Raw genomic sequence first — 288358 nt, 5'->3', positions numbered from 1 at the left:
TTTTGTAATACTGCCAGCAATGCACTAACTTTAAATAGGTAGCCAGACATATTGGCAAAAATATACATGGTTAATCAAATAAAACTCTGTAGCAGTTTGGGAACAATCAATCAACTTTCAGAATCTTTTAAATCTGAGGCTGCTGTGAAGACATCAGGACTTGCAGTGAAATATTGCAATCAAGTGGCCTGAGCAGCTGCTCCTGAATCCATCAGCTCCTTTGTTTTTAAGTTTTCAGAGACCTGCCTCTTAACTATGGATTTTATAACTTTTGGGAGAAAAAGAAAACTGGCAACCTACTAGGACTAACACAAAAACAAAACGTAGAAATACAAAGGGAAGCTGAATATATATAAGAACTGCCAACCTGAATTTATGGAGTTGACTAGGAACTAGGGAATCATGCACTTCTCAACCTTGAACTTATCTTACACTCCATGAACTCTTTTAGCTACCCATTACTCAATGGATTGCACTTGAAATGCCTTAACGATGACTGACATTATTTCTCCTAAAAGAGGACTAAACTACTTTCTCTGGTGTTTTACAATTTGATCACATTTACTTTCAAGTAAATGTAACAGTGTTGTCTCCAAATAAATCCTGATCTTTAAAGATAGTTCAGTCTTTGCAATTTTATGTTGTTATTTAAGAAATCATTACTGTCCTTTACATGGCTGCCCAAGAATATTTTACAAATGAATTATTTATGAAACAATTTTAGCCTAGCAGTTAAATTGGAGAATTTTATTATTTTATTTGGTAGACATTCCTTTTTATTGAAACCTTAACTGCAATTAACTTGTAATTTTATGATTGCTATGAAGAAACAATTTTGCTTCACCCAGACTCCTGAACACTTCAAAATATGCTTCACTTCCTTTTCAATATTAGTAACATTTATCTTCTAACGAATTGTATTTCTATATAAGGTTTCTGAGTGTATGAGTACATGTGTGCTTGCATGTGTGATGCATGCGTATGTATGTGTGTGTGAGAGAGAGAGTGTAAAACAGTCCTAATTTACTGAACTGTCTTAGTTTTTATTTGTTTCCATTTTTTCTATGTTTTACTCAATATTGCCAGATTTAGTTATCAATAGAAATCTATGAATTATTTCTGAAGTGGAGAGCAGTATGAATTTGGAAAATACCTGGTTCACAGTAGTAAAATTTGTTTGAGCAATATTTGTAAAGGTATGATGATGTTAAATGTAATGGTGAACTCATAGAGAAAGAAACAGTTAAGGAGATGGCTATTACATAATTTAAATATAAATATACATATATACTGACTATCCTTTTGTTTCCTGTAATAAAAACATCACTTTTGTGTAAGCAAAAAGCTGATTATCATAAATAAACTCAGGGCAAAAACCCACAACAACAACTGACCCCCTGTGCTTGTCCTTGGCTTCCCTCATTGTAGGTAATCTGTGAGGCCCCAGACAGAAAATGTTTCTGCACAAATCTGAGCCTACCTTCTTGCCTCTCAATCTTCCATGCCCTCCATGAGTCCTGCCTAAGCAGGGGGAGTTTCTTCAAGCTCCCGTACCACCAGTAATAACTTTGTCATTGCTTTTATAAGCATCACATATGTATTTAACACATATGTCTTTGTTTCTAACTAAACTGCAATCTTTAGGGATTTTTCACTTGTTTGTGTTGTTGGTATTTAGGTTAGAATTTGTGATCTTTCCTTAATTACATACTCTACCACTCAAGCCATACCTTGACCTTTTCCTGCTTTAGTTTATTTTTGAGATAAATTTTTACACTTTACCAGGGCTGGCCTTGAACCATGATCATCCTAATGCCTGAGTACTTGGGCTTGTACTTGAACGCTGCTTTACCAAACTTTGGGGAAGGTCAAAGTAGAATGAATGTGGATATCAAGAACATGCCTATTACTGATCCATTTCCATGCAAGCACAAACTGGGAGGAAGTTAAGGTAGGTTTGGCTGGTGAGAACAGGTTGAGGAAAGGATTGATGGAGGAGGGGGTAGAAGGGCTCAAACAGGAAATCATCAATGCATCACGGAGGTTAGCAAAAAAGCACCCAGGACAGATCTACAGGGAACACTCAATGATTGGGTCTTGTCAGTTTTTACTACAAGAGATGCAAGGGGAATGTGTGGCTGGTGCTTAGGACTTCTTAAGTAAATTAAAACACTGACAATTTTTAAACAGGTAAAATACCATAGTTTAATATGATGGCTCAGCAATTTTTAAAACTTCCAGGAGCCAAGAAAACAGTGAACCAATCCACACATGGCCCCCAAGGAGAAAAGCGATTCTTAAACCTCTTCTTTGAATTCACAGCAGCCAAAAGAACCTTACCCCTTCTTGCTCCACTGGCAAGAAATATTCCTATGCTAGATTTTATTTTCATTTGTGTGTTTAAATTTATACTCAAGCTTATGTTTAAATATATATTTTATACTTTCAGTGTCTATTTATAGTCACATGGTGAGACTAGGGGCAGGTTTGGCTTCAAAATGAGGAAATTTAAGGCCAGTTCAGCACTGGATGGCAATAAGAAGAATCCAATTGTAAAAATGCCGACCTTATTACTTCAGTGTGCGTCCAAGTTTTCAAGCAGCTTGTTTTTCTGACCTCTCGAGCCACCTTTGAATCTCTGATAAACAGAGAACTAAGCTGAGAAGAAAAGGTATTTATTTACAGCACTGCCTTTGAATAATTGTAAATCTCCTCAAGCATTTTTTTTTTTTTTGCAGTGACCAGCAGAGATGGAATGCTGGGAAAATAACAGCATGGACAACAAAGCACACTGGTTTTATCTCAACGTTTTTTTTTTTTTGTTTTGTTTTTTTTTTTTAATTTTCAACCGAAGTACACTTCACCTGTGAATAGTGATGATTAAGTTTCTTTCAAGGGAATGGGGCCCTGTATACCTCATGAATACTGCAGGTGTGAACTGCTACCGAGCTTTTCTCTGAGTGAAAGAACGTTAATCGTTATTCATGGGTGAAATAGTCTATTTATTTCACCATGGAGAAAGAATTCCTTTTTTTTATCTTCTTAAAACATGAGACCTTCAATTTTATGTCTCACAACAATAAAAGATTCTCCTTTACAATTATGGTTATTGGGGTTACTGGGGACGGTTCTTATCTCATACTTGTGTTTTATTTCTTTTTAAATACTTGCATATCTCCGAATGTCTAAAATCTTATTTGGAATGTGTGATTAGAAATAGCAGTTAATTAATTATTTGATAAAATTTCCACAGACATCTGCTTATGATAGGATGGTATTCGTAATATCTATGAACACAGATTAATCCTATCAACAAAAGAGCATGGTTTTTGCTAGTGGACTGTTGCTTGAAGTGAGTCACCACCTAGAATCCAGAAGTTTGGGAGGGTTGGAGAGATTTTTTTTCATTTGTGGTGAAAATTAATCTATTTTTTCATTTTTTTCAAATATTGAAAATACATTTAAAATGTATGCTTTTTCAATTAGTCTTTTGTTGCTTGGTCTTCAAGCAATAGAATGTATGTAGTATGGTCTTTGAAGTTCATACATGAACATAGTTGGTGCTGAAGATGTTAGTTACAAATTATGAAATCATTTTAACTTGATCTTACCACTTTGTCATGTCAGAGTAAAAAAACAAATTAATAAAACTTTTTACTTTCTAACCAGATTGTGTTAAAAATGTATGCTGTGAAACCAAAAAGAGAAATTCTTTCCTACCAAGCTATAGTTTATAAAGGCACAGATTTCATTATATAATATAATAGATGCTATATATCTTCTATAATATATGATACAATTGAACATTTAAAACCAACCAATAATTGAAGTATTATGAAATCTAGCAAAAAAATAAATATTAAATTAACAAAACAACCAGATAGGTGTCTTGTTCAATCCAGTCAACTCTGTAATTACCTAACAAAACCAAAACTTAAAGTAAGGACTAATTTCATACCTAATTCTCACTAGTTTTACTCAAAAAGCAAAATGAAACTGCTTGGGTAGAGAGATGATGATGTTGTTTTATTTTCTGTCCCTCCTGAAAGAGTTTGACCAAATTTATTCTATAGTCAAAATCTACAGAAACATCATCTTAGAAATGTCATCACATCTTAAATAACATGAAGTATATCTATATTTTTAAATACTTTATTTGAAAATTTTCACTAAATATAGCCTATATATGGTTAAATGTTTCAGCAAGTTAGTAAGATTACTAATTCTTCAGGGGAGAAGAGGAAAGAATGGGAAATTTAGTGATCATAAGTTCAGAAAAGATTACGTTTTTCACCCATTGGTAAGAGCGAAAGCTCACTTTATTTCTACCACAGACTTGAGTGATATCCGTTGAATGACATAAGTGATGCATACGCTCCATAGTTTGTTGGTCATCTGGATGAGGAATTGCAAAGTATTCCTTATGGCTATGCTCATCCACAAGACCAGAGACAACTGGTAAATTATCAACTATAATAATTGTTAGTCAATAGATTATTCTTCAGTGTTTTTCTATTTGCTATGAAAATTTGCCTCTCAAAATACTTTACAGATTTGGAACATCTTCTCAAAGGCAAAGCTACTCCAGCCTCTGGAGCCCAATCCATGGTTCTGATGTCAATGTAGCTTCAGGAATCATGTGTGAAAATGTAGGGGATGGGTGGGGTTTGGAGAAAGCCAGAGAAAGATGGAAGGGATGCCATTGATCAAGATGGATTGTATCACAGAGTGCATGCTAAACCCCTTTGTACATCTACTTAAAGATAATCAAAAGCTTTAAAAAGAAAAGAAAATAGAAAAGATAAGAGAGAGGGGGCAGGTCAATGTGCACTGTTGCTGACTTTAATTCCAAATGACCGAGCTGTGTGGCACCATTGTCCACCCCACCCTTGGTGACATAGTTTCTCTCTCACACACACTCTTTAGCAGTGTGAGTTGAATCTATTTGCAAGTCTTGCCTAGGCTTCTGAGAGTATTAGGCTTGGGCAAGTTGGAGAAGTACCAGAACAAAGCCTTGATATGCCTTCCCCATGCACTAAGAACCATCCTTCCCATTCAAAAGCAAACCTCCACAGGAAAATGGATTCCATTGTTAGCATCTTTCCAAACTTCTTTGCATCCCAGCTCCAATTGTTAAATTTAAACACTTGGTCTGTATTTCTCTTGACTCTTAGGATGGAACAGGGCTGAACAGCTTCTCCAACAACTTTCTCAAAGTGAAATAGAAATTGCTCTCAAATGCTAGTTATAAACCTGTAATCTGAACTCCAGCCACTCCACAGGGCTGCAGAAGAATTTACGATGTGCTAAATATTTCCTTTGTTCTTCCCAGTGGTAGCCTGCTGTAGCAATTAGAAAGCAACTGACTCCACATGCAAACTGCTGGAGTTTTCTAAAGAATTGTTGATAGCTGCTCAACAGGCTCAGCGAACAGGATTTTCTTTTTCTTCAGAATTCCAATTCTGTAATTTCCTTTTGAGGACTTATTTTCTGAAGTATTTTCTGATCTGTTCTTCCTTTTTCCCTGGTGCCTCTCCACTGCCCTTTTACAAAGCTTTGGGAAAGGTCAAGGTGACAGGCAGGGGAAGTTTGCTTCTCAGACTCACACCACCACCAGCCTTGGAAAGCCATATAAAGATCCTTTGTGTTGCTATCAAAAACACCTCTGATCTCCTCTTTCTTATTTCCATAGAAACTGACAGCCCGGTCCCATCCTCCATAAAAAGGCAAAAAATGCCCATCCTTCTTCAGAAGCCAGACAGGATTAATCAGCAGCAGGAGGTAACATGGCTTCAATTAGCTCTGTAGTGTACAATAAATTCTCACAGTTATTCAGTGTGTGTGTGTGTGTGTGTGTGTGTGTGTGTGTGTGTTGGCCTTAGTGCTGAGTACTGTTCTAAATGTTTCATGTACATTTGTTCTATCAGAATATTATTATCATTATTATTATCATCCTCCTCCTCCTCCTCCTCCTCATCATCATCCTCATTCAATGCCAAAGAAAGTAGAGTAGAGAAGTTAGGTAACTTGTCCCAAATCACATAGTAAATAGTGGCAGAGCTGGAAAGGGTCTGAAATAAAAGATTCTAATGAAGAGAGCAAAGGTCTTTAAGAGACAGTCTGTGGAAGCGAAGGACTAAATGACAGCCATGCTGCTGACTTGCTGTGCAATTCCAGGGAAGTTACTGAGCCACTATGAACCTCATACTCCTTATCAACAAAATGGAATTATATTTGAGTCCTATTTACAGGGGTTTGGTGAAAAATAAAAGAATACTGTGTAAGTACTCACACGAGTGTCAGATATATAGAGATCACTATGTAGATGCTACATCTTATAATATATGTTAGTTTTTCAAAGAACAATGAGTGTCATCTCTACCTCCTTTTGAAGTAAGGAGGCCAGGTCTGGCCGGCGCCATCTTGGCCACATGGTGGATGGTAGGATCTGGCATCTTGTCTTCATGCTGGGGGAAGGAACAACCCCCCCCATCACCTGCCTCCCAGGTAATGGGTGCCTGGACCCCAGGAGACAGGGGCAGGGACTGGGAATTAATTTCCTGAGGATCTGCCTCCTGCACGGACCTAGCCACCAAGATTCCATGCCACATGTGTCACTGTGATGGTGTCCTGTGTCCTGCTTCCTGGCTTGTCTCCAGTCATCATGGAGTCCCAACTCAGCTCTCCATTGGAGCTGAATTGGCTTGTCGGTATTGTTCTTGTTATTTCTTTCCTCTTTAGCATGTTTCCTAGCTGGGTTATATGTATTTGCATGCTGCAGGTCTTTGTAACAACTGGCGGCCTGCAGCTTGTTAACTGTCTAATAAAGACTCCAATACTCTATATTTTAAAATGTGGCTTCTGGGATGATTTACCTTACAATACTTTTAGTAGGCATCATACACTAACCTGGCTGCAAGATATCAACCAAACTGAAGTGGGTCCCATTTTCATGAAGAAGAAATTAGGTGCACAGTTAATATCTGCTGTGGTAGATATGTGAGATCTTTTTGTCGGCAGGGTCGCGTGACCTAGGGAGTGTGAATGCTGTCTCTTACCAGGGTAGTAGCATGTTTTGGGAATGTTTCTAAAAGTGCAGCCATAATCCCATGTGTCAAGAATGTGACTAAGATACTGGAGGAGCTCAGGCACTGAAGAAATTACAGAACTTAGCCATGAATGGGGTAGAGAAAGAAATTCAAGTGTCAATAAGCAAAAGCAAGGACAGAGAGAGGAAAGGGTGTGGTGAGCCTCAAGAACTGTTAGATTGCTGTGTGTGTGTGTGTGTGTGTGTGTGTGTGTGTGTGTGTGCACATGCACACGCATGCACACACGTGCATTTGGGCCCCAGACAAAGCAGGAGGGTGTTGCTGGAAACCTTTAGAAGCTAAGTAGAGAGAACCATTCCCAGATCTTTCTTCCTCTATGCCGGTTCTTTTCAAACCCTTCTTCATTAAAACCTTCAGCTCTTCCCATTGTTGTGTGTTAAGCCTGGTTTAATAGTTGAACTACAATTATACATATGCATCAAACTTCCACTCTCTGCCAGCCTTCCAAGTTTCTGGCAGATTAGCCTGGTTTGACTAGGTTGCCCCTTTATGTCTTGAATATGAGAGTCCAAAAGTGCAAGTATGAATGAGTGCATTTTTTTGTTTTGACAGGCTTTCTTCATATTCTTGGTAAAAATTTCTCCCAAGCACATAGCATTTGATTTAGCTTATAGTTTAGCAGATATTTCTCCTACCATTAATTCCATTTTACTAGCTCTTCTTATTGTCCTATCTGTTACTGAACTCCCCAAAGATTCATTTGTCATGTTTGTGCAATATGCTCTTAATTCCCACTTTAGCCTGCTTTGGAAATTCCCACTGGCACTATTAGTTATCCTTTATCAGAGCTTAATTTCTCCAAGTCTCGTTGCTTTCCCTTGATCATACTACTAGCTCAGCTACAAAGTCTCACACATTCTCTTCTAATGTTCTCTTATTTATAAAGATAGTTCTTCCTACAGAACACCTTACTCATGGGAAATGCTATCTCATGAAAAGTAACTTACAGGGAAGTGGAAAGAACATAGAATTTGCTGGCCAAAAATGCAAATTTGTCTCACTTTGGGGGCACATTGTAGCCTGGATAATTTCCTTAAACTCTCTGAGGGTTTATTTATTCACCTGTAAGATGAACACAGCTCTATGAACACATAGAGCTGTTATAAATGTTAAATTTATTACATGATCTCTGAGGTCCTGAGCAGAGTCAGCAGTACACATCAGAGGTTTCATGGCCATTAGCTTGCTTCCATTCTGCATTCTGTATTTTTCTATGTTTCAAAACTTTGTGCTTAGATTTTCTTGTATTTTCCTCACTTTTGGTTTTTAATTAATGTTTATGAGCAGAAATGATTCCTCCAGAATAAGTGTATGCGGGATCAAATTGACCTACAGATATTGTTATGCAATGAATCAGCAATGATGTATTTGTTTGCGTATGAAACAATCCAAGGGTAAGCAGTAAGGAAATTGATGTAAGAAGAAGACCAGAGAGGATTCAATGTCTGGTATGGTGGTTCAGCAGGTCATTGACATCTTTTTCTCCAACAGTGTTAGTATCATCACAAGATAGATCTCCTGGTGTCATAGATGGAGGCCTTATGCCGCTTTTTCCTTCTTGTTCAATGAGAAAAAGGATTTTTTTGGTACATTTTTATTGTAAAAATGCTGTACAGAGGGGTTACAGTTACATGAGCAAAGGTAATGAGTACTTTTATATCAAGCATTATTGCCTCCTCCTTTGTTTTCTCCCTACCATCCCTTCCCTCCCACCTCCACAACTACTCCCTCGTCCCATTCCCGCCAAAGTTGTAAAGTTCATTTCTCAACATAGTGTTTTGTACATCTCATTGTTACAATGGGTCAACCTGTATCCCTATTTAAGCATTTTGTTTTTTCCCTTCCCCTCCCTGAATTAGAGAAGTGTATATACACGATGTAGGACACCGACATCAAATACAGTGAAAAAAGGGGTTATACTGTGGGGGAGGGACATACAAAGAAACAAAAAAAAATCACATGGTACATTATAAATACATTAGAAACAATAGCAAGAAAGAAAAAAAAGATATTTGTGTCCCTATCTTGGGGTTCATTTCACTTAACATCATCTTATATGGTCATATGTACATAGCTTTTGGTCTTTTCTGCTTGTCCTACACATGTACTAGTTATTGCAAATAAGGGAAACCATGGGACTTATGTTTCTTTGGGCCTGGCTTACTTCACTTAATAAATTTTTCCCAAGTCTCTCCATTTCCTAACAAATGGGGCAATGTCATTCTTTCTGATGGAGGCATAGAATTCCATTGTGTATATATATCACATTTTTTTGATCCATTCATCTACTGAGGGGCATCTGGGTTGATTCCTTATCTTAGCTATGGTAAATAATGCTGCAATAAACATAGTTATTCTGGTAGCCTTAGTATGGTCTTGTTTGTGATCCTTTGAGTAAAAGCACAAAAGTGGGATTGCTGGGTCATAGGGGAGCTCTATGTGGAGTCTTTTGAGGAACCTCCATACTGTTTTCCAAAGTGGTTGAACAATTTTACACTCTCACCAACAATGCAGTAGGATTCCCTTCTGTTCACATCCCCTCCAGCATCTGTTGTTATTAGAGTTCTTAATTTAGCCATTCTAACTGGGGTGAGGTGGTATCTCAATATTGTTTTGATTTGCATTTCTTTTATGGCTAGGGAGGTTGAGCATTTCTTCATGTGTCTATTGACATTCCTTCTTTCCTCTTCAGAGAAGTTTCTCTTTAAGTCTTTAGCCCACTCATTTATTGGGCAGTTGTTTCTTTGAGGATTTGTTGTTGGGGGATTTAATTATTTGAGTTCCAGGTATATTTTAGATATGAGACCCTTGTCTGTTGTATGGCTAGTGTAGATCTTGTCCCAATCTGTGGGCTTTCTATTGATCTTGCTAGCTATGTCCTTAGCCATTCAGAAGCTCTGCAATTTCATGCAATCCCATTTGTCCAACTTTTCTTTGATTTGTTGTGTTTCTGGGTCTTTATTAAAAAAATTTTGGCCTGTGCCAAGGAGACCTAAGGTTTCTCATTTTCCTCCCTGTAATGTTTTCAGGGTGTCTGCTTTGACTCTGAGGTCTTTGATCCATTTGGAGTTGATTCTGCTGCAGGGTGATATATAAGGATCTAGCTTTAGTTTTCTACAGATGATTAACCAAATTTGCCAGCACCATTTACTGAAGAGGCTGTCTTTCTTCCCTTCTATATTTTTAGCTCCCTTATCGAAGATTAGGAATAAAAGGAATAAAAGGATTTTTTTATTGTGAAAAACTGTACAAGGGGTTACAATTACATGGGCAAGATAATGAGTACAATTCTTATCAAGCATTGTAGCCTCCTCCTTTGTTGGATTTTTTTTTTTACTTTTAATTTCATTGGCTGCCAGCAAATATTTCTTCCCTTGGATCATCCAGTGTTAGATCATAATTTCCTTTCCTTAAGAAACATTTGATAAAGAAAGATTGGGTTGCTCTTATCCATGTTGGTCCATCTATGGAGAAAGGGAAAAATCCCTCATACAATCTTGCTGCTGGGCAGTGGGGAAAGGGCAGAAGGACAATTGGAAGCAGTGTTTTTTATCCATTTGCAAGAGAATAGGAGCTTATCTATCTTCTTTTGTTAACGGCAGCATTTTTGCTCCTAGATTAGTGAATGATATGTATAATGAAACCAGTAACTATTTCTTGAGTGAATATTGCTTATTACCATTGTAAAACTTTATATTTCTTGGAATTATATGGCACATATCAAGTCTATTGAAAGATTATTGAAGATTATCCATCAAAAAAAACCCTCTACTTACATGTTTGTTCGTTTTTTAAATCTCCCTTCTTAGTCTAACTCACTGTCTTCCTCTTGCCTAACTTCCCCTCTTTTATTACCCACTAAGATAAAGTTCATGATTCTATCTCATGCTTTGCTCTTGTGCATTTCCAGGCTTGGAAAGATTTTTCTTATTAGAACAGTCTATCTCGCTGAAGTCTTCCAAAATCAATTATTCCCAATTCTAGTCTCTGAACCACAGAAAATATTGGTACTCTGGAACATTTCCTCTATCTTCAAGATTATCTGTTTATATATATTTCTTAGGAAACTAATAATAAGCCCTGAAATATGGTGTCCAGTGTATCCAGTAAATTTTATTGCAAGATACAAGAGAGAGTTGACACATTATAAGAATATTCATGTACTGGTGGCATAGGTATTATTAAGAAGAAAAATATGGAACTGGGAATGTGGCTTAGTGGTAGAGTCCTTGCCTAGCATAACTAGCTTGCCTAGCATGCAGAAGTGACGCTGTGGCTCAAGTGGTAGAGTGCTAACCTTGAGAAAAAAAAGCTCAGGGATAGTGCCCAGGCCTTGAGTTCAAGCCCCAGGACTGGAAAAAAAAAAGAAGAAGAAATATGATTAATAAAGTAAAAGTCATTGTTTTAAGTGTTGACCACAGGGACTATTCAACTCTAGAAAATATCAAAGTACCTCCCTTAATCTTCATATTCTCCTATACCATTACCAAAGATTCTTATTTAGACCTGAAGGAATGTTGAAAATCAGTTATTTTACCAAATATCCCAAATGATGAGAATGTGTTAATGAAATTTGACTGAATGGCTAGCATTCAACCACACTCTTTTCCTTCCATCAACACAACCAGTGCTAAAGGAATGAGTGAAAGATGTCTTTGATCTCATTAGTATCCTTGAGGTAGAATTATCAGAGAATTTTTAGGGTATTTTTCTAAATGGATAAGTATATATGAGGGCACACAGAGAGAAAAAAATCAGGTAAAAAGGTTAGGCTCTGATTTTGAAGGGCTTTGAAGAAATTAGATTCTTCCAAAGTCTAGGAGGAATCTTGGATAAAACCTGATTAAGAATAACAATATAGTTTGTTTGTGTTGTGGGAAACTGCCTTTGAATACAACAAATCAACCTGCAAGGAAAAGCTAGAGAGGCAGGATAATCACATAGGACACAATACCACAAATGGTTTCTTTATCCCACAAGTGCATAGAAGGCTCCTGATGATGAATATCATTGGAGCATAAGTCATAAGCCATTCATTCTGAGCATTGTACTTGATTTCCATTTGGAATCAGTGCAATTGATCTCCATGGAGCACTGAACCTCTAATGGATGCTCAGTCCAGAAAAATGAAGTTTTCAAGTGTCAAACACAAAAGACCAAAACACAAAGGAATTATGGGGAAAGCTCTTTTTTCACTTCTTATAATAATGGAAATTTCTGTTTAAATTTATTAAATTAAATAAGCAGAAAATATTTAATCTTCAAGATAAGTATTCAAATGTTTTATTTTTCTTTCATGCAATTGTTTCTAACATATTTATAAGATGATTCTATGTTGCTTTGTATGTCTCCCCCCCCACACAGTACAACCCCTGCTTTCACTGTGTTTGATGTTGGTATAATTTGTGGAGGGGAAGGGCAAAAACAAATCGTTTAATTAGGGATACAGGTGGACCCATTGCAACAATGAGAAGTACAAGTTGTTATGTCGAAAAATGAACTTTACAACTTTGGTGGGTGGGGGGGAGGTCGGATGGGGGGAAATGGGAGAAGTATGAGAAGGGATGGGAAGGGGAAACAAAGAGGAGGCAGCTATGTTTGATAAGAAATGTGCTCGTTATCTTGCTTAGGTAATTGTAACTCCTCTGTATGGTATTCTCACAATAAAAAATACACAAATAAAAATAAAATAAAAAAGAAGAAAGTCAGCACTGAAATTTGAAATAATGGTTGGAACATATTACTTAGATATAGAACTTTATTTGGAGTAGAGACTCAGTCTGCTGGAGCTGACAGAGTCCAGGGTGAGTTAAGTGTGAAGAATGGCCAGGTGTTCAACACTCTGAGTAGAAGAAATACGTTTTAGAGAATGGCCAGACAAACGGGCTTCCCCTTAGAAGGCAAATGCTTTCTACCTTTGCCACATATTTCTATAGCGTTTCTCTTATCATCTTTGTAAGGAGTCTACTTGTTAGACAAAATGCTACAGGGTAAATTGGACACACTGAATTTAGTTCTTTCTTTTGGAAAAGGACCAAGGAATGGGTAAAATTGATTTTGTGCCCAGAAAGAAGTCAACCTGAAGAGCCAAAAGTTATCAGGGAGACAGAAATAATAAATAGGAAATAAATTAATTTTTGTATTCTCTTCAATGTTAAAGACAATCTTAAGATCTTATAACTCAAGCTGGTGTCAGCTGCCTCCTGTTTCTCTTGCCTTTTGACATTTCTCAAATGTCTTTACAGAACTGCCTTGGATATCCACTTCTTCCCTTCCCAACTGAGTAATTCAGTCTCTTCTCTTTCCTTTCCTCTCTTTCCTTTCTTCTTATTCTCTACTTTCCCTTAACTACTTCCTTTTTTCTTTATTTTTGGTCTCAGTGATAAAAAAATTAGAAAATAATAAAATGGGGATGGCTCCATTTTCATAGTTAATCTTCTAACAATTACGGGACCAGGAGAAGCTCAGAATTACTTCCTCAAATGCTCTGCAGTGTGTCCATTTTGCTCTGTTAGAATGCTGGCAAAAAGGAGCTGGTGGCTCAAGCCTGTAATCTTAGAAACTTAGGAGGCTGAGATCTGAGGATAGTAATTCGAAGCCAGTCTGGGGGAAAAAGTCTGTGAGATTCTTAGACTCTTATCTCCATAGACTATTGAGAAAGAGCCAGAAGTGGTGCTGTGGTTCAACTGGTAGAGTACTAGCCTTGAACACAAAGAGGGGCAGAACAATCCCTAGGGCCTAAGTTTAAGCCCCAGGTCTGGCAAAGAGAAAAAGTTACATTTGTATAGCTCATATTCAGAGCATTAATTTCCCAATCTTTTATAGTGCCTTCTTGGGTAGCTTTTTACCCATGGTCCTAACAACTGTCATGTGAATATTTTGCTTGAGACATCATTAAAAGGATGATGAACTAGGAGAAGTTTACCAGGGTTGAGCCATTGACTTGGCTCCACCGGTGATGGTTCTCAAGATGTTCCAATTACAACGTAAGGAAGCATGGAGTCCTACTTCAGATTGCTAAATGTGTGAAGTCATGAGGAGGAGAAGAATCTAGCATGTAGTCTTTGTCTTGCGGGGGGGGGGGGGTTTCATGGTAAACTCAAGCCAAATATGGACTCCCAAATGGTAGCTGGATATAATAAAGTGGATTGGCTTGTTTTATACTTTGGGGATCCCAATAGGATACCTTGTCCAACAAGCAGGAAAACAACAACTAAAGGTATTAAAACACAAAGTGTTTCTTTCAGTCTGTGGTGTTTCTGAAAACTTGACATGGTGTTTGTTTGTAATTTTGTTTTGCCTTAACTAGTGAAAATTTGTATTTAAAGATGTCAACATGAATTTTCCATGAATATGTACATGTGCTACTTTTCAATGCAAATACAGTGACAGTTAATGCACCTGTGGAATAATCCTAACTACATAATAATGTGTATTTCATCCCTTGCAGGTTTTAATATATTTTCTTCTTACCAGAAGAGTGGAAGCACTCCCCCCCCCCCCCCCACACACACACATGCACACATACACACACTTTTTAAAATTTTGTATTCTTACTAATGTTCTCTGCCATTAACTTACCTCTGGGGAAGGAAGCACCACAAGGAAAGACCTCTGGGTTGCCCATTTCCCCCACTTTTTCCCCCTATGACTCACTTTTGGCATAGTGTTTGTCTAATACTAGGAAGAAAGGTCCAGAGAGTTCTTTGGTCATTGTGTTTCTTAGGATATCATTGCTTTCTATCTGTCTTTGAAGCATGTTCTGGGTGTAGGAAAAAGAAAGTTCAAAAGGCTTCTTTCCCCAATACAAAAGACTTCTTTCCCCAAAAGAAGCTGCTTGGAGGGCTGTGTCAATTGTTGATTCTACATGGCTTCCAAGAGTCTCATTGAAATACCATGTCTTATGAATCCACTGGACTTCCTCATGTAGTGACAGCAATCAGCTGACATATATGCTGAGCCTAACTCTGCTCTTGCATGCATGATCAATCATTTTATTGGACAAGTCTAATGAGATATAATATCAAAAATGAAATTACTAAGAATTTCAAGATGGTAGCAGCAGAACATTAGGCCATGAATGGGGCCTATGTACTTATGGTGCTGCGCAACTTCCCTAGCTGCTGGCCAAGAAAGCTGCCTGGGAGATGGCTGACCAGGCTTATCTTTCCCATTCCTGCCTTCCATTCAACCTCCATGTTGAAAGCCTGCAAGGCCCTCTCCACAGAACTGGACACAGAATTGTGTTTCCTTGTCCATCCAACGATTCTTTTCTTCTTATATCTTTTTTTACCTCTTCACTCCAGAACCAGGCTCGTCTTGTTACCAGTTGTCATTTTTTTTTTTTTTTGCTCCATCTCTTCCCGTGTACATTGGCTTATAGTGGTTTGAATATAAAGATCTTCACTTCAAAAGACTTCATCAGGATGGATTTGAAGACTGGTATGTTGAGATGAAGAGTAGCTTATAATGATTTTTGATTTTATGTTATGTTGGGAATCATTTCATTACTATGGATAAAAAGAAGCCATGCAAGATTTAAAATAAGAAAAAAAAAAAGGTTTTTCACCTTTTCTTTTTAGGCAATTCTTTCCAGAGTATAAAAAGGATTTAAGCTGGAAGAAGCTGGAATCAAATCATGGAGAATAATGAAAAGGAAATCATTATGACAGCCCTGTGTAAAATGACAGGATTCTAGTATGGAATGACATCATGAGCCCCTGATTTCAATGACGTGGTAGGGATGAGAGAGAGTCATGGATTATTTAAGAGCCAGGACTGGGGAAAATGTTTCCTCATGGGAAGTGGTAAATGGCAGGAAAGAGACAGAAGGTAGATAGTGGAAGGCAACACCTCTTGTAAGGGTTTGAGAAAAGACACCTGAGCTGGTAGGCCTGGTGAGAGCCCATTTTAGTGGAAAACACTGAGAATAGAGGCCATCTCTGTCCCACTTCCAGAGGGACTTTTCTGGGGTGCTTTCAGACTTCTCCACAATGGCTCAACACAGAGCTGTGAGGAAGTCAGAAGGGAAAACCATTATTGCCCCCTAAAAAAGCAACACATCCTGGATGCGTTTTACAAACACATCATTCAGAAGTGGAAAGAAATCCTATTAGCAGAAGCTTTTTCCATATAAATTTCGACTTAATCGACTTTGGTGTTTGGTTTTGGTTTATTCTGGGGATTTTTGTTTTATGGAGTTTTTCTTTGTTTATTTGGGTTTTGGCTTTAGTTGTTTGTTTACTCTTCTTATCTTCCTATAATGATTCAGGGGACTCAGGGGGATTTCTTGAGACAGTTACCCATATTCAGCTTGTAAAATAGCTTCTTATTTGAATTAAGACCACATGTGGGAGTCTGAGGAACTGTTTAGCTCTTGGACCATACATTTGGATTTTGTAAAAGTTTAGGTAGTCGGTCTTAAATAACAGCGTCGGGATAAATGGAAGCAAAACCGTGAATGCTTATATTTTCTCTTGTGTCAATCTTTCTTATTGTTAGCCTAGTGTTACAGCTGCTAGAGACATATGCGTCTGCTACCTTCTTTGAGAATTTCCATATACAAATTACAAGCTAATGTTCAAAATTAAGAATGAAAAACTAAAAAGAAAAGTGTTGTTTTTATTTTTATTTTTTGTGTATTTTTTATTGTAAAACATGCTGTAATGGGTTACAGTTACATGAGTAAGGCAATGAGTACATTTTCTATTGAGCATTGTCTCCTCCTCCTTTGTTTTCCCCCTACCTTCCCTTCCCTCCCACTGACACAACTACCTCCCCACCCCCCCACCCCTATCAAAGCTGTAAAGTTCATTTTCAACATAGTGGTTAGTACATCTCATTGTTACAATGGGTCAAACTGTATCCCTATTTAAGCATTTTGTTTTTTTTCCCTTTCCCTCTCCAAATTAGAGAAGTGTATATACAAGATGCAGGGCACCAACATCAAATGCAGTGAAAATAAGGGTTGTACCATGGGGGAAGAACAGAAAGCAACAAAAAAAAATCACATGGTATATTGTAAATACATTAGAAACAATAGCAAGAAAAAAAGATATTTGTGGTCTATGTACATAGCTTTTGGCCTTTTCTGCTTGTCCTACACATGAACTAGTTATTGCAAATAAGGGAAACTATAGGACCTATGTTTCTTTGGGCCTAGCTTACTTCACTTAGCATAATTTTTCTCAAGTCTTTCCATTTCCTAACAAATGGGGTAATGTCATTCTTTCTGATGGAGGCATAGAAAAAGTATAGACTTAAAGAGAAACTTCTCTAAAGAGGAAATAACAATGGTCGATAAACCTATGAAGAAATGCTCAAGCCCTCTAGCCATAAAAGATACTCAAATCAAAACAACATTGATATTCCACCTAGTTAGAATAGCTATAATCAAGAACTCTAACAACAGATGCTGGTGGGGATGTGGCCAAAGGGAACCTTACTGCATTGTTGGTGGGAGTGTAAACTTGTTCAGCCACTTTGTAAAGCAGTATGGAGGTTCCTCAAAAGACTCCACATAGAGCTCCCCTATGACCCAGGAATCCCACTTTTGGGCATTTACCCAAAGGATCACAAACAAGACCATACTAAAGCTACCAGCATAACTATGTTTATCGCAGCATTATTTACCATTAGTTAAACTAGGAAACCAAACCAGATGCCCCTCAGTAGATGAATGGATCAAGAAAAAGTGTTGTGTTTTTAAAATTTACAAGTGTTTAAGTTAATCTAAGTCTCTCTTTATAACTGGTTTACCTAAATATATTATATATAATATATAAATATATTCTATATAGTTTCTGGCTGCTGGTGGCTCATGTCTACAATCCTAGCTATACAGGAAGCTGAGATATGAAGATTAAAGCCAGGCCAGGAAGACTAATCCAAGAGATACTTATCACTGATTAATCATAAAAAAGCCAGGGCTCATGTAATGGAGTGCTACCCAGGAAAGAAAAAGCTGAGTAAGTCTGAGGCCCTGAGTTGAAACCCCAGTACCAGTATGTACACACACACACACACACACACACACACACACACACACACACACACACAGTTACATTAAATATTCAAGTGTGTTTAAAAAGGCACAGAATATTCTTTCTTTAAAAGGTTGATAATCCTCAAATTTATAAGTAAAAGTCAAAGCTCAGCAAAGTGAAATATATTACTATCATTGTTAATTCTACAGAATAAATTAAAATGTGTGTATTTTAATGAATGTTTCTCAAATTATATCTCAAAGATATCCCAACTCTGTGTTGATATTAGAAATTAGTATTAGCCAGGCACTGGTGGCTCATGCCTATAATCTTAGCTACTCAGGAGGCTGAGATCTGAGGATTACTGTTCAGAGCCAGCCCAGACAGAAAAGTCTGTGAGACTTCTATCTCCACTTAACCACCAGAAAACTGTAAGTGGGTCTGTGGCTCAAAGTGGTAGAACACTAGCCTTGAGCAAAAAGAGCCCAGGCCCTGATTCAAGCCCTATCACTGGGAAAAAATGGTTTTTACAATTATTCCAAGGTCAACTATATTAAAATATTTCACAATCTATTCAAAGTTGCTTTATGAAAGCAATATGAAGATATCAACTATAAACTTAAAGTTGTATGTTTAGTTTTTTTAATGAGCATAATACACAGAAGTACATTAGACCTTCACCTTTCACCATTGAGTATCAGTAATTGGGGACTTGATCCTCATTATCTTCATACTTTGCCAACATTTATTAAAATTGAGAATTTTTTTATTATCATCATCAGCACAGCCTCCAGCAAACTTCCTTCCAAAAATCTGAGGTGTGTTAAGTCACAGTCATTTACTCATTTTGTCTCTATAGAATCATGGTAGTTTTGAATTGGCAAGAAAGACATTTCATAATTCAATTTCTTTCTGTCTTTCTCTCTGTTTTGTCTCTGTCTCTCTGTCTTTCTCTACCTCTCTTTCATGCTCTTGTTCCTGTTCTAGCTCACTGTTTTTGTTTTTGTTTTAGTGAAGCAGCTGCCTTCTACAGTTGATCCCATCTGGTCTTATTTGAGAAAAGAAGGGGAAAAATTGAAATCAGTTCTCACTAATTAGAGGAAAATTGTATATAAACACTCAAAGGTCTTTTCATACTTATGCCTGACATTTCTACCAAGCCCTTAATTGTCTGCTGGGCCTAAAGGGTTATATGTGCTTTTTAAGCTCCATTCGCTCCTGGCCAAGCACTCTGGGACAGGCTGTGAGTTGTTTTAGATCATCAACAGTCCTTGCTATTTTAGTCTGTGTTATTACTTGAAGTTATAACTAATTCAAACGATCTCAAAAAACATAATTATGACAGCTCTGATATTTGATGAGAATAATGAACATTAAATCTTGCCAAGAAATAACCCATGGCATATTTAAAGGGCAAACTCATCTATACAGTGACAATGAATCTCTCCCATAGGAGCAGAACTCAGATGCCTTGGTAGGGCTGAATTTGTTCTGTTAAGTAATTGGTAGGCTATGAACTGCTTCCTGTATGAACTGAGTTCTGCACTTTCCTACCAGTTGCATTTGTTTTGAGTTTTGATCTGAAATTTTATTCATGGATATTTGTAGACAAGGAAAATTTGAACTCATCCTTCTGTATACAATTAATACTCCCAGAGAATATCTCAGGTTCCTTTCTGTCCTGGATGACATTATCATGATCAAAACAAACTATTATGATATTTAGATTGCTTTCTCTTACTCCGGTCTTCTTTTCCCCTTTTAATTCAGTTATACTTGTAACAGTTAGATTTCCTAAAGGGTTTTCTCATATTTCAAACGACACAAAGGGAAATGTACATATGTACAGCGGATAAAGGCTTAAGGAATTAATAGTGAACTTTTAAGAAATTGACACTGTGCCTTCCTTTCTGATCTATTTGGTCATCCAAATTATGAACATTGCAAAGGGAAGAAAATATTGTGCACAAGTAAAAATTAGAAGGTCTTTTAAAATGCTTTTCTCAAGAATTATATTTTCATGGTATATATCAATTGGGTTGGTAGCAGGATTTATCTCCAATTGCTGAAACAGTGTTAGAGGCACACAATGAAAGAAAATTAAATGTAATGTAGATACAGAAATTCTACATTCAATGCCAATTGCAATTTTTACTCTCAGTATGATTTTTGAAAAAAAATTATTTTGCCTGCACTTCAGGTTCATGATCTATAAAATAGATATTAATTATACCAACAATAATAGTCAACTTTATAGTGTTGTAATAAGGGACAAATAAGTATACTGAAATGCATATTTACAAAGTAGTATTTGAAGGCAATCAAGTATTAATATTCTATAACTTTCTTTTTGCTTGATAGAGTTTGGGGTATATAACCAATCAAGCTCAGGTGAGAAAAGTACAAATATATTTTCTTTTGCTTTGTTTGTTTTATATTATTAATGTATATGCATATTTTAGAAACATTGGTGAGTCTAAAATACTACCACATTATGCCATTAATAAGTAAAGATATTATGAGAAAGTAATAAAGGTTGTATTACAAAAACTGTATTCTGATTGCACTTGTGGTTAGCTTGGTGTAGTCAGATGAAGTGCTCAAGATCTCCATGAGAACTCTGGTGATCTCATCTACAGGACAGGAGCATCTGGATTGAGGGCTGATGAGACAGGGCTCCAGCTTCCGACTCTTGGGAAGCACAGATGGCCAAGTCTCCTATGTGGGAAGGAGCTGTGGACTTAGTATTCCCATAAACAAAGAGGTGAGTCCTCTCATTTCCTTGATGAGCACAGAGGCAGCAGCCCTTAACTCTGGACACCCTGGGGTCAGATTCCAGGTTGATCCCAGTTTACTTCCTAAGGGCTGTGGGAGCAGGATGGAAAGCTACTTGCTGGTTGCAATCTAGTATGGGACATTTGCTTTCAGTATGATGTTCAAGGATTGACAGTGCCTGCTCTTTACAGGTACCTGTTGTTTCTCCTTTGGGAGAGTCGGAGAAAAACAAAGGAGGGGGTAACAATGTTTGACAAGAAATGTACTCATTAGCTTACTTATATAACTGTAACCCCTCTGAAGCCTTTTAAGTTAAAAGTTGTTATAGTTTAGTAGTAACAATGACATTCTAAAATATATCTTTACCTACTACTCAGAAGCCTATTTCTCTACTATAGTCCCATAACTTCCCATTGTTCCATAAGCAACCCATAATTACATAGCTAATAGCTAGAGGAAAGAAGAGAGAGAGAAGGGGCGGGGGAGACAGACGGAAAGAGAGAGAGAAAGGGAGAAAGAGAGAAAGGGAGGGAGCAAGGAGATTTTTTTCATTTTTACTCCCAATCTTTCTTATTTCTTTAAAATACTTTAAAATATTAAGTTAATGATTTTTAGTTATGGCCTATTTTGGTTTTATAGTACATTCTATGAACAAATATTCTTTATTTTTCTCCAGTCCTGGGGCTTGAACTCAGGATCTGGGCAAGTCCCTGAGCTTCTTTTGCTCAAGGCTGGTATTCTACCACTTGAGCTACAGCGTTACTTCCAGCTTTTTCTATTTTATGTGGTATTGAGGAATCAAACCCAGGGCTTCATGCATGCAAGGCAAGCACTCTACCTAAGCCACATTCCTAGCTCTGAATATTCTTGAATAAAAATAACAAGAACATCCTATCATTAAAAAATATATCAGCCAATTTTAACATAATTTCCTGTTATTAAAAGTACAGTCCATACTCCATAGTTCAATTTTACATTTTTGGCATGTTCCATTTCTATTTCCTTCACATCTCATAGCTTCGTATGCTTTCTTTCAAGCGTAGCTACAGTAAAGCCATCTGTTGTCCTAGGGGTCATTCCTGCATGAATCAAGCGCTGTCAAAATTTTGAGGTTATAAATGTTCAGCTAATTGAGCCATCTGACTAGCTGAATGCTTGTAAGTGCTTTATAATATCTTTCAACACTTTACACCCTGGCCCATTTAAACTGCAGAACCCCAAAGCAAATAGGAAAAATTACACATGGATTCTTGCTGATAAAACTTAAAATATATTCATGCTTTTTTTTCCTCCCAGAATCTGGAATAATGTGAGTGTACCTCTACTCCTAAATATTTATTTTTTGAGCTGTGCTGATAGTATGCCAAGGCAAGTGAATGGGAAGTGGAAAATGTAACCCATCAGCCAATCTTTTAAACTATTCTCTATTAAGCAGCCAATCCAACTTGCTTTCTCCTTGCCAACTTGATGGAGTGTTTGGCATTGTGGATAACCATAGCTTCTAAGAGAGAAAGCTCAATCTTGCTCCCTCTTCCCTTCAATTATTTTCTTTCTCTTTAAGAGATGAGACACCGAAAATGAATTCACAAATAAACACTTATGTAACTTAAATGACAGCTCCAGCCACCCATCTCATGTTCTTTCTGAGATTTCTGGGCCTCCCTAGAGGACTCACATTCCCATGGACTCCTCGGGCTTCAAGTTTCAAGTTTCACGGGATTCTGAGCCTCCTTCTATCAGTTCCATCCTCTCTGCTCTGCATCAGTTCAAACATGGAACTCAGCCCTGTTCCTTGATTCTCCCAAAACAGCAAAGCTACTCACAGAAATGCTTTTCAACCACAGCTGCCTTTACAAAAAGTTTGGTGAGAAAGCAAAGGCAGCGGTGACAAAACAGTAACACAATTTGGAATCGTGGAGATTTCTCTAATTAAAAGTATATGTTGGAGCTTAGCCATGTCACATGGTCTACATTTTTTCTTATCTTTTATAAGATAATTACAGTTTCCCTAACTGAACTCTGCTGAGTAGCCTAGGCACACATAAGGAAGTATACTTCTAAATGTCTGCTTTGGATCTAATTCATTCTGTGTCCTTTGTTAATCTCACGTAGGGAAATGAGTTTAGAACAGTTTTACTCCACTCATAAGAAACATTCATGTGTTAACTCTCTCTCTCTCTCTCTCTCTCTCTCTCTCTCTCTCTCTCTCTCTCTCTCTCTCTCTCTCTCTCTCTCTCTCTCTCTCTCTTATCCACATTCCTACATTCATGCCCCATAGATCATAAACTCACATTGCTTTGGGTTGTAAAATTTCCCTTAGATATATTAATATGAAGCGCTAACAAGTTTGTTCTTGTCACGTATTGTTAATTTATCAGTGGAAAATTTTAACTTGCCTTCCAAGCTGGACATAGCCTCTAGCTCGAGTCTCATTCTACACCAATCATCCAACACTATGCTTTTTTGCTGCTACTTAAAGGGCCAAGCTCATTGTCCTTAGAAAACCATATCCATCACTGTGCATTTCACGTGATTGTTTTATTCTTATTATGTGTGCCTTAGCCAAAAATCATCATCACAAGGAATGAGTATCCAATCTATCAGATGTCCTACTTTGCAGACATGCCTCCAGATAGTCTCTATAAAGTCGATTTCATATCTTTAAAAAGAATGACCACACTCTTGAGATTGCCTTTGGTATGTATTGAAACATTTCCAATTCTCTGTCCTTCAAGACAGAACTGTGTATTTTTTTAAAAGTGTATTGTGAAGGGATGAAAATATAAAATGTACTGGATAACCTTAAAGATATACACATTAAATGTATATTTAAAGAATGAATTATCTGACATTTAGTAGTTAATACTAATTGAGTGATAATTATAACTATTATTATAATCATGACTTCCTAATGTTAATTTTGTGGTACAATTTCATTAACTATGTTCTATTTAGAAGAAACAGTATTAACCTGGGAATGAAAATAGCTGCGTTAAAGATTAGCATCATGGAATTTGAATCCAACCCGCTTATTTAACATTTGTGGCAACTAAGACACAGAAAAGCCATCTAGCATAATATTAATGGTAAACTTTAGTCTGGAGTCAAGTTTCTTGAATCTCAAATGACTAATTTTTTCCCTGAAGTGGTGTTCCCAGTCCTAATCTAAGAGTAATCAATTACTTCATCTTTTCACTCATAGGATAAGCAGTGAAATTAGTTGAGCTTTCAGAATTTATAGTTTAATTGCCAACTCTACCTTCTCTCTATTTATCACTTATTCTGCAACTTGAGAGAAGGCAATCCTTGAATTCTCACTCAAATTGTCAAGCTCTTACTCAGTAACACTATAGATTCCAATGACTCAAAACACCTATTATTCAAGAGGTGTTGGTGACATCTGATTGGTTGCTGCTGTTTTACATCACAACAGAACTCCACAAAGGAACAGATTTACACACCTCTGGGAGTCTAGTCTAAGTACTTAAGAATGAGGGATAGCCAATAACATATAATATAAAAAGTCAATTACAATAAAGCCAATATGCAAGTTATGTTTAGTATTGACCAAAGTTAAAGAATATAAACTGGGCACAGTGACTCATTTCTATGATCTCAGCTACTCTAAAGGTAGAAATGGGTAGTTTATCAAGTAGAGGTTAGCTTAAGCAAAATGTTAGCAAGATCTCATCTCAAAAATAAGCCAGTAGGGTATCTTATTCCTAATAATACCAGCTATGCAGAAACCATGCATGGGAGAATCATGGTGTAGGCCGACCTGGTCAAAACAGGATATTATCTGAAAAAAATTAACTTAAACATAATGGCCACAAGTATGGCTTGAGTGGTAGATCAGGAAGAGCACTTGTCTAATGAGCTCAAAGCCTTGATTCCAGACTGTAGCACCACCAAAATTAAAATAAAAATAAATAAACTACCTGTAAAATATTAGTACATTTAATTCAACTTACTAATTTAGAATTAAATTTCCTTGTCCATGATGGAAGTTCTGCCTGCGTGTTTCTTTTATTCCCAATATTGTGCTCTTCCTTTAGATGAAGCAGATTACCTGAAAACATGTCTATTCTATGAAAATTGACTAGATGGAAATCTCATTCATTGGTGTAAAAGCTCTTGCACAGAGTGAACTTAATCTACCTTAATTACATTACTCATTCGGTTTAGTCTAGTATTTCTTAAAATGTTACAAAAGCTAATAGATTAATCTAGTTTTCTATAGCATAGTAAAAAGTTAAGGAAATTCATTAAAACAAATCTCAGCTACTCTATAATTTCAGAAAGCTTGCCTGTTTTCGAGTTTTCAAAATTCTAAGGGATTTTTTTAATTAAAGGAGTTATCTTTTTGCCTAAAGATTTTCTTCAGGGCTGGGAAGTTGGCTCAGTGGTAGAGTGCTCACCTTGCATGCTTAACGCCCTGGGTTCGATTCCTCAGCACCACATAAGCAGAAAAAAAAAAGCCGGAAGTGGCGCTGTGGCTCAAGTGGTAGAGTGCTAGCCTTGAGCTGAAGAGCTGAGGGACAGCACCCAGGCCAACAGTTCAGGCCCCACGAACGGACCCAAAAAAAAAAAAAAGATTTTCTTCAAACAAGTGTGACAAAAACAATGCTATTTATTCTGTCCACAAATGTAATATTCTGCCCGAGCCTAGAGTATGTGGCTGTTCTTGCTCTAGCTATTAGAAAACCGTAGAGAAGTACAGTTAGAAGGAGATAGAGAAGGTTAGAATATTGTGAAAACAAATTTTGGCTATATTTCAAAAGAAATTTAGTCAGTTGAAATCTACATTGTTTATATAATGTACTCACTATTATCAGGAATCTGTGAATCCTCTGGGAAGTTTGTAAAGGTTTATGTACTCCCAGAATTTTAATGTGAAATCGTAAGTATGCATTTATTGGATTGTCAAGAGACAATCTCCTAGTTTCATCATATTTAGGAAGAGAGTTTGTGACCCAGAAAAGGTTGAGAGCATGTTAACAAGGTATCTGGGAGTATGAATTATAAATAAGGAAAGTTAGTTAGTGTCTCCTCGTCCTATCTTCAGCTGTAATTGACATTTCACATTCACAGACTTGGAGCTCATATCACATTTAGAACTGTACATGTGTAAATTACATATAATCATATGTTATATTTAGATATAACATATAGTATATAGCACACATTCTATGTATATCTTTTAATAAAAACCCATGTAGAAAACTTTTCTTACTACATTTTCCATATAAGTATGAATCAATTGTTATCCATCCCCTACTAAATTTTGTTTACGTTGATGACTTACAAAAAAAATTGTCACATGCCCTAGGTAGCACTAAACATTATCTGACAATGCAATGAGTCCTACAACAAACAAGTGAGGGAGGGAAATTGTTCTCTTCATTTTTCAGACAAGGAAACCAAGTCATCCCAGTAAATCAGAAATGATATACACTGGTGGCAGGAGCAGAGGAGAAAGAGTAAGATCCAAGTTAGACTTTACTTTGCCTTTTGAGACTTGACTAGGGAAGGAAATGGATGAGGCTCTACCTGAAGGCTGGGGAATGAACGGCAAGTCTGGGTTGTTTTTCTAGTTTTATTCTAACTTTAGTTATTTCAAATCTAATACCTAAATCCTATTACATACGTGGCACGGTTCCTCCATAATTCCTTCTGTTGTGATTTTAAAACGATCTTAACCAGTCTTTGAGGGCAAAAGGACATGGAGAGGAAAGGCAATAGCACTGACTTCCTGCCAGTGTGCTACAATGTGCTATCATTTATGAAATGATCTCAGGGCAGACTGAGAATTTATTAAAATACAGCACCAAAAATGCATCAATTCTTCTATTGAAAATGAACTCCAAGGAATTGAAGGTGGAGACTCATACAGACGCACTGATATTCACAGCTTCATGACTCCCAATTAAAACACTGAAGAACGCAAGTACCCAGTGATGAAGGAACACACAGACACCCGTGGCTCACCTAGATCCTGGAACATAATATAGCCCCCAAAAGAAAGGATATTCTGACATTTGTAACAGCATGAGTGCCTCTCAAGGGCATTATGCCATTTGCATTGGTTTGGGCTGATAGAATAACTGTTGAGGGGAAGAGTAACGAAGGTTGCAAAATAGTGTCAAGGTATTTTAGTACTTGGATTTGAAATCTGCTTTAGTTTAATAGTAAAAATATCATTCACTGATGCACTGTTGTGTCTCCATCATCACCATCCTACTCTAGAACTTTCCCCATCAATCCAAACTAATACATATTTAACCTAGTGCCCTAGAAGATCATCCAACACCATTGAATGGTACACTTAGATTGATTATTACATGGGTAACTTTCATATTATGTGCATCTTACCACTATATATAAACAAATATACAACATGTATTATCATATAGCATATGTAGTACATTACATATTACTATATTTTCATATAATATGTAATGCATATCATACATATAATACAGTGTGCATTTTAAAGATTATAAAGCACATTTTTATAATTTTCTATCATTCAGTTAAAGATATCATTTTTTGTTTTTATATGGTATTTAATTCTTGACTTTTCTTAATGATTGTTGACTGCTGAAAACTGGATCACTTAATCAGGGAATGACAGAAATCAGCTAAAGATTTCTATTCCTACTCTTTACTAAATGGTACCAGGTGAGGAGTTTCCCTCTACTATTTCCATACATATAATGTATTTTGATCATATATGTAAAACAGTTCTTCTCTCCTCATATCTATTCCCAATCTCTTAAATATATATATGTAATTCAAATGTATTCTGAGTAAGGCTGGGTAAAAAGTTATAACTTTGTAAACCAGAGTTAAGCAATTTAATATATGTGATTGACACAATAGTTTTGCCCTAAATTCTTAAATATTATATAGGTTGGTTTAAATGTGCTTAAAATATTATAGGGTTCACATTCTATATCTCTTGGTTATTTGTTGAGCATCATCAACTTAGAATTTTAATACCCAAATTGCAGCTGTTGCTTGACATGGCTGATGACTAGGGACTGTATGTATAGGAAAATTCAGAAACTCTAAAGAAGTAGGAAGGCTGAGAAGAAGTGTAATCAACACCTTAAAATGGTTGGATGGTTGCAGAGTGCACAGTCTAATAGATGGATAACAATTTGACAAACATCAGTTTTAAAAAATTAAACATACTGGAATGTCTCTATAATGTTTTCCAGGGATTGGGGATTTTTTTTTTACTGATACATGATCCTCCTTGGGCTTCTAGCCAGCTCTTAAAAAAATGAACATTAGCTGCAGGAAAATGTTAAATGGAGACATATTGTGATGAATTTCACTGTCCACTATTTATTTTAAAGGGTTTAACCTAATATACAATACAGAGAAGCTTTGCTTTCTCATGCATAATGAATTTTTTAAAATTTGGCACCCTAAAAAACATTTCTAGCGAGTTATAAAACCATATATACTTAAAGCTAGATTTTTCAGTACTGTTTATTTTTTCACAGTTGTCTTGAATGGATATTTTAAATTAAAATAAGTTCTATTTCTCCTCAAATAAAGCATCTTTAGAAGAGAAATTTTAAGGGAACAGATGAAATTTCATTACCATGCATGTGGTCACACCTTGTGAGAATTTAGCTCCAAAATTTCACTGCAATACTGATATTTGCACACATTTACAGTGATAATTATTTGGCAAAATAAGGATCTGGTTAAAGTTATTGCCATATTCAATGATGATACCACATACTACAAGGTCAAAATGATTTTTAAGATCACTTGTTAATGTGATAAGACTGGGCTCATGTTTTGCCTAAGCTCACTTTCAGTTGGCCTTTGTGTTCAGCCAACAGGTGAACAAATGGTTGCAACTGACAGATGATGCATTCTTTACTCCAATGAAAGAACACCAGGATGAGATGATGGCCAAAAGGTTGTCTACCTTCATTGCTATCAATTCTTTATCTAAAAATTGAGTAGTGCCTTCAATATAACTACTGAGTTTAGCTCCAAAGGATTCAAGCTGTTAGAAGGGACCAACAGGATTGATCTTACTGTAAAACTATATCCCTAGAAGAATTCTGTTCCAGAAAAAAAATATTGAGTATAAAATTATCTTGGAATTTCTCTCCCTTCCTCCTCTTACTGTCCACCTGTTCCAATCCATTGTATCAGAGAATCTGCCAACAGAGTAAGTATCAACAAATGCTTAGATGGAACTTTTACTCTTTTACTCTCTCCAATAGTGTCTCCCATAGTTAAAGAATCTTCTGGATAGGGAACTTGGTAGCAATTTTACTTCTTCCATTTCGATCTTCCATCAGATTTTTGTCCACTGACCTTGTTGACAACCCTCAATAATTCTTTTTTTTTTTTTTTTTGTCGGTCGTGGGGCTTGAATTCTGGGCCTGGGCACTGTCCCTTAGCTCTTCAGCTCTAGGCGAGCGCTCTACCACTTGAGCCACAGCACCACTTCCGGTTTTCTGGTGGTTTATTGGAGATAGGAGTCTCAGGGTCTTTCCTGCCCGGGCTGGCTTTGAACCGCGATCCTCAGATCTCAGCCTCCTGAGTAGCTAGGATTACAGGCGTGAACCACCAGCGCCCGGCTAATAAAAATTTTTGTTTTTGGTCGGTCGAGGGGCTTGAACTCTGGGCCTGGACGCTGTCCCTCAGCTCTTCAGCTGAAGGCGAGCGCTCTACCACTTGAGCTACAGCGCCACTTCCCCTCAATAATTCTTTAAGATTGTTTTGGGTTTGCCTGATCACTTCAGAAAGTTAGAGCTTATTATGATCGTCATGGTTGCTACACCACATACCCAGTTGTATATTTCTATCCTTCACGTGTATATTTCTATCCTTTCATCAACTGAAATCTCCATTCACCTCATGGCTTTAGGAGGGGGTGGGGGGGAGTGGCAGGGGCATTTGTCTAGATATCATGGAGATCTACACATCACACGTGTAGAATCCAGTCTGCAGCCATAGATGGGATGGACATGCATACTTATGTGTGCATGCTGATTCCACCCAGCTGACTGACTTGCCCAACACTGGGAACTTGACTCTCAGATTTCACCTCTGAAACCAGATTGCTGCCTTCCCAGCTACAGGAGATTACTATTTTCTTTTTGGGTTTCATTTTCAAACACTCATATCCAGGAAAGTGCCTCAGCAGAAGTAAGGCTCATTTCATATCATTGTAATCTCAAACAATAAGTGTTCATTAAAATCAGTAGCAAATTCCAAAGGGTCAAAAGTTGTCCTCATAGATATTTTTTACCATATTTATATTGATTATCAATGAGAAGGCAATTAGCTTAGTGATTGCTCTATCATGACTGGAATTCTTTGTTTTGAAGTTTTAAAATAGAAATTGTATGTTATAAAATCCAGGTTTTAAAGTTATACAATCAATGCCATTTAATGTTTTCATATTTATGTCACTACAACCACTACCTAATTCCAAAGCATTTACAGCATCCTTGAAAAACCCCAAACACATTAACAGTGACTTCCCATCCTTCCCACCCTTGAAAATCACTCACATGCTTTGTTGTTTCTATAGGTTTGCCTGTTCTGGACATTTGATATAAAGAGAGCTACATACCACAAGGGGCTTTGTGGCTGACTTTCTTCTTTAAGAATATTCTTTTCAGGTCTATCTAGGCCATAGCTTACAGTGATATACAAATGGTATTCCATTGTGTAGATATACCACATTATTTATTAGTCAGTGGACATTTGTTTCCCAAAGAATCTACACCATATCATGCTCATGTCTGTATATGAGGGTTCCAATTTTTCCACATCTCAGCTGATACTTATTGTTAACTGTCTTTTAAAAAATATTATAGCTATGCTGGTGGTGTGTAGTAGTATTTCATTGAGGCTTTGATGTGCACATTCCTGAGGGCTGATGATCCTAAACATCTTTTTGTTTCATTTATGTTCTGTTTTTGTTTTTGTTTTTTTTGTACTGCTGGACATTCAACTCAATAGTGGGTGTTGCTCTACCATTGAGCTACATACTCAATTCTGTTTTTGTTGTTCAGGATTTTGTTTTTTGAGACAAGCTCATGTTTTGGTGTCAGGTTGGGCTGAGAATTTGTCATCTGAAAATCCCAAATCCAAGTGTTCCAAATCTGAAATGTTTTGTGTGCCAATGTGTTACCTTAGGTGGAAAATTCATCATTATGGCATCAAGAGGTTCTCAGGAAAATGCAGGGCAGTTAAAATGTTGTATGAAGTTATCTTTAGGAGATGAGTAAAATACATATACTAAACAATGGATTTTGAATTTTGACTTAGATTACATTCTTAAGATTATCACATTATATGTGCAAATTTTCTAGAATCCAAAGAAATTGGAAATTATTCCAGTATCAAGCATATGCCTAAGCAATAAACAACCTATAAAAGAAACTACAGAGAAATCCATTGTCATAAAAATTGAAATTCCATTTTTGTGGATGTACACTTAGAAATAGAATAGCTCTGTCATGGGCTACATGTATGTTCAGAAATAGAGCTGAATAAAAATATTTCAAACTGATTAACCAATATGTCATACTTCTAAAAGAGTGCTAGAGTCCCAGCTTTTCCAAATCCCCAAACAGAATTGTTTCCTTTTTCTTTTTTTTTTTTTGGTATGTATATCCTAATATCTACTGTATTTATTCTGATGACAAGAAAATTGAACATCTTCTCATGTGTCTGTTGAATTTGTCTATACTTAGTTTTTGTTAAGTAACTATTGAAGATTTTTATCTATATTTCTAGAATTACCTTTTTTTCGAGCTGATTTATAGACATAATTATATTTGAGAAAGAAGCTCTAGAAGTTGGGTGCTGGTGGCTCAGGCCTGTAATCTTAGGTACTCAGGAGGCTGAAATCTGAGGATCACGGTTCAAAGCCAGCCCCAGCAGAAAAGTCCACGAGACTCTTATCTCCAATTAACCGCCAGAAAATCAGAAGTGGTGCTGTGACTTAAGTGGTAGAGGGCTAGCTAGCCTTGAGCTGAAGAGCTGAAGGACAGCGCCCAGGCCCAGAGTTCAAGCCCCATGACCAACCAACCAACCAACCAACCAACAAACAAACAAACAAAAAAGGAAGAAAGAAAAAGAAAAAGAAAGGAACTCTAATCATGAGAGCAGAGAGAGAAACAAAGTGTGTGAAGCCTGGGAAAGACACATAAACATAGTGCAGATCTACTTCTAGAGTCTTACCTGGGCATACATCATACTGTGTATTTCCAGTGCATTTCATGTCTGTATCCATGTACACCATTTATACCAATACCATATCTTAGAACTGAAATGTACCTCCCAAGTTATACATTTATGTTATTTAAAAAATTTTTAAATTAGAGTTGAGAGAAAATACAGTTCAAGGTCCAAGTTGACACAAAATATCAAAACCCAAGTGGGAAAAAACTCAGAGAACTAGAATGAATGAGGGTGAAATAGCATAAACATCCCAGCCTTAGCTGTCATGTCTCTTTGCCTTGAATGCCATGATAGTAATGTTATTCTATATGAGTGGTCAGACTAACCAAAAACACAGGCTTGACTGAGAGGTACCGAGGAATGAATTAGTCTTACGGCATTTGTCCAACCCAAGGAATTTTTCCCACTAGGACTTCTCCTGAAAAATGGCAAGTACCATTGAAAAGAACAATGATACTGCCAAATTACTAATACTGCCAGCAGTTTTTTCCACTTTTCTGAAATGTTTTACTTAGTAACAGGCCTACTATAACTTTGTACATTGGCAACCACCCTTTCATCCAATTTGTAAAATGGGTAGCCCATTCGCCTGTTTGGAGAGCTAAATGCTGATGAGTGATCTTCTCAGTTCATCCCTGATTCAATTTAAGCCCAATCTATAAGCCTAGGCATTTTCACTTGGTTCCTCCATTCTACAGTGAATGATTATTGTTGGTTTTAGTTTTCATTTGCTGAGCTTTTCATCCCCCCTCAATGCTGTGAGCCAACCATGGTGAATCATCTTCCAGCATTGTAAAGTACTACATCTCCAGAATCTCATGAGCTTGAATTGAAGTTTGCATTCTGCTCGTAGACAAATCTGCTAGCTTCACCTCCCTAAGCCCCAGTCTCTTCCTCTGAAAGCAGTATCTAACTTCATCTGAAAACATATCTACCTTTCAGGGTCATGGACAGACTGACAGAAATGATCAGTTTGATAACATGATACAGCGTGAAAGTAGCCAATGTTAGCTACTACCTAAAAAATTGATATATGTGTTTTAAACAGGAAACATCCTGAGGTATATTATTGTGTGCTAATATTTTGGTAGTGATTCTTCTTTATGTATTCGCCCTATTGATACTAAGCTTTCTAGAAACAGAAATTAGGAAAAAGAGTGTTTTCTTTATGATTTTTGTTAGTATACACTACTTATATAAGGGGGAGATTTCATTGTTACATGTATACAATGTATCCCGATCAACCTCACCTCCTCTGTCACTCTCAATAGGCTTTTATTATTCTGCTTTGAGATATGCAAATAAGCAACTTTGGCCATACTTATTCTTACCCACAAATTGTGAACATTGCTGAAATACACATGGTATGCAGGTGTACTTTTCGCGTATTTCTACTCTTTCAGATATATGCTCAATAGTAGTAGGGCAAGGTCGTAAAGTATATTTAGTTTTGGTTTATTTTGGAAAACCTCCCTACTGATTTCCATACTGGTTTCACTAGTTTACTTCTTTCCCAACAACAGTTTATGAGGTTCTGTTTTCCCTGCATCTTCACCTGCATTTGTTTTTTTTGTTTGTTTGTTTGTTTGTTTTTTGTCAGTTGTGGGACTTGAACTCTGGGCCTGAGTGTTATCCCTCAGCTCTTCAGCTCAAGGCGAGTGCTCTACCGCTTGAGCCACAGCTCCACTTCTGGTTCTCTAGTGGTTTATTGGAGATAAGAGTCTCTCGGACTTTCCTGCCTGGGCTGCCTTTGAACCGTGATCCTCAGATCTCAGCCTCCTGAGTAGCTAGGATTACAGGGGTGAGCCACCAGCACTCAGCCTCACCTGCATTTGTTGTTGGATTTCTTGATGACTGCCATTCTGACTAGGAGAGATAGAATCTTAGCATGGTTTTGATTTCTGTTTGCTTTATGGCTAAATATGGTGAGCATTTCTTTGAGTATTTGTTAGCCATTTTTATTCCTTAAGAGAACTGTCAGTTTAATTTGCTGGCCCTTTTATTAATTGGATTATTTGCTCTTTTGCAGTTGATTTTTTCTGAATTCTTTGTATATTCTAGATACTAATCCTTTAACTGTTGAATAGCTGGTGACATTTTTCTCTCATTCCATGTATTGTCTCTTGGTTCTAGTAAATGTTTCTTCAATTTGAGACAGTCTCACTTGTCAGTTCTTGCTCTCATCTTCTGGACACCTGAAGTCTTATTCAGAAGATAATTATCTGTGTATAACTTCCACAGTTCTCCTATGTTTTCCCGTCATAGATTGCTTTCAGTCCTTTGATCCTTTTGGAGTTGATTTTTGTATTCAATGAGAGATAAGAGTCAGTTTTCAGTCTACTTTAAGTAGACTGAACTAGTTTTGTAAACACTATATTGTCTGAATCTCTTCTCCAGAGTATAGTTTTGGCTCTTTTTTTCAAAATGTAGCTGACGATTCTGTATGGTTTTTAGTTTTTTTGTTTTGCCTGCTTGGGACTTGATTTCAGGGCCTAGATGCTGTCTTTGAGCCTCTGTACTTGAGCCACAGCACCACTTCTGGCTTTTCTGAGTAGTACTGTGTGGTTTTATTCCTGGTATTGTATTCTCTTCCCTTGGTCTACAAGTCTGCTTATTGATTACTCATTGAAATCAAAAGGATCATGAAGGAATGCTTTAAACACCTATACTTACATAAAATGAAAAATCTAGAAGATTGATTTACAGATACTTAGCTTCCCTACCAAAGCTAAACAGCAATATAACAAACTATAATATTGAAGTAGTACTAGAGTCTCTCAGAATTCAGGTGATGTATTTTTCTCTACCTTAGCTTTAGAGTAATAAATAAATTGATTATGTCTATTCTACTTTGCAAGCAAGCAGAACTAATTAAAAGGTCTGTGCCTTATGTAAGTTCTCAAGTGATATTAATGAAATATTCTACATATACAAGTAAAAGAAACAGAAACAATATTTTATCAGTAACACTAGACGCAACACAAGATAGTAACAGTATCTAAATACAAATAAGTTAACTAAATACAACTTTAATAATTTCCATGTGCTCTTCTTCATGCTCATATTGATCATGTATATTCCAGTTTATCTTTCCTATGACATTTTCCAAGACCTATCTTTCCAATGCCACATAAACTGTGTTGTACCCTCTCCATATCAAAACATCTTCATTGTGTGACAAAGCCTTAAAGTGTGGCCTGTGTTGGTTGCACACATGGAAAAAAAGATATGTATGTGAATAAATGAATCTTGACTTAAATAAATGGAATCATATTTAATGGTGGAATGTTAATAATCCTTTAGGAAACTGTAGGAGAGACAATTGTGGAAAGAGAAGTTTTCATAATAGATCAAAATCACCAACCTGTCCAAGGCTGTATAGCCCTTTGGCAATTCCAGTCATGATTAAGGACATTTGCTTTGAAATGAACACACACACACACACACACACACACACACACACACACACACACACACACACACAAAAACTATTCACATTGCATATTTGTATTGGTTTCATTGGACTATCACAATATTTTTCCCCACAAGCTATAATGTCTACACCTTTTCCCCATCATTTGGAAGCTGTTATAAGACACTATCTGAGTAATAGCCAGATTCACACATCCATGATAATGTAGACCTACAAAATAATTACCTTGCATCAGTCCTCTGCTAAGTTAGCAGCCAGATCTATGCAGGAAGTTGTTTCCTGTCCTTCAGTTATTCTTCACAGAAAATGTGAACAAATCTGAGTTGAACAGTCACTATGCTATTGGTTTAATTGATTCACCATTTGCAGACCTAGCCTCAGTTGGAAAAGAAATTTATTTAGCCACAAAGAAATTCAGTCAACCTGTGTAATTATTAAACAACTGTAAAATGTTCAATCATTGCCAGGCAAATAAGTATCTTTTAAAACAAAAGGTATAAGTGGGGTTACAGGCTAAACTAGTGGTAAAAAAGGACTTAAGATAAAAATCTGTAAACCACATTCCCTTATCTTGCATATTAAAAAACTGAACACAGAATTATTAGGTGACAACAAGTAGTAATAGGAGCAACTCTACACCTGGGACTCAATATCTGTACTATAGTGCTTCTATTATGATCTCTGGTCCATGTAGCAGATGAGGACCCTAGGGACATAAATCCAGTTTGATAATGAGGAAGCTATGAATCATCATATCCAATAACTAGGAACAGCCACGTAGGCCATTAACAGATACACATCTTAAAGTACAATTGACACTTCTAATTCTGTGGCAGAATACTGTTCAAAAGATAACAAAGAGTTTCCATTTATGCTTTTCTTTTAAATCACTGATTCTAGAAAGACTTGCAACTTTGTTCTACCCTTGGCTTACAACTGGATGGTGAGATTAAGCTCAAATGTATTGTAATGGCAGATCTTCTTATAAAAGCCATCATCCTGAGTTTTGTGTTCATGCTATGTTTTGTGTATATCAGCAACATTATAACAAATGACATGTCTGGATCAAAAATTTCCTCATGAATCAAATCAATAATAGAGGAAGCTATCTAATGGTATGATGGGAATGCCCAAAGAGACAATTGAGATAATAAAATGTGGTTGGTCCGGTGTGAATACAAGGCTATTCAGGATAACTTCAAATTTAAATGTGTGTCAGAAAACTTGGGAATCTGGTGGAAATAGCTTTGATAACATATTTAAAATGGACAAATTTCTATGGTATAGACCATTTCTTTCTTTATACCTTTATATTCTCTTCTACTTTTTTGTTTTTTATTTTTTTTGTAAAGTAGCAATTTGTTGCCTGTTAGGCTACAGTATTTAGTTAAGTATTGTTCCTCTGGTGGACTTGTTGCTTCGCAGTCCATGAACTTTCAAATTATGCTATTTTTTTATTTTCATTCCAGGGTGTTCAAATTCTGCTATAAATCACTGTTCAATCAAAAATGGATCTATGGCAGCCTCCAGTAGGAAACAGAGTTGAAGCACTCTAATGATTTATAATAACTAGTTTTGTGTACTCTTGTACTCTTTAGAAGGCAAAACAGACTCTCCTAACCCTCTTTCCATATCAACCAGACAGCACAATGGCCCAGCAGGCATTGTGTGTTCATTTTGTAAAGAAGTTCACAGTGTTCAATGAACACACCTATGACCCCTTACAACCAGACACAGCTGGAAGCCCCAAACACGTGCTTTATAAATATGTGCCCCACCAACACACCATGTATTCTGCCATGTGTATGCTGCTGCTATCCTTACCAACAAGACAATTTAGAAACTGAAGATGCTCAGAAACCAAATGGAAAGAGTTAAAATGGGCTGCACCCAAAGAAGAGCAATCCAAAGAGAGGAAATTACGGGTTTGGGAAAAATATTTTCTTGGTTTATTTGATTAACACTTTTCCACCGAGGAGAAATCTTTTTTTGAGGTTTCTTATTTTGGATTGTTTCTAATGTAATTTGTTTAAGTGATAATTTGTATATTAAAGAGAAATATGCCACTAGCTGTAACATTTTTATGTTAAGTCCAATTGACTTTGAAGTAATTTAAAATGTTCATTCTTAAATGAGATCCATCAGTATCCAGTTGTGTTTCTGATAATTACCAACATCTGAAACTTAAAGTTACTCAATGCCAGGATGCTAAAGATAATACCACTATTGCATTTATAACAGAAGTATGCTGGGTAGACTTATTTCCTACACTCACTTAGTATTACAAGCATAATGATTTCAGAGCCCAGGGAGCATTCTTTAGCATGCTAGCACATTTAAATAATATATTCTGATGAAAAACCATCACATTTTCAAAATTTTGTGTATAAGGTATAATGGTATCAGCCTCTTCTCTCATTGAGACCATGATAAGGTATATTTCTTCAACTTAGAAAATTGGGAAGCTGGGAGCTGGTGGCTCACGCCTGTAATCCTAGCTACTCAGGAGGCTGAGATCTGAGGATCACGGTTCAAAGCCAGCCCGGGCAGAAGAGACCCTGAGACTCCTATCTCCAATAAACCACCAGAAAACCGGAAGTGGCGCTGTAGCTCAAGTGGTAGAGTGCTCGCCTTGAGCTGAAGAGCTGAGGGACAGTGCCCAAGCCCAGAGTTCAAGCCCCACGACCGACAAAAAAAAAAAAAATGGGAAAATAAAAATGCCAAAAATAAATTGAATCCCCCAATAACAAATCCTCAAAGAAACAACTGCCCAATAAATAAGTGGGCTAAAGACTTAAAGAGAAACTTCTCTGAAGAAGAAAGGATGGCCAATAGATACATGAAGAAATGTTCAACCTCTCTAGCCATAAAAGAAATGCAAATCAAAACAACATTGAGATACCACCTCACTCCAGTTAGAATGGCAAAAATCAGGAACTCTAACAACAACAGATGCTGGAGGGGATATGGGCAGAAGGGAACCATACTTCATTGTTGGTGGGAGTGTAAACCTCTTCAACCACTTTGGAAAGCAGTATGGAGGTTCCTCAAAAGACTTCACATAGAGCTCCCCTATGACCCAGCAATCCCACTTTTGGGCATTTACCCAAATGTTTACAAACAAGACCACACTAAAGCTACCAGCACAACTATGTTTATTGCAGCATTATTTACCATAGCTAAGATCTGAACCAACCCAGATGCCCCTCAGTAGATGAATGGATCAAGAAAATGTGGTATATATACACAATGGAATTCTATGCCTCCATCAGAAAGAATGACATTGCCCCATTTGTTAGGAAATGGAAAGACTTGAAAAAAATTATATGAAGTGAAGCAAGCCAGACGCAAAGAAACATAAGTCCCATGGTTTCCCTTATTTGCAATAACTAGTATATGTCTGAGTCAAGCAGAAAAGGTCAGATAATGTGATGTTAGGAAAATGAACCGTTAGATATGTATTTTAATGTTTTTTTTCTTTCATGCATTTGTTTCTAGTGCATTTATAAGATTATTTCTTTGTTGCTTTGTATGTCCCTCCCCCACAGTATAACCCCTGCTTTCACTATATTTTATGTCGGTATAATTTGTGGAGGAGATGGGGAAAAACAAGTCGTTTAAGGATACAGGTGGACCTGTTGCAACAATGAGAAGTACAAGTTGTCATGTCGAAAATGAACTTTACAACTTTGGTGGGGGGGGAGGGCGGGATTGGGTGGGGGGGAGGAGGAGGAAGGAGGCTGGGAAGGGATGTGAAGGGTAAACAAAGGAGGAGGCTGCAATGCTTGATAAGAAATGTACTCATTACCTTGCCCATGTAATTGTAACCCCTCTGTATAGTATGTTCACAAAATATAAAAATTAAAATTAAAAACATAAAAAAATAAAAAAATGACAAAAATTTCATGTGTCCTGAGTCTTTAACTTTCACTCTATTACACCTCCCTGCCCCCCCCCCCCCCCATATGCACACAGAGCAAAAAGTTTCTGGCACCGGTGGCTCATGCCTGTAATCCTAGGTACTCAGGAGGCTGAGAGCTGAGGATTGCTCAGATAGTTCAAAGTCAGCCTGGGCAGGAAAGTCCATGAAACTCTTATCTTTAATTAACCACCAAAAAGCTGGAAGTAGCACTGTGACTCAAGCGGTACAGAACTAGCCTTGAGCAAAAGAGCTCAGGGGCAGCACCCAGGCCCTGAGTTTAAGACCCATGATGGACCAAAAAAAAAAAAAAAGAAAGGAAAAGAAAAGAAAGAAGAAAAAAGAAAGAAAAAAAAGAAGTATAAGAAACTTTAAAAATGCTTATTCTGATTTGGTCCAAATTATTTCCAACATGAATCTGGAATGGATTACAGTGACTGTACTTTACAAAAAATCTCATGGGATTTAGAAGTGCCAAACAAAGCCAATCACAGTTAAGGAGGCTTGTGTTTCTATCTCAAATGATGAATGAGGATCTTCATTTTCCTTTCAGGAAAGACATGGAAGATTTGCAGTTATCAATTAAGTCATGATGTCATAAGAAAGCATTGAAGAATACTAAAATGAAGAAATATTCAATGAAAAAAAAAGGGAATGGTTAAAAATTATAGATTAACTCCTATGAGGACAGGTCATTAATGAAAGATAAAGTTTTGAGGTCAACTTCCTACTTAGAGATTCAGATTATATAGATTCAAAAACAAAAGGTCACACATTCATTTTCAAAATGGCATGCAACACCTGAGAGTATAAAACACACTTATGTAGCTTGGCGCTGGTGGCTCATGCCTGTAATCCTAGCTACTCAGGAACCTGAGATCTGAGGATCATGGTTCAAAACCAGCCCAGGCAAAAAAAGCCGTGAAACTCTTATCTCCAATAAACCACCAGAAAACTGGAAGTGGCACTGTGGCTCAAGTATTAGAGCACTAGCCTTGATCTGAAGAGCTGAGGGACAGAACCCAGGCCCAGAGTTCAAGCCCCATGACTGACAAAAAAAAAAAAAAAAGTGCTGAGGTGAGTCGTTCTTTGTGAATTTTATTTACAAATATGTTAATAGAAAAAAAAATACCAGAGTAACAGATTTGATGCTTAGTGATTTAGGAGAATTTAAAGTACAGATTATAAAACCAAAGAGACAAAACACTGCTTTGTGTGTTTGTTCAAAAATGGCACTGGCGTACCGTAAGTAGAGACCATAAGAGGGATAAAGTAAGCTGATACACTTAATTGTTCATAGTATACAGACCCAAGTTTGACCAAGAGAAGCTAACCATTCCTTTAGCATAAGAACACACTTCAATGATGAAATGAAAAAGCAATTGAGTAAATTAAATAAATACAATTATCACCAAGGCTTAGTTGTCATATAAATCAATAAATAATGTTGTTGTGGGTTTACTTTACGGCACTGTGGAAACCATGATGGCCTGTGGTGTTTGCTATAGAAAACAATGTTTAATTTTACATATTCATCCAAGGATTGACTCACACACAAAATAGCTTACAATTAGGTATTTTTTTTCTTAGCATTGACTTATATGCTAGTATAGAAAGTGTTTTAAAAGTTAAATGACATAGCAAATATAAGTATTTTAAGTGCTCTGATATTAAAAATACAAGTACAATACATTCATGTGTCATCAAAGGGCCCCCTAAGAGTCCACATTAGTGGGCTTTGTGCCATGTGATGTTATGATGCCATATGTGTATCCATGCTGTGACTTCAGTTTGACAGGCTTTCAAGGAGCCTTGGTGATTTATTCAAAAATGGCATCGCTTTGAAGAAATTTATTTAACACTGAGCAATCAGCCATATTAGCCTATGGCTACCTCTGAACTTAATTTTGACAAAAATAAAGTTAAGACTCAATTTGAGTCCTCATTTATTGTAAGATAGTTCATATAAACTTTAAGTTAAAGGGCTGTTATATGCATCTATAACACTAATTCATTCTGATTTGCCAGTTACGAGTTGACAGCCATTTCTATTTGCAGGATTAGTAAAGAAGGGTTGTACATGTTCTCTTGCTTCCTGAAATACGATAACCAAAGTAAATGGATCTTTCATTCCATCTTTGTAATAATATGCTGAATTCAATACAGCAAGATTATACCACAGAATTGTCTGATAAACTTCCGATTTAAACCAGAAAGATGTGGGGGTACTATTAAAGCATCAATCGGAAAAACATAAAGAAGTAAAAAGGTTGAGTCTTGCCAAATTATATTGTTTCCTAATTAGTTGCACATCTTAAGAAAAATATTATATTGAGGGAGTTCCTGTTTTAAAGAAACACCTTATCATTCAAGAAAAAAACTTGTCATTCATAGGCACAATACGATGCATATTTTATGCACCGAGTAACTTTAACCATTGTGGGAAGACTTGAGAGACCCATATCCTACTTGCATTTTCCTAACAACTGATGAGCATGTCACCTAATCTCCACAACTGGGATTTTGAGGCTAGAGAAGGAATTACAACTAAATCTCTTTATAAATCCATAGGAGTTGCTTTTCTATAAAAGTTTTCATTTTACTGTTACCTAAAAAAAAACAGAAATACAATATCTGGGAACTTTTGGACAGGTTGCTGACAAGAGTAAACAAGAGAATGTGAAAAGTTATTTTATTAAAATTAATTCCTAAAACTGTAGCTCTAAAATTTACATTAATGAAATTCCCATATTTTTGTTACATTATCTTTCAGAATAGTGTGGATATTTGTGTGTGTGTGTGTGTGTGTGTGTGTGTGTGTGTGTGTGTGAAAATACCTTACAGAAGGGTTACAATGACATAGGCAAGGTAAGGAGTGCATTTCTTATCAAGCATTGTTGCCTCTTCCTTTGTTTCCCTTTACCATCCCTTCCCATCTCCCCCCCCACTCCCCTCTCACCATGCCAAAGTTGTAAAGTTCATTTTTGACATAACATTTTGTACATCTCATTGGTGCAATGGGTCCACTTGTATCCCTATTTTAAAAATTTGTTTTTTCCCTTCTCCTCCACAAATTATACCAACATCAAATACAGTGAAAACAGGGGTTATACCATGGGGGAGGGACATACAAAGTAACAAAGAAATATCTTAAATATGTTAGACACAATAGCAAGAAAGAAAAAAACATTTGAGTCCTTAACTTGGGGTTCATTTCCTTAACATCAACTTATCTGACCATTTCTGCTTGTCTCAGACATATACTAGTTATTGCAAATAAGGGAAACCATGGGACCTATGTTTCTTTGCGTCTGGCTTACTTCACTTCATATAATTTTTTCCAAGTCTTTCCATTTCCTAAAAAATGGGGCAATGTCATTCTTTCTGATGAGGCATAGAATTCCATTGTGTATATATACCACATTTTCTTGATCCATTCATCTATTGAGGGGCATCTGGGTGGTTCCATATCTTAGCTATGGTAAATAATGCTGCAATAAACATAGTTGTGCTGGTAGCTTTAGTTTAGTCTTGTTTGTGATCATTTGGGTAAATGCCCCAAAGTGGGATTGCTGGTATAGCTGTTTGACATGGGTAAAATACTAGTGAGAAACAAAAACATATGGAATGAGGAAAGTTAGAATCATCAGGCTTTAAATAGTATAGGAACAGAGAATGACAAAAATTATATGTAATAACACCCTGTGCCTTTGCTGAGTATGGGGCCACTGAGCTATTTTTACTATTAAGATCCTAACACCCCACCCCAAGCAGCTAACCATAATAAAGAAAAATAAAAAGAGGTGTATTTTTAAAAGGCATGAATTGATCTCTTTGAAATGTAGGTGATTATAAACCAATGAAATCAAAGGGACACTAAAACAATACTCATATTTTTGCTATTCTTCATTTGAAGTGTGTATTTGAAACACTTGAGAACTCAGGAATGGCTCTGTATGCCAACAAAAACACAGTGTGAAGTGAAAATAGAAAAATTACATATAAGTTTGTTAGTCTTTGAAAGTAGCATGAGTTGATGGGAATTTAAAATGAAGCCAAACCTAATACCACAGAAGAAAGACAAGTAGGATTCATTCTATAATACTAAGAGACTATATCTTGAATTCAATATCATGGTGTACCTCCAACAAGAAGGAACATCTAGGAAATTGGAAATAGTGCTGAGGTATGCAGTAAGAATGATTAAGGGTTCAGAGAGACTGAACTTCAAGAAGATTAAAAGACGCTGAGCTCGTTTAATGTGGCTTACAGATGACTAAAAGTGGGCGTGATATCTGTTTATAAACATCTGAAGGTTGGCTGTAAACACAAAAGATAGAATGGAATTGCATAATATGGTACTAAAAGGATTTAACTGGAGGAAAAATTTCAAGAGAGAATTTTAAAGTAAATAGACTGAAGCTGCCTCCCAGAAAATGTACAATTCCTTTTCTTCAGATACTGCCAAGAATGGAAGTGATTTACAGAAAGTCCAGCAAAAGTGAATGACCCAATTGGATCCCCGTAGGTCTCATTTCTTCACTCTAACAGACTAGAAGTTTCATTTCTAAGGATGATTTGTCTGCACAAAATTACTCAAAAATGTGTTTAATTTTTTTTTAATTAGCTGCTTAAGTCTTATGATTTCTATTTATCCTGTTTATTCTCCTATTCTGATACTGGTAGACAGTGATCAACCATATTCCTGTTAAGGCTGGTCTTTACAACTCCACTCTACCAAAGCTCAAAGGGTTTGGCTTAGAATTTATTAAGAAACAATTGAATGACTGTATTCTTTAAAAATTATGTGTGCTTCCAGCTGGAGTTCAAAGGTACACCAAAACGGTGCTCAAGAGATTTGCTTTGGGATTATTTCTCCAAACATCCAGTCTTCTGTTTTCTTTTTTAGTAAATGTAGGTATCTTATTCCAGTTTTTTAGCCTAAAAATCTGTTTTTACTAAAGTGATGGTATGATTTTTTTCCCCCTTAAGGTTGCATTTAAATGAAATTAAAATAAAAATTATGTTTTGGATTTTCGAGCTCCCTGAATGTTTTGTTTGTTTAATTTGACTTATACAAAACTGTGTGCCAAAATAGTGCCATACACAGTTGAAAAATAAACAGTGAATAGTAATCGCAGAAGCATCCTATCCCAGATGGGTGGATTAAATATTAATACTAATTTTTGAATCTTACATTTCCACCAATTTTCATTGTAAAATTACACATTTTTTTCTCCTTAAAGTTTCTTTGCTCAGATTGAGCTGGACATTATATATATCTATATCTATATCTATATCTATATCTATATCTATATCTATATCTATATCTATATCTATACACACATATATATATATACATGTGTGTAAATAAATAGAGAAATTTCAATAATTTTATTGATGACAAGTAGAATTGGCTAGTGTTTCTGAAAATCTAGAATTTGGCAGGTTTTCGATTTCAGAATATCTTCACTTTTTTTTTCTTTTCAGGATGAGTTTTCCCTTAGTATTCTACACTATATCTCTTGCATTGTCCTGTAGCACTTCATTGTAGTACTGCACTGGAACAATAGACACTTCCCTCTTGATGTTCAAAGTTGGAAAATTTCTTATTCATGGGTTAAGACTTAAAATGATGAAGAGAGAAAACAGAAAGAGACAGGGTGGGGGGGGAGGGGAGAAATGGCTAACTAGCCCAATTTTTTAACAAAATAAAATGCTTTTTAACTATGTACTTATAAATGCATTGTATTTTGCCACAAGTGAGATAATAACACAATGAACAAAATACTTAAACAAAATAAACTTCAACTTCAGAGACTTCAAATATATTTTATCAAGGAAATCAATAACTAAACAAAAGGAACTCAATATTACTCTCAAATAATGGAAAGAAAGTGGAAATACATTTTGTAGAACTCAGGAACACATGAATTCAATTCTTTAAACCTATTTTCCCTGAACTGTTAGATAATCTTTAAAAAGTGTAGAAAACAACATGGCCATCTTCTAATTCTTGGTAAGTTTATATGGGTTTCCATTGTGATAATACTGTTTTCTTTATCAGATAAAGTTATTTCACAAAAAGAGATTTAAAAATGAATTGTCAACAGTATTGTAGGTGATACGAAATATTCATAAAAGTGGTATTCAATAGAAATCCTGGAAATAATGCCCTGTTCTCACAATATGGTTTTGCCTTGAAAATAACCTTAAAATTCTTTGATTTCTTCCCCGCCCCTCTCCCCCAGTCCTGGGGCTTGAACTCAGGATCTGGGTACTGTTCCTGAGCTTCTTTGTGCTCAAAACTATCTCTCAACCACTTGTAAGCCACAGCACCACTTCTGGCTTTTCCTGAGTAGTTTGTTGGAGATAATTTTGCTGCTTGGGATAGCTTTGAACAGCTATCTTCAGATTTCATCCTCCTGAGTAGCTAGGATTACAGGCATGAGTCACTGGCGTTGAGCTAAATTTGTTGATTTTTAAGTTCCATTTCTTATTTCAGATATGAACTTATCTCATTCCTAGAAGTACTATATGTATATTTAAGACCATTATTAGAATGTAACAACAAGAAGTTGAATAGTGAACACTGTCCTATGATCCCAAGGGGTTTTATGTGTCTGTGATAACTTCAGTAGAGGTGGGAGCAAAGAAATCTTAACAGCAAGGTTGGTGTGCTGAAATCCTCATGTTAGAAAGAAATGTGCCCCATCAAAAATGTATTTATAATATGAATACACTGTATTAAGAGGTGAATTTTTAGTTTATCCAACTATGCATTTCTTACTTTTATTTAGAAGTAAAACCAGTGCAACCTGTTCCATTAAAAAATAGAAATATGGAAATATAAAGTGGTGGCCTTCTGGAGAAAATATTAAATTCAACAATGTGCTATACCCACAATTGTGTGTTTGGCCTGTCATCTCCACACTGCAATAACAGTTATTATTATTACTTTGTGGGTTGTGGGGCTTGAACTCAGGGCCTCGGTGCTGTCCCTGAACTCTTTTCTTGTTTTCCTCAAGGCAAATGGTCTACCCACTTTAAGCCACAGCACCACTTCAGTTTTCTGGTAAGAGTCTCCTGGACTTTTCCTGACTGGGACTGGGTTTGGACCTGGATTCTCAGATCTCAGTCTCCTGAGTAGCCAGGATTATAGGCATGGTGAGTTACTGTTTTTCTGACAACCACTGTTACTAGTTCCACTATAAAGGCTAAAAGTGGACTTTAGGGTTGTATACAAGCTGGTTTGAATTTCTTTTTTTTTTTTTTTTTGTCGGTCGTGGGGCTTGAACTCTGGGCCTGGGCACTTTCCCTCAGCTCTTCAGCTCAAGGCGAGCGCTCTACCACTTGAGCTTCAGCGCCACTTCCGGTTTTCTGGTGGTTTATTGGAGATAGGAGTCTCATGGTCTCTCCTGCCCGGGCTGGCTTTGAACCGCGATCCTCAGATCTCAGCCTCCTGAGTAGCTAGGATTACAGGCGTGAGCCACCAGCGCCCGGCTGCTGGTTTGATTTTCACATCTGCCACTTACTTAGTAGCAAGTTGCCAGAAGTCTTTCCTCTTCATATAAAATTAATGAACTCTGCCCACTGGTATGTTCCTTCTGAGTATATACTCATTGGAAATCCCTCTTAAAGTCAGAAGTGTGCTCTAGACCATGTTCCAAATCCCCTCTCCCCGAAGCTATCACAGAACCCCTTCTACCTGAAGAAAAGGAAATGCTATGCCTGGCAGTGCCTAGCTCTTCAAAGTAAGACGGCAGGGAAGAGCACCCAGAGAAGGGCAAAAGCATCCACAGCACTTTGTCAGTTCAGATTTACTACTCCGCTACTCATCGCCTCCTAAAGTTGTAGATAAGGTCCCAGAAAAGAGGTCCGAACTACATACATTTTGAATGCTGCGCTCATGCCCATTGCACAAGGCCAAACTGAAGCAGAGGATCTTCATCGGATTTTTGTTTCCAGAATACAATTCAGTTGATAAAATATTAAAACTGAGGTTTCTTTGAATGAGGGTAATTTCCAAATGCCAATTTCTAATTTCACATGCCACATCTAAGGCGATGTGTGGGGTGGTTTTTTAAATCACGGCTTTGTGGCTACAGACCACTGGGTTTGTCTTTGGCTAAGATATTTAAGTTTCCTTGAGCTTCTGTTTCTTCATCTGCTCCACAGGCTTAATTGTAATACTACCGCAGAATTCTTGGGACAATGAAATAACTCATACGTGGCCCTAAGTGCCCAATACAATATATAGCACTCAATAAATTCTCAATAAATTCAAAGACACTCGATCAGATGCTGCTGAAATGACAATAGGTTTTAGGAAGAGGTGTTAAGTGAACGGGACGTTTGTGGATTTACTTTGCCTTGGCCCTGGCTTGGAGATTCATGTGTGCGCCCAGAACACGAAATCCTGTGTAGGACCTCAAGGCCTCTGCAGAAGGTTCACACACGAAATGTCATTTCAGCAATGTGCCTGGCGAAGCTCTGACGCCGCCTTGGGAAGTCAGGCGTCTTTGCCTGACCTTTGGGCATCTGGGAGGATTGCCTATACCTGCACCCAGGGCTGGAAGGGGCCCAGGCCATTCCTGGCTCAAAGCACAACCCCAAATGAAAAGCCAATTTTTCCCAGCCCGAGAGAGCAGAGCGCTTAGTCTAGTGCGGGTTGACTTTATTTATTTAGTTAGTTAGTTAGATTCAGGCAAGTAGGCGAAGTCACTTGTCTCTTCCCTTGGAGGTAAGTGGCTCAAAGTCTGGCAGGGGTCCTCCAGGGCGTGGTCTCACCCTCCGGAATGGGGGGAAGGGCGGGTAGCGGGAGAGTTTCAGGCAAGCCCCCTGGGCATTGGGGCGCGGCAGCAGGTGGGGACAGGCAGTGCCCTGGGCTCGGCTGGGCGGCTGCGGCGGTCCGAGCCAGGCCCGGTGAGGGGGGGCGGGCGGGGCGGCGTGGGGGCGGCGCGGAGGGAGGGCACGGAGGAAGATTACCACGGCGCCACCACGCCCAGTCTCCCCCCCTCTCCCCGGACTCCCACCCCCACCCCCAGGTCCCCACGCGGGACCGCGAACGATGACAACAGGCAGTCTCCCCAAGTGGAATAAAAGGCAATCGGGCCCGCGCGCGCTCACGCGCCACCGTTCTCCGCGCGCGCCCAGCCGGCCTACCGCCGGGCCCCCAGCGGCCACCCGAGCCCCAAGTCGCCGGCGGTGGCGGCGACGTCGCCTCTCCTCCACCCCCCTCCCTCCTCTCCTCCCCTCCTCCCCCCCCCACCCCGCCTCCAGCTCGGAGAGCAAGTGGGAGGCCGCCCGCCGCGCGGCGCACGCGCCCGCCGCCCCCAGCCGCGGCGCACGACTCGCATCCCGTCCACGCCAAGTTGTCGCTGCCTCCGAGAGGGGAAGGAGCGTCGGGGAAAGCCGGGGCTTGACGGCGGCGGGGCGCGCGCTCCTTCGCTTCTTTTTCTTCGACTTTTCCTGGCGGCGGTCAGTCCAAAGTTTGGGCACCTCTCCTTCCCTCTCTCCCCCTCGGAGCCGGCTTCTTCCCCCCGCCCCCCACTCCCAGTGTCTCCCCACTTGTGTGCGCAATTTGTTGGGGGTGGGGGTGGGGGAGGTGGCCCATGGGGATGTCCTGTTTCCACCAGACACACCACGCAAAGGGGAAACTGAGACCCTGGAAGCCACGGGAGTAAAGAACCGTAGCGGGACGCGCGCGGATCCGCGGCTGGGACGGACACGAACTTCGGGAGTCCAGGCGGCCGGAGCGACGGGAAGGTGAGTGTCCTGGCCATCCACGCAGGCCCGCGGGGCCCAGATCTGGAGCAACACCTCCCCTTCCTCACCCCCCCCCAAACTTCCCCAGATCCCCGGAGCGCGGATCTGCGGGGTGCCGGGTGTGGGGAGTGCGGAGGATTCGGGAAGGCGGGGATGTCTCTGCTCGGACTGCAGGGGTGCGCTGTGCCGGGGAGTGGGGGACAGGACGCCCCTACGCCTCGAAGGGGTGGGGGTCCCTTCGGAGCCCGGCGGTGCCCCGCAGAGAAGCCGCGCAGCTGGAGGGGGACCGAACGCGGGGATCGCGACTTTTCTACCTGTTCCCCACCCCGGGTGGCGCCGAGATGCGCGCACTGGAGTCTCCCCTGGGTCGGTCCGGCGACACGCGTGTGTGCGGATCCCCTCCATTACCCCGGCGGGAGGTGTTGACTCAGGATCCCCCGAAGGGCGACAGAGTTTTCTGGAAGTCCAGTGCGTGTGGAAGTTTAACGCGAGTTGCCGTTCGGTTCTCCAGGCACGGACCAAGTCTTAGACCGTGGCGATCCCTGGGGTTTTTTGTTGTGTGTTTGTTTGTTTATACTGTGGCGTGGACCCCAGTCCGCCGGGTTCAGTGAAATGAGAGGCGTCTGTCACTGGCTCGAGACGAGAACGGCTGCTGAGGGGAGGGGGGGGGGACCCTGACTTCTCCGAGCGTTCAGGCCGGGGAAGCTTTGGGACTGCAATCCGTTCTCCATTTCGACGCGGCGAACAAGTGGGTGTTGGAAACGCAGCGTCTGCGCCCTGTTTTTTTTAATTTTTAATTCTGCACCCCACTTTTCGTTCGGAAGCAGTTTCATAAGAGATGTGCCCTTTCTATGTCTACAAGAGGCCGCACTGTGGCAGGACCGCAGAGCCAAGTGTCCATCTAAGTCTTCGTTTCTCTAGTTGGGGTGGCAGTACCAAGCACCCCCTCTTCCCGCTTCCCGAGGAGCCGGATGGATAGGGGCTGGCACCTCTTCGGGTGTCGGGGGGTGGGGGAAGTGTGGGTAAGAGTGGTGTTTTGACACTCTCTTTTCCTCCGGAGCGGAACGCCCAACTTGTCTCTCCCGGGGAGCCGGGCCGAGAGCGTCATTCATGAATCCCAACCTGAGCGCAGCTGCACAGGAAGGTGCAGGTCTCAGGGCCTTGCTTGGCAGGGTGCTGATGGGTTCCTGTGTGTGTGTGTGTGTGTGTGTGTGTGTGTGTGTGTGTGTGTGTGTGTGTGTGTGTGTTTTGGTTTCAGAGCATTTCCACGTGGGGCACCTCCGTGTGCGTGTGCATCGTGCACTTGATCTGCGAGGAGGTAACTGGAGTCTAGTGTTCAAACCTACTGGGCCGTTGGCCATCAATTTGCTTTCCTGGCTGTCATTACAGACACTTCCAAAATCTGATACCTAAGAGGACCAACAGGTTAGGTTTCACATTAAGAGCTCATAGTTAACAGTTTTTCTTTCTCCCTTACCCCTTTTGGCCTGGCACTCTGGGATGCACGTAATGGTTGGAGCGAAATCCATCTTCTGGAAGATGGCATTTTGTTTCTCTTCTCTGCAGTGGCGGCGTTTTGTACCCTGGGACGTTGGTCAGTTTCAGTGCTGGGTCCTGAGGGACTGAGGTGGGAGTCTTAGCAGCCTTTAACAACCCCGCTCCCCTCAACAGCTTCTGGAGTTTCATTTGCACATAGGTGAAGGACAGTATTGAAAGTGGACCATGGTATTTTCTTTTTCTTCTTGTCGTTGTTGAGTTGATTTTGTTTTTAGTTTTAAGACCTTTTCAACACAAAAAAATTGTACTGGACACAATTCCTAGATAGGATTTGGTTTTAAGCAAATACGTGGTCTTTCTTTCTCTTTTTTGTTCTTTTTAAATTTCTTTTTTGTTATATATATTTTTATTTATGTAGACAATATTTACATACCTGCATATAGGCAAAGGGATAGAGGAGAAACTCAAAAAATATTTGAAACTGATACGTTTTAAGAGATTTGTATTCAAAGATATGTATTTTTTTAAAAAAATAACATTATCCCAGGAAATAAAAAGCAGTAGTAACAAGAGACAGATTGTTTCTCCTGGGGAGACTGACAGACTACAAGTTTTGTGGTAACAATACCCAACGCAGATACAACGACACCCACTTTTATTGTTACTATAACCATAAAAATAGTTTGTTCCACCTGATTAAAAGTTGAGTCATTCAAAGTTAAACCAATTTTTAGAAAGAACTGGACATGAACATTAAAACATTTGACAACATAATTTAATTAGCTAGAAACTGTTTCTTTTTCACAATATCTTCCCAATAAGGGAAAATCCTAAAACAAGGTGGCTTTTAATATTTTGTTTTTCCTTTGTAAAGTGCTTAAAGATAAGTATGATTCACTATTTTAAGAATTCTAAAATTAGAGGTTGTTTCACAATTTAAATGAGAAGATTTACTCAAGTCATTTTTATTAGTTTGTATTTTATTGAACATTGGAGATTTATTTCCAATATATGCCTTCATAAGGTATGTTTGTGTTAAATAACGTGTTCAAGTTAAAAAAAAATTTAAAGCTCTCTGATTTGTATGAAAAAGATATTGGTTTCAGAGCCATTACACTCTTTTTAAGAAATGCAGATGCTGCATTCTAGAGGATTTCTAGAAGTTGGATTAAAAATTATCTTTGCATAAACATTTCTTTTGGGGATGGAAATTGACAGATGTGTAGTTTGTCATTTACTGGATTTTTTTCTTGCACACAAAACTTCTTTGGATTAAGAGAAAAATGAGGGTCTCCATTTTTAAGTTTTATTTTTATTGTGATTTGGGTGTAAATAAATTTTGCAGAGCCGTGGGAAATAGTGTCCAGTTTCATGTCTTCAGTCTCTGTTACAAGCTCTTAATGGCCCATGCCCTGTCTAAAAATACATTTACGTGGCCCGATCATTCTCTTTTTAATTTCAGGCATTGGAATTAAATTATATAGAATTTTTTTAGCAAGACAGAATGGTTAAAACCAGTAGCTATTGATACAAAAGTTAGCATGTTGAAAAGTCCACATTGTAGCTTGCAGATAATAAAACTGAGCGTATTTCACCCAGTGGAACCATACACTTTTTAACATACCGAATTCAAGAAGAGTGGAGGTAATCCCTTTGGAAACTTAGTGAAGTGTTAAACAATTTAAGAATGAAAGTAGTTATTATGGTTTATTTTTTCATTATCTTTTTTTTTCTTATTAGGCGAAGGGAAAGAACACTGAGCCTTCAGTGCAAACAGCTCCCCTTCTCAGGAGTTGATTCACCATAGTTCTGTATTGCAGCTGGTGATCATATTTCATGGAGCTGTTAAAGCACTTAAAAACTAAAATTAGGTACTGTCTGGTTGTAAATATTTCAGATCACTCATTTAAGAAATAAATAGGAAAGTGTGCTATCAAAAATTGGAGATGTTTTGAATTTTTTCATTCAAGTGCTCAACAAACCACTATCCAACATCTTGGAAGTTTCTTCTTTTCTTTTTTAGCATTTAATCCTGATGTTTTCTTTTTTGAATAGCTATTATTCTTACATATGCTAAACTCTTATAATGTGTCTCTCAGTAGAGTGTCTTAAGCTAATTGTGTTCAGAAGTACGGTTGGGGGATTTTATTACAATGGTTACTAGGTGAAGGAAATCAACACCACCGGAATGGATAGGAGTGCCAGGGTACCTGCTTCTCTCTTGAATGTTGCCTGGTGAACTAAGAGACTGCATGGTCTTTCAAGCATTTTCCCTTCACATAGGTGAGATGCCAGTATGTGTTTCATCCTTGAGTGTGTAAGGCTGTGGTTTACAGCTCGATGTGTTTAATGTGGATGGGAGAAGGTGGGCACTGAATATTTATTAAATTGTATATGGAGTGAAGCTTGGCATCCTTTTATTTGAAATGGAGTGGAAGAAAATAAACAAGCATCACATATTCAACAGCAGTACAAGCCACGTTGAGTGCTTTTTAAGAGGGTTGAGGACTTTGTAAACATTACTGTCACCTAATATTGCATGTGGCACTGTGCACTAGTCCAGTCTGGATGATGCTTCACTTTGACGTTTGTGACATTCTTACCCTTTCCTCATCTATGTGCTTACTAGTAGAGAAAGCCTGGGTATTCCTCTATCCTTACTTCTCTAACTTCTTCTCCCTGCAGAAAGAAATGACACTGGCTGATTTAAAAACAGAAACCACTTTTAAAAACAGAAACTACAGTTACATAGTGGTTAAAGACATTTTCAAAGAGCATACCTCTGAGTTCCACTGTAACCTTTTCTGTCATTGAAAGGTGCTAATTGATCTTAGCACTGACAAAATAGTATAGTTGGATATTTGAAACCTTTCAATGTTGGCGTGGCCCCTTCTCGCCCTGAGATTTCAATATAGTTTTCCCATACAAATATTATCATAAAATACAATCTTATTTTAAAAGTGTTATTTACTCACTATAACCAAATTTATTTTCAGGTACTTTTGGATCATGGAAGGGAGATCAACTTAAAAATATTTTTCCCTGTGGGTAATTCTTTTCTACATTGCAAATTTTGAGACCACATCTGATTGCTATTATCACATTTGAGCATTTTTGGAATGAGGTTGTAATATATCAGTGTACAATAGCCGTCTTGAAATTTCTTACCTAAGATTATGTGTTCTTAAGTATATTCATATTCTAAAGCATATTTTCAAATTAAAAATTGCTCTGGTATTTGAAGAATTGCCATTTTGTTTCTGCTGACAATTATCATCAACACCATTATCATTGTTGTAAAAAGCCTTGCTACTGGTTACCTGGGATTTTTACTTTCTGCAGTACACTGTACTGAGAATTTTATGTGGATTAGCTGATTTTGATCTTCAACTATACCATAAATTGGATGCCTTCATGGTTCCCATTTTACAGGTGGAAAAGCTGAAATGCAGTCACACGACAATAGGTTAGAGCCAGCCAGGCTCTACCTTGTCAGACTGAGGCTAAGGCTCTACCTTGCCAGACTGATACTAACACCCTCATCCTAGAGCATCCAGCTAGGCAGTTTCTCCTGTCAGGCATGTATAAATCTTTTTAGTTAAGAACCAGATGTACATTTTACCTTACTATTGTTAGTCATGTTTAAAAAACCCTGAGTACTAGTGAAATATGTTAAATTTCACAACTTAACTGTAATTTCATGAGTAATATCATTTAAGACAACTTACAAAAGTGTCAAAAGTTAAAAAGATACCTTTTGTTAGGAAACTGAGTCATAACAATATTAGAATAAAGAAAGAATAAATATCAAACCCAACAGTCCAGATCAATTTTAATGAAAAGTCAAAGAAGGATGCCATGGTGACCTGATGAAAAATTCTGGAGACACCAAGAATATAATGGGGGGCAGGAGTGGGAAGACGTAAGTAGGGTCATGGGGGGGCGGTTAGGGTTGCTTATAGCAATAGTTTCCTTGAGCATATTGTGTAGGTGAATGGCTTGGTGTCTGTGTGGCCAGCTTGGAGGAATCAGGTGCAGTCACCTGAGGGGTTGGGTGAGGAAGTGGGCTTTCACATTGAGATAAAGATTCTGGGCTGGAGAATTTCAGGAAAGTCCCCTGGGGAGGATAGTCCATGGGCCAAGCCATAGGAACAATATTGAATTATGAGAACAGAGCAGATTCCCACCACCTATTTAAATAAACATATTAAGTAGCCATGAACACATGCTTGGTTGAAAGAGTCAAAACTGTGAAGGTTAAAAGCAAATGTCTAAATCTACAGTGAACTTAGTGATTCTTCTTTTTTTGTCATCAAACATTTATCACTAGATCCCTGGAATATTTAGTTTACACGTAGAATGTTCAAGGATTTTGAAACCTTGAAATGACCAGTTATACAATTTTGTTGTTATTGTTGCTTGAAACTTGAACACTGGGTATAAGGATTCTCAAATCTATACTTTTAGGCAGAACCAACTAATAAGGAATGTACTCAAGAGTACATAATGAGTACTTATGTAACTGTAACTTCCCTTTTCATCACTTTTACAATAAATTTTTATTAAAAAAAGTACATAATGACTTTGTTATGTAGGAATTATACTTCAGGATACAGAGAGGCCACGTTTTGAGAGGTTGAATCGGGAGTCTTTATTAGAAAGCCAGAGACTATGTACTGGCAGACACATGTTTCCCCAAAACTTGCAGTCTTAATACTGTTTAAAAAAAATGAGACATGAATGTAGTATAGAAAGAGCAGAAAAGAATCTCAGCAAACCAGATCAACATTAATGGAGGGTTGAAGAGGGAAGCCATGATGACCGGTGGAGAGTCAGGAGACACAAGGCATGGTGCAAAGGCGGCAGGGGTCAAGGGGCCTAAATAGGGTCATGGTCAGAAGGTAGGATCCCAAGGGGCTCCAGAGTTGAGAGTCTCATAGGTCTGGCAGGTCCCTGAACCTATTGTCTTAAATCCCTGCTTCTGCTTCTGAGAATTCAGGCTTGCCTATCATGGGGGATGGGGTGGGGGAGGATATCCCTATCATCTGCCAAGATGCCAAGATGGCACCGGTTAGACCCAGTATCCATATTTCAGGGTCAGCACCAGTGACTCACAGCTATAATCCTAGCTTCTCAGGAGGCTGAGATTTTAGGATAGCGGTTCAAAGCCAGCCTAGGCAGGAATGTCTGTGAGAATCTTATTCCAATGAGCCATCAATAAACAAGTAAATAAATAAAAGCTGGAAATGGAGCTGTGGCTCAAGTGGTAGAGCATCAGCCTTGAGTAAAAAAGCTTAGGGACAGCATCCAGGCTCAAAATTCATACACACACACACACACACACACACACACACACACACACACACACACACACACCAACCACAGTGCATAATACATGTCTATAGGCAGGCTTAAATTGAAATGGAGTCACCTATACTTTGGAAATAGTTTCAATGTGTATGTTTAAAAATTTTGCATTTTAAGGTGTTTTTGTTTCTGTAATTCAACAGTTCTGTTTTCCCATTAATAGCCTGTTTTTTAAAAATTTTATCTATTTACATGTTTTGCCATCATTTAAATGAAATTTGACAAATATGCCCACTAGAAAAAATGTGTCAATGTTTTGTGTGAGGCTGGAGTGGGTGGCATGTGAACCAGAGGCTCTGCTCTGCATACTCTGCAGCTCTTTGAGTATAGGAAATTTCCTGAAATCAAAGTACCTAACTGCACTAGTATGTTAGTATGCTATCATTACAAAGCAGTGGTGTTGCTGGGCACTGGTAGCTCACACCAGTAATCCTAGCTACTCAGGGGGCTGAGATCGAAGGCTCACAGTTTGGAGCCAGCCCCAAACAGAAAAGTCTCTGAAACTCTTAATTACTCCAATTATTTATTCTTCATTAATTACTCCAAATAATCATCAAAACCCAGAAAGAACAACAAGCAATAAAACAGTAAAACACCAAAAATCTGGAATAGGCAGTGCGGCTCAAGTTGTAGAGTACTAGCTTTGAGCAAAAAAAGCTTAGGGACAGCCAGCAGGCCCTGAGCTTTTATGCCCAGAACTGGCATCAACAAAAAAGGATATCAACCTGGGTAAACCTGTCAAGAACAGCATTTCTACTAAATTTTACATGAGCATTAGATGTTTGATGAAGATACTATTGTATTTTAGTTAGCTCACAGAGCGTTTTTTTTTCTGTTTTGTATCTTACTTTTTGATGATAATTAAAAGCTTCATTTAAAAAGCCAAGTTTTTAACACTTGGAAAATGCTTCAATGCTTAAGTGCTTACCACAACAAGGTAATCATTGTAACTAATGTCACAGGTTTAATCCTGGGGTATCCAGCTAAACTCTGGATGGATACTTGTTCTATATATACCCAGTGACAATATTGGCTTTGTCATAGCAAGTATGATTATGTCATCTTGATGACTTCTTGGTAGACTGTTCTGGACTGTGCTTGATCCATGCTGAGAAATGTCTCTTCTCTAAGATGGTCATCTATGTTTGTTCACAGTTTTAGCTGGTGCCTCTTAGATTTACAATTTCTTTAAATGTTTTCTGTTTCCTGCAAGCTATATTCTAGAATTCTCAGCAGAGCTCAGAGGGGTTACGTGTGCTGAGGACCTTGTCAGGTCTCCATTCTCACCTGTCCCAATCCACCCACAAGGCACTCTTCTGTAGTCCTAGGGGAAACTGTGTTGTCAAGTGCAAGATTATTATTTCAACTTGGTTTCTATCTGTAAGAGGTCTCATCTTCTGCCCTTCTGCCTCTCCTCCTTCTTTGTCTTTATTTAAGATGCACTATGTCACCACTTCTGGTAGCTGAATTGCATGTGGTTTTGTTTTCATTTTAGTCCTAGAGTTCAGTTCAGTTTTCACGTTTAGCATAGCACTTGCTGCAATGACACCAGATAGGTTATGTTAATCTAAATTCTGTTTTACACTGAGAACTTGCTCATGGGGTTAGATGTTTTTGACAGTTCTGTATCTCCAGTGCGTTGTGTGCTGTTTGACAAATAGTATGTAGGTGGTCACTAAATTCCTGCTGAGTGAGTAAGGACCTGAGGCATGAGGGCAGTGGCAGTGACACTAGACAAACCCTGCCATGAGACAATATTGCAAAGACTGTGGCTGTCACATGGCTGGAAAATTTAAGAACAAACCGAGCAATTAGGGATATTAGCTCAGCAGAATTATAGTTGATTCCAGACCCAGGTTGAGTGTAGGCATGCATGCGTGTGTGTGAGTGTGTATGTGGTGAAGAATATGTTTATTTCCCACCATCAGGAAGTCATTGATCTGGTGGGTAAGCCATGGTTCTGGAAATCTCTGGAGATGTGGTATTTCATAGCACTTGAAATCCACAGGACCTAGTTCCTAATATAGCATAGTGAATTTAGTGCCTGGATGCTTGGATTCAAACTCATCTCTACGACTGAAGACTTTTTTCTTTTCTTTTTTATTGTTATTGTATAGTTGGGGTTTCAGTTACACGAATCAGATGAGTCATGAGTACAATTCGTTTTGAACCATGTCTCCGCTTCTGTTACTCTCTCCCAGTCTTTCCCTCCTGTCCCCAGCCATAAGAAATCCACTTCATTTTCCACATAGTGAAACTGAATACTTTTTTAAAGGCAAGTGTATTCCTTAAAATGTTTTAATTATAAGCCAGGTGCTGGTGGCTCACCCATGTAATCCTAGCTACTCAGGCAGCTGAGATCTGAGGATCCCTGTTCAAGGCCAGCCAGGGCAGGAAAAGCCACGAAACTCTCATCTTCAATAAACCACCAGAAAACAGAAAGTGGTGCTGTGGCTCAAGTGGTAGAGTGCTAGTCTTGAGCTGAAGAGTTGAGGAAAAGCACTCAGGCCCAAAGTTCAAGCCCCATGACCAATAACAACAACAACAAAAAAGTTTTGATTATAATGGAATATACTACACAGATTTTGGATGAGAATCCAGTGAGTACATCAGGATTTTTTTACATGTATGTATCGTTTATATATATGTAAAAAAAACTTAGAATGATGTCTAGGATGAGTACTAGTCATATGAGTTCTTATGACTGAAATTGAGTATCATTCATTAGATTACCTAAAATGTCCCAGCAAAGTCTGCTGAAAGTCCTTTGTGGGCCCTACATTGTGGACCATAAAAGTTTTATCCAAGTACAGATTTGGTATTCTGTAGTCATCTTGGCAAATTCAAGGTTATATTAGGAACTTAACAAGAAGACAATATAGGTGCTTAAAAGTTAGCATTTGCCATTTATAGCATGCACTATCTCTTTTACCATGTATTTATATATTCAGTAATCTAGATATTATAGAGCGGTTCTTCAACCACTCTAATTTTTTCCCCAAGAATCATAGAAAGAACATACTTTATTAATTTCAACCTATTGTTAAGATTTTCATTTAACTTTTTTTCCCCCTCTCAATGTGTGTATGTATGCAATATATTTTAAAACGTGTTACCCTGGGAGAGAATGAGGGCAGTAGTGACAATGTCCAAAAAGAAATGTACTCTTTTACCTGACTCAACTGCTCTAATTTTTAAAAAAATCTTATTTTATTGTAAAGATGCTGCACAGAGGGCTTACAGTTACATGAGTAAGGTAATGAGTCCATTTCTTGCTGAGCATTGTTACCCCGTCCGTTGTGGGCTTCCCACTATCTCTTCCCTCTACTCTAAATTTTAATTCTAAACTACTCTAAATTTTTATAAAAAGATTCAGAATAGCACTGATCTGTAACAAATTTCCTCACATGCTTTCTTTCAGCCTGAATTTACCAGTTATGTTTTTGTATATGTTTCAATTTGGAGTGAGCTTGAGAAACTCAATGTTAACTTAAAAAACTAACTTTAGATGTTGATATGCTTCTTACCAATGCACTGACAGTGGGAGATTACCCGCTGTCTATTTACTGTTACTAAGGACCAATCACTTTGTCCATGGATTGAGACATAATTGCTATATAGCAGGATGGAGCCAAAGGAAAAATAGAAGCTAAAAAGTTAAGTGTCAAGGTCTGGTTTTTTGACTTGGAATTCTGCCTGTTGTACCTCTATAAAAATGACAGTACAGATGCCATGTCTGAATTCCTCCTCTTGATATATTTTGATCCAATTTCTTATGCTCTGATTATTGGTGTTTGGGGTTGAATCATTTGTTCAAGAAGAATTCCCTTGAACTTCATTGGTTGGTTGGTAGTATCACTGACCTCTACATACTAGATAACAATAGTTCTTCATCCCCTGAGCAATAACAATGTATCTAGACATTGTCGATGTTCTCTGGGAACAAAATTACTCTAACTCCCACTGTCCCCACCCTTGCTGAGAAACTATAGCCTAAACAGGCTTAATATCTCTTGGTACAGAGAAAAGATTCCCAGGACTCTGCATAAGAGGATTGTTCTTTTACCAGTCAAGTGTGGAGAATCCTAATTCCTTCCTCCCAGTTTAAACACAAAGTCAAACAATTCTCATTGGTCTGTGTTGATAGATTTAACTTCATATAGAGAGGATTTACAGATAAGCTTCAGACAGGTTGAGCATCATCAGCATATTTTCATTTTCTGAAAATAATGAGTGAGTGTTGGGGAGTATTATACTTTGGAGAGTATGCAGGAAGTAAATATTTATTTGGAATGCCTCTGTGCTGATTCTTACTATTATCCTGTTATTTGTTAGTAGATGTGTTGAGACATTTTTCCATGATGACAATTACCTAGCCCTACCCATAGAGAAGCCATTCAGTAATAAGAAACGTTTACTTTATTTAGTCTATAGTATTAAAAAGACTTAAGTTACTGATAGTTGTCAGTGTCTAAGATCAAACACGTAATGAATTGAGTTATTTATTCATTTGTAATGAAAACTTCTCAAATGAAGGTGGGTATGGCTGAATGATAGAGCTCTTGTCTAACATGGATCAGGGCCTGGGTTTGATCTCTAGCACCAAAAGCCTGGACACACGATGAAATGTTGCATATAAAAACTCCTTTTGGATGTTACCAGGTCCAAGCTTTCGTCTTCTAATTCTATTGGGTTCGTGTTAACATATGAGTTTACCTATGGATACATGTGTAGCCAACAAAGAGTAGACATGACTATAGACTCTAAGCACTCTCCTTTTTCCTTTTTAGTGAACATAAAGGATGATTTAGAAATTACTTCAAAGGGACAAAATGAGAAAATAGCTGGGTAAACACAACATGAGTTTTGAAATGACTGTGAAGATTATTTTATGCTATAAAATAGTATTATATGAGTTAGATTTGCATTCCTATGAATGCTGACAGCAGAAAATTTTTATACCATTAGTAATTGCAAAGATCCTTGACATTTCACATGTATATGTGAAATTACACACAGATAGATATGCATACATGTGTGTATATATGTATATGTACACATAGTCTAATTTAATAGTTCTTAATTCTTTAATTTACTGTGCAGATAACAGAAAACCATACTACATACGGGGAGTCAGACTGACCTGGGGATTTCACTTCAATCACTACTTGCTTTTGCAGATTTGCAGGATAGAGGTACTTGAAAACACACACACACACACACACACACACACACACACACACACACACACACAGAGTCATGCATCTTATAGATTATACTTTATACTTTAATATTTGGGTTGTTTGTTTTTGTTATTATTGGGGTTTCTATTCTGGGCCTTGAGCTTGTGTGACTTGCTAGCTGAGTAAATGTTCTACCACTTGAATCAAACCTCCAACCCAGCTTTTCTTTGTTATTTTTTAGAAATGGAATTTCATGGACTTTTTTTTTTGTCTGAGCTGGCTTTGAACCACAGTCTGAGTTTAGGATCACAGTTTCTTGAGCAGCTAGGATTACAGACATGTGACAACAGTGCCTGGCTATGTTTTAATTTATGTTTTAGTTTTATCTTGCCAGTCCTGGGGCTTGAACTCAGGGCCTGGGTGCTGTCCTGAGCCGCTTTGTGCTCAAGAATGGCACTGTACCACTTGAGCCACAGTGCCAGTTTCAGCTTTTTTGAGTAGTTTATTGGAGATAAGGGTCTCATGGGTACTTTGCTGCCCAGGCTGGCTTCAAACCACCATCTTCAGTCTCAGCCTCCTTAATAGTTAGGAATACAGGCGTGAGCCACAGGCACCCAGCTATGCTTTACTTTTTGATGTGCATTTTTTACAAGAGAAAGTGGCTACAAATAAAGCTCAGTGTATGACTTTCTAAGGAGCAGGACCCTACACAACCACCAGTTAACATAGAGATAAAATGGCAGATGGGCAACTACCTCAGTGGCAAATAGAGACCCTACAAGCAAGGGAATTAGGGTAGGGGCTATTTTAAGTAAGGAGCTTAAATCAACAGTTTTTAGACCATAGAGGAAGAGATCTGCTCCATGAATTGACAGGAAGTCCAAAGAAAGCTTATAGCAAACCTCTTACCATTCACTCCCGTTATGCCAGACATTGAACAGGAAGCCTGGTAGCCCCCTAGTCACTGGATGGCAGCCAACAAACCAGACGTTCTGTTTCTCCAAATGAGTACTTCCCTGGTTCATAAATCAGGGAACCTTCCTCCTCTGTCCCTATACTCCAGAGCACTCACGTGGATATCCGCTTTCTCAGGTTGGTCGATTCTTTATACACTGAATGTGGTGAGGCCTGCTGAATTTTTTTTTAAAATGATTGCTATTTTGGCATATAATGTAATCAGACATTTCTTTTTTTCTTTCTCTATAAGATTCTCAACCAACCCTTCTCCATCCTCCATACCTACTAGTCTACTAGCCTCTTACTATTTTGCTGCCTACCTGAGGGATAAAATACATGAATCTTTCAAGGTTTAGTGCAAATGTCACTTTCCACAGAAAGCCTTCCCTGACTGAGGCACAAACACAATTAATTCTTTTCCCTCTGTGATAGCACTCTATTTGAGCTAGTAATGTAACAACCCATTGTGTGGAGATAATGACAGAGGAACTTGTCTTCCAGGGAGATTCTGAACTACTGAGAAGACAGAGCTGTCTTCCTTTTCGGTAGTCTGAAATCTTGGGCACATTGAGAAATTTAAGTAACGGCGTGATTGCGTGCATATCTTTAAAGACTATAGTGGAAGTCAGATATATGCAAATAATGAACCCTAATTATGTTTTAGAAAATCAGTGTCCTTTTGCTGATGGTCATGAAAGCCAGTTTATTGAACTTTATTTATTGTAATTTAGCTTGTTTAAAGCTTCATTTATACCACACGATTGCTGTGGAACAAAAGATACATTAAATAAAAGCTGGCATTTAAAAATAAACTGAGAGTGAAACAACAGTTGAGGTATTTCGTCTTTATCCTCCAAGTTTTCTGCAGAAACAAATATTGGCCTCTTTGTTTGCTTTCTGCTGAAATAAATTTCATGTGATTTTGTAAGCACTTGTAACCCTCAGAATTATGGATTTCATCTGAGACACAGTCTCAGAAACACAGTCTGTGTTTCTGTCAGTGTTTCAAAATGTGTGGAGGAAGAAGTCTCAGATGTGATCTACTAAAAAGAATATGTGGCCTTCTGCTAAGAGAAATTAGATCTTTTTCTTTTTCAGGCACAATTGGGGAAAAGAAAAAAATGTTTAAATTTCTAGTGATTTGTTTTTAGGCATTTTCCACACAAAGATGAGCAAGACCCTCAAAACCACAAAGATGCTTATTTAGGGGGAAAGAAACCTTTTTCTATGTCCAAAAATAACAGTAAATTAAGATTATTGTTTCCAATAGTCTCCGAAATTGTGGTTTTATTTTCTTGTCTGAGTCATCCCAAAGGCAGTACAGGACTGAACTACATCGTGACGAAGCAGATGTGGTCTCTATTTTAGTAATTGGCAGATCTGATTCTGCATTAAGTGTTGTTCAAACAACAACAACAAACCCTGCCTTAGACACTCTAGTTGTTCAAACTCTTTATCTTCTGCCGTTGTTTCTGCTTCTTTATGTTTGGCAAGTAATTGCAGTGGCTGAAATCGGGCTACCTTTGTCTGTGTCCAGGGTCTGCTACTCTAATCATAGGCAAGGGCTTTACTGAGCTGCTGTGAGCCACAGGTTCAGCAGATCTAAATAGTGGGTAACAGTAGTCCCTTGCCTTATGGAACTATGGGAAGGAATAATAGAATTCACGCCAGAAAGACATCGTAGAGCCTTGGTATGGATTTTGAATTGATTTATTTGAATAAACTGGTAATACCATTGTTCTTGCCCCCAAAAGGAAATTCATGCTGCTAAATCAAGGTAGTGGGGTTTTTTGTTTGTTTTGTTTCCTGGTTATTTTTCTTACACACAGAAATCCATACTTGGTGTAGCATTAAAATGGATGTGGTGGGGTTACTTTAAGGAGAGGGATGGGGAAGGGGTAGGAGACATGCCCTCTATTGGTTTGATTATTGGGGACATGATATGTTCAGTAAAAATCTATCAACTGTGAACTTTTGATTTGTACATTTTATTGGGTGTCTGCTATACTTGACTGAAAAGTTAAAAGATGAAGATATATTTATTGTAAAAATTAAAATTTTCTGCTTAAATGGGGATACAGGTTGACCCATTGTAACAATGAGATGTACATGACACTGTGTTGAAAAATGAACTTTACAATTTAGGTGGAGGTGGGGGTGGGAGGTGGAGGAGGGTGTAGTTGTGGAGGTGGGAAGGAAGGGATGGTAGGGGAAAAACAAAGGAGGAGATAACAATGCTTGATAAGAAATGTACTCATTACCTTGTTCATGTAACTGTAACCTCTGTACAGTATTTTTACAATAAAAAAGTATTAAAAATTAAAATTTTCATTCTATCTTCTCTGAAAGTCTGAGTTAAAATTTTACACCATGGCTACTGATAGAACATTTTTTTTTTCAGTTGTGAGGCTTGAACTCAGGGCTGTTCCTGAGCGCCTTTGCTCCAGGCTAGAGCTCTATCATTTTGAGCCACAGCTCCAGTTTTGGTTTTTGAGTGGTTAATTGAACATAAGACTCTCAGGGGGACTTTTCTGCCTGTACTAGCTGCAAACCACCATCTTCAGATCTCAGCCTCCTGAGAGGCTAGGATTACAGGCACAGCTACTGGCTCCTGGCTGTTTTTGGGATTTTGACACATGTATATATATAAGAACTATGTGAAGATGAAACTTAGTTTTATTTTACATGTGAACTCCATACAAGGTCATTGATTTTTTTAAACTTGCTTTTGAACTGCTGAATTGTGAATAATTTTTAGTGATTCTATTTAATATATGCATGTGTTCCGTAATTTAACTGTTCCTCTCTTGGTATATATTTTCATTGCTTGCAGATTTCTGTTATTGTAAAGAACATTTCAATTATGATTACTTTCTTTGCTTGGAATTGAATACACAGCGTTCTATATGCTAGGCAATTATTCTACACTAAGCTGCACTCCTGACCCTGCAATGCTGACTTTTATTGATCTCTTTATATACTTCTAAAACCTTGCTATTGTTATAAAGGTCAGTACAGGATTAATAGATGAAAGCCTTTGTTGACATCTTGATCTCTGTGATGATGCTAAGTGTTTTCTAATAAAAGCTAAGTGCAAAATTGTTTAACATTGGTATTTTTTTGTGTTCTAGTTAATAAGAATGTTTAATGTTCTATGAACTAGGCAAATCATACCATTAAACACATATGAAAAATCTATATGATAGAGATAGTTCCCCACATAAGAACTGTTAGTGCGTGCTGGGTGCTGGTGGCTCATGCCTGTTAATGTAGTTACTTGGAAGTGCTGAGAAGAGCCTTGGCAAAAAGTTCAGGCAACCCCATCTCAACGAATAGCTTGGTATGATGGCATATGAGTATTATCAGGTGCATGAGATGCTGAGATCTAGTAGATTGTAGTGTCAATCTGGATTGTAGTTTCTGCCAGATTGGGAAGAACTGTCTGTAAGACTCCATCTCAACATAAAGAAACCAGCTATGGAAATGTACACTTGTCACCCCAGTTATGGTAAGAAGCTTAACATAGGATATTCAGGGAGTCCAGGAAGAGGAAGGAGCAGGAAGAGAGACTATCTAAAAAATACCTGGTGCCAAAAAGGGCTGGAAATGTGGTTCAGCTATATATTAACTGCCTAATGAGCTCTAGGCTGATTTCAAACACTGGTACTGTTAAAATCTAAAGGAAATTGTTAGTATAATTCTATGAATTATATTTATATTTATAGTTCTTAGACTAACTGGTAGAAAAATATAGAACCATATGGTTCTTCACATAACACTAAAATATTTACCAGAATTATTAGGAGAAATGGCTTGACTCTGATATGATGAATGGAAATTGATGAGCATTATACATTATTATCTTATTAATACCCTACTGTGTGTGCTAGACATACATAGTTCTAAGTACCTTACATTACTTAATATAGTACTAGAGCTTTTTAACCTAGCAGGTTAACCATTGCATTAGTAAAAATTGCAGTAATAAAAATGAGATTATTCTATTCTGTGTATTGATTAATATTACAATATGTCAGATATCAGTTGTACTATATTAATTATTAATTTGTAAATCTGAAAACATCCATTTAGTGTGAGAAATAAAATTAGTGCATCACAAAACAGAAAAATGCTACTTAAGTTCTAGATAAAATAATGCGATACATAAAATTAAAACAAAATATACTTAACCAGTTGGCTTCAAGTGTAAAATCTTACATGCAGGATATTTTATATTCAGGCTATGCAGTTCCCCTAGTTCTAATTAATTAAGATGGTGGTTAACCTTCAATGGTTATCTACTGACTTTAAAGATTAATTCAACTCAAAATAGCTTACATATTCCTTTAGAATTGGCTATCAACTTTTGTGAGTTTTTTTTCCTGTGGAATTTCCTGTTATTCTAAGGGATTCGATAGGTCTTATACACATAAAACTCAAAATTATACCACTATTGGGAAACTGCTTTGTGCCTTTGAGAAGGAACTCTCTTGCTAACTTAAGTACTATATGTGTGTAGGATAGCTAACATTTTCCTCCCAAGAAATTTCACGTATGCAGTTAAAACACTCTTAAATTGATTAAGGATTTGTTATATATTTCCAGAAGCACTCAAGAGTACTTTTATGGTTATAAGAGTAGAGTGCATTAGAGTGCCAGAAACCAATGAATACGCTAGAGGCCTTCAAAACCATGCCCAACATTCCTAGCTTTACCATATAAACATGTGGGGTAGCCTGGAAAAACAAAACAAATTCTCTTTCCCTTAAGGTAAGAGAGGCCTATGATGATAACACCACAACTGACTTGAATATTAATTTGATACTTTTTCTGTGAGAAGTAATTTTTATTACTTAGCAAATGGAATGGCAAGGCAATAAATATGACTGATACTTATTTCTCAAGTGAAGTATTATTTTACATCTGATCCAACCAGTTACCTTTATACTCTTTGGAAGGCATATGATACAACTGCCACGGTATTTTGCCTATTAATCAGGAAACCTAAAAAGCATTTTATAAATGTTGAATCAAAACTCTCACTGCTGTGAGGGAATTAAGTTTCAAGTAATATATTCCTTTTATAGAGTGAGAAACTGGACGATGGAGAAATTACAAGGTTTTCCTAAAGCTCTACATTGAGTCATTGCAAACATAGAAATCTATGATTCTGTTTGCCTGATTCAGTCTGAAACTTAATGCATTGATGGTATCCAGTTCTTGACAGGCTTTAGAAGGTTTTCTTGTTCATTCATTTTAATGAGTATTCACTCATTTTAAGGTGATCAATAATTTTGAAAGATGTAGACTTGGTCTAGTGACTTTGACACATATTTTAAATTTCTATGTCTTAGGTATTTCAGAGAATCTCACTTTATGTTTTTCCCATTAGCATGAAAAAGAAATTATGTTATCCAAATAAAGTTGGATTTTCTGAGCCATAATACATCAGTACCCAAATCTCCTTTAGGAACCCATATAGCACAAGAACTTGAACTAGAACTTGTTGGAGCCTTAGCTAGGCCTGGAGATTCAAGTGGTAACCAAGAAAACCAAAGCAAGACCAGGGTCCTCATCTCCATGCCTTGCTGATTCCATGGCTGGTTTAATCAAGAGGAGGAACATTATTCTGATTCTCATGTTGTAGTGTTGAGTTTCAATTCTTACATTTAAATTTTCTACTCATTGTGATCTTTCTCTTACTAGTGTAACTAATTTTTCACAAGCCTTCATCACCTCCCCCCCCTCCCCCCCCTTCAAGCTTATTGGGTCCTATTTAAAGCAAAAAAAACTTCTTTGGCTTAGACCTCACCTCTGTTTCTCTATAGTAAGCCGCAACAGGGGCCTCAAGTATCTCTAAACTAGGAGACTATCTGTCGTGGTTTTCGGACACAGCATACCTGAACAGAGCTCCAAAATATCCTGGTGCCTCTACCTTCACTCCTTTCTACAGGGAGCGAGTAAAGAACGTTCTCTGGGGCTGATAATGTTGCTCAGTAGAAAAGTGCATGCTTTGCATGAACTAGATTCTGAGTTTGATCCCCAATACCACAACACACACACACACACACACACACACACACACACACACACACACACACACACACACACAGAAAGAGAGAGAGAGAGAGAGAGAGAGAGAGAGAGAGAGAGAGAGAGAGAGAGAGAGAGAGAGAGAGAGAGAGAGAAAGGGGCAGGGAGAGGGAGAGAGAGAAAGAGAGGGATTTTTTTCTTCTCTTCCAGAGTTGGTTTTCTCTTGTGCAGCTCTCAGCTCTTCCTTTGGAAAGTTCCCCGCCCCCCCCCCCCCCCCCCGGCTCTTTGGGCCCCAAAGCATTTGTACCCCTATAGCATAATCCACAGATTCTACAAACAAGCTCAGGCGTGTTCAAGTCCTAAGCAAACAGAACTTCCCTGTAGTTTAAATACGATTCTTTTATTCCCTTCAATTTTCCTGAATACTAATTCAGTCTTAAACAAACAAGCAAACAAATAAAATCCTGGGGTCTTTCTCAAAAGGTCATTCTTACTGCCTTGACAATGTATTGTTATACTTTTCATTTCAACCAATTGGCTTCTCTATATTTTTGTCTAGGTAGAAATATAATTCTCTGGCATAAATTGATGCTGACCTACATCAATATAATGTCAATTTATAATTGAGTGATTTAAAAATAATGATGTACCAGGACCTAGTTCATATCTACCTTTCATTTAAAGCATTTTCTAGGCAATTATGCTTTCTTGGCTGACTGAGTGCCCCCATAATTCCTGTTGGGAAACAAAGATTTTCTTTTTCATTAAACATGTGGTCTGATTAACTAGAGGTACATAAAGAAAACATGATTTAGCGGGTGACATGAGTGATAGCATGCTCTTTATATCTAGCAGCCCGCCATGCATGTGAAAGCATGGTTACGTTTATGCTTTGTGACCCTGGTGGGCGAACCAGAAAGTAGAAGTTCTGACTTTGAAACTAAAATGGAAGGAAGAGTTGAAACAACAAAGAGGTAGCTCTGTTCTCTGAAGCTCAGAAATTTAGAAATGTATGAGTAGCCTGTAAACGCCATCTATTTCTGTTTTCCTCCTGAGCCCAAGATGAAGAAAGGTGACTGACTGTATGGATTCCATTTGCATTCTCTTTCCCTGTCCCTGTCACCCTCCCTCTTCAAGTTTGCCCTTGAAGTCAAAACATGAACCAGGAAGCATGACATGGAATTGAAAAACAACAACAACAAAAACAAAAAATGCGTGTGACATCTTTTTCTCAGTTCTTCTGCTCTTAAGAAGATCTTTTGTGTTTTAGATGCTGTAATGGCCTCCCTGCCACCCCTTCTCACCTCAAGCACACTATGTGTAATTCTATTAAGAATGCAGTTACCAAGTCAGGGAAATGATCAAATAGTCAAATCTACAGGGAAAATTATTTTTCTTCCTTTCTCATTTCTTTTCCTTTCTTCCTTCCTTCCTCCCTCCCTCGCTCCCTCCATTTTTCTGGAGGTACTGGCATGCAGGGCCTCGTGCTTGTTAGGAAGAAGAGGTATGTGCATTTGTTATGTATTTGGTGCTTTTCTTCACTTATGGGGATGGACACTTTCTAAAGTTATCTTTGACTTCATAAATTGTTTCTTTGTATTTCATTTGCTTTAATGTATTAATTTGCTTTAATGCATATATTTTAAAAAGTACTTTTTATAGTTTGTTCCTAGCATTATGTGTTTATGTTTTTATGTGTGGTTCCATCAATTTTATTTCTATATCTTCTCTCTCTTTAATCTTTTTAAGAAGATTTATTATCTTTTTTTTTTTTTTTTTGTATGTCATGGGGCTTGAACTCTGGGTCTGGGCACTGTCCCTGAGCTCTTCAGCTCAAGGCTAGCACTCTATCACTTGAGCCACAGCATCACTTTTGGTTTTCTGGTGGTTTATTGGAGATAAGAGGCTCATGGACGTTCTTGCCCGGGCTGGCTTTGAACCGCAGTCCTCAGATCTCAGCCTCCTGAGTAGCTAGGATTACGGGCATGAGCCACTGGTGCCCGGCTATTATCTATTTTTAAAAGATCTCTAATCTGAATTCTTGGTTGACTAATTTACCTTCTGTTGCATTTGCTTTACTGCACTTCATTTCCTTATGTAGCTTATATGTTTTGATAGATTTCTCTTTCTTTTCTATGGAGCAATTTTGTTCTTGCTTCCCCTAAAGGCAAGAAATTTCACGTCTCTAGGACCTTGGTATTATTTTTGGCTTAAGCTTTCTATATCATGCAGTAAAATTTTATAATTTACATTCATACAACTCTGAGGTTTTGATTTATCTCAAGCGATTGTTTTCTTTTGCTCCTCCACCACAGCCCCTGCTTTCTTGCTAGTCTGACTAGGCTGAGTTTTTCTAGTCTCCCTTCAATAAAAAAATGACCCTCTTCTTTGGGTTAACTCTTCCTTTTACATGCACATAAAACAAAGATAAAGAAAATAAAATAACCCATTGTAAACATAAACATAGCTTCTCCTCTGAAAATTTCCATGTGATCAATTTCTGATGAATTAAAATGACTTTGACCCCTAAAGTCATTTTGTCCTGACTGGGCATGCTCACATGTCTTCTTCTTGCTGCATGGCAGTCTAGGCCTCTGGGCCTTTCACTTGGGCCATCATAATAGCCTCCATATTGCTTCTTAACTTTGTGCTGATATTCATTTTCCAGAAATCAGAAGCAGATGTGTTGCTGTAATGACAGCACACATGCTAGTCTTCAGTTCCTTCACTGATGGTTCAAGGCGATCACAATGATAACCAGTGGTCTTCATCTCCTACTTCTTTATACTTTGCTCTTGCGTTTACCTATTTTAACTTCTTAGCATCACAGCAACACTGACTGCTCTATCCTTTTCTTGCTTTTCTTTTCCTATACCCAAGTACAATCCTGTATTGATTGTGTCATTAAAAAAAACAATCTTAACTCTAATGTCATGTGGAATGACAAATCAAATGCTAGTTATTTAAGGTATGTTTTATTTTTGCAAACTTATCTGAGTTCAGAGAACTGGTAATACTGGTAACTTCTGATTATTGTCTACTGCTGGGGATGCGGTACAGTAATAGAGCATTGTCTATCATGTATGAAACCCTGAATTAGATTCTTTCCCAAGCACTTAAACACATCAAATAAATAAGTAAACAAACAACAAACAAACAAATGTCATGTACTACTAGATGTAGGTGGTCAGTACTCCTGGAAATTTAAGATGAATATAAGATTTGAAGTTGAGAAGTTAGAAAAATCATATTTGTGCAAAAACCTACATACATATTACTATACATATAGTTGAAAATGTTGCAATGTTTTCATTTAATATAGGAAGTGAAAAATATAAGAAAGAATGTTTTCATCTCTCTCTACTAATCAGAGCAGTTTGTATTTTTGAAATAGATTACTCCATCTACTCCTAACACAATCCAATGCGCAAATGTTGTTAGCATCTATCTTTTATCTGGGATTTCATGAGTTAAACATTGAACTTGGGAGATCCAGTTTTGAGTTCTTTCGAAGTGTAATACATTTTCCTCAGGAGAGGCATAAAGTCATCAGACGTGTGTGAAGTAATATATACAGTCTTATAGTCTTCATCAGAAAAGATTCCTAGGTTACATGGGAGAAAGATTTATGGTTGAAAAAGAAATACAAACTGATTCTAAGAAAGGACTCACTTATTTTCTCCTCTGTTAAGCTGCAGGAAAGCTAGTTGAATATATGAAATTCTCAGCAATGTTAACTTACAAAGAGCAGGCTGAAATGGCGACACGGGTCATCATGAAAGAAGGGGCGTTGGTTTTCAGAGCATGCAGAGCATTTTTAAAGGTGGGAAAACTTGATTGGGTTCAAAATTCTTTCAGATATCTTCCTGGGAAAGTTCAATGACAGCTACTTTTGTGTTTTTTAATCTAAGTAGCTAACCATCAACTATTACCTTATACAAACAAAACAGAAATGCTCAGTTGAACTTGATTGTGAAAAATTCAAGTGATCATAATTTTTAATTCCAGGCAGATTTTTACAATCAAATGAATTGACCACAGATGAACTAAATGATAGTCTTGAAGTTGAGCTTGTAATTTTCTAGCATGAGAAATATTAACCTTGTTATGATGATGAACACCATTATTATTATTATTTTACAGTTCTGGGGATCACACCCAGGTCTTTTGCATGTATCAGGCAATTGCTCTACCACTGAGTCATGCCCCCAGACTTAACCCCTATTGTCATTATATTATTAAGCATTTTGGGTTAAAAGGACCATTTTGTGGGGCTGGGAAGGCGGCTCAATGGTAGAGTGCTTGCCTTGCATGCATGAGGTCCTGGGTTCGATTCCTCAGCGCCACATAAGTAGAAAAAGCCAGAAGTGGCACTGTGGCTCAAGTGTTAGAGCACTAGCCTTGAGCTGAAGAGTTCAGGGACAGTGACCAGGCCCAAAGTTCAGGCCCACAATCACACACACACACACAAAAGATAATACATAGTATCTATTATTTGTTAAAAAAAAAAAAAGGACTATTTTGCAAAGTCCATATTCTGTCCTTATAAACAACTCAAGAATAAATAGCTCAGCTTCTAGTTTGTAGCTTGGCTCCATTTAAGAAGCTTGAAATCAGGCAAGGTGCTCATTACTATTCACCCAGATCTGTTTCTTGGACACCTCAGCTGTTTTTCTTCTACCGGCAGGGAAGAGAGTCACGTGCATGGTCCAAGAATGCTCATCTCCACCTCTCTGAACAGTTGGCCATAGAACTGGAGCTAGGTGTTCTTTGTTTGTGCTGTTGGCTTTCTCTCTCTGGCCTGATGCCTGAGCACTTGGAGCCAGCTAGGGCCTGACCCAGCTTCACAGCCCCATTAATAGAAGATGGAGGGCAGCATAGGTAACTAGGTACATGGAGGCTGGGAAGCAATGTCCTTTTGCACAGTTGTTCCCAGCTATAATTTGTCAACAATGGAATGGACGTGGAGATGGGCCATTGCAGCTTCCTGCTGGGGCAATATGATTAATAAAGAAGAAAACAGAATCAGAGATGATGGCAAGAGCTTGTGAAATGCAAGGAAGAGCTGGACAACCCAGCAGCAGGAAGAGCAGAGAAATGGTGAGACTTTGGGAGTAACATGATCCAGGTGCTCTGCTCCAGCCAGGGTGATCTTGCCTATTTTAGCTTTGCTCCTCTTTCTGGATGAGCTCCCCCCCCCCCGTCTCTGTCTCTCTCTGTGTCTCTCTGTGTCTCTCTGTCTCTCTCTCTGTCTCTGTCTCTGTCTCTCTCTCCCTAGACCAGCTTTTTTCCACATATCTGTAAAAAGCTCCCGAGTTTCACATTCTAATGGCTTTTGCCATTGAAGGAGGAATAATAACTCGATATTTTCTCAGGCTTGTGTCCTAAGCAAGATGAATCATTAGATACAAGTAATTTAGTGTAACTGAAGAAACCCTGGGGAATGTACCTAATGGCTAAGTTGAATATAGATCCCTGTAATAGATATATAATATATGGGTATACTGTACCCCCATGTGAACAAACCTTAATTTGGTTTTTCTTGGGGGTGGGGCTGAAGACAGCCTTTTGCTATGCAGCCCAAGCTGTTCTCGAACTCTTACTCTTCCTGCCTCAGCCTCTGCAGGGCTGGGATTGCATGCACTACCATGCCCACCAGCCTTAATATTTTTTTCCTTACAAAATACTGAAAATGTACTTGCAGTTTGAGAATACAAATGCCAAGCTATTATCAAACTATTTTGAATATTACAAAGATAATGTGTAGGACCTTCCCATAGCCCAACAACTGCAGAGGCACAGAGATTTAAAAGATCTGGGTCATAGCCTGTCTCAGGTATCCCAGCTACTCAGGAGGCTGAGATCTGAGGATCACAGCTCAGGCAGCAAAGTCCAGGAGACTCTGATCTCCGATTAACTACTCTTCCCTACCCCCAAAGCAGCAGTGGTGCTGTGACTCAAGTGGTAGAATAGAAGCCTTGAGCAGAAACAAAACAAAACTAAGCAACAGCAGGCCATTAAGTTCAAGCCCCAGTACTGGCACAAAACCAAACAGATCTGGGTCATAATGGGTCCCAGGTAGCATGATTCTCACACCTTCCTTTCCATCCCAGAATCTACACACTACTGTCCCCAAAGGCCAGGCAGCCCAGGATTGTTAAAAGCTTTTCCAAGAATATGGTAGACATTTGGAACTTGAGTGGGGAATGGAGTCTTTTATTCTCATTTTCCTGCAGCAACAGGCAATCATAGCCTCAGGTGTTTACATTTTCCCAGAAACTCAGTGTATAGGTCCCCACCTCTGGCTGGAGGACAATGTGATATGAGTGACAGGGTGAAGAAATGGCAGTGACGATAGGGCAGGACTCAGGTAGAAGCAAGAGAAACGTCTTCCTCAGAGCTCCGACCCTGGACAGTGGTCCCCAGAAGTAAAGGCTTCTCGGGTCTCTTCAAGGCACTGTATGGCAGAGGGGTCTCATGGATACCCAGGATGGAGTCATGTTCTGAATGGTTTGAAGAGAATACAAGCAGATTGGTATTGTAAAATTGGGTGTCAGGCTAGTTGCACTGAAACAAATGATGCCTAAAGTACAGGGTTAAAGGGAAGAAGGAACACTTGCAAAGCAAAAATAAATAAATAGATACAAGGTTTTGCTTCGGTGTAGGCAAAGATCCCTGAGAACTTGCACTCCTGGAGTGGTAGTGAGAAGAGAGATCTGTGAAGGGTCCTGTGTGAACTCTAGGACATACTGAGAGCACTGGTTATCCCTGAACGCAGGGAGTGGGTAGGCCAGGCATCCGTGACGAAGACCAGGGGATCAGGCTTCAGTGGCCGGTGGAAGACAGTGCCATTTGTGTGCAAATCTAGAGTTACACTTTCGCAGGCACAACTTCCATCCCGATCCTGTGTCACCCAAGGCACAGAGATGCTCTTCATGTCCATGAGTCTTTGCCAGTGTAAGGTATGCCTAGAAGACATAGTTTTATTTGAAAGACAGAATTAAGTCCATACTACTTTAGGGGTGAGAGGCCCTTGATGTCTCCACCATCTGGACCAGTCTGCAGTCCTTTGTTCCATTTCTTAGAATCATCACATATAAATATATATACATATATGTGTATATGTATATAGGTATATAGATACATCACATATATTCAAAATAAAAGAACTATAGAATTTTTTATTGTAATTTTTTTTAAGACACAGGAGTTTATAGCTCACCCCTACAGCAAAGTTAAAGGAAAAGCTTTGAGGAACTGTCTGTATATTGAAACTTAGCTGCTAGAGAATAATCTTACATGGAATGGAGAGGTTGCTATGATTTCTGTTTAAAATTCACCTTTTCTGGGGGACTGGCCATGCAGTGGAACTGGGAACTAGATTATTGCCTCATAAAATAGCATGGGGTTACTGTTATTCCTTAATTTTATATCTTTCTTATAAGGTAATACTTTTCTTACTTGGTTCACAGATTGTTCTCAGCCTTTGCTCATATATTTGTGAAAACTAAATGTTAAAGGATTTAGCATAACAACCATTGCTAAATTATGATGTAAAATAATACTGTGTCTGCAATTAGCCCATGCAGTTTTACTTGGTTCACTAATGTGAAATCACTAGGCTCATAATATTTTAGTACCTTTGTGAGTTTGGCAAAGAATGAAAATCATGTTACTGCTAAAAGTCAAGCTAAATAACTATTAGTCTAAATTTCAAGGAAATATAAAGCCAAGTATTTTCTTGTAACATGGAACATTAATGGAAATAACTATCCAGCTAGGACACTAAATACATTCTGAACTGATGGTTAGTCAAGAGGGACAGTTTTTTGCTTAATTTTCTTGTGCTGCAAGAAATTTCCAATGAAGTCTTCATTTTAATTTTCCTCAATTTAGGGACAGCACTATGAGTTCATGGGTGCCTTGGAAAATGATCACTTTTTTCCTGATAATCACATTTCTTAATCAATATATCCTTCCTGGAAGTACTATTTTCAAACTTAACCTCATCTTAAAATAATTTTCATGCAATCATTTTATAGATGATGTCAGTGAATTGTATCCTAAACATTATACGTAAGTTATATTCTAACTCCCATGAGTGAATATGGGTTCATTTGGAAATAGTCTTTCTAGTTGTTTTCAAGTCAAGCTATGGTCTTATTGGATTAGCTTGGCCCTTGTCTAAGGCTTGGTGTAAAAAAGGGTAGAAAATTTGGACACAGAGATACACATACACAGAAGTCCAGGTGAGAAAGGAAGAATGCCATGTGATGATGAAGCCAGGATTGGAATGATGATTCTATATGCCAACAACTGCCCAGGGTTGCCAGCAAGCCTCAAAGCCAGAAGAGACAAAGAACAATTCTTTCCTGCATCTAAGCAGAGATCTGCTGATATCTTGATTTAGAACTTGTAGTTTGTAGAACTGTGACCAGATACATTTTTTTTTTGGGGGGGGGTCTGGTCGTGGGGCCTGAACTCTGGGCCTGGGAGCTGTCCCTCAGCTCTTCAGCTCAAGGCTTGAGCCACAGCGCCACTTCCGGCCTTTTTCTTTTTGCTTTTGTGGTGCTGAGGAATTGAACCCAGGGCCTCAGGCATGCAAGGCAAGTGCTCTACCACTGAGTCACCTTCCCAGTCCCCAAATACATTTCTTTTTCTCTAAGTCACCCACCCAGTTGGTGGTATTTAGAAAAATCCTGGGAAATGACTACAACATGCTAGATTTTATGTTATCAATGTGTTTAACTGTTATCAATGATGATTTTATTAGAAGTAGATTTTATTAATAGATCAGGCGAGTATGAAATTATCTAAGAAATAATTTTCAATATTGAATATTATGAAGAATTAAAATGTCCAAAAGTAGTTCATAACTCTTCTCCCAATGCTCCTTTGTCCCAGTACAACCTAAAAAGTATATTGGAGACAGCCAGGTAGCTGAAGAATGAAGATGAAACATTTTTCTTAAAGAACCTATATCTTTGAGAAAGAATTTCTAAGATAGCAGTTATTGGCTATCTATTATTTATGCCATCAGATATACTCTGTATGATTTTTATGATATTGTGTTAGTCCATCAACATTTATGAAATGCCTAAAACTTTCCAGGTACTGAGCTAGATACTGTAGAGAGCTCTTGTCAATAACACAACATTGTCTTTCCTTAAACAGGTTACTGAGGCTGGCATTGAAATTTAATCCTACAAAAGCCACAGAGGCCACTGGGAGAGCCTACTTACATGCCTAATTTATGCTCACTCTATGCTGTAGTTTTAACTGACCCTGTAACCATTTTCATATTATCTGGCTTTCCTTATTCAGTGTCCCTGAATGGAGAAAGTAATATTGTATTTATCTAGGCATATGGAAAAAAGTCACCTGATATGGCGTAGCATGAAATAAAGATTAACTTTTTTTTCCAGAATTAGCTGATTGACTCACCGTTGCTAGCTGAACAGTTCCCCTTCTCACACTTGTATGTGAGAATTTTTTTTCAGTCTTATATTTATTCTTTTTAAAATCGGTTGTGTATTTCATAACATTTCATTCTTTTAAAAAAAAAAATTTTTTTTTGGTCTGGTCATGGGGCCTGAACTCTGGGCCTGGGTGCTGTCCCTCAGCTCTTCAGCTCAAGGCTAGTGCTCTACCACTTGAGCCACAGCGCCATTTCCGGCTTTTTTCTTTTTGCTTATGTGGTGCTGAGGAATCGAACCCAGGGTCTCATGCATGCAAGGCAAGCGCTCTACCTCTGAGCCACCTTCCCAGCCCTAACATTTCATTCTTTACAAGCAAATGTGAACCTCTAATAATTCTATAATAAAAGCTATCACACTCCAATAACAAATTGCATTTCTCCGTCTACTGTATGTGCTTTTAGAAATGTTTGACTAATGTAGGTTCTTGATTTTTTTTTTAGTATTTTTAAATCTAGCGGTGACTGAATAAATGTCTCAGCAAAGTAGGGTCTTCTTTATTTTAGATTATGTCTCCAAAATGATCTTCAAATACTTCTACCTACAAAATTTCTGAGTAACTGTTCTCATAAATCAATTTTGACCATGCTATTATTTGTAAACTTGTTATTTAGATTGGATATTGAGACAATATTACTGACTTTCATTCTTCAGAAAACTTATACAAATGACATGTTAGAATTTAATATGCATTGGTAACTTAAAAAATGAATAGAAAAGATAACCCTTTACTTTTCTCTCTATTTCTTTTTTCCCTTAGATAACCCACTTTTTAATTGAAGGGAGCTGCTTCAACTTGGCTGTAGCAGGAGCAGTGAGCAAACCACATGGAAGACTCCCAGGATTTAAATGAGCAATCAGTAAGTCTTTATTCTATCTCATCTTTGCTTACAAATAGTTTTGGTAAGACTACTGCAAAGCATACTTAAAAGAAATATACTAAAACAGCAAGATTTTTGTTAAACATATTTTTGTTGAGTTTTAAATTTTCTTTTAATACCATGAAGCAGACCTTTCAAGAAGTATGCTGGTACTGCTTTACGATGATGTCACATTTCAATGTCTCCCTTGATTTTCCACTTGGAAAGCTAGAGGTTGAAAGACCAGAGTGTTGAAATCATGCTGAGTATGTTAGACAGGCTGAACAATTTAATGTACTTCCTTTGTTATGTTTTGATCCCCAAACACTGGATAGTGCATAGATTGTTGGCCATCAGAAGGAAGCATAGTAGGAGAAAGTGCCTATTGCTCATTTTATGGATGAAAACCACAGTCTCAAGGGCTTTCTTTATTTTCCTAGGTTTGTTCTAAGGCCAAGAACGTACCAGTTTGTTCACAATTGTTTTAAGATTCAGATTTTACTGAGGGAAAGGCTTGCTAGGGAATTTTCTTTGCCTGTATAAGTTAATAGTGTTCTTTATGGTGTGCAAAGCAGAGACAGTGAGTGAGTGGAGAGCCTCCCCTACCCACACACTACCGAGTCTGTTGCCCAAGACTTTCTGCACACAGACAGCTAAACGATGTCACATGGAAGATGTGATCTTACCAGGAAGGTGTCCTTTTGGCTCATGCTATTAGGTTTCCGTCAGGCTACTGGGGATAAGACACTTGTGTATAACAATGTGGCTCTAGCAAAGATGTGGACTGTGAATTCAATTGTGAACTGGAGAAGGTTGTGCTGCATAGCTACCATTCTCACAGATACTTTGTTTAAAAGAAGTGATAACTGTGTCTTCAGTTTACATAAAGAGATGACCTTAGTCTACTTTTATTATCTATTATATATATTAACTTCCTGTAGATCATTATAAGAAAAATGTAACAAGTAATTGAAATGCCCTAACACTATGAAGCCTATCAAGTAGTAGAGATGTTATTCTTTAAAAACTGCCAGGCTTATTTACTAAAGTGAACAAAAATGGCTCCTCTGGGGACCTCAAAACAATTAAAAATAAAACTATGAGTGAATGAATTTTGATTGAGAGTGCTAGTCATCGCAACTGCTGTCTCTTCCCTCAGCCACTCAGTGGTTTTGGCCTTGCTGGCCTACAGGTTTCTAACTACAGATTGCTTCCGGGTGATGGTGGGGGCTGAGTGGCAATGCTCAGGGAGCGTGTGACCAGCACTTTGTTCTAATACAGTGAGGGTTAGTTAACAGTTTGTGTGCAGGTGGACACATTTATAGGTGGATGTGTAGATGTTAGGTTACCAATATCCCACCAGTGTCACCATTTTCCTAGAGACTGAAGGATTTGTGGGCTCCTAGGACTTATATCTGAAACACACTGGATCTCAGCATGACAGGATGGTTGATTAAGACAGTTGTGAGAGAGACAGAGAGACAGAGAAACACACACACACACACACACACACACACACACACACAGTGTGTGTATATAAAAGAAGGTTTGAATTCAGTTGAAGGTAAAGAGAGTGGTGGTTCAGATCACCTCTCACCAAACATGCCCAGAAGTTATAAATTGTAGATTTATATTACTAGTGTCCTTCCAGTAGTATTCTAGGATTGCTATTTTTTAAATCATTGTTTACAGTCCCAGTGATGCTAATTTGCAACCAGTTTTAATGACCAAAAATTTAGGGTGAGCCTCCCTGCTTCTCAGCCTGACTCTATTTGCTGAATTTAGAAACTCATAGGTCAGTGTGTTGGTCATATATGTATGAGAAGGGTGATTACAGCTGTTAGATGACTGTTCATGCTGGCATGGCAGGGTAAGTGGCAGAGTTGAGACCTCACACTAGTCTTCTGACTCCAAGTCAAAACTCTCTCCATTACCTCAACATGCCTGATCATTTCAGCGATTCTCATTTTGGAATTCACCATAGAAATAGATCAGAAAAATCCTCTAGGAAACAACCCCTTTACCTTGAAATGATTTATATCTGAATTAAATAACATTTCAACATTTGAGGAGTATATTAATGTCTCAAAAATGTTTAGAAAAATGATAGCACTTATTAAGATATAGAGTAGTCATATGAAATTAAATTTCATCCAGAGATGAAGGGTAATGTTCTTAGATTGTTAGCTGTCTTCCTATGAGTAGAAGTTTTTCCTCTGGACATAGATAGGACAGCAGGTGCCATGTACAGCAGGTGTGGACTCCATCTAGCATTTTCTATACACTCTTTCCAGTCCTCATCATATCTTTTGTAATGGAGTACTAATAGCTATCATTTTACAGATGGTTAAACATCTATAAAGGAGACAGTATATCGTTATTAAATATCATACATTAGACCTGAACTCATTTTACCAGATCCTAAAATTTGTAATGGATTTTTGAATGATACAGCATAGTATAATCTGTTAAGGGCTCTAGTTATAAAATCCACAATCCTGACCCTTATATATCTTATGACCAATGGGAAATTACTCAAACTGTTTGTCATCTCCAAGTGGAGAAAATGACAAAAAGATGTTTCATGGAGTGTTTGCGCATGCCTCAAACACTTGAGAAATGCTAGCTCCTATTACAAACACTGGAGATAGTCAGTGCTCTTTTATGAGTATTGATTCATTCTTGCCTATCCAACTACTTTCTGGACATCCCCTCCCCCACCCTCTCCCGGAAGTTCTTAGGTCCACAAACGACCAGCTTTCCTCTCTTCCACTTTCTCTCCCTTTCTTCTCTGCTGCCATATTATCCATCTCCAGGAGCAGAACCATCCACTACTGTAAGGTTATGTCAGAAACAGGTAGTCATCCTCCTTTCTTCCACCTTCCATCTCAAAGTTCTAGCCATTCCCTCATTTTAATCTCTACCAAGGCTGTTCCTGTCTTCCAGCTCCTTTGAATCTTCTACTCTTGACTGTTCTAAGTTACTTCTGAAGTCTTTTTCTGATCATATTACTACTCTACTTCTGGTCTCTGCAGGCCCTTTTTTTCTCCATTAGAGAGAACTGTGTGCTAAGTCAAGCATTTGAGACTAGGATCACTTGTTTCCTCGTTTCTGTCTTCTGTCTGTTTTCTAAATCTCCTTGATTCTCTGGTTTGTTTTTTTTTTTTTTTTTTTGGGTCCGGTCATGGGGCCTGAACTCTGGGCCTGGGTGCTGTCCCTCAGCTCTTCAGCTCAAGGCTGGTGCTCTACCACTTGAGCCACAGCACCACTTCCGGCTTTTTTCTTTTTGGCTTATGTAGTACTGAAGAATCGAACCCAGGGCCTCATGCATGCAAGGCAAGCGCTCTACCACTGAGCCACCTTCCCAGCCCCTCTGGGGTTTTCATTCATTTGCCAGTGCTGGGTATGCAGCTTCTTCCCAGATGGGCCTTTCCTTTACCTGTCATTCTTGAAGACTTCATTTAAGGTTGACTCCCCTTGAGCAACTTTCCTTTATGTCTATCCCCACAGCCACAAGACTCAGCCACCAGAGTCAGGAGCCACTATAATGTGTTATCAGAGAGCTCTGGGATTTACCTTCACTTTAGCGTTTACCTCTTACAACTGAAACCTTTTCTATTTACTTGCTTCTGTGTCTACATTCTGAATTACTCAAGAATAATGACAGGTATTTTTCATGTTGTGCTCTTCTTGAAACAATTCTTGCTGATGCTCAATAATGTTTTCTCAAAAAGCTTTTATATTCTGTTGTTGAGGTAGGTAAATGAATGGCCTGACAAATTATAGAAAGTTAAAATATTATTCTCAGTCTATTACCATCTCATGAATTCATAGTTGACTTTTTGGAGAAAAATGCATGAAGTCTAAAAACAGTTCACTGAAATATGATCATCATAAACTTGATCCTTAAATATATATATTTTTCTGTTTGTATTGTGTTATGTCTGTCTCTTGTTTTTCAGTTTGGCATAGAGAGTGTTATAAGATGAACAACTGAAAGTAAGATGTGTAGAGGATGTAGCTCAATGAGAGAGTGCCCGCCTAGCATTCTCAAGGAACTGGGCTCCATCTAGGACGCCACAAAAAATGGCAAATAGTCAGATGCTCATGGCTCACACCTGTAATCCTAGCTAATAAGGAGGCTGAGATCTGAGGATTGTGGTTTGAAGCCACCCTGGGCAGGAAAGTCTGTGAGACTCTTATCTCCAGTTTACCTGCAGAAACATCCTGAAGTAGAGCTGTGGCTCAATTGGTTACAGCATGGACCTTGAGTGAAAAAGCACAGAGACAGTATTTTGGCCCTGAGTTCACACCCCAGAACTGACACACACACACACACACACACACACACACACACACACACACACACACACACACACACCACAACCATAAGCTTTAATTTTCATACATTATTTAAAATTCTATTATACAATTTTACATTATGGATCATAATTGTATGGAAGCAATGTAAGTTGTAGCCAATTATACCTTACTGTAATTTTTTATTTTTTATTTTATTTTAAAGGTGATTTACAGAGGCATTACAGTTATAAAAGTAAGGAAATGAGTATAATTCTTGTCAAACAGTGTTACCCTCTTTCTTGTTTCCTCCTTCTTTCTCTTCCCATTGGATCCCAATTATAAAGGTCATTTCCAACATAGTATTTTGTGAGTATCACTGTTGCATTGGTTCACCATTTCGTTCTTTATCTTTAATTAAAAATGTTATTTTTCTTAATAGAAATCACTGTGAATCTGCTTTATGCATGGTAACCCTGTCATTTCTGTTACATTCCTCACATTCAGCTAAAAGATCTTCTCTACATGTTTCATTTATATAGTGTCTGTTTTATCTTTATCTCTGAGATATTTTAAAGTTTGCTTTCGATGGTACTGAATATTACCATAGATTTCTTTCTTATCTAATTCATTCAGAAGGAGAGTGTGACTTAAATTTATGATCAAGGTAGAAAGTTTGAGAGGAAATACAGTTTATTGATTTTAAGTATTATATGTCATAAAATAAAATATTAGCGGATATTAAGTAGGTTATAGTTCACAATGGAATTCCTTTCTCTAACGAAATGTTTTACATTAAGAGCCTGAGTGGCATGGGATGTGGCTCAGCAGTAAACCTTTTGGTGAAAATGACATAAAATAAAATGAGAACAGGAAAAATAAAGAAAAAGAAAGCACCTGAATATTCTTGTACATTTTATTATTATTGTCAATTAATTTATATTATCAAAGGTTTGTTTCAACAAATGAGTTGTGTCTTAATACACATCCATTGGCTCCACATTGTATTTCAACAATATTTTTGGAAATTCACATATGTATCTACATCTAAACTGTATTTGCTTACAGGAAACAGGCTAATTTAATAACAGCTAATGAAATTCTAGAGTTAACCCAATAAATCTCTTCTTAATCTTTAATTAATCCCTCTTTTCTGTTGTTCTTTAGAATATTAGATTGCTGATTATTCTTCAGCATGCTATTCTTAGAGATCCTATAGAATTATTTGTGATAGCAGCCACTAATCCATCATTACAACTCATCTACTCTTTGAGACTTTCTGTATGTTCACTTTATTTTAGGGCAAGAGCTTACTTTTTTGATATAATTTCTTCCAAAATTTCCATCAATTACATACTATATTTGGGAACTGCTTACTCTGTTTATATCCAACAGAGTGAACAGAAAGAGCAAATAAGTAATAAATAAAACCACTTGTGAATATATACGGAAACATCATTTTTTGATATTTCCATTGAAGTAATCAAACCTATCAAATACTTTAAAAAGTATGTCAACAAATAGTTATCATTTTCTAAGGTTGACGTAATTTATAGCTTTCTAGCTTAGTGAAGATTCCATCTACACTCATGTTTTTCAGTCTCAACATGGTTGATGCTTTGGGTTGGTTAATTCTTTGTGGGAGATACTCCTGTACCTATATGATGTCTAGCAGCATCTCTGACATCTACCCACTAGATGTCAGTAGCACCCCCCTTCTTTTAGTGACAAATCAAAAATGTCTTGAAATATCACGAATGTGTTCTGTAAGGAGCGAGGGTGGTAGGACCACTAATCGACATGACATCTGCTTATGGTGAGTTATTTATATCTCTGGGTTATTTATGTCTCCGTGCACAGTATTGGAGGGAGTTTATCTGACATGTTAATATATTTTAATATGTTATTGAGGGAACAGAGATGAAAAGAGAAAGAGCTAATTGAGAATTTAAGAAAGATAACAAATCAATATAGTGAAGGTAATGGAATCAAGTTCTACAAAATAGAAGGTAATAAGATCTGCCTAGGAGCTGTGTGTGGTGGGTGCAGTGGGATTTCTGGATCAGAAGCGTTGGGAACGTGAGGAAGTATGCAAGGGAAATGGAGCTGAGAAGTGCTGAGGCCAGATTGAAAAGGTTTTTGGAGATAAGCTGGTATGTCTTCATATCCCTGGGTGGCCAGTGTGATGCCCACTACTGTTTAACTCACAGAGATGTATGGGATTGCTGCTCTGGGCCTCTCAAAATTTTTGAACAAGAGAGCATTTCAAACAATGCTTTAGGAAACCTAACCTATCGTTAGGAATTTAAGTGTGGGAAGATTAGGAACTGGCAATGAGGAAATAGCTTAAGCAGCCTTAAATGTGTGAACTCAAAAGGAACTGTCAACATTTTTCAGAAATAAAGGACAAAACTATAGATACTTTTGAATTTTCTGGCCCAACCATCACTGTACTAACTACTCACCAGTTGATATATGAAGACAGCTATAAACAATACACAGTTGCATGCACATAGCTGTGTTCCAAAAAAATACATGTCATACAGATTATTAACCATACCTTGAGAACTTCTGGCTAAACTATTGGTGTGATGAAGAAGGATTAAAGGGAAAGAATCAATGAAAAGACCTTGAAGAGGAAGCGTTGCTGAAGTTAGTAAACAAACAGTGTTAATAGAAAGAAGTGGAGGGTAGCCATGGGGAAGGACAGGAAGGATATGTGTGCAGGTTCAAGCCCAGGAGATGCCACAAATAGAATGTAGGAGCAGGAGTCCATGCCTTAAAAGGACAATTAGTATATGTCTAGGATAACCCTAACAGAGGCTCACAATAGCTCCATAGCTATGTACAAATGACCATGTAAGATGATGCTAATCTAAATGAACTCTAAGATGTGAAAACAAACAAGCAAAAAGACAAAGAAGTGTTTGAATTTGAAGGTTTATGAGAAAATGTCACGAGTATCAGCGAAAGCTTTTTGGGCCATAGAAGAGATGTCTAGATGAGCTAACCAATTTTCCTTGAGGGACTGTTTATAAGAGGAAATGATGGCTCAGAAAAGGCAGAAGAGTAAGGATAAACCTAGAAGACCGCTTGGTTCTGTGGAAAAGGAGGATGGATTGAGAAAGACTGAGAAGAGATACTTAGGGGAACCACCAGGACAATGCTGGCAAAGGTAATTTTTTTAAGAGGATGGTTGTCATATGGTATCTCAGAAGTTCAAGAACACAGGGACTGAAAATGAGGCCATTTTGTTTGTTAATTAGAGAGAAGGCCTTTGGTGGCACTTCAGAAGGGAAGCCCATGGTCGGTATGGCAAGAAAAAGCAAAACAAGAGAGAAGATGATAAGAAAGTAATGAAGAGACTCCTAATAATTGGAAGGGGACATGTATGTGGTTGCTGACAGGACTTGAGAAGGAATTGATGGATAATATACCCAGGTTATTTGCCAGCCTGAAGGGACAAAGGGGCTGGGCAGAAGATGTTAGAGAACTTGTGTGTCTTGATCATTTCAAGGTGATTTCCTGTGGTAGTGTTATGGTTGGTTTTATTTTGTTTTCTTTCTTCCTAATAGCAGAAGCCAAGTGCATTTGTTCACACCAGGGCAGAAAGTGGATAGAAGCTGGGTAGGATCAAGGGCTTAAGTAACATAGAGATTAGCAATAGCCATTGTTTAAAAAAAGTGGCAGGTGATCACCTAGAACTCAACACATAAATTCTTGAGGCATTATCAGTTTTCTTTGGGCAAAATGTATCTCAGGACTTAAAATCTATCTTGGCACAGAAAGCCCATTCCCTTCTTTTACATTAAAATGCTAAGAAGGAGAAAAAAACAACACTGGCATGGTTATTGAACATGTCTTTGTTACCACGGGAGGGAGTTGCTTGGGTTGTTTTCCTTGGATGTCAACATCAATATTAAGAATCTATTTTTATAGATGTGATTAGGTCAGATTTGACCATAGGGTATGATTGAAGTTATCTGGCATAAGCTTAAAAGAATGCCTCTTTTAAAGTTCTTGAAAAATCTTCCATTTCTTATCTTTTTGGATTAAAGGATGCTTTCTCTGCTTATACTTTGGGACGCAAAGTATAAAGCCAGTTTTAACTCCTCTGTCAGGAGTCAGGAGCCAGAGTGGAAGAGGGTTACAGAATAAACTAGACTTTAAAAACAAAGAATAAACATTGCCTATATACTCTGCTTTGCTTTCATTATCTAACTTAAGTTTCAGTGGGTGACACATGCGGGCAGATTACAACTAAGACCTAAGTTGCAGATGCCCATCGCTGACATTGATGTAATGCCAGAGCTGCAGATAAATGTACATGTGAAATGCATACATATACCAACTCATGTCCCCAGAGTTGGCAATTTTCACTCTTAGGTGAACTGTTGGAATAATATCATTTACTTTTTAATTCTCCACCCTGACACAGGCATTCAACAAAAAAGCCTGAAATTGTTAGGAAGTTTTATAAGGAAAATTACTTGATCTGGCATCTTTGTTTCCTGTTAACATTTTTCTTTCACTCACAGATCTGTCATTCCAGAAATGTGAAAAGGGTAAACAAAAGACAAAGATAGACATGCTTCTCTCTCAGTCTACTGGTTTTAAATAAAACAGGAATGTGTTAGGTAAGATTTGGAGTCTATATTAACTTTTCTTGGAGGGTCTTTAGGAACTTTTGAAAGTATGTTCTGGTTTCCTGTACATAAAGTTTCTTCCCTACTGTATCTCCTTTTCTTCCTGCCATGGAGTAATGCAGAGGACTACTTGCTCTAAGTGGCATGAACAGATAGATTACCCTGCACAAATCCTTTGTTTTACAGATTCAAACTTGAAGACTGAGAGTGGAAAAAACCTCAGAGCAAGAGCATTAGCGTTGCATTTTGAAGCTGAATTGTTGATTGATTTCAATGTTGATGCTAAGATGTGAGAGCATACTTTTTGTGTTGCATCTCTTAAGATTTGGAAATTTAAAAATCAGCCTCCTGGAAACTGCATAGAATGACTGCTCAAAATAAAGACTGACAAAGTATTTACACTAGAGTTTCTGCTAATGTTGGTAGGTTAGCATCATTTTAAAAACACTCAACCAAAGGTGTAAAGCACTTTATTTTGCATGTTTGTTTTTCTTCTAGGTTTTATTTACTGCTCAATCAGCATTAACAGAAGAAAAATAATTTGGCTGCTAAGTTACTCTAGTATTGGATTTCAAAGGACCTTATTAGAGAGAGATGTAATTTCATCCTCTGGGCCTTTTATATAACAGAGTGCATATTTGGGTTACTTCATCTTGACCCGGAATTAAACAATGGATTTAAGTCAGGAACAGGAAGTTAAAATATTTACTCAACTAAAGATTTAAAAGCAAAGCACGGTTGTTTTTCAAATCGCCAAGGATGTCTTTATACATTACACATTACAGCTTTTTACTCTTAATTTTAGCTAACTCTCAGCTGAATAGGTCTAGCTTGTTTCTTCCTGCTAGTTTTTTGTGTACTGCACCAGCCTCATAAAATGTATTTGACTGTCACATTTAACCAGTGTTTTAGAGTAATTCCTTTGAAAAACCAATTGATCTATATTATATAGGTTTAAAAATATATTTTATCTGTAACTATACATGATATGATTTTGTGTAATTATATAGGTTAGTGATGCATTCAGCAATGAAAATAGGAAGTAAATGTCACAAATGGTAGCAATGCTTCACGTATGAATATTAAGGAAAGAATGAGGGTCCCTTAGCTTTAGCACTGGGGAGCATTGTCCTAAAATGAACGCAGAAGTGCGGATTGCTGCCGCCTTCGCTGTCAGGAAGCATGTGTGCTTCTGTGAGATTCTTTTAAAGGCAGTCACCTCTGCCCTCCTGCCCCAGAACTGACTGCTTCCACTTTCTTTAGTGCTCAGAGATTTGCATAGTATTGTCCACAAGGATGATGGTTGGGGTGATTGTTTCCATTCTCCCTGTGAGAATGTGGGCTCCTTATTTTCTTTTTTATGAAGTAAAGTTTTCATTGGCTGGGACCCCAGCTAGCCTGATTTGTTTTCCTTCAGTTTGTTTGTTTGCTTAATATCTTGGACTTGGGAAGTCATTCAGAATTAAAGGACTTGTATATTATCCTAAGAAAATAATTTGTGATTGAAAGACTTGTAAAAAAAATGAAGTGTGTAAATGTTTATCTGAAGTAACTTGCTATGGGTAGTTAAGAAACCTTTCTAGAATGCTCCTGTGCTGAACATTTACAGTAGTTCTCTTATTCATAGTTGTACTTTCCAAGGTCTCAATTACCTGCAGTTCAACCATGGTCCCAAAATAGAAAATCCCAGAAATAAACAGTTTGTAAGTTCTAAATTGTGCGTGTCACTGAAAACAGCATGATGAAATCTCATGTCTGTCCATTTATCCCTTCCTGGGATGCGAATCTTCCCTTGTCCCATGTATGTGTGCTATGCACGCCACCTGCCCATCCATCCCTTAGCTGAATGTTATCAGATTGACTGCTAGGGTTTCTTGCCTCTGTTCAAGTAATCACTATAAAACAGCCCAATGCTATGACATAATGCTGGCTCTTCCTCTCATCTCATTCATCATGGAGACATTGTCTCATCTAGTACCACTAAAAGAAGAAAGGTAAGCATGATAAATAAGTTATTTATTTATATATTTATTTTGAGACAACATTTCCCTATGTTTTCCAAGTTGGCCTTAACCATGTGGACTAAAGGAGTTCAGTTTGTGTAGCTGAGACTTGCAGGCATGAGCCACCATACCTGGGTCAATAATGCAAGGGGGAATGGAGAAACTATATTTGTAAAACTTTATTATAGGAAACTATATTCACATAGCTTTTATTGTAGTATATCGTATAAGTTATTTTATAGTTAGCCATTATTGATCTCTTACAATTCCAAGCTTTATCATAGCTGTGTACAGATGGAAAACAGAACATATAATATTTAGTATTACCTATGGTTTCAGACATCATGGAGGTGGGTAAAATGGGAGTACTGAACATGGTACTTATTGTAACGATATCTGTTTACTTTGTAGATGATTCAACTGTTCCTTTGTCTATATCCTACTCCAACTACATAAAGATAGTTTTAAAAAAATAACAAAAAAAGAAAGTTGTAAAGAGGGGGAAAAGACTCAAGCAGTAGAGCGCTCACCTTGAGCTGAAGAGTGCAGGGACAGCGCCCAAGCCCAGAGTTCAAGCCTCACGACCGACAAAAAAAAAAAAAAAAGAGGGGAAAAAGAAACATGAAACATTAAACATCAGGCAATCCTGATGAAGATGCATTATATTCACGAGTTGCTTTGCTGAATGGCTACTCCTTTGTACAATGAAGATAAAATATTTTTGAAAAGTATTAATAAGTTCCTGGTTATGCATACTTATTTTAGAATGTTGAGTCAGTGTGCTTATCTAAAAGGAAGTAAATTTGGCAGTAAATGCCACTGATAGGTTTAATATTTGAATGTTGGGCTGATTTTTCACCTGACTTTAGTTGACTGTTTCTTTCAGGCTCGCTGTAATTATATGCATAGTATTTTCACTCTTAAACACTATCAAATAGCTTGAGCATGAAGGGAATTGATTGAATACCTTTGGGTTACATGCTGATGTTGAGATTGTAACCAGGAAGTGGTACTGCTATTAGATTCCATTAGATTGAACATTTCAACTTTTATTCAAGAAGTTGGGGAGGGGCATGTAATCTCAATGTCTGGTTGCTCTGTCTTCAGGAAAAGTAGATATTTTAGGAACTTATAGAAAAAATATGTGTGTCAGTTTCTTTCTTTTTCTTTTCAGGCCACACACTGGTTTAGATAGAGAAATATTCTGTGAAACAAGGCACCAAATTTTCATTTGGTAAAAGGAGGAATGAACACAAGATGCACAGTTGTCTGGTGATGTCAAGTGTTATGTAGAAATCACACATCATTGTCATGGAGTAGGTAGTGATGGCATGAGGGGTTTGTGGGTATTTCTATAGGTTGATGGTCAGGGCAGGCTGATACTGTACTGCAAAACTGACATGTAACAGAAGTCTGGGAATCTATGTAGGAACATCCTCCAGCCAGAGAGGATAGTACATATAGTGCTCTGCAGGTGGGAACAGACAGAAAGGACAGTACATCTGTGACAGAATGAGGGTAGGGAAGAAGGTCAGAGAGGCGGTGCACAACCTGTGGGCCTGGGTCAGGACTTTGATTTTCAACTCTGAGGGAGAGAGGAAGTCACTGGAAAATCTTGTGCACGTGTCTGGCACAGCAACTTATGTTTTAGATGGAGAAGAGAGTGGAAAGAACATTGGCAGTGTAGTGCAGTATCTCAGGCCTGAGATGACATTGACTTGGGCCCGTATGAGAAATGTGTAAGAATAAGAGGGGATGGAGTTCCGGAATTGTATATATAAAGACAACAAAATAAGGTGGTGGACTGAATATGAGGTATAAGGAAAAGGAAGGCTCAGTGATTACAGTTTTGTTCCTAGGTACCACAAGGAGAAAATATTCAGGGACAAGATTGAAAAGGAAATGAAGAGTTGATAACCATTCCCACAACATTTATTGGCTTTCCTTCTTTGTCATTTATGTCCCATTGCTCATTTGTTAGTTATTTATTTATGTCCATGAAGGACAGTTTATCAATTATCCTATTCAAAGCATCTGTACTTCTGATTTTCAGTCTGTTGATCAATGAACATTTTTCTTATTATTACTGAATCTATCAAGCAAGATGGGTATGATAAATTCTTACTGTAATTATAGATTTCTTGGCAGTTTGAAATTCTGTTGAGAACTGTTCATTCATCCTGGAAACCTTGTTTTGATATATGATAATGCTCTTTATTGAATGTTTTGTTTGTTTTAAAATCTTCTTTTGTTGTTAGGCTGGTTACAAACATCATAGTTCTGATTAGAGTTGTGTGTTTTTGAGCTCAGGTTTTGTACTTTATTTGTTGGAATCCTGTGGAGTTTGGATTAAAATATGATCCTCCGGAGATAATTCAAATTTACTCTTGCCAAATGCCTGAAAACCCTATCATCTGGGGTCAATTTAAATTAAATTTTGATTTAGGATTTTCTTTGGCTACATGTAGTGCATGAATTTTGATACCAAATTGAGTGATTGTGGGCTGTGGTTAAGAATTCTCAGGAAAGTGTTTTCTTCTTTTCCTTTTCCATCTTGAGCCAAGACCAAGACCAGCTTAGATCCCCATAATGTGCCCTCTCCAAGATGAGGCTTTTTCTGCTTTGTTACTGACAGCACAGCCTTCTGAGATTCTGCCCTGATGTGAGTGTCCCAGATATCATTATCTCAACCTGCTGCGACTTTCAGGTTTACTTCACTAAAACCTGAATTGGAGGCAACCAAAAATAGACTCCAGACCAAATTTGTTTGTGTTTTCTAACCCTGCAGCCTTTTCAAGCCTCTGAGCCCTATGAAGTATTTCCTTGCTTTCCTGTCATCTCAGCCATGGTGTAAAAGAGACTTCATTTTTATACAGCATTTTTTTTCACATATGCTATCCTAGGAAGGGTTTCTCTGAATATCTAGCCCATATTAAATCTTGCTGCCAAACAAGGTTAAGTAATATGGGTTCCTGTGCTGTCTGTCTGTCTGTCTGTTGCCCAGGGCAGACACTGTCAGGTGACATGAAGGTTCTTGTCTCTACAACTTTTCATTCATAGGTTCTAGCAGATACTAATGATTTCAGCCTGAATATGTTATTACACTGCAGGTGCAAAATGATGATTTCCAAATTGCATTTTTTTCTGTAAAGAAGAGATTTTTCCTCTAACGTCTCTCCATCTTTTCTCTCACACAGTGGCCTCATGGATTCTGTTTGTTTAATTCAGTGTATTCTGATTATACTTATTTATAACTATTTTGATACCTAAACTGTCATGCATTTGTTCTGTGGGATCCTCTAATCCATTCTTTACTCGGTTTGACACCTCTCCCTTCAACCTTTGAGTCTGTACTTCTTTTTTTGGCACACTTAGATATTTTAGGCTTCATTTATAGTTTTGTTGCTCCAGTTTTGGAATCAATCAATATTGCCAAATAAATTGCACTTCTTTTTAATGAGAAATCATAATTATAAACCAAGATCAGAGTTCAAGAAATAGTCATTGCTACTGAATGCCCCTACACTTTTCTTTTCAATAGAAAAAAATACTAGAAAATCTGTTTTTCAAATAGTAAGCCCAGATTGATACCCTTGACTTGACTTACATAGATTGTGGGATTAAAAAAAAAACCAGTGTGAGAAATGACAGCACAGTGGTGAATAATCTCAATTTTTCAACGTGGCAGATGTTTGACTTTGGATGATCGATATTACCATGTTTTTCTTAGTTTTCTAGCTCTTAAAATCAGAAAAATAAAACATACTTATTTGATATCTACAGGAGGGATCCAGTTGAGAGGTAAATTTAGTTGAGAGAGAGGGAGAGACAAAAAGAGAGACAGATTGACAAAATGTTCTCTCAGAATATGTGCTTTTTAATTATTTGCTCAAAGATTATGTTGGACTCTGTGGAACTGATACTATTTGATTATCTATGACCTACAAAAATGAAAATTTCATGTAGGTTGGCCAATTAACTTTGTGTACACCTTCATACATTGACTGCTAGTCAATGCATCGTGCTCTTCAGTGCTGAAGATATAGATTCGTGCCATAAGAAGCTGAGAGTAAATGATAGAGCTGTCAATAAGGTTTTCCCAGAATACTTTTTGCTCAGGGTATAGGAGCCACTCAGGCCTACTCTTAAGTTATCAGGAGTCAGTTGGGGGCAGAAGACAAATCCTGGCATCATGATAAATGAAAAGGGTATGATTTTAGATTAGAGAACTAAGAGTTAAACTGGCAATTTAATTTACCTACTTCAGGAAACCTACTTAAGAGAAACAAACCACATATGTACATCAATGTATGAAACTTGAATGTAACTTTTATGCCTCATGGTTCTAATTGTGAACATCTCTATCATAAGAAAAATTGAATATACATTAGAATTTTTTTGTTTGTTGACTCTTTTCTCTTTCAATAACTTCCTATTCATTTTATCTTATATGACAGAAACAAAATCTCATGGCAATATTTTCACCATAGGAAGCATATCATCAAACACTTAACATCAAGCTATAGCATATGACTATCCCTTAGAACCATACAATAAATTTTTACATCAAAATTCAGATGATAGTTTACCCCACGATTCTATCACCATCTGCTATGAATGTAAACATAGTAAAGATATCATAGACTCATACAATCAACAACTATGTGGTTGAAGATAGCTAGTCTTCTTTTAGGAACTAAATTTCTTTTAGTAGTCAGCATTGAATTAGCATCAGTATTAATCATGCACATCTGTACACATTATTGTAAGTTAGTTTCTTTTAGGTGTGCTGCCTTCTTACTCTGGTCCGATTTATTTTTAGAAGTGGGCTAGTGGATGGAAATGCTATAAGGAAGGAAGATTATGATTTCCTTCTTATGAGGTGGTCTTCCAATACTTGGAGCACAATAGTGAGATTGTTAACACAGCTGCTCTGCTTGCCTTCTGTAGGCCGGATACCCCATCATCGGTCCAGTGCTTATAAAATTACAAGCAAACTGGTGTAATATTCTAAGAAACGTCTTGCTGAAGCTCAGCCCCAGCCAGACCTTGACTTTTCATGCCATGTGTTTCATATTTTACACACTTTTTACTATAAAAGAACGTATGTTTGTGTGAGTCATGTTGATGAATGTGATGTGTATATGTTTATGCTGTGTATCAGGGGTTTGGAAACATGTACAATTATTGTAATAATATGACTCTGTTAACCCATTTGATAAGAAATTTAATTATGCAAACTATTCATTTGAAAAGACCTTCACAGAGAAGTTACTTAAGGAAAACATGGTGAATGAATGTTTGTGTTTTCAATAGAATACAATTATATTAATAACATATGATGAAAATTCTAACCACAGTTTTCTTTGGCTGGTGAGGTTTTTCTTTTGTAGACATTCTGAATTTCCAGGTTTCACCTAGAGGTACCAATATGACACATATAACTTTCATGATTATCAAGAACTTAATGGATTTTTGGATGCCTTTTGGGAATCCAAAATAATGTGTCTGTGTGCATACAGACCTTATTGCAAAACACTATTGTCATCCAAAAGGAATGATAGCAGTACCATTTACCAAGCAGTCACTGTACATCAGATCCTTTAAGCATCTGATATGTTTTAATTTAAATTCACACAGTCATATAGAGCAGCTATTGTTCTTGTTATCATTTCATAGAGGAGAAAACCGGAAATTGGAGATGTTTAGTAATTTTCACAACCTAACAGAGCCAAAGTGGTGGGGTTGGTATTGGGATCTGCCTTGGACACTTGATTGATTCGGTTGGTGTCATTGAGGTTTGGTTCATATTCACTTTGGATGAAGAAGTTTGATGGGCTGTGGTAGTGGAAGGATGACTAAGTCATTTCTCTTCCTGGAAAGGAGCTCATGTCTGTGTTCACTGAGTCCTGAGTATATCTGCTTGGAATGAAGAAGTATCAGATTGATTTCTGGGAGGAGGAAGATTCGAGCTGAGCTGGCACTGAGGGGAGGCAGGTACTCCAGGAAGTGAGGACAGCATTTGTACAATGGTGATTTTGTAAATGACAAGACCAGAGTTTGAAAGCCTCAGGTATTTGGTGAAGTAGTTTTAGCTTTGCATTGTAAACAGAGGGAGGCCATTCAAAAGGAGTTAGCATACACAGTAATAGAATTAGGTCAGAGAGGCCATTTTTTTTTAAACCAAATTTTCTCAGTGCTTTGAAAGGTTTATTAGTGAGGAATTCCTAGTTAGGAAGAAGAGGCTGAAAGTAGGAAACAATTAAATGGTATAAGGACCTGGCATCTTAATTTAATATTAAATGACAGTGCCTTGAGTTGTTTTAAGGTGTGTATATTCTTATGCAAAAATAATTAATACCCATTTTGGAATAGCATATTCATTAAGTAGTTATTTTGAGGTTGAAGGAATTTAAAACTTATTCAACCAGAAACCTTGAAAATATATGTATAGTAATCACAAACATATGTTTATACAACTTAACACTTATCTCAAGTTGAGATATAATTTTTAAATTGGGATCTTAAATTTTCACAAACAGATAGCAGCATTACTAAGATATGATGATAATAAAATTATATTTGTTAAATGAAAAACTCTTTTAAACTCATGTAGCACTTAAAAGTATGCTGTAGTCATGAGTAACACAGTCTCAGATAAAAGATTTATAGTAGTAATTTAATACAGAGGTTGGCAGTTTTTTTTTTGTAATGAAACAAAGTAAATATTCCAGGTTTTATGGACCATAGAGTCTCCTGTTGCACTAGACTCTGCTGTATAATGAAAATAGCTACAGCCTGCAGGTGAATGCATGAATGAATGAATGAAGTGCATGTATTCTAATAAAAAATGTTTCCACCCAAAAGTGATGGGATGGATATGGTGTGTGGGTCATAGTTTTCTTGTTCATGATCTATGGTTTAGTTTGCTTGCTTGTTTATATGATTCTCAATATTACTATAAGATGTTGATTTACACTATTTGATAATATGTTTGCCACTAGTGGATGCTGAGTATAGGCCTAATGCTATGTATAATCTTAGCAACTTTTTCCTTTGTGGAATGCATTAGTTTTATACTTACTATACATTTATGTTTTTCTCTCATTTGGATCTCATGTTGACTTGACCATAGACTTTTCTTTATAATTCTTTCAAACATTTAGTTAGCTAAAGAAGCAGTTCCATTAAAAGGCTAACTGAAGGCATGTCTTTTAACTCGTGTAAGAAATTGGTCAGACAGTGGTCTTATGGCCTCCATTTCCTGGGCTTCCAGGATGAAGGTTGTACCTGATTCCTTTCATTCCTGTCTTCTTTTCCCTACTTTTGGGTCAACTGAGGACATCTTGAATGCCAGAACTCTAAGAGTTTAGAAACACTCAATTATTTGAATCCGCATAATTGAATGAGAAAGACAATATTTCATTTGTTTCTATATTTTGATACCTAAAGACAAATATTTTTCTATTTACTGTAAAATACAAATGTTACAATACAATCAATTCCAGTTTTATGCAAATATACTACTTTTACGTCGTCTTTTCTCATCATTCCCAAGGCTGATGTGGTAGCCCATGTGCTATAGTTAGGAGGACTTGGTCCCTATTACAAAGATGAAATTTCCATGGCACTGAATGTTCTGGCACTGAGGTGTTAGCTCCCGGTTGGAGGCAGATTTGGTGCAGGCTGAAGTAGTGGAAAATGCCTCCATTAACTTCATAAGGTCTGTGGTGTCTTAACACAATTCTGCCTGAATGAAAAGCTCAAACAAATAGGTGGACGGGATATGCAGAGGGGCAATTGCATTTGGAGAAATGAGGACAAACACTGTGATACTGGTGACAGCACAGATTTCTCTTTCAGAAACCTAAACAAAATTTCTAATGGAGTTCTTTTTCTTTTTCCTTTTCACTGGTCCTGGGGCTTGAACTCAGCCTGGCTCTGTTCCTGAGCCTCCCTGTGCTCAAGGCTAGGATTTTACCACTTGAGCCACTGTTGTTTTTTCTTTTCCTGAGTAGTTTATCAGAGATATGAGTCTCATGGACTTTCCTGAGTTGGCTTTGAATCATAGTCCTCAGATCTCGGCCTCCTGAATAGCTAGGATTACAGGTGTGAGACACTAGTATTGGGGCTTCTAGTGGATTTTGATGACCATCATTCAGTGCAAACCTGTGCTTCCATTTGGCAGTAAGTATCACTTTAGGTTGTGGCCATTGCAGCTCTGGGGCATATGCATGGTTCTCTTGAGGCCAGAGAAGGGAATTCCACTCAGGAATCTCAGTTTCAGGAAGATGAATGCCATTTCTTTCTAAGTTCCTAGCTGAGTTCTGAAATAAGGGTACAAGCAAGTTAGGTGCAGAGAAGAGTGAAAGACTAGCTTTAACGATGAGACACCGTGGCAGCCTTGAGATTCACAAGCAGGTCTGCGGGAGGAAGATGGGTCTGGAGACAAATGCTGGGCCAGATCCTAGAGAGAATGTATGATGATGAGGGACATTGAACTTCCTCTGGAGAGGCCTGATAGACTGCCAGCACGTGTGCATTCTAGAGTGTGTGTTGCCGCCTCTATGTTTCCAGAAAGTTCAAACACATAAAATGTGCACACAAATCATCTTTTATCTTCATTCATTTAAGAGCTAACTTACGAATACCTATGGTATTCCAAACTTGCTAGGCATTGTCAGTGAGGCAACTAAACTGTAAAAACTGGGAGGAAAATTTCACTATCCTAAAGCCCTAATATCACTTTTTGAGTTGAGCAGGAAGATTGACAACAGTGTAAGATAACTGCTTATAGTTTGTTAAATGGTGGAAGGAGAATAAGGAATCCTAAAACTCGGTTAAGAGTGAAAAAGGAGGCTTGACATTTTAAATAAAGTTTTTAGGGAACATTTATATGAAATGACAGTTAGGCAAAATCTTTAAGGAGCTCTACAGGTCCAATTAGGGAGGATATTTGGGGGAGAACAAATCTGGAGGCAGAGGGAGCAAATTTTAAGGCTCTGAAATGGAATGTTCATGGCATGTCTCAGGAGCCTAAGGAACACTAAAATCAGAGCAGTGAGTGATGTAGAGGTGATATCAGAGCAGTAATGGTACTATAACTTTTGTTGTCATTGTAGGTCTTTATTGGTCATTGCTATGACTTGAGTGAGGTGAGGCTATGGGACTATTCTATGATTTGAGTATGGGTAGGGTTTCTAAAATGTCCATTATTAATGGATTTGTTTCTAAAGGGGTGGCATTTTGAAGTGCAGTAGACCTGTGAGAGGTGAGTCATACTTAGATCAAGTAGGGTATACCCTCCAAAAGCTTATGGAATCCTGTCCCTCCCCCCTCGCTCGCTGGCTCCCTCCCTCCCCCCCCTTCCTGGTTTAAGATTTAATCTTGGCTCCAACCCATGCTCACACAATGATGTGCCTTACTTGCCAGAAGCTCAAACCAATGAGATTACATGATCTTGGACTTGACTCACCAGAACTATGAGCAAAATAAATCACATTTTATCTCATAAGTAACCTGCATTAGATATTTATTATAGTGACCCAAGCTGACTGCATATATATATATATATATATATATATATATATATATATATATATATAGTTTCTGAGCAACTGAAGGACTTAATGATGTAGAGATTTATTTAAAAATTGAACCTATCACGGTCAGATTCTCTGTTTGTTGCATATTTATTTATAATATTTAACAGTAAATAGGTATAGATAGGTATGTGTAAATCAAATGTGAAGTATATAAAACATGTCTCATTTATAACTCACATAAATGTAAGTCATAAAAGAACTGAACTTGCCAGAGATCCTCAGTTGGGATTTAAAGAATAAAATAAGTATCACATGTATTTAATCCACACATTCCAATCACACTAACAAAGTGGGGAATGATTTATGTATAAGAAAAACGTTTTTTATTATTTTTGTAGTGGGGCATTTATTACACACACAGTAAGTGTTATAACCAAAACAAATACACAATTGGGACATTGTGTTTAAATTATCTTCTGTCATGTACTATATAAACCAACAATAGTTTGAAATGTATTTAAAGCACCATCTGGGACAAAGCAAAAACAGTTCCAGGATGCAAGACATGATGAATGTGAGCATCCAGCACGCCTCTGAACCCTGAATCACTTCTTTCACAGTTTGAAAGAATTCCAGCGTTCGTCTAGGCTCCCTGAGGTTTTCAGTGCTTTTAATAGATAGTGACATTTTCTCTGGCCTCATAAAGAATGGAATCAATGAAGTTGAACAACATTGTACTTATATTTTCTTTTAGTCTAGAGAGATAAGCTTTGGGTTTGTGTCTTAGGTGCATCAACAGAAGAGGAAAGTTCTTAGAGGGATTCCCCACAGTTGGGAAGGCACAACCAATGTTTGTAACTGACTCACCTTTATCGATAAGATGTTATGTAATGACTGGTAGGTCTTCAATTTGGTGCCCATTAAATGATGTGGGCAGAAGGCAGATCAAGCCTTAAGGCTTCTCTTGTATCCTAATCTGGGACTCACTAGATCAAAAGTCTGATGGTATTTTTCCTTCCTTCACTCTGTCTGTCCCTCTGTTCCTCCCTTCCTTCCTTTCTTCTTTCCTTCCTTCCTCCCTTCCTTCTTCACTCCCTCCCTCCCTTCTTCCCTCCTTCCCCCCTCCCTCCCTCCTTCCTTCCTCTTTCTTTCTACCTTCCTTCCTTTCTTTCTCTTTCTCACTCTCTCCCTTTCTTTCTCTCTGTATTTTTCCTTCTTTCCTTCCTTCCTTCCCTCCCACTCTCCCTCCCTCCTCCCTTCCTTTCTTCCTTTTTTCTTTCTTCCTTTTCCTCCCTCCCTCCCTCCCTCCCTCTCTTCCTTCCTCCCTCTCTTCCTTCCTTCCTTCCTTCCTTCCTTCCTTCCTTCCTTCCTTCCTCTCAGCTTGTCTATTTTCCTTTTAACACGCTGTGTTTGATGCCTACACTCTATATAATGATAATAAAACAGTCGTAGTTCAGGAGCCCTATGTGACAGTCATTTTTCTAAGCACTATACAAATTATGCCACTTATTTATGACAACAGCCTAATGACAGAGATAACCTTTAGAGTCACCACTTTCTCTATGAAGCACTGAGTGTCAGAAAACTAAGTAACTGATGCTAGCCTTTCATTCTCACCAAGACCAATCATATATGCAATAAATGGAAAACACAGGATTTTTAATCCAGCACTGCTGATTCTAGCTTCAGTCGTTTTGAAATAAAGCATGGTACCTCATTTCAATAATTTTATATCTTTAATATATATATATATATATATATATATATATATATATATATATATATATATATATAGCTTGGTATACTTATGGAAAACATAGGAAGCAAGTTTAATGTAAAATTTAAAAGTTTTTATGTTAAGATTTTTTTTAGAATATTTTATCTAAATTGAATTGGAGAGGATGTAATATTGTAATTATAAATATAATTTATAGCTATCAATCTTTCTGCAATGAGACTGGACTATTGCATTTACCATTAAAACACATCCAAAAAACCCAACACAGTAAGTATTTTTTAAAAATTGTTTTCAGTACTACTGGGACTTTGAATTCAGTGTCTCATGTGTACTTAGTCATTTGAGCCACACTTTCAGTCCTGTTTTGCGTTTAGTCTGTTTTTCAGATGGTGTCTTAAACTTTTGCTTGGGTTGGCCTATGATCACATGCTTACATTTCTGCCTCCTGAATGGCTTGGTATTACAGGCAATAGGCACCACTCCTATCCCCAAAAAGTATGTTCAGAGATGGAATAATAATTTTGTTCCATCCATACAATAGAGTACATGATCATTTAGTAGTTATTTTAAAATATTGCTTTTTAAAAATAACAATAATCATGTGTAGGGTATGATAATCCTCAAATTATAAAAATAAAATATTAGGTTTTATATATATTTGTGTATATACATATAAATGTATAGTGTACTTACTTTCAGAGTACAAATTTCAGTATAGTAGGTTTTTAGAAGAGTCAGATAAATGGTCATGCAGTAATTTGGAAGTGTAACAATTTCAGTTTGATGAAAACATTGACATTTAAGGAAAGATTTTTTAAGTAAACTAGACAATGAATTACAATAACAAATGCTCATTTTCTCAATTTTTTTTTTGGGTCAGTTGTGGGGCTTGAACTCTGGGCTTGGACACTATCCCTCAGCTCTTCAGCTCAAGGCGAGCACTCTACCGCTTGAGCCACAGCACCACATACAAATGCTCATTTTCTTAAAATGTTCAACTTAAAAAAAGACAGTTATGGCTTCTTATACGTGAATGTGTTAGAAACACATACCCATTTTTTCCATAAAGAAGTTCTCTATATTACAGCCTTGTAGATATTTCCTAGCATACCTTTTTTCTCTATTCTAATTAAGGCAGTGCTACTCCAAAAATACTTGGGGATAATTCTCAATAATTTGTTATTGGGCTTACTATTCTGACGTTCTTTCCTTAATAGAAGACAAAAACATTTATCATAGTGCGATAATGTACTAACATGCCTATTTGCTTTGAAATCAGATCTCATTTTCTGGTTTGAAACTTGATGATTTTAGGGTAGTCTGGCACAAGAAAGGCAAGTGAGGCCTGTGGAGGGGAATCACACAGCTAAACCCGCTGTCATGTAGTGTATTCATCATTCAGTGGAGAATGTTGTCTTTTTATGTGATTACTAATGGAGAAAGAAGCAGGGGGAAGGTTTTTAAGGAGTATAAAGAAGATCTGTGATTGGCTGATGATCAGCAAGTCTTTAACCATCTTCCCTTAGTGTGAAGTTTATGAGATGGGTGAGGGAGCAAGGCACTCACTCACACCAATAATCTCAAGGACTCACAAAGCCTGAGAAATGAGCAGGTAAGTGTTAGTATAGATGAGCTGTAAGCATAGATTGAGGGATGATTCTTATTCATCATTCTTTCATTTGAGAATCTTTCTGATTCTTATTTTTCTCGAGCAAGCTGTGTGTTGACTTAAGTTAGAATGCTCATTTCATCCTCCCAAAGTTCCTTTTCACAGAATTGGAAGTGGCTAAACCCTAATACGAAATTGTATTTTTGAAAACTGCTTCTATGTTAAAACACTTTTATAAAGCCCTTTTGAAAAGGTTCTATGTGAGTGTCTTGAGTAAAGTTTTTATTGGAGGTGAATGTGGTCAAAGTGGTGAATATATGTTTCTGGCAAATCATTTGTCTGATACAAATTACTTAGGATTTTGAGTTGGACTTTAACAGCTGAAAAGTAAGTTGAGCATTACCTATTCAATATTCTACTGGGGAGAGAATATAGATGAAGGAAAATTAGCCTTGTATGTCTCTGTGGTGACTGTGTACCTCTATATAGACAGTTCATAACCAAAACACTATTTGCAATTTTCAAATCAGTGTCATTGGTTTTCATTTCCTTGATTTGGAAAGACTACTTTAGTACTAAAGAGCAATTTAATTTAGTACACATCTTATTTACAATAAAACAGAAACATCACCAGAGTTAAATATCTTTGCTTTCAGATTAACCATAGAGGATAACTTCCTCTGAAAATCTTTGCTTTCAGATTAACCATAGGGGATTCCTTTGTCTTAGCATGAAAGAAAAAGAAGTTAACTATTTGTGATATGTTTTGTGTGAGGACACATATAGGTATATACTTAACACATGATAATAAAATACAGTTTTTCTTGTAGACACACTGGAATAAACTATCCTCCAAGAAAATATTTCAGGTTCTTTTTTTTGTCAGTAGTGGGGGCTGAACTCTTGGCCTGGATGCTGCCCCTCAGCTCTTCAGCTCAAGGCTAGTGCCCTACAACTTGAGCCATAGTACCACTTCTGGCTTTTTTCTGCTTATGTGCTGCTAAGAAATAGAACCCAGGGTCTCAAGCATGCGAGGCAAGCACTCTATCACTGGGCCAACTTCCCAGCCCTATTTTAGGTCCTTGAATCACATTTTTCAGATACATTTTAGTTAACAACATTATTAGTACCATATTAATCACATGCTATTTTTAGAAAATGTTGGGTCCTATTTCAATTTTATTGTTACTGTTTTTCACTCTTAAGCATTTTAAATCTATAAAGTACTCTCTAACCCTCTCCTTTTGCTCATTGGTGGTAAGAATTTCAAAGCAGTGGGGATTTCTAGCTCAAATTGGCATTTACAGTAAACCAGCCTCAGAAATTACCCAAATTTTCCTTCTTGTCCATGTGCAGCTTTGGGTGGTGACTGACTTTCTAATACAACTTTCAAGAGCCTTCTGTATAAACTATTACATCTCCCTAGCTCTCTTCGGTGAAAACCACATGTCTAAGCTGGTTAGTCAATCCGTGCGGAACAGGGTTTGGGCTTGGAGAATGTGGTGGGTGGAACTTGGAACAATAAGATCTGGGAATCATGAGGCAGTGCAGACTTCTAGTCTCACGCCCCCAGTGTGGTGTCATTGAGCAAGGACCATCCAGGACAACCACCACCAAGTCTGTTTTATAGACAAAATATTTTCCCAGCACGTTCAACCCATAGAAGGTTAAAGTTAAGTATGTTTGAGGGCAATTGAAAGTTATTTTTCTTTTCTTAGGACTAAGGACACACATTTCTTCTGTTGCATGTAGATTTTCATTTTTAAATGAGAAAATTACATTAAAGTAATAATTTCTTGGAGAAAATTTAAAGCAAGAACCAAAAATAAGTTATCTCTATGTGAGGTCTGGTTGCCAGATTATTCTGCAATTCAGAAAATGTGCCCCAAATTCTCTCTCCACAAATGGTAAAAGATGAGTGTGAGGCAAGTGCTATGAGAGCAAAGCAGAAATGTATTAAAGAAAGGTTGGAAGTAGAGAGGATGACGGATGACAAATTCATGGAAGGCCCATGGTGCGCATTGGTTATGGTGAGAAAAATGTCCCAGGGTAATCAGTTCTTAGTTTCATCCATTTAAAAAGATGTCTCTGCAATACTCCTGAGATTTGGACTATTGAAGAGGACTTTCACATGTCCGAGTGGGAATTCATATTGGAATGAAGTGGCAGCCATGGTGGAGTAACTTCAAAAAAGGAGGAGATGTCAACCCAACAAGCGCAGAGTGTTTTCCACAGTGTCAGCGGCTAACTACAGCAAGCTGAGCCACTCCCCAGCACACACTGCAAAAGGTGTGCGTCCCTTCCTACAGGATGTCCTGCAACCCACAAAGACCTGGGACTCACAGCATTTCCATCTAGGTGGGCCTGCGGTTTGAATTCCTGTGGAAGAGCTTTGCTATAATTTTCTCTTTAGTAAGGAGATTGCCTTATTTCTCAGGAAATAGTTCATATTCATGAAGATTTATTTACAGGTTTCTTTAATATTTCTATATTAATAGTCATATTAAAATACACTACTTGTATATGTTTCTTTAAATTATTAGATACTATGGTTCACTTTAAGGGAAAACACAAAGAGAATAATCAGAAAAATCAGAAAAATCCAAGTGCCCACACGTATTAAGAAATAGAGCACAATGCTCGATAGAAAATGGACTCATTACCTTACTCATGTAACTGTAACCCCTCTGTACAGTATCTTTACAATAAAAAATATTAAAAAGAAGAAAACTCAGTGGAAAGCAAAAAAAAAAAGAGGTATGGTGGATGGCAGCTAATTTCAGTAGCTCACAGTTCACACCTACACTGTAATAGATGTCTGCAGATCTTCATAATGCTCCAATAATCTCAATTTCACTTGAGGATTGCTGTTATAGCTTACCCATATAATCAGAGGGTGAAGGATTATTCTAGCTGCCAAGAAAGTACCAACCAAATTGTGTTTGTTGTGGCAGTCTCAGTTGTTAGCTCTCTTGGGTAGGCAGTGATACCAAAACAATTTGTGATTTTATTAACTCTCTTTGTAGGTGCTGGTAATGTAGCTCTAGTTTCTGTCTTGACTTTACGTTAGAATTATTTAAATTTAATACAACTCTAAAGTTAATATTTATTCTTGTAATGCCAGTGTATGGAATTCATGGGCTCAGATTTCTAAATACAGAAATAATTTTGAAATTATGTATTTTCATTTTCTAGAGTAAAAGCCATTGTAAAATGTATGAAACAAAACAGCAATGATGTCTTCCTTCCCATAATGTCACTTGTACTCCTTAGGTCTAACCATTTAATAGTTTGGTGTGTATTCATCTGAAATTATATACAACAATTCTCACCTCACACTCAATCATCCACATAGCCACACATCCATCCATCATCACCCATCTATTCCTCATTCATTTATCCATTTTTTAGATAAAACTATCCATCCATGCACTTATCCATCCATCCATCTCTCCATTCTCCATCCATCCATCCATCCATCCATCCAACCTAACCAGCCATCTACTCATCCTCTTATTCATTTACCTCATAATTAAACATTTTTTCACAAATTTTGAAGATAAATATACACACTTGTAGAATTTACTTCTACTTGTTTGATCTACACTCCAGAAAGAAGTACTTTATTTGCGTGTAGTTCTTCAGTTGAATTTCTTCTTACATGTGACATTTGTGAATAGTTTAAATCTGCTTTGTGGTAGGGATTGGATTGGTTCTTGTTTCTTCTGAAACAAATTCTTGCTTCTCTGAGGAGAATTATAAATTTAGAATCATTTATTTTTTAGATCCGAATGGCTCTTGATTGTTTAAAATTTGACATAAAGATTTTTCCAGTGATAAATAAGCTGCTTAAAAAGAGACACAAAGAAATCTGTGGTTTGTCTGTGGAAGAAAGCAAAAACTATTGGGTTTTCCTCGCCAACCCTGGTTTCCTCACATCCTATATCCAGTGGTGCCTGTGTGTTCATCTCTACTTCTAAGCTTGTTCTTTTTGGCATTTTGGATTGCACATCAGCAGCAGGTATAACTGTCTAAATCAGAGCACTCTAAAGATATTATCCCTTTGTTGCCATCCTAGAATATGGCAAACAGATATTTTTGAATGAATAATGCTTATGATTTCTGTGAAGACATTAGTGTTGTCTGGTTATCATTTAGTCTTTTGTCTCTCTAGTGGTCTTTGATACCTAGTCTACATTATATTTCATAATGAAACTAATCTGAACAAAAGTTAATATTCAGCATGATAATTAAGCTTTTTGTATAAAATCTTTGTGTGTGTGTGTGTGTGTGTGTGTGTGTGTGTGTGTGTGTGTGTGTGTGTTCAGGCCCTGGGGCTTGAACTCAGCGTCTGTGCACTGTCCCTGGGTGCTGTCCCTGAGCTTTTGGTATTCAAGACTAGCCTTGTGTTATTATGAGGGGGATGTACAGAAGGGTCACAGTTACATAAATAAGGCATTTCTTTTTAGACAATGTCACCCCTTCCTTCACTCTGCCTGTTTTTCCCTCCCATCCCTCCCTAAAAGTTATAGTTCATTTTCAACACAGTGGCTAGTGAATACCATTATTGCATTTTTTCACTCTGTCTCACCATTTCTTTGCCCCTCATTACCCTTCCAAAGACAGATAAAAGAACAAACAAGACAAAAAGAAAAGAAACAAAAAACTAAGAAAAACCTTATTTAAAAAATGAAAGAAAAACTTCTTTATTGCATTTCCTGGAGTTCATTTTGATAAATATTACTTTATATGATCAGAGGCACATAGATATTGTGCCTTCGTGTTCCTCCCCTAAGAATGTCATCCTTTGGTTTCATTGTATGTGAATGCCTAGAGTCCTGTATAATTTATCATTACCCAGTGCATTTTAGACCTAGTGTCTAAATATGAAAGAAAACATGCACTGTTTGTTGCTCTCAGCTTGGCTTACCTCATTTAACATGATTTGTTCTAGGTTCATCTGTTTGCTTGTAAATGACATAATACTATTCTAATAGCAGTATAACATTCTATTGTATATTGATATCATGCTTTTTTTGTTTTGTTCTTGCTTTAACTACTCATCTCTTGTAGGGCATTTCTAGCTTTTTGGAGATAAGAGTCTCATATACTTTCCTTCCCTGTTCTGGCTTCAAATTGTGATTCTCAGATCTCAGCCTCCTAAGTAGCTAATATTACAGGCATGAGCCACCAGCACCCAGCACCAAACTGACATCTTTAAGAGTGAAATGAAGCACCATTAGTAATTATATAGGATGATAAGAGTAAACCAGGGCCATTACAGATATATGAAATTTTATAGACTATATTATGAAAGGGCTACCTTCTTTTAGCATATATATGTGTAGCATATATATGTATGAATAGATTTTATTATAATAATATCATTTAAACATCTGTAATATTATATCCATTTGTTTTTTAATAAGTTTTTTGTGAGAATACTGTACAGAGGAGGGGTTACAGTTACATGAGCAAGGTAATGAGTACATTTCTTATCAAGTATTGTTGTCTCCTCCTTTGTTTTTCCCCTACCATCCCTTCCTTCCCATCTCCACAACTACACTGACCTCCCCTGCCCCTCCACCCCCGCCTAAATTGTAAAGTTTGTTTTTCGACATAGCATCTTGTACATCTTATTGTTGCAATGGGGCAACCTGTATCCCTGTTTAAACAATTCGTTTTTTCTGTTTCCAAAATTATATTAAGTGAAGTAAGCCAGGCCCAAAGAAACATAGGTCCCATGGTTTCCTTATTTGCAATAACTAGTATATGTCTGAGACAAGCAAAAACGGTCAGATAAGATGATATTAAGCGAAATGAACCACAAGATAAGGACACAAATGGTTTTTTTCTTTCTTGATATTGCTTCTAACGTATTTATAAGGTACCACGTGATTTTTTTTGTTGCTTTGTATGTCGCTCCCCCCCATGGTATAACCCCTGTTTTCACTGTATTTGATATTGGCATAATTGTATCCATTTGTAGTTAAAACTGCTTTCCAAAGTTAGAGATAGAGGAGGAATGTTAGTAAGGTTAGTGGATGTGTAATCTTCCAACATATGGTAAGACTATATCTTGACTGCTGTACTGTGCTGTAATTCCAAATGATTCTTGTAAATACACATCTTGAAATTCACAGCCCTGTGTCTTGCAAATAGTATATGAAGTGATTTGATTCTTCTGCTGTTTTTTTTTCACTGTAAATTAAAACTCATAGCATAAAAAGATCATATTTGCCAGTCATATTTTGACTTTCTGTGAGTTACAGAAAATTTATGCATAGGTGTACATGCCTGTTACTGATAAGAGTTGACAAAATGGTATTTAAGTGTCCGATTTTCTTTGTCTTATTATTTTGGTGTAGGATTCTTTCTAAATGTATTATCAGTTTTTCATGGCAGACTTACTCTCACTGCATATATCTGTATCTGTATAGATTAGTACAAAATCTGCGTGTGTGTGTGTGTGTGTGTGTGTGTGTGTGTGTGTGTGTGTGTGTCTGTCAGAATAAAATCTCATGATGAACAAAGGCTTTAGTTATTCTATTTAAGAGCATCTTTCTGAAGGCTACTATAATTCTTATTTTACTTGTTTAGACTAAGCTTAGGCCATCATATAAGTCAGATAGAAGAAGAGCCATCTCATCTTTTGTTTGTTAGACAGTTTCAATTATTTAATAAGTTCAAGTAATTACTGCATTAAGAATTTAAGGAGCTCTAAGAAGACCTTTGAGGCCCAGAAGTTCAGAGTGTTGCCTAGGTTTCTGAATTGGAATTTCAACATAAATGACAAGGTCCTGTTGTTTTCAATTATTTTTAATAAGATAAACAGTGTGCTAATATTTTAATCTGAATTTAGAGACTGGGAAATGATGTAAACTTTGGCTTGCCAAGCAATGTGTTTTCATCTGTTACTATTACAAGAATTACTAGGCTGACCAATAGCTTAGTAAAAATATGCTTATCACTGTGTATGTATAATGACTTAGTAGGTGATATCTCAACTCTAAGGGATAATGAGGATTACTGTATTTTGCATCCAGGTATAAGGGGAAAAATAGGACTGACTGTATCAGGGGTGAATGTTTTAAAATCTTGTCCTCTAGTAACAGATGTGATATGCTAGTATAGTAAAAAGTAATAATGGAATTGCCATAATTAGTTATGCATATTAAAATCTGCTAAATAGTCCCCCTTCGGTTACAAGGCATACCGAGAGGAAAAGGATGGTATAAACATCTTGTTCTTTATATCGGTCCCTAAGTAGTTACATATTACATGAGGTAATATCTGGCTATCTGAGTATACACATAATATAAGATAATTAAGGAATCTTTTTTAGACTAAAAACTCACCCTGTGAAAAGGTACATTTTTCTCTGCCAATATTTGTTCTTACTGATTTCCTGTATGTAGAATGTCTTTAGGTATCTTCTGTAGTGCTAGTTTGATAGAAATAAATTGTTTCCATTTTTTTTGTTGCTGTGAAATGTTTTTATTTGCCCTTTGGTTATAAAGGACAGCTTTGCTGTGTACAGTATTCTGGGTTGGTCATTGTTTGCCTTTAATGTTTGCCATACATCATTCTAGGCTCTCCTTTGCTTTCATGGTCTCAGCTGAGAAATCAGTAGCTATTCTGACTGGTTTGTCTTTATAAGTAATCAGTCTTTTTTCTCTGGTAGTTTTAAGGGCCCTTTTGTTTATCTGTCTTTGGGAGGGTCAGGAGGGCCACAGAAATAGTGGAACAAAGGATGAACAAATGCAGCAGTGCTACTCACTAGACAATATGTTGAATATTAATATTACAAGTTGTGGGTGGGGATGGGAGGGAAAAACAGGGAAAGAGAGAGGGAAGGGTTGAGATTGTGTGAAAAGAAATGTATTCTTTATCTAACTTACATAACTGCAACCCCTCTGTACCATCACCTTTACAATAACAATAAATAAATAAATAAACTCACCCTCCATTAAATTTTTAAAATTTCCATTTGAGTAAATTAAAATATAACTGATTTCATGTTGTTTTGAGATCAGCTTTCAACTTTTCCTATTTTCAACTTCTGGGAATTAAGCACTAGTTTGTGTGTGTGTGTGTGTGTGTGTGTGTACTCTCCACTGCAGTCAGAATAGCCATTATGTAACTTCACAGCTAAAATTCTTAAATGAGTCAAAGCGCATTCTTGTTTACATAATACCATTATATGACAAAGTTTATGATTGTTTTCCACTACATATACGTAAATGTCTATATACATTTATGTATGTGTCCATACATGTACATATACACCCACAAATATGTGTATACATGCATGTGTATATATGTATGAGTGTGTTTATATGTGTGTATGTATGATGGAAGACCCTGAAAATTGCTTACAGCCTAGCAAGCATAGTGTTCCGAGTAAATTAGTCTTTGGGAAGCCAGTGTTAATGTATATGTTAGCAGGAGACCATGGAGTCAGACTGTCTGATGTTAAAGCCCAGGACCTTAGTAAAGTGAAGATAATTCAACCTCTCTGTGCTTAGTTTGCTTCTCAAAATAGAAGTACTAAGAACAATCACTTTCTTAGTGTTATATAAGAATTAAATTAGATAATGTGTGTAAGACTTTTAGAACATTTAAAATAGAATTATTTGGAGTCATAAGCACATGGTCTTGATTCCCTGTTCCACCATTTATGAGCTGGATGACTATGGGGATATGTCACTAAACTCGTTACCCTTTAGTATCATGAGTAACTATTACCTATTCTGTACAGTGGTTGCAAGGATTCTTATTTTCTATTTTTATTTTTTATTGTGAAAATACCATTCAGAGGGGTTACAATTACATGGGCAAGGTAATGAGTACATTTCTTATCAAGCATTGTTGCCTCCTCCTTTGTTTCCTCTTCCCATACCTTCCCATCTCCCCCCCGCCCCCCTCTCCCTCCCCCCACCAAAGTTGTAAAGTTCGTTTTCAACATAATGTCTTGTACATCTCATTGTTGCATGGGTCCACTTGTATCCCTATGTAAACAATTTGTTTTTTCTCTTCCCCTCCACAAATTATACAAACATCAAATACAGTGAAAACAGGGGTTATACCGTGGGCAAGGATTCTTTTGATTTGCAACTTTCTCAAGGAACGATGACTCTTCTAAAGAGAACATTTAATATAAGAAATTTGATTGTGTTCAGGGAGAAAAGTCTAAGTATTACATGTCTTTATAAAAAAAGTAGTTTTTCTCCACTAAAAAGTATTTTAAAACATAACCTCTAATTAAAAGTTAATTAGTGGTTAATTAAAGTGCTTTTACCTATCTGTTTATACAGATAGGTAAAAACAACACCAATTGTCTATATAGTTGTCCCTCAAAAGTCAGTTTTTGTGAATTTTTAAATCTTGAAGTTAGATTATTTTGGTAAATCTAGAGATTTGTGGAATATGCTAGATCATTACAGGTAATTGTCTGCTTATAAAGAAGGTTCATGCAAAAGCTCCATCTTTTGTCAAATTTAGAATCATGGGGATTCAATTCAGTTCAATACAAAGTGGTTTGCCTGAGTCCAGGGGATGTCCTTACATAGCCACTTTCTGTATCTTTCATTAATTTTCCAAAGTGTGTGTGTGTGTGTGTGTGTGTGTGTGTGTGTGTGTGTGTGTGTGTGTGTGTGTGTGTGTGTGTGTGTGTGTGTGTGTGTGTGTGTGTGTCTTGGGGCTTGAACTCAAGGCTTGAGTACTGTCCCTGAGCTTTTTTGCATGATCACTTGAGCCACAACTCCACTTTGGGCTTTTTGGTGATTAATTAGAGATACTAGTTTCATAAACTTTACTGCCCAGGCTGGCTTCAAGGCTTCAAACCATAACCCTCAGATCTCAGCCTCTTGAGTAGCTAGGATTACAGGAGTGAACTACTGGCACCTGGCTGATACTGTGGCATTAAAAAGAAAAAGAAAAGAAGACACATATTCACAAGTGAAGTAGCTTAGCGGCAAAGTGTTTGAGTAACTTGTATAAAGTCTTTCATTCCATTCCCAGTTAGGCAAAATAAAAATGGAAAACAACAAATATGGTCCCATCAGATTTTCCCCCCAGGTAAATAAATGTGTCTTAAGACATTTTCAGCCCTCAAGAGTCTGGTTTAGTGGCTTTAATGTTTTCTTACATTGATTTATGGTGATAGGTATCTTGTGTAAATAGTATGGCAAGCATTCATTCTACATTTATGAGATATGTAGTGCCTGGAAGTGCCTAAAAACTTGTGATTTATATTGGCTCCGAGAAAATGAAGAAACCAGTATCTTGGCTTTCAGTTCCATCCTACTAATTGTAGAAAAAAACAAATTCCTGAAGCCTCATTTCTAATGTTATTTGGTTTATTTATATAGTTGACCTCATTTTTTAATGCCATAAGTGGTGGAGTGGTTAATATATTCCTCTTCATACTTTCCTTTGAAATTGAAATTTCAGATTTTCAATCTTGAGATCTCTTTGCTTATGTATCCTATGAAATGCATAGGTTCTGCAACTCAAATTTTCTTTTGTATTAAGTGCGTATACTATTAGGAAGTAACTAATAAAATGATGGTCTTAAATTTCCAATGGAAGATTTGTGGAAATACCAGAAATCTGGCATGAGAGTGACTTTAATGCATAGTTGTGATCAATATCATTATTATCAGCAGAATGGCAAAACCCAATAAATAATTCACTTCCCTAAGGTCCCACTGATACTTAGCAAACCTTGTGTCATCATCAGCATTATTTAAAAGATGGCAGGCAAGGTAACATCTGGGAGCCAGTTCATCATTTAATTAAATTATCCTGTAATGAAATCTTCTGTAATGAGATTAATTTTAATTATTCATCAGGAGTTGACATGGGCACAAGGCCCCATGAATAATACATGAAAGGATTTGTCTGTTCCATTTCTAAGAAAGGGCCTACTTTACTGCAACAGTGCTTTTTTATATGGTCATGCAGAATCCTCACAATGTGGTTACCCAAGAAGCTGCCTGGAAATTTGTGTCTGAATCTAGACAGAAGATAAATGGTCAGTCCCTGGAGATTTGGATTCCAAATCTATACATGTTTAATGCACTCATTAATTTTCAATTGAAGCAATTTTAAGTTTTTTAAGTACTCTGAGGATGTCAAGGATGGAAAAAATGGTCATAATTTGAGGTAAATTCCTTATTTCAGTATATACAAATATGCCTCTCTTAAAGGCCCAAATAGTTATTGTAGTATTATTTTGGTATCGGCTGTCTGCGTGAAATTGTGATCTTGTGTGAATGGTCTGTCAGTGCACATCTTCTCAAACCTGGCCAATATGCTCCTGAAAAGAAAGGTAGTTCTGCAGTTCCCCTTCCCCTCCCCCAGAGGGGGCCACTCACATGGCTACCTAAGTCAGCCCACCCCCATCAAGTGGGCACCACTCACATGGCGGCCCAAGTCAAACCCTGGCCCTATTTGTTCAATTCTTCTGACTTCTTTTTCTTTTTTAACTGCACCAAATAAATAATGGTCATCTAAGAGGGATCACTCTTACTCTTGGCACCCTTAATACTTGAGGTTTAGCATTCAAATGAACAGAATAGTCTTTAAAGAAATACTGAACTGTTCTTGTAATCCCCCTCAGAGCTCTTCAGTGTGGAGTCCTCATTTCATTCCTGTGAAATCAAACATCCCACAAGGCTTCTTCAGCGCCTTCATCCTTCAGGAGCTTCTTCAGCTGTATCCGTTGGACAGCTAACCCCTGCTTTCTCTCAAGCCTGTGATTCCCCTCACCCCAACAGTCCCACTGCCACTGTCCCTTTAAAATTAATTCAGGAACTAGAGGAGCCAAAATTTCCCATCCATCAGTTCCCTTGCTTCTGGGCCTTTCCCAGCTGGGCTCCTGGTCAACCTTCAGATCTTCTCTTAAGCATCACTTCCTTGAAGACGTCTTCCTGGATGTCTGCATCTAATTCTTTCTGTTGACTAGGCTGTCATGACACCGTCATAGCCCACTCTCAATATTTACTTAATGTACCTAGCAGTTTTGCTTTCCTTCCTATAACTGGCACAAACATTTTAAATAACTGCTTCCTGTGATGATTGACTTATCTTTCCCACTAGACTGTTAGCTCCACAATATTCATGAATGAGTGGTAAATAAATGAAGATGACAGAGATGAGGAGTTGCTGAATCCTGTAATTCATCAGAAACTAGAATGAATTTCCACACGTGCCATTGCCTCTTTTTTAATTTGTGGAAATGTATGAAAAGATGCAAATCAACTCTATGTTAGGAAATGACTTCAGAGAGAGGATTTAAATATCGAAGAAGAAGTAGAAATAAATGAACATAATATTTTATTTTAATCTTATGAGGCAGTTTATTCTGCTTGGAAGTAATTAATAAATAACTGTTTACTAATTGACCAAGACATTAAAACTCCTGAGTTGAAGGCATTTCTTATATTCCTAATTTATTTGAATGCTTATCGAGAATACTATGAAAACTGAAACACAGATTATCCCGGGTAATTTTTTCTTTTTATTATGTATTAATTGTGTTAGTAAAAACACTCAGTATGTTAGAATGGTGATGAAAATATAGAAAAAAGGAAATAACACAATGTTTCAGGGGGAATATCACATTATAAAAGTCTGTTTCTTTTAAATGATTTATTTTGCTTATTACTGTATAAGGAAAAATATTTTCAGATAATTAAATTAAATCTTGCTTCCAGAAATCCCTTCATGGTTTAGAAGTTTTATTTGTGGGACACACACACACACACACACACACACACACACACACACACACACACACACACACACACATATGCTAAAGGAAATCTTTCTTTTCAATGGGTAAAATTCCACTGCTTTCTGCTATCTCTTAATCTTGGCCACTTAGTGTAATTGAAAAGACAGAGTAGAACACTGAGCCTCTTTCAGGTTCTCCGGCCCAGGTTGCTCTTACTGTAAGCAGTAACCAGCCAGTGCTCTGAAATGGTATTTCTAACACAGCCTTAAACTTATAGGGTAGCAGACACTTGAATTTGCACAAATGTATGTGCTACAGAAAACCATCTTTTCTTTTGTTCTGATTTTAAGAGTCTGAAGTATCTATGAATTATCTCCTAAGATTAGATGGACAGAGTTCGTGCAACTCAGTCCTTGTACAAAAGAGAATCCATTCCAGTTTTCAGTGTTTTGCAACCTGAGATTTGAACCAGTTCAGTCCAGAGTGGCACATTCCTTTCAACATGATCTCTTTGTCTGCAGGTTGATAATAAGACTCTCAGAGCAGGATTTTTTTTTTTTTGGTGGTGGTAGTAGTGTTCTTGAGGGTTATCTGGAAATTGTATTAGTGATTGTGATTAGCAGGTCTTGCCAGAATGTATTTTTCTGCTAACCATGTGCCCAGCTGGCATGTGTCACCAGGGCTGAACATTTTAGCACAAGCGAGAAGCTGTATTGTGTTTCAGTAGTTTTCCTACATGAGTCTGCATTTGCCAATCTACCTATCTGATCACAGTTAGCAAGGGAAAAAAAACCCTAGTGACCTCCAATAAGTTCTTTATAAAATAAATAGACTGTTTCTTTAAGGGACATTTTATTCAACCTCTACTACATGCATGAAGGGTCTTGGTGATTACATACATAAATATTAAAAACAGTACTTGTTAAATATGATTTGCTTACCCATTTATCTTTGGTTAAGAATATACTTTCTTTGCTGATTTTTGTTGGTAGTATCAGAGCATGAATCTAGGGCTGTGTACTTGCTAGGTTGGCACACCACTGCGTGTGCCATGCCTTTAGCTCTTTCTGCACTGGCTATTTTTGAGATAGTGTCATACTTTTTGCCTGGGTCAGCCTGGACCATGATCCTCTTATTTACACTTCCTACTGTAGCTGGGATGACAAGTGCATGACACCACACCTAGCTTTTTCTGTTTGAATGAATTTTCATGAACTTTTCCCCTTAGGCTGGCTTGGACCCACAGTCCCTCTGCTTTCAGTCCTCTGCATAGTGTGATGACAGGCATAAAACACTATGTCCGCCTATTAGTTGAGATGGAGTCTTACAAACTTTTTGCCCAGTCTGGATTCAAACCACAATTCTTCTGATCTCTGCCTCCTCCTGAGTAACTAACATTACAGGTGTGAGCTACCAATCTTGACTAATTCAGTGCTGAAAACTTGAAATCCAGTCTACTGAACTAGGTCAATGAAAGAAATAAAAAGATTATTTATAGTAAAGGAAAAATTTTAAAAGCTGTAACAGGAATTATATTAGTTGTTCAGTGTGTGCTTTTGAATGACACAATATCATTTCTAATTTTTAGCTAGTTACCCAAATGGATTCAATAATAAGTTATCAACACTATTGCTAGTTCATAAATTTTTTCAGGCACTTCCATTCTGTTTGTACATGGTTCTGAAAACAAATACAAATAAATTAGTAATGCCATCTACCTGGTTCATTAATATAACACATATTTATTGATCATTCTAATCTGTCCTTGCTCTCATGTTGCTGGTAGTCAAATTAAAACTAATATAAACATTCATATGGAGGTAGACCTATATGTGTATAAATATATATTCCTACTGTCCTAACTTGTATAAATTAATTTAAATAGTTTAAATGATACTCCAAGATTTGATAGAAGACCAAAATTGGTAAAGAAGAGTTAAGCAAAAGCAGTATATAGGAAGGATATTCTAGATGCTGTATGTACTATGTATGGCAAAGAATTATGGTATATTGTGAATAGAATACTGACCAAAGAAAATAACTTTTCTTCTTGGTGCTGGTAGCTCACATCTGTAATCCTAACTACTCAGGAGGCTGAGATCTGAGGCTCATAGTTCGAAGCCAACGCAGGCAGGAAAGTCTGTCAAACTCTTACTTCCAATAAACTACTCAGTAAAAGCTGAAAGTGACACTACGGCTCAAGTGGTAGAGTGCTAGCCTTAACCAAAAGAAGCTCAAACACCAGGACCAGCAGAAAAAAAATAACACAGAAAAGAACTTTTTTTATATTTAAAAAAGCTGTCCAGGAACCATGATAAGAGAGGCACTTACAGGTCACATTCAAGATCATTAAGAGGGGCTGGGGAGGTGGCTCAGTGGTAGAGCGCTTGCCTTGCATGCTCAAGGCTCTGGGTTTGATTCCTCAGCACCACATAAGCAAAAAGAAAAAAGCTGGAAGTGGTGTTGTGGCTCAAGTGGTAGAGCCCTAGCCTTGAGCTGAAGAGCTGAGGGACAGCGTTCAGGCCCCATGACCGGATTCCAAAAAAAAAAGATCATTAAGATTTCTCTTTTTGTTTTTATTTCTTGTCATTAAGAGCAATGTAAGCTCATAAAGTTTTAAAATGAGAAAGAGACAGATATATAGACTGAGATTTGCCTCTGGAAAGATGACTTCAGCTACACTGTAGAGCATTGGTTAGAAACACTAATCAAAGATCCATAGTGCTGCCTTGAATAGGAGTAGTGTATTGACTTTGACACTATAAAGAGAAAGGTTTAATTTTGGCCTATAGTTTTAGAAATTTCAGTCCATGTCCAGTTAGCTCAGCTATAGTCTGTTATAGCAGGAGCATGAAGTCTACGAAATGAAAGGGAGGAAGAAGAAGGCGCTACTGAACATGGTAGTAGGCACCTCTAATTCCAGCTACTTAGGCAGAGATAGGAGGATTATGGTGTAAATGTAGCCGAGGCAAAAGTGTGAGACCCTATCTGAAGAACGAATTACAAGGAAAAGCAGTAAGAAAGAAAAGCACTGAAATTCCCTTCTCTCATTCAAGGTCACTCCACCCAATTATCTGAAAACCTTCCAGAAGGAAGGTTGTAAAGGTTCTACCTCCCAATCTTACCAAACTGGTCACAAACTTTTTTCACATAAACCTTGATAATTCCCCTTAAGAAAACTCTAGCTTCTTTTTTTATTTTTTTTATTTTTATTTTTTTTAAATTTTATTTTATTTTATTTGTGAACATACTGTACAGAGGAGTTACAATTACATGGGCAGGATAATGCGTACATTTCTTACCAAGCATTGCAGCCTCCTCCTTTGTTTACCCTTCACATCCCTTCCCAGCTCTAGCTTCTTACCTAAAAATGCCAGCCCTTTTAAGCAGACAGGATGATGTGAACAACCCACCTTTTACATATTTTGCAATAAAATATACAAGCAGGACATAAATAATAGAAGATAAAACTATTAAATACTGGGGCTGGGAATGTGGGTTAGTGGTAGTGTGCATGAAACCCTGGGTTCAATTCCTCAGTACCACATATACAGAAAAAGCCAGAAGTGGTTCTGTGGCTCAGTTGGTAGAGTGTTAGCCTTGAGCTAAAGAACCTCAGGGACAGTGCCCAGGCCCCGAGTGCAAGCCCAGGACTGGAAACAAAAACAAAAAAAAACTATTAAGTACTTATTCAAGGATAGTTTTTTACAGTACCACTATGTTGTTGTTTCCTAATCTGAGAAGAAAAACATAGCTTTTCAGTATTGATATTAAGTCACCACTTTAGTTAATTTCGCAAATGGTGGGAGAACCAGATGGGATAGTTTCTGTGATGTGAAGAACCCAACTTCACATTTATGCAAAAGAGGAAAATAAGTGTTTGATTTGACCATAATCAAACTCTGAATTTTTAAGAGAATATAAAAAAGGGGAAACATTCAATGACAGTATAAATTGGGCTATTTGACTTAGACATTTTATCATGTATAAAAAGTTAGGGAAGCCAGTCAGTATTGAAAGAGAAATGTAACTAAAATATCTTAGAAAAATCTTCATTTTGTGTTCCTTTTATAAAAGCTATGTAAGATTCCTTGGGACAAATGGAGGTATTGGAAAGTGTTATGGAATTAGGTTTGATAAGGATTCTAGGATCTTGGGATATAGCATGTTTTTTGTATACTTTTTTATTATTATCTTTAAGTAGTTGTACAAAAAGTTCCCATTCTACAAGAGTATATGAGTACAAAGTGTCTGACAACATTGTCACCCATCCCTCCTAACCCATCCCTTCTCTCACTTTTTTTCTTTAATTGAGATCAGGTGAGCACATAAATTTCACATATTTTACAGTATTGTCTGTTAGTGATAGTTAAAGTCACAAACACACTTTAACCTTTGGGATATAGCATGTTTAAAGTGAAATGTGATACATATAATTTCTTTCTAAGTGACTTAGCTGGTGAAAAACATGATATAGATGTTCAGATCAAGTAAATATTATTGAAAAAGCTAAAAACTTTAGAATCTCAAAGGAGAATAGTTAAATTTTCATTGTGCTAGTCTTTCCATTTTTTTTCCAAGAAAACGTTTATAATAAGTAGAGGAAGGACAGAGTGGGGGAAAGCTCAGTCTGAACATTTTGTCACAGAGTTTCTGCTGCCTGGTAAACTACAGCTAGTGATAATCTATCCATCTTGGAAAGCCTTCCCAACATCTAGATATAGAGCCCCCCCGACCCAATCCCCCCCCCCAAAATGTAAACTGGTCACCAACCTAGAGACAGAATTTGAGCGTAAGTCCTAACATCACTAGTATAAATGTAGGTTATGAGTCTCAAGTCATAATACATCTCCAGTGACAGCCTGGGACGTGGGGCTAATTCACAACAACAGACAGTGTTTGTGCCTGCCTTTCAACAGCCCAGAAACAAATGGTTTTGGAACACCAATGAGGAACCTATTGCAATAGACCTGAAAGTACTTAACAGGATAGCTTCGTGTCAGGATCATGGTGATGAGGGAGTTTCGCAGAAGATGTAAAAAATGTATAACTTAGAGGAGGTATCACATGATGATATTGTTATGGGGAATAAATTCAAGAGATGTTTAAGGGATAAATCCTGGGATTCTGACCTGCAGAGTTACGATAGTGTTGTGTCCGACATAGAATCAGCATTCTGACGACTTTGGGAACAAAGACACAGCTTTGATTTTAGACATCATAAGGTCTGAGATATTTTGACAAATGAGAATGAAGACGTGTCATTTGATCGTTTTAAATAGTTAGACAATTTACCTGGAAAAATAGACCTTTAAAAGATAATGTGGCACAGATGAATGGATCCAAAAATTGTGGTATCTATACACAATGGAATATTATGCAGCCATTAGAAATGACAAAATAATGGCATTTGCAGGGAAATGGATGGAGCTAGAAGGAATCATGTTGAGCGAGGTAAGCCAAGAACGAAGAGACAAACAGTACATGGTCTCCCTGATAAGCGGATGATAAATCCAAAATGTTAGGTGATATGACAAAACTAACAGGACTTAAGAAACAAAGAACTCCCACTCATCTGGTTGAACCACTACTAAATATCCCCATGCTGCTGATCACGTGTATGGTATATAACATATGAACACCGTTATATATTACAGACTGTGATAGACAATTTGCTCCAGGAAAGTTAGAATGAACGTGTGACTTTAAATGAGCATCATTATTCCACAATACTGTGAATTTCCGGAAATTAAGTAATTACTTAATCACAATAAAAAAAAAAAAAAAAAAAGAACCTTGGGGAAGGGAGGGAGGGAGGGGATGGTAGGGAGAAAACAATGGAGGGGGTAACAATGTTCAAGAGGAAGTGTACTCATTACCCCACTCATGTAACTGTAACCCTCTGTATAGAATCTTTACAATAAAAAAATTAAAAAAAAAAAAAAAAGATAATGTGGCAGATTTCTTTTATACAAAATGTGGCCTACTTCGCTAATGACTCTCACGGAACGGTTTCCAGATAATTAAATGATTAAACTTGCAGTGACAAAGGTTTGCAAGTCTTTTTCTGCATTGTTTCTATGACACTATGCCATGTAAAATATTACATAAGCTATGTTTTTTTTTTAGATTTTCTTCAACATCAGAAGTAATAGTAATTCTTTGTAGAAATAGGCCACATATTTACTTTAGAGTTTACTTTGTGGGCTGCCATTTAATTTTAAAAAATCACAGCATTCCTATAAAAGTAGTAAGTATTCACATAAGAAACATTAAAAACATTCTAATAGTGAAAAGAAGGTACTCAATTGCACTAGTATCGATATTGATAATTTATACTCATTTAAGCTCAAATTACATTTGTGTTTTGAATGTAGTGAATTAAGTTATTACTTTTATAAATATCTGGATATTTATTTTATACATTTAACAAGACTGGATGGTTGTTGATGTCACTTGAGCATGTGGTTAAATACTTATTACAGTTAGTTCTAGCAAGAATGTCTCTTCATGTGTACTTAAAAATATTTTTACTTTTAGAAGTCAATTTGATATCACAGCTAGCCTGCTAGCAATAAAGCTGAACCTATAAATAAGTGACAACTAATTTAGCAAAAAACTATGGGCCTTCATATAAAACAATCAATGTATTTGGTTTGTATTTTCCTTTTATCCATTATGAATCATTGCTTTTTTTCTTCTTTTTTTGATATATATATATATATATATTTATTGTAAAGTTACTGTACAGAGGGGTTACAGTTACATGAGCAAGGTAATGAGTCCATTTCCTATTGAGCATTGTTACCCCCTGCTTTGTTTTTTCCCTACCATCCCTTTATTCTCCACCTCCCCAACTCCTCCCTCCACCCCCCTACAAAGTTGTAAAGTTCGTTTTCAATATAGTGTCGTGTACATCTCATTGTTAAAATGGGTCATCCTATATCTTTATTTCAGCATGAATCGTTGCTTTAAGACAGTTCTTTAAGACATTTTATGGTGATCCCACATGATGATAGATCATTAACTATATATAGAATAATAATTTGGAAGAGGTAAGAATTCTAGTGCTTGTAAAACCAAAGTGTTACTCTAGTATGTTCACATACACAATAAATTTAGAAAAGGAGCACTGTTTCTTCTTGGTCATCTCAGAAATAGTCTGGAGGATTATTTATATATAAACAATTGAGAATTATGTCTATCTTGTAAAGAATATGATGTATCAAAGCCTCACTTACCTCTTTGATAAACTGATTATCATCAACATTTTTATTGCTATAAAAATAAGTGGAAATAAGTGCTGGATATACAGGGTGAGGTAACGAAAGCATGTTTTGAATATCATGAGAACTGGCTTCTATGAACGCTGAGCCCTGGATTTGTTCTATGCCTGCCCCATTCCTCATTCATGAAATGATCATTTGGTGAGAGTTTGGGGATAGTCTGTGCAGGGAACCAGTTAAGCAGACAGTACAAGGGATGGGTGCAGCTCAGGTAGTGTGGTCCATCAGGATGGGCTCAGGTCACATTCTCATTCTTTGACGGTGATGTTCACATACCAAATCTACAGAGCTGGTGGTAGCAACTGAATGTCTCAGCTGTAACCAGGAAGTGATTGACATGCCGTTAGAGAGCATCAGGGATGAAATGGTGGTGTTAGATCGCACAGGTTTAAATGCACAGGAGTAGGACAGCACCTTCAGTGGAAGAATATTAAACTTGCTGTTATTGAGAAAAAGATAATATTCTAGAGAAATGAGAGTAAAGGGTTATTCTGGCTAATTGATAAGATTATCCATGGAAAAGATGATCCCTCCAAAGAGTTGTTAGCTGTCTAATGAAACAGCAAAAAGGGAAAGGGCCTATAGTTGGAAAGTTTTGACCTCTGTTCTTAAATTGGTGGAATTTAACAACTATGGTGGGGTAAAATTTAGCGTGTTAAGAAAGATGAAGGGAGAAAGAGATGGTAAGTCATATTATTGAAAGTTGTCATATTCATTAAATGGGTTAAAAAAGAAATTATCTCCAAATGTTGAGACTACGCATAAGTTTAACACCATAAAATGTGAGCAAAAGTTTACTCCATACTCTCTCTCTGTTTACCTGAGAGATTGTGGTTACAGAAAGAACAATAGAATTTAAAAGGAAGCTGAAGAATGTCTAATTCTATCTCCTTGTCCTTGTCAACTTGATTTTGCACTAGTCCTCTGCATTCTAGAATAGTTTTTCTCCTTTTGTATGCAAGACTTGTGCTACTTGAAAAGCCATGCCCACCTAGGCTGTTGTCAAGGTCTTTTCTTCATACTTCCACAGTGACTCCTGCAGGTAATGGCTACGTCCATTGACTATGTTTATGCATCTTCTTTGAAAGAATGGAAGGCTTTCTTTCACAATGTGTGCTCGAAATGTTGGAATACAGGGCTCACATCTCTGGCAGGGCACGTGGGGGATGTACCAAAGCAAGTGGTACCATAGAAAGTATAAATACTCGAGGTATTAGAGACTTCAACTTAGTTTCTAAGTCTTTCACAATAAAATGATGTCTGTTGACAATCCAGCACAGGAACAAACAAGTCAATCATGGCTTCAAGCACTTCTCACCTCTTCCGGGGCTAGATGGCATGGGCTTGGTGTCATCTTCTGTGGGTGCTTTGACCCCTCTGCATTCCTTTCCTCACCCAGCCAAGAGATTCTTTTGGAAACTTAAATGAGTCATGTCACGCTCTTCCACTCTTATTCTCCATTGGCTTCCCATGTGACTCCCAGAAAGCCAAAGATTTTACCGGCTTGCAGGGCTCAGTATCTCCCATGGTGTTTTCATCTCTCTCTGACTTCGCTTCCAGCCCTTTTCTCACTCTCACTTCCCTGGCCTGGCTGTTCTCACTCTACTGTACACATCCCTCCACTGGAATGTTCATCTTGCAGGTACATGCACACTTCCTCCTTTGTGTCTATACAGTTTCTGTAAAAGCATCACCTAGCTAAGGTTGCCTCGTCAACCCAAACCCTCTTTCTACCTGTGTTTTTCTTACATACTTGTCCCTATCTGATACCATACATTTTACTTCTTCAGTTATTTATTGTTTTCTGACTCCAGGCAAATACAAGCACTTCAAAAGCAGACTTTTTCATTTATTTTGTTCATGCTGAGTATCTACAAAGTGCCTGGGAATGGGGTGGAAACCATTAGATGTTAATTGACTAACTAAATATGGATGGACAGATGAATGAATCTTCTGATATGGTAATTTAAATTGTAAAGAAAAAGCTAGAGTTTTCACTACTGTGGCATTTCGGTCACAGCTGTAATTCTTGCTACTTTAGCCTGTGAACAAACCTGAGCAATGTAGATGTAACATTAACATTGAAGGGCTTGATGAACTCCACTATCCCACTGAACTTTAAATTCCAAATAGATTTAGCTTTATGGATTTCCAAATAAAAGTAGTCTAATATAGTCTAGTTTAAAGGTGTAATACTGAAGAGAAGTTAGAAAATTCTTCCCTATCATCGAAACAAAAGACTTTTGCAATCGTTGAATTAAAAAAAAACATTGACTCACACATGAATAGCTAAGAGAGAGCAGGATTTCTAGATAAGCAGGACAAAAATTTCCACTGTTTTTCACCAACTATGTAGCTAATGGGGATGGTGGCTGTAAGCCAGCTACCACTTAAGGGGAAAAAAACCCTTACCATTCAACAAGTGAAATAGTGTAGAATGGACAGCATCTATTGAAATTTGATTTTCAGCAGTCTCCCTAAGTGACTGAGTAAAGTTTTTTCAACCTGTTTACTTTTACAACAACTTCTCTTTGTTAAATTCAGAATAAATTATATGATAGAATTTGGTCTAATGCTAATGAATTGTCTCAAAAATATCCTGAGCGGTCATTTGAAGCAAGTTCTACCTTAATGGGTCTGACTGACATAGGAGCACTGATTTTAGAAGCAGCTTGACTGACAAGAGACCTAAGCCCCAAATCTAGAATGTCAGATATAAGTTGAAATTGAGACTAATTGAAACTTGTCTAGGTTGGTATCCACATCTGTGGGTTTTCTCCATGGCAATGAATTCAGCTGGGTCATATCATTAAACATTTAGGATTAGGGCTGATATTATCTAATGATGAAGTCTAGCTGGTAAGTGAGTGGTGTAAAAGGGCAGACCAACCTCAGAGGGGCTTAACAAAGCCTGGAAACATTTTCAGAGTCTAGTCAAGTGGGCTGCGTATCAGGACAATATTGGGAACTCATTTGAGGAACAGAATCACAGATTTAAACCAGTAGAAGTGTAAAGAGGCTGGGGGGAGGGGCTGCTTTACAGTGATCATCTGAGCCTTATTCAACTATTAACCAAGTTTCACATGTCTGAATGGGTAGATTGCTGCTGTCACCTTTATGGGACTCACTGTAATATTCATAGTTCTTAAGACTTATGTCAAATTGATCATGTGTACTAAAAAATTTTTAGATTTTTTTTATGCTGTTCTTGGGACTTGATCTCAGGGGCTAGACACTATCCCTAAGCTATTTTGTTCAAGGTAAACACGCTAGTTATATATATATATATATATATATATATATATATATATATATAATTTTATACATACATATATTACACATACTATATATAATATATATACATATATTATATATATAAAACACTTGTGTTATAGCTCTACTTTGAGCTTTTTTAGCTTCTATTTTTTGATAGTTAATTGGAGATAAAAATCTGCCCAGGCTAACTTCAAGCCATGATGCTCTCGGATCTCAGCCTTTTAAGCATCTAGGATTATAGGCATAAACCACTAATGCCTGGCTTATTGGAATTTTTATATCTAGATGGGCTAATGAGATAAAGAGTAATTTCTCAGAACCAGAAGTAAAAATGGCCAATAGACACATAAAGAAATGTTCAACATCTCTGGCCATAAAAGAAATGCAAATCAAAACAACACTTAGATTCCATTTCACTCCAGTTAAAATGACCATTATCAAGAAAATGAACAATAACATGTTGGCAAGGATGTGGCTAAAAGGAAAGCCTAATACATTGTTGGTGGAATGTAAACCATTCTAAAAACAGTTTAGAGGGTCCTCAAAAGCTAAACTTTGAGCTACCCTATGTTCCAGTAATTCCACTCCTGGACATTTACCCAGAAGTTTACAAACCAGGAAACAGTAAAGCCACCAGCACAACCCTGTTAATTGCAGCACTATTCCCCATAGCCAAGGTGTGGAATCCGCCCACATGTCCCTTGATGGACAAATAGATCAAGAAAACATGGTATATATACAGAATGGTATTTCACTCATCCATCAGAAAGAATAGTATTGTATCATTTATAAAGAAATGGAAAGACCTGGAAAAATTATATTAAATGAAATAAGTCAGGTCCAGAGAAACAAAGGTTACATGTTTTCCCTCAGATGTGGAAGCTAGAACTAGCTTATAAACTCCTAAATAAATATGTTGAGAGTTATGCGGATGTATACAAATGTATTAACTGAAATATGGTAGATGCAAGAGAAAACTCAAATAATGTAATTCCTTAAAAAGGCAAAGTCAAAGTTCAACAACATACACACCAGAAGCAGGTACTTGAAAGGGGTGGGGTGGGGCCAACAGGAGAGGGGTGGCACAGAATGAAGAGGAGGATTGGGGGCAGAGAACGCAGTCAAGAGTTCAGTGTATGTCCAAAAATCTAAATGAGTGAGGGAAGAGGTAAGTTGGGAGGACTGGGGAGAGTGTTGAGAGGGTGACATTGATGCATTGTATTCATAAACTGCTTTGTTAAATGGCAATTCCTTTGTACACGACTGAAAGATAATAACATCTAAAAAGAACATGTAGGGAAAATAAAGTTTTTTATCTTATTCTAGCTAGAGGAAGATTGGGGACATGAAGATTGGGGATTTCTAAAATTTTTATTTAGCATACTAAAATCATAATGGGTTTTTAATGGAAACTAAAATCAAAACCATAGTGATTAATTTTAATAGTAAAAATGTCTTAATATGGCATAAATTGGATTTTAAGTGTGAACTCTTTTGCTGTACCTCTGTTAGGCTTATTTATCAGAATAATTTTGATAGAATTTATTTTTAATTTAGCTCCTACATTATAGAGAAGTGAAAAAGTTACCATAAATAAACTAATTTAGAGATAACTGGCTATTTTGAGCTATTAGTTTTGTTGTTTTTTTCTCAGGCACATAAGTCAGTCTTCTTTGAAATGTTATTTAGGCAAATCCTAGACTGTGTGCAATTATCTTGGAAAAAACAAAGGTGTGTATTTCTTTTAGGATGGAACTGACCTGAGGCCAACTAAACAAAAGCTGGATTGTGAACAAAATCAGAGTCATTGACAAATAAGAGTTCTTATGTCTGACCCCCCAACTGCCTTTACCAGGATGGAATTATGACTCCTTTTAAACATTATGTCATGGTTTTCATTTCCTAGGTGCTTGTAGACTGCTATTCTGTTTCTATTCTGTTTGGTCCTTGAGCTTCAGGCCTGTCTCTTCTCCATGCTGTCTTTCTTGCAGTGGGTTTTGACCTGTGGACTCAGAGCTGGTAGCCTGGGTCACTATTGGTGTTGAGAATTTCTCAGTGCTTTTCCTAAGATCCCAGAAAAGAGTCCCACTTTAGACTAGCAATATCTTGACCATCGCCAACAACAACCGCCCATATTCCTGAGTCCTTACTTTAATAAGCTTAACAGATCCTAATAATGACAACACACCTTTTACTGGGCATTTACACCTTGATTTTCTCATGTGAATAGTGGTTGCTATTTTAGAACAGAAAAGGAAAAACTGAAACAACAGTTCAAGAAGAATTGTATTTTTCTAAATACTTATGTATATTTCCATATTGTAAGAAAGAGTCGACACATGCTATTTGTAAATATTTTCTTTTGATAGAGTGAGTGAACAGATATTTATGGAATCTTTCTTATATGTGTGCAAAGCTATTTGTTTATGAGAAAAAAGTATTGCTCCTAAGGCCCCACTATTGTCTGGCCATGTTTACCTGTAAATTTTATTTATTTATTTATTTATTTATTTATTTATTTATTTATGTCGGTCATGGGGCCTGAACTCTGGGCCTGGGAGCTGTCCCTCAGCTCTTCAACTCAAGGCTAGAGCTCTACCACTTGAGCCACAGCACAACTTCCGGTTTTTGGGTGGTTTATTGGAAATAAGAGTCTCATGGACTTTCCTGCCCAGGCTGGCTTTGAACAGTGATGCTCAGATCTTGGCCTCCTTAGTAGCTAGGATTACATGTGTGAGCCACCGGTGCCTGGCATTATTCATTCCTAAATGATTACTTTGGAGATGTTTGTCATATCTGATAGGAAAACAATATTTTGTTCTTTAAATGAGACTTTAGAGGAGGAGAATGTTCACTCAGTATGGATAAGGATGGAAGCAACAACTCAACTATGAAAAAAGGAAAGGGAATATGAAAAGAGGTATGCTCTTTCCCTATATGCAGCTCTTCTTAAGTGGAAAGAAGTTGAAGAAATAACAATGTTGACTGTCACTTCTGCAGTAATAGAAGAGTTTCATTTTATGACATGAATTATTTGGCTAAGCTCTCTTACTTCTTTGAATCTCCTATATTCTTCTGAAGGATATCCTAGAATTTTCTTGTATGTGTACTTTCTTAATTGTTTTAACAAGATAATCATCAATATGTATTGAATGCTACAGGTATAACTGAATTACATGCTTCACAGTTTTTTTTTAGTTTTTTACATCTTATTTCTAAATTTATTATTTATTTATTATTTCTTTTTCTCTTTATCTCAACTTTATCTGGCAGGAATGCCCATTTTAATCTTTTAGTTCAGTCATTTGTCCTAGGTCACAATTTCTTGCCCTAGGTTAAAAAGCCATGTTAAATGGACAGATGAGGACTTCTAAGGCACATCCTAACTGCTGGCTCTGAGTCAAAACCCCACATCATCATAAGCATAGAGCATGAAATTTGTATATAATGAAAGAAGAATCTATTGCTTCAGTTGCCTTAGGGAAATATAAATGGTTGTAATGATGACAAGTGACCAAATTATATTTTTAAAAGTTTTGGTAATATTAGTACAATAAAGACGAAGATCTCTTCTTGCTCTAAGTAGTCTGTCATGGTTACTGAGCTCTTAATGAATAGTTAACAAATAACTTCAGACTCTTATTGTAAGGTCAAAAAGAATGTGGTGATTGTGATGTGAAAGGGCTTCAAGGAAGAACCCATGTTTGATACTAAGGTAGAACAAAACGCTTCATTATTTTATAGAACATTCTTCTTTGGAACTTTGATTAGCGTGTTTCATAATATTCTTTTCATATTTACATTTACATGAATTTCTGGTGATGCTACTTATTCTACACCTGGAATTTTCCCACACTTTTACTGTAGTTGTTGTCCATGCAATTTTGCTTTCTGCTTGTGAGTAAATATAAAATATATAGTTTAGTTTATAAGAAAAAGTAATAAAAGGTAATTATTATTCTATTTAGTTTTCTTCTCAATTGAAGTTGAATATACTGCACTCCTTCCTTTTCTAACTTCTGAGATTTAAAAATTCATAAATTATTCACTTCAAATGTAAAATTGCAAGAGTAATGTAAAAATCACCTTGTAAAATGATAATTAGGCCTGCCTCCCATAACTACTTCTTTCATTCTGTAGATCTATTTAATAGTATATATTAAAAAGGCAAAATGATAGGGAAGGCAATATTTAGTAATAATTATGCTCACTAACCCTTAATATGCATTATTCTATGTCAAGTCCTGGTAGTATTTTCAGAGATAATTTTATTCAATTTCCTCAACTTTATACATAGGTAACTTGCTAGGCCAGTTTCACAGACAATAAAATAGAGACACAGAGTAACTAAGTAGGTTGTCCAAGCTCATGTGTACCATTAGTGGCAGAGTGGACATATAAACTGTTTCTAGAGCCCAAATATTTCTCCTCACTGGGACTTGCCAGTTTTGGAGTTATTTATAATTTCCAAACTGTTTATATCTTTGTATGCACTCGGTATTCAGTGAGTATTTCTTATTCTAGAGAATTGGTTTTTGACATTGTGTTATTTGAATATTACCAAAATGGGCAGATTGCATAGGTTAAAGAGTGCGAGAGTTAAGTGTACCCCTATTCAAATCTGGGCTCTGTCATAAATAACTGTGTACCTTTTGCCAGATAAGGTCCATCCATCAATCACAGCCCTTGTTTTTCCTCTTTGAGGTAGGTGGTGGTGATATTTGAAGTATTTTTTGAATCTTTTAACAGTCAGTGATACATGTTTGCCTAGTGTCAGTCTTGCTTCAGTGTAAGTTTAAACCTTCTGATCTCCATTTCCATTGTTCAATCCTCTTCTGTCTCTCCTGTCTCTAAATGATGCACAACCTCTCCATGATCCCATCCATTCTCTGAGCTTTATATATCAATAGGTTTTATCTCCAACTAGTGCCTTTCTCTGATATAATCTATTAGAAATTCTGTTGGTTCTCACTGTAAAATATAGATTCAGAACTTAATCAGTTACTAACATCTCAAGTGCAACCACTGATAATCAAGGAGCCTTTTTCTCCCCAACTTGTTATAGTACCCAAAGTGGGGCTTTAAAAGCATGAATCAGATCATGTCTTTCCTTTGCTGAAACATGGCTTCCAATTTCAATATATCTAAGTTTCCGAGAAAGTTGTGTCCTAATTAAAAATAGTGCTCATCTTTTCTGGGATCTAGACCTTCTAAGTCAGTGCAAGCTGGAATGAAGTGCCTCAAGATACATGCTGATGATGTGAAAATAAGAAGTGTTTGGAGTACAAACCAATATAGGGGGCCGGGACCATTAAAAACTGTAAGGTCAAGCCCTTGCCAGGGACTACATTTCATTGCTGTCATAGGCAAAAGTTGTTTTGTCATTTGACTTATGAGAACCTGGTAGAAATCCAGATTTTTATGTGAGCTCTAACAATTCATAAATGTTGATTTCCAATTCAAAATCTCATTCCAGTCAAACAGAACATGCTTTGTTGCCAGATACAACTTGTAGGATGCCAATTTAAGAGCTCTGGTAAAAGAAGCATGAACTCCCGAGGCCTGCCTGTTTCTGAAAATCATAGCTGTTTAAAATATCATCTGAAAATTTGTGAAATAACTTAGAGAGAAAATATGTAGGACACAAAATATCAATCACACCAAGAATATTTGATGAAAGCACATTTGAAGTGTTTCTGATTCCATTTGTCATCTCTGTTGATTGCTGTTCATGTTAATCAAGGCCTGAAAGGTGATAGCAAGTATGCAATTGAACCAAGAAGGATGCAAATAAAAGAGATTGAGTTTTCACTTCATGCCATGCATGTTTTAGGGGCCAACGTTACCTGCAGAGTTCAGACATGAAAGTATACTTTTATACGATAAATCCCATTCCTTTGGAGATGGAAAGAGAGAGAGGGGGCAGGTATTCATGAGACTACTGAAGAGAAAGATCATTTTGTGTGTACCTATGTATTATAAAGACATAGAATGCAATGTTCTGAATTTGAGTGCTGGAGTTGGAGTGGCGTTTTATTTTTACCAAATAGTGATGGAAGGCAGTGTTGTGATGAGGATATTTGAGCAGAAGCACAACAATTTAACGTTTTGTGACAGAATGTCCCGCCAATAGGAATATTAAATAAATCATAAAAGGAAAAGGAATTTAATGTCTTTGGAGAATAGCAAATAGGACAGAGGAGCTAAGCAGTGAGAAGGACAGCTGAGCGAGGATAGGTTAGATTAGGTTAGGTTGGATTAAATTAGGCTAGATTATTCTAGTCATCAAGGATTAGAGTATTAGTAACCCGAGAGCCCATAATGTGAGTTAGGATTTTATATTAAGTGCAATAGGAAGCCATTAGGTATTTTTATGTATAATGTACCTAATATTTGAAGCAGAGGCATTTGGACAACCGTCTTTAGCTGCAACCCAAAGGAAGAAATATTGTACATAACCCAGTATACACACATGTATCACACGCACACACAAATTGTAAGCTTTATGCAAAAAATGCTTTGTTACACACGCTGATATTTTCTTTTATGTTTTACCACACTAAAACTCTATTTTTGATATTATAACCTAGTAAAATATAAAACATTTGTAGAACAGTAGATATGAGGAGTCTCTCTTCTCTTTTTTTTTTTTTTTTTGGTCAGTCATGGGCCTTGAACTCTGGGCCTGAGTGCTGTCCCTCAGCTCTTCAGCTCAAGACAAGCACTCTACCACTTGAGCCACAGTGCCACTTCTGGTTTCCTGGTGGCTTATTGCAGATAAGAATTTCACGGACTTTCCTGTCTGGACTGGCTTTGAACCGCAATCCTCAGATCTCAGCCTCCTGAGTAGCTAGGATGACAGGCGTGAGCCACTGGCACTTGATGAACAGTGGTAGTTCAAGAATAGAAAAAGGAGATGGGGATGGCTCAGTTGGAGAGCACTTGCCTAACATGCATGAGGCCCTTGGTTTGATCCACAAATAGAGTAGAACCAGTAAGAAGCCAAGAAGACTTCTGAAATAGCAAAGAAGATGTATTATGGTGTCTTGGACCAGGGCTAGAGCGCTGTCACTACTTAAATGAAGAGAAATAGAGTGGAAAATACAGACTAATACTAACAGAGAATTTGGAAGTCAAATTTGTGATTGTAATTTACCCATAGCAAAATACACCCGTATAAAATAAAGGGTTTTATGCATTTTGACAAATGTATATATCCATATAATGACCATAAAAATGAAGCTATACAATAGTTCCATCATTCCAAAAAGTTTCTTGTGTGTCACTACACTCAGTTTCTTGTCCTAGAAATTTGTCTTAAATTATAAATTAATGGTATTTTTCTAGAATGTCATCTAAATTCTTTCACAAAGTAAGTTATCCTTTAGTTTGGCCTCTATTAATTTGGAGTTTTACCATTTTTTTAAGTTATCCTTTAGTTTGGCCTCTATTAATTTGGAGTTTTACCATATTTTGTGGGTACTAGTAATTTGTTTTTTCATTAATTTGTAATATATACAATCAAATGTCCATACCACAATTTATTTATGGTTTTATTGTTCTTACATAGTTAGCAGTGGAATTGTTGGATCATATTGTTGGTGCTTACTTAAAAATTAAAAAATATGCTAAACTCTTTTTGAAATAGTTTGATCATGTTTGACCACATGTGAAACTTTCTCATATTTGGTATTACTTTTCATATTTTATGTATTGATGTTCTAGGGTTTTTTCCATCTTTCAATTTCTTGTCAAAAATTAAAGATTTTTAAAGATAGTTAAAGATTGTTTCATGAAATAACAATCACTATGTATCTTTGTATCTCCTTTTCAGTGAAGTATCTGCTTAGCTCATTTGCCTCATTATTGGGTTGCTCATTTTATTTTTGATTGTCAAGAAATTTTTACATACTCTGACAGCAAGTTTTTTTTTTACCAGATTAAAAATGTAAGTGTAATTACAAGTGTAAGAGCAGGTGATTTTACAATTTTGTTTTCACCAATCTAATTTTAAGCAAATACTTTTGTTTCCATCACTTGCTCTCACTATTTCTAAACTCCGTGTGTGATAGATTGCTTGATACTGACTCAGATGTCCCTTGGCTCTTTTTTTTTTTTTTTTTAACTTTTGTCAGCTGAGGGGCTTGAACTCAGGGCTTGGTTGCTGTCCCTGAGCTCTTTTGCTTAAGGCTAGTTCTCTACCACATTGAGCCACAGTGCACTTCTGATTTTTAAGTGGTTAACTGGAGATCAGAGTCTCATGGGGACTTTTCTGCCTGGGCTGGGTTAAAAACTGTGATCCTCAAATCTCAGCTTGATGAGTAGATAGGATTACAGGCATGAGCCACTGGTGCCCAGCTGTGTGTGTGTGTGTGTGTGTGTGTGTGTGTGTGTGTGTGTGTGTGTGTGTGTGTGTGTGTGTGTGTGTGTGTGTGCGCATGCGCGCATATTTTTTATCATTTACAGTCTTAATTTTCTTCTGTGCCTCAGTTTGCTGTCTTCTAATTTGCTAATCTTCTCTACTTCAGTGTCAAATAGATTGTAGTTTCAACCCAGTGATTTCTTTTTATATCAGATGTTCAAATATTTTAGCTTGAAAAATTCAATTTCCTTTATTCACACACTTCATTTACTTTTATTAATTTCATGTTTTCATTTAAATTCTGGATTAAACTTAAAATAATGGTTTTAATACCAACTTCTCCAACTTATTATCTCTGGTATTTCTGAGTCTATTTCTAATGACTAATATTTCCTCTGATTATGTTTTCTTTGTATGACTGGCAACTTATATGGGATGCTAGAAATAAACTGCTGACTATCTGAACTTTATTGTTTTTCTTCATGAAGTGTTACATTTTGTTTCAAAAGCCATTAAAACATTTCAAAGTAAAGTTGATTTTTTTGAGGCTTGTTGTTGAGTGTTACAAGAGTGAGTGTGTTACCAAAAAGAGGTAAACTTTGAGGGTCTCAGACACTCTCTGAGGACTCTCTACTCTGGATGTAATAAATGTCTCTTAGTTCGATTGTAAGCTTGGCATATAATTATTAGTCATTTTCTATTTTTGCAGCCCATTTCCATGAAATCTCTTATCTATTTATTTAAATTTTGTTATATGGTAGTAGGGATTGATCTTAGGTTTCGTGCATGCTCTTGTCAGTGCTCTACTACAGAGCTACATTACTAGCCCTCCATTTCAGTTCCAATCTGTGTATATTTAGCATTTATCATCTATTATTCTGGGACCTTATTTAGGCTTGTAGCCCAGCTGGGTTAGTTATCCCAGCCATCTTAGATTCCGGTCATCGTCATCTTTCAGAACTCCCATAGCTGAATTAACCTAAGGCAAAGGGACTCTTAATGTTTCTCTCCTCCTTTATTTTCCTTTTTGCAAAGCTGCTTGTTTTTCCTTAAAAATTTCCTTAAAAATTCCTTAAAAATTCACCATTTCATTAATTTTTCCCAAGTTTCCAGATGTTTGATTATAGGTGTAATGTCTGGTTCAAAAAAAAAATTTTTTTGGGGTCCAGTCATGGGGCCTGAACTCTGGGCCTGGGTGCTGTCCCTCAGCTCTTCAGCTCAAGGCTAGCGCTCTACCACTTGAGCCACAGCACCACTTCTGGCTTTTTTTCTTTTGCTTATGTGGTGCTGAGGAATTGAACCCAGGGCCTCATGCATGCAAGGCAAATGCTCTACCACTGAGCCACCTTCCCAGCCCCACTGGTTCAAATTCTTTTTTTTTTAATTTTATTTTTTATTGTGAAAATACTGTACAGAGGGGTTACAATTACATGGGCAAGATAATGAGTACATTTCTTATCAAGCATTGTAGCCTCCTCCTTTGTTTCCCCTTCCCATCTCTTCCCATCCTCCCCCCGCTCCCCTCCCAGTCCTCCCCACTACTTCCCCTCTCCCCCGCACCAAAGTTGTAAAGTTCATTTTTCTTTAACATGTTCCAGAACTATATGACCAAGAGAAATATTTTTTCTACACATTTAATTATAGGAAGTTTAAATGTGCACTAAAGTAGGAAAGGTCCATGGAGCTCTTACCACCTAGCATCTGTCAGCATCCACCAGCAAACAGCAGAGTACCGAACTTGTTTGTCTGGCCTTCTTCCTGGATCCTCACCTGTCTAGATTGTTTCTTAAAATTTAGAAGAAATGGCGGAAGTGGCTCTATAGCTCAAGTGGTAGAGCTCTTGCCTTGAGCTGAAGAGTTCAGGGACAGCACCCAGGCCCAGAGCTCAAGCCCCATGACCAACCAAAAAAAGGAAAGAAAATTAGAAATGTCAAGACTTAATGCTGTGTTAAAGAGGGGAGGACAGGAAGAAAAATAAAATTTGCTGAAGCTTCACTATTTCTTTTATATTCCTTCTTGAATCATAGATCTTAAGCCATTTTATCTCAGAAATTATATAGCTTAAAATAATCTTTTTGAGGGCAACTAAATTCATTTAAATATACATTTGTGTCTTTTTTTTAGATGTCAAAATGCTTTGTAAGTAGGTCAATAGTTTTAATAGTTTATGGATCTAGGGCTGGGAAGGTGGCTCAGTGGTAGAATGCTTGCCTTACATGCATGAGGCCCTGGGTTCGATTCCTCAGCACCACATAAGCAAAAAGAAAAAAGCCGGAAGTGGCACTGTGGCTCAAGTGGTAGAGTGCTAGCCTTGAGCTGAAGAGCTGAGGGACAGTGCTCAGGCCCAGAGTTCAGGCCCCCATGACCAGACCCCCCCAAAAAAAAATAGTTTATGGATCTTATGCACTATCTTGAGTACACAATGTGATGGAATTTAGCTGAAAATAGATATACCACAGTTAACCTCATGGTTCTGTGGTTGCCCTGGGTATGATCACTGTATTCATGTTCAAAAGGAATTTGTTTGTGAAATTTTTTACAATGGTGGATTTTTTAAATGTAAAAAGATAAATAAATAATGAAACTCAAAATGAAAACTGTCTTAAAATGTAAGACATTAATATGTTAACATTGTATTAATAATGTATTATAATGATAATTTTGTATTATAATGATAAAATAAATTTGTATTGTTAATGATATGATAATCTAACAATATTATTACAATAGTGTAACATTAATTAGAATACAAAATATAATATATTTGCATTATAAAGATATAATAGTTTAGCATTATTAAGTGAAAGAAACATTAAGTATCAGAATGTTAGAAATGTCATATGTACATATAAAAGTGATCTGATTAATTTGAGAAATATGTTTTTAAACTTTTTATTATCTTTAAGTAGTTGTACAAAAGAGTCTCAATTTACCATGAAAATTTGTGAATAAAATCCGTCTTGGGGTCTGGGAAGATGGCTCACTGGTAGAGCGCTTGCATTGCATGCATGAGGCCCTGGTTTGGATTCCCCAGCACCACATAAGCAGAAAAAGCCAGAAGTGGTGCTGAGGCTCAAGTGGTAGAGCGCTAGCCTTGAGCTGAAGAGCTGAGGGACAGGGCCCAGGCCCAGAGTTTAGGGACAGGGCCTAGGCCCAGAGTTAGGGACAGGGCCTAGGCCCAGAGTTTAGGCCCAGGACCCCCCCCCACACACACACACAAAATTCATGTTGGTCAGTGTCAGTCCTTCCATCAGCCCTCCCCTGCAAATCTATCTCAGTAGGAAATCCTTAAAAAGGAATTGGGAATAGAATAATATGTACAGTATTTCTCATAGATCAGTGGAAATATATTTCCCCAGGTTTCCTTTAACACTCTTCATCAAAACACACAAATTACAAATACATAGAGACAAAAACAATTGAATATCTATTGCTCACCAGCTTAAGTATGGTGACAATGAAGCCAAACTGCAGCTGCACTGAAAGGAAGACAGAAAGGACGGAAAGGCAAAGCCAAGTTTCATAAAGGCCGAGTCTCACAAGAGAGTTTGGAAGTTGGAAGTCAGTCACCCATAGCTAAATCAACACATTTAATATTTCCAGTGAAGCTCTACACATTTTAGCTCAAAATACCATGGCGGACAGTTGTGGAAAGTTGATTATTATGTGGTCTCAGCAGTAATGAGAGTTTGGGCCAGTTTCTACAAGTCTAAAGGACAGTGAATTCATAGATTAGTATAAATATAAACAAACATACATTACAGTGGAATCTCAGTTTAGATTGTAATTTATTATGTGGAGTAAATTTTATGTGCATTCAAAAAAAAATCATGACTCGGGCTGGGAAGGTGGCTCAGTGGTAGAATGTTTGCCTTGTATGCCTGAGGCCCTAGGTTCCATTCTTCAGCAAAAAGAAAAAGGCCGGAAGTGGTGCTGTGGCTCAAGTGGTAGAGTGCTAGCCTTGAGCTGAAGAGCTGAGGGACAGTGCCCAGGCCCAGAGTTCAGGCCCCATGACCAGACCCCCCAAAAAAATCATGACTATAAGTTTTACTTAAAAAAAGTCAGTTTTATCTGTAATGGAGAGTATTTTCTGGGTAATACATTATAGTTTCCCATCATTCCTCTTTGTGGAGTTGAAGCATGACTTTCCCAATTATCTGTTAGTCCATATTTCATCTTTAACATCTTGTCAGCAAACAGCATTGACATATACTATGTCTATACTTCTGTGGTGAGGTGTATGCACGTTTGGGCATCATATGCAGGTATCTGTGTGCATGTGTGTGTGAAAATGTACCTGTATGTATGAGAGTATGTGTATATGCATGTATATGTGACTGTATGTGTGTTAAGCAACAACAGTTTGTTAATTGGGTCACAAAAAGATTAGATGAGTGAAGATTTTCCATGCTCAAATTTTATCCAGCATATGAACAAAAGATATCTTAAACCAAATTTTGCCCCACAGAGAAAAAAAGTAGTTAAACATTTATCAGCAAGCAAACATACCAAAAAAGTATCTCCATAGTTTTTCCTGTAGGTTCGAAGGCATTCTAGCTCAATGTGTTCTTTTAGATTTGGTGAATTTCACCTTTCTTGAGTTTCAACAGAGACAAATGGCAAAATTCTAGGTAGGACCATTGCATCTAATGGCCAGTAGCAGGCAATGATAATGTTCTGTAGCTCATAAGAAGGCTTAAGGTTCGTTTCTTTTCTTTTCTTTTCTTTTCTTTTTTTGCCAGTCTTGGGGCTTGAACTCAGGGCCTGGGCACTGTCCCTGAGCTTCTTTTGCTCAAGGCTAGCGCTCTACCACTTGAGCCACAGCACCACTTCTGCCTTTTTCTGTATATGTGGTACTGAGAAATCAAGCCCAGGGCTTCATGCATGCTAGGTAAGCACTCTACCACTAGGCCACATTCCCAGCCCCAATGCAACTTTTTATTTTATTTTTGGTCCATCGTGGGACTTGAACTCTGGGCCTAAGCACTGTCCCTCAGCTCTTCAGCTGAAGTCTCTTTACCACTTTAGCCACAGTGCCACTTCCAAGTTTCTTTAAAGAGTTCACCAAATCCATCATTTTAAGGGTAATATGGACAGAACTTACTGGGTTTTATATTTTGTATGTTCAAATGTGGGAAGGACTGCTGGGTAACTCTAGAGGGAAGTGGGTTCCAGATGAGAAAACATCCTTCCACTTTTGATAGAATGAATGCTTGAAGCATCTAAACTATAGCTAATCTAAGCACAATAATGCACAATAATACAGCATTTTAAGTAAATTGTGGACTTGATAGCATCATATATATTCATGATTTTAAGAGCTAGGTTATACAGGTTCAATGTCCCTAAGGTAAGAATAAAAGGTACAAAATGCTTCAAATTCACCCACATCAATTTTTGTACTGGTCACAGGGCTTGAACTCTCCTTCACATTCTTCCTCAGCTTTCCCTGTTGCTTGAATCACCAATTGAATCATCTCTAGCCCAGCTTTTTTTTCCCTGACACATGAGAAATAAAAACTTTGAGCTATTCTGCCTAGATAGAATTGTACCATGCTTTTCATGGTTTAGCTTTGTGAATAGCTAAGATTACAGGTGGGAGCCACCAGTGTACAGCTAAAACTTTTTGAACACGCATGTGACGCCATAAGTAGAACATGACTCACCATAAGCATTTGTCTCATACACAAAGTTATTAGATATATTGTATTAAATTACCTGCAGCATATTTTTGTTAGGTGTATATGAAGCATAATGGTGAATTTCATGTTTAGACTCAGTCCTTTTTTAATATGTCATATTATGCAACTATTCCAAAATGTACAATGTCTCCAAATTGGAAAATGTTCTGTCTAAGTGTTTCAGCTAAGAAACAATCAAACTGTGTATCCTTTAGAAATCCTATAGCTTCTGTGACAAAATGTCAGCCAAATTCTTGGATGTAATTATGAATGCTAGAACAGTAAGGTTATCTTCAGTTACCAGGAACAAACTTTCCATCAGTAATAATAATAGAAGTATTATTATTAATAGAAGTATTATCTCTATTGGAAGCTAATGTAGTGATCAATGCCAACTTTCAAAAGTCATAGCAAGAATACTAGTCATAGCAGTTATAACAGAGGAAGAAAATGACTTTAGTTGATGAGTATTAGTGCTATCAGGTTTATGTTGACCTCTTCATTCATTCATCAACATAATTGGGGTACCATTACTTTATTACAATTTTCTCCTGATACAAATTTAATATAATATGTTGACTGCATAAATAGTACAGAATTCTTTATGCTCCAATTCCAAATGTGTAGGCATTTCTACTGCCTTATCAGCCTTTCTTTTCTGTCAAATGTTTTATTTTAACATTCCATAAAAATTTAACATATAATTCTGTTAGGGCTTTTGGAACAAGGATAGTTTATAGGGAATAGAGTTCTTCAGTTTATTAAAAATTGTGCCAGGAAAAGCATTGAAATGTGGAAAACATTTCTGTTTATAAAAGTATTCAGCTTCTGTGAAAAAAAAAACATGACTCAAACTTATTGAGAAAATACGGATACATAGTGTGTATATATATGTATCTGCATGTATATCTGTGCTAGTATGTGTGTATCTATATGTGTAGGTCTATGTTTTGAATCTATGTATTTGAATGTGTGTGTATTTGTATCTCTATTGGTATCTATCTGCATATATATCTATGTCAATGTTTGTATCTGTGGTGTGTGTGTGTGTGTGTGTGTGCATTTGAACATGAAGCTTTGGGGTAATCTTCAAAGAAGGCCCTTCTGTAGAGCTTAAATTTTTCCCAGAGTCAATCAACTTCTCATTAAGATGACCACAAGCTTTCAGATAGTGGAATGCTGAGTCTGTCTTTCAGGTCCACAGACGTCTTAATAAAGATTCCAGAATTTGTTTTTTTGAAAAAAATATTAAAATATTTAAAAAAGTTATCTTTAGACTGTATGCATAAGGTATTTATAAAACATAAATGAACTCCATATTTATATCTGGATCTCATTTCCAAGATATTTCATTATGTATATGTAAATAATCCAGGATTCCCAAACCATCTCTACTCTGGAGCACTTCTGGTTCCAAGCAGTTTGGATAAGGGACACTATCTCCCCTGGAAGAGATGCAGTCCTAAGCTTAGCATCCCTTATCCTATATGTTTGGAATTATTCTGAGCAGTTGTTCAGTGGTCCTCTCAGGAAATGTTTGGAATTATTCTGAGCAGTTGTTCAGTGGTCCTCTCAGGAAATCTCTGAAAAGCCTCAAATCATTATTTTTGTTGGAAAATAAAGTTTGTTTAAATATTAAAACCCTTTTTATGTTATTTACTTCATTTCATGATCTTCAGTATAAAAACAATAAAAAATAAAGAGCATGCTTTTTATCAGAAATAAATTCTCAGTAGTGTTACTCTATTTATTTGTACATTGTGCTTGGCAACTTAGGCTGCCATCACAAATCGTGGTAGGGTAACTTAAACATTAAAAACCAATCACAGGCCTAGAGACTGGGAAGCCTGAGATCAAGTTGCCAGCATAGTGCAGGTCTGGTAAGAAGTTTCTTGCTGGCTTGTGGATGGCGGCGTTGATTGGGGCTTAAACATGTGAGTTAGAGGAGTCCATACACACAATCAATATTAAAGTCAAGAATCACCTCATAGTTTTTCATTCAGTTGGAGTTACTTCTGTAAGTAATAAAATGTGTCCATTTCACACCCCCAGGCTAGTAAATATTATGATGCCTATGAAGATGATGTGGTCATTAAACCTTGAAAATACTTATATAATGACATATATTCTAACAGGTAAAATATGAACATAGTCTATAAAGCTGTTGATATATGAGGAATAAAGGGTGCCCATTTCCTTAAGAATTTTTAGTGAATTATGAAATAAATCACAAAAGTTACAGATGACAAACTTTATCCATCTTGAATTCTTGAAATGTAACTGGGTCTCCAGGGCCAGTAGATGGTGGAAGAATGGCATTGTGTCTTGAAGGCAGATCATATCTAGAGAAGCAGCTTGCAAGAGTTAACCTTCCTAGGGCCCCTTCTCTCTCTTACTTATTATAAAGGAAAGATTTAATATCTGATACTCACAAGAAAGTGTTTATTTTATGAAATTGGCACAAAAATGAGGAAAGGAAGGAAACATTCTTCAATACTAATATATAAACAAACATGATTTCATTTGGACAGTACTTTCAAGTGCAGACTCTGTGTCTCATGTTATTATCAGATAGGATAATTCTAGCAGTACGGCTTGCTGAGCAAAGAATCGGAAGATTTCATGCTATATTATTTAAGGCAAGTCATAATACCATATTGAGTGCTGACTTCCTCATCTCTCATCAGGCAGACTGTAAATACTGTGTCTAAGAGCAGCAAATGAGACTATGCATAGAAAAGGATGGTGGAAGAAGGAAAATGGCATTGAATACCTACTGTTTGCTAAGCCATGAGTCAGATGTTCTTAATTCTTTTTATTTTCCAGGAAAAAATGAATGTCAGATTGCACAATAATTATTTTTGAGCACTTATGATGAATGAGACTGTGTGAATATAGTGACGGATATCCCCTGTTGTCACTGTACTTGATTTTAGTACCCTGGATCTTGAACACACATTTGTCTAATCTGGGGAGGGGAAGGGGAATAACAAAATGCTGAAACAAGGACACAGAATGACTCATTGTAACAAGGATACCCACAAGACAGTATATTGGAAACGAACTTTACAACTTCAGGTGGGGGCGGGGAGGGAATGGGAGAGGTGGAGGAGAGAAGGGATAGTGGGACAACAAGGGAAGGAGTAACAGTGATTGACAAGTAATGCACTCATTGCCTTACTCATGTAACTGTAACCCTTCTGTACAGCATCTTTACAATAAAATAAGAAAGTTTTAAAAAGAAAAGTGGCATTTTAACTAAGCGCCACAGGATGAAAGGATGTAATGGAAAGTTCCACAGCTCTATTTTCCTGCAACAAACTTACCCTTACTCCCTCCTCCCATGGTCTCCCTTATCTTAACTAAGTCTGGGGCTAGATGGTCCCTCTTCTTTCTCTTGCCCATATGTCCTGAAGTATGAAGTTCCTGAAGTGGGAAGTAAATTGAAATATTCAAAGAATGCAAAGTGGAACATTTCTTGTGTGATTTGAGAGTTGGGACTGTTTTCTAAGTATAAAGGGAAAGCACCCCCTTATTTTAGGCTGGAATACTGTGAACCTTTTCAAGGATGTTTGTGAGCAATCCTGGAGAAAGTGATACTGCTTCCCACCGCAGCAAATGGCAGGTGTGTTTACTGTTCTGTATAATAAAGATAATGTCTTCTTTTGCCACTAAGGACATCACCTGTTAGTAAACATTTGATTTCCTAAGCTCAGGGTTGTTGTACTCTAAAATTCAAATTGTTGTATGTATAGATGTCATATCAGCCTGGGGAAATTGGAACTTGGGAATCTGTCACAAAAAAATGCTGATTTTCATTGTATGAACAATAAATCTCTGGCTTGGAAATTTGGTCCATTCTGCCAGCATCCGCGTAATTGTGGCAGGCTGACTTGTCAGCTTGTCAATAGGGTAAAACCTCAGTCTCTTCAGAGTTGTTGGCAGATTTAGTGATGAAGTTAGGATGCTAATAAAGATAAAATTTTTTTGGAAAAGGATGGGAGCCTCATGGGTCAAATAATGGAATTTGCAAGAACTCTGTGTGCATCATTAGTGAACATGTTCACCCAATGATCTGGAAAATTGGGGAATAAGTTTCTCCTCATTATATTGGGTTAGATGGTTAGATAAACCAACCCAAAAGACTCTGCTGGGGAAATCTGTTAGCTACTCTAACAGATGGATGGGGAGATGGTAACTCCCTAGAAATATGCTCAAAGTGAGTTACCTTTAAGGTGCTCCAGCTATCCTCAACAGTACAGCAGACAGTTTTAGATCATAATGGCATGTACATAATGAAGCAGCATCCAAGGATCCGTCATAGCCTAGAGGAAGTCTGACTCCCTCCAGACAACAGTAACAGATTCATATTTCATACCCTGAGTAGAAAAGAAGGAAATCTATAGCCACTTGAAGTAAAAACTGTGTAAGTGGCTCTGTCTTTCATGGGTTCCCAGAGAATAATGGTTGGGTATATAATTCTTGTTAAGAAAGTCTTCACCTAGCATCCTGGCAAAAGTTAGTCCATTTAACAGGTTAGTACATCTTACAGTGTATCATGTCAACCCGACATTTATTAGGATCCAAGAATAAAAAGTCTTCGGAATTTCTTTTAGTGGGTCTGGGCTGCTAGAAGAAGTTTCAGTCCTTGTAGGAATATTTTCTTGTAGCAAAACCTCTGCTGGGAAAACATAGGTAACTAGTATTTGAGTGCTCACTGTCATGGAATGGCTTTATACTCATGATGAACATGACTTATGGGAAAATGAGAAATGATGCAAAGAAATCTAGACAAATTCTTACTGCCATCCACTTGCCTTGCAAATTTCCCTTTGTTTCTATGTTGGAACAGAGATAGATAGGCTGTTTAAAGGGGCAGCAGCTGCCCTCAAATCATACTCCTTTAAACATGGCCGCTGGAAAAACCAAGTCTAAGTCAACCAATTGGAGTGAATACTATATCCATGGCCAGAAAATAGTGATGACTACTGGGTAAAGAGATTTCCTGAACTGAAATAGATGGTGTCAGTAATGATGATCTGACTGCCAAATACAGACTGTTACATGGAGTAAATATTCCTGCATGTGAATACACCTTGGGCCAGTGGCCAATCAAAACTGGAAGTTTTTAAAGTGACTAGACCTTGTTTACTAGTGCAGAACTGTTCTGTCCTTGTATACCCTTTGGTCACTTTTTCTCACCCCAATCTTAGTGTCATTAAGAAGAAATAATGATTAGGCATGGGCCTGAATTCTTCCTTCCCCAGAAGGGGACCCATCCAATTATGCATCTTATGTACCAATCCAGTTATGCGAGAGAGGAAAGGACTTAAACTTTCACCTCTCTTTGAGGTGTAAGTACCACCTTACCACCCTGCCTAGCGAGAGAGAGGATACCTGATTTCAGTTAATGTGGTTTGAGTAGAGTATGTAATGGGAGAAAGCAGCTAACAGATTTTCCCAGCAGGGCCCTTGGGTCTGTTCAGTGTATCATAACTTTGTATTAATTATTTTATGAATACTTAATGAAGTAAAGTGATTCAGTTCTCTTGATGAGAAAGAGCTGCATGTCAAGAAATGTTAGCATTCTTGGGGCCTGTAACTCTTGATCAATTTAGAGCCTGGGGTCTCGATAGTAATAATCCTTCTGGTTAGAGCATCTGGCAAAGAAAGGAAGCTCCCACCTGGGGATTTCCCATGATGCTTGAGACTCCCTATATCTCTCACACGGAGGCAAGGAGATCTTCAGTGAATGCCATATCCAGGGAGGCCATGTAAATCTTCAGGCTAACATTCCCACTGTGAAGTGTATCACTTTATACTCAGCAGCAAGGTGTCAAGGTCCAGAAGGCTTGGGTTGTCAGATAGAAATGATGTATCCTAAGCCGGGCGCTGGTGGCTCATGCCTGTAATCCTAGCTACTCAGGAGGCTGAGATCTGAGGATCATGGTTCAAAGCCAGCCCGGGCAGGAAAGCCTGTGAGACTCTTATCTCCAATTACCCAACAGAAAACCAGAAGTGGCGCTGTGGCTCAAGTGGTAGAGTGCTCACCTTGAGCTAAAGAGTTCAGGGAGAGTACCTAGGCTCACTCACCTTGAGCTGAGAGATAGAGCCCAGGCGTACACTTCAAGCCCCATGACTGACAACAACAAACAAACAAAAAACACACACTTATCAACTATGGTAAATAATGCTGCGATAAACATAGTTGTGCTGGTTGCCTTAGTATGGCCTTGTTTGTGATTGCTTGGGTAAATACCCAAAAGTGTGATTGCTGGGTCATAGGGGAGCTCTATGTGGAGTCTTTTGAGTAACCTCCATACTGCTTTCCAAAGTGGTTGAACAAGTTTACACTCCCACCAACAATGCAGTAGGGTTTCCTTCTGGCCACATCCCCTCCAGCATCTGTTGCTCTTAGAGTTCTTGATTTTAGCCATTCTAACTGGGGTGAGGTGGAATCTCAGTGTTGTTTTGATTTGCATTTCTTTTATGGCTTAGAGGGGTTGAGCATTTCTTCATATGTCTATTGGCCATTCTTATTTCCTCTTCAGAGAAGTCTTTAGCTCATTTATTTATCGGGTGGTTGTTTCTTTGAGGATTTTTTGTTAGAGGATTTAATTTTTTGAGTTCTAAGTATATTTTAGATATGAGACCCTTGTCCATTGTATGGCTAGTGAAGATCTTCTTCTAATCCGTGGGCTTTCTATTGATCTTGCTAGCTATGTCCTTTGCCATGCAGAAAACACACACACAAAAATACCAACTGGAAGACTGAAAACATTGCTCTATTGGCTCTCCAGCTGTGTCTTGGTCATTCCCACAGATAGTAAGGGCCTTTCTTCTTATGAGAACCAATTAGAATCAGTCTTTTGGTTCAGCTTTACCACCTAGATTACCATCATTGCTACCTATCTTATTCATCATGCTTGACCGTTCACATACACAATCACACTTAATGTAACTAGCTAGAGTTAATACAGGTGGATGACAAGGAGACAAATACAAAATCTAAGAAGGCACAGATAAAACAAGAAGGCCATTGTGGGGAGTACTGATGACAATGGTTTTGACAGAAGAGAAAAGGCTGGAAGATGTGAGAAATGAGCAGATCTGAGACCTACTTTGAAGGCTACACCAATTGTATTTGATCATAAATTTAGACACAGATTTGAAGAATGGGAAGACGTGGTGGCTTTGAGTCTTTGCTCCTTTATGTGAAAATATTGTACAGTATAGATAGAATTGTTGGAAATGGAGTAAAGATGGAATGCTGGACATGTTCAGGTTTGATATACCTACAAGATGTTTATAAAGAAATATAAATTAGGTAGAGGGGATATCTCCACTGGTGATAGAAGTTTGGCAATCTACAGTAATAGATATCATTGAATACATGAGGTGAATTGAAAGAGGAAGTATGACTTTGAATGGAGCCAATAGCTTTACCTCTATCCATTTGACCTTCATTACTCTTTCAAATTACCCACTCTCCTGCTGACTATAACAATTATAATTATCACATAGTTATTATATGGCATTTTCTAGAGAGTGGCATGAACATAATTTGGTAAATATTACGTGAAATAGGCTGTTACGTTTTAGATTTTATATTCTCTTGTAGATATCATACTAATAACCTGGCTAAGGTACTTAGTAATCTTGCTAAGGTGGTAGAGTCTGGGTTTTCTCCTTCACTTTGATCATGCATGGTTATGTACTTTAGTTTTTGTGTTTGTTCTCCAAGGTTGGCTCTGCTTTATCATTTAACATCAAATATCTTCCCTTGGAATTGTCCAGAAAACTACCTTACAGTTCATCAGCCAATAACAAACATATTAGCCAAGCAAGAGTAGTTACAAAAGAGCCTTGAAGGTATTTCACAAGTTTACAGATGAAGAGTGTTTTATATATTACTAGACAATTTACAAAACAGGATGCTGTGGAGGCAGGGGGCGGGGGGCAGGTATGAAGGGCAAGGTATCAGTAAGCACCTACTCTCTGCTAAGTGTTGTGCAGAATGAGTAATCAAGTGTTTACCTTGCATCCCATGAATCATTTTCTGCAGCAAATGATTCATTTGATTGATTTTTTTTAATGTATCAAAACTTTTCTCAAAGCTAATAGGTACCATGATTGAACAAACTTAATCATACTTTGTATATTACTTTGAAGAATAATCATGCACTCAACGAATGCCAGGGTGCCCCTGACAGAATGTACAAGTCACTGCCATTTAATGTATCAGCTTTCAGCAGTTTCTAATAGCTTCACAGAATGTGGGGCAAGCCCTCACTTTCATTGATTGCACTTAAATCATTGACAGATGGAATCAGAAAGACTGTATAGAGATTCTGGAGGTTAGGGTGCCCTTTCTAGTATTTTAAAATGTAAGAGAACCCAAGCATTTACCCATAATAAAACCTTACTGGCTTTTAACAGTATTTAGACCCTTTGATTCTAGCTATATTAACAACTCACTTGTGCACATAGGGTAACATAATTAGTAACAGCACAGATGGACAGTTTTATGCTGAATATGAAACTGTAGTGAAAACTGTTATGGTAAAGTCTGAAATATATTTGGTAGATGGAATCCTTAAAATATGCTGTTTATGTTGGAAAATCAATTCTATACCATTGACACTCTGAGATGGAAACTTCATTTCACAGATAAAAAAATTGATATTTAGAAGGAATGTTTCAGACTATATAACTAGCTGTTGGTAGTATAGTAACAGAAGGATGTCTACATTTTCTCTTCATAAAGCATATTAAAATCATCTCTGTAACGTTCCTACTTAGTTATAACAGTACAAAATGAAGACATACGTTTAATTTTATGTTTTAAGAGTTGCCTTGATGGTCTGGTGCAAACTGAGATTATATTTCACCTCAGAAATATTGTAGTTATATATACTCTTAAAAATGGAAAATGCAAAGGACTTTGTATGTTGATATTATGAAATTTTCACTAGACTTTCTTTGTTGTCCCTACTTTCTACTTCTTCCATGAAAAGTAAAAAAGAAATGACAATCCATCTAGCCACTTCATGTAGGAAAACCTTATTGTATCCTCCTTAGAGTTTTAGGCATAGTCAATTGGGTCTCTATTGTACCCATCTAATCCTTTTTTTTTTCCTGTTGGTTGTAGGGCTTGAACTCAGGGCCTGAGTACCATACCTGAGCTCTTTTCCTCAAGGCTAGTACTCTACTTTGAGCCAGAGCTCCACTTCTGTTTTTTGAATAGCTTGGATACTCATCTAATTTGCTCTATTGAATGCTTCTTGACTCAGAAACATTTAGATAATGTTACGTGACTTAAAATCTCTTAAGAGACTAACCACTTCAAAAACATATTCTGTTGAGCTTAAAAAATCAAATCTTAAGCCAGGCGCCAGTAGCTCATGATGTAATCCTAGCTACTCAGGAGGCTAAGATCTGAGGATCACTGTTCAAATCCAGCTGGGGCAGGAAACTCCAGGAGAACTCTTATGTCCAATTAACCAACAGAAAACCTGAGGTGGCTCTGTGGCTCAAGTGCTAGAGCACTAGCCTCGAGCTAAAGAGCTCAGGAACAGTACCCAGGCCCAGAGTTCAAGCCCCATGACTGACAAAAAAAATTTTATAATCTATACCACAATACTTAAGAAGCACTAACTCTGGAAGGAGACTTCATTGCAAGTATTAACTCCTTATGAAGATATTGTTTTATAGTGATCCTAATTATACTAGGAAGAAAAGCTCTCACCTGTCCAAAATCACTCCAGCATAATCAACACTCTTTAATGAACTTGAATAGTCAGTTGTCCACCATTTAGATGATGCAGTGGCATCTTGACCCAGGATAACCTTGTACTTCAGGTGTAATAGGCTTCCTTAGTTACTCAGTTGCAATAGCAGCAGCAGTAATACTAGTGGGCAGACAGCGCCGTCTTCAGTCCCTGAAGCACTTCGGTCCTGCTGCTCAGAGTTGAATAGGTTCCTCCTTTGAAAATGAGACTCACTTTAAAAACTATTTATGCCACAAATTATTCAGAATGAGGTATTTACTCCTTGTCTGTATGGCACTGTATCACTTAGTGCCAAGCTATAATGATCAGGAAAAAAATGAAAGAAAAAGAAATCATTTCAGAATTACATAAACACATCGGGGCCAGTAATTCCCTGAATGCCTGTAAAAACTAGGTTGAAATTTGTGAAGAATTACATGTGAAATAAATTTAACCTCTGAGTTCTGGAAGACACATTGTTAAAGGGATGAATGGTGAATATGGCATTTTCTTATAAACTATGTGGAAAAAAGGAGAACATTAACACCAGATAATAGAGACTTACTGGGCATCCTTAATTCATTTTGTTTTATTCAGGCATCTACATGCTTTCTCTCTTGTACATGTAAAATGGCCTAATGTAAAAGGGTGTAACATCTTTGTGAACATTTCTAATTGTGTCAGCCTTCTTTCACCTCCAAGGAAAAAACATTGACAAGGTATTAAATAGAAATTATCCTCCTGTTTTGTTGACATGCACTTAAGCTGAAATGGGAAAGAGAATTTGTATTTACTTGGGAGAAGTAATAATGAAAGTGAAATCCCATACTTACAGGAAGCTAAAGCAAACAAAAGTGTAAGATAATGGTAGAAAACTTCAAATGACTATCGTCCTTATAGAGATCAGTTTGCTGTGAGGTAACTCTTCTGCAGAAAGAATTGCTTTACAAGAAATTTAAAGTCAAATCTGCTTCTGAAAACTGAACATACATAGGTGCTTCCTCTTTGAAGAGTTCCAACAATGCATAAGGTGACAGGAGTTGACAGAGCGAGGAGTCAGTCAAGAGATGGAGCTTCATTAAAAGCACATTAGGATAAATGCAGTGTGTCAGAGTCCATTGAAAGACAGGAGCGCGGATGGGGGTGACCTCCGACAGCAAGTCGTCTTGCTATAAACAGGAGGCGTGGACGGCCCTTGGCTGGAGCCAAGAAAATAGGCTCTCCAGGTCTCCTCCTGGTTAACCTCCATTATTGCCCTGCTTCAGGAGCCCCAAAGTTCACACCACAGCAAGGTGTTTTTTTCAGGCTACCTGGGTGTTGACTAGAGACTATAAACCTCTCAGAGTGTTCTGCAATCCTCGAACCAGGTTTCCTACTACTGTCACTGCAGACCGGAATTTATTGGCTGTTGAACTTCACACATGCGCACATGCTCAAAACTCACTTCCAAATACAACTGGAATTTGTTTCAGGTGTTTGGAATTTGAGGTAAGTTGTCTGTAGCTTTGGATCGAAGTGGTATCATTATTATTGCGTGCATGTTCAAGTCCTCTGTTTCAGTGGAGGCAGCCCATCTCAGAAGCAAATACTTTGCCAGTTAAAAAATGAGTTGTTTGGAATTTTTGTGGTTTTAGCATAAGAATGCTAGAAGAAATATGCTCATAGAAATTTGGAAAGGAGGTCAATTAGAGAAAATCTTTAATCTCTGTGTTAAAAGCTTTTAAAATACACTTGACTTTGTTCACTATGCCTCAAAATTTACCTACTCTAATTGCATTGTTAATACAATTAATGAGATAATTGGTAATGAATAGATTATGTATTATGCCAAAACTTTAGCAGACAGTTTTAAGGAGTTTTCCCTTAATAGTTGTGTGTTACAAGAATTTTTAAAAAACTATTGCTATGTATTTAAATTAAGGGCATTTGTTTCAACCCCTAGAGAATTTGTTTTGAAATCTTTTGCAGAGTTGTTTTTTTCACTTTATCTGAATTGTAGTTATCTCAATAATAACTATTTCATGCATTTAAGAAAATGTTTTCCTCCATCTGTAGAAACTTGCTATTTTTTTTTTCTGGAGGCATATGGTAAGAACACATGTAGTTTTAACTTTTGAAAAAAGTCCTCAGATTTTAATTGCTTTGCCTTCATTTGAATATGGACTTGTGCATGCCCCTTGATTTAAAATCTTCATGTGGAAGTCTTTGAAATGCTTTGGTTTAAGTAATATAAATATATTAACTTTTGGGTCTTTCAATCTTAAGAAGAGCTTAAAAACTGCTATTTTAATGCATAGATGGGATGGAGAGGTAGTTGAATTGCTACATTGTTAAGAGTTCTAATTTGTTTCATTCAAGAGCAGAGGTTTACTGTGTTTGGTTTTATTAGTATATGTGTGTGTGTGTGTGTGTGTGTGTGTGTATGTGTGTGTGTGTGTGTGTGTGTGTGTGTGTGTGTGTGTGTGTGTGTGTGTGTGTGTGTGTATAAAAGAGTATATATGTGTTTGAGGGGACAAAAAGACAGCAATTCAGGAGGAGAAAATAATTCCCTAATTCTAAGTATCTGTGAAAACTGATTTACTGCCAGAGTTGGAGTGTTAAGGGAACTTGAAGAAGAAGAGGAGAATAAATTATCTCAGCCAATAAGTTTTCCCATTAGATTTCCAGGGTCTACTGAGCACCATTCAGCACTATCCCGTTTCCTGCTTCTTTTCTCCATTGCATTACTATTGCTGAAGTACTGTGCAACTGGACAATGGTGTTGCAGTACTTATTTTTTGCTTTTTTCTTATCTTTTAACCCAAAGTTTTCTAAAGTACTAAATTATTAGTTTTTAAAAGCAACTAAAAAGGCAAAACTAACTTCTCTGGTAGACAGAGAGAAAGAAATTGGTCTTTAGTTCTGTATTGTTTCCTGTTTTTCTTTTTCCTACTCCAAGTTTCATAGAAATGGCTGATGGTAGAGTTTTCAAAGTTGTACGATCTGACTGTTTTTGAGCTCAGAGCTACTCACAGAAAGGAAGGTGCTTGTGTGTCCAAGGCCAGCACATAGTTTACTGTAGGGAAATGGTGCAAGCCAATTTTAAAGGTAATACAGCTGTTGAAGAAATACAAAAGCCAGATGACTTCATAAGTATGCATTGAGGAAACCAGAAAAATCATGCTTAGACCCAGCTCCCAGAAAGCCATTTTAATTGAGGTCAAAGAGGAAAAATCCTGTCTATCTCAATTATGTATTAGGTTTAGCTAAAATAAGCCCTTTCCTATAGATAGAGCTAATCTATAATTCCTTTATTGTTTAATTCTTGAGTTTCCTAGTGTATGGATTGGCTGTTCATTTACAATATGGAGTATACTTAAGTTTTTAGGATCACCAAATATTTAGGACCAGAAAAAGTCTGAAGGCAATGTCACTAAATGTCACTTCCACCAAAGTAATCAAATTCTGCATTGGAAAAAAAGCTGTGAAATCAGTGACTTGGTTTTTACTTGTAGTTAGTTAGAGGCTATTTCTTCTCGCCACATATTTGTATATATGAAATATGTGTCACATGGAACTGTTTTCTCTTAAGCCCTTAGTGCAAGGTAGTTCAAATTGTTACTTTATCTTGATAGACTATCTCATCAAATAGAAATATATACATTGGAGGGAGGGGATTATGGTGTAACTTATGCTACAGTCTGTGTTATATTTACTCTGAAATGAAGAATTTCATTTTAGGATTAAAACTTAAGCAGGAAAGGTGATTTATAAAGTTTTTGTAACAACAGCAATGCTAGATGGCACTAATGTAAAATTACAACAGATTTCAAAAGTTGAAATCATTGCTATAATATTATAGAAGAAATATTGAACCACAATATGCAAAATACATCTTTTTTTACTGTATGATTCAATTTTTAAAATAGAGAATTTGATGTCAATACTTAAGTTATCTTCTATTTTAACATATGATTGAGAAAATAAAAAATATCAGATTTGAACTATTGCTCCTTTAATTACCCAATTACCAATTTGCTGCTCCAAAAATACTTTCATTTTATATAAATTAACCTATATATTTGTACAATGAATTGTTCTATGCTATTTAACAGTGTTTAAAAACTTTTATGTGCATTATATCACTTGTTTTCTTAGTTCTCTATTTCCTTGGGAGTTATGATTCTGTGTTTCATTTCTAGAGAGCTTTTATATATACTTTCAATTATCCTTTCAAGTCCTTACAAACACGAGAGAGACTTTAAGAGAAACATTTCTATGGGACTTCAACAATTTTACGTTGATAAAGTAGATTAATTTCTATAATCAATTGTTCAAACAGAAAAGTTTAAATTTGGGTTATACTCAACAAGTAAATGTTATTAGGTGCCCTAAAGAATTTTACACAATGATTGCTATCTATTCTTTAAAACCTGTGCTATTTAATCCGTGCCTGTTGCCAAATTCTTTTGAAGTTTCATGACTAAGATAAGCTGAATTTGTTAGGTCGTGCAAGGCTGTGTTGTCTGGGCTTTTGTGCTTGGCACATCATGATTAATGGAGGGTGTTTCTTAACCTTGTGGCCATAACATTCCAGTATCTTAAAAGGAGGAGTGGGGAAGACATTGTTAACGAGCTTTCTCCTATTCCTAGGAGAGGATAGAGTCTGAACATCATTTTTAAAGCATTATTCTTGAGAATTCATAAATGTTCACTTGCATGAAGAAACATCTAGAGCTCAAGATTTTGATGTGCAGAACTAAGGAAAGTATTCTTCCTCAGTTCGATGTAAGGATACAATGTAAAATCATTTATTTTAATATAATTACAGTGGATTCATGTAAATCAGCCTTATGCTCCTGAAGTAATATCTCAGTTTAGAAGTGAAGAGACTATTTCATTTTGCTTTTTTTTTATTATTGTAATACATTGTAAGGAATTTACCTTCCTTCCAACAACAAGACTATAAAAAGAAACTAAAGGAGAAAAACAGAAATAAAAAGCACGTACATAAAAGATATAAAGAAAAACAAAACACATGGACAAATACGTCTTGGGATGTTTACAATGCATGTTTATGAGAAAAATACTCTAAAAACAATTACTTTTAGTATGTGTTATTCCAGAGTGTATACATATTGTTAAGGTTGAAAACTGAGCTTTATTTCTACACTTAGGTGATTTTCATAAGAACTGTAATATGATATGCTATAGCGTCTTATGTTCTTTTTGTGACATTTTAAGTAGTGTGTTACCTTTGACCCATTGTGTGATCATTAGAAGGAGTTTGAAATTGTCCCAAATAATTGATACAGTATATATGGTATTTGTGCCAGGTGACAAAGAACTATGACATAGCTAAGGAGGAAAAAATTCATTTTAGAATTTTAAAGGTTAAAATGGTTTGGCATTTGGTTTTATGCCTATGTACTGCATAAATAATTATACTTTGTTTACCTATATTTCTGTTACTAAGTTTCTTCTTAAATATATTCAACCTTGCAATGAACTCTCAAATAAATTGAAAGAAATGTGACAGTTGTAGTTGATGAAGAGTTATAGGCCATAGGATTTTTTTCCACTTAAAATATAATTTCTCCCCAGTGTGTGATTTTTGCCTAACCTTCCTCCTCCAAGCCAAGACCCTGGAAGGACCATGCACCAAGGGCCAGAAATCAAATAAGCTCTTGCTCCTGACAGCACAATCCTGCAGGGGTAAAATGACTTCTGTTATTAGGGGTGTTTATTAACCTTCTAACACTATTGTTCTTAATTTTTATGTTTATTTTGTTTATCATTACTCTTAAAAATAGAATATTCAGCTCTGTCTTGGCATATAGCAGTTAAACAGGAGTTATGCCAGTTTTCCTTTAAATGGAATTGGTACAGACTTCAGTTGTGTACCTGAGAACTCTTCATAGTAAATAAGTAAGTGGTGGCTTAGAAACCTAGACTCCACGGTGCCCAAAAATGGATACAGGGCCAAGAAAAAGGAGGAAATTTAGGAGACAAAGATCTAAGAATCATGGATTGAAGCCAGACAGGGTAGGAAAATCCTTGTGACTCTTATCTCCAATTAAGAAGCAAAAGGCCACAAGTGGAGGTATGGATCATGTGGGAGGGCACCAGCCTTGAGTCAAAAGAAGCTTTGGGAAAGCACAAGGTCCTGAGTTTAAGCCCAGTACCAGCACAATAAAAACAAAGGAGGAAAATTATTTTCTTACCCCAGGAAGAGGATTTTGGAAATGAATGCATCTTATAGCTGTTAAGATTTTTTTGTATCTTGGAAAATGATACTTTATAAGAATGATCTTCTACCACTTGGCAAAAATCTCTGAAAAGCACCCCAAATATATATAGATACACTGAAATACTTAAAAAACACCAAAACAACTTTTGATGATGAGTTTTTTGTTCTAATTGTTGTTGTTTTGTATGCCAGTCCTTGGGTTTAAACTTGGCCCGTGTACTGACCCTGAGCTTTTGTGCTCAAGGTTAGTGCTCTACTACTTGAACCACAGCTCCACTACTGGCTTTTTTTGTGCTTAATTGCAGATATGAGTCTCCAGCACTTTACTGCCCCAGCTGGCTTCAAATTTTGATTGTCAGATCTCAGCCTCCTGAGTAGCTGGGATTACAGGAGTAAGCCACTGGTGCCCTGCTCTGATTTATTGTTGTTGAGTTTTTGAAAGTCAAAAACTGAATGACAACATTTATCTTAAGATATCAAATAGGTCTGTGATGAACTGTCAAGACATTTAAATTTCAGTTAGTGTATACTACACATCTCTGGGTTTGTATCTGTGTGGGCCAGCAGTAGAGAAATTTTGTGATCATCTCCTCAAGAGAAATTATACTTACTTCAAAAGTAAAATAATCCCATTACACTTTTAAAATATGTATCACTTGTTAAGTTCTAGGGAGGTGTTAACTTGTAATTGTTATATTTAGAGGAAAAAATAAACATGTATTTTCTTTCACTGCTGCTAAGTAATCAAATACTAGAATAATTTCCAGAAAATGCCTGCGTTGTAAAATTATATATTTCATTAAGTATCCTAGCTATTCTGTTTTCTTAGCTACTCATGCATCCTTAAATAGGATGGGAAAGGAAATAATTTAATTCATTTTTAAAGCCTGTCCGTTTATGGAGCTCCAATATCTTGTCTGTTCATCTGTGTGTGTATATTTCACTGTGAAGGGGAAAAGGAGGACTTTCATATAAAAATCCAAAATATAATTCTATGTATAATCTGCAGGTTTAATTCATGCTGATTTAACGCTTCTCACTAGATGCCAGTATAATCTGTGAAGCCCATCAAACTCAGAGTATCAATTGTTTCTGAAGTTTATTTTAGGAAAAAAATAAAATATTTCTTAAAATTTTTCTTTTCTTTTTTTAATAAAAAATCACATTGGCTTGTTCAACTGTCATGCATTAAGTGACAGCATGATTTAAGTATCTGGTATAAAGTTGGAATACATAGAAGAAAATACAGTTAGATTTCAGCTTTTAATTTTAAATTAAAATATTGACAATTTTATATGTTTAGAAAATTTGAGCAGTGTCAAGAAATCTTATTTGCACTTTAATTTTTCAGAAATTAAAGGTAACTGAAGTTAGAGCACATCTGCTTTACCAAGTAGTCATTCAATAATTTTATGAAACCCAATTATTGAAAACATACTTTAGAAAGTGTATAGTTACACAAAAATATTTTATGATACTGTGCCATTATAAATATCTTTTATTTCATCAGATTTACATGGAGAATTCACATTTGAAATACAAGTAGAGCTCCCAAGTCTCAGTTGCTGTTGATAGTCCTTTCTGTGCTACTTTCTATATTTACAGAGATTTTAGTGTGCAATGCAAAAATATTTGCATTATAAAAATACAGATAAATATAAAAATTCTATTCTATTTTATATTTGTTTATTTATCCGTATTTTCTTAAGCAATAAAGCATTCAAATTTAAATTGCATCCTAATTCAATTCAGTGAATAAATAGTCTTAGCAGTCATAAAAAGATGCATAATAAATTATTCATTACATCAACAACTTTCATTTCTGGAGTCTCCGGAATGAAATCTTGGGGTTTGTGGTCGTAGAACTGATCTCTTGTTATCACTGTATAGGATTTTTAGTAATCTTTAAAGTTTGTTTCAAAATGAAGAAGAGCTCCATTGAAAATATCTCTTTCTACTATTTCATTATTTACATTTTTATTACTATTAACATTTGGAGAATTGTAAGCAATAAGATTAAATAGAAAATAATTGTGATAATTAGTTCCAGCTTTTTTGAAGATAGTGGCCAGGTCAAAAGCAATTGGTTTTTGTTTGTGTACTTCATGAATTAATCCTGGTTTTCTTCAGAAGACTGTAAGCTTCTCACATAATTTAAGAGTTAGAAAATGTGATGAAGAATTATGGCTGATTGTTATACTTCTGTATATTTGTGATATGTAAAACATTCTGGACATTAGGGTATTTTCTGGGCATATTTTCCAAATAATAAAAATATTCATTATTCTCAATATGAAATCCCACATCTTCTACAATTTACTTGATCATTATGATTTATGTTACTTGTGTAAATACAGGCTAAAAATATGAAGGATGCATTGTGAAACTGAAAAAGTGACGTCTTTTTCTGCATTGTTGGAGATTGAAAGATTGAACCCAGACTGAACTTGTGCATATTAAGCAAGTGCTCTAGCACTGAGCTATACTCCAAGCCCATGGGTTTTGAAATAGGATCTCATTTTATAATTAATTTGGTTTGCCTTGACCTGGAGATTTTCTCACCTCAGCCTCCAAAGCTGATGGGATTACAGTTATCTGCCACCATGTGCAGCCTGGGGGGGGGGTACTTTTTAAAAATAATCATTTAATGCAAAATTATTATATAGTTTTTCTATTTATATTTTCTGCTTCAATTTCTTAACACTCTCTCTGCTGATGTTTTACAGTTCACATATGTTATGTGTGCATGTCTCTTCTCTGGAATATATGAGCTCAAATGAAGGCAGATTTTTCATTGATCTAGACAGGAAAAAAATGACGTGAATCATGAATGTATTTTAAATTACCTCGCAACCATTTGGGAAGAGAAAAAGTAGAAATTGTATGGCTTAACCCAGTACTTTCAAATCATGATTTCATGACTCGGTGTACAAGATATTAAGAGATTTTCCTTACCCTTCCTTATTTGAAGACCTGTGTGCCTTTTAGACACAAGGCACATCTCAGTTCAGACCAGCCATATTTCAAAGGTTAATTACCCATAAGCAACTATCATTCCCCTGTAGAACTGCTTGGCTGTTGTTCCTCTCTGTGTCTAGACAGTGCTGCCATCCCTCAGCATTCAATAATGCCTTACTGAACTGAACAAATGGGGATATTTTGGACAATAAGAAGCTGTTTTCACAAAACACCTTTGTTACTGTCAGTGTATTGGTGATGGTGGTGGTAGTGGATATTAGAGGTACCTGGATAATAGTTTTTCTAAATAAAAGTTTTGCTTCTCTGGAGTTTAAATGTTGGTAAAAAAATATTTATTTCAGTTGGCCAATTTTGAAAATTCGTTTGAAGATTTAGAAGTGACTATTCGGTTCCTTTTTGGAAAGTGTTCTGTGGAACTCTCATTTCTTCTCTTCGTTTTAAGATAGGAAAGATGTTAGTCAAAGGGAGAAAATATTCAGATATGCAAGATGAGTGAGCCCTCGAAATCCACTGTGTACCTAGTGCTTAAAGCCAGCCATGACGTATTGAGCACTTCAAATCTGACTGAGTATAGATCTCATATTACTTGTTAAAACAACAAACACAAGAGTGGAGAGTGATTTTTGGAGGTGATGAGTATCTTCACAAGACAGATTGTAGTGATAGTGTCATAGGTATATTATAATCTTAGACTAGTCATATACATTCAGTATGTACACTTATATACCTCAGTGATACCTCAGGAAGATGATTGTAAAAAAAAGTAAGGACACCTCATAAAAGCAACTGACCAACACAAGAGGGAAAGGCTTAATTTATATAACCTTTAGTTCTAGTTTCATCCCTGCCAGCACTAGCTGCCAGACAGCATCAGGCAAATTGTTCAGTCCTTTGCATCTCAGGTGTCACTTTTAAAAGGAGTACTTTATCCATTAAGGCTGTCTTCATGAAGTAATGGAGATTACAAATATACATAGTCTAGTGTAGTGAGAAGAAAAGAAGCTGATTTGATAAATAGCAGTACTATTATAATAGTGTAATAAACATTAAACATTAAATATTAAGCTGTTTTCCTATTCATTTTAAAAATGGTTTTAGTTTTAAAAGTTTTAGTTTTAAAAGGTTTTAGTTTATATGTTCACAATTTTGTTTCTAACATGTACTGATGAAAGCACTCATAGATATGGATTTGAAACTGGGCATACAGCTCACAAGATTTTTATTTTATTATTAAATCAGTTAGTTTATGTCTCAGTATTATATGAGAATAGAGACAAAATAGTATCTATCATTGTGCCCGGCATACAATCATCAGTTGTATATATTGGCCTATTATTCATCCCTTTCTCTGAAAGGTCAGTATTTTTATATTTGTATGTTGATTAAATACTAGTAGCTTTGCACTTTTAGCTCTTTATCATGCTTTGATTTAGCTAATTTCTTCAAAGAAACTTGTAGTAAGTTAACATTTTACTCTGTTTTAGCTAATTAAATGTATTTAACTGTGTTTTTACTTTTAATTTTTTCCTCTAGCTCCTTGTGTGTGTCTTATGAAAACAAGGCTTTGGATTTTAATCATAAGCACAAAACCCTATTTCATTACTTGGCCTGCTTATTTACACTTTATTCAATGCAAACTTAAAAATAAATTGGCATTTTCCTGAAGAGAGATGGTCTACATATACTGTAGGAATAGTCTCCTTTCCATAGCTTAGGCCAGTCTGCTGCTATTTAGTTAAGTCCATTCATCTCTCCAAAGGAAAATATGGTCATGTTGGACTTCCAACTTCGAATTCCATTATCAAAGCAGGATATACATATAAGGCTCTTAATGCTGCATTGAGCTCTCCTCCATTATTTCAGAAATAAGATCGAGTTTGGGGGCTGAGTGGCAGAGCTTGTCTAAAATCCTTGAAGCATTAAGGGGGGAAAAGTAGAATTTTGACGCAATCTGAAGTTGTCATGAAATATCTTTATTTATAAATATCTAAAATTGCCTTTCAGGGACAGACAGGAATGTTAGGTCGTGTTCCGTATAAGTACTTCTACCATGTATGCCAGTCTGCGAGATTCTGTCTTGAGAAATGTTTGTGAAAATATCCCTGTGTTTCCATCTCTGATTCCCATGTTCATTCAGCCCTTTCCCATCTCCTACCTACAAGTTGAATGATTTGGGGAGCATCCACTTGGGGCTGGGGATGAAATGCTCCATGTACAAGGTTAATGCCACCTCTGTGTTCATGGAACTTAACAGCCTCTGAGCTTGAGGCTCTTGCCTGCCTGTCAGCCCTCACTTTGTCCCATTTCCAATATCTTTTAGGCCATCTCTACTCAAATGTCTCATAAAACACTTGAATGGGGGCTGGGAATGTGGTAACATGGTAGAGGGCTTGCCTACCATGCATGAGGCCCTGGGTTTTATTCCTCAGTACCATCTAAACAAATAATAATAATAAAATCATATTTAAAACAAAACAAAATGAAAATGCTTCAATAATCTGCATTACCCAACAGAGCATTTCCAGACTCCTTGTTGAGTATAAGAGCTTCATAATGTGGTTCATTTGGCAAAACCTTGTGTCATTTAAATACGTTTTTATAGTCATATGAAGTCCTTGAGGTCTATGTCCTTCAAAACAGTTCAAAAGCCAGTGAGTCTGCTTCTACTCCCATTTTCACTTGTGAATATCCACGATGTTTTTGACAGATTTTCCTTATAGTAGTCACAGTATACTAAACGTTATCCTTCCTTCATTTGACTTCGAAAAGAATAAAACTTTTTAAATAACAACTATTTGAATGAATACATATCTCAAACAATATATAAAGAATATCTCATGGCTTCCTCATACTGAACATTAGTTATAAGCCTGGGACTCTTTCAGGCTATATTATATATATATATATATATATATATATATATATATATATATATAAGACAATAGCTATGTTCTCTGTGTTATAGTTATTACTTTGAGAAATAAAGTAATATCAGAAATTTCTGGTACATTAATGTATATATATGTATATACATATATATGTATATATATGACAATATATATGTATATATATGACAATAGCTATGTTCTCTGTGTTATAGTTATTACTTTGAGAAATAAAGTAATATCAGAAATTTCTGGTACATTAATGGGAAGATGATGTTTTGGAAAGCCATGAATATTAAATCTTTAAAAAGGTGGTTAAGTTTCAGGAAGCTTTTCTTATCCTGATTCATAGTGAAGAAAGTGACATTCACTTTAGCAAATTCTTACAGTTTCTGGTGATGAATCATAGGGAAGAAGCCATGGGCAGAAAGATCAGATTCCTGTTGTCCTTCTTTTTAGTTCTTATCTTTCTTGGACAATAGACTTCTGTGTATTTTCAAGTGACTTTTGTATTGACATTATTCTCAAAAATGTTTCTCTACCCCTTCATATCTCAGTGCTGAGTCCCATTTTAAGGGTGAAGAAAAAGTTATCTAACAAGGTAAAATGGCAATCTTCCTGCTAATTACTTTTATTTTCTTATTGTGTAAATATATTGGCAGGAAGTAAGACAGAATACAATTAATAAAGCAAATAATTGATGTCCCAGTGTACAAAAATGTCTCCAGTTGGAAATGAAAACAAAAACAAATTTTTTTAAAGTTCAGGGGATGGTGTGTGTGTGTGTGTGTGTGTGTGTGTGTGTGTGTGTGTGTGTGTGTGTGTGTGTGTGTGTGTGTGTGTGTGTGTGTGTGTGTGTGTGTATGTGTTTAAAGCATTCTGAATCAGAGGAAGAAAGTATTACTTTGCAAGCTGGAAATATACTGTTATTACTTTAAAACTAAAAACTTCTTTCAAGTGGTACTATTTGTATTTTAATTCACCCCACACAAAGGTGGCTGTGGTATACATTCATTGGACACTTTTTTTTTCACTTCCAAACTATGTATAAGAAGCTAAAACTTAGCCGGGCGCTGGTGGCTCACGCCTGTAATCCTAGCTACTCAGGAGGCTGAGATCTGAGGATCGCTGTTCAAAGCCAGCCTGGGCAGGAAAGACTGTGAGACTCTTATCTCCAATAAACCACCAGAAAACCAGAAGTGGCGCTGTAGCTCAAGTGGTAGAGCACTCACCTTGAGCTGAAGAGCTGAGGGACAGCGCCCAGGCCCAGAGTTCAAGCCTCACGACCGACAAAAAAAAAAAAAAAAAAAAAAAAAAAAGAAGCTAAAACTTCTGGGACCCTGTAAGCTACATATTTATATCATCATAATAAAGACTTAAAACATATATGACATGGGGGGGGAGGGGGGAGGCTGGGAAGGGACGTGAAGGGTAAACAAAAGGAGGAGGCTGCAATGCTTGGTAAGAAATGTACGCATTATCCTGCCCATGTAATTGTAACCCCTCTGTACAGTATGTTCACAAATAAAATTTAAAAAAAAACATATATGACAGTGGCTCATACAGTTCTTATGTTAATCTGAGAGATTTTTTAAAAATTTGACTCCACTATGCATGTAATATATCTTTAAGAAACCAGACACAGGTATCTGCATTTAAATTTAAATTGTGAAGGACTACTGATTTTTGTCTTCCATTGTTTTAGGAAATGTACTATATCTAGAAATGGATAGATACCCTGGCAGCAAAAGTTAGCCTCATTCTTTACCTTTTCTAGGTTAAAAATACCTTTAAAAAGAAAAGAAAAGAAATATAGTCTGTGAACTAGACTGCCATTATACTATTTTAAGTGAGAAATGTAAGAGGAAGGCTGAAATTTCCTTGATAGGCTAAGACCTATATAAAACCTACAGCCATGGGTCTGAAAAAAAAGAAAATTAATATATGAACATTTTAGCTAACACTGTGCTTTGCCTCAAAACCAGGTGTTTATGACTGTATGCTTTAAAAGACAGAAGTGGTATCCACTGGAAAAACACTTCCTAGTGGGTTAAGAACAGTATGGCTTTCTGGCTCATAAGTAGGAGAGTTGCTTCTTTGGTTTCTTTGTTCTGATTAGGCTGGCTGGACCTGGCTGTTGTAGCCCAACATGTTACATCTAATGGAAACCATGGAAGCGCATTTAGCAGCTGTTTCCATGGCATAATAATGAAATATGCTGTTTCGTACCTCATGCTATTGCTATAAAATGTTGAGAGTATTTTACAGAGATTTGGTGAACAGAGCTGTATCCACTTTAAGTTTAACAAAATATGTGAACCTGATTAAGAAAATTGCATTTTCAAAGAAGAGTAATGAAGACTCTTTTCTTATAGGTAAAGAAAACGTGCTCAGAATCCGATGCTTCAGAACCTCAGAATTCCAGGTATTGTAAAAGAATGATCAAGACTTCACTAAAAAATTATAATTAAAAAAACAATACGATACTATGCTTTAAATCAGAATTTAAAGAATCTTTGTGTATAGAAACTATGCATTATACTGTCTAGGATATTATTAACACATGAATAACTTAAAAGGACTGTAATTAAAGTCAGTTTTAAAGAATAATAGAAGAGATAATAGAAATATCTCTAGAAATCCTTGAAAATATATTCCCCTATATAAATAGATAGTTAACCTTAAGCTTTCATTCTAATCTTTTTTATGACATGTTTACAACTGCAAGTGAACCTGGTGCTATAATATCTGTGTTTACAAAACAAAAGCAACCACAACAAAGAATTAACATTTGTTTTTCTTTCTAATAAAGTCTTGCTAGGTTTTTAGAATTCTTTCAAAGTGAGAAACTCAACATTAGCTAAACATTTTATTTTTGGTTATTGGGACCTGGGAAAAAATGTTAATCTGGCTGCTTCATACAGGAATTCAATACTAATTTATCAGAATCAATACTATTTATCAGAAGCTCAGCAGATTTGTTATAGGCCTATGAATTTTTCATGGCTTTTATTTCAAACTCCAGGCCTCGATGTTAAGTGGCTAAGTGAAAGTATAATAAGTAACATGATGACAGTAAGCACAGGGTTTTATATGATATTACTGATTTCATATATATCTATTCTACTTTATTTCTATTCTACTTCACTGATTCTATTTTATTCAAAATTTTGAATTTAATTGTGAGATAGGTACTCATGCATTTTGTCTTGCTCTAGTTTATGATGGTTGCAGTGATTTTCAAGATAAAGTTAAGAAATATTGACATAAGTAATGTGGCTGGCCAATATATTTTGCTTTAAAGAGCAAATATAAATAATATACTATACACTTGTCATTCAACTAACTCTTTCCTATTTTATTCAGTATAATATTGTACTAATTGATTCCTTTATATATTAAAATGATCACAGTTGGCTCATTAAGAACATGTAATATGACAAGATTAATACCGTTAGACCTTGTTTTACTGATTTGTTGTCAAAACTAAATTAAATTACTTATTTTATTGAAGCATTGGAAAATAGGCAAAGTATTACTTTTTTTTTTCATAAAAAGACAAGTACTCTAAGATTTGTGGAGATAAGTGAAGGCCAGAGTCCTATTTATTGTGAGCAATTTCTTCCTAATCATTTGCTGAGCAATATTAGTAGCTTATCTATGACATACTTTACAAATAAGTAGCTTATCTATGACATACTTTACAAATATTGTGTAGGTAATTAGAGATTTGCAATCAGTATATCTTGGAAGCTAGTGGGAAACTATGGCAATATTAATCACCTTAATGATTGATATTTCACATCATTTTCTGAAGTCATTTTTTGGTCACTCAGGATCATGATACTGTGTTTATACATAAATATTATTAGAGAACAAAGCTAAAAAATTGGTTTCATATCTCACAGTTGTATCAGTGATTCAGAGAATGTGAAAAAAGTTCAGAATTCTCTGAATTTAAGTCTGGAATTAGATTATTCTTTGCTGCTTACAAAATCCCAGCATATATGGCTTTATAAGTCATGAAGCTCAGTGCTACAGGGCTTATATAGTATATGTGAGGCCCTGCATTTGATCTCTACTGTGTGTGAATGTGGGAATGTATAATTTTTCTTTATTATTTTTTGTCGGTTGTGGGGCTTGAACTCTGGGCTTTGGCGCTGTCCCTGTGTTCTTCAGCTCAAGGCGAGCGCTCTACTGCTTGAGCCACAGTGCCACTTCAGGTTTTCTAATGGTTTATTGGAGATAAAGAGTCTCACTGACTTTCCTGCCCAGGTTGGCTTTGAACCATGATCCTCAGATCTCAGCCTCCTGAGTAGCTAGGATTACAGACATGAGCCACCAGTACCCGGCTCTATAATTTTTTTAAAGATAAATATATTGTTATTTTTCAAAAGCTGGTTTTGACATGCATGTATTTAATAATATCTTTATCTCTGTAAGTTGAAAACCACCCATGCTTTTTGGAAACTATTGGTTGTTTGCCATAGATTAGCTTCTTCTGAAATTGACCTCATGGGTAATATAAATGCACATAATTAGATAAATTGGATTCTAAGAATGTTAAAGTTCCATGCAATCAAAAAATAAATGTACTCTTTAGAGCCCAGGGAACATATTGGTTCCAGGAGCCCCAACATGTAGTTGCTGTTCCTTCCCCTGACTGCTACAATGGTCAGATGCCATAGTCTTGTCAGTCAGTCACAGAGAGTGAAATTGTTCTTGGAGCCTGCTTTTATTCACGAGTACTAGGTTTGAGAGTGCCAAAATGGCACTTAGTTAATGTAGTGATGGAGCACTAAGAGTAATATAAAATTATGCTAGAAAGTACTCTGTCACAGGCTGGTGGCTCACACCTGTAATCCACACTACTCAAGAGGCTAAGAGCTGGAGGATTGCCAGTCATAGCAAGCCCTGGTAGAAAAAGTCTGTGAGACCTCATCTTCAAAGCTGAGCTTAAGTGGTAGACCATCAGCCAAGCAAGCTCAAGGCTCTGAGATTCAACCCAGGAAACCTGTACAAAAAGATACATTATCTTCTGGGAGGTCAAGCAATCAAGGAATGCTTACAACAGTATTATTAATATTTTTGCTTATGTGGTACTGAGGAATTGAACCCAGGACCTTATGCATTTAGGCAGCCTCTCTACCACTAAGCCACATTCCCAGCCCTAAAACACTATTTATTATATTCACGTGCAGAACTCTTGTCCTGCAACACTAAGCAGCAGTGCTCGGTACATGTTTATATGGGTATATTCTTTCTGTCCATTAAGGATCAAAGGTTCAGATTCTATCCATTCCTACCCCGCTGGTTCCAATTGTGTGTGTATGTGTGTGCTGGAGAGAGAGAGATAGACAGACAGACAGACAGAGACAGAGACACAGAGAGACAGAGTAACAGAGAGCCACAGAGAGAGACAGAGAGAGAAGGGCAGAGAGAAAAGCAGAGAGAAAGAGAGGAAGGCAGAGAGAGAGAGAGGAAGGCAGAGAGGCAGAGAGACTGGATATGAAAGATAGCCATTCTATTCTAAACTAATCTTAAGTGAAGAACTTGAGCTAACAATGAAATATCAACATAAAGGTTAAGCTGGAGACACACCACCTTATAAAATGCTACCTCACTGGAAATCTAAAGCAAATATCATTCACCTATTTGCTAGATTTACAGTTTGATGGTTTTGGATCTGAAAAGATCACAATAAATGCAGACGGAAAGTGTTTTTTACAGTAGGGAAGTACCTATGTTGGGCATGGAGACTGTGAGGAAAATTCTTGGAGTGACATGCGTGTGTTAGCAAATTTTGTCTTGCCTGGCCTTAATTCCTTTTTTAGGGAGAAACTCTGGGGCTGCAGGTGTAATGAGTAGATTAGAGGGAAATAAGGGAATTGACAAACTTATGTACTATGAGTCAGGAAAAACTGGAAAGTTAGCAATAACATTGCATGTATGGACTAAAAGCCAGACACTGGGGACAGTATCGCTGTTTCCTAAAGCTATTAAACTTGATGTCATATGGAGAGGGATATAATGTGCTTCTTATAAAAATTTACATTCCTTGAATGGTTTCCTTTGCTTTTCTCTTCAGTGTTGCTAACCATGTCCAGACTATACTATTCTAGATCTTTCTTCTTAAAATTAATGTTAACCATAAAATAGCTACATGCAAAAGCTAAAATGTATATTTACTTCATGTTTGACTTTACCTTAAAATGAAGTTTGCTACTAGATAGACCATCTGAAAAACACAAACTGAAACATTATTTTGGTGGTTTGTTTTCATCCTGTATTCATGGTGAACTCATTTGTGCCTCATTTGAGACACTTTGAAAATGCATGGAACTTACTTAAGATAATAGATAGTTCCTGGACAAATGAATCTTTTAGCAGATGTTTCCATGAATCAGATAAAGAAACATTTTAAACTTGAGCATAGGTGACTCACACCTGGAATCCTAACTAACTCAGGAAGTTGAGATCTGAGGACCACAGTTTGAAGCTATCCTGGGGAGAAAGGTCCCCAAGACTCTTTATCTTCAATTAACTAACAACAACAACAATGGACTAGAGGTGTGACCCAAAATGGCTGGGCACCAGGCACATATAAAAGAGCCGAGTAAAAAAGCCAAGAGTATGAGGCTCTGAGTTCAAGAGGCTCTGAGTTTAAGTCCTGGCACCAGCAAATACACACACACACACACACACACACACACACACACACACACACACACACACACACACTCCACACTCTACTTTTACTTATATTTCTGGTAGGAAGAGAAAGAATTAATTTTGATTTAATAGCTAATTTTTAATTGAGAATCAGAAAGTTGATCTATTAAAAGTCTAGTATAAAAGCTTTAAAAATGAATTTATCTTCTGTAAATAATTGTTATTTAACAATGTTATAGTTAAGGCATTGGGTTATATGTTATTTGTTAGTCAAATGACTTTCTCAATGCTTTCAGAAGACTGCCTGTCAAAATTTAAATATTGTATTGGTCTCACTGCAGGGAAATCTGAAGCACCTGTATGAAAACGTACATAATATTTTACTGTGTAAAATTAGAGATCCACTGATCTCAATACTCTGTTTTCAAGATACATTAAAAATCATTTGCTGTACTTCCACAAACTTGACAATTTGGGGATGTAGTTTTAGTAAACTTAGATTCTCTTAGTAATACTATCTAGTTATATGGAATTATGTAGCCTCTCCTTAAGCTTAGTTACATTACAACATATGCTCCGTTTTTTACTAAAAACAAAACAAAGCCAGAAAATTGCTAAACACAATGTAAAGTAATAATGAACTCCTCATTATTTGAGCCACCTATTTAAAATTATCAGGTATACTTCTGAAAATGATAAATATTCTGAAATCTCGCTTTCATTCTTTGGTGACTTAGATATTCTGACTCATACTATACCTTAATCCTTTTCTCCCACTTTGGAGAATGTTTTGTCTCATTTCAAAGTCTGACCTCATGTGGATTCCTCTCCGTTCTCTTCATCCTTTTGGCTAGCAGTTGCTGGAGGTTTTCTCATCCATTCTGCCTTTTCTCAAGTGTGTTGACAGATTCCTACAGGTGTGGGTGCAGCTGGAGTTGTGAATGAGGATGAATGATGGGTTCTGTTTTGCTGTTAATCTTACACTCAATAGCTGGCATATCTTGACCCTTTGGTCACGGTAGCATACTGAGCCGATTTCCTCAGAGAAGTGTCTGAGGTGTCTATGAAAGCTGTGATAGCAGTAGCAGTTGAAGATTTAAGTAGAGGTCTGAAAACTTAGAATACTATTCTTTAAATGTCTTACCATACATGGTCCCTAACAGTCTTTTAAATATCTCCTGGTAGTTGGATGGATTGGCCAGCATGTTTCAATACTATGTATGTACTTGTGGATTTCTTGTGGAGTTAATCTAAGATCAAATGAATGGGCAGCTGGAAATGAAGTAATAAACGTGAAAGGCTCACACAGAGCAACTGATTGTTGTTTGTTCTGATGGAGCAAGAATGATCCGAAGACCTGTGAAAGGAGACAATCAACAGCTAAGACTTTACTGTTAACTTGTCCCGTTCATCTACTTGTTTGGCCGTATCTTCACTGTCTTCACATCTCCCAGGCTTTATTCTTGATTTGTTCTTCTTTTTTTGCTTTTCCCTCCTTTCTTATATTTTCACTTATAATCTCCATTCATAACTCTTGACATGGCTGCCAAGGACAGCCCACTTTGCTCACTAGAAACTGAAATGGAATGGATCGTGTGACAAGTGGACAGCACAATGAAACCAGGTGCGCTGGCCCACGTTGCGGCCGGCTTGGATTCTTGGTGGTTTTAGTCAGCACTCATTGATTGCAACTACAAATATGAGCCAGGGAAAGCAGAAGAGGAGTTCTGGCTTTTGTTGGTTGTTTTGTTCTTTAAACAGGGGTATAATTTGTCCAAGAACCTGAGGAGGGCCACCTGAATCTCATGAGGTTGGGGAACGGGCTATCTTCTGCTCAATTCCTGTCTATCTCAATGCTCGCTTGGTTGCTTCACTGCCTCTGTCTCACTAGTTTCAGATCCTGCCGTAGGAGGAAGAGAAGGAATAAAGGTACCTATCCATGACCAGCAACTGTTACTGCATTATACTTTTGCTTTCAAAAGGCAAACTGAATAACTTATTTTCTCTGTTTCCTGTGATTAACCTAGTTGCTAGGTTGTCTGATTAATGCACTTTTTTTTTACTTGTGTGTTAAATTATTTACCTTTTGAAGTCATTCTGTTAAATTTAGTATCTAAGTTTGGTCCTTAAAAAAAATAACTCACAAACATTCTTAGGGAAATATAAGCAACCATCAATAGATTGGAGCCCAAACTTGAAATTTGGGTGTTTGAGGAGTTGCCAGTTGGCTTCTGAACGGATAATAACATGACTAAGATTGTAACACATCAGCTGTGGCCCGGATATTCAGAGTAGGAAAAGCCGCGATGAGACTTGCTTAGGAAGCCTGAGAGACACTTAGCATGCTGTGCCCTATTTTTTTTCTCATGATTTAAACACATTTTTCAAATTTTCTACACTGAATATTTATTTCTTTTGCTTTCAGAACAAGTACATACATACAAAGCATGAAATAGTCAATTTGGCCTGAAATACACTGTTGGCAATGGGAGGATTCTGGCCTCTTTCTCCTGTCAGCTTGCATTATTTTCTGGCAACTAGAAAATGCCTGACTTCCCACACTTATTTATGATTAATTGCAGAAAATATCTGTATTGTTGGTCAAGCTCTCCTATCCAGACTGAGAGCCTCTGAACTCTTATAAATTGTTTTTGTCAGGATAATGAATCACACAAAGTAGCATGTGTATACTTTCTTTCCTTCTTTCTTTCTTCTATTTTTTCCTTCCCTCCTTTTTTTTCTTTCCTTCCTTCTTCATTCCCTTTTTCCTTCTCTCTCTCCCTTCACTCTCTTTCTCCCTCCCTTCCTTCTTTCCTTCCTGCCCTTCCTGCTCTTCCTTTCCTTCCCTCCTCTCCCCTCCTTTTCCCTCCTCTCCCCTTCTCTCCCCACCTTTCCCCTCCCCTTCTCTTTCCTTTCCTTCCCTTTCTTCTGCACAGGAGATTGAACCTACACATTCCTGCATGCTAAGCATATCCTCTATCACTGAGCTAACCCCCTGCCAACCCTTTGTCTAGTAACCTTTATCCAGTGAACACAAGGAGCTAAGACAGTACTCTACTTTCCCTTAAGTGGATAAAGTAACTGTTTATGGATGGTGGTTAAGACCATCTTAGAGAATACGTTATGTTCTTTGGTGACCTATTCAACAATTACTGAGTTCACAGGAATCTGATGGCTTTCCCTTCAGCAGTTCACTATAGGTACATTGTTTTTCTTGTCCTTAAAGTTGCTCTTTATTGGGCATCTGAGTGCTTGAGACAGTTTAGTGAATGAAACAGGGAACTTATATTATAATAGGATAGATTAGAAAATGATAATTAGGGAATAAGTATAGAGGAATGAGAGATGATAAAAAGTTTCTTTTTTTAAATTAGGTGCTACTGGAACAAAACTTGAAGTTTGAGGGAGATAAAGAAGGAGAAAGTAGGTGCAAGCCCTGACTTGATTTAACAATACTAGCTTCAAGTCCAGCATGACTAGAATGAAGTATGTCCAAGGTTTCAAATTTCAAATAATATTCTAGAGAAAGCTGCTTTTTCTTGTCTTTCCCATATTTCGAAAATACGTACTTAGAATTTAATAAATCAATTTCAAATACATTTTTCTTACCTAACTAGTAACAGGCTGCTGGCAGGCATTTCATGTATCAAGTGCTACAAGATGGAGTTGCTCCATAGTTAGGACCCTCTACTATGCCTCATGCATCCTCCAGAACTCTATCTGGTCAGAAAGCTTCAAGCTTCTTAAGGCCTTCAAAACAATATCAAGGACTGAAAAATTTCTCCTGTGAGATGGTTGAGGGTTTAGTATTAGTAGCAATTCCAAAAATTTGATTTCTAAAGAGACAGAGATTCTGTTCATTATCTCACATCTAATCATCACATTTCAGTCATCTTAGCAACCTACGCAATGTTCTCATTTGCTTTTCAATAAGCCAGAGGATGAATGGATTCTTTGTTCATGTGTTTATGAATTTCTATCACCTGATACTTGATGTCTTTTGGACAAGCTCAAAGTGCCAAATAAATACATACCCTTATAGTCTCAAAATTCTTGTAACTAAAACTAAATTTGACTTTGTCTGAAGAGGTAAATATCTAATGAGAGAGTAGCTAATATAAATGTAGATGGAAAAAATACATAGAAACTTCTCTCTTAAAAACTTTTCCTTTTAAGTTGGGGAGGTGGGAAGGAAAGAGATAGTAGGGGAAAAACAAAGGAGGGAGTAACAATGCTTGATAATGGGAGTAACAATGCTTGTACTCATTACCTTACTCATGTAACTGTAACCCTTCTGTACATAATCTTTACGATAAAAAAAATATAAAACGTAAGCCGGGTGCCAGTGGCTCATACCTATAATCCTAGCCACTCAGGAGGCTGAGATCTGAGGATCACAGTTCAAAGCCAGCCCCAGCAGGAAAGTCTGTGAGACTCATCTCCAAAAAACACTAGAAAACCAGAAGTGGTGCTGTGGCTCAAAGGGTAGAGTGCTAGCCTTGAGCTGAAGAGCTGATGGACAGCACCCAGGCCCAGAGTTCAAGCCCCACGACTGACAAAAAAAAAACCCACAAAACTATATATATATATATATATATATATATATATATATATATATATATAACTTTTCCTTTTAATTAGAATCAATATGTAAGGCTCTACGAACTTGGCAAACAGTGATTTTGTAAACCTCCACCCACACGAACGTATTCAACAAACTAAAAGTTGGATGACAAATCTGTGTAGCTTAGTTTTCTGTTTCCTCTCTGAGTAGATTTTTTTCTGGTTGCATAGGTAAGTGAAAACTCTAAGTTAAGGAATACATGGGAAGTGCTGAGAAAATATAGGAACTTGAATCTTCTTTCAGATTGATACAGTGGTAATGCTGACAAGAGACAGTCAACAACAAAAAGGCAACAGAAATGTAGGAATGCCATACACTTGGTCAGATATCAGTTTAGGCAATCATACTAGAAGATGGACAGGTTAATACAGAGGTCAGAGCTTAACTGGAGCAGAAACTCAGGAGCAGAATTCTCCACTGGAAGCAGAAATAGGGTAGGAAAATCTAAGCTACAAATTGAAACACTGGTGATTTTTCAAATGACAAACTCTTCATAATAAAAATCTGGGCTTATTAAGAAGAACGGTGTGCTTTCCAAATCCCTGAGGACATTAGTTCTGTGCAATTATTGTAATGAATGTTACTCCTCCTGTTCTCCAAGAAGTTAAATTATAGTTGGAATTGTAATTTTTGCAATCATTTCTATTCAAGATGATCCCATTTGAAATATACTTTTGCTCAAAATAATACACAGATTGGCAACACACAAAGTTTGAATATACCCTATGGATAATTTCCTTAATGATTATGTGTTTCTGAGCTTTGGTAAAGTGATTCCTTTTTCCACAAATAGGAGAAATGCAAGTATTGATTTCATCTGATTTTTTGTTTTGGTTTGGGGTTTTTGTTTTACGTCAATTCATGTATGGTACCTAGCATAGTAGGCATCCCCCCGAAGGAATGCAATTCTTACTACATCAATGATTGAATGGTCAGGTAGTTTTCACATGGAGAGAGTTCTTCTGGTCTTTACCTACACTATTCTCATTACTTTATGCCATATAATAACCAATGGAGCTTCAATGTCAATTGTAATCAAGATCAAATTGGAGAAAGTTCTTGGTAACAAGAAGGATACCTTCATATTCCAGTTGATCCAAGTATAGTCTCAATTATATTTATTATTCCCTTGTCCCTTTGGGTTGGCTCAGTTTATTTTGAAGAAGAAAACATATTGCATGATAGACTTTTGGATTATCTTAATTAAAACCATCGTATCTTAGCAAACATTTTGTGATAGAAATGGAACAATCACACATTTTTCTTTTTTTCTGTCTTTTTCTCACTTCTTTTCTGTCCTCTCTTTCCTATCTTGGACTGACTTTTCTTATGGGAAATGGTACTTTTTATGTGTGAGATTCTAGGGCCCAACCCCAATGCTCTGTTTATGTTAAGCAAGCATTCTACTATTAAGTTACATCCCTAGTGAAATAATATTTTTATCTTTAAATAAACAAAACAAAAAATTGTTTAACAAATAATTGCTCAAGTTGGGTGCTGGTGGCTCATACTTGTAACCCAAGATAGTCAGGAGGCTGAGATCTGAGGATTAATGTTTGAGGGTAGCCTAGGCATAGAAACCAAGAGACAATTACCTCCAATTTACCAACAAAAAGCTGTTTACTAGAGGTGGGATCAAGTGGTGGAGCACTAGTCTTGAGTGAAAAGGCCCTACATTGAAGCCCTAGTATCATCATCATCAATCAATCAATAAATAAAATACTTGCAGTTTTATAGGCTTCACTTAATGGAAAGCTCTTCTATTGCACTGTCCTATAATTAATTTGTAAAACCTTTTATACTTGTCAGAACACACAGAGGGTTACTTTATGAAGGGACCCAGTCCTATTACTTTTCTATATTACTTTTCTGTCTCTACCATTCTTTCACTTCCCACTGTGTTTCCATGGAAGATCTGGAATCTCAACAACACAAGGGGATGGTGTATGTCTAGGTAGTGCCTGAGATGAAGTGAGTAATGTCATTTGGCACATGCCCTTGGTGTGGCAGCTGCTAGAGTGAGAGGGCTGTCTTCAGACAGGAGCATCGTATCTAACAACAGGTGAGAGACAAAATCAGACTGCTACTGTTCTGACTGACTGATATATTCCTAACCATCATGTTGCTGAAGTAATTATTATCCTTATCCTAGGCTTTCTCATTATCCATTGTTTTAGAGAAATAATGAATAAATCTATAGTAGAGAGCTGAAGTATAATTCTGAAGTGTGTGTGTGTGTGTGTGTGTGTGTGTGTGTGTGTGTGTGGTGTGTGTGTGTGTGTGCACGTGCACAAACGTGTGCAGTGTGAGGGAAAGTATGGATGCCCCCAGTGTTTCTCCAAGAGGTATTTGGAAGGATCAGCTCTTTGCACTACAGAGCTGACCAGCACGCTGCAGTTTTTGTCTGACAGTGCTTCTTCTATATCTCAATGGAGCTCCAGTTTCCTGTCTGTTTTCACTCTGTAGCTACCCAAGGTGGCCTCATCTGGGTGAGAGGAGGCTACAAGAGATTCTGAAAAATTTGAGTGACTTGTGGACTGAAACGGTATTAGGAAGCCCCTGGCTTTGAAAATGGTGTTGTGGATCGGAGGCGTGCATGGCTCAAGTGGCAGAGTGCCAGCTGTGAGCAAGAAAATGATGCTGATAAAGCCAACATTTGAAGATCTAGAATGAGTCGTTCCACGTTTTTTGTTGTGGAAAGGAATTCTCCATTACAACCTCTGACAGTGAACTGCAGTTGTGGCTCTTAATTAAGACTTTTGACATTGCAGCAAGGACATTGGTAGGAGAGTACAAGCAGCAAATCAGTACTCATAAATACCCTAGAAAAACTCTGAGTCAGTATCCCAATATCAGCCTGACTTTAGGTGCTGCTTAGAAAGAGTCAATTATCTCCAGACCCTGAATAAAAAGCCTTCCTGACCTTGGAAGAAGAGTAATCTGAGCTTTCAAAATCCTTTCCATAATTCCTATACACCTAGGGTCTCTTTCCTCTTTCACTCATTCATGATCAATTCTGTTTCATCTAATTAAGTTTTTTGATGCATAAAATAGTATTTATTGTTATAATAAAAGGTAGTCTTTTATTCTTTTTTATGTTTTTTTTTATTGTGAAAATACTATACAGAAGGGTTACAATTACTTAGCAAGGTAATGAGTACATTTCTTATCAAGCATTGTTGCCTCCTCCTTTGTTTTTCTCCTACCACCCCTTCCCTCCCATCTCCATAACTACACTCTCCCACCCCCGCCTAAATTGTAAAGTTTGTTTTTCAACATAGTGTCTTGTCTAATTAAGTTTTTGATATGAAGGCATCCAGTTTTTCTAAAGGCAACAGATTTATATAAAATTTATAGAGTTATTAATGACAGAATAATGATCTTTGAAAAATATTGTAAACAGTTGGCTTCCCACATATTTATAATTTCTTGATTGATCACTTATCAGTACAGTACTCCAAACAGGGACTGGAAAGTCTTTGGAAATCAATGCTTTTATTTGCTCATGGTCTACACCCCAAATTTTTCACATTGCATGTTTTGCGTAATTTTTCCTCTATGGTCTCACACCAAGGGTCCATTGAGTTAAGGAACTAACTGGCAACTAAATGTTTTGTGCTCAACAGAGGAGTTAACATTGAGGAAGGGGAAAAGAGAATAGTACAAAAAACAGATCTTGTCAGGTGAAGGATCAGAAAAACAACCAATAGTTGCTTATTTCACATGTATAATCTAGTTTTACAAACCACGTATGTTGATTCCATTCGTATGGTAGGAGTTATTGAGACTAATTTACTAGAAGTAGTTTGATGGGTTTTTTTTATTTTTTTATTTAACTTTCTCTAAGTAATCTTACCCTGCTTGTACAGGACATGGAATTTTATACATTAGATTTTCAACCAAATTAAGTCAGTTTTCTAAATTTACTCTTACTATCAGAATGGCTATGAGCATAGGCATCAATTTCTTCTTTCTTTGGTGTCTGATTTTTGTCCCTACTACTTCTTTCTTCATTTTCATATTTTCAAATTGTTTTGACTCAGTTGGCTTTTCTGTTTATTTTGTCAGTACTAATAGTTAGAAATTCTAAGTCTGACATGTGTTTTATATTTCAAAGTGCTCTTCCAAAATTCTTTCTTTTGCATGGAAGGAATAACTATAGAAGTTTGGTTAGGAAACTAGGAAGACACTAAATTACTAGTCAAGAATTTCACTGAGAGGATTAATCTTTTCTTTAGTAAGTTGGTTGTAATTTAGAAAGCCCTTTTTTCTTTTTTTTTCTTTTTTTATTATTTTTTTTAATTTTATTTTATTTGTGAACATACTGTACAGAGGGGTTACAATTACATGGGCAAGATAATGCATACATTTCTTACCAAGCATTGCAGCCTCCTCCTTTGTTTACCCTTCACCTCCCTTCCCAGGCCCCCCCCCCACCCAATCTTCCCTCCACCCCCCACCCCCTGCTCCCTCCCACTGACATTGTAAAGCTCCTTTTTGACATGACAATTTGTACTTCTCATTGTTGCAACAGGTCCACCTGAATCCTTAAATGACTTGTTTTTCCCCATCTCCTCCATAAGTTATACTGACATCAAATATATTGAAAGTGGGGGGTTATACTGTGGGGGAGGGACATACAAAGCAACAAAGAAATAAACTTATAAATGCATTAGAAACACATGCATGAAAGAAAAAAAACATTAAAATACCTATCTAAGGATTCATTTTCCTAACATCACATTATCTGACTTTTTCCGCTTGACTCATACATATACTAGATATTGCAAATAAGGGAAACCATGGGACCTGTATTTCTTTGTGCCTGGCTTACTTCACTTAATCTAATTTTTTCCAAGTTTTTCCATTTCCTAACAAATGGGGCAATGTCATTCTTTCTGATGGAGGCATAGAATTCCATTGTGTATATATACCACATTTTCTTGATCCATTCATCTACTGAAGGGCATCTGGGTTGGTTCCATATCTTAGCTATGGTAAATAATGCTGCAATAAACAGTTGTGCTGGTAGCTTTAGTGTGGTCTTTTTTGTAAACATTTGGGTAAATGCCCAAAAGTGGGATTGCTGGGTCATAGGGGAGTTCTATGTGAAGTCTTTTGAGGAACCTCCATACTGCTTTCCAAAGTGGTTGAACAAGTTTACATTCCCACCAACAATGAAGTAAGGTTCCCTACTGTCCACATCCCCTCCAGCATCTGTTGTTGTTAGAGTTCTTGATTTTTGCCACTCTAACTGGAGTGAGGTGATATCTCAATGTTGTTTTGATTTGCAATTCTTTTTTTTTTTTTAATTGTATTTTATTTTATTTGAGAACATACTGTACAGAGGGGCTACAATTACATGGGCAGGATAATGCATACATTTCTTACCTTTGTTTACCCTTCACTTCCCTTCCCCGCCTCCCCCCTCCCCCCACCCAATTATACCCCCCTCCCCCCCCCACACCGACATTGTAAAGCTGGTTTTGACATGACATTTTGTACTTCTCATTGTTGCAACAGGTCCACCTGAATCCTTAAACGACTTGTTTGTCCCCATCTCCTCCACATGTTATACTGACATCAAATATAGTGAAAGCGGGGGTTACACTGTGGGGGAGGGACATACAAAGCAACAAAGAAATAATCTTATAAATGCATTAGAAACACATGCATGAAAGAAACGAAAACATTAAAATACATATTTAAGGGTTCATTTTCCTAACATCACATTATCTGACCTTTTCCGCTTGACTCATACCTATACTAGATATTGCAAATAAGGGAAACCATGGGACCTATGCTTCTTTGGGCCTGGCTTACTTCACTTAATATAATTTTTTCCAAACCTTTCCATTTCCTAACAAATGGGGAAATGTCATTCTTTCTGATGGAGGCATAGAATTCCATTGTGTATATATACCACATTTTCTTGATCCATTCATCTACTGAGGGGCATCTGGGTTGGTTCCATGTCTTAGCTATGGTAAATAATGCTGCAATAAACATAGTTGTGCTGGTAGCTTTAGTGTGGTCTTGTTTGTAAACATTTGGGTAAATGCCCAAAAGTGGGATTGCTGGATCATAGGGGAGATCTATGTGAAGTCTTTTGAGGAACCTCCATACTGCTTTCCAAAGTGGTTGAACAAGTTTACATTCCCACCAACAATGAAGTAAGGTTCCTTTCTGTCCACATCCCCTCCAGCATCTGTTGTTAGAGTTCTTGATTTTTGCTGTTCTAACTGGAGTGAGGTGATATCTCAATGTTGTTTTGATTTGCATTTCTTTTATGGCTAGGGATGTTGAGCATTTCTTCATGTGTCTATTGGCCATCCTTCTTTCTTCTTCAGAGAAGTTTCTCTTTAAGTCTTTAGCCCACTCATTTATTGGGCAGTTGTTTCTTTGAGGATTTGTTGTTGGGGGATTTAATTTTTTGAGTTCCAAGTATATTTTAGATATGAGACCCTTGTCCGTTGTATGGCTAGTAAAGATCTTCTCCCAATCTGTGGGCTTTCTATTGATCTTGCTAGCTATGTTGTTTGCCATGCAGAAGCTCTGCAACTTTATGCAATCCCATTTGTCCAACCTTTCTTTGATTTGTTGTGTTTCCGGGTCTCTATTCAGAAAATTTCGGCCTGAGCCAAGGAGACCTAGGGTTTCTCCTATTCCATCCTGTAATGTTTTCAGTGTCTGCTTTGACTTCAAGGTCTTTGATCCATTTGGAGTTAATTCTGGTGCAGAGTGATATATAAGGATCTAGCTTTAGTTTTCTACATGTAGTTAACCAATTTTGCCAGCACCATTTACTGAAGAGGCTGTCTTTCTTCCATTCTATTGTTTTAGCTCCCTTATCGAAGATTAGATGGCTATAGGTCTGTGGGTTCATTTCTGGGTTTTCAATTTTATTCCATTGGTCCTGAGGTCTGTTCTTATGCCAATACCAAGCTGTTTTGATTACTATGGAAAGCCCTTTTTTCTAAAGAAGGTCCTACCATGGCATTTTTTTGGGGGGATGGGGGAATTCAGGTTAACATTAGTCAAATCTTGTCTCTAACAAATATGGTAAGACAGGCACTGGTAAGAGAAACACGTGGTGATTAGCATGTTTCTGTTAAGATTGGATTTGTTGAAAGACTGATCAGAAAGCATGGGGAAGAAAATTAGTTAGAAAGCTAGCCTTGAACTGAAGAGCTGAGGGACAGTGCCCAGGCCCAGAGTTCAAGCACCATGACTGACAAAAAAAAAGTATAAGTTGTAGCATCATGACACCGTTACTGATCTTAGCTCAATGTAGAACTTCCCATGTTTGTAGTCTTTCCCTCCCTCTCCTGTTTAATTCAGCCAAGCACCAGTGCTAGAATCAGCATCCACCAGGGAAGATAGACTCAATCCAGTACAGCACTGTAAAAGATTCAGCCTGCTTTCCTCATGGACTTTCTGTATATAATTTATGCATGCCCAGTGTCTTTCCTGAATTAGGACAAAATATAAATTGCTCCTAGGGAAGCACTAGGAAACTGAAGGAATTACTTTTGTTGCTTTACTAGTAATTCAATATATTTGTATCTCCCTTTCAAGAAGAGGACCACTACGAGAAACTGATACTCCATTTTATTCATTGTCTGGTTAGTTCACAAGATCAAGATGTGGGTGAGTGGTATAGAAAGGTGGGGAAAGTTAAGCAGTTAGAATTTGATGCAAACTCTAGAGGGAAAAAAAAACTTAGTGAGGCCACTTATGTTTTAAATCAAGAATATGTTTTCAGTGAAAATACTTTCTAATGATTCACAGAAGAATGTTGTCAACTTTCACTACATCTGCTGAAAATCAAAATGTAAGTAGTTCTATAGCATTGAATTTTGGCAGGAATGTGTACCATGACATGAAACAAAGTTCTCATCAAGTGGCAAGACTTTTGTGTTTTTCTGACTTTAAAAGTAGTTTCCTGACTTCTAAAGATGTTAACAGCATTTTTCTCCTTCATATTACCAGGATACATTTTGCCAAAATGCCTGCATGATTTCCAATCACTTTCATAAAATAATTTCGATGCAATTTATAATTTCCCAATGCCAGTGTAGAAAGTTTTGTTATGGTTTTAATAAAATCAAATAAGAAAAATGTAAAGAAGTGGTTTTATGGAAATGCTAGGAAAACATAAACTGAGGGAACAATTACATATTTAGAGTTAAAGTGATGGGAATTAGGGTTTCTAAGTTTCATGGTCTTCATAAAGAATCCTTGCCCTACTGGTTGACATTGCTTGATTGTTATGGTTCCTAATTTGCACAATAGAATAACAATGTATTTATTTACTTATTTCCTAGAGTTTTTAATGTGTTTGTGTTTTCTGTTTAAAAGTTTTATATTAAAATGGAACACACACATATTTTTTATGTGCAAACCAACACCATTGTGTTGGTGCATCATCAGCGGTAGTAATGTATTAGTCATACATTAGGAGTACATTATTAGTAAAGTTACAAAATTGCTCATGTTAATAGCCTGTGATCATATAATACAAGTTTTTATTTAGCAGAATTCATGAAAGTAATATTGTGCCATGGGCATTTTCACCAAAGACGGTAATGTAATATACCAAGCATATGATTAAATTTAGATTATTGCTTACCTTTCCTTTTAACAGGCTTATTTTTAGATAGCTTAGATACCTAGAAGATGTTCTATGTTGTGAATTGTGTTTAAATTAATTTTGGCTAGGATTTGCCCCTTTGATGTTAACTTGTAGACTTCTTTTGTAAGAATGGAGAGGAAAGGCCGGGTGCTGGTGGCTTACGTTTATAATCCTAACTACTCAGGAGGCTGAGATCTGAGGATCGTGGTTCAAAGCCAGCCCAAGCAAGAAAGTCCATTAACCTCTCATCTCCAATAAACCACCAGAAAACCGGAAGTGGTGCTGTGGCTCAAGTGGTTCGCCTAGAGCTGAAGAGCTGAGGGACAGTGTACAGGCCCAGAGTTCAAGCCCCCTGACTGACCAAAAAAAAAAAAAAAAGAAAAAAGAAAGAATGGAGAGGAAAAAATTAAAAAGGGAAAGTTGATTTTAAAGTAAAACCTAAGGGACACAGCTTGAGTTTCCTATTTTAGCTTGTCACTCTTCTTAGAAAATAATGTTCTATAACAATCCTGCAGTTCAAATACTGTCCCCCAACTTGTTGTGTACACTTTCTCCTCTAAAAAAACCTCCAAAACCCAAATCTGGTAACTTTCTCCACTATTTCTTGAAGACTAAATTAGATGATATTATTTATAATTAATGCTTGCCATATAGTATAATTAAATGTAAAGGAGCTATTGTCTTACATGACTAACCCTTGGGAATTACGAATTACCCAATGAAATAAATGGGGGGAAACTAAAGTTTGGCATTCTTAGGAATAATCACCCTTGGGGAGGGATGTGGGAGAAGACCCTTAGTCCAAGGTTGATAATAGCAATAGTGACTTGCCTTTATCCACTGGACCACTTCTCTCCTTTGAGTGGCAGCAGAGTAAACCAAGGAAAAGAGAAAAGAGCTAAGAGCTTGCCCACCACCCCATTCTGATCACCTACATTCCCTAAATATGACAGGACTTTCTTTTACTATTTTCTTCCAACACATAGCAGGTATCTAGTGTCTACCTCAGTTTCACCAACAATCATAACCATGCCTGCCTCCTGGAGAAGCTATGAGGAGCATCTAACTTAATTTTAAATTAGCTAAAACTAAAGCATGGAGAAGAGCATCTATGCCATTTTAGTTACTTCAGTGACAACTATTGAATATATGCATTTGTATGAAAGAAAATATTAATATTGTAAGAGACAAATTAAGTGAGGCCCCAAACATCCAGTTGTGTTTAATTATACATGAACAGTAACAAAATTCAAGGATTTTAATAACAAGTTTTCATGACCATTTTTTATTTTCTTATACAAAAACAAAATAGGAATAGAACTGATAAAGAATGAAAACTGAAACAGCAAGCATCTTGTTTTGTTTCTGTTTTCTTCAAGCTTTATTCAATTGATTCAATTCTTAAGGACTTAGTCCAAACCATACTAGTTCATAAACCATGGTCATAGAAAATAAATAGCCATTCTGTTTCCCACCGCTGCTCCAAATACTTTCTTGAACTGAAAGAGAAAATAATATTACTTTGTTCTGATATGTTGAAGAGCAGTATACACTTTGTAGCATATTAGTCACATATTAAAATAACAATTTCAGAGAGTTCTATTATGAGAGATTATATTGACCTTTGGAAAAATCACTTAATATTAAGCAATATTGATTTTTTTGTGATTGAGTTCATCTCCTTTAAATAATCTACTAAAATCTGAATGTATCATAGCCTTCAATGTATAAATTCATCATCTAAACCATCTTTTATAAAAGACAAGAACTCTCTTCAGATCTGAAAGAAATCTATTCTGATCAGGTTCTTAACAAAATAGCTTAGGATGTGAGCTATTGTCTTTGCACTTACTCTCTTCCTCTTTCTTTTTCTCCTTTCACTTCAGTGAGAGTTGCAGGTAAATTGCAGGTTAGATAAAAATGCAAACAAAGCACAGTTGGTTCTTTCTGATGCTGCTGTTACTTAATGATGATAGGGGCAGATAAGATCACCAATTACTCAATGAAAAACTTCATCCCATTAGTTCATTCCCACCCATCCAGGTGGTACTTATTGAAGAGATCTGCCCCTGTCATTGTTCTCTTATACAAAACTCCAGCCACACTTAACTGAGTTGAACAAGGAATAGCTCTCAGATACCTTTTATTAAAACATTCACAGCTGATGCTTTTCATATTATAAATTGAGTGCACCATAGATCCTTTAGACTAAAAACATGAGACATGAGATTTCCAACTTCCATATTCTTGTAACCCAACAAAACAGTTTGTTGTTAGCTTGCAAAAAGCATTGTTCTACCAATAAAATATTTGACACGGTTAATTTCTTATGCACTCAGTTATAACAAGAGTAAGTATTCTATGCCTAAAATCTAGATGGGCATCAGTGGCTCACACCTGTAATCCTAGTTACTCAGGAGGCTAAGATTTGAGGATCACTGTTCAAAGCTAGTCTGGGCAGAAAATTGGCAAGAAAGTTTGTGAGACTCATATCTCCAGTTAACCACCAGAAAACCAGAAGTGGAGCTGTGGCTCAAAGTGGTAGAGCACTACTAGCCTTGAACAAAAATGCTCAAGGACAGTGCCTAGGCCCTGAGTTCAAGCCCTACCATGGCCAACAAATAAAAATTAATTGCACTTTCAAAGCAAAAACAAACAGTACCAACACCACCAACACCCACAGTAAGAACATCAAATTTTTAAATCACTTTCCTTTAGTTCTAGGAGGTCTTTGATGTTCACAAGTGATCTCCCACCTCCAGTTAGATTGCAAATGTCTAGGAGTGGCTCCACACTGAGGACTGAAGTTGGAAACTCCCCTGGCTGAGTCCTGCTCATGCATTTGTAGCTTGCTTTTCTTCCCATGCTTACTTTTGTCATTTCTCACTTGTAAGCTCACTTTCCTGAGAACCATTTTCTCCTGTCCTTGGAACTATCTTTCCTGCACACTCGCTCTGCCCTAGCTCTCACAACTACTCTAGCCTTGACCATTGGACTACAATGTCCTGTATCCTACTTCCCACCTGGATTTTTAGCTTACAGGGGCCGTGCTCTTCATCTGTGCTCCAAGAACACAGCCATCTTCTGGTCCATGGAACTATGATGTAATGAATCTATTGAATAAGCCAATGAGAGAAAGAAAGAATGATTGAATCAATCAATAAAACCCCGCATAGATACCTTATAGTTTAGTAGATTCCGATGCAATAAATAAGTTATGTGTGTGTGTGTGTGTGTGTGTGTGTGTGTGTGTGTGTGTGTGTGTGTGTGTGTGTGAGAGAGAGAGAGAGAGAGAGAGAGAGAGAGAGAGAGAGAGAGAGAGAGAGAGAGAGAGACTAAAATCATTACTATTCTAAAAAATTTAAGGCTGTCCAAAAACTTATTTTGAACTCCCATGACAATGAGATTGATGGACTGTTGAAGTTCATAGTTGAGGTCCTAATTCAATTTTATTCGTCACATATTACCAACTGTTTTAATTGTCTGCACTCCTCAATAAGTTTTTAAGAAACATTTTCTTTTTAATTGAAGGAAACTTATTCGGAGATTTATTGCAGACTGTTCTGTTTAGTCTTGTTGGACTTCTTAAATTGAGAAAAGCTTGGACTAGATGGTGCATGAAGGAGTAGAGATAGGAGACAAAATCCACAAGCCCTGGGAGGGCAGGGATGGTGGAGGAAAAACAAAGGAGGAGGCAACAATCCTGGATAAGAAATGTACTCATGACTTTGCTCATGTAACTGTAACCCTTCTGTACAGTATTTTCACCATAAAAAACTTAATAAGAAAAAGAAATGAAAAAGAATCCATAAGCCACCAACTCTTCTCAAATAACACGCACTTGTGTTCATCCTGTTCTATATAGCCTTTTTGCTCTCATGGCCTTACATGACAGCAGGGTTTGCAGAAGCATCTCTCAGGCTGCCGTTCGTTCCCTGGACTCTTAAAGAATCCAAAGGCACCCCTTCCCTCCTGTCTGCAGATCATACCTCTCCTAGTAAATTCAATTCAGCTCAATCTAGTGAGAATTTGCAAGTAAACAGTGAACTCTATAGATTCAGATGCAATGTATGAGTCTGGTATTTGTTTCTGATATTCATTTTCAGAAACAAAAAGGAAAAACACTGCCATTTCTTTTTTTTCTACTCCAGCTTCTTTGTGAAGTTTTTTTTAAAATTGAAGCTAAGTTTCTTTAAAAAAAAACAAAAACAAAAACTAGAAGATCATCTATCTTGACATTTGAGGTTTTTTTTTAAGTATTACAGAGTCCTAGAAAGCAAAATGCTGCTTATTTTGGTTCTCTGACTTTCTCTAGTATTCCTTGCAGGATGTGAGATTGCTGCGAGGAGCGGGCAGTAGACTTACATCAAGAACAAAACATGAAAAGGGGATTAAGACAAGCTTCAGCTTATTAATTATGCAAGCTTCCTACACTGTTTTATAGTGTATTTTTTCATTGTTGGTGCTAGCATTTCGATATTTTGGAAAAATATTTATTTTAAAGTCGGAGGGTTATTAGTAATCACATTATGTATTTCACAGTTGGTTTCTTTGCATAGCAATGAGGCAGTTGGTCCTATGACTTTCCTTGGTGAGTGTCCTGCTACAGGCCTACTTGTTTTCTGGGGAAGATACTCTTTCCTCAAAGGCAACGTCTGGCTTCTTGGCAGATTCTATGAACCCTTTTGGACTTGGGTTTCCTTAGAATTCCTTTATGTGGTTAGACTGCCGATGGACTGTCTACAGAGGATTGTCCTCTTAAGTGATTTGTGTGAATGTTAAAAAAAAATCAAAAAACCTTTGTGTCTGGAATCTGTTCATAATATTAAATGAATCTCAGTTGGATTTTAGTTTTGTTAAAGGTGAAAAATTCATGCTTTCAAAGCAGTATAGTACAGTGGTAGAGGATGCAAATCAGGCAGCTTAAATTGAAATATGAATTTGCCACTTTCTACATACGAGTATTTGAATAAGATGCTTAACATTTTGTGCCAGGCTTTACTCACCTTTGATGAAGCAATAGTAACAGAGTGTGTCCCACATGTAGATTCTAGGTGCTCATTCCACCCCAAAATTATACACATACATACACACACACACACACATACATACACACACATGTATATATACACACATGCATACCAAATAAGTGATATGTTAGTTGTTTTAACTGCAATAATCATTTTTCTATGTATATCAAAATACATGTTCTATACCTTTCAAATATATAAAAATAGATACATCAAATTTTCCTCTTTTGGGGGTATTTAAATGACAACTTAAAATGCAGAAGGCTCTTAAATTCTTAAAACATTTCAAATACAACACAACATATGCATACCTTTAAAGATCTAAATACAACACTTTGATAATAGTTGAAAAGCTAGTTTTGAGAAAGATGATACACCTGCAAACCCTAAGTGCTATCAATGGCTGCTGATTAAATATTTTCCATCCTTTAGTGAGATGATGAATATATACTAAACTTGCATACATGAATGGAAAAGTTGGCATTTAGAAAGTTATCCATAGATTACAATATGAGAAAATACGAATTCTTTTGTTAAAATAAGAATGTGTTATCTGTTTCTTGAGTATAAACTACATGCTGTAACTTCTCCAGATTTTATTTAAACTTTATAATAAATAGCATTGTATGAAGATGAAATGGAGAAAGTCCATGTCTTTAAGTTGATATGAATGCAGCTTAAGTAAAGACATTGAATAATTCTCTTAAGATGGAATTTTTAAAAGTTATCAATTAGTGTAAAAATAAGCAACACTTGTCCAAAGAAATAGCCACAGCTGGATTACGAAGGCACTCTCTATAGAGCAAATTCTCTGTGTTTTTCCATGGAACTAAGATCTTAATTTCTTCTATCAATCACTTACTTTCCCCTTTTCACTTGAAGGCTCCCTACTTACTCCTGCAGTCACAGTCCCTCTGTAGACTAGGCTTGCTGGCCTCCCTGGGACTCCCCTAAAGTCCACTTCAAAGAGGGCTCTGACTCCCCAGTGAGCCTCTAAAATTATTACCCCCAGGTGCTGATTCACCTTTGTCATTTTCGGATTTTACCTCCTTCAGCTTTGAGTCCTGGGGTAAGTGGATGGGAGTTGGAAAAAGATCAAAGTAGCTGGGCTGGAACTGGAACTCCAGAGATGAAGCCCAAACCAAAGCCCTGCCTTCAGCTCCTGCCTTCCCTCCTACCTTTTACTTCACCTCCATCACCCTCTGACCTTTCTGCCCTCCTCAGCCTTACTAAAGACAAAGGGTGTTGTGGTTACACCATCAATTGTGCAGATGTACTTAATTTTCCACTTCTACATGCAAACAGCCAAAGGCTTAGTGCTGTGTGATGTTTATTTAATTGTGTAGCCCAGGTATAGAAGATAAATAAGAACTTCTTTTTTCAATTTCATATTTTAGCCATCTATTTCCATTCTTTGGAAGGCATTCTGGAGACAGAGTATGATAAGTAGGAATTACCTTGCCCATGAGAAATGCAAAGAAAAACGTTAAAGAGCAAGACACAATTGTTAATTTACGTTATAGAAAACAGTAGTGAAAGTCCAGGGAAAAGAAGCAAATGAAAGTGCAACACCACTTTTTAAAATCTGAGATCAAGAAACCATTTTATACCCTTTCTAGAGAATCTAAAGAAGATACATATTGTGTTGATTAAAAGCAAAATCACTCTAGCAAGAGATAAGCACATGATTTCATATATATTTGGAGTCATGCTGAATATTCATTTTTCTATTCTGCCCTTTAACATTAATCTCTACCATAGAATTGGAAATTCCTTGCTTAATTCCATACCACAAGGTATGCATTAGTTTCTATAAGCACTTCCTCAGTAACTCTTTTTGATGTCTCTTAACTAATGTTGCATGCCCAGGTCACTTTGCTTTGTCTCACTCATCCCCTTTGTTGGGGAGATGGTCCTCTCTAACCACAGCTTCAACACTTTAAGTGTGCTGATAAATTTGTATATGGTTCCAGGAGAGCTCGCCTTCCCAGTCTTTCTGTTGACTGCTGGATATCTTTACATGCGTGTCCCTTAGGCACCTTAAACTCAACAAGTTCCAAATCATACTGATATGTACCTGCAGAGTTACTCTTCTTCCTCTGCTCCTGTCATCTCAGTAAACAGTACCTTACCCAGCACTGAAGTGTGGATGCTCATCCTCCATTCTTTCCTCACGGTCTTTCCTCATAGTTAGTACGTAAACCATCCCCTAGAATTTCTGCAATCCATCGACTTTCCTTAATCTGTAGTTTATACTTAAAAGAGATCACCTAAGTAGTAATCTCCTAATCATTTCTCTGCCTCTGGTTATCTCTTTAAATGCATTTGCCACAGGCTAGCCAAAGTGATTTATATAAAATAAAAACCCAATTTAGAAAAATGTATATACAAGATGCAGGGCACCGGAAGCAAATACAATGACCCACTGTAACAAGGAGATGTACAAGACGCTATGTTGAAAATGATCTTCATTGGGGAGGTGGGGAGGGTAGGGATGGTAGGGAAAAGACAAAGGAGAAGGTAACAATGCTTGATAGGAAATGGACTCATTACCTTGCTCATGTAACTGTAACTCCTCTGTACAGTATATTTACAATAAAAATATTTTAAACAACTCAAATAGAGTAACTTCCCTGTTTTAAGCCACAGATAATTTCACATTGTGTGAAGAACTGATAGCTGGATATAAAGGGGCCCTGGCGATTGGGTGCATCCTGACCTCTCTTACCTTCTTCCATTCTCTATCCCTTGGATTTCAGCATGTACATGCTTCTCCCCACTCAACCTGGCTTTTGCCTGTGCTGTCTCCTGAAGGTGTCGCTCTACCTTCCTCTGTTCAACCCCTGATTGCATTTTAGAATGTGGCTTTTGGTTTTCTCTGCCAAGAACTTTTATCATTTCTGCATCAGCCGTGTACTCCTGTGGCTCATCCCTTACTGCCTTCAAGCGTAGGCTCAGGAGACACATATGACAGATGTGTGTAAATTGTACCCCCATATGCTCATCAGTGTGGTCAAATTGCTGCTCTGGTTTTCCCCAGAATGTACTGTTTCCTGAAATTTGATTTCCTTAGTTATTACATATATGAGCTTCCACTTCTTTCACAAATATGTGTTCTTTCGTCTTAGAATGGTGCTTGGAACTATGCAGATACTCAGTACATTTGTTAGATAATTAAGAAGCTAATTTTTCCAGGTCCTGTACCAGATAAGGGGAGGGCACAGGCATATATTTATGAGGCATATAGAATTTCAATGATATACTATGGGTAGAATATGTACAGGAAACTTCCAATGTATCTCAAGCTAGATAGCAAGATGTAAGGCTTTGCTAATTCTGTAAGATCAATTGGAGTCAGTTAAGAAAGAAAGGAGGGGCTGGGAAGGTGGCTCAGTGGTAGAGCGCTTGCCTTGCATGCATGAGGCCCTGGGTTCGATTCCTCAGCACCACATAAGCAAAAAGAAAAGCCAGAAGTGGCACTGTAGCTCAAGTGGTAGAGCACTAGCCTTGAGCTGAAGAGCTGAGGGACAGCGCCCAGGCCCAGAGTTCAGGCCCCACGACTGGACCACACCCCTCCAAAGAAAAAAAAAAGCAAGAAAAAGTTTGGGGCTGGGAAGGTGGCTCAGTGGTAGAGCGCTTGCCTTGCATGCTCAAGGCCCTGGATTTGATTCCTCAGCACCACATAAGCAAAAAGAAAAAAGCCGGAAGTGGCGCTGTGGCTCAAGTGGTAGAGCACTAGCCTTGAGCTGAAGAGCTGAGGGACAGCGCCCAGGCCCAGAGTTCAGGCCCAATGACCGGACCCCCAAAAAAAACAGAAAGAAAGAAAGGGAAAAAACTATTACAAATAAAACATGTATTAGTTTTTTTATTTAAATAATAACATTTTAAAATGTTCATTGTAAATAAAACATTAAAATTTTAATAAATGTGCATTTATTTTGCAAAGAAAGGTAAACTTCTAGGTAGAGTCGATTTTTGTTTGAGATATAGGGGCAAGAAATAAAATGTCTTCCAGAAGACAGTAAGGCATTACTCTCCAGGTACAGCAATTCATGGACAAATTCTCTGTAAGGGGATCTTAGGGTCAGATGAAACTTTTATAGAAGGGTCACTTGGGCTACTTCACAGAGAATAAAATTGAAGAAGCAGCACAAGTAGGAAAAATATTCAGAGATCATTACTTATACTAAACTAGAGTTAAAGTAGGCATGAAAGATAGATTCAAAAATTCTGTAAGAATTTAACGCATCAAGAATTTCTGATGTGTTTAGTGAAGAAAGAGAGAAGATCAGCTATTCTGGTGACTAGGTGACCCTTGATTTCTGTCAGACAATATTTTTTTATTGTGAAAATAGCATACAGAGGGGTTACAATTACATGGACAAGATAATTAGTACATTTCTTATCAAGCATTGTTGCCTCCTTCTTTGTTTCCTTCCCATCTTGTCAGACAATAATTTTTGCATTTGTTTTTCTTAATTAATAGCTGTGCCTATTAATCAGTATTATTTTTGTTTTACTTATTTGCTTGTTTTATTTAAAAAATTCTCACAAAGTCCATCTCCCATTCATGCCATTTGCTCTAACTTCTAATTGTAAAGGGTACATACTGTAAGAGGAACACAGGACCTGTTCCTTAGCTTTTTTTGCTCAAGGCTGGTGTTCTACCACTCGAGCCACAGCTCCACTTCTGGCATTTGGGGGATTTTTTTTTTGGAGGAGGTGGTTAATTGGAGATTAACCAGCACTGCCAACACTGACTTTGAATCATGATTCTCATCCTTCTGAGTAGCTAGAATTACAGGTGTGAGCTACCAGTGCTTGGCCTTGTTTGTATTTTTGAGTTGAGAATAATAGCACCAGATCTGATCTGACTATGGAAAATTTCTGGACAAAAAGAAACCCACAGCAGAACCACATTCCCTGAAGTGAAACAGTATATTCTTTTTATATGTCTCTGCTCATCAAGTATCTTGGCCCACAGTATGAATAGTAGAAGAGGACAAAACGCATATCCTTCTAAATAAATATCCTAACTATACTCCATAGAGATGAATGGAGAAGGCCGGGGCCAGTACTCTGTCATCTCACTGTGGATGTGAATGTCTAAATATGTGCTTAACATCTACTACTCATGTTCAAGAGTAGAGCATGGCTCTGATGAAGCAGTTTGTAGCTGTTGTTTCTATCCCCATCATTATGGAATTTGAATGGCTGTCTTGACTATGGGATATTTAATGATATTTGAATATAAATTCTAAAAGTAAGGATATTCCAGGTGGAAGAGATCAGAAATAATTTAAATCAAATCTATTCAGTTGATTGGTATAGAACCTAAAGACCAGAGAGGTTACAGGACTTTCCTAATATTAGCGGAGTTTGAGGCAGAACAAGACTTGGCTTGAACTTCTTGGCTATGCTGTGAGCTATACAGTACCCAAGCAGAGAGATAGTTCAATTGGTAGGTCAGGATAAAAGGTGAAGACTGAGCTGGGCGCTGGTGGCTCACGCCTGTAATCCTAGCTACTCAGGAGGCTGAGATCTGAGGATCACGGTTCAAAGCCAGCCTGGGCAGGAGAGACTGTGAGACTCCTAGCTCCAATAAACCACCAGAAAACCGGAAGTGGCGCTGTAGCTCAAGTGGTAGAGCGCTCGCCTTGAGCTGAAGAGCTGAGGGACAGCGCCCAGGCCCAAAGTTCAAGCCCCACGACGGACCAAAAAAAAAAAAAAAAGGTGAAGACTGAAATGTCTAGACAGTATTGTGGCTCTTTAGATTTGAAGAAGGGAGAGGGGCCTGGATTAGGGTGATACAACTAGTAACAAGAAGAAAAGATAATTTTGAGGTCATTTGTTGACATAAGATCATAGGATTTGTGATGAATTCACTAGTGTGCAGTATTTGTACACAGTAGGCAGAATTTTTAATAAAGATTCGCACATATCTTTATCCATGTACCTGTCATAGATATACTGTATATTGGACATTCATAACCATGCACGTTACTACTAAAGATAAAACCTAATACGTTTCCTTGCTTCTTTACTCTTTGTAATAGCATGTTCACATGCTAGTCCCACAAAAGAAGGTTGCATGACTCAAAGCATGCAGAGAACATATCTGAATTTTCTGTTCTCAATTATTTTCAGACCTAATATATTGATCTTTACCGTTTGCAATCCATAGTACTTCTGTCCCCAAAAGTATACACCCCACACCCTCCTCTTGGCCCCCAAAGTATAGACCTCATCCATTTTTCTCTGAGTGCCCAGATTTAAGATAACTGCTTTTTCTGTGTTTGAGAACTAACCCCATCATACTTGAACATGGGTGCATTACGACACTAGTTTTTACTGTTCTTCCTTTAGCGTTTCACCCTTTAACAGCTGGGTAGCTGACCCCACATACTACCTAGGAAAATCTGTGAAGTTAGGTCTTCCTTCCTGAATAAGATGGACTTCACAAGAGCAGTGTGCTGGTGGAACCCTGCCTTTCCAGTGCAGAGTCTGAATTACAGCTCACATTTTTCAGCAAGGGAATGTGACAGCTGTGGCTGATCCTTGGATTTTGTTATGCATATGGTAGACTGTTAGACGTCTTGCAAATCTCTTCTCCTTACAAGGCTCAGCACAGGACCTTACATACTAATTGCACAAAAATATGCATGGTTAATGCAAGTTATTTTTGGTATAATACTTTGGGTATTTTTTTAATAATATTGAGCAACAAAATATATACATACATCCACACACGTATTTTATATGCAGATATAAAATTTAGTCTAAACAATTATATCCTCAATACATTTCAAATGCACATAATTAAAAATCTGGTACAGAGAGATAGCATATGAAACCTGAAACATAAATGTGAAATTTTGTTCAGTAAGGCTATTTTGTATTTTAGGCCTATCAACAGCAGAAAGGGTAGTGTATTAAATAAGCACATTTCTGTTTTAAAAAAGGCAACTAATAGATACAACTGGGGATTTTTTAGTTGTTGTTATTTTAAGGAGTTGTACAAAGGGGTTACAATTTCATAAGTCAAGTTATAAGTGCAGTGCATTTTAACCCCTTCCTTCACATTCCCCTATTTTCCCCTCATCCCTACCTACAAGTTACAATATACAACTGTATATTGAATACAATGACTGCATTTGCTCATTTTCTTCCCTCCGTTCCTGTGCCCACCCCTCTTTGCCCACTCCTCAATAAAGGAAAACAAAACCAAACAAATTAAAACAAAACTAAAACAAACCAACAATTTAAAAACCTTGTGTCCATTTCTTGGACAACATTTCAATAAATAATACTTTAGATGCTCAGAGGATTTGGATTTGGATTCCTTCCCTCACCACTGTATGCTCTCCTTAGTCAGTTTGTGTCTAAATATATATTGTAAAAGTTATCATGTTTACTTGTATTTTAGATCTAGCTTTCACATAGGAGAGGAAATAGGTGCCATTTGTCTCTTTGAGCTTGGCTTATTTCACTTAACATGATTTGTCCTAGATCCATCGATTTTAGATTTAGGCTTTGTGTATATTAGACAAACACTCTACTACAGAGCTAGTGTTAGAATGAAAGATATTAAGATAAATTATGGACTTAGAATATATCTCATGTGTAGAGCACTTTCCTAGCATTTGCAAGGTCCCAAATTCAATCCTCTGCATTGCCAAAAAGAAAAATAAAAAAGAAAGTTAAATTAAGACTAAATGTCTATATAAATTTGACATTTAGGTTAGAATTCTATATTCTTCTTCGATGTGCTATTTAAACTCGAGACAATGATATATTAACGTGGTGAAGTCTCACTTTGACACCATTTTCTTTCTTGTATTCCTAAGGATGAGAAGTGTGAGAAGATTGAATGGTATAACACCCAGCTTTTTTCCCTCTTGTGTCTGAGTCTCTGTTAGGACATGTGATATGTTCCTCTTCTTACAGGGTGGAATTCTCTAGCAATGCTTCAACATTCCATTAGTCAGCTCCTGAAAATTTTAATTCTGGATGTGATTCTAGCAAGTCTAGTCTCTTCACAGACTTACAAATGAGTGATGGACAGACACTGGAAGTCATGTCCACGAGGACTACTTTTATTTAGAGCAATTTATGAATAGTGTGCAGGTCAGCTTTACCTCTGTCACCAAAATGTTACATAGAAAGAGAAACTTTAGTTTGGATATAGATAAATTCCTTTTCCAATGTATTTGTGTTTTGTTAAAGTTCCTCTTTTGGCATATAGCTGTATCCTTCATGAGATATACAAAGTCTTACCCCTAAGCACACAGATGTTTGTTCATCGTTACTGGATTTTATGATCTATTTTCATGCTCTTCTCTTTCTTGAGGTCCCATTCTGTGTGCTCCATTTAGAATGCATGTGGATGAGAATAGTGTCAATATGAAATGTGAGGATCTAGTTTTGAATTGATTTGTTGCAATGGAGATGAGTAAATGACAATCCATGGGAAATATCTAAATAGAATGTTCTTATGTGTAGAACATGACCAAACAAATCACCCATAATTTACCAAACTTTCCCATAACTTAAGAATTGTAACTTAAGAATTGTATTCATGCATTCATGTCCATTAACAAAATGAGAAATTATACATAGCCACTGGGAAGAACTGTTAGTTTATTGACAAGCATCCCAATAAAGATCATTAAAACCAAAAATTATAGAAGAGCTACTTTTTAAAAATGTGTTTCCATATTAGCATACATGCCATTATTAATAAATAATATTGTCCATTTGCATAGGATTTACCAGTTTAAATCGTCTTTCTCAACAATCATCCTTGTTAGGCAGAACAAGAGCTTTTCTCTTAGTCTTGTACAAAGTAAAACTGGGGTGCAATGGAGCCTGAGCCATACTGGGGAAAAGTGGGGCTGAGACTGGCATCCTGACCCTCCAGGGATGGCGATCTTCCTCCCTGCCAACTGGACCTCTTAAGATAGACTTATGACAGCAAAATTTTAATTTGCTTTTGGTTATAACAGTTAGGAAAAAGGATTGCCTGATAATGACTTTGAACAAACTGAACACCTATACAAGCCCAAGAAAAATCAAACTTGCCAAACTTAGACAGTGTCTGCAGATGAATGTAAGCTGAAAAGCTAGTTCTGAAGTGTGACTTCATTGCAGTCACACACAGACCTGGGGTTAATGTTAGACTTGAGAGAAGCCCAGGGAAAATGATGAGCAACTAACTCTATCAGCTCTGATTCTCAGCTGAATCCAGAAGGATTTGGCTCTGAAGTTCAGAGCACACCTGCATATAGTATACAGAATAGGTGACTATTGAACAGCTTTTATCTGGCTCACATCACTTCTCACTACTGTTTCTGCAGCCTGTCTTTCAAGCCAAGTTTCTCCACCAAAAGAGAGGCAGATATTCTCTCCTTGTACTTGACTTGTCCTTAGATACTGACTCTTCTCCAGTGAAGGCAAGTGTCAATGAAGTCAACCATAAAAGACACAGAGTAGTGAGATTTCTGCCTTTACCAGGGGCGAATGCACTCAGCAGGCATGCACAGAAGAGTATTGCTGCTCCACCACATGCTGATTATAATTGCACCTGGAATCCTAGGCCAATATAAATACCTTTTGGAGTGGCTTAGCTCTTCTATCCAAAATTCTTGTTGAGCTCAGAGAGAAGAGCCCGTCAAACTGCCAGCACATTAATCCAACATGCCAGGGAATCTAAATAAAATTTTTAAAAATCTCATAAAAAAATCTCATTCTGGATACAGTTTAATATACTGAGTTGTGGCAAGCCACAATATTATGTATTTATTTCACATGCCGAAAATTGAGTTTCCCTGTGTTCTATTTAGCATGGGTTCTCAAGAGTAGCTTCGATGGTATTTATTTTTGAGTATTTAGTGCATTGAACAATCCTTCATCTTTGGGGAAATCATTCTGTGGGTGTCCTGACACTCTTCCTCACTTCGAGGTGACACGGACAGGAATTCAATTGCAAAGGCAGGCTTTTCTGAAACGTGAGACTCACATTATGGGATGGAATTGAGATGTATGTACTGCTTTGCCATAAAGCTAACTTTGAACAAGAGGAGTTCAGTTTTCAAACATGTTTTCTCTGTAGGAACATTTGCCTTATCAAAGCTGACTTAGGAAGATGAGTAGCCTGGGGTTCCCCATGAATTTCTCTAGAAAATTCATGCTGGGGGTGTGAGGATGAGCGATCCACATTTTCAATTTTACTAGTTACTATAACATTTCTTTCAAAATGGCTTCCTTCATTTACATTCTGACCAGAAATGTGAGAATTACCCAATTTACCACAGGTGGACTAATGTGATAATCTGATTAGATATTGGTTGCCATAATTGAAATCGGTAATCTCCTCCTACCTAACTCCAAGAACCTGTATTCACTCTTCACACTGCTTATTTGAATTTATTTTTCTTTTTTCTGAGCAATACGTCCTAAATCAAACCACTTTTCTCTCACTGAAAAGTCTCTCTGGTTTCTTACATTCAGTAACATAAAGGTTAATACCTTTGAATGTAGTAGCAGCTAAAAGGGCAGTTACCTAGTAGGTGCTCAGTAAAGGTGCCAGATCATATATATAAATATGCATATGTATATGTAAATATACATATAAATCAAACTGGGCTATTAAATGTATAGGAATAAATGGCTACATGACAAATAAACTGATCAAGTTGTGCTCACCAGCCAGAATATGCTGAATATCCCCTACTTGTTTTCAATCCTGTCATCATCAAACTTAGTTAACTAAGTTCTCTGAGTGGAAGAGGTATCTGTTTTCTAGCCTCAGGACTTTGTGAATGCCCATCCTCACCCCCAGCATAGATTTTCTGGGGGAATTGTAAATCCTAAGCACTCATTGCATACAGTTAAGGGTGTCCGTGTGGGTGAGTTTGAAGCCAAGGATGATGAGTTTACCTGTGAGAGCGAAAGGCTAGAAAGAGTCTGAGACACATCCCAATGGAACTGACCATTACAAAAGTAAGAGTCCAGGCCTGTGCTCAGAGAAGATGCAAGGGCTGAGAAGAAATAGATTTGCAATCGATCAACAACAACAAATAGTTTTTGAAGATACAAACATATGTGGAATTTCCCTCAAAGGGTGCTTGTTTGAGAGATGAAGTAGAGCTGTGAGATAAAGAGGCCAAAAAGAGGAAAGAAGAACCCAAAGGAATGCTGAAAATTGAAGTCCAGACTTGACGTCAAGAAACCAGGAAAGAAGAATCGTGTCAATTAAAATGGTTTCAAATGCAAGTAATGGAGAACCTGACTCACCTAGCTTTAAACAATAAGGTAATTTATTAGCCCACATAGCTGGAATTCCAAAGGTACCCTGGCCTTGGAACAGGTGATCTAGGAGCTCACTGACTCCTTGGAGAAACCATTTTCCCTTTGTCTTCTTTTGCTCTACCATTGACAGTGCTGGATTTGCGCAGTGACTGTCGCTTCTCTCATGACAGAGTGACTAATAGGAAATGTGTCTGCCTGCTTTCCCCTTCCTGTCCAGTCAAGGAGGTAATCTGGATATGGAACCTGTCTTAGAAAAAGGAAGAGCCGGGTGCCGGTGGCTCACGCCTGTAATCTTAGCTACCCAGGAGGCTGAGATCTGAGGCTTGAGGTTCAAAGCCAGCCCAGGCAGCAAAGTCCGTGAGACTCTTATCTCCAATAAACCATTAGAAAACTAGAAGTGGCGCTGTGGCTCAAGTGGTAGAGTGCTCTCCTTGAGCTGAAGAATGCAGGGACAGCGCCCAAGCCCAGAGTTCAAGCTCCATGACTGACAAAAAAAAGAAAAAGGAAGAGATATTAAATGGTAACTCCTTTGACCACGTAAAGATAATAAGATATAACTTTTATAAAGGAAAATAAAGGGATGAAGAAGAACTTACCCCTAGTCTCCAGCATGGGATTTCCCATGTGCCATTGGCACAAATTAGGTTACCAGATGATTCCTAAAACAATTGCTAATTTGGGATAGAAATTAGGCTTTCATCTCTTGGAGCTGGGGATGGATTAGCTTCCTTGGAGGCACTGACCTTGGTTGGTGATTCTCTTTTGCATTCTGATATAAAGTTATCAAAGCCTAGAAATGGGACAGGACCAATGGATAGGAAGTTTGGAAGGAAGTTCAGGAATTTTGAGTCCAAACCATCCCAAACTTGGAGTGGTGACACTGAGATGAACATTTTGCTTTCCTGTTGTGCAATAGCATACTGCACCAACAGGCATTCTGTTTCCATGTTCTATACAACATCCAATCTATGACATGAGCTACTCAGCACTTTATTATAAAATAGACTTGTGTTGTATGATTTTGCCTGACTAGAAGGTAAGGAGAGCATTCCAAGAGCATGTGAAACAGGCTGGAGTAAGCTGCAGTGTTCACTAGATTGTGTGTACTAAACACACCTTTCACTTTCAATTTACAATGAGTTTCTTGGGTCATAACCCCATCATTACTGGAAGAGGGAATGTAATAGCACGGAAAAACTTACATTAATAAGCAGAAGCATTTTTGCTATATAGTTAGCACGGGTTTTCATGTAGGAATATTCCAGCTGTCACCAGTTAACCATTTCTCAGGCAATTGCAATCTTGTATTTGGTGGGTTTTGTTTTGAGGTGGCTGGAAAATGAAATGTACTCCCCCAGTCCCATACACAGCATTGAAAAATCACTGCAGATTACTGAGGTCAGTGTCCTTAAAATTAATGCTATTCAATGGTACAGAAAAAAAATATGTGGCAGGTATTATTTGTCAAACTTTCAGTTGCTATTAATTTCTGTAAATATAAACGGACAAATACTCCTCTTAGATGCTCATGGTGAGAATACAGCTGCATTTACGCAGTATTTAAAAATCTTTCCAGCAGCGAAATTCATGACACACAGATCTCAAAGCTTGTCCCATCCTGTATGTTACAGGATGAAGAGCAGCTTTATTTTTGGATGTAGAAGCTTCCATTTGTGTTTTCCAGGAAGAAGCTACAGGAAGATTTTTGGGGGGAAAGCAATTGACAGCTAAAGATTGCACATGAATTGAACAAAATTCTCAGTCTGCTCAAAAACAGTGGGAGGGGGTCATTGTTGCGATGGCCTTCATCCTGAGAGCAGAGCCAAGCCAACACCTCACTACTTCCAGACCCCTAGTCATTTCCTAAGGGACCTCTGCAGAGGGAAGCATTAAATTCTCTGTAGTCAGGAGTGCCTCCTACTTGGGGGAAAGACAGCCCTGTAATTGAATTACAGTCCATGCATTGTCTTCCCTCAAGCCTGCCCCCCTGGTACTACAGCAAATTAAAAGATCTCCCAGGCTCAGCCTGCCTTCCAGCTGCCAGCTCCTGGTAGACACCAGGGAGCCAGCAGGGACCAGGTGGAGCCGTGTTGAGTTGCACTAAACACATAGTGCAAAGAGATTGGCCAGAAGTTCCCAATTGAATATTTATACCGGCCCCATTTCTCATCTTGCTCTTTGGCACCAGTCACTGTGCTGAGCCCCTGCTCATTTCAGGGGAGCTACATTGTGTTTGGATCAGCTCCGTGAACCCGTACGCCAGATGAGAAATGGGCCACAGGGTCCTCTCTCTGAAATAGCTTGTTGACATTTCTTCCCCTGTGTGGAGGTTATCTTGTAATTGTGACCCCAGGATGGAGCAACACAGGAGTTCCCGGAGGTCTCCTGGCACTGTGGTTCCATTTATTATGGACAACCTGAAGCACTGCTTTCAGCAGTTAGAACTTCAGCTGCACGTATCAGGCCCACACCACACTGTGGTTTGTATAATCTGCTGCATCTCAGGGTTTTTCTAAGAGGTTTTATTTTTTGATCGCCGAGGTCAGGCACTCAACACAGGGCCCTCCCTTCACATTTCACATGCTGATCCCTTACAGCAGGTGCTAACTTCCCTGTGCTCACAGTGAATGAGTTGAGTAACCTCATAAAGATACAGAATGTCTTGGCAGAGAGAGTAAAGGAGTAGACGATGCCTGTCTGTGGATGAGGCTCCCTGTTATTGAGTCCTGTAAACCTAAGAAGGTATCTGGAAAACCATCCACAGATGCCCATTAGTTTTTGTTGAGGTGGTAGATCGTGCACTTAAACTCACACATCTGATTCCCTATCTATACTGTTACTCGATCACAGTTTTTCATTAGATTGACCTAAGGAATGTCACTTTAAATTGATTCTCTATGTGACATATGCATCTACACCACTGAACTTCTTGTGAATTGATGATACTAAAGGGAAATTCGTGGATACTGAAGGGTGAATGACCAGAGGACTATGGCCATGAGAAACCAGCAACAGTTCACTGAAACCAAGGCATAGATAACAAAGTAACTCTCTAGACTTTGTGTGATAGCAAAAAAATCAGAGGGGAAAAAAAGAAGCCTGCATTCCATTTAATACTTTAAAAATCCATCAGGGTGTGTATCAAAAACTTTTTAAATGTTTAAGAGAGAAAGATAGGAAACCAGACATTAGTAAACCATATATTAAATAATATTTCTACTAGTTCAATACCCAGTCTAGAGAAAATGAAGTAAATCTTAAGGTATACTTCTCATAGCATCTTTAAGCTCTGCCCTTGCCATGGGCCTCTCTGTCTGTTGATACTGTGCTTATGTAACAACACCTTATTGTTATTGAACCCCAGAAACATAATTTAACAGAACACACTGAAACAATGGATTCAGTCCAACAAGATGGCATTTTGGAGGAACACATGAAATGCTGTCTACTTGAGCTCTGACAAGGACATGTAGTCACTGGGAAGAAATAGTGGGACACAGGGTTGGAGATTTCCTTGACTGGCTATCAGGTGTCTGAAAGAATCACTCATGTGTATTTCAGGCTTCTGTCAGTCCAACAGGAAAGCGTTCTCATTTTTGCCATGTTTGGTACCAGTACAATAACTGTGTCTGTGGCTCCCATAGTGTAGGAAGGCCCTGGAATTTCCTCAGAAGGAGACACTAGGAAGGTCAAAGATCTTTTAGTAGTTGAAGGTCACAGAGATAACAGGAGGCTCCTGACCTGATGTTGAGAAGGCTGTTTAAGGAAAAAATACTTGGATTTGACCCAAGTATTTGCTGGTATTAGATGTCCATAGAGGAATGCCTTTCTAAAGTTTAGGGAAAACATGGATAGAAAACTATGTCATAGTGTAAGTTATTAGAAAATGAAATGAGTTGTCTAATGAAAGATTATTTTATTGATAACATGAATAATCCAAAAGATAAAGCATGCATTTGTGTTTAGCATTGTGAAAGTAATTACAGCACTGGCTAAAATTTGTGTGTGCTCTATACCAAACTCTATATACTTCATGTGTGTGATCTTATCTAAAGCTCCTAGTATTCCTCTGGTGAATATTATTAACTCCAACTTGAGTGTTAATAGTAAGATCCCAAGGTACCTTGTTTAGTAAATGTCAGAGGTGACATTTCAAGTACAGATTTGAGTTGACAGTATAGATAGACTCTTAACATTGTACTCAACCCCAAACACATTATGTTATTATGCATTTAAGTTCATCTAATGACACTTAAGAGATTGGTGTTTAATGAGTTTTGTAGCTAATCATCTCAGTTTGTAAATTATGTCAATGTTTTGTTCAGCTTTCTAATACAAAAAAAAATCTTTATTTCTTCATCCTATGTAATATAGATTTTTTTCTTCTTTGAAAAATGACTGGTGTATTTCTCAGTGTAATTGATGGTATTAAATATTTTGATTGTGGCCTTATGGCTTTCCCCTACTTCTTGCTAGAGGAAAATAATTTCTTGCTTCATTAACCATCGTTTGTAACCGATATGACAGAAGGTTGATTCTTGTACCATTCAAAAACTGCTTGGAGTAACTGGTGGATTTTTGTTTACATCTTTGTTTTTTTTTTAATAAAAGGAGGCCTTTGAAAACTTAGAGAAATGCTACTTCTGTCTTGAAATGTTTACTCACATTTCTTGGAGATGGAAGAAACAGATATGTTTTATCTGAATAATTTGTTGGAGTTGCTGCACAGAAAGGGCCAAAGTTTCAGGCTCAGGTCAAGAGCTGTAAACCCTGGAAGGGAAGGATTGTAAAAGTGTCCAAAGAACAGTGTGTTCATGGTTTTATTTGCTGTTGCTCCAGAGCTTGAGGTCACCCTGGCAGATGGGTCACTTGCACTGCAAGCATTCATGCTGACCTCAGGCAGGCATGTGCGCTCTGGTAAATTCTAAGAACCTCTTTCTTCTTCATAGCCCACTTCCCTGATCCTTCTTGGTAAGGTTCTTCTTCCTCAAATAGTGTTGCTTGTCTTCATGGCTGACTCCAGTTCGGACTGTGTCTAGAAGTGTATTGGTGAGGGCCTCCGACTAGAACCGCCTCTCCCCTTGAGCTGTGACAGAGGCGCCAGGCAGCAGAGAGGAGCCTCATCTCCATACTGTAGAAAGACCTGGCTCAGAGCTGCAGCCATCGTAAGGATTCTTGGATCTTGGTTTGAAGCGTGTTCATTTAAGATAGAATTGTTGCATGATGTTCCTAAAGGCCTTTACTGTTATCATAAAATGAGAATGCTTTTCAGTGGTGACATGTTTAGTGTTTTCCATTAATCTAATTTGGTCAGGCTATTTTTTTAAAAGATTTCCTTCTATAATTTCATTCTACATCCATGAAGTCTCTCTTTTTCCTTCTCTCTGTCTTTCTTGCTCTTTCTCTCTCTGTTTCTCCCTCCCTCCCTCGCTCCCTCCCTCCCTCTCTCTCTCTCTTCTCTCTCTCTCTCTCTCTCTCTCTCTCTCTCTCTCTCTCTCTCTCTCTCTCTCTCTCTCTCACACACACACACACACACACACACACACACACACACACACTTATATATGAGATCTCAGATGTGTGTAGGGTGAAAACCACCACACACATTTGCATCACAGAACTAATTCCCATCTCCTCCAGTCACTATCCTCTCTCGAAAAGCTCCTTGAAGACTCTTCGTATTTCTAGAACTGCCTTAGGAACATAGATACTCAAGCACTGTTTACTTAGATTAGACTACATTTGACCTCAAGTAACTCAGATTACTTCATCTACATTTTTATTCCTATTTTCACGTTCACTAATGAGCATCCCTAAAAATGTTGTAGAAGGAAATGCAATGAACAGAATAGAAAGCAATCCCTGCTCTACTGGACCCTTACATTCTGGTTACATGAGAAGAACCTGAAATAGTTACCTCTTTTCGGGTAAGAACTATTGAGGAAAGTCTGGCAGAGAAAAGGAAAATAGGAACAAAGTGAATACCAGATGTCTTGCTTTTATGTACATTCTGATGGCAAAAGGCAACAATGCAAATGAGATGGTCTCTGAAAGCATGAGAGGTAGAGCCAACCTCCACACGGCACTCCACACAAAGAGAAAAAGCTGGCATGAGATTCTCTCGGAAAGTCTAAGATGCTTTTGAATTCCTTGGGTCAAGAACAACTGATGGAGACAGCCTATAAATAAACACAGCCATGACTCATTACCAGGAGCTATGCAGAATGAATCAGGGTTTTCTGAGTTGGAGTAGATTCTGAGGTCCATAAATGTAAGGCTGGCCAATTGCTCTTCCTTGAGTTTGGATGTATTTTGCATTATTAGAAATAAATTACATCTACAGAAAAACATAAAACTCTCAGGAAACTAGTTGCATGTGTCTTACAAATCTTTTTGTAATGGGAATTATGCTTATGGATTAGTTCATTTTTTAATATTATCCAGATAGATGCTAGTATTTATGTGGCCAAATGAGTGGTTGGACCAACCAAAAAAAAAGTTGAATTTTACCCATCACCTGATTTATAGAATTGCAACTCCTCTATATACTCATTAATAATAAAAATAAAATTATATTTTAAGAAAGGTTGTAATATTGGGAGGAAAAGAGGCTGACCTTCAAATATTATAACAAGCAGTGTAGATGTTAAGATAGATGTTCTTGTAAACTTTAATGTTTTTTGAGAATTATTTAAAATGCACACTTCTGATTTTACTTTTATAGTGGGAAAGAATAAAAATTACTTAAGAACAGGAGCCATGCATGTGATAGGATAACCCTGGGTTCTGGCATCAGAAACATTGCTGAAGTTCTGGTTCTGCTCCTTTCTTCTATAGGGTTTTGGAGATGCCATTTGTTCCCTCTCAACTCCCATTCTGCATCTAGAAAACATGGGATGTGATATATATAGAGATAGATAGATAGATAGATATCACCATCAATGTGGTATTTTAAACATTACAGGAGGCAGTATGTATGAGATACCAGTCATAGGATGTAACATACATTATGTGCCCAGTAAATATTCACACCCATTTATCATTTTCTGTTGTGGAATCCTAAACTAAATTTATATCTATATCTGTATTTGTATCTCTCTCTCTGTGTGTGTGTCTCTCTCTCTCTCTAGATGTATATGTTGGGTTTTAAAACATATGAATTTTCACAATTAAATTGATCACAAACCACACAAGAGTAGACATAAATATTTCTTGATATATCTATATCTGGGTCTGTATTTGTATCTCTAAGTCTCTCTAGATGTATATGTTAGGTTTTAAAATATGAATTCACAATTAAAATTATCACAAACCTCACAAAAGAGGACATATATATCATTTCTTAATTCCTACTAGTAATAATGCATCTCTGTTCACCCAAGATTCAGCGATTGACTTAGTGAATCACTGAATCACTCACAAAACTAAGAATAGCTTAAGCTCTTGGTGATGGGTTATTAGCGTTAAAGAATGCAAATTAAAACTTGCAAAAGTAAAAAACATACATATGAGCCAGAATCCAGCACTGATCTCAGCTTGTTTTCTTCCTGAAGAGTTGTACAGACAGTGACAAGGACTTTTAGATATAGGAACTGTCAACCTGTTAAGACAAGTTTAAGTAAAGCCGACTACATTGTAAAGACCCATATGATTGCCTGTGATTTCCAGAGGGCTGGAATGGAACATGGCTGTCTGTTTGTTGGGACTTTTTGTTTGTGTTGAAGAAGCACCATTTTCTCTTCCCTCTGTCTTCCTCTATGGCTCTGTTCTTTCCTGACTGATTTTCCTGGCTTACTCATCTTGATCGTGGTCCAAATTGGCTACAAGCCCTGACACTTTTTGTAACAGCTTCACTGATAGCACTGAACAGATGTGTCCCCTAGGATCCTTTATTTGAATCTATCAAAACCCAGCTAAGGATTTCTGAAAACTTTTCCTCACTCTTGATGTCCACATGACTTTCTGTTTGACGTACTCAGTAGATTCTTAGTATTTTAAACTCCAAAGTTTGTATGCTTGTGTTAAGTTTCAGTTAGTGACTTTAGAGGAAATCTGTTGAGCTAGCATGGGGATTTCCAAAGACCACCCTGAGAGTTAGTGACTGGTTAAACTGACTCACAAAACTCAGACTAGCTTAGTCTCCTGGTGATGGTGTATCCAAGTCAAATAATGCAAATTAAAATAGACAAAGGTAAAAGACATATGAAGCAAAGTGCAGGAGATAATTTCAGTTGGTCTTCTCCCAGGAGCGTCTTATGGACAGTGGCAATAGCTGGCAAAGCCTCCAGACTATTGCCCTCTTGGACATTCATCCATGTCTGCTAATTCCTAAACCTGAATCACACATGTTTGCTTCTGTTTACTGTGTTGTCTTTCCACTAGGAGTCACACTTTCTCACTTCCTATGTCACAGAATATTCATAGCATGTTAAACATTATATGAAAAATAGAAGCCAGAGGGTATCTCTGTTTATCACCCAAGTACAGGTCCTTTCTTTTGAAAGAAGAAATGAAGAAAAAGGTATGATTACTCCAAAACAGCCTAGATAGAGTTCAGTTGAAGAGGAGCTAGACCATGAACAATCCTTTATTCTAGCTCCTGCCACAGTCACAATTTCGATATTTCAGTATTTGAACTGGATTGACTGAAGGTTGAGATGTTTTCAGTTCATTTTTTATTCAGAATTGATAAACACTTTCTACATTAAATTTTGACAAGTTTATTCACTAGTTCTAACATTTCTCAATTTTCTACAAAAGCAATTGTGTCACATAGGAATTAAAGATGTTTCTTGACTCTTAAATCTTACCACCTTTTTTTTTTTTTTTTTTTTTTTTTTTGGCAGTTGTGGGGCATGGATATTCAGGGTCTAGGTACTCTCCCTGAGCTTTTGTGCTCAAGGCTAGTGTTCTATCACCTTTCGCCACAACTCCACTTTCAGCTTTCTAGAAGTTAATTGAATATAAGAGTCTTACAAACTTTCCTGTCCACACTGGTTTTGAATTGTGATCTCAGATCTCAGCCTCCTGAGAAGCTAGTATTACAACTATGAGCCACTGGTGCCTGGCAAATTTTACCTCTTTCATAATTTTTTTTTCTCTTGTGCTTTGATTGCCAGGAGAGCCTTGTAAAAAGCAGACATCTTTGTCTTCACTCTGAAAGAATTCAGTATTTCATCACTAAGTGTGATTTTTTTTTAAACTGCAGCATGTCCAAAAACAATTTTTATCAGATAATGGAAAAATACTTTTCTAGGTGGCCAAGAATTTATGTCATGATAGATAATAAATATTGTATTTTTCTATCCATAAAAATCATATTTTGTTGATATTTTAAATAGTTTGATTTCCAAATAGTAAATGAGCATTGCACCCCAGATAAGCTGTGCTTGCTAATTCTTTTTTTCTTTTTCTTACTAGACTTCATATGATATTTAATTTTTCATTTTCATCTGTTTTAAAAGTAATATGGATATATATATATATATATATATAATTTCCTTTTTAAGATTATTTTTGTCAATTTTGGGGTCAGATTTATTCTGGTTCCTACAAAAGAGAACCAAGTGCTAAGTGCCAGTGGCTCATGTCTGTAATCCTAGCTGCTCAGGAGGCAAAGATCTGAAGATTGTGGTTCGAAGCCAACCCTTGAGCAAAAGAAGCTCAGGGACAGAGTCCAGGCCCACAGTTCAAGCTGCAGGACCACCAAAAAAAGAGAAAAAGTACAAAAGCATTCCTCCTACTTTTGTCTAACAGAATTTGTAAATGATTCTTCTTTTCCTTTAAGTATTTGCTAGCATTCACTATGAAACAACAAAGCCTCAGTGTTTTCTTTCTTTTTTAATTTATGTGTTCGATGTAAATTTATAGTTTAGAAAGAAAATTTTTGAAGTTAATTTATATTTGTATGTTCTATGTCTTATTAGATCCTATTCTGTGTCTTTTAAGAAATTCACCAGTCTTATCTGTTGAGTTCATTGCCATAATAATGCTCATAACATTTCCTTATTCTCTTCATATCATTATTATTTCTAGTGATCATCTTCACATGTGCAGATTTTCTGTAGTTTTCATGGATTTTTTCTATTTAAGTTATTTGTTCTCCTTATTGTTCCTCCAACTTATTTTCTTTTTCATTCATCTTTCTTTTTCCTAATTTAAGATGAGGATATACATGACAGATTTTAAAACTTTTCTCCTTTTCTAATAAAGCCATTTAAAAGTATTAATTCTAGTAACCAGTTCTTCACCAATAGTTTATTTACATACCACAAGTTTTCATTTTGATGTATTTCACCATCATTTTTCTTAAGTATTTTTATTTACATTTACTTGTGGATTCTTCTTGTACTGTTAAAATTACTCATAAGCATGGGGTTTCATTTTCAAACACTAAAGATATTTTTAATTTATTGTACTGACATTGATTTTAAAAATTAAGTCATTTGAAGCCAGATACCATCCTCTGTAAATTTCAACTTAAAAATACATTAGCATTTATTTTATAGACAGTGTATAGTTCTTTTGGTAGGTGCTTCATAAACAACAGAAAATAAAGTATGTTGTACAGTTTGGTTGTTAGTGTTATGTAATTTTCAAGTAGTGGGTACTGGTAATTAATGAGGTTAAGTTTGAATTTTTTTAAATTTATGTTTTCTCTATTTTGGGGCACTATGTAAAACACATTATGAAACCTTCAGGTATGATCAGGAATTTGATTGTCTTTGTCTTCTTCTCCTTCTCCTCCTCCTCCTTCTCCCCTCTTCTCCCCCCCCCCCGTCTCCTCTTCCTCCTCTTTCTCCTCTTCCTCTTCCTCCTCATCCTCTTTCTCTTCCTTTTTTTCTCTTGTACTAGTATTTGGGCTTGAACTTAGAGCCTGGGTGCTTTCTTTTTTTCTTTTTCTTTATTTATTTTTGTTGCTGTTGGTCATGGGGTCTGAACTCTGGGCCTGGGTGCTGTCCCTCAGCTCTTCAGCTCAAGGCTAGCGCTCTACCACTTGAGCCACAGTGCCACTTCCAGCTTTATTCTGCTTATATGGTGCTGAGGAATCAAACCCAGGGCCTCATGCATGCAAGGCTACCTTTCCAGCCTTTTTTTTTTTTTTTTTTTTGACAAGGCTTTTACTCTATTGCTTGAGCCACAGCTGTACTTCTGAATTTTTGGTAGTTAATTGGAGATTAGAGTGTCATAGATTTTCCTGCCCAGCTGGTTTTGAAATGTGATCCTCAGATCTTAGACTCCGAGTAGCTAGGATTACAAGTGTGAGCCATGGGCCTGTTTCTTCTGAAATTCTTCTTTAATTCTGCCAGTTTTGCTGCATGTACTTTGAAGCTGTACCTGTAGGCATGTGTACATTTAGAGAATGTTTTAGAGAATTTAGAGAATTTTTAAAAATCATTTTCTAATTTCTCTCATTTCTGTCAATATTCTTTATCCTGAGGCCTATTTTATGTGATAACACTATATCCTGAAGATCTTTCTTATACCTACTATTTTCTATCATTTCCCTCAACTTATTGATCCTTCCCACTAATTTGGTTCACAAGAAGCAAACACAGTGATGGAGATTTGTGTTTATTTGCGTTGTATATTAAACCTTTATAAGGAATGAGGGAAATGAGGTTGGACTGAAGCATTGATCTAGCCTCCTATACCTGCTATGACATCAAGACTCTCAACTGCTCTTACAGGATGTCCTAGAGGAGATCTTTGAAGCAAGAGGGCATAGTTTTCACAGCCTGAATAGTCAGTAGATAAAGGCTGCTCCCAAAAGAATGTGGTCTTGGGTACAGTGACTCTTTTAGTTGAAGATGAGTCCTTGAAATCAAGAGTTGTTAATATCAGTCCTAGCAACTATAACAATCCTATAGCTAGATGTCTTTGCAGCTCCCTATGCACATTTTCTTATATTTCAAATACTATTTTTCCCCCGGTCCTGGGGCTTGAACTTGTCCTGGGTGTTGTCCCTGATCTCCTTTTGCTCAAGGCTAGTACTCTACCACTTGAGCCACAGTGAAACTCCAGCTTATTCTGGGATTAATTGGAGGTAAGAGTCTCATGGAGTTTCTTGCCTGGGCTGGCTTCAAACCACGATCTTCAGATCTCAGCCTCCTGAATTGTAAGGATTATAGGCCATACTAAAGCTACCAGCACAACTATGGTTATCACAGCATTATTTACCATTGCTTAGATATGGAACCAACCCAGATGCCCCTCAGTAGATGAATGGATCAAGAAAATATTATATATATATATATATACATATATATATGGAATTCTATGCCTCTATTAGAAAGAATGACACCATGCCATTTGTTGGAAAAAAATTATATTAAGTGAAGTAAGCCAGCTCCAAAGAAACATAGGTCCCCATGGTTTCCCTTATTTGCAATAACTAGTCTATGTCTAGGACAAGCAGAAAAGGTCAAAAGCTATATACATATGACCATATAAAATGATGCTACATGAAATGAACCCCAAGATAAGAATACAAGAGGTTTTATCTTTCTTGCTGTACTTATAATGCACTATGTGATTTTTTTTTATTTCTTTGTATGGTCTTCCCCCATGGCACAACCCCTGTTGTCACTGTATTTGATTCCTGTGCCCTGCATCTTATTTATATATTTTTCTAATTTGGAGAGGGGAAAAGAAATAACAAAATGCTTAAATAGGGATACATGTTGACCCATTGTAACAATGAGTTTTACAAGACACTATGTTGAAATTGAACTCTGGGTGGAGGGAGGGAGGAGTTGCGGAGGTGGGAAGGGAAGGAATGGTAGGGGAAAAACAAAGGAGGGGTGACAATGCTCAATAGGAAATGTACTCATTACCTTGCTAATGTAACTGGAACCCCCCTGCACAGTATCTTTATAACAAAAAATATATATTAAAAATAGTAGAGGTATTTTTTACCTTAAACTTACTATACAACTTACTATGCAACATGGAAAGAAGTTTTCCAAATATGACTTCATGTCACCATCATTTTCACTGTTGTTACTTATTTAACTTCTATAGCATATTACACATTTCACAATATAATACAAATTTTTGCTTCAAGAGGCCATCTATCAAGAAGTAAGAGGAAAATTAAGGATAATCTTTGATATTTATCAACATAGTTACATTTATATTACTCCTCATCCACTCTTGTAGATATAAGTTTTTATTTGATATTGTTTTTCTTTCAGTTCGAATTTTCCTGTAGTGTTTTTGTTATTAAGGTCAATGGAGACAAAAATTCTCAACTGTTGTTTTCATCACATTTCCTTTCTTTCATGAACATGGTCAGGCTTCCTTGAGCCACTGAGAAATTCCTTAGAGTCTCAATTCTAGCACATTCTCTGGAACGTGCATATCAAACTCCTCCATTCCAGTATGGATGTCAACAGTTCTATAGCTGCAGCTGTCATGGCATGAGCTCATTCTTTTAGCCACCTGGGTCAACAGAATTGGCTAGATGTTTTGCTCTGGTTTTGAGCTAATGGTTCATTCTGACTAGTGATTTCTATCTCAGTGATGGCAGACAGTACCCATTTACAGGAACTGAACATTTTCAGCCTTCCCCTGCCTTTGTAGCAGAGAGGACTGTGGGCATCCATGTTCATTAAAACCACCAAGATGCCAGGGTCTGCTTTTTCCCTTATTTTAATGGTATAGTTGTAGAAATGAAAAATAAAAAATACAAACAAACAAATGATGAGATTTCATGTGCTGTGGAAGCTTTTCTAACTTATCTATTTTTATGAATGGCGTTTCTACCTAGTTAAGAAACGATTGATTTTTATTGTTATTGTGGGGTTACACATGTGCCAAGGAGAGTAAGACATCTAATTTATGAAGAAATCGCTGCTGAGATTTCATTGTTTGCTCTGCCGCTTCTTACTCTTGACAGGTCTATGGAAATGCAGGACCTAGCAAGTCCTCACAGTCTTGTTGGCAGTAGTGATACTCCTGGTGGCTCCAAACTGGATAAATCCAGTCTCAGCAGCACGTCAGTCACTACAAATGGGACAGGAGGTAAGTGTGCCTTCCTGAAAAGGCTCACAATCACCTCTCAGTGTTTCCTCTGATTTCACATGTTAGAAATCTCCTAATAAATGGGTATCATATTATCAATGTCATAATCAGTGTTATATCCAAGAAATGCATAGCTAGTATATTATTAATTGTTGTACTGTTCTCATGAAACTCATGTTCTTCCTTGATAGCTAGAAATGTTAGTAGGAAGTAGAAAGGCCTAAGCAACATTTGAGGGCATTACAAAGTTTTCTCTTTGTATTTTCCCTTGAACATATTCTGCAGAAGTTAGAAATTGTAGTCAGATATTTGCACCCTTATACACACACACACACACACACACACACACACACACACACACACACACACACTTTTTGGGTTTATTTTGAATTGTAAAAAGTTATAGTCCAGTTTTTCATTAAAAGTTTTTTTTCTTAAAAATGATTTTAGAAATATTCAAGTAGTTATATCTGCTGTATTTTCTTTTCAAAGAGAATAATACCATAATACCAGGGACTTATTTAAAAGGGAATTGTATTCTTTCTAGATACTTTCAGATTTTATTAAGTCATAATTAGGCTATAACATATAGCAAATATTTCAAATATTGTGCTTTACTGTTTTATAAAATGCATTCAATCTATCGGAACATATGGTCCAATTCTTGTCAGATTATGTATATATAGAGAGATAATTATATGATGTATATGCAGACATAATTTGTTATTTACTGTTATTTTGAAATTTTGTGGATTTTGTCTGGCCCCAAAAGTAAAAGTAACATGACATTTGTTCTTTTTTTATAAGCTTTTCATATTGCCAAATGTCAGCATTTGCCACATCATATTTTCTTTTCAGTTTTAAATGAATATCCACAAAATTGACACTCCTCTTCCCACTGAATATAACCGTGCAACCTGTAATTTCCTTTGTCAAGTCATGCGCATTGCAACTTACCTTGTATTTAATAATGTTTTACACCAAACCCTTTGTAGATTAACATTCTTCTTGTTTATAATGTTTATTTGTCTCTAAACATGCATCTTTAATTTGAGCTAATTAATGAATATGGGATAGCAAATGTATAAGAATAATTTAGTCATGATTACCAAGGCAAAAAAATTTACATTTTCATTTTACCTTTAAATTGAGTACAAATAATATTGAAAATCCCAATTACTCTGGAAACAAACATCAAAGTTCATGAATCATATGTATATATATATATGACATTATCAACTAAACTGTAGAAGACCTACAATAAGTTCTAGTTTTGCTAAGATCTAGAAACTGATGCCAGCATTGAAGACTACTCATATACACTCAGCAGGCCTCAAGACCATGAACTCTTACACTGTTCCTCTTCTCAGGGGACAACATGACTGTTTTAAATACAGCAGACTGGCTGTTGAGTTGCAACACCCCCTCTTCTGCAACAAGTATGGGAGACAATGGTACACTGCATGGTTTGGGTGTGTGTGTTGGCCTCTGGTTTGCTTTCTCTTGCTGTTTTCTGTTGGCCCCTCTTTTCTATGTTTGGTACCTGATAGACAAATGAGAAGTGAACATGCCTTTTACTTGGCTGTGTTATTGTTGTTGTTTTTTTCCCCCAAACTGGTAACCAAGTCTGAAAATGGTCTCATCAGTAGTATTCTTTGCACTCTACCACTTGAGCCACAGTGCCACTTCTGGCTTTTTTCTTTTTGCTTATATGGTGCTGAGGAATCGAACCCAGGGCCTCAGGCATGCAAGGCAAGCGCTCTACCACTGAGCCATCTTCCCAGCCCAGTATTCTTTGCTTAGCTTAAAAAAAATAATTTCACACAAACAGGTACATATACCAGTTTCCTAAGTGCTTATCACATTGTTACACAGTTAATTCAGAGTAACGACAGTCCTACAAAAAGAGCACCTTAAGCTGAGTGAATGTGCATTAAGCCAGTTACCAAATAACCCATGAATTCTTAACATGGCAAAGAAATATTTACTATTTTACAGACTTCAATAAATATTACAAAACATCTAAAGTCATATTAATAATGAGTATCCCATCATGTTAAAAATTATCAGCAATGAAATCTGAGCACAGTTATAATCTAGCTACTCAGAAGCCTATAGTAGTAAGATCATAGGTTTGATAAAAATCAAGGTTCCTATCTCTAAATGAGTGAAGTATAAATAAACAAATATTGTTAGACACAGTGGTGTCCACTTATAATCCTAGCTAGTTAGGAAACAAAAAACAAGAGTATTGAAGTTGGAGGCCAGCACTAGCAAAACATAAGACCCCATTTCAGTTAAAAAGACAGTTATGGTGGTATATATCCGTATTTTCAGCTATGTGGGAGACATAGGAGGATCATGTTCCAAGGCCAGATCCAGGCAAATATGAGACTTTATCAAAAAAATTACTAAAAAGAAGAACTGGGGTATGGCTTCAAGTGTTAGTGCCCTTGTCTAGCAAGTGCCTCACCCTGAATTCAAGCCTTAGTATTACCAAAAAACATTAAAAATATAAATTAATAATAAGTCTCTTAATATGTATAAATATTATCTGCATTCATATACAAACTTTCTGCTACATCAAATATGAATGTGCCATCAAAATTTGACATTTTGACAAAATTATCATACTACTAACGGACTGCCCATTTGAGGTTTAAAAAGGAGAGCTTATGTCTACTGGAAGTGAGTATTAAAAGCATGTAGTTATAATAGACTTTGTTATAAATGTATCTTTCTCCATTTCAAATTAAATACCAATCTATGACTAGTTAATAAGAAGCACTCCATGGTGTTCATTATTTGTACTTTTTTTTTTTTTTGTCCATTGTGGGGCTTGAACTCAGGGCCTGGACGCTGTCCCTGAACCTCTTTGTAATCAAGGCTAGTGCTCTCCCACTTGAACCACAGTACCACTTCTAGTTTTTGAATGGTTACTTGGAGATAAGAGTCTCGCTGGGACTTTTGTGCCTGGGCTGGCTTTGAACCATGATCCTGAAATCTCAGCTTCCTGAGTAACTAGGATTGTAGTCATGAGCCACCAGCACCCGACATTATTTGTATTTTTACTAGCACATAATTGCATACAGATTAATGGTTTGGTTATATTAATTTCAATGTACTTTGATCATATTCGTCCCTACCCCGCCTTCTCTGCCTCTCCCTTCTCCTTGTCTCAAATAGTCCTCATTGTACTTCCATGGATATTTTTTAAACCTAGGTCACATATGAGAAAAAATGCAATTTTTAAGTTTTTTGAGTATGGCTTATTTTGCTTAACATGATGGTGTCCATTTCATCCATTTGCGTGCAATTGACACAACTTCATGTTTCTTTGTGATTGACTGTAACTCTACACTGCATTAGCTACTTCTCCATTAAAGGGCATCCAGGCTCATTCCATAACTTTCTTATTCTGAATCAAGCTGTAATAAACATGAATGTGGAGATATCTTCATTGTATGTTTCCTTCGCTTCTTTTGGGTAGATACCCAGGGACCCATGGCTGGATTATATGGGAGTTGTACTTTTAGTTTGTGAGAAAACTCCATCATAATTTCCATAGCAGCTGGGCTAATTTACATTCCCACACATAGTACATAAAGAGGTTTCCTTTACCCTCTGTACCAGAATTTACTGTGGCGTGTTTCCTTGATAGTATTGCTTCTTACCATAGTGAGAAAAAAATCTATATGTAATTTTTTGGGGGGGTCCGGTCATGGGGCCTGAACTCTGGGCCTGGGCACTATCCCTCAGCTCTTCAGCTCAAGGCTAGCGCTCTACCACCTGAGCCACAGTGCCACTTCCGGCTTTTTTTCTTTTTGCTTATGTGGTGCTGAGGAATCGAACCCAGGGCCTCAGGCATGCAAGACAAGCGCTCTACCACTGAGCCACCTTCCCAGCCCTCTATATGTAATTTTGATTTGTACTTCCTTGATAAGAAAGGATGCTGAACAATTTTTTCATGTATTTCTTAGCCATTTGTAATTCTTTTATGAAATATATAATTCTTTTACCTACTTATTGATTGAAATATTTATTCTTGATAGTGTATAATTTTTGCCTAATTGTTTTAGACAAGGTATTTCTATGTAGTCCAGACTGACCCTAAACTTGCTATATAATGCAGAATGGCCATCTTGAAATCCTTTTGTCTTGGCCACTTGAGTACTGAGATTACACATATGCACGCCCAGCAATTTTTAGTTCTGTCTGTTTTCTATTATTACCTACTAGATGAATAGCTGGAAGCCTTTCTTCTACTCCATGGGCTGTCTCTTCCCCTGGGCAATTATTTTCTTTTCTGTGCAGAATTTATTTTAGCATGATGCAATCTCATTTATCAATGCTTTCTATTATTTCTGAACTATTAAGTCCAGAAAGTCATTGTCTGCACCTAAAATTTCAATTATTTTCTCTACATTATCTTCCAAGAGTTTCAAAGTTTTAAGTCTTACATTAAGGTATTTGCTACATTTTGAATTGATTTTTTGTGTGCAAGGAGAGAGATAGGAAGCTAGTTTCACTCATCTACATATCAGATAGTTGATTTTTCTAGCACCATCTGTTGAAAACACTATCCCTTCTCCAATGTAGACTTTTGATAACTTTTTTGAGCATCATGTGTCTGTAGCTGTGCTGGTTTATTCCTGGCTTGTTTGTTCTGCTCCATTGGTCTGTATGTCTGTTTTCTTGCTGATACTGTGCTGATTCTCTTACTATGACTCTATAATTTGTAATCACTATTTGTGATACTCTCAGCATTGCTCTTTTTGCTCAGGATTGCTTTGAGTAATCAAGTAATCTTGTGCTCCCATATGAATTTTAGGATTTTTTTTTTGTTTCTGTGCTATTTGCTTTCCAGAATCTCTTTTGGATTAATTTCTTACCATGTGGTTCTCACTCAAGTTTGAATTACTTTTATCTGTTTATTTCAATTTCTGTTTGAGTTTGTTAGTCATTTTTAAAGGTTAGACATGTGAATTCCTTCTCTGGCATTTTAACAAGTTCAGTAGGTTTGGATTCAGTTATTGGGTAGTTGTGAACTGTTAGAGGAGTCATGCTGCCTAGCTTTTTCATATTTCTTGTGTATGTAAGTTGCAGGTTTTCCCATCTATATAAATGGATAGCTCTTCCGGTTTTATATGGGATCTTCCTAGTGAGTAGCCATCTCTTGAGGACTCAATTCTCAGTACCTCTCAGGAGAAAATATCTATTATAACAATGACAATACCAAAATAAGTACAGAAACAAAATTAAAATCCCAAGCAATCTCCTAATCTACCATAGAACAGATAATGGCAAAAAAAATAGTATAATAATGAACTATGAAGTTAAAATTAATGAAGATAAAATTAACAACAAATGATGAGTGAAAGCAAGAGGGAGATAAGGGGGGAAATGAAGCAGTAAATTTAAATAAAATACAAAGAAAGGTAGCAAAATGAAGAAGACTATGGGAAACTGGGGGAGTAAAGTAAAATTTTAAAACCTGATTGCAAAATAAAAAACAGAGAAATAAAATTAGAACATAAATTCTGAAGTAAAATAAAGTAAAAGCAATAACAAAATCTAGTAAAAACATGTTTGAAAAAATGACAAAGGAAAAAAAATGACAAAGAATTGGAGAGGCTCCTGTCTGTGTCATCTGGGACTATTTAAGTCCTGTTACTTGGGGTAGTGCTAAGTGAGGGATCCAGACAGCTTCAGGGATGTATTCGCTGTAGAAGTTTCCCTTCCTTGTATTCCAGGAGCATCTGCTTGTTTCACTGAGGTTTGCACCCTTGAGCTGGAAAATTCCCATTCACTCAGAAGTACCCCAATTTGTACAGCAAGTGTCTACAGCTAGAGATGTCTCTCGACTCTGTCGGAGAGTACAGGAAACAGAGCACTGACATCTGCCCCAGAGGAGGAGATAGAAGGGAATGGCATATTCTACCTGCCAGTTGCAATGCTTGCAGACTTTGGCCAGCAGTACACCACCCTGAAGAAGGGTAGAACTGGGAAAACCTAGCTGTGTGGCCAGCCGGATTCAGCTCTCTCAGTCTAGCTAGGCACACATAATAGGGAGACAACTCCAGGGACTGAGTGACCCCATGGCCTTGGCTCAAGGGACGAGCTCTGGTTTCTGTAATTCTCAGGCAGTGGACCTTGTTACTCACCTCAGAAGGCTGGACTACTGGCCACCATGTGCCCCATTCTGTGTGCTTGCTGCTGCTTAAACTCCTCACTGGAACCATGTCCTATCTTCCCACTCCCTTTTGCCTTCCTCTTGTGATCGTCTTCTTGGGCACTGAGGCATGGTGTCCTCTGAGTTGTAATTGTTCCTTGTTTTCAGCACCACAGAATAGTAGCTCAGCCTTGATCAATGAGTCCCATGTCAAGATGGCACCTGGCCATAGCACTCCAAGGTATGCAAACAACTCAGTGAGTCTCTTCTCTGGTACTGGCACACCATACAAGAGGATTCACAGTTACAATGGATATCCCTACTGGCCTTAAGGTTTATAAGAGCTGACACATCCCATGGCTAGGACAGTCAATCTTTTGTCACCAGGGCTGCCTGGCTTACTTTGTGATTGCTGCTTTGGGTTCCCCTCCACCTAGGGAGCCAAGCCTGAAGTTACAGGCTGCTTTCTGCTTGTTGTGGTTTTTCTTTCTTTTTGCTTTTCAGATGTCCTATCACTTCTTTCTCTCTTTAGCCTTTCTTTAAAATATAATTTTAGCTTTGTTATTCTGACTTTTCTTATTCATAGGGTGACGTGAAGGAAGTGTTTAATCTGCCATCTTCTCCTGGGAGCTAGTCAATTATTATTTTTATAGTTTAAACTTCAAGCATTTTTCTTTTTCACATTTGGAATATACGTGTAATACTTTGACAATATTTGGCTAGAATTATTTATTAGTTCTGGTGCAAGAGTGATTGCTTGGTCAAGAGCCAGATAGTAACTGTGTTCTGTTGTATCAGAGAGACACTAGTCTCTGGTCCAACCATTCAACTCTGCTAATGCAATGCAAAATCAGTCAGATAGTAACTGTGTTCTGTTATATCAGAGAGACACTAGTCTCTGGTCCAACCATTCAACTCTGCTAATGCAATACAAAATCAGTCAGAGACGTGGCAATAAAGATACTTTCTATATTAATAATTTCATAATAATCAGTCAATACCCAGGCAGAACATAAAGCCCTAAGTTCAAACTCCTTTACCAGAAAAAAAAGGATCAGTTACGTGAAGAGCTTCCTCAACTTATAAGTAATTGCAATTCAAATTTGCTGAATAGTGTCAGGAGTCATAATTAACTATACTTGATATTTAAAAAAATGTTAGATCTATTAGAAATGTTTGAGATAATGTCAAAAAGTGGTCATTTTTAATTTATCTCTTAATTAACACATATCAAGTTCCTATTACAAGCCAGGCTCTATGCAAGGAAATTGGAAAACACTAAGCTGAATAACAGCAACTGGCAAAGGACCAACCAGTCAAGCAGAAGGAACAGACATGAATGAGGCATCCGAATGAGCTCAAAGTGAATGTGTGCTGCAAGGGGAATGTGTGATTCCACATAGAGATCAAGGCATCAAAAAAAAGTTGGGGAGACCAAAAATCAGATGTTCTGATCAGCTAAATTGTTGTTTGACATTTGAAATTACCATATAAAATAGAACCTTCTAGAATTTTTGACATATATGCCTGATTGACTCACATGTAATAAATTTGTTTCTGAATGTTAAGTATTCATGCAGTACAGCCACTTAGTGTTGTGACTCTAGTTTGGATTTTTTTTCTTTTTCCTTTTTTTGTTTTATTTGGTCAGTCATGGGTCTTGAACTCTGGGCTTGGGTGCTGTCCCTGAGCTCTTCAGCTCAAGGCAAGTGCTCTACTACAGCACCACTTCAGATTTTCTTGTGGTTAATTGAAGATAAGAGTCTCATGGACGTTGCTGCCTAGGCTGGCTTTGAACCGTGATCCTCAGATCTCAGCTTCCTGAATAGCTAGGATTACAGGAGTGAGGTACTGGTACCCGGCTTTATTTTGGATTAAAAAAAAAAGAATGAGTCATAAATTGCTTTATTAAATTATTGGACAAAATATAGTATTTCATGGATAGTACAGAATAAAAGAAATTTATAGCCAGTTATAACATTTTCAAATGAAAATATTGACTCAAACAAACACAAATCATAGCATGTACTGAGTATTCAAACTAGTAAATGATGCTTATTATTTCTTGACAGTGTTATAAATTGTTATCCTTACTAATGTAACTCTACCTGAGATACTTTTTGAAGAAACTAAGTTGTCAGAAGTCATTATGTGTGATTCTCATGGTTAAGAAAAAAGTGTGTATATAGATAGATATTTCTTTGAATCAGTTCAAGCATACAGCTCTGAAAATAAAATGAAAAGTATGTATTACTTGGTCCACCTTTCAAGGATTTGGCATGATATTGCAACAAATAAACATGAGCTTTGAGTTATGATCCTAAAATGAAACTTCTCCAAAAAAATAAAATGTTGAACCTAAAGCTCTAAAGAGAAAGAGATCAAAGAGAGAATATGAAGAGAATGATTTAGTAGTCATAACTTCTGACAAAAATCATATAAAATATAAATTTACTCTGCAGATATCAAATATTTTTAAAGCTGGGGAATGGAAAATCTGACATTCTCTGGACTAAATGTAGACCTTTGAAATTCTAATTAAATAGCTGGGCACCAGTGGTTCATGCCTGAAATCCTAGCTATTCAGGAAGCTGAGATCTGAGGATCACAGTTCAAAGCCAGCCCTGGCAGACAGGCCGTGAGACTCTTATCTCCAATTAACCAGACTAGAAGTGGCTGTGTGGCTCCAAGTGGTAGAGTACTAGCCTTGAGCATCAAGAGCTCAGGGACAGCACTCAGGCCATGAGTTCAAGCCTCACAACTGACAAAAAAGAAAAAGAAAAAGTATATACATATACATATATATGTAATTAAACATTATAATGTGTGGAATTAAAATCTATCTCTCCCCTTCTTTTCTTTCTTTTGACTGCCTGCAACTTTCAAATTCAAGAAAGTATAATCAAAACCATTATTTTACTTCTTTAAAAATCAAGTTCCAAAGGGGGTGTTAAAAGTAACAAAACTAATCTTCATATCTTGCTTCTAGACCAGTTTTGTCGAACCTAGTTCATGCCTGCTCCATCTTCATTATACTACTTCATTATACTACTATTAATAGTAGTATAATAAATATATTTTACAAATATTGTTTGTAGGGTATGGGCAGGTTTAAACAGGGACATGGGAATAATTAGGAAAAACATGGCTGACATTGGAATGTGGATGTTCTAGGTTTCTGTCACTTGTCTTACTTTTGCTGAAAGCTTTAGACTATACTTTTTGCCATCAGTGTCAGGATAAGATGTGGACAGTGTTGTGTGGAGGGCAACTAAGCCTCCATCTAGATCATTTTCTGGCTTATCTTTATACAGATGGAAGAAATTTTCGATTAATTGGTACTGTCTAGAAGACAGCGCAGTTTAGAGTTTGCCTTCTGCAAAAGCCTCATCTGGCTTTTACTTACAGTGCATTAAGAGGCAAGTGATTTCTTCTTTTGTGCTTCACTTTCCTGAAAAATAAGTATGATAATATTATATACTGGTGAATAAACAAATCAGTACCTATATGGCACAGAAAGATTGCCTAAAATATGTCAATCACCTTTGGCATTTGTGGTAGCAAGATTCAAGTTCACTGCTTTTTGATGCCTTTCAAGAGGCTTTGTGCAGAGCCACTGTGAGTCCATCAGCCATGTTCATACCTGAAGGCAGCCTGTTTTCGTGCAGAGATCATCAGTATTAAAGCTGAGAACCTATGCTCAGATCTCAGCTCTGGAATTTTCTACATTGGAATTTCAACACGCCCTCAGCCCACTGAGCCTTGTGTGTAAAGCCGATAAAATGATTTATTTCCACCAAATTGTGTTAAGGATTAGCTAAATATACACATAGTAAGCTTTGAATAAATACTGAATAGTAGCAGTCACAAATAATTTCCATGGTGATAAATGTACTTACTGATAAGATGTAATCATAGTGCGAAGAACTGAAAATTACCACTGAAAAACAGTAAGCACTGATACATCATCACTACACAAATAGTGAGACTTTACTCAGAATATCATCGCTACTGAAAATAGGATAAAATACTCAAGATTTTTGACTTGCTTTTTCCAGCCTTTACAGTTCTCCTCTGATCTTCCAGCAATCACAGCATTGTTAAATTGTGGATAGGAAACTAACCCAGCTCTTTCTGAGGGTCTTGTTAATGTTGTTCACTAGTGCATGTGCTCTATCCATTAATTGCTTTTCTAACAAAGTAACAATCCTGACTTACTTGATCACTGGGGACTGTGTGACCCCGCTATACTTTTTATGTCGTATTTCTTCATGGTTGGCTAGTATTCAGCTTTCTCTTTTATAGACTTGCTTGCTTCTAAGTTAGTTAACTGCACTGTTCTATTTGTGACCAGGAAACACAGAGGTGTTTAAGTAGAAAATAATGTAGTTTCTTCGCTAACTCCCATGATGTATGTGGTAGAACTTTGTCAACAAAGGGAAAATATGGTGTGACCAAATGGGGAAAGGCTTTTTCTTGCTCCCACCATCGCATCTCATTGAGAATAATGAATGCCAGGCTACTTCATTGCCCAGTAAGGATTTTGCCAAAATATACTGCCTTCAAGCAGAAATAACATGTTGCAGACATTTTAAGAAGACAAATCTTCTGCTGTAGAAGTCACCGCTTACTGTATGCCGATCCCTATAACATTAACTCTGCTGTAAAAGCCCAACATTTTAAAAAAGAGTTTTAAAGTAGCATATATTTTACAAATTGTGTGAGGGGAAGGGCAGTCATTGTAATATTTTAATATGGTCCATGTCAATATATCCAATCAAATTCACCCCTTTCATCTCCTCTCTCCTTTTTTTGTGCCTGTACTGTTTTAATTTATCTTTTATTGTCTTTAAGTAATTGTATAAAGGGGTTATAATTCAAAAGAAATTCATTTATAGGTACAAAAATTTTAGGCTCCTTGGTTTTTCTTAAAGCAGAGAATTTATTGAGTGACTTAAATTTTACCAATCACATGACTAGCTCAGGTTTTCAAGATACCTTTTATTTTTTAAATAATAATCTTTTGGAAGCATGAAATAGAGATGAGTGCATCTCAGTTACAATTTGACTTAAACACACTCAAGACTGACTGGTGGTTGCTTTTTTCTGTCTTTGACCACATCAGAGTGCTTAGTGAGTTAAAAATGCAAAGACATGTATTGCTCTTTCATTTGTCAAGGTTGACTGCTTTTAAAAGCCAGACTCTGAGAATCAGGTTAGCCAGAGGATTTTATGACAAATCCTCCATAAATGCATGCCCATGTAAAAGCTAAATTAACAAAACTTTCCTCATCAAGTTTTTTCTTGCATGCCCATGGTAGCTAGACCACCACTAGCAGACCAGTCAGGGGCGTGGGTGTAAATTTAGAAGTGAAAACTCACATGTACTTATTCTTCTACGTAGTGTCTCTTCTTGCAGTCAAAACAGAGCCCTTGAACAGCAATGAAACCTCAACCACGACTGGAGATGGAGCGCTTGACACTTTTACTGGGTCAGGTAAAGCCTTTAGCTCGTGTGTCATTGTGTACACATTGAGGGGACCATCATTATCCTTCTCACAAACAGCTGCTCACGGATTAGAACTGACAGCACTTTGATTTCAGAAAGTTGACACTAAGCTCACTCTTTTGAAAAACAAATTGTCCTAAATTTACCAATTGTTAGAAATTCTATTTCTAATCAGTCCATAGGGTTGAGAATCGACAGTGGAACTCTCAACTTTCTTGGTAGAGAAAAGCAGAGCTATTTTCATCCATCATTATTAATATTATTAATATTATTATTATCATTATCATTGTTATTATTATTATTATTATTATTATTATTATTATTATTATTATTATTATTATTATTATTGCTAGTCCTGGGGCTTGAACTCTGGGCCTGGGCACTTCCCTGAGCTCCTTTTACTCAAAGCTAGCACTCTACTACTTGAGCCATAGCTCCACTTCTGGCTTTTTCTGAGATTAATTGGAGATAAGAGTCTCACAGACTCCCCTACCTGAGATGGCTTCGATCTCGGCCTCCTGAATAGCTAGGATTACAGGTATGAGCCACCAGCGCCTGGTCTTCATCTTATTTCATACAATGTTTGATGAATTTCATCAGTAGGTCACCATTGCACTTTGTTCCTTCAACTGTCTATTTAAATTATATTTCAAAACTGCCTTTTCCATCCACCATTCTAGATGTAAAACTATCCCATTTGATTTCTTCTAAATAAGCTTGTTTCCTTTTCTGGTTTAAGAAAGTCCTCCTGTATGGCAGTTGAGTGACAAGTATTAAAGGTTAATGCACTGCGGGAGAGCACATGCTGCTTGCATTAGAATCAGCCTCTGAGAGCAGCCTTGCTTCAAAGAGAGCAACAGAGTGTCTCTAAACATCAATCCTTATAGGATATAAAATACCTGATAACTCCCAGCTGGGTGCAAGGGACACACATTTTTTTGTTGTTTTGGTTACTTTGCTTGGCTTATTCAGTCCTAGTTCTTTTATTCTGCTGTATTGTATTTATATCCATCCATGATCTCATCTGTGATGATTTCATATGGGAGTACTCCATGTAAAAAAGAATTGCAGTATGTCCTTAAGTAAAATGTCATGTCAGTGGATAATGCTACTTTTTTGGAAGCACAGCTGATCCAGGCTTACAGTTCTCACCATATACTTGCCATGTGTTCACATAAACGTTAGTACTCCAAACAGAGATAAACAGTAGTAGTACATCAGCCAGCATTGCATAAAGGTCCTTATGTGCTAGTCTGCATTCTTTGTAGCAATTAATCTGCCTCCCCAGGAAACAAATAGCTACTACCATCCTCTGTTATACTGTGCTGTTCACTTGCTAATATAACTCTTGCAAACAGTCTGCAAAGTAAATAAATGCGGGTAGGTTTTAAGGAATTATGTGTAATTATAAAGTAATGGGCATCATGAAAAGTTGGGCACATTCATGAAAAGTTGAATGACAAAAAAGTATAGAATCTTTGCCCCAGAGGATTTTCAGGGCCTTCTTGTTCATTTTGCAGACAAGAACACCATATAGTTGTGCCCACATAGTTAAGACCTGAATAGAGCCAGGTACAGTGGCTCACACTTGTAATGCCAGTGACTTGGAAGGTAGAAAAGGATCACGTTCCAAGGCCAACCTTGATGAAATTAGGGAAACTCAACCTCAAGGAACTAGCTAGGCATGGTGATGAATGCCTATAATGCCAGCTAAATGAGAGGCAAAGGTAGAAAGAATGGAGTCTGAAGCCAGTTTCTGGCAAAACAATAGAAATCTTGTCTGAAAAATAAAGTTAAAAGAGTTTGGAGTGTGGCTCAAATGGTAGAGTGCTTGTGTAGCAAGCATGCAGCATTGAGTTCAAAACTTGAGTACCAAAGTGGAGGCAGTGGGGAGGGGGAATGAAAACCCTAATCCATGGTAGTGATATAGACAAATCTAGAAGCATATACCAATAATTAGTCTCTGAGTCTTTTCCATCATACTCCACTGATAATTACCAAATGGAAAAAAGGAATAGCTATACACGATCTTATCTGAAATCAGATTCATATTATATGCCCAGATAGTTCCTTAGGTTTTTAAAAGAACATTTTGGAGCTATGCAGCCCAACAAAAGAGCCATTCTTACAGGTAACTTTTTAAATTTAAATCAATTAAAATTTGGTAAAATAAATATTTGTAGTTGGAGACACACTAGCCACATTTCTGGGGCTTAATTGCTGCCCATGTCTGGTGGCACAGAGATGTAGAATGTGCCTAGCGCCATGGCGAGCTCTGGCAGTCAGCAGGGATCTGAGGCAGGGACTCTCCTAGAACCATTAAAGAAAAATGCATTCCCAAGAAACTTCACCAAGCATTGTAAGGTGCTCAGCAGTATCCTTCATTTGCCTTGACTATCAGTAGCACCCTGCCCCAGTTGTAACACATCAAAATATATCCTGGCATGCAAAATTCTCCCCACTTCTCGTCCTATTGAGAGCTGGTGATCTAAGGTATTATAATGATTAAAAAAAAAAGAAACCCTTAAAATTGCTTGACATCATGCTTTCACAAACTGATAAAATTAATAGATTTTGAAAAATTAACCTTCAGACTAATGCATTTGGAGATAATCAGTTCTGGTTACTTTTGTATGCAGAAATGATAAAATATAATGAGTCTTGGGTATTGTTTATGGTTAATTAAATCATGATGAGGACTAAAAATGTTCATTCAAATTTGTGCATGGCATTGCCACCCATCTTCTTGGGGACTGAGTTGCCTTTGTAGGGACTGGTTTGTTTTGGTCAGCATAATAACAACTCACTAAGTCCAATTTTGTTTTAGCTACAGTTTGCATTGGAATAAATTTTAGTAAAGAAGGATGAACTCTTCAGTTTTTGTTCCTTATGTGGCCAAACTTCTGAGTCAGTTTTGTCTTGTATTTAGAAAATTACCATGCAGGCATATGTCAACAGTTAATTGAGCATTTGTAGTGTTATGGGTTTATTATTTTAATGGTGTCGAGATTCACTCAAAAGAAGAAAACATCCTACATATTCAAAACTGTATTCATGTCTAGGTTTTCTTCTGAGGAACAGACTTTTGTGCTTTGCCTTATTTAATTAAAACTGCTATAGGGAGTTTTGTTTGTAATTATATCATGTGTTTTTTGAAAACCCTTCTTTTTTCAATTTTTACAATAACTGATTAGTAGACTTAATGTAAGTTTTAACTGTAACAACAAGAAATTACATTTTAGAAGACAAAATATCTTGTAATTAATGCCTCTTTCACTATTGAGAATACTTAAGTCAGACTGAGTGTGCTGTGGAATAACATTATTACATCTTACGTTTTGGTGACTAATGGAGTATAATCCAAAGTCTGTTCTCATTAAGTTGAAAGTATTAAAGATTATATTTTAGGTTTTTAGAAAATTGAGTAACAAATTAAGGATTTATCAGTTAATTTATTTCGAGCCACTCATAACAAACTAACTTAAATTTTAGTTCTTAAAAATGTTTATATAACATCTCTATTCATACTTCATGATGTTCAAAGTTGATTCAAAAAATTTTATGCATGTACTTACTCCACTACGGCTATTAAAGCTAGGTTTCCCATATCTAGCATATAGGAAACATATATTTTAAACTGATTAAATTCTGAGTGTTTGTGAGGCAGTAGATCACAAAGGTATGTAATAGTATTTAAAATAGAAATATATCATGTTTCATAAAATAGTTAGCAACTTGAACCTATTTGTCACTTTTTACAAATTCTAAGAGTTTCATTCCAGAATTACTGCGAACAACCTAAGAAAGGGCACAGTACTTTGAAGTATAACTTTGATTGATTAGACCAAACTAATTCCAGCACTGCACTGTGTACTACTTTAATCTTTTTGAGAAGTGAATGAACAGCAGATGGCCTAATAAAGACACTCTGTGTGCTTGCCCAGTATGGATTGGCTCTGAGAGGGCCTGCTTAACACTTTAGAGTCCATACATTTGCAATACATCCGTCTTTGTCAAGGCAGATGTCTAAAAGAAAGAGAAACTTGCAAACATCTTGGATATAGTCCAGTTTGGAGTAGGTATTTGGGTGAGATGTTACAAAGAACTTGACTTTGACTTTTAAGTTCTTGTCAGAAAAAGTATCATCTCTGATAGTCCAAAATATACTTGTCAAGAAAACTGCTAGTATGTTCTAATGACCCTTTCTATGTATATTCCAGTTTTCACTAGAGTATTTTTGGACTCTGTATTTTAATTAGTTGTCTGATAGCTAATGTGAAAGAAAATAGAAACAATAGCATTTTCTATTAAGGCGTGTAGGTTGGCTTTCTCAATAGTTATCAACTTTTTCTTTAATAATCATTTTCTTTTAATGAAGAAAATAGGCAATATATTGTAGCTATGTATAAGATGCAAAACTTACACATTTTAAAGCATTTAGTCACATCATGCAAGTTTAATTGTATTAAATCTAAAGATATGTATTCATATCATGTCCATCCATGATCCTGCTTCTAACTCCCAAAATTGGAAGAGTGGTAGAATGATATGTGAGAAGAAGGTCCATTTCGTGTTCTTACAAGATGAGAAGCAGTTAATTTGGAGAACGTATTTCAGCTGCTGTTTCTTTTTAGAAAATAAACTTCAGAAGGTCAACAAATTTCTTAGAAAACAATGTATTGACATGGTAAGCTCTAAATGGGTAATATAACACTGTAGTGTGATGGTTTCATGAAGCAACTTTTTGTGCATGGTTTCATTGTGTCTTACAGTAATAACAAGTAGTGGTTACAGCCCCAGGTCGGCGCACCAGTATTCCCCACAGCTGTACCCTTCCAAGTAAGTGCTCAGTACACTCAGTGTTGTTAGATCCATTTTCTGGAATCCCATTTAGAAATCTGTATTCACATAATATCACAACTTTAATTTGGCATACATTCTTAGATATAAGTGTATTGATGATAGATAATTGGCTAGATGGTTATTTGCATAATAAATTAAGCATCTAAGGAAGCATACAGAATAGAAATAAAGATGTTACTTGTGTAATATACGTACCCTTATACACATCAATTCTTTCGTTCTAGATGGTTATCCAGGTTAAATCTTTATATTCAATTGTTTTATGAAAATTCTAAGATGCCAACTAGTTTACAGAAAATATAAAGAGATCTTATTTTACTGACACCTGAAGTATCAACACTCATAGTTGATTCCATCACCAAAATATTTTATTGAATTTCATAATACAATAAAAGATATTTGTAGAGAATATTTTTTATTGTTTTGATAACTGTTGTAGTCACCTTATTGAAGAAAGTGGTAGATATTTCAAGTTGAACTGTGTCAGGTATACTTGAGTTTGTGTAGGATTCAAAAGATTGGGAATGTTTTTCAATCCCTGATACATATAAAATATGTGTTCGGAGCTGGGCACTGTTTGTTCACACCTGTAATCCTAGCTACTCAGCACACTAAGATATGAGGATTGTGGTTTGAAGCCAGTCCAGGCAGGAAAAACCATATGAGACTCTAATCTTCAGTAAATTTCCAATAAAACACACACACACACACACACACACACACACACACACACACACACACACACACACACACACACACACACACACACACACACACACACACACATAGAAGTGGAGCTGTAGCTCAAGTGGTACAGTGATAGCCTTGAGCAAAAAAAACTCAAGGGCAATACCACCAGACTCTAATCTTCAGTAAATTTCCAATAAAACACACATACACACACACACACACACACACACACACACACACACACACACACACACACACACACACACACACACACCCTAGAAGTGGAGCTGTAGCTCAAGTGGTACAGTGATAGCCTTGAGCAAAAAAAACTCAAGGGCAATACCCAGCCCCTAAATTCAAGCTCCAGGACTAACACACACACACCAAGTGTGTTCCATTTTGTTACATCTAGAATACCCCTAAGTAAAATGGGAACATTATGTGAACTATGGCATGATGAAGGGAAAATAGAATTCCCCTTGTTTTCAGGAATATTACTCCTTTTTCTTTCTAAGATTTCCAGTTACAAGGAAGGATTTCCAGTTAATTTGAGGAAGAGCTTTTAAATAAAAATTTGTAATCATTGTGCAGCATTAGGTCACACAGTACAGATAGGCTCACAAAGTCCTTAACTGGCCTGTACTCCATTTATCTCTTCTATATATTAACTGGAGTGCTGTTTAGATATAACAAGAATGATAGATGTGGAAGAGATGTGAGTGGTCACATCTAAACCAATTTCTCATCTTACAGAGGAAGCATTCTCAAGGGGATTCATTTATTTATCCAAGGTCATCAGACTGATTTGTAGCACAGCCTAGGCTCCTGACATTGGAACTCTTATACTTTCCTACATTGTAAAAATTTGTTGTGGAAGAGAGGAGGATTACTCCCTGAATATTTTAGGGTTTCACTGAATCTAAGCTGTCTGAATTAATATGCAGTCTTTGTTGCCACAGTAATGCTATTTTTCTGATATTTAGGCCCTATCCACACATTCTTTCTACACCAGCAGCTCAAACAATGTCTGCCTATGCAGGCCAGACTCAGTATTCGGGGATGCAGCAGCCAGCAGTCTACACAGCCTACTCACAGACAGGACAGCCCTACAGCCTGCCCACTTACGGTATTTCATGTTTTCTCTCTTCTTTGTTTACAAGCCGGGTAGTTCTGCTAGCTAGTTGATTTATATTGTTCATATGAGTTTCAGCTCCGAAGGAAGATCCTTTTGTTCATGAAGTCCTTTGCACATTTGTTTTCCAAACAGATTTGGGGGTGATGTTGCCCGCCATCAAGACAGAAAGTGGACTTGCTCAAACTCAGTCCCCATTACAGAGTGGCTGCCTCAGTTACAGTCCGGGCTTTTCCACCCCCCAGCCAGGACAGGCACCTTATTCTTACCAAATGCCAGGTAAGCACGCATTCAAGACACTTGTTACGTGAGAATAAATCCTTTCAATGTGACTCTTTGACTTCAGTCTAAGACATACACATGAGGACAGTTTTAAATCTCACCGCACCCGCACAGCTTCTTAAGAAAAGACAAATAATTGCACAGAAGCCTGATGTAAGTAATTGAATACATATTAGTGGACATGACTCATACAAAAGCTTTATAAAAAGGCAGGAAACCATGTCCAAGCCAAGCAGGCTTCAGGCCAGCCATCACCAGGTCAGGCAATCACATGTTTAGTGTCTACATAGCTAAGTTACATTCCTTAGGCAAATCTATGTTTTCTTCTCAGTATTTCAGAAGAAATGTCATGTTCTTTTGATTGTATTTAAAAATACAAGCACTAGTGGCTCATGCCTATAAATCCTAGCTAAACTGGAGTCCAAGATCTAAGGATCAATTCAAAACCAGAGCAGACAAAAACATGAGATTCTTATTTCCCATTAACCACCAAAAAGCCAGAAGTGAAACTGTGGTTCATGTGGTAGAGCACCAGCCTTGAATAAAAAAGTAGCCAGACCCTGAGAGCATGGTCAGGACTAGAGCGTGCGCACACACACACACACACACACACACACACACACACACACACACACACACACACACACACTAGCACTTTCTAAAGTTCTACTTATTATTGAGTGATGAAGAATATTTTTGTTCCAAAGACCAGCTTCCCTATTGATACTTTATTTCCCAATAGGATTATTTATATAATTCATTATATTTCCAAACCTTTCATTTAGGGTCCTTTAAAAAAATCTCTCATTTTTGACATCAATTAAAAATTATGTTTGGTCATCATATAATAGTTTTAGAAAAAATGGTAGGGACATAGCAAGAACACATAAAGCTAATTTTTATCTATTGTCTATTAGTTATTCATAAATTTAGGGCTAAATTAATATATTTGGAACAACTATTTTAACAATTTAGTCAGTTGACTAAAATAAAATAGACATTTTTGGGCTGGAATGGCAGGTCTCTTTTTTTAACCTAGAATAGAAGCTGAAATATAATTGCATACACACTGTATTCCCAATGGCTTTAGTTAGTAGTTTAAGACAGAGTATAAAGACATGCTTATTTTTGCCCGCATATAGTCACATGGCTTTTCTGGACCAAATTAATTGTTTTGGTTATATAGCATAACATTACTGAAAACATGTTTGTGTGTTGCTGGGCCCTGGTGGCTCATGCCCATAATCCTAACTATTCAGGAGGTTGAGACCTGATAGTCACAGTTTGGATCCAGCCTAGGGAGGAAAGTCCATGAGATTCTTATCTCCAATTAACCACCAAAGAGCTGGAGATGGAGCTGTGCCTCCTAGTAGAGCGCTAGCCTTGAGTAAAAGAGCTCAGGGACAGTGCCTAGGCCCTGAATTTAAGCCCCAGGATGAGCATGTGTGTGTGCGCACGCGCATGCACACACATACACACACACACACACACACACACACTCACACTCGCTAATGAAATAGGTAATTAGATGTCTCAAGTGTTTCACTTTACCTCTTTAATGAGTACAGTCCATAAGAAAATACTTCAAAAGAAAAAAATCTGTAATCGATGCACCCCAAACTAAGCACATACATTTCAAACATTATAGTCAAATTTTAAAAGGCCTTCAAAACTTATATACATACAGTATCACCTATCCAGGACAGAAAACAAAAAGACAGGAAAGGTAATAACTAACTCTAGTTGAATTCTGTGAGTTCATTGCCTAACCCATGACCCATCCAAATGTTTAACATTACTCATTTCTCTATATAACTTGAAACATTCACAAATTTCTGGGAACTCCAAGTTAATAAATCACAGCTTATTTCTCGAGTTCCTTGCTATCCGTGCTATGGACACTCAACTCTTGAATGTTAATTTGAGTCAGCGAAAGGCAGTTTCTGTTCTGCCTTCATTCAGCCCACCACGTTCCCTTCAGAAGGTTTTACCTGCTATGAGGAAGGTAGGGGAAGCTAAACCAACCGTATAAACCCCAACTCCAAATCGCACCACGAAATCCAAACAATGTTTCCTTCACTTAATTTTTCAATGTAAAATATTTTTCAACATTTCTGTGAGGAAAATTTGCTTCTGATAGGGAAATGATTGCTTTTCTCATGTATACTGAGTAATTAGGCGTATTTCTTCGGTCACATGTGCTGTTCTGACACATGGTATACAATACAATGTTGAAATCACGGTGAAGATATCTGTTTGCTCAAACATTTGTAATTTCTTTGCAGTGAAAACATTCAAAATCCTCTCCTCCAGCATTCTGGAAAAAATGTGACACATGACTTGGTGTCTGTTGACAGTCCTTCCTTACCTTTCTGTAAACCCTACCATGATAACTCCTATTCTACTCTCAGCTTCAATGAGAACAACCTATTTAGGTTTCATACACTAGTGCACTATTTATTTTCTTTGTCTGGCATGTCACATGATGCCCTTTTGTTCTAACCAGGTTGTTACAAATGACCAAAATTTCTTCTCGTTCATGAGTGAATTAGTATGTAACGTTTTAAAATTCAATTTGTTCTTTGCCTTTAGGTTCTAGTTTTGCACCATCATCTACCATTTATGCAAATAATTCAGTTTCCAACTCAACGAATTTCAGTGGTTCACAACAGGTATGGTGTTGTTTTTATATCTGTGCTTTAAAAAAAACTCATCATAATTGAAGATTCTAAAATAAGTATGCATTCTCCAAATATAAGATGTCTTCATTTGAAACTAACCCAACATTACAGGATAATAAAAAAATCATATATTCAGAACTTTTGAGATACTTGTCATTCTGGCTATTTTATATTTGTTGTTAAATAAATACTTGTTTAACCATTTCAGTAGTATTAATTTTAATCACCTGACATGAAGTTATTGACTATATTGTATACTTGCTTGTTATCTTAAACTGTACTTGACACAGTTTTATTTCCCTTGATAAAACAGTTAGAATTATGAATATCAATCAATAATGGAACTGTAATTTCAAAAAATGGGATGGGGTTGGGGCACTAAAACTTTCCCAGTCCCTGAAGGTAACTGGTTACTAAACATAACACCTATTCATTGCTTAGTTCTATCATTTCTTTTATTAAATGTTGGATTCCCAACCTCTTCTGACAGCAGAGCTTTCCTGCTTTGGTTATGAACTTATGTTCATGTTAAATTCTAGGATGTTAAACTAGGTGTTAGTATGTGGAGGAAAAGTGAGCATTTCTGGATACACAATGTGGCAATTTGATAATATGCATTCTACATTGACTTCAGAATCCTTTTCCTTATTTTCTGATTTTTCAATCATGAAGAGTAATAGAGACTGAAAGGTGATTTCTGGACAGACAATATGCTATTTGCTTTAATATAATTGCTGACCTTTTAAATGTTTTTAAATGTAAATTGCCCCAGAAGTGCTTGCTCTTTGGATTTATTGAAAGAGCTCTTATTAATTGCCTTCATGTAGCTTAATAAAAGAACAAAGGGAAAACTTTATTATTAAAATACTGTGGAGTTAAAACATTTTATAGAATTAAAATGTGTAATTTGGCATTAGTTAAAAATAATACCTTAACTCTCTAAATATTAAAGTCACTATACAGATTTTATTTAAAAATTGATTTGGGCTTTGTGGGTCACAGCTATTAATTCCAGCACTTGGGAGGATAAGGAAGAAAAACAGGGAGTTTGAGGCCAGCTCTATAGCAAGACTCTGTCTCAAACAATATATTGTATTCATAAGCTGCTTTGTTAAATGCCAACTCTTGAAAGATATCAATAGAAAGGTATAAAAGTAAGAAATCTTAATAGCTTAATTTAACTTATTTATTGATCAGTATAGCACACATTAAGCACTTGCAGCCCTAATAAGTTTGAATAGGCATTGAAGTTGCAAAAATCTCCTTTGTTTTCTGCTCTCTTGAAGGGCAGTCTTCCTAAAGAAACAGACATAAAATCATGTGGGCAGAACGTGGAATATGATAATAGGAGTAAACATTAGAGAAAACCTTAGCATAAAGAAATGATTACTCCATTGTACTAGTAGGACTATAAAGTTGTATTAAGAAGAAAATTTATTTACCAGGTTTAACTCATAAAACAGATCCAGTTCTACCTGAAGACTAGCATAAAATATAATTTGTATTTTAGACCCTGCTTTGAGTATTAGTTTACCCTTTGAGAAAACATTGACTGCTAGAGGAATTGGAAGCTGGGCTTTGTATACTGGAAAATATGCAGGTAGTGGTAGTACTGGTTAGGACCTCACTCCTGGTTCATGAACTTGTGACATATGGAGAATATAAACCAATGACCGGAAAACCAAAGAACCAATGAACATAAGCATGAACCCATGAAAAAAATTAAAAATAACGAATTTTTGTCAGTCTTGGGGCCTGAACTCTGGGCCTGGGCGCTGTCCCTCAGCTCTTCAGCTCAAGGCGAGCACTCTACCACTTGAGCCACAGCGCCACTTCTAACTTTTTTTTTCTGCTTATGTGGTGCTGGGGAATCGAACCCAGGGCCTCATGCATGCAAGGCAAGCGCTCTACCACTGAGCCACCTTCCTAGGCAAAATAACAAATTTTTAGTAGACTGTATTCTAATTTTAAAAATTTGGAGTTAAAACCTAATTTTAGATAAGGAAGTTTTGGTAGAAGCTCTCCTTACTGAAACTGCATTGAGGCCAAGAATTCTAAGAGTTTGAGGGGAAGAATGAGGGTGTGGGTGTTCCCAGCAAAGAAAACAGTAAGAGGCAGATCCCCAAGCAATAGAAGACTCAAGGCAAGCTGCTGTAGTAAGTTCAGGGGGGAAAGCAGGGAGACACACCGTTGAAGAAATGCAGCCAGCCAGTTCACGTAAGATGCTGGGGATTCCAGAAAGACACTTGGATCCTATTCCCAGCCCAGTGGGAAACTATTGAAGGATTCTGAGGAGAAGAATAACGTCATGTAATTTATGTTTTGAAAATTTACTCTGGTGTCATGGTTTTTGGAGAAAGCCAAACAAATGAAAAGGAGGTAAATTAGAAAACAAGTACATTTGTTGCAACAGGATGGGAAGGTAGCTTAGATAAGAGAGATAGGAGTGGAAATGAAGAGAATGGGAGATCTTAGAGACATCCTATTCCCCAGAGGCTCAGGGAAATCTTGCCAATCTGTGACTCCCCTTTCCTCTCAGGGCCTTGGCAGGCTTAACAGCTTCAGCCCACAGATGCTAGAGGTAGAATGCCAGCTCAGAAACTTACTGGCTGCATGGCCTGTGTACAAATCACTTCGAAGTTCTGTACGTTAGTCTTTTTTATAGTAGACTGGAAATAATAACTACATCATGTAGAAGGTTGTGAAGATTAAGTAAGCAAGTCTACTTATCCTCAGAACTGGGCCTTAACACAGGCAGTACTGTGTAATCATTAGCAATCACATTTTACTCTAAGAAAGACAAGTTGCTAAGAACTTTGTTTAAATGTTGACACTTTTCCCCCCTTGACTCACAAGTAGTGGTGGGGAATAGTTGATTTTGAAGTTAACAAACTACTTTTAGTTTTCTGCCTTATTATTTAATTCTTTGTGATAATACACATACTTATAAAAAGAATTTTCATTTTTGGAAAGCACATCAAGGGAGGATTTTTATTGCCTTCAGTACTTGTCTCAACAGGGAATCTTAATCCTGACCAAGGATTTGTCATCACTGATAACAATTTGGTCCAAACATGGTAGATATATTAAAGATCATCTATCACAACAGATCCTTCGTCATCATAATATACGAAAGGATTTTGAGGGAGCACTCTTATTGTTTGAAAGGTCTTCGGCTTTCTTTAAACAAAAATAAAGCAAGTCAGAGAAGGTTATCCAATGCTTTCATTTTTGTGTGCAACAAAAGAGAAAAGCGAAATAGTTGAAAACTTCATTTGAAGATTTTAAATTCAGCCTTGGATGGACTGTGAGAAGCTGGTACTCTGTGTTAATTTTTTTTTCTGTACTTCCACTAAGAAAATAAAATTACCAAGAGTAGCCAAGAAGAAGAAACAAAACCATATATTTAAAAGTCCACACCAAGGTCTGTGTAGCAGATGGGAGAGCTGACAACAGCTCCTCCATGATGGTGTTAGAAGATATGGAACAACTAATTTCCTGAACACGAACTAGTTCTACCTCTATTACTCTTCCAGTGCATCTGTCCTTGGTTAAGTATCTGTGGGAAGCAAAATGAAGCATATGCAACCTTTTGTTAGATTGCAATTTAGTATTTACAAAACCAATAGAGGAAAGACATTATTTAACATGCCCTTGCACACACAATGATCTGTAATAAGTGCTCATCTTCATTGACATAGTGACTGTTTTCTTTTGCTTGTTCCTGGCATACTACAGAGTAATGTCTCCTTCAAACATACACATTTCAATGACTCGTTTCAGGAGTATCCATCCTACACAGCCTTTGGCCAAAACCAATACGCACAGTATTATTCAGCATCAACGTATGGAGCATATATGACATCAAATAACACAGCTGACAGCACATCTTCATCAACCTCAACCTATCAGCTGCAGGAATCTCTCCCAGGACTGACTAGCCAACCAGGTACAGATCTTCACCCAGGTGAAATACTTTTAAATATTTTGTGCTATCTAATGACATGGAGAAAACAGACATTTCGAAACCATGCCTAAAAAAATGCCAAAATAATTGTGCTTATGTTTAAGCTATATCAGTGTAAAATGAGTTTCTTTGAGCATTCCAAAAACATTTTTGATATGGAACAGATAGGAGACTTTCTGTGTGTGTGTGTGTGTGTGTGTGTGTGTGTGTGTGTGTGTGTGTGTGTGTGTGTGTGTGTGTGTGTGTGTACAAATACTAGGGGCTTGAACTCTTTTGCTCAAGGCTAGGGCTCTTCCATTTGAACTGTAGCTGTAGTTCTGCCTTTTTGGTGATTAGTTGGAGATATGAATCTCATAGACTCCTTCCTGGACTGGCTTTGAACCTCGATCTTCATATATCAGCCTCCTGGGTAGCAAGGATAACAGGTGTGAATCAACAGGGCGAAGCTGTTGATAATTGAATGAAAAATGCATTTTTTAACCACACTGGGGAAACTGGATATCTATGTATAAAAGAAAAGGGAATCTCATAATTGTGTATAAAATTAACTCAAAATGAATCATAAGCTGCATGTAAAAACCTAAACTAAAACCACCTAGAAGAAAAACATAGACAAAATTATTTTTACTCTGGATAAATGAAGATTTTTGTAGTTTTGACCCTAGAGTCACAATCCTTAGGGAAAAAAAGAGAAGATAAATTAGACTTCATAAAATTAAGAATCAATCCTTGAAAGACACTTCATCACAAAAATAAAGTAAACCATTTAGAGAAAGTATTTACAAAACATATATCTGATAAGGACTCGTAATCCAGAATTCAAATAAAAAGAATTCATCCTCCACTTTTGTTTTATCCATCTGTGAAAGGAGTGGGGTAAGCAAGGAGTATACTCACAATACTGAACCCTTTCTAACTGGGCCACTAGAGCCGAACAACCCAGTTTCATTAACAAACTAATTCATTGAATTTCTCTTACATTCCAGCATAAGGTGAGCAAATGTTACTTTGTTATTTGAGCATCAGATGAGCCTTCTTTCCACCATTACTTTTGTTTAACAAGACAAAGATCAAGCAAATATCTCTAATAGTGATGAATATTAAGAAAAAGGAAAAGAGATTAATATGAAAAATATTAACAAGTAAACTAACTTGGACATAAAGAAGTAACAGTGAAGTTGATTTTTTTTTCTTTTTCTTTTTTCTTTTTTTTTTTGTCAGTCCTGGGGCTTCAACTCTGGGTCTGGGTTCTGTACGTGAGCTCTTCAGCTCAAGGATAGTGCTCTACTACTTGAGCCACAGTGCCATCCGATTTTCTAGTAGCTTATTAGCGATAAGAGTCTCATGGATTTCCCTCCCCAGGCTGGCTTTGAACAGCAATCCTCAGATCTCAGCCTCCTGAGTAGCTAGTATTACAGGCGTGAGCCACCAGCTCCCGGCTTTTTTTTTTTTTTCTTAAGCAGTAGCTAAAATGGGATTAAATCATGAATAGATAAAATGGTAACCTTTGTTATTCTTTTTAAAGTTTTATTGTAAAGGTGATGCACATAGGGGTTACAGTTACATAAGTCATCTAATGAATACATCTCTTTTTGAACAGTACAGCATTCATTTTTCTTGGTGCTGTGTTTGGAATACAGAAGTCCATCACATTCGGGCCATCATTTCACTTCTCATTGCGCCAATCAAATCTAATCCAAAAATATTAAAAGCAAAGTTCCAAAAATAAGCAAACTACACATTTTTAGTGATTTTCCTTTTATTTTTTCTTATTATATTTTATCATAGCTGTGTGTATGTATAGGCAAAGTCATACTATCATTGTCTGTGGCTTCAAAGATCTGTGGAGCGTCTTGGAATGTGTTCTCCGTAGTTGAGGAGAGACCACAACATCACCTCTAACGGTGAACCCAAGAAAAACTACCCAGAAGATGTAATTTGTCTTTGGCCCCTTGCATTTCCCTTTCCTTCCCCTTGTCTTCCTTCAGTTCTCCTCCTGTGAGCACACAGGCCCTTTGAAATCTGACTCTTGTCGCGTTTAAAGCTCATGTTTAGGCTTCCCAGCCATCCTTACCTTGGTTGAGCATTTACACATCATGTAGAAGCAGTCCCTGGGTCAGGCCAGTGAATTAGCTGGGGCCCGGAACTGAAGGGGTGGCTCTTTCTCTTTTGCCCTGGATGTCCCAGTCTTAGTCACATATTCCAAATTTACCTTTGTCTTCTTTGAGTCTATACTTATCAAGGAGGGGGCCTTATTTCAAAGACTGCATGATTTCTGAATCCGTAATCAGTCATGGAGAGAGATACTGTATGTAGGTAAACTGATATTTGTGTTACTCTTCATCATACTAGGAACGGATTTTTCTTAGTGAATCATGGGAGGAAACCAGGTAGATAGAGTGACGGCTCAGAAAGAAACGACAGAAGTGCTTGTCATCATACTATCAGAGACGGAATGGAACAAAGGACCAGGAGGGTGTTTTTGAAGTGACTAGACTATGGCCTCCGTGAATAGAAGTTATTTACACTCTTAGATAAGCTAGTTGCTGTGTCATCTTAGGTTGGCTGTTCTTATTTCCACATGATCACAGCAAAGTTTCTCTCAGGGAAAGACAGAGATGCTAGCTTTTCATTAGCCAAAGATCTTTCTAATATTCTGCATACCTATTTTATTCCTGCTCAAGATACTGACAAAAGGTAGCAGCTATGCTGAGTGGAGGACTTTGAAAAGTGCCACATTCACAGGCGACCATGTCAAATTCACATCAGAATACTGTGATTTCTTCAAGTTTCCACTGGTTGCCAAAAAATACAGTTTTGACTTATTTTCACATTTCATTAAACTGTTGAACTTTAAAAAAAGAAATTATTTCTACTTGAAACTGTTATACTCTCAGCCAAAATCATGGCAATACACATGTCTGGTTTTTAAGGAATTCTGTGGGCTTAGATATTTGCTTTTAACTTTGATTTTTGCCTTTTTCTGATCTGGCATGCATTCAAAGAAGTGAACAAATTTATAACGATGGGAATTTTTCTCTATTAATGATGAAATCTGTTGGATTTAGTTCAAGGGCAGGGAAAGAATTTCCCATTAATCGATTCTGCATTTTGGACCCACAACCCAGACCTAACAATTAATTCCACAATTTTTCATAGAACATTGACTGTGGGACTTGAAATTTTAAAATAGAAACATACCTTATGTTCAATAAGAGACAGCTGGTTGTTCTGATTTAGAGATAACCCTAATGAAATAAAGTTGGATCTAAATATCCAAAACTTGCAAAGGGCAGTTATTCATTACTGTACTGATTAAAGGATAATTATTCAATCATGTAGAAAGGCCTAGGGCAGTTGGTAATGACTGATGTTATTTGGAAATTGCAAATAGCATTCAGTTATTTATTTTACCTTATTAGGTAGTTTGACAATGGACTTAAAGAAACACTACTGTGCTGATTAGAAACAGACATTTTAGTTCATTATAGTTATAAAGATTTTCCTTTGCCTTCATATAAAGTTCATCTAAGGTGAATTATATTTTTGATTTGCATTTGAAAGTTTGAGAATGGATTAGCACATAGAGATGAGAGATCATTTTAAACCTCTTTAAATATTTTAAACATCTTTATATTTAGTGAGGTTAGTAATTTGCAACAATAATATCCTTTAGCCTGAGATCCTTTAGCCTGAGACTTTTATAAACATTACAATACATTAGAAAATGAAATTTAGCAAGTGTTCCAGAAAGGTAGCCAGTAAAATCAGTCTTTCTCTCTGAAAAGAAACTGGCTTCAGGCTGGGAAGGTGGCTCAGTGGTATAGCGCTTGCCTTGCATGCCTGAGGCCCTGGGTTCAATTCCTCAGCACCACATAAGCAAAAAGAAAAAAGCTGGAAGTGGTGCTGTGGCTCAAGTGGTAGAGCGCTAGCCTTGAGCTGAAGAGCTGAGTGACAGCACCCAGGCCCAGAGTTCAGGCCCCACGACCGGAACCAAAAAAAGAAAAAAGAAACTGGCTTCTTAGGCAGGACTTCTGTAACTTCATAAGCAAAGTGTTTATCATCAAGTGAAATGCACAAGAAGATATAGATGGAAAAGACAGACCATACTGCACAATTCTGCAAAATTACATTTCTCCTTCCTGCAGCTGCACCCTGCCCTTGTGCAGCTTCCCCAATGACATTGGCAGAAGCCCTAGATTGAACAGTTTTCTCTCTCCCCCCCGAAAAAAATCATCATCATCATCATCATCATCATCACATCATCATCATCATCATCATCATCATCATCATCATCATGTATCTACTAATGTTCAATGAGCAGTTCAACTCAAGCTCCTGGATTTTCTTTTCAGGCTAGCACCTTCAAAAAGCTTAGAGGTCAGTACAATTGCACCCATTTGATGTCTGGAGGAGCCCAAATACTAGTTTTATCCTCACAAAGTGTGTCCACATGGGAATTGTGCCCACACAGGAAGTGTCACCACACTCTTCTGGAAGTCATCTATTATTTCCAGAAAGTTCTTTCAGTGAAATTTCTTGTCACCTCTCTCATAGAAAATGTGTGAAATCTACATCTTTCTTTTGAAATATTTTTAAATTGACAAATAATCACTTGTACATATTTATCATGTATAACATGTGACTTTGGCCACACAAATGCATACTAATCCAGCTAATACATGCATTGCCACATATACATCATTTTTGCGGTAAGAACACTTAAAAGGTATTCTCTTAGCAATTTGCAAAAACATAATACATTGTTGTTAACATAATCATAATATAAAAATCTCTTTAACCCTGTCTATCTAACTGAAATTTTGTAACCTTTGATAGGTACCTTTCCTCCTTGCCCATAGATCATTTCTACTCTCTATTTCTATGGGATCAAATGTTCCATATCGTGAATAATACTCAGTGAACATAAAGATGCATACTATCTTCAACATACTAACTTCATTTCCTTTGTATTTATAGTAGTGGAATTACTGCATCATTTGGCAATCCTGTTTTTAATTTTTCAAGAAGTTTCTATACTAATTTCCATAATGATATACTCATTTAAAGTCCCACCAATAGACTGCAAAGATTCCTTTTTCCCTTCTTCTCTCCAACACTCATACTGTTCTGTCTTTGGGAACTAGCTATCCTCACAAGTGTGGGGTGATATAGATCAGTTTTTCAAAGACCTCTCACTATCTATATATGTTTTTTAAAGAAATTTGTATGCTGCCTTTGGGGGCATGACTTAAGGGGGAGAGCCCCTTGCCCAGTAAGCACAAGAGCCCTGAACAATTCTACTCAAACCCTTTGCACATTTTTAAAGATCAGGTTATTTGTTTGCATACTATTGAATTGTTTGAGTCCCTAACCAATTATCAGTAGAGTCACAATTTTGATGCCAGCCTGAACTATATAGTATGAACCTTTTGTCAAAAAAAAGAGAAACATGTAAAAAGCAAGTAACAAAAATGATTCCCTTATGTATGCACGTGCACTTTACTTGTATTTTGTTCAAATTCTTAGTTTCCTTTTTTTTTTTGGTCAGTCATAAGGCTTGAACTCAGGATCTGAGGACTGTCCCTGAGGTCTTTTACTCAAAGCTAGCACTGCACCACTTTGAGCCATAGCCCCACTTCTGGTTTTCTGGTATTTTTCGTGTGTGTGTGAAAATATCGTTACAATTACATGGGCAATGTAATGAGTACATTTCTTAACAAGCATTGTTGCCTCCTCCTTTCTTTCCCCTTCCCATCCCTTCCCATTCTCCCCCGCCCCTACCTGGCCAAAGTTGTAAAGTTCGTTTTTCGACATAACGACTTGTACATCTCATTGTTGCAATGGGTCCACCTGTATCCCTAGTTAAACGATTTGTTTTTTCCCTTCCCCTCCCCAAATTATACCAACATCAAATACAGTGAAAGCAGGGCTTATACCATGGGGGAGGGACACACAAAGCAACAAAGAAATATAAATATGTTAGAAACAATCGCAAGAAAGAAAAAAACATTTGAATCCTTATCTCGGGGTTCATTTCAGCTAACATCAACTTATCTGACCTTTTCTGCTTGTCTCAGACGGATACAGATAAGAGTCTCACAGACTTTACTGCCTGGGCTGGCTTGGAACAGCGATCCTCAGACTTTGATCCTTCTAAGACTTGAACAAAATCTGTGGGAACAAATTTTCATCTGTGTGCGATCCCAGACACATCATCTGACCTTGTCTTTTCTTTTCACTACTGTCACATTGCTGAATCCCAGGGGGAATGGCTGACCCATTCCTACTGCGCCCCTTCATGATCCAGTCCCATCAACCACACGTAACTGATCACAAAGAGGGCCATTTTGCAACTTTTTCTTTTCTGCTCTTATATTTCCTTCTTGTTATAAGAATGGGGCTTTTTAATGAAATGCAACCCCTGAAAATTGATCCAAAATGAATAAGACTGGTTTCATAGACTGTCATCAAAAAAGGTTTCTTTTTAATCCTCTTAAAAAATGAGGATTTATTTAACTAGCTGTTTTATTTGAAGGGGAATCTAGATTTACTGGCTATAGTAACCTTAGGAAAACTATGCTTCAAAAAATAAAGTTACAGGCTGGGTGCCCATGACTCATGCTTGTAATCCTAGCTACTCAAGAGGCTGAGATCTGAGGATAGTGGTTCAAAGCCAGTTTGGATAGGAAAGTCCATGAGACTCTTATCTCCAATTAACCACCAGAAAACCACAAGTGGCGCTGTGGCTCAACTGGTAGAACGCTCTTTTTGAGCTGAAGAGCTCAGGGACAGCACCTAGGCCCATAGTTCAAGCCCCACAATTGGAAAAAAGAAAAAAAAAGTTACAAAAAGATTTATGTGATTTTACTTAAAAGTAGACATGTACTTTTAAATATCTGTTCAAATATTTAAAGCCTATATAAATAAGTTGAAATGTGACTTACTACAAGATAAAGCTATAACTTAAGAACTTTGTGCTACCTAGGGCTGGGATGTAGCTCAGTGGCAAAGCGCTTGCCTAGCAAGTGCAACGTCCTGGGTTCGATCCCCAGTACCAAAGAAGAAAAGACAAAAAAAAAAAGAACTTTGTGCTACCTAGTCTCACTCGTGATAACACACACACATGCCCGCACACCGCACAGACAATGAGCTGTGCTAACAAAGTTTAAGAACAAATAATAATTTTTGTAGCATAGACATATTTTTGATCCTCTCCTGACATGTTCAGTATTTTCCAAAGAAAATATGATAGCCCGAAAGAAATGATAGGTTATATAAATATTGCTATTTCTCAGAAAAAAGATGTACCTGTATATTTAGTTTGTCTAGTTTGTTTATCTTTATTAATTTCTATTTGGATGTCTTGAGAATTACTTTGCTTCTATTTAATGATAAAGCTAAATTTGCTTCAATTCAGTCATAATATCTTTGCACTTAAAAATGTGTAACAAGTTTAATGTGTCTGCCATCTGATGCTCCTAAAATTCTTGATTTATATATATATATATATATATATATATATATATATATATATATATGACTTAAACAAGATTAAATATAAATCTGACTTACTTTAGTAACCCAAAAAAGTAGCAACTGTAACCTGGCTTTTAATATACAATGAAATGGAGATTGAGAGAGTGAATGAAATAGTTAAAGTCCTACAGTAGGTTTGGCTCTTTTATTTGTTACCCCCTAGCTCATGGCTGCATACTTTGTCTTATCAACATTAGCAAGGTCTGCCACTGTACAGTGTCCTCTAAGTCCTCAGAAAATTATTTCTAGCTTTAGATGGATCTGAATTTCAGATACTGGTAGGACATTCAGAAATCAATTTGATAAAAACATTCAGAAGTCAATTTGAGAAAAAGGTAGGCTGTGGTTTGGATGGACTTAGATGGAAAGAAAAATAAAATATCCCCCGATAATTTGTATATTGATTATATGCTGAAATGATATTTGCATGCATTGAACTTTCATATAGGTGAGTTAATTTTACATGTCTTTTCCTTCTCTCTTTTATTTAATGTAGCTGCCAAAATATTTTATTTATGTGGTTGCATTGATGGCTTGTCGTATTTCTATTGTATAGCATTGGTAATTCATTCTGATTTTAAGAGGCTTTATTTGAAAGAGACAGTAGCAAGGAGAGACTATCTAGGTGGAAATACAAGGCCAAGAAGAAGGAATTTGTAACTTGTCTGAAGTCCATGGAGGTCAAAGGGCAGATGAGAGAGGCTTGATGAATGTGTGTAATTCCCTAGGTAATTCCCTAGGTTAGGATGTGGATGAGTGAAATGGATCTGATAAAAATGCAGGTGAGGGTACAAACAGGAAGTTGAAGGCAAATGGAGGATAACACATTTGGTTTTAATAGATCATATAGATTAAAGCAAAGGGTGATTCGTGTGGTCCATAAAAATTTTTGACTAAATTAGAATTAGGCATGCTTCAGACAATACATCCTGTTTTGTTTGACCAACTTAAAGAGGTTCTATTGTACAGGAATTTGTTAAGAAAATGAACAATGGAGGCTTATGCCTGATCTACAAATGAAGCACACGTGTTGACTATAGTTGTGTATTATTTGTAGGAGAGTTTGATACAGTGCAGAGCCCTTCCACACCTATCAAGGATCTTGATGACAGAACATGTAGAAGTTCTGGCTCAAAGTCTCGAGGAAGAGGCCGAAAAAATAATCCTTCCCCACCTCCTGACAGTGACTTGGAGGTATGCTTACTCCTTTTTAAAGAATGTAGTTTGATGCTTTACTTTATTGAGTGATGTATTTTGTACATGATGTTCCCATTACATTTCCAAATTAATATCAAAGTGATGTATTATGAGATGAGTGCGTTTGCTTTGTCAGAGTGGACCTGTATATTCAAATGCAGAAATCTGAGTTTAAATCGAAGAGAAAAATAGATGTAGTACAAGTTAAGATGTAGTATAAATTAAGGAATACTGCAGTTGTCCTCTTCGCAAGAGACTTATTTGAATAATACTAGCAAATTCAAATGCCTTCCCGTTCTGGCAGGTGATACAATGCGTATGATTCTTTGAGGGCAGGAGGCTGGCCCATTCCGGGGTTCTGTCATTAGGCTGAGTGGAATGTCAGCTAGTCTCCAGCTTCTCTGCCAAAACCAAAGCACTGGTGTTTGTGTAAAATCTCCTAATTTTGAAATGTTGATGAACTACTTGAGATCTTTCCAGACTTTGCAGGCCAAACAACACATTTTCTGGCTTAGTCTGACCCAAGGGTCCACATTTTGCAATTTTGGTTTAAGGGTTCTTCAGAGATCTTTTCAAATATTCATTTCTTTTTCTCTTTCTTTTCTTTCCTTTTCCTCTTTCTTTTTTTCCTTCCTTCTTTGCTTCATTCTTTCCTTCCTTTCTTCCATACTTTAGAATGAATTTCTTTTGCATAAATTATAAAATTCTATAAGGTATAAAAATTTTAATTTTACATAGACTAGTCATACTTCTGACATATAGTCTGAATGCATCTATTTTTGGTACCATCTATAAAAATGTTTGGATGAATTGATTCAAATTATCACATCTAATATTTAAACTTGATTACTTATTTAGCCTATGTCCTTCAGATCTGACAAGAACTAGAGTAGGAAAATTAAAAATAAATAACTGCATGAGATACTTTTCTACAAAACAGTGTCAAAACTGTATGACAATACGAGGAGATGTTTTCTACTTGAAAAGAGGTTTGTTTCCTTAAGCTTTATAACATTTTGATATTGGTATTTTCTCTCTAGCGTGTGTTTGTCTGGGACTTGGATGAAACCATCATTGTTTTCCACTCCCTGCTCACAGGGTCTTATGCACAGAAATATGGGAAGGTAAGCAATTAAGATATTTATTTCAACAAATTATGTTAAACCTGATTTTGTAACTCAAGCCTGCAATGCTAGACATTTGGAAGGTAGTTCAAGGTAGTTTGTAATACTCTTATCTCAACTAATGGCTGGGTAATCTACCTATTTCCCAGATATAAGGGAAACCTGGGTGCAGTGGCATGTGCCTGTCATCCAAATGAAATGGGAAAACATAAATAGAAGACTAGAAGTCTAAGCCCACCTGGACATGAAAAGGAGACACTATCTTAAAAATAACCAATACAGAAAGCAGCTAAAGGTGTATCTCAAGTGTTTAAGTCCCTATCTAGCAAGTTCAGTCTCTGCCCTCATCCCTACCAAAAACAAAGGTATATTTAAAACTGTTTTTGAGTTTCCAAAGTGATTGAACAAGTTTATACTCCCACCAACAATGCAATAGGATTCCCTTCTGTCCACATCCCCTCCAGCATCTGTTGTTATTAGAGTTCTTGATGATAGCCATTCTAACTGGGGTGAGGTGGTATCTCAATGTTGTTTTGATTTGCATTTCTTTTATGGCTACATAGGTTGAACATTTCTTCATGTGAGTGTTTTTATTGCAGTTTATCAAGTCTTCTCAATTATTTCTAACATCATGGTTTTCTTCAATGTGATCTGGAAAATTTTACAAAATGAATTAGGAATCGGATTCCCTTTTCATCATAATTTAGAGGTGGTTTTTCTTTTTACATTAGAACCATTTTTTTTACTCTTGATTACTTTAGAAAAGAGTGTAAGCAAATAGATTTTAAAATATTACCAAATTATGATTTCTTCGAGAACTTACTAGGGAGCAGTTATTATAGTACATTATTTGAAATAAATCATCTTTTGCCTGACAGATCTTTTGGAATTATAATTACCAGTATTTTTCTGGAGCTCAAGTAAGCACCTGAATAGTGATTGGGTGTTACTCTTACCTCATCTCAGGCCAGGAACACAAAATCAGCCACAGTGGTTTCAGCTATTCCTCTATTTTTCTCTCTTGCTCTTGGGTTCGGAGTTAGCTTCTTCCTTTACTTATTTTGAACTCTGGGCCTGCGTGCTGTCCCTGAGCTCTTCAGCTCAAGGGTAGTGTTCTACCTCTTGAGCTACAGCGCTGCCTTTGAACCACAATCCTCAGATCTCAGCCTCCTGAGTAGTTAAGATTACAGGCCTGAGTCATAGGAGCCCAGCCAGAGTTAGCTTCTTCTAACTTTTGTTACACATCTATACAAATGTTTCCGAGAAGCTCCAGGTCTTTCAGCTTAGGACAGTTGCTTAGGCCATTTCTTTTCCCATTGTTGACTCCATGGGACTCATAATCTTACCCACTGTCAATTGGCAACAAGCTGTTCAACTTCCATTACTGCATTCAACGTTGTGCCTATTTGATTCCTTTACTTGCCACTCTCACAGAAGAGTCTTTCTGTATCTTTCTTTCCAGCACCACACGTGGGTAACATCTCATGTCAGCTCAACATACCGACTTTAACAACTATGTGAAACTTTGTCTTCTGAATAGGAATAGTGGATTGCATTCAAGTGTGATTTCCTAATTTGCACACTGTAGGGAGGGAAGTTGTGTCATCATTTGTTTCTTTGTAATAGGACGTGAGTACTGATACATAAATGCAAAGGTAATAATCTGTAGTCCCTTTATCACAATTGCATCTAAAAATAGTTACCCAAGACAACACAATTAGGGATTATTTCTATAATTTATAAAACAATTGTCTCAAAAACAGGAGGTCTGGATATGTACTGGACATATAAACCTGTTCATTTGGGTTAAGAATGTGAGCAATATTAGAATCAGCACACATACACACAAATGTATCTCATCTGGATTAATCTTTATGTCTATTTTATATTGAACGTACTTTTTTTTTCTTTCTTTTTTTTTTTTTTTCGGTCGTGGGGCTTGAACTCTGGGCTTGGGCGCTGTCCCTGCACTCTTCAGCTCAAGGCGAGCACTCTACCACTTGAGCTACAGAGTCACTTCCTAAACGTACTTTCTAAATCCCTTAGTCATCACAGGCAGCAACTCTAAACCACCATTGACTGAGTAGCTTGAAAGCTGTTTCTTTCTTGCACTTCTAGAGACTAGGAAGGCCAATAACAAGTTGTTAGTGTAGTTGTAACTGCTGAAGCCTGCATCCTGGCTTATGTATGGCCTTCTTATTGTATCTTACATGGCAGAGAGAAGAAAGAAAATTTCAGTTCCCTCTTTAAGGGCACTAACCTCATTTGTGAGGGCTCCATCCTTATGAACCCATTAACTTCCTGAAGTCCTCATACTCCAATACTGTCACATTGGAAGTTAGGATCTCAATATATAATTGTTCATGGTACATACACATTCAGTTCATAAGCACACATTTATATAGCTATCTTTAGAGCATGTACATAATATATAATTTCTAAGTTAGTTACTCTATAATTTGGGGTGAAAATTCTGTTATTGATGGAGTTTATACACTTTTCAGACAAAAAATTAAAGGAGTTCTTCTGAAACATCATTGGCACATCAGAAAGACAGAGTAAATCCTGTTGAACTGATTGCAATAATTTTGTATAGCCAAGTTCTATTTTCCCTATTTAAACAATCCAACTTGAACACATTACCCCCTAAAAAGAGCCCTTCAAAGCAGACACTGTTCAAAGCAGGGGCTGTTCCCAAGCATCTGTGCTGCTCCTCTAGTGACTAATCAGTGGTTAGAATATATCTTTTGGAATTATCTGTGAATTGTTAGCATATATCATGACTCTAAATCTTCATCCTTTCTTGGAATTTTGATCTTTAGAAATAATGAGATCATTTGGAACCAAGGCAATGAATACAGGATGTGATAAAAATGTCATTATGTACTTATTTTCCTTCTGTCAAAAAATACCATAGAGCAATGGAATTGCTTTTTCTTAATTGACTCATGCACTGACTCTAAAAGCAAAGCCAAGAGCAGATTTCTCTGACTTCTCTGCAGAGGGGTCACTGATGGAACCCACTGCCTTTGGAAGGTCACTGATCTGCTGCTTGTTCACATGTTAATGTTAAGGGCGTCATTTTGTCATTTTCAAGTGTTACCTAGAAAACTTTATCAAAACAAAGGGGTCTCCATGCTTCCTGACGCATAAGACAGCACAGAATAGGAAAAGTAGGGAGTAAAGCAAGGAGAAGAAAGAAGCTACCTTTTCTTTATTGCTGCCATTGTGCCAGGCAGGAAGCTACATGCAGCTGGAAAGTTAGCTTGTCTCCTCAGTGTTTGGAGGAAATGTACTCGGAAAGGTGTGCAGTAGGTGCAGTGAATCACTGGAAGGGATTAATGTCGAGCTCTGGCTATTTGACCCTAGATTAAAAAGTTCTTCTCCTTACATCACAGGATGTCCACTATCTACCAGAATTGTAATATATACATATGTATAATTACATATATTATAATTATATATAATCCTTAAATGAAGCAAAAACATTGATGTCTCATATAGGCATTTGTGTAATTTCTTTATATTGGGACATAAACTTGCTTCCATCATCTGGTACAGCCAATATTTTGGCATATTAGAAGCAGGAAGAGTGGTGGTTGAGGGGAGAAGTTTTAAGTCAAATGAACTGCTTGAAAATCCAGTTCTGATGCATATAGCCTTCTGATGTTGGAGAATTACTTAATTCCTCAATCCTGATATCTGTACAATGCTAATAAGGGAACCATCTCAGTAACAAATACGAGTTAAAGATACAGCATGTCTGGAGGGTTTAGCAGAACACTCATTGTCAATTAACATGAGAACTAAGAGGTGTAGTGGCTTTCAGAAACACCATCCCTTACTTTTAACAATTGTTCTGCTGTAGTTGACAGTGACACAAATTTCACACAAGAGGAAACTGGGATGATGAAGGCTTTTTTGTTGTTGTTTGTGGGGCTTGACTCTGGGCTTGGGCGCTATCCTTCAGCTCTTCAGCTCAAGGCGAGTGCTCTACTGCTTGAGCCACAGCACCACTTCCAGTTTTCTAGTGGTTTATTGGAGATAAGAATCTTACAGACTTTCCTTGCCCGGACTGGCTTTGAACCATGATCCTTAGATCTCAGCCTCCTCAGTGGCTAGGATTAAAGGCATGAGCCACCGGTGCCCAGTTTGATGAAGGCTTTAAGTTGCTTGATCAAGGCCACAGAATGACAAATGATGACACATAGACAGGAATCCAGGTTAGTGTCCTCACAAGCCATGTTCTTCATACTATTATTTCTCTGGAAGAAATACTGTTATTTACTGGGAGGGAGTCAGTTACAATTGACCATATATACAACAATGTTTTTACTCAGATTTGTTCAAGAAAATTAAAGTGAAAATGTTTCTTAGGCCATTTTTTCCCTAATCAAAATGAAAATATTCTTACTGAATTCCCTTAAAACATAGACTGCCTTATTGAGTAATTATTTATAGCTTCCTTGATAGTCACTTTATTATTGATATACTTTTAAAAATCGGTCATATGACTTGAATTCAGGGCCTGGGTACCATCTTTGAGCTCTTTGACTCAAGGCTAGTGTTCTACCACTTTGAGCAATAGCTCTCCTGGTTTCTGAGTGGCTAATTGGAGATAAAAGGACTTTTCTGTCAGGGCTGGCTTCAAATCGTGATCCTCAGTTCTCAGCCTCCTAAATAGGTTGGATCATAGTCATGAGCCACCGGTGCCTGACATTGTCATGCTTCTTAATGACAGTAAAGAAATTGCCATTGGCTTTTTTTTTTTTTGTGAAAATACTGTACAGAGGGGTTACAATTACATCGGCAAGATAATGAGTACATTTCTTATCAAGCATTGTAGCCTCTTCCTTTGTTTCCCCTTCCCATCCCTTCCCATTCTCCCCCCACCCCCTCACCCAGACCTCCTCCCCCCCCCACCAAAGTTGTAAAGTTCATTTTCGACATAATGACTTGTACATCTCATTGTTGCAATGGGTCCACCTGTAGCCCTATTTAAACTATTTGTTTTTTCCCTTCCCCTCCACAAATATAACAACATTAAATACAGTGAAAGCAGGGGTTATACCGTGGTGGAGGGACATACAAAGCAACAAAGAATTAATCTTATAAATGTGTTAGAAACAATCGCATGAAAGAAAAAAACCTTTGAATACATATCTTAGGGTTCAGAATCTTACTGCATTGTTGGTGGGAGTGTAAACTTGTTCAATCACTTTGGAAAGCAGCATGAAGGTTCCTCAAAAGACTCCACATAGAGCTCTCCTATGACCCAGAAATCCCAATTTTGGGCATTTACCCTAATGTTCACAAACAAGACCGTACTAAAGCTACCAGCATGACTATGTTTATTGCAGCATTATTTACCATAGCTAAGATATGGAACCAACTCAGATGTCCCTCAGTAGATGAATAGATCAAGAAAATGTGGTATATATACATGATGGAATTCTATGCCTCCATCAGAAAGAATTACCCCATTTGTTAGGAAATGGAAAGACTTGGAAAAAATTCTATTAAGTGAAGTAAGCCAGGCCCAAAGAAGCATAGGTCCCATGGTTTCCCTTATTTGCAACAACTAGTATATGTCTGACTCAAGCAGAAAAGGTCAGCTAAGTTGATGTTAGGGAAATGAAGCCATTGGCTTTTAGACGGTAAGGTGTTACTCATGTGGCCTGTTAAGAAGTAGCTAAGTAAAAGATGTTAGTTCGCTCACCTTCTCAAACTGTGACCCTGGATAGCGCTGGGTTCACTTCAGAGACTCTTACTTCCAATTAACCACCTGAAAACTGAAAGTGGAGCTGTGGCTCAAAGTATGCTAGCTTGAAGCAAAAGAGCTTAGGGACAGCACCCAGGCCCCAAGTTCAAGGCTGTAAGGGAAAGACCAAACCAGGTAAGAAGTGGTGGGAAGGTACTGGCATGTTTGGTTCTTGTCTTCTGTGGAAAAATATCTGAGGATTTCTGTAGTTTCACTGCAAAGCTCTTGGAAGGTTTGAGACAATTAAAATGTGATAGTTTAGAATTGCTAAGTGGAAATGACATTTAAGGAACAAGGGTGAACCTAGTTAATCGTTTAGGAAGTAGAATGTGTCAGTAAAAGATGGTTGTTGCCTGGGCCTGCAGTGTTTGTTAAACAGAGATGACTGGGTCTAATCCCCAAAGTTCCAGAGTCAGTAGGTCTGAGATGGAGCCCTAGATTTTGCATTTGGAACACATACCCAGATCACTGATGGTCCTAGGTCATGTTTTGAAAAACACTGGGAGATTTTCCAAATGTTATTTCTTGAGAAAGTTTGGTCTGAAATGTGTTCAACAATAGCCTTGACCAAAGTGATTTGAGGAAGTCTCACAATTTATGACCATTCTGTATGGATTATCACACTAAAGATTTTGAGATCTTTTGGAGTAAAGAGTCATCTGTACCCAAATTGAATACATCAGTTCCCTGATATCCTTATAGTGCGGTTGAGGACTCTGGAGATGTCAGTGTGGTGATCAGCTGGGGACTTTTCACTGCTCATAGCAAGAAAGTGATCAGGGACTTTAATTTGGAAAGGGGTGAGGAGACGTCTAAGCTGGAAATTGTTCTGAATCTTCTGTCCTTTTCATTTCTTAAATCACTCTGCTTTCTATAACAGGATAACATTTTGGTATGGCATCCTGATGTTTCAGAGGTTTTAGGCAACGTTTCATGTGCACATATTCTATCTCCTGGGCTATCTTTATACCAAATACATGAAGGCGAGGCTACTCTGATTGAAAGGATCAGTGAGAGGCTGGAGAGTATCCACTTCTTCCATATTCTTCTTCCATATTGTTCTCCCTCATTCTTCTCAGAATCCCAGGTTGCTCCAAATGCAGTCTATGAGGCAGTCATCAATTGAAGGAGCTCTGAGCTCAACCTTGGAAGCAAACCTCATGCCTGCATGTGCCGTAGGGCAAGTCATTTGATCTCAGTGCCTCTTTCCTCATCTGAAACTGGTTATAATCTATTTCCTTTCTGGAATTTCTGGGTGGATTAAATGAGATAATATAAATATACCAAAGGGAATCTCAGATATGAAAAGGATTACCTACACCCCAGGTCAGAGAAACTTAAGTAAAAATACACATTTTTCCCCCTCAAATGAGAGATGACTCAAGACAAATATTTCCAGACATGCAAAAGGTTAGTATTTAGTCTTACATTGCACAGCTGGGTTATAGAGTAGCCTAAAATAGGATGAGCCAAGAGATGAGGATTTATGTAGCAGAGATGGAAAATTATGTCTGGAAATTACCACCCCCACCTATCTGTCTACCTGCATCTCTTTCCCTCCCCGCCCCCACCCATGTATAGGTAGTGGATAACAGTGTCACTTTTTACTTCTGGAACTGTGCTTAGCACTTCACTGAGTTTCCTGTTCAGTCCCCATCCCCTCAGCTTCACCTCTACCCTATGTCATCGATACTGCATTACACCATTTGTGAGTGGCAGAGCCAGCTGGAACTCACACCTCGCTTCAACAGCATCTTAATCTGTATGTTCGCGTGACTTCATATTTTCCCCTCACAACCCATAAAATGAAAACTGGTGCAAGCCAGTACTTCAGGGGAGCCATGTTGGCTCATAAATGCATATTGATATTTTTTTAAGCTTCTGGGTAATTCTACTTCCATTATAAATAAATAAGGCCGAATTTCCAAGGCACTTCCCGGTATGTTATCGCATTCTGACTCTACTCAGTTGTCAGCACTCCCTTTTCTGAGAACTATTCCTGGATCCTTACCACCATGGCAAGTGAAGGAGGCCGGCATCTGCTATGCGGCACTGAGCCTAGTGATGGGTTTTGCAGCTGAGCGCCCGTTGACATGTACAGTTTTCGTCACTGCAAGAATCTAAAATGGGAGTTTATAAATTTGGCAGGAGGGAAACTCAGGATCATCCATCATCTGTTAGAGTTTATAAAGATTATTCTTGTCTCTTGATTAATTGTATAGATTGTTTTGCCTAAGGTTTTATTTTTACATAAGTTTCAGTCATTCCTTTTGTGGGAGGAATGGAGGTGAAAGGAACTAAAAAAAATGTGCTTTAAGGGTTTAATTTCTTTTAGGGCATGAATGTTTCATTTGCTATGAAACTATGGTTTTATAAAATTCTTCCACAGTGAGGACTCAAACTCAACAGAAAAGACTGAATGAAAGGTAATAGTTGTTTTGCATATAGTATAAAATTGAAATTCTCACTCCCAATACTCTTTGCTCATTTTAGACAGAGCCTATGTTAAGAGCAATGCTAGGGAAACAATAGCTCATGTGGAAAATTGATTACTTAGAGGTTAAACAATTGACATACATTCGTATTGGAAAAGATTTCTGGGAAGAGAAAAACAGCAATGCTTGGGTTGTAAATGACAAAATAGTCACAAAGCTAAATATTGACATGACTTAATAGGAAGTAATTAGAACAAGTCAAGTGTTAGGACTATAGATCAGAGTCAGCACATGACAGAATCAACGCCACACCCCAGGCCTGCACTTTGTGTCTAATAATAATTAGGCTTGGGGATGTGTGCTGAGATAGAACTGAGTTCAAATTCTAGCACCACATCATGATCTTGGGTCATCTGTTTAGTTTTGTGAACATCAGTTGTGTTCTATATAAAATAAAGAGAACAATCAAAGTGATCATTTGATTATGAAGGTTAAATAAGCTATGTACTATTTAATAAATCTCCGTTGATTGACTGCCACAAAGTAGAGAGACATTCAATAAATGTAATCTGTTATTTAATTCCAATAAAATCAGAAACGATGAAGATCAAATGGTTTCTACAGAATTTCTTTCTATCTATTGGGAGATTCACTCAATGTTGTGAGGTATTAGTACTACTTATAGCCAAGGAGATTTGAGTCTGGTTTGGGTAGATAGAGGTAATGGATGTTGCTAATTAAATATGAAAGGTAACAATGTATAGTCCCTTTACCTTTTTGTATATAGAAAGGAATTGAGAGAGAACACAAAACTCTTAAAATATGGAAAGTGTTTTTCATGGTGGCTCATATAATTTGGTAGAATGGTGTGGTTGTGGGGAGGTGCTGTGAGTGTGGGTATGGGGGTATGTATAAATATAGTGGACAGAAATATAAAAGTAAGGGGCTGGGAAGGTGGCTCAGTGGTAGAGCGCTTGCCTTGCATGCCTGAGGCCCTGGGTTCTATTCCTCAGCACCACATAAGCAAAAAAAGAAAAAAAGCTGGAAGTGGCGCTGTGGCTCAAGTGGTAGAGCGCTAGCCTTGAGCTGAAGAGCTGAGGGACAGCGCCGAGGGCAAGAGTTCAGGCCCCACGACCGGAACCCCCCCCCCAAAAAAAAGAAATATAAAGCCAAATCAAGGACCATAATCTTTCTCAAAATCTGGTTGAGTTTGAAAGACATTGCTACCTGTTGGCCCCTGTTCCCAAGCCTTATGTTTATTTTGGAGAAATTATTTGTTTTCCTGGGCTAGGGGCTAGTCTAGAAGCCAAGTATCTTAACTCACTTTTGTTTGATACCAGTCTTACCAAATGATTGCTAGCAGCACATTAGATAAGGAAGAATACCTTGAAATACATCACCTCTTTTTGAAATTTGAAACTAATATAACAGAAAGGCCCTATCTGTCTCTTAAAAAATACTTCTTCTTACTATAAACTCCTGTGAAGTTTTTAGCCTTTCACCTCTGTTGATGATCATTCAGTCTTGAGATGAGGGATTCCATCACAAACTTCCTTGAATTTCTTTAGTCATCATCAACCCTCCTGTCTAGAAATTAATGTCTCACCTAGTAGTTTATACCTTTCATCAAACACAACATCACCTTTCTCCCTGAGCTCCAAGGCAGCTGTCTTGGGCATATTTCTTGCCATCCCATCATAGTAGATTTCTTTCAGCTCAGTCTTACCTGGTAAGCCTCAGCAGTTTGTCTTTTTTTCTTTCCATTGTGAGAGTTTTACTATATTAATCCAGTAATTTTCCTTTGATTCTGTATATTCTGTAATTAATGTACTCATTGGGGGTTGGGATTTCTTTCTTCATTGGATTTTCTTTGGATTGAAACTCTACAAGTGGACCCTTGGCAGATACATTGGGCGATGATCCTTTTCTTGGTTGCTCACTCCTTAACAATGATTCTTATTCAGTTGCACATGTGTTGTTTACATTGAACACTCGACTTATGAATGAATCCTTTTAATTCATATCAAAAATTGGCTCATTCATTCACTTGTAGGAGCAAGCTTCTCCATAGGTAGCTGACTGCATGACTTAAAAAGGGGACACCATGAATCATTTAGTATCTCACGTTTAATACTTCATTTTTCTAAGAAGGTGAAGAGAAAAGCAATGCACCCTTATTTGTAACTCTAAACTACTCTAGAGAAGCCTAGTTCCCATAAAATTGTACTGAGCATGAACTGTCTCAAGTCCTATAGTTCTACGGAGTGCCCAGACCCAGTAGTCCCAGGAAACCAGACCATGTCTGCTCTTATCTTCTTCAGTGGTCCCTGGCCATCATGGAAACGAACACTAAGCCCAGAGCCTCTACTTAGTCTACACGTATGTGCCTGCCAGCAATGTTGGCGTGCTCTGGATTCTGATTCAGTAGATCTGGGGCAAGGTTTCAAGTGTTTCTGGTGTGTGAAAAAGCATGTTGAGCAGCAGGTCATCAGCAGTGGCTTCTTAAGCTTATTTGTCCATGGGAATCAGTAGCCGGCTTTGAAATGACTATTTCCTGGGTCCCATGGCAGAGAATCTGAATTCACTGTTGTGGCAGTCTGGACAGCCGTATCACTACAAGCTTCTCGAGTATATTCTCATGGTCAGCTTTCAAGGACTGATGCCGCAGATGTGATCCTCCCAACATGGACTTGTAATGTGTGCCTGTCAACCTTCTCTTGCATAAAGCTTCTCTCCCTTTATCCCTTTGCATCTTCATCAAATGAGCCTTGCAATTAAAACCCACAGATGCCATCAACAGCTGCCTGTGGCCACAGGTCTCCAATGGGCTCTGGGTTCATTCATTCTTCCAGCTGATGATTTCACACCTTTTGTTCCTTCAGGTCTTCACAGCCTCTTTCCAATTCTGCATGAACTTCCTCTGTGCTTTCTGAGGGGAGGGAGAAGCAAACTGAGAAGGATCTGCTTTTCATCCTGTCAGTAAATCTGTGCTAACCTGCAGCCACACTCTCTGTTCTTCACGAGGCCCTCTCCCCTCTGAAATGCTCGCTCCCTGAAACAACACTTAGCTTTTCTCATGCATTCTCCCCGCCACCATACTATGACCAGACATGTTCCTTTAACAGGAAAAGTTTCTTGAGAGCCATTCCTCTTTCTGTCTCTATTCAGAGTTAGAGGAAGCACCCTCTAGCCAAGGCCAGTGTATCCAGCTCAGGGAAGAATTTGCTTGTGTTCTTTCTTAAATGAATCCCTCCCCTTTCCTTCTCCAGCCTGAGTCATGCTGCCTATGGTCTTTCTCACAGCCTCACGCAGGAAATGAATTGTCACCTCCAGCTTTGAGCATTTCCCACAGTCACTTCTGGTCCTGGCTAACTCCATTGCCCCTCTCAGTCCTCTGCTCCGAAAAAGGTCCTGCCTGCATTGTCTTTGAGTTTAGCAACATCACTTGACCTCAGGGCCCTCTGTATCTTCATATGCAGAATTCTTCCACTCCAGCCTTATCACTGCTTGAAGCACATGCATTTATTTGGATTTTTGTCTGTTTATCCAGATACCTCATCTGGTAATAATATAAAACTCCTAAGTGCAGCATTCTCTCTGTCTTGCTTGCTTGCTTATTTTTTTCTTTCTTCCTGGACTTTCTTGTTTACTGGTTTTCTTTCCCTACTAATTGTCTTACTATTTAAAAAAAAATTGTCCAACATTTCAATGTTCAATAAACATGTCCAAAGAAGAAGTTTTCCTGAAGCTATTTTCAATTCCCGCTAAGAACTCTTATACGCATTACCGATTCATCACAGTCATCTCAACTACACAGTTTACCTTCTGATTTATGACTGACTACTAGTTTATGTATCACAGCTGATTCAAGGAGTTCGTACACTTTCACACATCCAGAGAAATTTCTACCTTGGTTTGTAGAGCAGTGTATATTCCTTCCTCTGTGATGAGTTCCAACATCTTCTGTCTCGTGGTGGACAAGAGTACAATGTCCTGTGTGTTCCAAAGGAACAACAGTTGCAGGAGCTTGAAAAATAAAAAAAAAAGTCTTCCGTTTTTTAAAAAAAATTATGTAATTGCTGCCTCTCCTGAGATATTTTTACAGTGTGTCCCCAGAGAAAGGATTCCAGCTGATGGCCCAGTACAAAGCAGAAGCACATAGACAGACTGTCTGGCTCCGATTTATGCTCTGTGCTAACATGGCTAATAGGCATTTGTATTTTGATTTAGAGAAGTGCTGTTCTTGATCCTCACTTGATTCTACAGTGGTAACTCTGGCTTAGACTCACACGTTTCAAGGCCAAGAGCTATTTGTTTTCTCTATTTTCTTCTGTCTCCCTGCCCCCCCAACAAAATGCCTTGGGAATCATTTCAGTATTTTAATAGATTTGTACACAAAATAAATTGGCAGTTAGCCTTTCCCCACATAAGACCCTGCCGAAGAGCTTTGAACCTTTCTGAAGTGTTACGTATGCATAATAACACGTACCAAAGCTTCCACCAAATCCTGCCCGCGTCATTATTATCCCACTGGTCCTCCATCCGAGTTTTCGTTATCACCTCATTTTACATCATGAAGTCACCACTCCCTCCGCTTAACTGGAAAAGGCAGCCGCTCTCCACTGAAGAGGTGTCCATAATTTGGTAAACACCTACTGAAGATGAGCCAACATCTCGGTATAAAACTTGAGTTCCCTCCAGATACGTTCTGCTCTCGAGTGCCTGGTAAAGCAGCAGGCCCTGGCACTCAGGCGCAGCAGTCTGGGATGGCTGGGGTCACCTGCTATGACAGGAAGGCCACGCCCACCAGATGCGCAGTCATCTTTCTTGGATTCTTTTATCTGTGGGTCCTTGAGCTGCAAAAATGCTGTACTGTAATCTGGTTACTTAAAATGAGCTGTCCCAGTGACTGAGTAAGCTGGGGGGAAAAAAACACAAGTAAAATTAAATATTTCAAAGGAAGCCCTCCCTAGGCATTCTCCTAGCAACAAGATCACCACATTTTACAGTCGTGGTTTTCCTTGGCTCGTGACATGACTGTCCCAGGCCATCTCTGCCAAGTCTATCAACAGGCTTGCTCTCTGGAAACCTTAGTAAAACAGGACTAGTTCACACTCTGACAAATTTCAAGCCTAAAAGTACCCAGTTAACAAAAGTTATTTTTGCCAAAATGCTTACTAAGGCCTGGGCTCTAGCAATGTGTAATGTGCTATCGCCACAGTTTGCAAAACAAATGGACAGCTCTTCCAGGGCCCTGGGGTTGCATTCCAACGGAGCACACAAATACAGTTTTCATCATACCATATGCTGTGCTTGCTGGCTAGAGGACACTTGCATTTCTTAAAATTATATTTGTTTGCATGCTTATCCGATGCACAAAATGCATTCTTCATGGATTTTCCTCTTACTGTTTTGGATAGCATAGAGAATTATGTAGTTCAGAAGCATGGAATCGATGAAAATAACTTCAAAGAGGAATGGTCTGTTTTCTCCCATAGTCCATAAATCGGATCTGTAAATGCAAGGGATAGGAGGAACAAACTCAAGATACTCAGTGATTTTGTTGGAAATTTTTAAATGGAGAAAACATAGAAATTTGTGAACTAAGAGTTTAACCAGCCTGGCTTCCAGGAGGAAATCTTTCAAATGAAGGTCCTTCTGCTCATCTGAAGCAAAGCTCTTTAGGGCAGGAATCTTCAGAAACATAGCAGCAGAGTGTGGGACTCAGTTTTATTGTCTTGCATCAGTGAACATTCCTCAAATGCAGAGGGCTTCACTAATGGAATTATATGTTTTCATGCTATAATTACATTTGATTTTTCTTGATATTTCTGTAGACCTTTGTTCATGGTTCCATGATTAGGCAGGATATTTACAAGTTTACTGTATCCCTGGACTACCTAATGTTCACCTCACCCCAAAATAGAGAGCTTAGTAAAAAGGAACCTTCAAGACATTTTAAAGACAAAAATGTAAATTTTTAAAAAATGTTTTATTTGGGCTTGGATGTAGCTCAGTGGCAAAGCATGTGCCTAGCAAGTGCATTGTCTTGGGTTTGATCCCCAGTACCAAAAAAACATACAGTAAAAAATAATACAGTAAAAAAATGTTTTAGTCAGCACTTGGAGAGTGATTTCAACAACAGGAAGAACATGAACCAAAGGAAAGTAGGGAGGAAGGAAGGAAGGAAGGAAGGAAGGAAGGAAGGAAGGAAGGAAGGAAGGAAGGAAGGAAGGAAGGAAGGAAGGAAAGAAGGAAGGAAAGAAGGAAGGAAGGAGGCAGGGAGGGAAGCAGGGAGGGAGGCAGGGAGAGAGGGAGAAAGGGAGAGAGGGAAGAAATAAGGAAGGAGGGGGGAGGAAGGAGGGAAAGAAAGGAAAGGAGAAAGGAAGAAAGGAAGAAAGGAAGAAAGAAAGAAAGGAAGGAAGGAAGGAAGGAAGGAAGGAAGGAAGGAAGGAAGGAAGGGAAAGCGAAGGAAGGAAGGGAAAGCGAAGGAAGGAAGGAAGGAAAGAAGGAAGGAAGGGAAAGCGAAGGAAGGAAGGATGGAAGGAAGGAAGGTACTTGAAGTAAACAGAGTAAGGAGTCATCTGAGTTCTAAAACTCATTGAGACAAAAAAAAGAAGGCATTTAATATTTTTATTTGCTTTGGAATGAATATTTGTTGGCAAAATGATTTATTAGACCTGAGGATATATGGGCCCAAATGGTTCTATCACTGAAGACTGATGAATGAAGGCATAGAGTCCTCTTGGTAAACCATCCTGAATGTGAGCATTCTACATCCATTTGGGGGCTAAAATAAAATCTTTAGCTCAAAAATAATCCAGAAAAAATGCCTACTGGGGAGATATAAATGATCAGAAAAGCACGTTGAAATCTGACATATAGTTACTGTCTTATTGACTCACATGGCGTCTTAGCTTTGTCCGACATGTCTCAAGGTCCTGGTAGCACTCAGTTCCTATATCTTAACATGCAGTTCCCGATTGTCTAGGTTTCAGTGGGTCAGAGGAATAACACTTCAGAAATGCTTTCACACCAGAGCTATCCCCACCTAAGCATTCTGAGTAGAGGGACTAAGAAGTTGGTGAGTGCAGTGTGGTGGGATGGGAAGGGCTGCTGGTTGCGAATGGAATTCATTTAGGAATGATTTTTTCTTTTTGCTTATGTGGTGCTGAGGAATCGAACCCAGGGCCTCATGCATGCAAGGCAAGCGCTCTACCACTGAGCCATATTCCCAGCCCTGGAATTCATTTAGGGGCACAGATGACTATCACAAGGCCTGACCTGGGTTGGGTGTTCTTATCAAAAACCTGAAGTTAAGTGCATTTTAGTTCCTCATGTTTAAATATATTTCTTGAAATGCCATTTATTAGGATGTTGAAAGCACAATTTCAGTTCTCTCCTCTCAAATCCCCATAGTCTGGCTGGTGGCCCAGCCACTCAACCCAAATCACCCTCTGAAGTCTTCCAAAATAATTTCTCAGCCAAAACCAATAGTGTCCTTCTAGACGTGTCAGCCTTTTACTCAAAAACATTCCTCTCTCTACTGACACCCATCTGGCCTCAAATTCTATGGACTTGTCCCTCCTCCGTTTTCTATTTCCCATCGCTCCAGAGTCACACCTGTCATAGGTTGCCCTCAGATATTCCACTTTTGATGGTTTCAACAGGAGTCTGTACATGAATTACTACCCTAGCCCTGAAATCCCCGATTTTTCAATGCCTTGCCACCTCTGATGCCTGGTCTTTAGCTGCAGTGAATCATGGGCAAAGTAATAAATCAGGTCCCGATTCTCAAGTCCTTGCTATTTAAGATCTGGCTTTCTGTATACAAACTGGAGTCCTTTTGATTCCTGACTCACCTTTTACATATATTGTCTATCCGGGTTCCATTTAGTGAATGAATGTTCTTTTTATTTATCTTCTACCCTTCCCACTTGCAACTCTAGTGAAATACATGTCATGCCAACTTTATACATAGTCAGATAGCAATTTCTATTATCTTTTTTAATCAAAATGCAATTTATAATCAAGCAGCTCTTCTTAGCCTATGTTGATGTAAACTTGCCTTAGGCCTATTTTTCTCCAACTTCTAATTCTCATTAGCACCATGCTTAGATGAAAATCCTTTCCTCTTTTCAGTAAATTTGTCACAGTCTTCATTACCACCCCCTTCATTCCTCTCTCCTAAAGAATTTCAATGGACTGTGTGTAAACCATGCTGTAAAATCTAGTTGGCCTTCATCCTCCTCCTGTCATGAATACACAGCCTTTTGAAAAAGTAGAATCTTACTCCATCTTCATCTGTATGAAATTCCTAAGAGTATCAGTACATACTATTGCCTTAACTTTAAGAAAAACACCTCTTTGGATAATTTTGTCATCTTTTTAATAATATATACAACTTAAATAGTTAACAAAAAATCCATATTCAGAGGCAGGTACAGTGTGTATTTTAGTGTACAAGATTTGTGTACATCTGTACAAGTCTGTAATTAAACACACCTATCATCTCAAATATTTAACATTTCTTTGTATTAGGAACATCCAAAATTCTTTTTTCTGTCCAGTTTGAAGTCTCAATAGATTATTCCTAACTATCACCACCCTCCTTCACAGTTAATGGAACACTAGAATTTTATTCATCTGTCTGTATTTTTAAACAATGAACAGCCTCTCCTTATTTCTCCCATAAAGAATGTGTTTTTTAATATTAAAAAGCTTTCTATTTATTAAAATACCTTTACTAAGTATACTGAGATGATTCTTTAAAAAAAAAATGACTGGCTGGAAAGGTGGCTCAGTGGTAGAGCGCTTGCCTTGCATACCTGAGGCCCTGGGTTCGATTCCTCAGCACCACATAAGCAAAAAGAAAAAGCCGGAAGTGGCGCTATGGCTCAAGTGGTAGAGCGCTAGCTTTGAGCTGAAGAGCTGAGGGACAGCGCCTAGGCCCAGAGTTCAGGCCCCACAACCGGACCCCCCCAAAAAAAAATGACTGTAAAGGTGATGTAGAGAGGGGTTACAGTTACGTGTCAGGTAATGAGTATATTTCTTTTTGAACAGTGTTACCTCCTCCCTCCATTTCCCCTCCTGACCCTTTTTATGAGATGATTCATTTATTCTTTGATACTGTGACTTATAGTAATCTAGTGATATGAGTATAATAATATACTTATGTCTGGCATAGTCATTAATTGTCTTTAAAAATATTCAGTAATTTAAAAAAAAACTGGTTTGGTCCTAAGGAATGGGTTTTGAATCTTCCACCTCTTGACTATATACACTTAAGATCTTTTTAATAGGAATTGTGGCTATTAAGATTTGGCCTCATGGTGCAAACATTTTTTTTTTCAGGATCCCCCAATGGCTGTAACCCTTGGTCTCCGAATGGAAGAAATGATCTTTAATCTTGCTGATACCCATCTGTTTTTTAACGATTTAGAGGTAAGAATTTTTCAAAAGGAAGAATAATTGTTTGCAGCACTTAGAAACTTAGATGGTTCTGTATGTGTAATAAACTTGAGACAACCGAAAGATAGTGACAGGGTTTAAGAGATTTGTGAGCTTGTCAGTACAACACACACACACACACACACACACACACACACACACACACACGCACACACACACACACACACACACGCACACACACTAGCATGAACAGAAATTGAAACTGTGGTCATGAATAACACCTACATGACTGCCGTATATTGGGAAGAAAAAAATGCCCAAAAGAGAATATCTGTTTTGCTGCCTGTGCCAGACACCTCTTGTACTCTCATCTTTCAGTACTTCGGCGACTACTTCTGGCACCGTTGGAAGTAGTATTAGCCTTCCCAGGTCAGTGAGTTCCCAGACCATATTTACAGATGCTCCCAACATCTCTGATCACTGAATTTTGTACATAATCTAAAACCTAGCTTTGGACAATGTGATCATTTCTCCTTTCCTCCACCTCTGGGTAAAACAGTGCTAGAGCTGTTTACATAAGACTCTGATGAGTATGAATGCATTTATTCTCCCTTTATCAACATTTTTCCCTTTCAAACTTCAAATGGCAATACTGTATGTAAATGGCAGACAAGAAGAAGAGGAAAATTACAGTATGAATGAAAGGTAAAACAGACTAGGGACAGAGTAGTGTGCAATGTACTCTGTGTACAAAGCACCCAAGTTGTTAGGCATCTAGACAATGAATTTGTTAAAATAAATAAATAAATAGATTAGCATAGGGCAGAAGTCCTTCTTGAGCAAGTATAACTAGACTGAAAGGGAGATTTCTTTTTTGTTATGACATATGTAAACTTAGTTTTATTTTTACAGTGAAATAAAATGGTCTATACCCACATAACAAATAGAGGGGAAGATTGCTATATGGTTCCTCACATTGTTCTAGACATTCTATGTTGAACTTTCCACTAATTAATTGACAGTATTTTAAGATAAATATATGTATCACATTACATTCATGAGGCAACAACTGTCTGGTCTATAGCACAAAGACTGCATTTAAGGTAACCTCCAAGTTAAGCAGTTTTTGATGTCCAATCTATTAGGCTAAAACAAGCAAACATCCAGTGAATGACTTAATTTTTTTTTAAGTTGACAATGTCTAAATCTAGACTTAATTACTTTTGAGACATGTGAGAAAAATAATGTAAGTCTCAATGTAACCCATAAGTGTATGTACTGAAAATGAGCTGTGTCATAGCTGTTTGTTGTTTTCTTGGAGTTTAGTCAGTGTTTTCATTGGATAACAAAATGACCAAAGAGGCTTTTTAAAAATGAACACAGGACAGATCAGTATTCTTTGCCAACTTTTCCAGTTTTAGATAATAAATTATAATTACCTCTCTAAAATCTGATTTAAGTCAGTCCTGCTGTTTGTTACTATCTAGTATATAAAATCCGTTGGCATATACTTGTTGATGGAGAACAGATTTGAACTTTCAGGGAAGATGGAATTTGAAATACAGTGGTAATGATTTAGCTCTGTTTTCCTGTTGCTAACATGGATGAGATTCAACCTGGCTATGATTTTAAGATGATTACTCCCTTCAAATCTATAAAAAGAAATAATCTTACTTAGTCTTATCCCAATTTACGGTGCCAATTTTATTTGATTAATATTTTTTACTAGAAATACATTGGATACATGAACTTTCAGCTTTCCTGTTGAAACATCTAGAAACAAGATGAAAGAAATTTACTACTCAGCTTTTAACAGAACTCTAAAGTAGAAATGTGCTAATAGCACATGGTATTACATACCTTTAGCAGGTTTGGGTAAACTTGATCGTCTATGAAAATCTATAACATAACCACTAGAGTGCTATGAACCTTTGCATTTGAGTTAGACACTATGTAAAATGTCCTCTCAAAATATGTCAGGATCTTTCTCAGAAATAGTACCCGATAAAATAATGGTATCAACTCTCTCCTTTCTGATTCTGTTTTAGAATGTGATGGAAAACTTTACTTTGTTTAAACCCTAAAACCTACTTATTCAGCCATACCACACTTAATAGATTAGATCTGCATACAAATGGACTAAACTCTCGTTCATGCATGCATAGCTCATCCATCTAGATAAGGAACTAAAAAATGTATTACTAAGTGACATAAATAAGCGGTAAACTAATAAAATCTGAACAATAGTGTTCATGATCGTCTGGAATCATTACATATACACCTCTAGACTTCTGTAACTGACATTCAAAGTCTACTCTACTTGCACATGTTTGTTTCTATAAAGCTCTTGCAGCCAGAGTGCAAAGGTTCCCTAAGAGGACTTATTTCCACTTCTGTTGACAAAGAGAATAATTCCTGATGAGAGTATAACTATACCACGAGCTTACTGTGGATTTTTTTTCCTTCGGTAGTTAAATTATTTGAGTCTTTTTTTTTAACTTTAAAATCCAAACTGGGACTCCAGCCCTTCAACATATGCAGTGCCAGCTGCTCCTCTCAGAATTCCTGGAAAGATACAAATGTAATTCCTTCTGGTAGCCACGTCTTTGTCTTCACTTCTTCCTGCACAACTGCAGAGAAGGTTAAATGCTCACTGCACTCACTGTCCCCCACACAACCAATGCTCTGCTTAAATCAGATGTGATTTCAGTGAGATCTGAAAAAGTAGGCACCAGGGACTTTGGGGTCACAAAAGTGAGGGGAGGCTGCTGTGGAATCTAACAGGAAAGGATCAGAGACAATTCTGTGGTCACCTTGGAAGACAAAATTAAAACATTTTAAGATTAGCACCAGATACATTTCAAACATTTGAGGTCTTCCACTAAAATGTGTTAAAAAACCAAAGTAAAGTACTCTATTTGATTTATTATTATTAATTTTTTTTAGCTATTGCAGGTTTGGGTTAAAAGGATTGTTGCATAGTTCCTCAGAGTGAAACCAATTGAAGACCAATTATTTAGTTTTTCCTGAAAATGTCAGTAATTGAAGTTCAAGTTTCTTTCACTGGACTATAATCCTCAGGCAATCGTCCAGAGTCAACAGGCACAGTTAACTAGGCATAAATTTAAAGAGAAGTTAGATTTGGAAAAGCCTCAAACATAACTTCGAATACAGAGTACATGGTCCAATAAGTTTGATATACTGTTGTCCCCAGGAGTAAAAAAATAAATTTGGGGGCAACCTATGTATAAATTCATCATGTGAATGAATACTTGAAATGTCAGAGGAATTTCTGTGAAAAGTAGAATGGGGAATATTGGAGAAATAACTTCTGATTACCAGAGTAATTTACAAGAAACTCTTGTCCCCCCTGACTTTTTTGTGATATGATTAGTTTATTATCAAAACAGGAAAATTATTTACATATGAGGAAATATTTCAGAACTTCACTAGAGTAGGTAACTTTATGTGTTGTCATATTATATTGATTTCAACCTACATTTTTTTCAAGAATATCACTATCTCTAAAAAAGGAATAATTCTGCCCTAGAGGACTCCATTGGTATTTCTATATCTTAGGAGAATTTTATTTCTAAGTTTTCATGCTAACTAGTTAAATCTCTCTATCTTTTGAAAGCACAGTTCAATTGCTTTTTCATTTGCTTGTAATATTTTTACCTGAAATTGTGCTGGAAGGCTACCCTTCCTGTACGAATAGCTTGGCATCCTTTCAACCAATTCTTGATCAAACAGAAGCAGATGCTTCTTGATGTCATGTCCAGCTATGATTAGGAGGCTTAGCTGCTGCTCTCTACTTTGGTTTATCCCTCCATAAAGATCTTCTTAAAATCTACCATCTAGGATAGTGTTATTTTCTTTTTTTATTGTGAACATACTGTACAGAGGGGTTACAATTACATGGCAAGATAATGAGTACATTTCTTATCAAGCATTGTAACCTCCTCCTTTGTTTCCCCTTCCCATCCCATCTTCCCCCCTGACTTTGCATTTGAAAATGTAAATGATTATGATAATGCTGTCAAAAATGATCATTTATCTAGATTCCTGTCATTTTTAAGAGGAAAAAAAAACTTTGAGGAATTGAAAATCTTCTGGAAACACTCCCTTCCCCGGAGTTTCTAGTTGCATTAAATCTACCCCATGAATAAAGGTAGAGATTTCATTGTAAAAAAAAAACTAAGCCCAACATTTATATGAAACTTAGAAACTTTATAAATTAGTAATCTGGATTTTCAACAGAAATGAATTGTGCCTCTCACTGAGTTTTATATTTTAAAGGAAGCCAGAGATATCTGAAATAGAATGGATGTGGTCCTGATAAGAAGCTGGAGTCTAGACACTCAGTGTTAGTCTACAGACACTACCAAGCCTGCCATGAACAGGAACAGTAACTGGAAAGCCCTTGTTGTGTGACCTATTCCCAAATTAATGTGAAAGCTCACACCTGTCATCCTGGCTTTTGGGGAGGTTGAGAATGAAAGGATCATGCTTTGATGCTGGCCAAGGCAGAAATGTTTATGAGCCCCCGTCTCAACCTATAGTTGGGTTCAGTGATACGCTGCTGTTATCATAAACTACGATATGGGGGATTGATGTTGAGAGGACCAGAGAGCCAGGCCCTGAGAAGGCTTTTTCCCAAGAAAGGGAAGGTAGACATGGTTCATATACCTGTGATCACAACCACAATAGGAAGTCTAGAAGTGGGCTGAGGGCAGCTCAGGTATCCTAAAAATAATAATAAAAGATGAGGATAGAGATGTGACTCAGGGGTAAGCAAGCACGAGACTGTGAGTTCAAATCCCAGTACTGCTAAAAAAAATAATTTTGAATGGTAAGCACTATGTATAGAAACAGAAATTGTACAAATGAAATAATTTGAGGGAAATAAATACAGTTCTAAAGGGTAACCAAGACTTAATCTGAAGGTTGTTTTAATTTTTTTTTTTGCCAGTCATGGGTCTGAAACCCAGCCAGGGCCTGAGTACTTTCCCTGAGTTTCTTTGCTCAAGGCTAGTGCACATTGAGTCACAGCTCCACTTTTGGTTTTCTGCTGGTTACAGATGTTCTCACTTTCTCACAGTTTCCTGCCCAGACTGACTTTGAGCCGCGATCCTCACACCTCAGCCTCTTTAGTAGCTAGGATTGCAGGTGTGAGCCACTGCCAATAGCTGAAGTCACTTTTAAAAATAATGACTAGTAATTATAATTTATTATTTTGATTTATGGATCTATTCTTCTAAAGGCTAGGTATTTTACATGCTGTAAACAATTTCCACCTTTAGTTAGGTAACATTTTACTAGAACTTTGCAGATTATTTGATGGCAGAACAAGACAGAACAATGCAAAAGTCCTAGATTCTGGCTAATTATCAGACCTATCGTATAGTTACATTTTCCTAAAGCTTTTGGCATTTGTAGTACATTTGATATGGTAAAGCTTCGCCTTTTACTTCTAGATATTATTTTTCAATTAAAAAAAAGCTGGAGAAAGGAAAATATCATCTTCTATGGTTATAACCTTTCTTTCAATGTTAAATACAAGAACATTTGAAATAACAACCCCAGTCTAGCCCAAAACAGGATGACATGGAAATCTCATGGGTCACCATAATTCAAAATTAAGCCCTTCTATCACAGCTCAGCAAATAATAAGAGTGACCATATTAATTGTTCAGGCCACACTATATTCACTTTGCTTGAGTGTGCACGACAGAAAGAACTAGAAGAAAGCGGACATGACAGACAAATCCAAAAAAGAATAGCCTTATCAGTATTTGTAAGATTAAACTTATTTTTTTGAAATCACTTGCCGGAATTATTTGCTGCGTGTTTTCATACCCCTTCATACTTCAGATCATGGAGAGCAGAAATGGTGCCATTTTCCAACCTCAATAAACAAGCCTGGGGTTGAAGGGTATGTTGGCCGATGCTGCCATCTGCTGGCCAGCACATGAGTACAGGTAGTAACGGTTCCCTTCTTTTAAACAGGAGTGCGATCAAGTTCACATAGATGATGTTTCCTCCGATGATAATGGGCAGGACTTAAGGTAAGCCATGCCTTTCAGTCTGCTGTTTCCTACAGAAATTGAGCTGTGGAGTTTTGCACATGTAATTATTTCTTTTATTTCTTTTTAATGTATTTTGGGTGTTGCAGTACCTACAGTTTTGCAACTGATGGCTTCCATGCAGCTGCAAGTAGTGCAAACCTTTGTTTGCCAACAGGTGTAAGAGGAGGAGTGGACTGGATGAGGAAGTTGGCTTTTCGTTACAGAAGAGTAAAAGAATTATATAACACCTACAAGAACAATGTCGGAGGTACGCATGGCTTACTTCATAGAATAAAGGCACCATGGGTGTAGGTAGAATTCAAGCTTAGGTTTCACGTGAGAGATTGTCTGACTGTAAAATAAATCTGTGAAAACTCATGTGGAACAACATTGAGCCTGAATTTTTATTTTCTTAGAATTCATGGGAAAAAATAACTGTAGAGAAAAGATGCATCCTGTACCAGTAACGGGGCATTCTTTGTGAAACTGTGCTCAGTTCTTTCATTGAGATTTATAGGAAAGTATTTAGCTTACTTCATCTGTTGGTTCTTGTGACATTGTAAGTGAAAATCAGTCATAAAACCAAGGAAGCAGTGGGAAGACTTTTCTAAAGACAATGGCCATCTTTCCCTCTCTGTAACCCTATCAACACAAATATAGACAGTGATCCACAGCATTTAAAGACACTCAAAAGGACTGTTAGATCAGTTTTTAAAATCACATGTTATCTGACAGTGTATCTTTTCCATATGCAAGATTTACTATGATTATCAAAAAGTTCAAATATCCTGAAGTTTGGTGTATTTTATGCTCATCAATCTATTTTCCAGATGATATCAAAAACCTGTGACATTCCTATGATCTATGAACATGGATGATGTCTGTTTTTAAGAGCAATTGTAGGTCAGCCATATTCCTAAGATTAGGCATGAGGTTATAAAATATTCTTCTCTTAGGGTACTTGTTTGTTTCTCTTTCTTAAGAAAAGTGAAGGAAAGTTAGGCGCTGGTGGCTCACGCCTGTAATCCTAGCTACTCAGGAGCCTGAGATCTGTGGATTGTGGTACAAAGCCAGCTAGGGCAGATGAGACTCTTATCTCCAATTAACTACTCAAAAACCAGAAGTGGTGCTATGGCTCAAGTGGTAGAGCACTAGCCTTGAGCACAAGTAGGCTGACAACTAACAAAGAGAGAAAGAGAGAAAGAGAGAAATAGAAAGAAAGAAAGAAAGAAAGAAAGAAAGAAAGAAAGAAAGAAAGAAAGAAAGAAAGAAAGAAAATTGAATGCAAAAGAGAATACTACCTCTGAACACATCTGTATACTACACACAGGAATATTCACAAATCTCAGAGAATACAGTGAGTTATGTAAAGTTTCAGATTTTATTAGATACACCATATCCATCCATATGCATTCAAAGGGGGGTAGTGCTGTGTTTGTTTCCCTTGTCTTTGTCTAGCATGAAAGCACATAGATGTTCCATAGATACTCAAGAACTGAATAATATAAATTTAAGAGCCAAAGAGTTTGGTTATGGAAGAGCTTCATTTCCCAATAGGAAACCAGACCTAATAGGCTTTGTGGGTTCTACCTTGCCCCTGTTCAAGGGAAAACTCCTGTGTTCTGTTTTACTCTGGTGCTGTTTATGAGACCCTTTGTACAAATAGATGTTCTCATTAAAACCAATTGTGGAGAGTATATTTAACTTTAACATTAACGCATCTATTTGTAATTGTGATCCTTGTATTCTGAATACCTCTTAAGTAAGAAATCTTTCAAGCTGGGTGCTGATGTCTCATTCCTGTAGTCCTAGCAACTCAGGAAGATGAGATCTAAAGGTCATTGTTCAAAGCCAACCCAGGCAGGAAAGTCCTTAAGACTTATCGCCAATAAACTACCATGAAAATCCAGAAGTGGAGCAGTGGCTAAAAATGGTAGAGACTTGCCTAGATCAAAAAGAAAAAAATCTCAGGTACAGCACCAGGCTCTGTGTTCAAGCCCCACAACAGCAAGCAAGCAAGCAAGCAAGCAAGCAAGCAAGCAAGCAAGCAAGCAAGCAAGCAAGCAAGAGAGAAAGAAAGAAAGAGAGAGAGGGAGAGAGAGAAAGAGAGAGAGAGAGAGACAAAGAGAGAGGGAGAGAGAGAAAGAGGGAGGGAGGGAGAGAAAGAGGGAGGGAGGGATGGAAAGAGAAAGAATAAAAAAGAAATCTTTTGATTGGATTTATACAGTTTTATAAAGATCTTCTTTTAGCAAAACTGCTGTTCATTTTTTGATGTTTGTTTTCTGTGCTGAGGACCAAATCCAGAGCCTCATATGTGGGAGACAAACACTCTACCCCTGAGCTCTATCCATAGCCCCATAGCTGCATCCTTTAAGATAAAATACCACACCTCTTCCTTATGTATGCAAATCAATGTAATTTATATCATTGTAATTTTGGCATGCTTTTTAGGGTTTAAATTTAATTCTTAATTTCTTCTACGATAGTGTTGTACAACTTTTTAAAGAAACCTTCTGATAAAGACCTCTAATCATGCCATTCGTGCTGTTTCAAACTGGAAATGATTGTGGTTATTAAGAAACATTTTTCAGGAAGGCATAATAGCTGAGATTTGTGTATATAATCCAGCAGAGCGCCACTGATTTTCCAGACTGATGTATTGCACACTTTTGAGGAAGGATGCTGTGAGTGACAGATGCCCTCTGTCTGCGAGTCTAGATTCAGAGAAGTCAGAAACTAGAGTCGGCATCTCTACCATTATGTTCCCCATATCTAACCCGAGCCTGACTCCTAGGAGTTGTCTAACCAGTATTTATTGAATAAGTAAGTAGATAATCCATTCTAAAATGAAGGATCGATATTAACATGTCTGTAACTGTATCTCTGATAAAGTTGAAATAAGAAAAGATCTATTCTGCACAGAAGTGACACCAAGTTAGACCTTCCTGAGAAACTCTTCAGCTCCTGACTCAGCTTTGCCCTTCTGTACTTCAGGACTCCTTGGCCCTGCAAAGAGGGACGCATGGCTGCAGTTAAGGGCAGAGATTGAAGGTCTGACAGATTCCTGGCTAACAAATGCACTTAAGTCTTTATCAATTATCAGTACTAGGTAAGTGACATTGCTCTCCTTCCTATTTCAATGCTGTGGAAGATGTAGGTCTAAAGATACAAAATGGATGTTTAAAAATGTTTTTATATCTACACTGGTTTAGGGTTTACAAGACAAGCAATTCAGAGTCCAGTGGTTGATTGTCAAACTGTGTGGAGTGTATGCCTGTGGCCTGTGTGAGAATGTGCAGAGTATGTGTGTATGTATGTTATGCATATAGCAGGTGCACATGTAGTGTGTGTGGGTGTGGAACATGTGTGTGTGAGTACAGTATGTTTGTGGTCCATGTGTTGATCAAGAAGAGAGTTGCTTCTCCTCAATCAATAGATCACACCTTTCCGCCCATCTCTCATTAAGGTTACTAATAATCTCCACAGACGGGTCCCTTGATATGCAATGAAAAAGCCAACATCACTCTGCTGGCGACCAACGACAAGGGACTATGACAAAAATAAAGCAATGCTTAGACACACTGATCTGTGAAAATGAAACACTGAAAGTGGAGTGGGTATATGGAAAATGAGGGTAAGCCAGAGGGTCAATCTGATTTAAAACATTGTATATCCATGTGTGAAATACCATGGTAAAACTCTTTCAAACAATTAACATACACTTAAACAAACGAATGACAAGAATATAAAATGGGAGTACTTACAGGAAGAGGAGGAAGAACTGAAAATTTGACTCATTTGAGAACTGAGTCAAAATACTTTGCATATATTGTGTAAAAATATAGCAGTGAAACTTGATGAGATCTGTCTGAGAAGCCCAAAGGGGTTGGGGGAGGGTAGGGAGAGTGACGGATGGGCCAAACCTGATCAAGTTACATTGTATGCATCTAACTCCTTGGTTAAATTCTGTATCAGAGCCTTTGGCAAAGTTAGGTTACCTTCTGACTCTCATCTATGACTATTGATTAAGGACATATGGAGGGTATAGAACCCCATATTGGAAAATACAAAGAATCTAAGCATCAAAACTGGATTTCAAAGACATTAGCCAGGTACTGGTGGTTCATACTTGGAATCCTAGCTACTCAGTAGGCTGAGATTGGAAGATCTCAGCCCAGATGGCAAAGTCCATGAGACTCTTATATCCAATTAACCACCAAAAGCCAGAAGTGGAGCTGTGGTGCAAAGTAGAAGAGCACTAACCTTGAGCACGAAAGTTCAGGGACAGTATGCTTAAACCCTGAGTTCAAGCCCCAGGACCAGCACATACACACACACACACACACACACACACACACACACACACACACACACACACACACACACACACAATACACATACACACACACACACACACACACGCATGCTTGCATGTGTGCGCGCACATACAATGTAAAATCTGTCAACCTGGCAAAAGTGTTTGTTGTATATATTATGTTTTATTGAAAGTGAGAGTGGAAATAATAGATGGTATGTTATCTCCTGAACCCACGATATAAATTAATAGATAGGTAGGCAGGCAGATAGATTACAGTAAGAAAGTTGATAGGGGAAATTTCTCTATAAAAGCAGAAAAACATTGAAAATAAATTCACAGAACAGAGAGGAGTTACCTCTGCTGTTTAATGAGTAACTACTGCCTTATATTTTCTTCTTTATTTTTCTCTGTCTTTAACATTTTTTCTGTTATAAATACAGTATTTACAATGCAATGTAACTATAAACATCAACATAATGTAAATGGCAAAACTCTTTCCCAGAACCACATCTCAAAAATGTAAAAGCCACTGGGTGCCAGTGGCTCACGCTTGTCATCCTAGCTGCTTTGGAGGCTGAGATCTGAGGATCACGGTTCAAAGTCAGCTGGGGCAGGAAAGTCTGTGAGACTCTCCAGTTAACTACCAGAAAACCGGAAGTGGTGCTGTGGCTCAAGTGGTAGAGTGCTTGCCTTGAGCTGAAGAGCTGAGGGACAGCGCCCAGGCCCAGAATTCATACTCCACAACTGACCAAAAAAAAAAAACCTTTCTTTTATTTTATTTCACCATGGTTTGTTAAAACTTATCTCCATAGGACTCTGACTAGCATGTTGTCACGTTTGTTGCTACATGGGATGTGTATTATCCTAAATGCCCTGTTGTCATTCAGGGAGCTTTGTCTGTTGGTAGGAAGTGGCTGCTGGACACTGAAAAGAGTTACTCCTTGTGGATCTAGAAAACAGTGACAATTCTAAGCGTGCACTATCGGAAGTTACCGACTACTAGAAAACAAGTCTATGTCCTCCTTATTTTAGGAGTAACTGCGTCAATGTCTTGGTAACAACAACCCAGCTGATCCCAGCACTAGCGAAGGTTCTTCTGTACAGCTTAGGAGGTGCTTTCCCCATTGAAAATATTTACAGTGCAACTAAAATAGGTAAGGAAGGGATTTTAAACTTGGTGTGGCATGTGCTTTCATCTGTGTTTGGTCATTGTCTTAATGCGCATCTCCTCTGTGTGGTTTCCTTTTGCTATTAGAATATCCAGCAAACTTGGACAAAATTCATATGAGAAAATTCCTTTCCACTCATTATACACAGGAATATTTTGTGAACATGCTTGGCTCGTGAATTTCTGAACTGAGTATCTAGGTAGTTCTGATTTATTCCTGAAATTTTACAGAATATTCCTGCACACTTCATGTCGATAATTCATAATCTCTCCAACCAAAGTAATAACTAAATTGTTGTTGAATACAGTATTGCATCCTTCTGTATGTAATACTTTAGATCGAAGGTTAAAATACTATTTTAAGATCACAACATCATTGCAGATGGATTCAGCCAGCATCCAGAAAAATGAACATGATCAGAAGTAAGAAAGAAGTTTTATGAAACAAAAAGACATAATTGGAACAGTCAGGATACATAATATCCACCATCCCCCAGATAGAATGAATTAAAGAATTTACCATCTTGCTTTTTGAGCTATGTTTATCTGTGGGGCTGTCTTTGACTCTAAGTGCATTCACAGATAAAAACATCCAATAAATGTTCAAAACCAAAAGTTAAATTCTTCCCTTTTGAAAGAGTTAAAAGAAAAAAAGTGTCTGTATTGCACTGTCAAGGAAAGGCCTGGGAAAATAAATGGGTTGTATAATGTGTCCAGAAGGTCAACATACTTAGGCTTTGGCACCTTGACAAGAGAAATTTGAAATCCTAAAATCCCCCACCAAAAATAACCCACCCTGGGCCTTGTGGAAGGCTGTTATTGGCTGTGGTAAAAGGAGCCCCCAGAGACTGCTGTTTTGGAAGGCAGTCAGAGAGAGCCAGACTTTTATGAAATAAACACTAAATTGTCATAAACTCTTTAGTGCACATCCAGATATCAATCCCATATATCTTTCGCATGAATACACATATGCATGTTTGCAAAATTAATGTGCAGAATGTGATTTTACTTTAGTAGCACTCGAAGGATAGTACACCAGAATAAACATTTCTGGTTTAGGATAATATTTTTATTGGCCAAATTATTTCCTACGTTTCATCTGAAAAAAATATTATTTTTATTGTTCCCTATAAGCTAGTGTATATATTTTTTAGTTCTAAACCATCATTTTTTCAAAGGGGCAAAAATAGCTTCGGAGAATAATTCTAATGATATAAAAACCAAGGTTGTATAGGAATTCTGGGATGCCTTTGTAGGGCAGCAGGGAGGAGGGGAAGAGCTGGAGGCAGCCCTAGCAATAGGAAGGTGGCAGCTAGTACAGCAAAAATGAGCATGTTAGCTCCCCTCCACGTGAAGAAAGGAATTACTTATCCACGTAAATCCACATGTTAGTATTTCTTCCTTTTTTCTTAGATCAGTTTTCTACAATAATATACTACTTAAAAAGAACTAGATAAACTCCATCTATCAGACTAAACAAAGAATGCTGGCACTTAAGTTTGCCTGTGAAGTTGTTCTAATAATCTTTTGGTGGAGCAAACCGAGTCATATTTTCTCGAGGTTAAATGCCTAACCCTGCTGATTTTCTTGAGGTCTGAGCCATACATGTATTGTTTAATACTATGATCCTCAGAGTTAAGTCATTCAAGAGTATATGTTGAAATGTAAACTCACAGGTCTTCAGCTAGTTCTAGTGATGTTCAAGACACAGTAACGTAACACCTTATGAATCCTCAGGTTCATGAATGCTATGGCTGGAAGAATAAGCAGTGTGTTGTTTTTCAGGCAAGGAAAGCTGTTTTGAGCGTATAGTGTCCAGATTTGGCACTAACATAACTTATGTTGTGATTGGAGATGGCCGCGATGAGGAGCATGCTGCTAACCAGGTAACTTCACTCTGAACCTTATCTTATTTATCTTCCAGGAAAAGAAAGTTGCTTTGAACGAATAATGCAAAGGTTTGGCAGAAAAGTAGTGTATGTTGTAATTGGGGATGGTGTAGAAGAAGAACAGGCAGCAAAAAAGGTAACCTGTCTCCAACAATGTCGGTGTGAATCTGCTAATGCAAGCCTTTTGTTTGCATTCACATAGTTTGGCCCAAGGGCAGCTTGACAAATGATTTGGATTTGTAGATGTCAAGCAGTAAGAGCATGAAAGGATCAATACTTACATTCAAATAAACCATTTGGAGTCTAGCTTTTTTTTGCCTGAAATTGAATAGGAAACGCAAAGAAATTTAGTTCTATTAATTTGTGCGTGTAAATACATAATAAACACATATTTGCTTATATATACAATATTTAATACATTCATACCCAATGCTCATAGATAACAGATGACATCATAGTCAAGAAGATAAGCAAGAATTATTGTTAAACCCATGAAGTTTACCAAGATCAACTAGATGAGGTCAAAGAAAACTCACATTGAGTGACTCATTTGTCTCACGTGCCACATAATCTCTGTGAGTTTCTTACACATGAGTGTAACTCATTGGGAAGTGCTGAAGAGAGAATGGAAATCTGAATGAAACTTTGAAGAGATTTTAATAAAGCCTAGTAAGATAGGATGTACTATTCCAATTAAAGATTGGAGGCAATGTACTTGACATCATGCAGAAAATGGTCATTATGGTTGTGCCATTGATAGTTGATTGAGGCCAAATAATGGGCTTTCAACATATTTAGAAGGTTTCATAAGCACTATAGATAAGCCTTTTATCAGTTCTGTATATTCTAAAGAATAAACCAAGCCAATCATGAAATGGTTGCTTCAGCATCAGTAGATAAATGATAACAGCATTGGCCTCCAATATTAAGCTTATCAATGAGCACAATACTGAGCTGTTCCCATCATTGAGTGATAATAGAAAAGCCTTCTCTGCCCAAGATAGAAGTATAGAATTTATACAACACAGGAAAACATGGTGATTTGAATATTTTCAAACAAGCATTGTTCCATATAGAAAAAAAGTTGTCCTTATCTCAAGACAGTTTAAATCTTCATCCAATAAAGACTTTATTGAATACTTGCATGTCCTGGAGTGGTTAGTTGATATCTATGTTTTTTAAAAAATATCAGCAGAAGCAGATTCATAGAAGAATTTGTGGCTGTATTAGAAAGAGAAAGAAAATGATTTATATTTTTAGTCAACTCAAACCAAGCAGAATGGAGAAGGAGGAAAGTAATTCTGTGCCAGAAGGTTTGGTGATGGTGCCAACAGCCCGAGTTGAGATTCCCTGTACTTTTCCATCCCATTAAGGGAGCACAATTAAAGGACTACTGACAGGGTTCATTAGTAGTGTTAGAGACTCAAGACAGCAAGCACATTGGTTCCCAACGATGTTCTGTAAGATATCAGGGGCAAAGCCTGAAGAACCCCAATCTGTGTTATTGATCACAACTTGAAATGCTTCCAGTCACACACAGCTGAAAAGTTTATGGAGTTTGTCAGTGTCCTGACTGCACATGATTTTGACACCATCATGACACATAACAAGTAGCGGTCAGTGATGCAGCCCTCCAGCCAATGTGTCCATGTCTTTTAACCTATGTGAAACTCCTGTATCTCTACATCACTACTAACAAAAAAAAGCACTTTCCCAGTGTCTTCCCTTGAAAACTGAAGCTTACCAGTTATCTGCAGCACAAAATTGGACTATGGTTTTATACTTCTGATTTACACCCAGCACCTCAGGGGGAAAAAAAGTGTGACTCCAAATGGATACAACTCTCAGAGAGAATGCTATTTTCAAATGGTTGTTTATGTAGATACAGTCTGGGTGATGGTGAAGGCTTACAATTCTACTTGGATACACAGGTGGTTGGTTTTCCTAGTATCTAGAATGCATGCTTTTATTTGGACATAGCAGTAATTGCATGTGCAAAAATACTGAATACTATTCTGTTATTACAAATAGATCTGAGCTGAATTTTTTAAAAGTCATTTGTAGGTGAATTTTTTGTGCTCTAAATTGACCTAAAGCCCACTGTGTTTGAGAAATTTAAAGAAAAATATCCAAGTTTAGAAATAGGAATATTATATATACAACCCTGTTTTTCTATAGAAGTATATAAGGTGAGATATATATATATATATATAATTTTTAGAATTTCCTGGAAGTCATATTTAAAAGTAAAAAGAGAGGTTAAAATTATATATGATAGTATATTAGTCCAATATCTTCAAAATAATATGCCCCAACACCTAATCAGTATAAAATTATTGCTGTGCTGTCTGTATTCCTTTGTTGGTTTAAGTTGTTGAAGTTCAGTATATTTTAAATTGAACTAATCATTTCACGTGGTCTTGTGGCTAGTGGTTATCATATTAAATAGCAAAGAGTTATATAGACATGGTGATTATTATGATCTTTATTTTTAATAAAATTTTTTTCATATATGTGACTACATTCCATACATCTATATTCTAGATGTTGTCAATCCAAACTTATTAATGATGCTATTGTTCTATTATTTACTATAACAAGGTTTCTTTAGTTTTTTATTTTTTGTCCCTAGTGGGTTTTTCTAGTTGTTGTTTTTCTATCAGTCTCTTTTGTGAAATTTTAATGCCACATATATACCAGTCCCTGGAATATCCCTGAAGAAACACAAAATCATTGTAATGTCAAGATTTTTTCACACCAACAAGAAGCCAATTTTATCCCTTTGAGTAAACCATCTCCCCTACTGCTGCTAATGCACTATCTCTCACTATTTTGCCAGGGAAATAAATCAAATCAACTCTACTGGCTTAAGTTACAGTTATCCTTGATAATTAAGAAAATATAAATCACCACCTTTTTTCTACATCATATAGTCCACCTTCAAAGTTGTTCTTCTTATTTTACATAGAAATGAATTCATTCTTTTCTTCTCAGATAGACAAAAGGACTTGGGCTTAAGAAGTTCATAGTTTAATGTTATTTTAAATAAACTTTGTACTGCTCAAAACTTGCTTCCCATCAGTCAGATAAGAGTTTTTCATGCTTACTTGCTTTCCCAGATACTAATGTTGTTAATGCCAATTAATTTGCCAAGGAAAGCCACCTACATATCTGAATATTTGCTTTGTTGTTACAATCCAGTTCAGATCTATTTCTTTGTTACTCTGAATATGCTGTATTGGTGCTGCCAAACCTTCAGATATGGCCATCCCTTATTTAAATGCCCTCTCTTGAACCTGGATAGACAGATGCCTTTGTGTGAGCCGCTGCATTATTGAGATGATGGTCATGATCTCTGTACATTCTTCATCCCACCCCCTCCCTCTCCATCCTCCCTTCTCTTAACCACACAGCACAACATGCCCTTTTGGAGGATATCAAGTCACTCGGACCTTTTGGCTCTCCATCAAGCACTGGAATTAGAGTATTTGTAACTGTGTTCTCTAGCTGGGGATCCATTTTATATACATATAAATAAATATATATATATATATATTTCAAGTACACTGAATTTTTATGTGTGATTCAATGCCTCTGGCTCTACACATATAAATTGTCTTAAAGGATGAAATATTTGGAATGAAAATTCCAAAATGAAGAATTCAGATTGCTGAATGAAATTCAACTTTAGTGCTACAGAAACAAAACTCGATGGTCTTATATTTACAACACTTTAATGGTTTATTAACAACAATGACAAAGATGATGATGACAACAACAACAACAACAACAACAACAAATCTGTGGAGGTTTCTGCACAACAAATGAGTCCTAACTGGAATTACCTTTAGCAAAGATCTCACCCTCTCAAGCCACAGCGTCTGTGCTCCATCTGACAAGGTGGTCAACAACATTCCCCAACATGAGAACTCTTCTCAGCCCTGAGGTTTGAACCTGACTTTACCCTACCTAGCCCAGAAAATCTGAATTGGAATGCACTCCGACTGTATAAGGACAGTCCTATCTAGACCTGTAATTTGTGTACATTATGGATGGAAATAATTTACTGTGACTTAGTAGCAGCTGACTTTGAAAGTGGGTGAAATTTTTCTTTCATTTGTTGGGGAGGGGACAAGGGGGGTCATGGGAATATAATATTGTCTCTTTTTTAAGTTTGGCAAAACAGAATGTTCATAATGATGTGTTGTGCCTTAAAGACAAGACAGAGTTTGTGTGTTCTGATGTAACTTTGGTTTTAAAAAAAACTTCTGTAGATAATGAAAAACAATAACAAAAGGAAAACAAAAAAAAAGTCTGTGATAATTCTTAATATGACCAAATTTAAAATTCAAGCTATCAGATATCAAGAAGAAACTGAGTATTTGGATATAAGAATAAATGAAAGCTTGTGTTTTCTTTGGGTTCTTAATAATTCCAATAATTGTAGGAGGCATCTAACCATAAACAGAAAGATCAGGAGAGACTGTGGGACCTGAACTTAAAAAGTGAAGTGTAGGTTAAAGTCTCGAGTATCCTTTTTATAGTTTTCCGCAAGAAAACGAGCCATATCCAGGAAAATTTGCACAGTATTGAGTTTGTGACATTTTGATATGTGTAAATTGCTTTGAGGAAGATATTATCATACAAGTCATTAGCAATTATCACCCAAATTATTTTTGTAATATGCCATGGACATAGCTTAAAATTCACATTGTGTGACTGTGGCTTAAAAATATAGCCAATACTACTGCAAAAAGAAATTCAAATGTTATCGTTAATAATAGGCAGACATAGCAGATGGCTTCCAAGGGAAGAAGTGAAGCTAGGAAAGTTTTACCTTGAGTAGACCACCAGACAAGAATGAACAGGTGACCTGCATTTTCACAGCATTACCAAATCACAACCGTAAAACTGTCTGTTTCCTCAGTCTTACCACATCAATCTAGGGGCTCCCCACTACAGATTTGCATACATCGGTTTCTGCTTGTACTGTTACTGGGTATTGGGCAGCATTCATTGCAGGGAGAACTTGTCATCGTTGTTGTGTTTGCATGGTTTTTTTTCTTTCTTTCTTGGTGTGTAGCCCATGTTGGGAACACGATACAGGTTCTCCTACCATTTCTATGACATGATTTCCCCTGTGGAAATTTAAGACTCAGAGATCTAGAGTATTCTAATCGTGTCTGCACCTATAGTTCTGTGTTTAAAATGTCATAGTAAGGGATGAGTCAGTCTTCCTAACTAGAGACTGGTTCGTGTCAGTTGATCGATTGAGACTTCCGTGGCTAAAATAAAACCTACACTTTGCTCGCAGATCACTGTGAATATTCACTGGGAAATATGATTGTACTCTTCATGCAATAAACTTGTATTTCTTCAGTGAATGCTAAGTCCATAAAGAGGCAGAAAGAAGGAGATCCTAATTTTGCATCAGATTGTGATTTCATGGCATAAACTTACTTAGTGGGTGTGGCTTCTGGCTACCTCAGCCCCAAGTACCGTGGCAGGCAAATTATGGAAGACCTTTAATAGTAAATAAGAAATCTTACACTTCTATTGGCCTTTAATTTGAAAATGGCTTTAAAAATTGAAGGCTTGCATTCATTATCAATTACTTCGTGCACTAAAACCTTGATATTTATGACTGTGAATGAATGATCTTGCTGTATAGCCAGCTTCTTCAAATAATAGGCCAGTGGTATTACATCAACATGTTTGACTCTTTTTTCTGTCAGCCAAGCAAGGCTTCTCATGCTGCTAAGCCTGCAGATGCCAGAAAAACCTTTACACAGGATGTAGAAAAGATGGCTGATACCATCTCCCAGTGCTGTTTCTTACACACATGTGTTTTTTTTTCCTTTTGAGTATGTGTCAACATAAAACCTGAACTAGAGGTTGCTTGATGCAGAACAGCTTGTCTGGCACACAGTGGTGCTAGCCAGCAAGCCCTGGCATCACGGGTCATGTGAGTTTGAGCATGCTCAAATGCTTTGTGCCTGAAGAACAGAAAGTTCTCTTCCTGTCTAGTCAGAAGACCACACAATAAGCCAGCAGAGAGAAAGCCAGCCCTTTGTCAGTTCCCATGTTCTATTTACAGGTAGCAAATTGTGCCTTACTGTAAACTGGTTTGAAAATTGTTCTGTAACTTAAATGGACTTTCAGTTACCACATACACACATTTGGTATATGACTAGGAAAGACAACCACCTTGTGTGGCACCTTAACAAACTAAAAACTGCATAAATTCAGCAATGAATTAGCCAGCCTGTCTACAATATTAGAGCATAGGACCCCTGTAAAAAATGTGTAAATCAAATTCAGAGGCAGAAAGGGTATCTTTAGAATCATACAGTTTATGCACAGAAATAGATATTTGTCTGGACGTTTTCTTCCTTTGTCTCTGGAGAGCAAAGATTCACAGTAGTGTGAACAGCATGCTTCACTCTGAAGTCATTTGTGTAAAGCACAGCTGTTTATGACAAGCCTACATTCTCCAGGAATATGGCATTTAGTACTTCTTTTCAACACAAAGACTTAAGCATCATGAGCCAAAGTTGCATTTTGACTCCAGCTATGGGAGATCTATGGTGATCTTACCATCAAAGGCAAGGGTTTCTGTTATGTATTAGTAAAATATAGATTTCTTGGGGCCTACATAATTTAAAGAAATGTAAATTAATATTAAAAGCTTGTAAAAATATGTACATCTTTACTATTTCTCAAATAAATACCTTTGGAAATGTTTTCATTTTCCTCACCCTTCCATTGGGCAGAGTTTTTGTATGTGTATTTATTTGCCTTCATTCTACATCTTATGAAATTTTCATGTAGATTTTTTGGTGTTGTGTTTTCTTTTTCTGAGCTTATGTTGCATAATTTGTAGTCAAGCAAAACTGAGATGTAACATAGTAAAATGTCACCAATTAACACTTTAAAGTTGCTGGTTTACTGAGACCTGCGCTGGCTAGTTTTTTCATATTTCGTCCACATAGAATGCAGGACAACATAGACATAATTCATTAACAACAAATGATTGCCTGTTAGAATATTTAAAACAAGTTCCCTTTAGATGAACATATTTGTAACTATTACAATGTATACATCCTTTCTAACCTCTTATATCTAATTATCATTGAAAGTTGAATTTGTGAGAGGAAATCAGCTCTAAATGCCATCTCTCTGACTCTTGCTAAGTACAAACACATGCCCCTTTGCCTGTTCAGTACACCATCTTGGATAAAGGGACTTCTCCAATGAGCGTTTCCAAATCGGAGCATGTGGTTCTGCCACAGCTCTGTTGAACCTCTCCCACGACTAATCGCCTCTAGCTGGGCCTCATGCTTTGGTCCTTACGTCGCTTCACCACTGTCCTCAGGATGATGCTGTGAGTCAGGGCATGTCCTTCCTCTTCCTGGAAACCTCCAGCTGTTGGCTGACCACCTCACTCAGCCCAGACACCATGATCTTTACCAGGCGTACGGACTATATTAGTGACGTAGGCTTCATAGGTTGTCCATCTGAATATCCTACCCTGTTCTCATTCATTTCTCACCACCACACAGGCACTGTCATATTGTTGGCACAGACCTATACCCAGTCATTTTTCGTAGGCTTTTGTACTTACGATTTGTTTGTTTGTTTTGCTTGTGAAAGTTTTATGACTGAACTCCCCAATACATGGAATTGATAGTGAGTGTGTGTTAGGGGAGGAAATGCCAAGTAAATCAACTTACACACAGCCCTAGCAAAGTACTGTTGAATTTGAATTCAACACACCCCTGACCATCAAGGTTCTTCCAGTGTTCAGTGAGGTGAGGATTGAGAGGGGGGAAGGGTAGTAAAGCATCAGGCACTGGGTGTGTGCAGAGTCGCTTGCAGAAGCTCCTAACTAGCTCCTAAGGGGGGGGAAAAACCATAGAAAAAAATAATAACCTCTGAACTGAATCTTCAAGGATAAAATGGAAGCAAGGGAAAGGGGTACTGGAATGGAAGCATTTAGACAAGGTAGGAAATATAGCAGCAGAAGAAGAGAGAGCCACAGCAAGGTTGTGCAGTGGGACATGGATTTGTGAGTTGCCAGATCACAGCTGAATTTCTCTGACAGCAGTAAGTAAATTCATTTAAAATTAATTCCACCAAGTCACATTAGTTCATCATTCATTAAGTGTTTACCATTTGTGTAAGCTTATGACATCATGCCAGTAACATAGAAGAACTTTGTGGAAAATTATTTGGGGTCTCCAACTGATTTAGCATCAGACTTCTGCATCTTGAGATCGTTTGCAATTTCTGAAAAGATAGAGTAGTTATATAACTAGATTTATAACTGTGAAAAAATTCAAATGCCTCTCTGAACTTTTCTACAGTGACACATATAAACTTTCACCAGCTTACATCTGCTTGGAAACAATCAACACTAATTTATTGACACTAAATTTATTTGCCACAGAAAGAAAACACATTGAAGAAAAAAAAGCATAACAGAATCATAGATGATTTAGTCATGTATCCCTAGATAAATATATTCAAAAATATCACTAAAATAGTATAAGCTATGATGGTATAAATCATTTTCTAAATGCAGGCAGTAATCTCTAGTACATGAGTGGAAAATACAATCAATGCCCAACACACACCTGTAAAACCATCCTGCTTGGTTTATGAAATTACTTCTCCATCACTTATAGGAAGAGCCAGAGTTGAGATAGGGGAAATACTGGAGACAACTCTAAGTATACAATATCATATAACATCATTGGTGTGTGCATGTGTATGTGTGTACATGTTCATACATGCATGCTAGTACCAGAGCCTTATGCTCTAGCTTGACTCCTCTCTCCTCCATCCATTCACACCTGAAGATTTGCCTCCCAAGAGTTGATTCTGAATCACAATTCTCAGATCTCAGCCTCTTTGTTGGCTTTGATTATAAGCTTGAGCCACCCGTGCACAACTTGAAATTTTACAAATGAAGAGTATATTTTTCAAATTATGTGTGACCACTTACTTCCAAACTAAAACTGATTGCTACATACTTTGATCCCTGTTTTGCCATGCTTGACATAAGGATTGGTTTTAGCCAGTCCTGGAGACTCACACTTGTAAGCAACTGCTTAAGAAACATAGCTAGGGGGCTGGGAAGGTGGCTCAGTGGTAGAGTGTTTGCCTTGCATGCATGAGGCCCTGGGTTCGATTCCTCAGCACCACATAAGCAAAAAGAAAAAAGCCAGAAGTGGTGCTATGGCTCAAGTGGTAGAGCACAAGCCTGGAGCTGAAGAGCTGAGGGACAGTGCCCAGGCCCAGAGTTCAGGCCCCACGACTGGACTCTCCCCCCCCCCAAAAAAGAAACATAGCTAGGAGGATCCCCATTCAAGGATGGCCCAGACAAATGTTAGCAGTCTCCCATCTGAGCCAACAAGCCATGGGTGGAGGTTCATATCACAGCTCAAATACGCTACAACCTTAGAACGGACTATGCCTGTGTTAAGACTAAGAAATAGGGAGTCTTTGGGGCCATCTGGCAGAGAGCTCCTTCCAAGCCAAGGTTTAGAAACAAGAAATGAAATCGTATCAGAATTGCACTGGATAGTGCACTGGATTTTAATGTCTAGAGAGGAACAATGCTAATATACCATCTTAGCTTTTACTCTTCTAAGAAAGTTTAGACCTAGCTTAGCTAATTGAATATGAGATCTTATAACCACTCCTTCATTTTTCTTTCTTCAGAAAGTTCTTGCTCTATAGCCCTGAGTCCATCACAGTTCCACCGCTGGGAATGCAGATGTGAAAGCAAAAGCAAACTGAATCACAGGAAATCTCCCACAGTCTTTTTGAATGGCAGTGATGGGTACGCTCGCATATTGTGTCCTTCAGTGCTTCCTGTACTTGAAGGTTGGTCCCGAACGTGATGGTAATAAGTATTGGGACCAACATGAGGTCGAGACTGGAGGGAAGTGGTTGAAGGCCACCCTCTCCTGAGGGACTCGCGTCTGTCCACAGAAGAGTGGTAGCTCTCTAGGAACCAGAGTGTACTATTGTGAGATTGACTTTCTCAGCTCATTCTCTCAGTTAGTTTCTTCATCATGTGACTTCTCCATCCCTCTGACTTGCTCCCAGTATTGATATTATCTGCCATGAGACTTACGCAAAAGTTGGTGCTGTCTCTTGGGCCTCCAAAGTCTTGAAGTAAATAGGATTCCTATTTTTAAG

General features: G+C 37.3%; 1 protein-coding gene across 1 annotated transcript; it reads left to right on the top strand.

Annotated features, from left to right (window-relative positions):
* The first annotated feature begins 49097 nt into the window (after positions 1-49097).
* On the top strand, positions 49098-282289 carry Eya4 (EYA transcriptional coactivator and phosphatase 4). The gene is made up of 19 exons (XM_070010083.1): positions 49098-49224; positions 78498-78597; positions 164023-164072; positions 211819-211943; positions 223520-223612; positions 228397-228463; positions 230161-230303; positions 230445-230588; positions 233184-233263; positions 237056-237221; positions 245836-245972; positions 247016-247099; positions 264650-264739; positions 270716-270774; positions 270882-271042; positions 273769-273883; positions 276125-276246; positions 278185-278285; positions 281563-282289. The coding sequence occupies exons 2-19, from the start codon at positions 78565-78567 to the stop codon at positions 281641-281643; spliced, it is 1851 nt and encodes a 616-aa protein (XP_069866184.1). The 5' UTR covers positions 49098-49224; positions 78498-78564; the 3' UTR covers positions 281644-282289.
* Positions 282290-288358: the final 6069 nt, after the last annotated feature.

The sequence above is a fragment of the Dipodomys merriami genome, unplaced genomic scaffold, assembly GCF_024711535.1.
Source record: "Dipodomys merriami isolate MVZ:Mamm:240054 unplaced genomic scaffold, mDipMer1.0.p SCAF_8, whole genome shotgun sequence".
NCBI lineage: Eukaryota > Metazoa > Chordata > Mammalia > Rodentia > Heteromyidae > Dipodomys > Dipodomys merriami.
Note: the sequence above shows the minus strand (reverse complement) of the source record. Positions and strands in the feature narration are given on the sequence as shown.

Coding starts and splice junctions, on each gene's coding strand:
- Eya4 (XM_070010083.1), top strand. CDS start 78,565: ATGGAAGACTCCCAGGATTTAAATGAGCAATCA. Junction 228,464..230,160: donor CCACAGCTGTACCCTTCCAA/GTAAGTGCTCAG, acceptor TCTGATATTTAG/GCCCTATCCACACATTCTTT. Junction 237,222..245,835: donor AGGACTGACTAGCCAACCAG/GTACAGATCTTC, acceptor TATTATTTGTAG/GAGAGTTTGATACAGTGCAG.